We start from the raw sequence: 270,358 nt of genomic DNA, 5'->3' as shown, positions 1-270,358 counted from the left end.
TCATTTGCTATTATTTTCTCCCACTCTGAGAGTTGTCTTTTCACCTTGCTTAGTTTCCTTTGCGGTGCAAAAGCTTTTAAGTTGAATCAGGTCCCATTTGTTTACTTTTGTTTTTATTTCTGTTACTCTGGGAGGTGGGTCATTGAGGATCTTGCTTTGATTTATGTCTTCGAGTGTTCTGCCTATGTTTTCCTCTAAGAGTTTTATACTTTTTGGTCTTACATTTTAGGTCTTTAATCCATTTCGAGTTTGTATTTGTGTATGGTGTTAGGAAGTGTTCCAATTTCATTCTTTTACATGTAGTTGTTCAGTTTCTCCAGCACTATTTATTGAAGAGTCTGGGGGGTGTTTTTTTTTAATCGACTTTTTTTTTAAGCATTGTAATTTATTTCTTTTTATTTGAAGAATAATTGCTTTACAATATGGTGTGGGTTTGGGTATTTCACTGCCACTCTTCGAAAGGAAAGGAAACATGCTTACACATACATGTTCTACAGAATTTTCCCAGGAAAGTGTTGGCTATAGTCTTCCATGTCCTACATTCATATCTACCTTGTTCATGATAATGGTAACATGGAATTTCATAGTAGAGTTAATCCATAATTTATTTAACCCTTTCCTTATTGATGGAGACAGAATTTTTTTCCTAGGTTTTGATGTTACACATTTGATCACAGTGATTTATCCATGTGTATAAATCCTTTTCTACTTGTCTGCATAATTTTATAGGAAAGATATAAAAACTATGGTATTTCAAGGAACTGAGTACAGTTCATATATATGTATATTTTGGACTATGCTTTACTTTTGACTCTGCTGGGTCTTCATCGCTGTGTGGGCTTCTCTCTAGCTGCTGAGAGATGGAGCTACTCTGTCCCGGACCTCGGGCTTCCCACTCTGTTCCAGTGCTCGGGCTTCCCACTGCGGCGGCGTCTCCTGTTGCAGGGCACCAGCTCCAGGGCGCTCAGCTGCAGCGCTTGCAGTTCCTGAGTTCTAGAACATAGGATCAATAGTTCTGGCAATCAGGCTTGGCTGCTCCGTGGGATCTTCCTGGATCAGGGGTTGAACCTGTGTCTCCTGATTCAGCAGGCAGATTCTTTACCACTGAGCCAGCAGGGAAGCCCCGAATAGTGTTCCTTTAGGTAGCCACTGCCAAGTTGCCATCCAAAACATCCCTCTTCACCCTCCCACCAAGAATGGATAAAAGTGACCGTTTCTCCATGTCTTTGCCAACACTTGCAATATTAATCTCTTTTAATTTCCATTTAAGCGGTGGGCACAAACACTACCTAGTTGTTAATTTACATCTCTGCTCCCTAACAGGATCAATCATAGCTTTATTATTATTTTTTTGGCAGCACCACGCATCATGGGATCTTAGTTCCCCGAACTGGATCAAACCCAGGTCCTTGGCCATGAAAGGCCAGAGTCCTAACCTCTCAACTACCACTCATGTCATAACTTTAACTTTAATATTATAAAGTTTTAACTTAATTTTCAGAAAGGTAATATGTTTACATTGTTCAAAATGTATAGTCCACAAGGCGTGCAGTGAAATGCCCTTCTCTCTCTGATTCCTCAACCCCACCTCCTCTCCCCAGAGGTAGCAGTGTTCCCATTTCATGTCATCCTTGCAGAGGTATTCTAGACACACACCAGCAGATTCTCAGGTATTTCTGTTTTTCTTCGTTTATAAAAACCATAATGCAATCAGTGGTTTTTTATCTTTGAAATCTGATGAAAGCTGAAACTTCTCCAAAAATGGATCTATGTGCCTTCGCATCAATTTTACACAAATTTCAGGGTGGTTGTGCACCCGGCCCCAGTCTCACTCAGTTTCAGCATCCCTGCCCCTTAATCTCCTCTGGCTCTTGGTGGGGGTTTAATTTTGAAAGTTCCATGATCCTAGGACACTGGGATGTTCTGTGGCTATAATTTTATGAGTCTCCCAATCGAAGATCCTGTCACTGCCAATTCACAGTTTAAATTGAGGTGTGAGCGTCTCTGGGCAATGGAGTTAACAGCAGCTTCTGACAAATTCAACATGTCCCAAACTGAACTCTTTATCTTCCCTCCCTTAAAACCTAGTTACTCTTCATTCAACAGAAAACTCTTGAGCATCTTGTCAGGTGCGGAGGATAAAATTATGAACAGAAATAACTACAAAACCCATATCCCTGCTTTTTAAACTCTTTTAAGGTGGAGATGGAGCTGGAGTGAGGAATTTCACGTAACATGTGATGCATGTTACAAGAAGCCAAAGAGCCTGATGGAAACACATTTGCACCAGAAGTCGGTTTAAGTGAAGAGCTGTCCAGAGGAGATATGAAGTAGGTAGAACTGAAAAATGGCATCGCAGTGGCATGTAAAGCATGAGGGTCTGCTCCCTAATTCCGGGATAGAATGTTCGTGGGCAGAGTATGTAGTAGGCTAAAAACTACGTGAACTCTTGTGGTCTCTTGAAATCTACCAAAGACGCCTGAGCATCTGTGATAGATCCTCTCTCTGTGGAGAATGCAGTCCATGGATTCCGTGGGATTTTCTTCAATCGGCAACTCTTGAGGGGAACACATGACCCCAAACGGGTGCTCAATGCCCTGGCCACTGTGATTGACTCACAGATGGACACATAACTCAAGCAAGAAAGTCAGAATCTTTCCTGTGATTTCATAGAGGGGTGTGGTGTAAAAGAGACTGCCAGTGACAGTCGATCCACAGTGTTGCCTCAGCTCATCTTCAGGTTGAAACGCAGGAGCAATGAATAATCCTCAAGCTTCTGGCAGCTTCCCACTCCTAGTGCTCCATATATTCCTGTGTCCAGGCTTTTCTCCGTCATCCTGGGAACTTGCTCAGGGCAGCCCCAAAGTGCAGGAGATTTAATGTTCCCAGGTACAGCTCTCCCAAATGAGGGTGGAACATCAGATTCCCTAGTCCACAGAGGGTTTCCAGAGAGACATAGTTGACCACAGTGGTCACACCCTTTTAGCAGGGGTACTTGTCTCTCTTCTCTATCTCATTTTTCCACTCTTTCACTTGTAATTCCTGAGATCACCTTACAAATAAGTTTAGTTCACCAAGTGCTTGCCTCTGGGTCTGCTTTAGGGTGAACCCAAATCAAAAGAGAAGGTCTCCTTTTGGGGTCAGAGACCATCACAACATGGCCTAGAACTGTTCCTCCAGTCTGGACCCCAGAGGAGCACATCTGGGTCCAGCCTACAACAAAGAGGCAGCCTGCTGAGGAAGACTGGCAGCTGAGGCAGAGCTGCCCATCCAAGCTCACTTTAGCCCATCTACAGTCAACCTGAAGACCCAGGCTGCTGCTCTTGCTGCTAAGTCACTTCAGTCGTGTCTGACTCTATGCGACCCCACAGACGGCAGCCTACCAGGCTCCCCTGTCCCTGGGATTCTCCAGGTAAGAACACTGGAGTGGATTGCCATTTCCTTCTCCAACGCATGAAAGTGGAAAGTGAAAGTGAAGTCACTCAGTCATGTCTGACTCCCAGAGACCCCATGGACTGCAGCCCACCAGGTTCCTCCGTCCATGGGATCCTCCAGGCAAGAGTACTGGAGTGGATTGCCATTGCCTTCTCCGTGAAGACCCAGGAGTATGAGAATAAAAGCTTGCATCCCCCTGAGATTTGTGGCCCACAGCAAAATGGTCATGTAGTAAAAACCCGAAGCCAACTGTATCTCTCACTGCCTCTCCATTGCCTTGTTTCTGTCCGCATCTCTGCCCTGCAGAGGCACAGCAATAAGAGATTTCAGGACAGGGAACAGTGAAGTCAGACTGAGGACACTGAATCATGTGGTCAGACTAAGGTATGGGCACTGAGAGTGCACCCGCTGTTACTAGGTAGAACTGACTGGATGTTATGTCTGTACAGTTTAGGCAATGCGATGGGGGAAATGAAGGCAAGCTGTCTCAGAAACACTCAAGGGAAACAAGGTTCCCATGCTCTAAGTTGAAAATACAGAGGAAAGCAGAGTGGAATTGTAAGCTCATCCCAACACTTAGTAGGTGTTCAATTAAAAAAAAATTGAGTAAAGGATCAGGTTTGCGGGGCCGGGGGGGAAGTTTGGCACATGTGGACTCTCCAGAGGCAGATGTCTGAGAGGGAGCAGAATAACAACAAGAGACATTCGAGAGTCACAAGTATACTGAATTCAGGGAGAGAAGAGGTCCCAGGGAAAGAGACAGGGAGGGCTGAAGAGCAAAGACACCAAGGCACAGGTGAAGTAAAGCACTTCCTTGGGTTTTTAGAGACTTCACTTCTAGCCTTTGGGTACCAAGAAATACCCTGGGATCCTTGTGATGAATATCTTTTTAGACTTCATCCAGCTTGGGGTGGTTCCTCTGAACTCGGCACCAGGAGAGTCTCATGTAATCTACTACCTGTTATTCATCCAGGCACCCTAGATGGTTACTTGGGATTTCATTCATTCAGTCATTTATCAAACAGTAAATTAGTTGCCAACTAATGTGTGCACAGTATGGGTCCATCTCAATGGTCCTTCCATTTCCCCATGGCCAACTCCCCCACCAAGGCTCCAGTCAGGCCCTGGCTCCTCCCCGGTCTCCCTGCCTCCACTGTCGCCCCTGCAACTCCACGCTCCCCTGGAGCAGGGAGCACAATGAGTCTGGAGCAGAGCTGGTCATGTTCCTCACCTGCTTCAGAACCCTCTGTGCCAAACCTGCTTTGAGAAATATCTCAAAATACAGACACGAACACTATGAGGGAAGGGATGAGAACACTATGAGAAAGAAAAAAAGAAGGCAATAGAACAAAGCAAAACTTCCCTCCTACCCTCAGGACAGAGTCCAACCTCCTTGTGCTGGCATTTGAAGCCCTCTGTGACCTGGCCCTCCCCATCCTCTTTAGCCTCATGCCCCGCTACACCTGCTTCACATAGGTGGCACAGCACAAAGTCCCAGATGAGGCGCTGCTGCTTCCCTCCACGTGCTGGGGCTGCCCTTCTCCTGCTACCCACTCTTCAAGGATTAGCTCAGGGGCCACCTCCTCCAGGAAGCCCTCCGACTCCTCTGGCCTCCTGAATCACCCTGCGCTTTCCTCTGTCACTGTGCTAATCATACTGTGCTGCCTACCGAGTCTGCCTCCCCTCCTGGCCTGTGAGTTCCTTGAGGGAAGGACCAGGTATGACCCACTCTGTGTCCCCAGGGCTCAGCCCAAGGCCAGGCACACATGAGGCCTCCTGGCATGTTTGCTGAAAGTCTGAGAGGCTTTCTGGGTGTCACTAATAATGGAAACCCCTGCAGAGCAGGTGGATTATTGGCTTAGTGACCAGTTTGAGGGCAATGGTGCGGGGGCCAGAGTGGCAGGGAGGGCCTGGGAGGTCAGGAAGCGGAGGCACTGGCAATCCCTTTTCCTCTCCCAGCTGCTGCCCTTCTGTCCTTCCTTCATCCTGCTCAGGGCACCTCTCTTGTCGGTTTCCCCTCATCTAGGCCAGTGATGAACATTCCTTATTGGGGGTGTAGCTCCAAATTAATCCCTGCTGCTGCTCCTGCTGCTAAGTTGCTTCAGTCATGTCCGACTCTGTGGGACCCCATAGACGGCAGCCCTCCAGGCTCCCCCATCCCTGGGATTCTCCAGGCAAGAACACTGGAGTGGGTTGCCATTTCCTTCTCCAATGCGTGGAAGTGAAAAGTGAAAGTGAAGTCGCTCAGTCATGCCCGACTCCTAGCGACCCCATGGACTGCAGCCTACCAGGCTCCTCCATCCATGGGATTTTCCAGGCAAGAGTACTGGAGTGGGGTGCTATTGCCTTCTCCGAATTAATCCCTAGAAAGTCCCAAATTTCCCAATGGCCTCAAACCTCCCTAAGTATCCCAAAGTTCTCCATCAAATATGCAATAGTCTGAATGTGTCTCCCCAAAACTCATATGCTCAAACTCTAATGCCTGCCTGATGTGATGGTATTAGAAGGTGGGGACTTTGGGAGATCACTGGTTCATTAGTTCATGAGCCCTCATGACTGGGATTGCTGTTCTTATAAAAGAAATCCCACAGAGCTCCCTAGCACCTTCCACCCCATGAGGAACCAGTGGGGAGGTGCTGGTTATGAACCAGAAACAAGGGCCCTCGTATGACCATATGGGACCCAGATCTCAAACTTTCAGCTTCCAAAACTGTTAAAAATAAATGTTTGTTGTTGATAAGTTACACACACTGTGGTATTTCTGTTGCAGCCGCCTGAACAGACAAAGATAAAAAGTTTCCTGATACTTTTCCTAATGATTGCTATGACTCTGCCATTAACACCCCAAATTACCCATTTCAGGAACAGTTTTCTGTGCCCAGTGCCCAAGAGGAGGGTGGTGTGCCCCTTACCTAGACTTTCTCTGCAGTGGGGAAGCTGGTGTTGGTCTGCAGCAACAGCCACCAGGGGAGGGGGAGGGTAGCTTTCTCTTTTAGACCATCAAATCCCACACCCTTTGTACCTTTCCCACACAGCTGCTCAGAAATATGACACTCTCCCATCTATTTCTGGATATCTCCTCTAGGCTCAGGAATACTAGCCTCAGCCAAGAGTGCTGTGGGCCAGAGCTCTTCCCATAAAAAGGGAATCCCTGAAGCCAGAGAGAAATCAAGGATTCAAGCTGGAACAAGTGCCTCCCCACTGGGTTTGGTCTTGCATTCAGTATCCCTGGCCTCAGGGAGTATCTCTTTATTGATTATTTCAGATGAGCATGGAGAGATACCCAGAGTAGAGAGTCTGGGTCCCAACTCCAGCTTTGACGGGCCGTGTGATCTCGGAGGACTACCTACTTCGCTCCAGACTGTTGTTCAATGACTAGATTTGACTCCATCTCTTGGGGTCTTTCTTTGGGTTCCAGGTCTCGGGATGAGAGAAGCAATTCCCCAAAGCCAGAGGATGGAGAAAGGACAAAATCCTGACACCAGCAGCTCTGGTCCCGTGTTCTGTGCCTGCAGGCCTAGCTATCCAGACAGTATAGAACAGTTTCTGTTCCAGTAGCTGTCAGTGCTCAGGACCCTCTAGGGGGAGATGCATCGAGATATGTAGGTGAGTTGCTGTTTTTTCACAATAATGGAGAACAGCAGAGTGACTTCTGATTTCTAATCCTGGAGAGCTTAGGGGGTGCCAGTCTCATTGGAAGGGGAGAAAGGAACTTGTCTTGATCTTCTGTGTTTGCCAGACAAGCAGTCTGGTTTTTTGGACTTCCTGTCTTCTTTCTCGTTTATGCTCTGTGGTTTGAGGGATCTCAGCTCCTGGACCAGGGACTGAACCTGGGCCACTGCAGTGAATGTCTGAAATCCTAACCACCAGGCCACCAGGGAACTCTCTGGGATGTACGTCTTTTCACCTCCCTCCTATCTTCTGCCAAGCCTGGACATGGTTTGTCTTTATTTTTGGTAGAGGAATCAGGATTCTAGGTGAAGAAAATTCTTTGTCTGGCAAACCCAAGAGGATAGGGGGATGAAGATGGGGCTGAATTAATGAATGAGACCAGGACAAGACCCTGGGGTGAATGTAACCTTCTACGCCCATCTCAGACACAGCAGATAGCAGGAACATCTCTTAAATCCTGGTTTCTTGACCCACAAGTACTTGGCAACTTTGGGAGAAGAAACCTGCCACCTCCAGAGGCTCACATTGCCAGGAGCTGCTGACTGATTCCTCACTGGCCCCTTCTTCCATTACTTCCCAGGGGGCATCCAAAACTCAGAGCCAGAGTATTTATAAGCACGCCCAGTGAGGTGAGGGGAAAGGCTAGTGTTTATAAACATGAGGTCACCTGAGCTCAGTCAGTAAAGAATCTGCCTGCAATGTTGGAGACCTGGGTTCGATTCCTGGGTTGGGGAGATCCCCTGGAGAAGGAAAATGGGAACCCACTCCAGTATTCTTGCCTGGAGAATTCCATGGACAGAGGAGCCTGGCTGACTACAGTTCCCGGGGCTGCAAGAGTTGGACACGATTTAGAGCTATCTTCCTTCCTTTTTCACCGGAGTCTGAGATGTCAGGGGACAGAGGGCTGCGGAGATGCCCGACTGGCCCTGAGGATGTGAGAGAGCTCTGTATTGGGGTAAAGCTTACTGAGGGAGGCTTTACTGAAGGGTCCCGCTGTGGTAACTCAGCTGGTAGAGAATCCATCTGCAATGCAGGAGATATCAGTTTGCTTCCTGGGTAGGAAAGATCCCCTGGAGAAAGGATAGGCTACTGACTCCAGTATTCTTGGGTTTCCCTGGTGGCTCAGACAGTAAAGTAACTGCTCTCAATGCAGAAGACCTGGTTTCGACCCCTGGGTTGGAAAAATCCCCTGGAGGAGGGCATGGCAACCCACTCCAGTATTCTTGCCTGGAGAATCCCCATGGACAGAGGAGCCTGGCAGGCTACAGTCCAAGGGTTGGAAAGGGTCGGACACGACTGAGAGACTAAGCATAGCACAGCACTGAAGAGAAGGGGTTTAAAGAGAATGGAGGGGAATGGGGGCTGCTCAGCTGCTGGAGTACACATCACCCAACAGTTGGACATATGCATATAGTGTGCACATCAGCAAGTGCACAAGTGGTGACCTTCTCAGCGGGCGGAACCCTCTTGGTCCCCTAGGTCTACTGGTGTGGTGAGGGCCCACCGGGGGAAGAGACCGCATCTCACAGTTACCCTCCTCTAGCCCTGGTTTTGCTAGGAGACAAAGAAAGTCCTAGAGAAAGACAAGGCAGTCCTTGGGAAGGGGAGTTACAGCTCTCAGCCCCGATCCCCCGGTGTCATTATGAGGAAGGAAGGTGTCCTACCACCATTGCCCTGGCTATAGTTAGCCGCAGACTTTGTTGATCCATCGGACTCTGGGGACAGGGGACAGCACAGCGCCTGCACAGACTCAGTTCCTACAGCCCGGAAACTTCAGTGCTCCTTGCTGCTCTCGGCCTGTTACCAAGTCCAAGCTTGCTCTGCTCGAGGCCCAACAGGTCGACAAATCCAAGAACAAAGTGATGAGGAAAGGAATACAACTTTGGAAAACTGGTGGACCAAAAAGATTTTAGATTAGAGTCTCAAACTAAGTATCTTATTGAAGTCTGTATGCCAGGTTCTTTTATAGAGCAGAGGTAGTAAGTGAAGAATCAAGTAAAAAGATAGAATAGAGACAGAGAGGCAGTGAGGAAGTAAAGTAAGTTCAGTTCAGTCACTCAGGGGTGTCCGACTCTTTGCGACCCCATGAACCGCAGCACGCCAGGCCTCTCTGTCCATCACCAGCTCCTGGAGTTCACCCAAGCCCATGTCCATCAAGTTGGTGATGCCATCCAACCATCTCATCCTCTGTCATCCCCTTCTCCTCCTGCCCTCAATCTTTCCCAGCATCAGGGTCTTTTCAAATGAGTCAGCTCTTCCCATCAGGTGGCCAAAGTATTGCAGTTTTAGCTTCAACATCAGTCCTTCTAATGAACACCCAGACTGATCTTTAGGATGGACTGGTTGGATCGCTTTGCACTCCAAGGGACTCTCAAGAGTCTTCTCTAACACCACAGTTCAAAAGCATCAATTCTTCGGGGCTCAGCTTTCTTCACAGTCCAGCTCTCACATCCATACATGACTACTGGAGAAACCATAGCCTTGACTAGACGGACCTTTGTTGGCAAAAGTCTCTGCTTTTTAATATGCTATCTAGGTTGGTCATAACTTTCCTTCCAAGGAGCAAGAGTCTTTTAATTTCATGGCTGCAGTAACCATCTGCAGTGATTTTGAAGCCCAAAAACATAAAGCCAGCCAATGTTCCCATTTTTCCCCCTCTTTGCCATGAAGTGATGGGACTGGATGCCATGATCTTAGTTTTCTGAATGTTAAGCTTTAACCCAACTTTTTCACTCTCCTCTTTCACTTTCATCAAGAGGCTTTTTAGTTCCTCTCCACTTTCTGCCATAAGGGTGGTGTCATCTGCATATCTGAGGTTATTGATATTTCTCCCAGCAATCTTGATTCCAGCTTGTGCTTCCTCCAGCCCAGTGTTTTTCATGATGTACTCTGTATATAAGTTAAATAAACAGGGTGACAATATACAGTCTTGACGTACTCCTTCTCCTATTTGGAACCAGTCTGTTGTTCCATGTCCCATTCTAACTGTTGCTTTCTGACCTGCATACAGGTTTCTCAAGAGGCAGGTCAGGTGATCTGGTATTAAAATGGCTGTTAATCTTGCAGAACATGAGAATGCCCAGCCTGTGGAAGGGATGTGTTAATCTCTTCTTTTTTTGAAGCCATTCACTGGTGGGAGGGTCAGTTTATCTTTCGGGGAGCTGAACAGAGGTACTTTAATAGTCAGAGAGACAGTGTTCTCTGAGGCAGAACCTTATGTATGATTACAATAACTAAAGCAATGGAAAGCAAGTCGAAGAAACAGTTCCATTGTGGAGTCAGAATTGGCTCTTCCTTCTAACAGGTCATCTCTAGGTGCGTCCTCGACCCCTGATCCCTCCCTACTCCAAGTGGAGCCAAATTACCCATCCACTTTATCATTACTGGACAGATGGCTCCAAGCACCCCAGATATCTCCAAGGAATCAAGAGGCGGGGAGCAGAAACTGGGGTTGTGCTGGGAAGAGGTGGGAGATACTATAATTCAAGCTGCACCCACACACTTAGCCCCGCCTTAGCCCTGCCTATGCCCTGTCTGGCCAAGTCCTGGACCAGGAAGCCCTCATAACAGAGAAGAAAGGCTCCAAGTCTCTGTTCCCTTTTCAGCAAAGCTGAGACACCACCATCACTGGTCCCACCCTCAGTTGGATCTCACTCTCCAAGAATCCCCCAAGAACAATGCTGGCAGCTCTGTTGATCGTCCTTGGCCGCCTCAGCCTCTACATCCTCACCAGTGTCGGCCTTTACTTCCCCGGTCAGGTAACAGGGGAGAAACATCTGTTGCACAAAGGAAACAGCTGGGGGGACCCAGGGCCTGACTCCTCAAAGCTCCCTCCCAGGGATGCTTCTCTAGGATGCCATCCTCCGAACCCTCTTCCTCTCAGGATCACTGCAGGGAGCCCCAAGTTCCCACTCCATCTCCCAGAACCCCACCTCCACCCACAGGTCCTCCTGTGACCCTCCTGCCTTCATACCCTCCTCCCTCGGGACAGCCTCCAACTTCCTCCTCTCACTTCCCATCTCCCACCCGGGGCCCAGCCTGCGCACTCTCCTTAGGGTTACCTGTGTATGACCCTCCTGCAGCCCCTCCCAGACCAGGGCTTGACCTCCTCCCCACTCCCAACCCAGGGTGGAGGATGCCGGCTTCTAGAGCAGGAGAGGACTGAGTCTCAGCGCTGACAGGGCCCTGGTGTGGTGTCTACACGCCTGTGTGGGAGAGGGAAGGAGTCTGAGGCTGGGCATGGGGTCAGGTCATTGGAGATTGAGTGCATATTTGTATGTCATCTGCACAGTGAGTCTCAGAGCCAGAAAGGTGCTTGGAGGTCATCCAGCGCCACGTCCCACCACGTGCAGGAACCTCTCTAATGATAGATGACTCCTCTTAGTTAGTACACAGTGAGGATCTATAAGCAGTCCTGACAATAACCCTATGAGGTTGGAGGTATCCTCAGTGTATAGGGGGAGAACCTGAGCCCAGAAAAGTTGAGACTTGACCAAGATCTCACAGGAAGCAGGTGGTGAATTCAGGATTCATCCCATATCTGTCTGACTCTAGTACCTGTCACTTAATTTTTTAAGCTTTTGCCAAAGTTCACACTCTAGATATTTGAGCATAAAAATGAGATTCTGTGTTTCTGAACTGATCTGCCCATAGGACCTCTGTCCAGTATCCTGAATTTGCATGCTTTCCTCTCTTGGTCCTTTCTTCCTTTCTTCATAGGCCCAGGGTACCTCTCAGTACATGGACCTGGCTCCAGACACCTTTGACGATGCCTATGTGGGCTGCTCAGAGAAGATGGAGGCGGTGGCAGTCCGTCTGCTAAAGGAGGAGATGGCCCGCCATACCAGGCTGCGGGTTGCCTGGGAGAATGCTGGGAAGTACTGGGAGCAAAAAAGTTCAGAGCTCAGCTTGCCTCCAGGCTTCAAAAGAGAGCATGGAATTGCCATTGTGCTCTACGCAAACTCATCCAACGCTTTGTACCAGGAGCTGAACGAGGCTGTGCGGACAGGCGGTCGCTCCAGGGAGTCCTACATGAAATACTTTCCCTTCAAGGCCCTGCATTTCTACCTGACCCGGGCCCTGCAGCTGCTGAGGGGCAGTGGGGGCTGCAGCAGGGAACCAGGGCTGGTGGTGTTCCGCGGTGTGAGCGCTGATCTTGAACCCAGGAGGCTGTGGGACCCTGTCCGCTTAGGCCAGTTTGCCTCCAGTTCCCTGGATGACGCCGCAGCCCATAAGTTTGATACTACCACCTTTTTTATTATGAGGACTTGCTTTGGGGCCCTGATCCAAGACTTTTCTGTCTTTCCTAAGGAGCATCAGGTGCTGATTCCCCCTCAAGAAATCTTTTTGGTCGTTCAATTCAATCAGAATAAAGACCAGAACAGGGTGACTCTCTCCAGCAGTGATCACATCTGCAGCCACTTTAACTGCGCCTATCTGGGTGGTGAGTCATGCACAAGGGGAGCACGACTGCTAGAGGCCCCTGGTTGTTTCAGTCCCCAGGGCCTTCAAGGGACCCATGTGATTAATGAGGACATTGAGGGTCAGAGGGGAGCTGGAGTTATTTTTCTCTGTGACTCAGGTTCTGCCATCTCAGAGAAGGCACTATAGGTGTTTTCTGAATGTGTGAATATTCCTGGATGATTCTCTAAATATCCATGAAAGTTTCCTTCTGTTATAAGTCTATCTAATAGACCAAAAGAACCTGGTTAAGGAGGGCAATAAGAAGAGGCCTCAACTCCCAGGAGGTTCTGGGTGTAGTGGGGCTGACGGGCCACATGTGCACTATCCCCTGGGTGGCAGGACAGAGCCCCTGGGGCTGGGTTGGGAGCTGGGATGGATGGCACATGGGGATGATTCCCTGGAAGAAGGAGGAGGAAGGGATGTCAGAAGTGTATTTGGGAGAAGGAAAGCTAGATTGAGATGGGGAGGGGTCTGGCCATGGCCTGGAGGGAAGGGAAGTTTGGGGCGTGAGGGTCTGTCTACCTGGAGGCCTCACTTTGCTGTCTGTTGCAGAGAAGAAGAGGCCGAGCTGTGTGCGTTTGCTAAGTGAGTCACCCATCTGCCCTTCCCTAGGCTGCTTTGACTCCCCCATGGCCCTGCTGACCATTCACTGCCTTTTCTTCTCTCTCCAGTTGGAGGGCAGGGAGACTCACTCTCCAGGAGGGACTTCTCTCTGCTCTCCTGGAAGACCCTGCTCTTGGCCTCTTGGGGGTTCCAGCTCTTAGGAGTTGGGCTCTGAAAATTCAGTGCCTGCTACTTAGGAGTCCTGGCAACATGTGACCTCCAGATGAAGAAGGGAGGCTTCAAAGAGCCTGGAGAAGCAAGAAGGTGGTTTCAGACCCAGACCTAGCAGCCATGTCTCCAACCAGGATATTGGGGGATTTGAGCCCATGGTAGGGTGGAGGGAGCCCCGCTCTGTGGTGGGGACCACAGGAACAAGCAAGGGTAGTGCTGTGATGGCCAATCCATTAAACAGAGCTGCAGTGTGATGACATCAAATTTCATGACTGCTTTGTTTCGTGAGACTAGACCCTCTGCTCTACTCTGTTCTTATGGGACTCAGGGACTGAGGGACTAACATGAATGACTTCTTGATCACTTTTAGACATGGCCCAAGTGCAGACTCCTGTCACACACCATAACCTGCAACCCCAGATGCTTTAATAGACAGAGAGTTTCCTCACAACAGCCTGGAAGGCAGGAAGGGGGACAGATGGCTTCTTTGGCTGTTTGTCAAGTAAGGAATGCAGAGTCAAGGAAGTAGGCAGCTTGTGAAGGTCAGAGAGGTTGTGTTGAAACCAGGACCCCTGCCCTCCAGTTTCAGTTCCATCAAAAGTCTGAAGGAGCTCAAAGTAGGATCCTAAGCCCAAGATATCAGGTCCCCAGAGCAAGCCATTTCTCTGTGTCCTGCTCCCACCAGGGTTCCTTTCGGCCTTGGCAATCTCAAAGCATTATGAGGCAGAGATTCTCACACCCTCTGGAGACATCTGAGCTGCAGAGCAGAGGCTTCATTGAGGCAAGGAAAGCAGCAGGGGCTCAACGAAGTGACCCCCGCCCTCAGCTATCTAGGCTGCTCTAGTCAGCAACAGAAGAAGGGACCCTCCCCCTGCATCGGGTCCCCTCCTGGGTTCCCCTGGGGCAGGTCCCCAGCCCCCTCTGATTCTTGCTTCCTGTGCCCTCCCTCCACCAGGGCCCACTGCACCTCACTTTGCAGTCAAGACACCATCTTGTTCAACTCTGTTAGTCTGTTGCCCGTGTCTAGAGGGTGGGAGTAGTGAGGGGGAGGTCTCTCCGAAGGTGAGTCTGCTCTGGTCCATTTCCACCTTCAACACAACCCCAGGGGAGGGTATGCCCAGGGATCCTGAGGCAGGAGAACTGGAGGAAGTGAGGGACTGGCACTGGGTTGTGGGCCTGGTGAGCAGGCTGTGTCAGGGTGGATGAATCAGCAGGGTGATGTGGTTTAGAGATACCAAGAAAGAATGTCTTATGGACCAGACAGGGGGTCATGAGTCATAGTGGTGGAAATTTCTAACGGATCCAGAAGGTCCTCCACTCTCCCTGCATGCCTGCTGCCAACTGAAAGTTAAGTCACTCAGTTGTGTCTAACTTTTTTTGACCCCATGGACTGTAGTCTGCCAGGCTCCTCCATCCATGGGATTTTCCAAGCAAGAATACTGGAGTGGGTTCCCATTTCCTTCTCCAGGGGATCTTCCCCACCCAGGGATTGAACCCAGGTCTCCTGCAGTGCAGGCAGACTCTTTACCATCTGAGCCGCCAGGGAACTGGACCCTAAGATGATTCCAGTTAGGAACCCTCAGGTTGTGAGGGTAGAGGGCTGGATAGGGGTGAGTCCAGAGGGTAGTGCTTCCCCGTGGAAGCTCACTACACCCTGGTGGTGGGCATGCTGAGGGCCTGAAGTGGCTCCAAGAAGGTGCCCCTGGCTTGGGTCAAGAGTGGAACACACAGTTTCCAATTTGGTGCTTTCATTTCATTTTATTTCCAAGAAATGAGTGCTTATTGTGTATGAATGAATCACGGAGCCCAAGTCTCCCTTTGCTTCCTCATCCTCCATGTCCCTCTACTCAATCTTACCCCTGCCTGCTGCTCTTGTGCTAATGGTACCATTTAAGACCTTTTTGGATGCACTACCAGTAATATAATATTAAATATAGATGCACACAGTTTCTACATTCAGCCTATTTTTGTTTTCTTTTTATCTTTTTTACTTTGTTAAAACATGCTTTATTAATTAATTCATCCATTCATTTGGCTACACCAGGTCTTAGTTGTGGCAGGCAGGATCTTTCTTTGGGGGTGGTTTTTTTTTTTTTAACTTCAATTATAATTTTTAATTATGTTGATAATTTTTTTCTTTTTTTTCTTTTTTCTTTTTTAAATTTTAAAATCTTTAATTCTTACATGCGTTCCCAAACATGAACCCCCCTCCCACCTCCCTCCCCATAACATCTCTCTGGGTCATCCCCATGCACCAGCCCCAAGCATGCTGTATCCTGTGTCAGACATAGACTGGCGATTCAATTCTTACATGATAGTATACATGTTAGAATGCCATTCTCCCAAATCATCCCACCCTCTCCCTCTCCCTCTGAGTCCAAAAGTCCGTTATACACATCTGTGTCTTTTTTCCTGTCTTGCATACAGGGTCGTCATTGCGATCTTCCTAAATTCCATATATATGTGTTAGTATACTGTACTGGTGTTTTTCTTTCTGGCTTACTTCACTCTGTATAATCGGCTCCAGTTTCATCCATCTCATCAGAACTGATTCAAATGAATTCTTTTTAACGGCTGAGTAATACTCCATTGTGTATATGTACCACAGCTTTCTTATCCATTCATCTGCTGATGGACATCTAGGTTGTTTCCATGTCCTGGCTATTGGTGTTTTTTTAATTGGCTTTTTTAAAAAAACATTGTAATTTATTTCTTTTTCATGGAAATTAATTGATTTGTAATAATCTGTAGGTTTGGGTGTTTTACTGTCACTTTTTTTCAAAAAGAAAGGAAAGATGCTTACTCATGCATGTTCTACAACATTTTCCCAGGAAAAAATGTACCATGGTCTTCCTTCCATGCCGTGCATGCATATCTATTTTGTTTATTATAGGGGCAGCATGGAATTTCATAGTAGAGTTAATCCATAATTTACTTAACTCTTTCCTTATTGATGGACACAGGGTTTTCATCCTAATTTTTGATGTTACATATTTGATCCCAGTGAACATCCATGCATATAAATCCTTTTCTACTTGTCTGCATAATTTTACAGGAAAGATATAAAAAGATGATATTTCAAGGAACTGAATACTGATCACACAAATTTTTTTAGATTTTGTTTATTTATTTTTGACTCTGCTGGATCTTCTTCACCTCTGTGTGGGCTTTTCTCCAGCTGCTGAGAGAAGGGACTACTCTGTTCCAGTGCTCGGGCTTCCCACTGCGGCGGCTTCTCTTGTTGCAGGGCACCAGCTCTAGGGTGCGCAGCTGCAGTGCTTGCAGTTCCTGAGTCTACAGCACAGGCTCAACAGTTGTGGCACACAGACTTAGCTGCTCCATGGCATGTGGGATCTTCCTGGATCAGGGATCAAACCCGTGTCTCCTGATTTAGCAGGCAGATTCTTTTCCACTGAGCCGCCAGGAAAGCCCTGAATAGTGTTCCTTTTGGTAGCCACTGCCAAGTTGCCATCCGCAAGGTCCCTCTTCACCTTTCCACCAACAATGCACAAAAGTGCCTGTTTCTCCATGTCTTTGCCAGCTCTTGCATTATTAATCTCTTTTAGCTTCCATTTCATTGATGCGCACAAATACTACCTAGTTTTTTTTATTTAAAGCTCTGCTCATTAACAGGATCAATCATAACTTTATTATTAGTTTTGGCTGCACCACGCATATTGTGGGATCTTAGGCCCCTGAACTGGATCAAACCCAGGTCCTTGGCCATGAAAGGCCAGAGTCCTAACCTCTCTACTGCCACTCATGCCATAACTTTAATTGTAATATTATAAAGTTTTAACTTAATTTTCAGAAAGGTAATATGTTTACATTGTTCAAAATTTATAATCCACAAGGCAAGCAGTGAAATGCCCTTCTCTCACTGATTCTTCAACCCCACTTCCCAGAGGTAGCAGTGTTCCAATTTCCTGTCATCCTTGTAGAGATTTTCTAGGCACACAGCAGCAGATTCTCAGGTATTTCTGTTTTTCTTCTTTTATAAAAACCATAATAACAGTTAGTTAGTGGTCTTTTATCTTTGAAAATCTGATGAAAGCTGAGACTTCTCCTCCAAAAATGGATCTATGTGCCTTCACATCAATTTTACACAAATTTCAGAGTTTAAGCATCCCTGCTCCCTCATCTCCTCTGGCTCTTCAGTTCAGTTCAGTTCAGTTCAGTCGCTCAGTTGTGTCTGACTTTGAGACCCCATGGACTGCAGCACACCAGGCTTCCCTGCCCATCACCAACTCCTGGAGCTCACTCAAACTCATGTCCATTGAATCAGTGATGCCATCCAACCATCTCATCCTCTGTCATCCCCTTCTCCTCCTGCCCTCAATCTTTCCCAGCATCAGGGTCTTTTCCAACGAGTCAGTTCTTTACATCAGGTGGCCAACTATTGGAGTTTCAGCTTCAGCATCAGTCCTTCCAATGAATACTCAAGATTGATTTCCTTTAGGATGGACTGATTGGTTCTTCTTGCAGTCCAAGGTACTCTCAAGAGTCTTCTCCAACACCACAGTTCAAAAGCATCAATTCTTTGGTGCTCAGCTTTCCTTATGGTCCAGCTCTCATATCCATACATGACTACTGGAAAAACCATACCTCTGGCTCTTGGTGGGGTCTAAACTTTGAAAGTTCAGTGATTCTAGGCCACTGGGATGTTCTGTGGCTATAATTTTATGAGTCTCCCAATTGAAGATCCTGTCACTGCCAAATCACAGTTTAAACTGAGATGTGAGCATCTCTCGGCAATGGAGTTAACAGCAGCTTCTGGCAAATTCAACGTGTCCCAAACTGAATTCCTTATCTTCCCTCCCTCAAAACCTGGTTACTCAATCATTTAACAGAAAATTCTTTTAAAAAATAATAATTTAATTAATTAATCAATTTATGTTTGGTGGTGCTGGGTCTTCAGTGCTACACGGTCTTTCCTCTTGTTGTGGTGAGCAGGGGCTATTCTCTCACTGTGGTGCTCAGGCTTCTCACTGCCATGACTTTTCTTGTTGCAGAGCAAGGGCTCTAGGGCCTAGAGCTTCAGTAGTTGCTCCCTGTGCACCACACGTGATCCCATGTATGGTGGGATCCCACTGGATCGGGGTCGGGGATCTTCTCGGATCAGGGATCAAACCTGCATCTCCTGCATTGGCAGGTGGATTCTTTACCACTGAGCCAACAGGGAAGCCCCTAAAAATTATTGAGCATCCTGTAATGTGCAAGGAGCTGAGGATAAAACTATGAACACAAACAAAAAATCTCGTATCTCTGCTGTTTAAGCTCTTAAGGTGGAGATGGAGTTAGACTGAGGAATTTGAAGTAGCATGTGATGCATGCTACAAGAACCCAAAGAGCCTGATGGAAACACATTTGCACCAGGAGTGGGTTTAAGTGATGAGCTGCCCAGGAGAGACACAGAGTAGGCAGAATTGAAAATGGCATCTCAGTGAGGTGTAAAGCATGACATAAACCTCCTTAATTCCAGGAGAGAATGCTAATGGGTAGAGTACATAGCAGCAAAAAACTACTTGAACTCTTGTGGTCTTTTGCAATCCACCAAAAAGCCTGAATTTCTAAAATAGATCCTCTTCTTGTGGAAAATCCAGTCCATGGGTTCACTGGGGGCTTTCATTTTTTATTCTCTTCTCTGTCTCACTTTGCCCCTCCTTCATTTGTACTTCCTGAGATCAACTTACAGACTCACTACACCCAAGTCCTGCCTCTAGTTCTGCTTGGGGGAACTCAAACCAACGGAGAAGGTCTCCTTTTTGGGTCAGAGACTACCACAACATAGTCCAGTGCCGGGAGCCACCACTGGAGATCCCACCCATGACAAGGTCATGTGGAAGAGAACTGTTAAGTAAGGCGTCAGGACTCAATGGGCTCCCTAGACTTTCTCAAGCATCTACCCCAAAACCAGAATCTGTCTGTTTTACTATTTCATGACTTTCACCAACTCCTCTGATATTAACAGGAGGCTATCCCTGACCACCTTTCTCTAGAGAAAATCAATTTAGGGCTATAGCTAATAAGTTTCTTGGACACGAGAGAAATATTTCAAATCAAACCCCCTCTGTTAACATTCTAGCTTGCTTGGCAGGTATATCCAGACTCTTGCAGCTATGCATATGATTATTTACAGCCTCCCAACTGTGAGAGGCACAAAAAGCCTAAAACATATAGCCTTTTAAAGAGTTAAAAGTTATTAGAGTAGTGCTGGTGTAGGATTTCATTATTGGGCCAATGCTTGTTGCTAAGTTCCCATATCTCTTATCCACCTGGGAGTACATTAGTTAACATAGTTAGAATGTAAGAAAAACAAGTGTAGCCTTGAAATTAACCACATCAGACTTTTGAGCTAATTGGTTCTTTCTTTGTTGTAACTTACTGCACCTTTGCTCCGTGAGAAATGTAACTTGTTTAATACTTTCTGAGGCTGACATAGATTAGAAATATAAAGAAAAAACATTTCAAGGGAAAACAAGTTTTCTGGTTGAGCAGCCATTATCAAATGAGGGTCATAAAATGTTCACAGGCCTCCAAGGCCAGAAGATAATGTACACAACATTGTCTATGGGAAAGGTTTGCAGAAAAAATCCTGGTCTTGATAAAGACAAAACAGATGTAACGTTTGGGCTGAGTCTGTATGACTTTGCATCTTTCATTTCCCTCTATGTACAAGTAAAGGTATAAAAGACCCTTTTGAAAATAAAAACAATGGGCCTCGCTCACTGAAACAGCTTGGTCTCCCTGTGTCAATCATTCTCTCTCTCCCTCTCCCTCTCTTTTTCAGGCTGATCCCTTGGAGCATAGAGGCTCCCTGCGTTCACTTATCTGCCCTGGTTTCTAAGACCTGAACAGGAAGACGTTCTGAGTCTTCACTCCCTCAGGAGACCAAGAGGGCACCTGTGACCTCAGTGAACAGGGCAAACTTCTTGTCTCAGAGTTTTATTGGTCCTCTATGTAAACCAAGGAATATCAGCCTTTTTCTCTCCTCTATTTTCTTATCTTCAACATTCTTTCCTTATCTCTCTCTAAATCAATCGCCGACGCTGTTTTTCCTTCAGGTTCCCCTGGATCCTGCGGGGACTGGACCCCGGCAGCCCAGAACTGTTCTTCCAGCCTGGACCCCAGAGAGCAGACCTGGGCTTAGCCTACAACAAGGAGGTACCCAGCTGAGGCAGACTGACAGCCTGAAGCTGAGCTGCCCATCCAAGCTCACTTTAGCCCATTTAAAGTCAACCTGAAGACCCAGGAGTGTGAGAATAAATGCTTGCATCTCCCTGAGATTTTGTGGCCCACAGCAAAATGGTCATGTAGTGAAAACTCGAAGCCAACTGTATCTCTCACTGCCTCTGCATTGCCTTGTTTCTGTCTGCATCTCTGCCCTGCAGAAACACAGCAATAAAAGATTTCAGTATAGGGAACAGTGAAGTCAGACTGAGGACGTTGAATCATGTGGTCAGACTAAGGTATGGGCACTGAGAGTGCACCCACTGTTACTAGGTAGAACTGACTGGATGTTATGTCTGTACAGTTTGTGTGAAGTTGCTCAGTCGTGTGCGACTCTTTGCGACCCCGTGGACTGTAGCCCACCAGGCTCCTCTCACCATGGGATTCTCCAGGCAAGAATACTGGAGTGGATTTCTATTTCCTTCTCCAGGGGATCTTCCCAACCCAGGGATCGAACCCAGGTCTCCTCATTGCAGGCAGATGCTTTATGTACAGTTTAGGCAATGAGATGGGGGAAATGAAGGCAAGCACTCTTGGAAACATTCAAGGAAAACAAGGTTCCCATACTCTAAGTTGAAAATACATAGGAAAGCAGAGTGGAATTGTAAGCTCACTTTGCTCATCCCAACACTTAGTAGGTGTTCAATAAAAAAATATTGAGTAAAGGATCAGGTTGTGGGCGGGGGACGTTTGGCACATGTGGACTCTCCAGGGGTGGATGTCTGATATGGAGCAGAATGGACAGCAAGAGAAATTTGAGAGTCATAGGTGTACTGAAGTCAGCAACAGAAGAAGTTCCAGGGAAAGAGGCAGGAAGGGCTGAGAGTTAAAGAGAGCTGCTTGACACCAAGGCACAGGCAGAGTGAGACACTTCCTTGGGCTTCTAGAGACTCTTCACTTCTGGTCTTTGGGTACCGATAAATGCCCTGGGATCCTTGTGATGAATTTCTCTTTGGACTTCATCCAGCTCAGGGGCTTCCTCAGGGTACCTTTGGGTACCATTTATCGGTACCCAAAGACCATATGTGAAGAGTCTCATGTAATCTACTATCCTGTTATTCATCCAGTCACCCTAGATGGTTACTTGGGTTTTCATTCATTCAGTCGTTTATCAAACAGTAAATTAGTTGCCAACTAATGTGTGCACAGTATGGGTCCATCTCAATGGTCCTTCCCTTTCCCCATCACCACCAGGGCTCCAGTCAGCCCCTGCCTCCTCCCTGGTCTCCCTGCCGTCACAGTCACCCCTGCAACTCCACCCTCCCCTGGAGAGGGAGAACGATGAGTCTGAAGCACAGCTTGTCAGGTCCTCACCTGCTCCCCTGGAGCATGTAGAAAAATGATTCTAATGCACAGCAGGCCATGTTCCTCACCTGCTTCAGAACCCTCTGTGCCAAACCAGACTGGGAGAAATATCTCAATATACAGACATGAAAATTATGCAGGAAAGGATGAGAACACATCAAGAAAGAAAAAAGAAGGCAATAGAACAAAGCAAAACTTCCCTCATACCCTCAAGACAGAGTCCAGTCCTGGAGCTGGCATTTGAAGCCCTCTGTGACCTGGCCCTCCCAGACCTCTTCAGCCTCATGCCCTGCCACACCTGCTTCACATAGGTGGCACAGCACAAAGTCCCAGATGAGGCACTGCTGCTTTCCTCCACGTGCTGGGGCTGCCCTTCTCCTGCTACCCACTCTTCCAGGACTAGCTCAGGGGCCACCTCCTCCAGGAAGCCCTCCGACTCCTCTGGCCTCCTGAATCACCCTGCGCTTTCCTCTGTCACTGTGCTAATCATACTGTGCTGCCTACCGAGTCTGCCTCCCCTCCTGGCCTGTGAGTTCCTTGAGGGAAGGACCAGGTATGACCCACTCTGTGTCCCCAGGGCTCAGCCCAAGGCCAGGCTCACATGAGATCTCTTGGCATGTTTGCTGAAAGTCTGAGAGGCTTTCTGGGTGTCACTAATAATGGAGACCCCTGCAGAGCAGGTGGATTGATGGCTTAGTGACCAGTTTGAGGGCAATGGTGTGGGGGCCAGAGTGGCAGGGAGGGCCTGGGAAGTCAGGAAGTGGAGGCACTGGCAACCCCTTTTCCTCTCCCAGCTGCTGCCCTTCTGTCCTTCCTTCATCCTGCTCAGGGCACCTCTCTTGTCGGTTTCCCCTCATCCAGGCCAGTGATGAACATTCCCTATTGGGGGTGTGGCTCCAAATCCCTCCCTAGAAATCCCCAAACTTCCCAATCGCCTCAAACCTCCCTAAATATCCCAAAGTTCTCCATCAAATATGCAATAGTCTAAATGTGTCTCCCTGAAATTCGTATGCTGGAACTCCAATGCCTGATGTGATGGTGTTAGCAGGTGAGGCCTTTGGGAGACCATTAGTTCATGAGCCCTCATGACTGGGATTGCTGTTCTTATAAAAGAAATCCCACAGAGCTCCCTAGCAGCTTCCACCTGTGAGAACCCAAATGGGAAGGTGTTGGCTATGAACCAGGGAAAGTGCCCTCATGTGACCAGATGTGACACAGATCTGAGACTTAAGCCTCCTGAACTGTTGGAAGTAAATATCTGTTGCTGATAAGTTATCTAATGTGTGGTATTTTGCTATAGCACCCTGAACAGATTAAGATGAAAAGCTCCCTGAAACTTTTCCAACGATTTCTATGACTCTACCATTAACACCCCAAACCATGAGACCAGTGGATCTGGTCCTGTGTTGTGTCCCTGCAGGCCTAGCTGTCCAGACAGTAAGTATCTTCTGTTCCAGCAACTGTCAGTGTTCAGGACCCTCTAGGGAGAGAGGCATCAGCATATGTAGGTGAGATGCTGTTTTTCACAATAATGGAGAACAGCAGAGTGACTTCTGATTTCTATTCTTGGAGTGCTTTGGGAGGCCAGTCTCACTGAAAGAGGACAAAAGAACTTGGTTTGCTGTGTCTGCCTGACTAGCAATTTGAATTTTTTAGAATGCAACTCTTTTTCTTCTTTTTTTTTCTCGGCCATGCTCTATTGTATGTGGCATTTAGTTCCCCAGAGGGATTAAACCTGGGCGTTGGCTGACTTTATTTTTCTGGGCTCCCAAATCACTGCAGATGGTGATTGCAATTAAAAGACATTTACTCCTTGGAAGAAAAGTTATGACCAACCTAGAGAGCATATTCAAAAGCAGAGACATTACTTTGTCAACAAAGGTCCATCTAGTCAAGGCTATGGTTTTTCCAGTGGTTATGTATGGATGTGAGAGTTGGATCATAAAGAAAGCTGAGCCCCGAAGAATTGATGCTTTTGAACTGTGGTGTTGGAGAAGACTCTTGAGAGTCCCTGCAAGGAGATCCAATCAGTCCATCCTAAAGGAGATCAGTCCTGGGTGTTCATTGGTAGGACTGATATTGAAGCTGAAACTCCAATACTTTGGCCACCTGATGCGAAGAGCTGACTCATTGGAAAAGACTCTGATGCTGGGAAAGATTGAGGGCAGGAGGAGAAGGGGACGACAGAGGATGAGATGGTTGGATGGCATCACCGACTCAATGGACATGGGTTTGGGTGGACTCTGGGAGTTAGTGATGGACAGGGAGGCCTGCCACACTGTGGTTCATGGAGTCGCAAAGAGTTGGACATAATTGTGTGACTGAACTGAACTGAACTGAACTGAACTTGGCATTAAAAGCACAAAACCCTAACCACTAGGCCACCAGAGAACTCTCTGGGATACCCCTGATTTCATCTCCCAGCCACTGCCCTTCTGTCCTTCCTTCATCCTGCTCAGGACACTCCTCTTTTCAGTTTCCCCTCATCCAGGCCTGTGATGAACATTTCATATTGGGGATGTGGCTCCAAATACTACCCCAGAAATCCCCAAATTTCCCAATGGCCTGAAACCTTCCTAAGTATCCCAAACCTCTCCATATAAGGTGAAGTAGTCTCCCCAACATTCATATGCTGGAACTCTAATGCCTGGTATCATGGTATTAGAAGGTGGGGCCTCTGGGAGATTATTAGTTCATAAACCCTCATGATTGGGATTGCTATTCTTATAAAAGAGACCCCACAGGGCTCCCCAGCAGCTTCCAAAACCTGTGAGGACCCAGTGGGGAGTTGCTGGCTATGAACCAGGAAAAGGCCCTCATGTGACCAGGCTAGCACTTAGGTCTCAAACTTTCAGCCTCCAGAACTGTTAAAAAGAAGTGCTTGTTGTTGATAATTTACCCAGTCTGTGGTATTTTGTTATAGTGTCCTGATAAGGCAGATAAAAGGTTTCCTGAAACTTTTCCTAATGATTGCTATGACTCTACCATTAACACCCCAAACTTTCCATTTCAGAAACTGTTTTCCATGCCCAGTGCCCAGGAGGAGGTTTGTGTGTCCCTTACCTCGACTTTCTCTGGGGCAGGAAAGCTCGTCTCTAATGACAACCACCAGGAGAGAAGGAGGGCGGGTTTCTCTTTTATACCATCAAATCCCACACCCCTTGTGCCTCTCCCACACAGCTGCTCAAAAATGTGACACTTCCCCATCTATATAGTAACCTCAGATACGCAGATGACACCACTCTATGGCAGAAAGTGAAGAGGAACTAAAGAGCCTCTTGATGAAAGCGAAAGAGGAGAGTGAAAAAGCTGCCTTAAAACTCAACATTCAAAAAACTAAGATCGTGGCATACTGTCCCATCACTTCATGGCAAATAGGTGGGGAAACAATGGAAACAGTGACAGACTTTATTTTCTTGGGCTCCAGAATCACTGCAGATAGTAACTGCAGCTATGAAATTCAAAAACTCTTGCTTCTTAGAGGAAAAGCTATGACCAACCTAGACAGCATATTAAAAAGCAGAGACATTACTTTACTGACAAAGGTCCGTGTAGTCAAAGCTATGGTTTTTCCAGTAGTCATGTATGGATGTGAGAGATGGACCATAAGGAAAGCTGAGTGCTGAAGAATTTATGCTTTTGAACTGTGGTATTGGAGAAGACTCTTGAGAGTCCCTTGAACTGCAAAGAGATCAAACCAGTCAATCCTAAAGGTAATCAATCCTGAATATTCATTGGAAGGACTGATGCTGAAGCTAAAGTTCCAATACTTTGGCTACCTGATTCAAACAACTAACTCATTGGAAAAGACCCTGATGCTGGGAAAGATTGAAGGTAGGAGGAGAAGGGGACGACAGAGGATGAGATTGCATCACCGACTTGATGGACATGAGTTTGAGAAAGTTCTGGGAGTTGGTAATGGACAGAGAGCTGGCGTGCTGCAGTCCATGCAGTCACAAAGAGTTAGACACGACTGAGTAACTGAATTGAACTCCCCATCTATTTCTGGATGTTTCCTCTAGGCTCAGAACACTAACCTCTGCCCAGGGTACTTGAGCCAGAGCTCTTCTCATGAAAAAGGGAATCCCTGAATCCAGAGAGAAATCAAGGATCCAGGCTGGAACAACTGCTTCCCCACTGGGTTTGGTCCTGCATTCAAAATCCCTGGCCTCAAGGAGTATCTCCTTATTGATCCATTCAAGTGAGCATGGAGATTCACCTGAGGAGCAAGAAGAGATTCCCAGAGTAGAGAGTCTAGGTCCCAACTCCAGCATTAATTGGCCATGTGATCTTGGAGGACTGTCTGCTTCACTACAGACCACTGCTCAATTACTAGATTTGACTCCATCTCTTGAAGCCTTTCTTGAAGCTAAGTCTCGCAATGGGAGAAGCAATTCCCAAAACCAGAGGATAGAGAGAGGACAAAATACTGATACCAGCAGATCTTGTCACAGGGAGTGTCCCTTCATGCCTAGTTGTCCCAGATGGTATAGTATCTTCAGTTCCAGCAACTGTCAGTGCTCAGGACCCTGTAGGGGGAGAGGCATCAGGATATGTAGGTGAGATGCTGTTTTTCACAATAATGTAAAACAGCAGAGTGACTCCTGATTGCTAATCTTGGAGAGCTTAGGGAGCCAGTCTCATTGGAAGGGGCTGAAAGCACTTGTCTTGATTTGCTGTGTTTGCTGATGAGCAGTCTTGTTTTTGGACTTTCTCTCTTCTTTTTCGTTAAATGTTCTGATTTGTGGGATCTCAGTTCCCTAACCAGGGATTGAACCAGGGCCACCACCATGAATGCCTAAATCATAACCCCTAGGCCAACAGGGAACTCCTTGGGATGCCCCTCTTTTCACCTCCCTCCCTCAACCTTGGACACAGTTTGTCTTCCTTTTTGGTCTTCAGAAAGGATTTCTGGAGGAAGCAGTATTCTAGGCGAAGGAAATTCTTTATTTGGCTGGCAACCTGAGTAGATGAGGGAACAAAGATTGGACTGAATTAATCAGCCAGACCAGGTGTAGGCCCTGGGATAAATCTAACCTTTTACACTTATCAGACACAATAGGTAGCAGGCACATCTCTTTAATCCTGGTTTCTGGACTCCTAGGTCCTCTGGGCACTCTGGGGGAGGAACCCTGCCACCCCCAGAGGTTCATGCTGCCAGAAAGCTCTTTCCAGAGCTGCTGACTGATTCCTCACTGGTCCCTTCGCCCATTACCTCCCAGGGGACATCGAAAACACAAAGTTGGGTATTTATAGGCAAGCCAGGGAAATGAGGGGAAAGGTTAGTGTTTATAAACATGGGGTCACCTGAGTCTGAGAGGTCAGGGGACAGAGGGTCTGTGGAGGGGCAGGACTGGCCCCTGAGGATGTCAGGGAGACAGCCCTGCATCTGGGCAAGGCTTACCGAAGGGAAGGGGTGTAAAAAGAAAGGAGAGGGGTGGAGAGCGCTCAGATGCTGGAGTACACATCACCCAACAGTTGGCCATATGCAAATTGTATGCAAATCAACGAGTGCACAAGTGGTGACCTCTCAGCGGGCGGAACCCTTTTGGTCCCCTCCACCTACTGGTCTGGAGGCCCGGCCATAGCGGCGAGGGCCCTCCCGAAGAAGAGACCACGTCTCAAAATTCCCCGTCTCTAGCTCTGGTCTTGCTAGAAGACAAAGAAGGTCCTCGAGAAAGACCGCGCAGTCACTGGGAGGGGAGTTACAGCCCTCAGTCCCTCTCCCCCAACCCTGGTGTCTGTTGTGGAAGAGAGGTGTCGGGTTACCGCCACCGGTACTATACATAGCCGCGGACTTTGTTGATCTGCGGGACTCCGGGGACAGAGGACATCGTAGCGCCCGCATAGACTTCAGCCCGACTGCCCAGAAACTTAAGTGCTTTTTCCCCGCTCTGGGTCTTCGCCACCTCCAGGTGGGTCCTTGGCTCCCATCTCCTCTTTCCAAGCGGAGCCAAATTACCCATCCGCCTGTATCACCCCCGGGGCAAAAGTTGCTGAGCACTCCGGCAGGGCGGCCGGGAGGAGGGGAGCAAAGACTGAGGTGCTGGGGTGAAGGCGGCGGATGCTAAAACCCAAGCCCCACCCACTCACTTAGACCCGCCCTTGGCCCCGCCCAGGCCCTGCCGGGCCAAATCTCTGTCCCCCAGCCCATCGAAGCCAAGCCTGGACCATCGCTGGTCCCACCCTCAGCTGGATCTCACTCTCCAAGTGTCTCTGAGGAATAATGTTGGCAGCTCTGCTGATCGCCCTCAGCTGCCTCAGCCTCCACACCCTCGGCAGCGGTGTCCGCCCGTCTGTCCCCTGGCAGGTAACAGGGGGGAACTATCTGCTGCCACGTAAGGAACGCTTTGGGGGGACCCAGGGCCTGACTCCTCAAAGATCCCTCCCAGAGATGCTTCTCTAGGATGTCATCCTCTGAACCCTCTTCCTCTCAGGATCACTGCAGGGAGTCCCAAGTTCCCATTCCATCACCCAGAACCCCACCCCCACCCACTGGTTCTCCTGTGACCCTCCTGCCTTCATACCCTCCTCCCTCGGGACAGCCTCCAGCTTTCTCCTCTCACTTCCGATCTCCCGGGCCCAGCCTGCACACACTCCTTAGGGTTACCTGTGTACCACCCTCCTGCAGCCCCTCCCAGACCAGGGCTTGACCTCCTCTCCACTCCCACCAAAGGGTGGAGGATGCAAGCTCCTAGAGCAGGAGAGGACTGAGTCTCAGAGCTGACAGGGCCCTGGTGTGGTGTCTACATGCCTGTGTGGGAGAGGGAAAGACTCAGGCTGGGCATGGGGTCAGGTAATTGGAGATTGAGTGCATATTTGTATGTTATCTGCACAGTGAGTCTCAGAGCCAGAAAGGTTCTTGGAGGTCATCCAGCGCCACGTCCCACCATGTGCAGGAACCTCTCTAATGATAGATGACTCCTCTTAGTTAGTACACGGTGAGGATCTATAAGCAGTCCTGACAATAACCCTATGAGGTTGGAGGTATCCTCAGTGTATAGGGGGAGAACCTGAGCCCAGAAAAGTTGAGACTTGACCAAGATCCCACAAGCAGTAAGTGGTGAATTCAGGAATTAACCATATTTGACCGACTCCAGCAGACTGCAGTCTGTGGGGTCGCTGAGGGTCAGACACGACTGAGCGAATTCACTTTCACTTTTCACTTTCATGCATTGGAGAAGGAAATGGCAACCCACTTCAGTGTTCTTACCTGGAGAATCCCAGGGACGAGGGAGCCTGGTGGGCTGCCGTCTATGGGGTCGCACAGAGTCGGACACAACTGAAGCAACTTAGCAGCAGCAGCAGCAGTGCCTGTTATTTAAATTTTGGAGCTCTTGCCAAATTTTACACTATTTTGGGCATAGAAATGAGATTTGGGGACATTTGGGGGGTGGGAGTATTTTTTGGTCCCACAGTGCAGCCAATCTTAGTTCCCTGTCCAGGGACTGAACCTTTGCCTCTTGCATAGAGAGCTCAGAGTTTTAAGCACTAGACTGCCAGGGAAGTCCCAGACTGAGATTCTGTGCTTCTAAACTGATCTTCCACCAGGACCTCTCTCCAGTACCCTGAACTTATATGTTTTCCTATGCGGCTCCTCTCTTCCTTTTCTCCATACTGCAGAATATTTCCATCCAGAACCTGAGCCTGGCTCCAGATACATTCGATGATGCCTATGTGGGCTGCTCGGAGGAGATGGAGGAGAAAGCAGTGCTTCTGTTAGAGAAGGAGATGGCCAACCATCCCCTGCTGCGAGAGTCCTGGAAGACAGCCCAGAAGGCCTGGGAGCAAAAACGTCCAGGGCTCATTCTGCCTCCTGGCTTCAGAAGCCAGCACGGAATCGCCATCATGGTCTACACCAACTCATCCAACACTTTGTACCGGGAGCTGAACCAGGCTGTGCGGACAGGCGGTGGCTCCTGGGAGTCCTACATGAACCACTTCCCTTTCAAGGCCCTGCATTTCTACCTGACCCGGGCCCTGCAGCTGCTGCGGGGTGGTGGGGGCTGCAGCAGGGAACCTGGGCAGGCGGTGTTCCGTGGCGTGGGCACCATTCACTTTGAACCCAAGAGTGTGGGGGACTCTATCCGCTTGGGCCAGTTTACCTCCAGTTCCCTGGATGAGACAGTGGCCCGTGGATTTGGTAATGCCACTTTCTTCTCTCTAAGGACTTGCTTTGGGGCCCCAATCCAGGCCCTGTCTGTCTTTCCTAAACAGCATGAGGTGCTGATCCCCCCGCATGAAGTCTTCGTGGTGACGGGTTTCTCTAAGGATGGAAACAGAAGCCTGGTGACTCTCTCCAGCAGTGATCAGATGTGCAGCCACTTTAACTGCGCCTATCTGGGTGGTGAGCCATGCGTGAGGGAAGCAGGACTGCCAGGAGGTCCCCAGTTGATTTCAGTCCCCAGGGCCTTCAAGAGACCCACATGATTAATGAGGACGTTGAAGGCCAGAAGCTAGTTGGAGATATTCTTTCTCTGTGACTCAGGTTCTTCCAGCTCAGAAATAGTCAGTGTTTTCTGCACATGTGATATTTTCAGATGATTCTCTAAATGTTCTCAAAATTTTCCTTCTGCTACACAGTCTAATAGACCAAAAGAACCTGGTTAAGGAGGGCAATAAGCAGAGGAAAGTGGCAGGAGCACTTCTTCAGATCTCAGGAGGCCATGGGCGTAGTGGGTTGATGGGACCCATATGTGCTATTCCCCAGAGCTGAGGCAGGACAAAGTGACTGAGCAAAGATGGGGCAGGGATGGAAAGGCAAACGGGGAAGATTTCTTACAGAAGGAGGAGGAAGGGAAGTCAGACGTGTATTTGGGAAAAGGGAAAGGTGAATTGTGATGAGGAGTGGACTTGCCAGGGCCTGATGGGAAGGAAGTTTGCAGTGTGAGGGTCTGTCTACCTGGAGGCCTCACTGTGGTGTCTTTTGCAGAGAAGAAGAGGCCGAGCTGTGAGTCTGTGCTAAGTGAGTCACCCTCAGGTCCCTCCCTTGGCTGTTTGACTCCCCACCGGCCCTGCTGACCATTCACTGTCTCTTCTTCTCTCTCCAGCAGGCGGGCAGGCAGACTCACTCTCCAAGGGGCCTTTTCTCTGCTCTCCTGGAAGACCCTGCTCTTGGCCTCTTGGGGGTTCCAGCTCTTAGGAGCTGGGCTCTGAATGTTCAATGCCTGCCACTCAGGAGTCCTGGGAACATGTGACCTCCAGATGAAGAAGGGAGGCTTCGAAGAGCCTGGAGAAGCAACAAGATGGTTTCAGACCCAGACCTAGCAGCCATGTCTTCAACCAGGATGTCGGGGGATCTGAGGCCATGGTAGGGTGGAGGGAACCCTGCTCTGTGGTGGGGACTCCTTGGAACAAGCAAGGGTACTGCTGTGATGGCTACTCCATTAAACAGTGCTGCAGTGTGATGACATCAAATTTCATGACTGCTTTGTTTCACGAGACTGGACTATCTGCCCTGCTTTGGTCTTATGGGACTCAGGGACTAAAATGAATGACTTCTTGATCGCTTTTAGACATGGTCCAGGTGCAGACCCTTGTCACATACCATAGCCTGCAACCCCAGATGCTTTAATAGACAGAGAGTTTCCTCACAACAGCCTGGAAGGCAGGAAGGGGGACAGATGTCTTCCTTGGCCGTTTGTCTGACAAGGAATGCAGAGCCAAGGAAGGAAGCAACTTGCTGAAGGTCAGAGAGGTTGTTTTCAAACCAGGACCCCTGCCCCCCAGTTTCAGTTCCATCAAAAGTCTGAAGGAGCTCAAAGTAGGATCCTAAGCCCAAGCCATTTTTCTGTGTTCTGGCTCCCACCAGGGTTCATTTCAGCGTTGGTGATTTCAAAACATTATAAGACAGAGATTCTCACACTTTCTGGAGACATCTGAGCTCCAGAGCAGAGGCTTTATTGAGGCAAGAAAAGCAGCAGGGGCTCCCACGAAGTGACCCCCGCCCTCGGCTATCTAGGCTGCTCTGCTGCTGCTGCTGCTAAGTCTCTTCAGTTGTGTCCGACTCTGTGCAACCCCATAGACGGCAGCCCACTAGGCTCCTCTGTCTCTGGGATTCTCCAGGCAAGAATACTGGAATGGGTTGCCATTTCCTTCTCCAGTGCATGAAAGTGAAAAGCAAAAGTGAAGTCGCTCAGTCGTGCCTGACTCTTAGCGACCCCATGGACTGCAGCCCACCAGGCTCCTTCGTCCATGGGATTTTCCAGGCAAGAGTGCTGGAGTAGGGGGCCATCGCCTTCTCCGAGGCTGCTCTAGTCAGCAACAGAAGAAGGGACCCTCCCCAGCATCAGGTCCCCTCCTTGGCTCCCAGGTCTGTCTCCTGGGGCAGGTCCCCAGCCCCCTCTGATTCTTGCTCCCTGTGCACTAATACGTGAGCTGGGGAGGAGGGGCCAGATTCCCCAGAGGCTGGAGCCTGAGCCCCTCCAGCATCTGGAAGCCCTGTTTCTGATGACTCCTGGGTCCCCACTGTCACTGGCACTGTCAGCTCTGGGGTCTCAGGGATGGGGGGCCCCAGGTTCTGGAAGCTGTTGCGCACTCGGGTGATGTAGCGACTGAGGATGCTGGCTCCTCCGGGCGGCCGGCGTGGCCCTGCCTCCACCACAGCCCGCTGCACACCTGCTACCTCACTCTGCAGTCGAGACACCGTCTTGGTCAGCTCTGTCAGTCTGTTGCCCAGGTCTGGGGGGTGGGAGTAGAGATGGGGGTGTCTCTCAGAAGGTGAGTCTGCCCTGGTCCATTTCTACCCTCAGCAGGGGAGGGCATGCTGGAACATCCGGAAGGAGGAGAACTGGAGGAAGTGAGGGACTGGCACTGGGTTGTGGGCCAGGTGAGCAGGCTGCGTCAGGGTGGATGAATCAGCAGAGCTCGGGTGGTAAGGGTTTAGAAGATAGCAAAATGAAGGTCTTATGGACCAGAGAGGGGTCAGGAGCCATAGGGATGAGAATTGTCTATGGGTAGATATATGTATATCTGCCCAGTCCTCCTCTTCCCCATTTACATCTGTCCTGCTCACACCCACCCTCAGGGCCGAGTGCAGACCCAACCCTCTCTCTCCCTCCAGCTTCTGGTACTCTAGCCTTCTGCCTTCCCACGATAGGCTCTGCCTCTCCTTTGAGCTCCCACTGCAATTTGTTTCTTGTTTTTAAAGCACTTCCTGACTAGGGAGATGGTTTCTCTTCCTCACCAAACTGAAAGCTTCCCATGTCTCCCTGCTGGGAACAGGGGGCATAGCAATGAACTCTGAGTGAATGAATGATGAATAAAGTGAAAGAGTGAATGCAGAAGGGAATGGCTGAGAGAATAAGTAGACACATAAATGAAGGTAGGAATGAAGGGATAAATGAAGGGAGTGGGATACATGTCTGAACGGGGGGTGGGGCCAGGGGTTATTGAGTGCAAGGGCACACACTCTCTCTGCAAGTTGTGGCTTCCGAGGGTGGGTCAGAGGGGTCCACAGAGAGAACTGCAGGCTGGACAAGGGGTGTGAGGCTGGGTGTTCCAGATGAGCAAGGGACAGGAATGGGAAAGGCTTGGAAGTAAGCAACTAACCTTTCCGACGAGTCTCCTCAAACTCCCGCTGGGCAGTCTCTATGTAGCGTTGCACCAGGGCCTTGATGACCCGAAGCCGGTAGGATCCACGCTCTCCCTCCCCAGGCCCTGCCCCTGCCCCAGGATTGGCCTGGGATGGGAAGACAGGAGAGTAAGAGGGATTCCTCACCCCCTAGCCTTTTTCTCCTCACTGCAACCTCCCCCAGGCAATGAAGGATGGAGGCACGGTCTGTGCAGAGTTGTGCGTCCCCGAAGGCTGCACATCCAGACCTTCATGTAGGTCTGGCAGGGAGTCTGGATGGAGGTCACACATTGTGGAATGGCTGAGTGCAAGGGAACCAGGGAGGGAGGTGGGTGAGGGTTAGGAGAGGAAGAGGAGGAAGAGGGGAGTGGGCAAGCAGAAATGCTGAGCAGGACAGAGTTGAGCTCTCTCGTGCCACCAACCCATCCTTGAGCTGAGTCAGGGCAGGTTAACCTTGTCCTTCCAATTCCTCAGAGGGGAGACTGGAGGATATGGGGATGCATCTGCATGGACTAGCTCATGCCAAGGAAATGGAAACCATCGTGCAAGTTAGAGTGATTGGTTCTAGGTCCAGTTTCAGACCTCAGGACAGAACCAGGAAGGCAAGTCAGGCCTTTGGGGCAGATAATAGAGAGAGGGAGCAGAGGTGAATATGGCAAAGTGCTGGGCTTGGAAAACAGGCTGAAATCTCAGCTTGGTCACTTTGCCTCTGTGAGCCTTGAGCCAAGCTGCTCAGCTTCTTCAGGCTGAATGTCTCCAGACTGAATATGGAGATGGTGGGTTTCCCTGATGGTCCAGTGGTTAAGAATCTGCCTTGCAATGCAGGGGATGCTGGTACGATCCCTGGTCAGGAAAGATCCTACATGCCGTTTCTTTCTGCTGCTCTAGACTGTCAGTACTTCAAGGGTCCACCATTCTGCATATCTTTATTTCCAGCATAGGTGTGCTTAGGTAAGTATTTATTAAACAAACTATTGACCAATCAGATAAGGGAAGGCCTACCTCATCAGGGGATCCAGGGGCCTCTGAGCCTCAGCGCTGGCCTATGGCTTCATAGAGCTGACCTTAGAGAGACCCTGCCTTAGAGAGACCTTCAGGTAACATGTTTTAAGGGGAAAAGATGGGACCCCCTGCAATAATGCTATCTGAATTACGAGGGGTCTCATGACAAGCCAGACTGAGTTAGGGAGCAGAGAAGCAGAGGTAAGTTAGTCCCCTGGAGGCCTGCCCTCCTCTCTCAGGCCTCAGTCACCTTCAAATTTCCCAGTGTGTGTGGCATTCTTCCCTTAGCTTCTAAATGTTTTACTGTGGAAAACATTCAACAGTTTCTTGGCTCGGTTCAGGGTAAAAAGTTTTGCCTGGAGATTACGGGGTATTGGTGGCTTGAGAGGAGGGTGGCATGGACTTCATTTTAAACTGGATGATATAGGATTGGAGATTTAGGGAATGGCCAGAGCCAGGCAGAGGGAAAGGCCACAGGAGAGAGTAGGAACTGGGAGACTTTCCACAAACATACCTAGGAAGACAGATTAGCCAGGGGTGTTCAGCCAAATGAATGGTACAGAGAGTGCAGCTAAAGTCTGTGGTGAGGAAGACTTACAACAAGCACATGAGATACTCACAAAGGTGGGGATTGGGGGATAGTCTGGCTTCTTGGTTTTGCAGCAGAAGTGGCAACAGCAAATGAAGCGGAAAACTCTCCTGAGACATTGAGATGGTGGGAAGGGGTTAGTCAGGGGAAAGGGTCCAGGGAGATGGGGCAGGAGTGGGGTGGGAGTGCTGAGTGCTGGGGGCTTGGGAGTGAGGGCTCTGAGGTCCTCACCTGAGCAGGTAGAAGATGGCCTTGGGGGAGGGCAGGATATTGAAGGGCACAGGCAATGTCAGGCCCTCTCGGAAGTAGGATAGGTAGAGTTTTGAGCGAGCAAACTTCCACTCCACGTCAGCAGCGTCCTGAGGGCCAGGAAGCAGGGGCTCAGGAAGAACCACTTTGGTGCCTAGCCCTCCTGCCCACTCAGTCTGCCCCATTTCCCCCAGTCCTCTGGTCTCTTATCTCCTGTGTGCCCACCACTTTCTTCTCCCCACTCTTGTCTCCATCCTCACCTATCATCCACATCTCCCGTTTGTACCCCACTTCCCACTTCCTCCCCATTATCTTGCCTCCTTCTGACATTCAATTCCTGCCAGCCTGTTCTCCAGCCCACAAACCCTAACTCATCCATCTCCTTCCCTCTCACTTCTCATGTTTCCACCTACTCTTCCACAACACACACTTTCTCCCAGCCCTAATGTGGAATGAGTGCTAGACTTGTGTCTGATAAAAACAATAACATCATCAAGACCCTCAATCTACAGACAAGGAAATTGAGGGCTTGAGAGGAAAACTTGTCCCCAGTCTCAAAACAAGGCAGTAGTGGCGACAGAGCAATCTCTTGACTCCTTGCATCCTGTTCCTTTCCTTCCCTTTCTCTCTTCTTCCCTCTGGCCTGAGCTGTCCTCAGTTCATGTACCTCGATCTTCTGGAATGAGTTGGTGATCATGGCAATGAGCATGTTGAGCAGCACAATCACCATGACGATGGTAAAGATGCCATAGAGGGCCCGGCCCATGAATTCCGGCACCAGGAACTGAGGCATGTCCACCACACTGTGCTCCTCCATGCCAAACATCGTCCAGAACAGAAACTGGAAGGTCTCATTGAAACTGGCACAGTGGGCCGAAAAGTAGGATGTCAGGGGTGGGAGATGAGCCTGGGGGCCACCCAGACTCACTCCTCCTCACCCTGGGGACCCAGCCAAAGGTGCTCTGCTTCCACGAAGCCTTTTGGACTGCTTGCTGTTTCTGAGCCAGAATTTACTGAGCACACAGCAGTGCCAGGAACAGGCGCTAAGGATGCAGCCATGAACAAGACAAGTAGAGTCCCTGTCTTCAGGGACTTTATGTTCTGGATGGAGATGGGGGTGAGATGGATACTTAACTATACCTCTTCCATCCTCCACACTGCATTCAGTGTGTTCTTTCTCAATGCTGAGCTGATGTGCTGGAGTTCTGTTTGTCAAACTTTAAATGCTCCTAACTACTCTCAGTCCAGATGCCTATTATGCAACCTACCTGAGGTTTTTAGCAAAGATACTTTTACTTAGCTGTCACCCATCAAAGAGCAGGAGGGCTCAGCCTGTTCATGCTACTGTGGAGTGACTGATCCCACCAGGGTCCTTGAAGGAGGCTGGAAAGAGTAGTTCCTGTCCCTAGCACTAAGATTCATGCTTTAAACCGTGTCAGCAGAGTTTTTCAACATCCAGAAGCCAGAACATGAACAAGGATTCTTGGAAAAAAGGGTTGGTCTGAATAAAGCCTCCATTTACTTTGAGAAAGCTTTGACAAACATCCACAGATCCAACCTCAAGTCCTTCAGCATCATTAATAAAACCATCATGTAGTTGCACTCATGAATTCATGATTGAATGATTGCTTGGGAGGCCACTTGGAGCTCTCTGGCCTGGGAAAGGCAGGGTAAGGCAGGTTGGGTAAGGCTGGTTAAGGCAGGTTTCTTGGCAGGTCCTTCAGGAGCTCCATGACCTGGCCCCTCTACCCTCTCCTGCCTCCTCTCTCAAAATCCCCTCCATGTGCCAGCCATGGAGGAAGTCTTGCTAGTCTCCAAACATACCCCCTTGCTTTGGTACATGTGCCCCTTTTGCCCAGAATGCCCAGACTTCCGCCTGCCCGGCCTGCCTCTGCCCCGGCGTACTTGCCCAGCCGCTCGGTCTCCTGGTAGGGCACGTAGATGTTGTTGAGGCCACAGAGGAAGGCAGTCAGGATGATCATGAGGATGAACATGAACCTGGCAGGAGGCGGGATGGGGAAGGCTCAGTGCCGGGCTCTACCCTGGGAGAAGGCAGGCTCTAGGAAAAGGGATGGGGGTGATGGCTCCTAGGCTCAGCCTCTACTTGACAAGCGTTCAGTCTGGTTATTATTAAGAAGAGAGAAATTAGGGGGTGGGAAATGAGAAGGGATTAAAAGGGTGTTGAAGCAAAAACTCTCCCTCCAGAATAAAGGGTTCTGGGTTGAAACAGTCAAAGTTGAGGATGGTCCAGGCTCCAAGGGAGGGACTGAGATGCTGAGATATGGTACAGGGATGGGGGAGAGTCACAGAGTCCTACTGGACAGGATTTCTCACCAGCAGAGTTAAAGCCTTGTGTGTGAGTTGAGTTGGCTTGCTGCAGGGAGGGATGGAAGCTGAGCTGAGCTGAAGATGTTCACATATGTAACCAAGGTTTTTTTCCACCAAGGGCACCCACTCCCATCCTACCTCAGGCAGGGGATTTCCAGGGAAGCAGGCATTAACTATGGGCTCTGACTAGGGAGAAAGGCCAGGTAGGCTGTAAATGATTAGATGATAATTATCAAGAAGACCAGATAATTCTATGAGTTCCAAGAGCAGTTGTACAGGGGGAACCATCCAAAGGGACCTCTGAGTCCAGTGTCTCACCTCAAAAATGGGAAAGTGGAGCCCCAGGTTGCCATGGAGACAGCAACAGAACTGGCATGCCAACCAAGGGCTTTTTCTGCACTCGGTGGTTCTTGATCTTTGGAGTCATAGGTCTCTTTGAGAATCAGATGAAAGTTATAGATCCTCTCTGGCTTCTCAGGCGGCTCTTGTAGTAAAGAGCCTGCTTGCCAATGCAGACTTAAGAGACACAGGTTCAATCCCTGGGTCGGGAAGATCTCTTGGAGAAGGACATGGCAACCCACTCCAGTATTCTTGCCTGGAGAACCCCATGGACAGAGGAGCCTGGTGGGCTACTGTCCACAGAGTGGCAAAGAATTGGACAGCTGAAGCAACTTAGCATGCACGCAGCACGTATAGACCCTCTCTGCAGAGAAATGTATCTTGACATTTACATTCCCAAATTTTCCTATAGTTCCAGGGTTTCCAAGGTCTTTGGAGCCTGTACAAGGAACCCAGGTTAAGAACCCCTGTGCTAACTAGAGCTGGGGAACTTCAGAAGGAGGTCAGATGGGGTCCATCGGAGGGGAGGATCCTCGGAGCAGAGGCGGTACGCACCGGATCATGTCGTCAATCATCCTGCCCATGGAAATCTGCAGGGTGCCCAGCGACTCATGGGCCGGCAGGATGGAGGCCAGGCGGGTGAAGCTGAGCATGCTGGTGACAGCAAAGAGCACCTCAGCCAGGAACTGGGGGTCCTCCGTGCGCCACTCACTCCGCTCTGTGCCGGGGGGAATAGGCTGAGGCTGAGAGCCAAGGAAGAGAGGGGACCAGGGGAGTCAGGGCTGCGCTGAGGGGCACTCACCAGCCGAGGTGAAGTAGTGGCAGGCAGCCCCATCAGGGGCATCCTGGCAGTGCTTGTGTGCAAGCCCGGCCAGGAGGAGGCGCAGCGTGAAGGCCGCCAGGTACAGGGAGAGGATGACCATATCCAGGAAGTTCCACCAGTCCAGGAGGTAACTGCGCAGGCCCTCGATCCACACCTCCTTACACTCAAACCACAGGAAGCCTGAAGGAGGCGGCAGGGCGCCAGCACCGGGTGAGGCACCCCCCTGCATCCATCCAGGTCAGAGCTGGGTGTGTGGGCGTGGTTGGGGGGGAACATCTCCACCGGGAGAGGGGGAACTAAAATATCCCAGGCTTGAAAGTGATAAAATGTAGGCATTTAGTTTGCTTCAATGTCACAAAGATCTTACACGGAAATAAAAAGGACTCCTGGCTGATGCAGACTCGGTGGCTGTGGGGCCAGTTTCAGTGATCCGATCAGCTGATAAACTCAGAAAGTAACACCTGGAGAGGCTGGTTATTGGGAGGGGATGATCTAAATCTGGGTCTCCCTGCCCTCCACCAAATACACACTGGACAAATATTTAGAGAATATTGATTTGAAGCAGCTCCACATTATCAACCTGCTCATGATCAGCCCAGGGCCCAAGGCCAGGCCTGGGGAGGGAAGGTCTTGGGAGCTGGACCCCATTAGCTAGGTGACCCTGCCACGTCGTGCCCTTCTCTGCTCCCTGGATACAAGCACGTGCTTTTTCACTCATGGTTGTATCCACAGCTGGAAAGCCCTTCCACACCCTTTAGAAGGTGGGCTCACCTTTGCGACCCAGGACAAATCTCACCTCCTCTCCGAAGCCTTCTCTAACTGGGGCAGTGAATTTCACAGCTCTCTTAAGACCTCTGTGATGCCGTCACCATGGAGCACTGCAAGATATCTCTTCCTGGGTCTGTCCCCCTCCCCTCCCTGAACTTGGAACCCCCCAAGGCAGGGACTGTGGTCGATTTACCTCCTTGTCCGCAGTGCCCAGAACAAGGCCCAGCAATCACTACTGGATAAACACTGATTAAGCTCCTGTCATGTGCCAGTGGGATCCTGTGGTGAAGAAGACATACAGGCCTCCCCGGGCTCGTATTCTAGTGAGGGAGGTGGGCAAGTAGCCAAGTTGTTACAGCCCAGAGTGGTCAATGCTAAGGTGAAGGAGAGCAGGGGAACAGAGGCTGTCTTTGGAGTGTTCAGGAACTGATCCTCACCCTGATTTGGGAACCAGGGAAAGCTTCACTTCTCACAGAGAGTGATGTTTGAGCTGAGACTGGATGGAGGAGGGGAAGCTGGGGCAGCATGGAAGGGGTGGGGGTTGTGGGCCTGGAGACAAGCAGGGCGTGGTGGGAACTGAGTCCATTTCCATGGCACCTGAGCACCTTGTGAAGGTGGGATGGCTGTCAGTGGTGTATGTTGAATGGGTGGATGGAATCCTACTTGTTTAAAATATCTTTATTTGGCTGCGCAGGGTCATACTCGCAGCATGCCAGATCTTCAATCTTTGTTGAGCATGTGGGATCTGTAACTGTGGCATGCAGAATCTTTTTTAAATATGGTGTGTGGGATCTAGCTCCCTAACCAGGGATTGAACCCGGGCCCCCTGCATTGAGAGTGTGGAGTCTTAACCACCGGATCACAAGAGAAATTCCTGGATAGAATCCTAATTAATTTATCCATGTGTTCTCAGGGCTTTGCTCACAATAGACTAGCAGCAGGTGTTCACTACATGAAGAAATGAGGAATGTTGTTTCTTAAGACTTCTTCCCCTGCAGGCAGGAACGATACCGGTTTCATCTCCACCCAATACAGGTCAATAATGATTAGTAAGCAGTTGGATGGGACACTTTTCCTCTTGGATCACTCTTATTTTCTTCTCCAGAGTTTCTTGGCCAAATTTCCTTTTGTGCCTCACTGACTGACTTGTTACAGGGTGGAGGAGCAGACTTAGTCTGCTGGTGGTTTGGGAGTTGCCAACTAAGCTAGAGGTAAGTCAAGAGAAGATAGATGAGGAAGGTGCCCAACCTAGCTGCTGAGCTGACTAACCAAATGCTCGGCAGAGCTCTGGGGGTTCTTGTCAACTGCATATGCTGAACTGTTTGAGAAAATGCAGTTTTGCTATAGAAGGAAAGAACACCAATAGAATGGATGAAACGTATGCCTTAAGCACATGTAAGTTAGTTATCCAGGTGACATGTTGGACAAATAAAGCAAGTAGAACACACGTGTTGGGCTTCCCAAGTGATGCAGTGGCCAAGAAACTGCCAGCCAATGTAGGAGATGGAAGAGACGCAGGTTCAATCCCTGGGCCAGGAATATCCCTTGGGGTAGGAAATGGCAACTCATTTCAGTATTCTTGCGTGGAAAATTGCATGGACAGAAGAGCCTGGTGGGCTATTGTCCATGGGGTCACAATGAGTGAGACATGACGGAGTGACTGAATGCACACACACACACACACAGAGCATGTGTGTGAACACATGTAGAATATTCAGGGTCGACACTCAATATTAGTGACACACTGAATATACACGAGACAGATGAGGCCCTTAGGATTCATCTGATCTTAAATTAGTTCCCCACTGGTAATACCTAGTGGCCTCACAAGTTCTCTGCAACAAAATTGCAAAGAAAAGTCATAGCTGCTCACCAGGATGATTAGTAAGCCACAGCTATACATATGTGCCCCTGTGTTTCTCCTGCAGATCAAGTGCTGGGCCCAGGCAGCTTCTGGCCACTGTATCCTCTGCTCAAACCTCACTTCTGGTCCTTAAAACAGCACCATCATAAGTACACCATTTATATGTACTTATGTAATAAACTGTATGATTCAAGCATCTTAATTTGGTCTATGAGTCGTTCTGCTCCATGACCTTTGGGATAGATTGTCTGGTGCTGTACTTGCTGGCTACCGTTAGACCAAGGTGATCTGCCACCTGACACCATGGACCAGTGTCTTATTTGCAAGAGGATATGAATATCCAGAATGGGCAGCGACTAATGCCAGGGTAGGGGAAGAACGGGGTCCATACTCAGAGATCTATCACAGGGTGCGATCCCCTGATTAGAGGTGAATGGGAAACCCATGGTGAATTAGAGCCCGGAGAGGTCTGGTTACATATTCAGGGAGCATCCATAGGGGCTGCCCTGTATAGGGGTGCTCACTGTGAAGAAAAGTGAGGGGGCCCCCAGGAGGGAGTCTACCACAAATAAAAGGCCTCACCCATGTACCTGCAACCCAAACCATGTGTAGTGAAGTCTCCCAGACGCTCTGGCTGCGGCCTCGGAAGGTACTCAGCTGCGTCTCCATGACCAGGGACTCTCCCAGCAGGAAGATGAGGAACCACAGGTAGGAGGCCGAGTGCAGCAGGAACTTCAGCACCGGGATCTTCAGCAGGCGGCCAAGCTGCAGGGAAGGAAGGAGAGCAGGCTTCTCAGAGTCCTGCTCACACCTCTCCCCTCCCAGGAGAACTTCTGGAGTGCTCAGCCCTCACGTGTCTCCTCCTTTCATTCATTCACTCATTCAGACATTTATCAAGAATGTACTGTATATTAGGCTTTCCCCTTTCACATTGATGTTTTCCTTCACAACTGTAGGAGGTAGGTATCATTATTTCCATTTTTAAGCTAGGAACTGAGGATCACAGAAGTAACTTTCCCCCGGGGGGGGGGGTCCCCCAGGCTCTTCGATCACAGCCATGTTAAAAAGTAAGTTTATCATCTTTGGATCTCAAACGTCTTCCTCTTCTTCCTGTGTCCCCATCCTAGAAAACGTCCCAACCACCCAGACCAGGAAGCTTGAAGGCATCCCTGAATCCTTTCCCTTTCTCTCACACACTCTGACAGTCTCTTGGACTCCCACCCCTCCCCCAATCCATCCTTCATATCCCTAGGAGAGAGAGCTTTCTAAAACACAAAACTAATAGGATCTCTCACCTCATTACAATCCTCCAGCGGCTCCCAACATTGCATAAGTTTCTGTGGAACCTGGGCCCCTGCTTGCTTCCCACCATTTGCTAATTTTTATTTGCACTTTTGCTTTAGCTGCACAGAATTCCTTTCAGTCTCTCTAATGCTTTGCATTCTCCTTCCCTGGGATGTTGAATGGATGCCCTCTTCCTACCTCCTGGAGCACTGCTTACCCTATTCCTCACCTGGTTTACAGGGTCTTGATTTTTTTTATATCCACAGTGCCAGGCATGATGTCTGGCTCACAGTAAGGAATAGAAATATCTGAGTCCAAAAGGGCCCCCAAAGAATTTGAGGTTGGGGTGGGGGTCTCATTAGGAGAGACTGCATATAGGACTCAGGCTTTGGAGGCAGAGAGACCTCAGTTTCAATCCCAGCTCTGCTATTTCCTGTGGACAAAAAAGAATTTCTGTCCCCTGTGTCTTCACTGTAAAATCCAGGTGCAATGCCTACCTTCCAGAACCACCTCAAACTACCTAAAAGGAACATTAAGGGCCCAGCTCAGGGCTTGGCATAAAACAAGTGCTCAATAAATTACAATTATCATTATTTCTATTCTTGTACCCGGGACTTGGGCGCCAGCCAGTAGCCAAGGCAGAGGAAGGGCATGGTGAGGAAGATGAGGAAGGCAATGAAGAGCTTCCAGATGGTGGTGCTCCCACGCCAGCCAGCCAGGTTCCCACACCAGATGGAGGACAGGACTTGCTGGCAGATGGGGTGTGCTACAAACTAAACAGAGAAGGGTGTGAGTGGAGGGAGTGACCACTGGCCAGGGAGGAAGAAGAGGAGTCAGTCAGGCGCCCTAAATTCCTTGTATAGAAAGTGAACCATGTTTCTTTTCTCCCCAGGGCAGCCAGCTAAGAAGAGAGGCAACCCACTTGCCAAGCGACCTTGGGCAGACTCCACCCCTCTTTGGGAGTTAGTTTCCTAGTCTATGAAGGAGAAACTGAGCTCAAAGAATTTTCTGGACTCTCCAGATCCCACATTGTTGAATCTAAGCCAGGCAGTGGTGGGTGCAACTGGATATGGGTCCCAGAATCCTAAGGGTTCTTTGTCTTCTTAGGGATGTGGGGCCCCAGGCAGCAAGGAAAGGGAGGAGGGAGGGAGGAGCAGGGAAGGTAGAATTTGCTGACTTGGGCAGTCATTGGAAAGGAAGGTTTCTAGTTAAGCTCCTGGTGGGCTAGGATATCTGAGGGTGGGTGAGAGGGAGCAGTAATAGGCTGGGGGAGGCTAGAAAGGGCACATGTCTTTGGCATAGGGGTGGGCATCTAATGAAATGGGGAATAATGGAATCACTTGATATTTCAGCCCTGAGAGATCTAGTCTAATCTTGCTGGATAGAGTGAGATATTGAAGTATAACCACAGAAAAAGCCCAGACCAAACCTACTCAGCAGGCCAACAAGTAAAACTCAGAAGTCTGGTCTGGTTGGGTCATGGGACTTCCAAGGATGGACAGAGGTTAGGGACTTAGACTGACGGTAAGAAGGGAGGGTGGGGGACCCTTAGGATCAAGGGCCTGGAGAGAAGGGTGCTCAGAATCAAGATCTAAGAGGGGTCCTGGGACTTCCCCAGTGGTCCAGTGTCTAAGACTCTGTACTCCCAATGCAGGTGACCTGGGTTCGATTCCTGGATGGGGAATTAGATCCCACGCGCCACAACTAAATCTTGGCACAAAGAAATCTAGATATTAAAAAAAAAATGAGATGGTCCTGAGGGCAGAGAAATGACTTGCTTAGGGTTGGAGAGGGGCCATCTAGAGGGGGCAGGGCAGGGCAGGGCAGGGGAGGCGGGCGGGGCCCAGCTGACCCGCTTCTGGTTGTAGTTGACGGCCAGTCGCAGCCTCGCCAGGTTGGGGATGCCTTCCTCAAAGGCCTGGCCCAGACGCTCGGCCTCGGGCTCAGTCTCGCTGTCCTCGCCCAGGTCATTGAGCACCGCGGTGACCTCACTCTGGTTCCGGCACATGCCCAGCAGTTCAAAGCCATAGTCCTGGCTCAGCGACTCCAGGGCAATGTACTCGGGCTGTAGGGAGAGAGTCCAGGTGGGCTGGCCATCCTGCGGGCCCAGCCCAGTTGGGTCAGCCCACCCTCCTGACACTGGGCCTGGGCCACTCTGTCCTGCCCTCAGCTGCCACTTCCCCACAGCTGATGTCACCCTAAACCATCTATTCCTTTCTTCTCTGCCACCCCACTTGTCTTCCTGGCTGTAACGAGGCACCTGCTGTGTCAGCATTGCTTCTCTGGTGCCACATCTATCTCATTGCTGAGTCATTTCAACACAGACCCCCATCACCTCTGCTCACCCCTTGTCCTTTCCTTTCCCTCTGCCTGTTTCAGTTTTGCTCCTACTCTTCATGCCTTCTTGGGTTCATTACTTTTGCTACCTTATATGAAAACACATGCTGGCAGTTTTGGAAGCTGCAGAGTGGGCAGCTCTTGCCTCCACTTTCCCTACCTAGCTTCAGTCTTACTTGGGGCCCTAACACCAGAGAGAATCCAGGCTAGGATTCCAGGAGGCCCAGCACGGTCCCTCAGGTGGCAGCACCCTTGGTTATGCGTGTCCCCTTTCCAAGTCTCTGTCCCTTGCCGGGAAGGTGGGGATGGTCATTCCTGTGTCTCCTTCTGTGCGCTGCTGTGTGGATGGAGGGAAAGGCCCTGGGAGAGGGCTGCTCTTCCTGCTACCTGGACGTGGGGGCCCTCATTCTCTGATCCTTTGACTCAAGAGAAGCAGCACGCTCCTCCCCCAGCTCACCTGGCACGGGTTACATCCAGCCCTAGGCCTCTGTTTTAATATCCCTGTCTGTTTCCTCGCCTAATGGTAGTTGTCACCATGGGGATCAAGTCGGGCTGGCACCGAGAGGATGTCAGTGGATGAGTGATGGATGGAACTAGACTGTGAATTCAAGGCCCCTGATCAGTCCTGGCCTCCAGGCCTTCCCTTCAGGTGTTCTGTCTGCACAGAGCCCCTGCTCTCATCCCATGTCTCCTTTTGCTAGCTGAGAGTCTTTGCTTGTCCTAAACCCCTACATCAAATATCCTCCCTACTCCTCACTTGTGTTAAACCACCTGGTCGTGTAGCCAAGGTTAATCCCGCTTCCTCTAAGGAGTCTGCCCTGCACATGCTGTAGCCCCCTATTTTCTGGCCCTTGGAAGCCCTGTAGCACCATCCACAGAGGCCCCGAATGAAGCTGAGCCTCTGGGGAGTCTTGTCCGCCTCACTCTGCCCTCTTCCACCTTGCTGTGATCATGAGCTCAAGGCCCCAACACAGGCTGCGCTAGGTGGGACCACACAACAGGCATTCAGAAAGGACAGGTTTCTACTGAATGTTATCTCTAAGTCTGTCCAGCTGTTTTTCTATCTGTGTTCTCCCTCCTCCATCAGACAGACCCAGGACACCCCTAGGGTGGGGTGTGTGTTGCCCCCATGAGACTAGGAGCCCCTGGAGTGACAGCTGTCTGCCATTAGAATGAATCCCCTTCAGGGCAGGATTCTGGCACTCTCCATCAGAATGGAGGTTTCCTGAGAACATCTTTTTGTTTTTCCTCTCTTCCCAGAACACCCACCAGAGACCCGACCGTGCCCCGGTGGAAGGACAGATACAGGGCACTGAGGGCAGGAGGAGGGAGCAGAAACCAACCTTAAATTCAGGCTCCTTGCGAGCAAGGTGCCGGAGCTCGCGGCTGAGCTGGAAGGCAGCGAGCATGGCGTCCTCGCTGGCCAGTGAGAGATGGGCGCGGCTGGCAATGCCGCGGTAGGTGTTGATGCGAGACAGGGAGAACTTGAGCAGGTCGTAGCGGCGCGCGTTGCTGCACTCGAGGCAGGCGCAGGAGACGGGGTGTGGCCGTGCGATGGTGTGACCCTGGCCCATGAGCAGCTGGGCGACCTCATATAGGTCCTTCTGGCAGGCCAGGGTGAGGGGCGTGACCCCGGGGGCGAAGCGGGAGGCATCGATCGACGAGTCAAAGAAAGCCAGTGAGGAAGACCTGGTGTCCACCTTGCGGCCCTTCTCGCGTTCCAGCCGGGCCAGCAGGTGACGCACCACTGCGGGTTGGTTTGTGTCCACAGCCACCAGCAGGGCCTCGTGGATCTGGCGGAAGTCGAACTTGACGTTGGCCAGCAGCACATCAGTGATGGCCTCGTGGCCCAGGCGGATGGCCAGATTGAGGGCCTCCCTCCAGGAGCGGTCCTCAGCCTCCTCCACATTCCGGGGGGGCCCGCCTGGCCCGCCGCCCAGGGCCTCAACCCCCACCTCCAGCAGCTGCTGCACCAGGCCTATATGTCCCTCCTGGATGGCACCCAGCAGTGGAGCGGGGAACTTCAGCTTTCTGTTCATGATCTCTGTCCAGTTAGGCTGAGGCTGGATGAAGGAGCAGACAGGGTGAGACCTCGAGCCCCCAACCTTCTTTACTGGGGGCCTCCCTCACCCTTCCATTTTCAAGCCCTTAACCCTCTATACCTAGCCACCATTATAGTCTTCCTGGTGGCTCAGATGGTAAAGAGTCTGCCTGCCATGTGGGAGACCTGAGTTCAGTCCCTGGGTGGGGAAGATCCCCTGGAGAAGGAAATGTAAACCCACTCCAATATTCCTGCCTGGAAAATCCCATGGACAGAGGAGCCTGGGGGACTAGTCCATGGGGTCACAAAGAGTTGGACATGACTGAGCGACTTCACTTTCACTTTCATCCCAAACACAAGTTTTTGTTTTAAGGTACACTTAATGTTTGGGCTTTCCAGGTGGTGCTAGTGGTCAAGAACTTGTCTGCCAACACAGGAGTCAGAAGAGACGTGGGTTCCATCCCTGGGTCAGGAAGATCCTCTGGAAAAGGACATCACAACCCACTCCAGTATTCTTGCCTGGAGAATCCCACGGACATGGGAGCCTGGTGGGCTACAGTTCACAGGGTCGCAAAGAGCTGGACATGACTGAAGCAACTTAGCATATAGTATTTAAGTACAGGTAGTTTTTTAAACCCTCAGAAGTATGTAACTCATTCAATTCTTAAATATCCCTATAAGGCAGGAGCTATCACTTCACCCTGTCCCCAATTTAACAGAAGAGGAAACCAAGACTTGCCAAGCCACTGAGACAGGGTGGTCGCCCAGGCAGTTTGGTTGAGAAGCTGGTGTTCCTAGCTATTCTTCCATAGTACTTCTCAACTCAAATAAAAATTAGTAGTAGTAGGTAGCGTTTGGATTTCCAGAATCTCTACTTCAAAACCTCCCAAATGTGGTAGGTAGGTAAACACTTTCCCTCCTTTAAGAAGGAAAATAATGATGCTACCACTTTTATCTGTTTTACTCTGAAACTAAATTCGACATTAAATGATATATACTCTAGTATGTATAGTTTATATAATGTGATCATCTTGTATAATGACAATATGAAAGTCCTCCCCCACCCAGTTATGTCTATGTAGGGAATACACTTCATGTCCATATTTTCCAGGAACTAATCATTTTAGAAATACCCTTTCATACCGTAATAGCTTCTTGTATATTTTTGTTTAGCTGTTAGTCAACAATATCCCATTGACTGGTATGAAATGCTGATAATATTTAGAAAATTGGTCTTGGTTGAAAAATGCATTTTTTTAAAGTTGAGTGGCTTAAAGCCACACACATTTATTCTCTTACAGTTCATGCAGTCAGAACTAAATCATATCATGAGGCTAAAGTCAAGGTGCTAGCGGGGCAGGGTGGCTCTAGGGTAGAATCCTTTTCCAACGTAACTGCCTGGCAGCTACGTCCCAGAGTCACATCCCTTGCATTCCTTAGTTTATGGCCACTTCCTTCAGCTTTAAAAGCCAGTGGCATAGACTCTCAATCTCCTGAAGATATAAAGATTAAAAACATGTTTTTAGTCACTATTTTATTGTGTGGATTCAGGTTAGGAAAGAGTTCTTCACACTCTTCATCCAAGTTATTCATCCAGTTCTGACGGGGGCCGCCTCCCTCAGCACAACTCCCACCTCACAGGAAGCCATACACAGTGGGGCCACTGTGGGCAGCCTGGGAAGGAGCAGATTGAAGCAGGACAGGGCTGCCCTGGGAGTGGGACTCCCAGGTGGGCACACAGATCTCTCCAGGACCTGCTCCCATCTTGTTGACATCCTCTTCCAGCTGCTCCTCCCTGGCAAAGTCCCAGAGCTTCTGAAGGACAGGTCCAGACATGTCCACACAGGAGGGTCTTCGAACTGGGTTTTTCCCAAGCCCCTGAGCACTGACCAGGCTTCGCGGCAGGATCCCACCAGGCTCTCCTCCACCAACTCGCCAGCTCTGCCCTCTCCTGTTCTGGGCAGCACTCCCTCCAACCCCCTGGTGCTGCCTTGCCCCTCTTTCCCACCAGGCCCAGCCCTTCCTCACTGCTCTTCTTTCTGTGCCCAGGTTTGGGCCTCCGACTGCTCTCTTCCCACCCGCAGGGTGGTGTCCCCCACCTGCCTGGCAGCTACGCTGTCCCCGCCACTCCTCTGAGTCAATCTATTGTTTTAATCACAGCCAGAAACGGGACAAGGATAGGGGAAGGCAGGGAGCAGAGGCTTCTTACCGTGAGGGGGTCCATGGCTGCACCCACCTATGCTGGCGGGGACAGCAGGAGAGAACACCGGCTCCTCTGTCTGCTCCCCTAGCTGTGCCGAGCTTTCTCTTTCCTACCCCTTCCAAACCCTGCCCTCCCTCTACCAGGCCCAGCTGCTCCCTTTCTGCCCTGTACCCTGGAGACCAGGGGAACTGGTGTTAGTGCCACACAACGAAACCTTCTGGGAAAGAAGAGAGGACACAGATGCTCAAAAGGTAGGAATATATTTTAGAAAACCACAGGTGGAAGGGACCTTAGTGACCTTCTGGTCCAACAGCCCGTGTGCTGATGTGGCCTGGGATCCGCCCAGGGTTCCACAGCCAGCCACTCCTTAGTGTTTCATCTGTCTGATTCCCATAAAACTCAGGAGGAGGATGGGATTTTCTTTTTGTTACTCAGGGTTAACTCTGGACCCAAGATAAATAATTTGCTTAAAGACACATAACAACACTATTACCTGATTATCCTAGGGAGGAAAGTCCCAAAGGATACTGAGAGTACAGTTCATGGGGCGCTGAAGGTCATGCTCACTCAAAAATCACTCTCACTTTTCCCAGGACACCACAGGATCTTATCTGTAGGGTAGTGCTTTTTTTTTCCCCACTGGGCCTCAATTTTCCTCTCAAGAAAATGGGCACGAGGATACACACCACTCACTGAGGGGAAGATGTTCTGGATTGTGTCCTGAAGCCCTTGAGAGCTCACCAATTCTATCCCAGAAGTCCCAAAGAAGAGACACATGGAGCTGTCCTTGGGAGACAGGGTGCCATGGCGACAGAAGCCTTGACAACCGGGAGTGCGGAGCAGGCTGGGCCCGGAGGTGCCCTCAGGCAGAGAGTCCTAAGGGAACGAGCAGGGGGAGGACAGGAGCCTGGCCTCGTCAGCCCCTCCCAGCTGCCAAGAGAGCCCCTCGTCCGTTTCTGTCACAGAGAGCAGAGGGGGGCCAAGGCCGCAGGACTTCATGGCTCAGGCCTGAAGGACCTCCCCGCACATGCTGGCATGTTCTTCTATTTCTCCTGCCGAGAATGGCAACTCGCAGATAGGACACTGGACCCAGGAAATGGGCGGCGAGCTCTCCGGGGAGGAAACCCACAGTACGTGCGGAGACGAAGATGGTGATGAGGCGGGAGAGGCTGGGGGAGGCGGGGAGGCCCCTCCACAAGTGGCAGCGTGCTGGGGAAGCATGTCAATGCTGAAGGAGCCTTAGGGGGAGAGGAAAGAAGGTGGTAAGAACCCTGGGCCCACTCCTGGGCGGGAGGTCACCCCACGCAGCCTGAAGGGAACATCTGCTGGCAAAATGCAGCTGTTTTCACAGGAAAATTTTACTAGGGTTGAATATTTGACACCTGATGACATCCAGTCACAAACATTTTTTGAGTACGTCCTATGTGCCTGACACTGCGAGGTGCTGAGGGATGTAAGCCCAGGCCTGTCCTCACGGACTATGGCGTCTAGGGGTAAAGATAACTTGTGACCACAAATAACTGTCACAAAGCACAGGGTGAGAAGTGCTAAGCCCAGGAGAATCAGAGAACGCGGCAGGAGCTCAGTGGGAGAGTATCTGAGGTCAGAGAAGACCTGGCAAATAAGAACCACCTGAACAGAGACTTAAGGAGAAGCAGAATTTGGTCACGGAGGCAGAAGTTTTGAACGAATTTCTAGGTCCTCGCTGATAACATTGTAGTTTGCTCCCGAGGACAGAGCCGAGGTCCCTTCCTCAGCTTGGTGAACACAACGTGAGGAGGAGCTCAATACAGACTTGTACGGAACTGCAGATGACAGAGGCCAGAGGCCCAAATTCACCTGGTTCCTGGCAGCTCTCCCAGATCTCCTATTCCTCCCTCAAGGGACACCCAGTACCCCCTCAACCACCCCTGTGCCCGAGCAGCTCACCTGCACAAATGGGGCACCACCCACTCTCCTGGGCTCTGCTGCTTCGGGCCTGGGGCCGCAGGTGTTCTCTCTGGCCTGCCTTTGCTGGCCTCCGCTGGTTTGGCCGAGAGTTTGAGTTGGATACAGGCCTGTGAGAAAGAATGGTTAAAGACCAGCTGTTAGCAAGAGGCCCTCAGGGCTGAAGGAGCCTCAAACCAGGGTGAAAGGGTGCAGACATGCTGCTGTGGAGCCAGAAGCCCTGGGCTGGGGTCCTGGTTTGCTCACTTGACGTATCAGACTTGAGGGAAGTCATTTAATCTTTGAATATTTGAGAACAGAGCTTCTATCACTGCCTTCCGGTTTATTATTTTTTTACAGACATAACACACATCTCATAAAATTCACCCTTTTAGAATATATTATTCAGCAGTTTTAGGATATTCACGAGGTCATGTAACCATTACAGCTTACTCCAGAATATTTTTATCACCCCCAAAAAGAAACCCTGAGCCCATTTGTAGTCACTCCCTACTCCTCTATTCCCACACACTCTGACATACTTTTTGTCCATTTAAAAAATGAGGTTATCTTTTATTACTGAATTGTAAGGGTTCCTTACAACTTTTGAACTGTGGTGTTGGAGAAGACTCTTGAGAATCCCTTGGACTGCAAGGAGATCAAACCAGTCAATCCTAAAGGAAATCACTCCTGAATATTCACTGGGAGGGTTGATGCTGAAGCTGAAACTCCAATACTCTGGTCACCTGTTGTGAAGAATTGACTCACTGGAAAAGACCCTGATGCTGGGAAACATTGAAGGCAGGAGGAGAGGAGGATGACAGAGGATGAGATGGTTGGATGGCATCACTGACTCAATGGACATGAGGTTGAGCAAGCTCCGGGAGCTGGTGATGGACAGGGAAGCCCGGTGTGCTGCAGTCCATGGGGTCACAAAGAGTCAAACACAACTGAACCACTGAACTTAACTGAACTGAAGGCTTCCTTTATTTCTAGATACGAACCCCTTATTGAATACACGATATGCAAATTAACCGCCTTTTTCTGAGGGCTGTCTTTTAATTTTCTTGACGGTGTCCTTTGAAGCAGAAAACAAGTTAAATTTTAAAGAAGCCCATGAGATATAGCTCACTTGTCTTCATTTCTGGTTCGCTTCCAGGGCCACCTCCTTGCCCAGCTCCATGCCTGACACTATGCAGACAAAGACATCTTTTCTCTTGCTAGCTTGCAAGTCCAGACCATGAGAGCAAGACCAGACACCAGGGTGCTCTCTAGCATAACTGAAACATGAGTGGGGGGTTGGCAGGTGCCGAAGGACAGGAGGTTTGGGGAGGTGATTTGGGGCTTTCAGGCTGACCTACTTACCTGCGGGCTCCCACTTTCCTCCTCTTCGTCCTGCCCACGTCCTTCTCTGCGTTCTGCTCCTCTGATCTGGGCTCTGTGTTAGAAACACTCATTAAATCTATTTCATTAATAAAAGGCCCTTCACATACAAAATTCCTTATTTTGAGAATATTCTATCCCCCTTCCCTGGTCAATTCCTTCTTGCTCCTCAAGTCTTAGATGAAATGCTAATTTCTGTGAGGCAGGATTCTCTCATCTAAGTCTGGTCATCCTATTATGCTTTGCCTTTGAAGTACTTATCACAGTTTTAAGTTTTAGATTTCCTTGTGTGACATGGATGCGTATCTCTCCATCAGGGTAGAAGCACTGCTATTTTATTTATTGTGGTGTCCCTGGCGCCTAGCCCAGAGCCTTGCACATACAGATGTGCAACTAACATCTGTCAAATGAACAGTAACAAAAGGTACCAATAACGATCTGTCTAGTTATTCAGAACTTATGGAGCACTACATACAGCATTTACTATATATAATATTTTAAATTTTTTGTTTATTTTTATTTTTGGGTGTGCTGGGTCTTTGTTGCCTTATGTGCTCCTTTCCTAATTGTGGTGAGTGAGGTCTATTTGTCATTGTGACGCGAGGGCTTCTCATAGCGGTCACTCCTCTTGTTGCAGAGCACAACTCCAGGCATGCGGGCTCAGTAGTTGTGGTGCATGGGCTTAGTTGCCTTGCTGCATGTGGAATCTTCCCTGACCAGGGATCAAACCGGTGTCCCCTGCGTTGGCCGGTGGATTCTTAACCACTGGACCACCAGGGAAGTCCAGCATTTACTGTATTTTAAGTGTTTTCATAGCTCTAACACCCAGTCTGTAGGGTGCCCCCCAAAGATAAGCTCCTTCCCTGTTCTCCCGATTTTAAAATGATAACATACATCCTTCCTCATGTGGTAGGCAGCTTCTGGAATGACTCCCACTGGTTCCTGCTTCCTGATATACGTCTCCCCTTAAGTGTGGGAAGGACTTAGGAACTTGCTTCTAATGAATAGAATATGGTTAGACGCCACACTCCCAATGCAGGGAGTCTAGGTTTGATCCCTGGTTAGCGAACTAGATCCCACATGCTGCAGCTGAGAGTTCACATGCTGCAACTAAAGAGCCTGTTCCAGTTTGTTGGGGGATCAAAGATCCCACGTGCTGCAACTAAGACTCTGTGAAGCCAAAAAACAAAAAGCGCCTAGTGCAGATGTTTCTTTAAAAAAAAAAGAATATGGCAAAAAGATGGGATGGCACTTCTGTGATGAGGTTACCAGACACTGACTCCTTTCTTGCCCTGTGTCTCTTGCCCTCTGGGTGGCTCACCCTAAGGGAGTAAGCTGCCACAGTGTGAAATGCTCTGTGGAGAGGCTCTCATGGCAGAACTGAGGGGAGCCTCAATCCAACAGCTCTCGAGGAGCTGAATCCTACCACAATTATGTGGAGGGGCGAGGGTGCAGATCCTTTCCAGCTGAGCCTTGAAACGACGGCAGCCCGTGACAGATCCAGAGCCTGAGACCCAGTTAAGCCACACCTGGATTCCTAACCACGAGAAATCCTAAGACAGTAAATACTGTTTCCAGCCACTAAACTTTGGGGTAATTTATTATACAGTTGATAACCAGTGTACCCTGTTTCTGCTGCTGGACTCACTCTCTGCGATGGCCCACACTCTGTCTGTGGAGTGTGTTTCTCTCTAAATAAATCCACTTCTTACCTATCAAAAAAAAAATGTACCCTATTTCTGCAATGAAATAATATACTCATGATTTCACTAATTCGTTCAGTTCTTTGAAATGACAAACCATTCCTTAAAAAAACTTTTCCTAATGAAGCAACGAGTGGAATCAAGGGTTTACAGTGAGAATGCTACTTGTCTCTGCTCTCTGGCTGTTTAGAATAGTGAGAAGGAGAAGAACTCTGGGGTCCAAATCCTGGCTCTGCCACTTATTAGCTGTGTAACTTAGAATATGTAGCCTCAGATTCTTTTGTAAAATGAGTTTGTGGTGAATATTAGCTAGTAAAAGTGCCTAGCAGTATATGGTACAAAATAGGAACTCCAAAATGTTTAATCCTTTCTCTCTCTGTGGTGAAACCACATTACTCCCCTACTTCGTGTCTCTAAGAAGCTCCATATACTGCCACCTCGACTTAATTGTCCTCCCTTGCTCACTCACAGAACATTAAAACTGCAAGAGACCTAAATACTATTTGGTTTAATTCCTTCACTTTGAAGGGAAAAGATTTGAAGCCCAAAGAGATAAGGACTTTCGGTTCCTGGGCCAGAGCTCTTTCAATTATATACACTATTTGATTTTTCTTCTGGGAACCTGACACTGACCACCATCTTTTCTTCCATTTGAAGTCCTGTTTGTGAGCCATCCTTGTGTAGCAACGATGCATTCAGGGAGGAAGGAGGGTGTTGGAAGTAAGGAAGGAAGTAAGGAGCCGAAGGTAGGTCATGGGGCCTCACCTGCGCTGTGCTGATGAGTGGGACCTGGCTCTGCATGGTTGGTTTCAGGGTTTGCCACACGGGCTGGAGGTGCCCTGTGGGCAGCTGAAAGCACCATGCAGGCTGAACGCCCCAGAGTCCCCGGCTGCAGTTGGTTTAGGATATTCCTGAGCTCTGAGATTTCCTTGGTGGTCCTGTGGGGAAACAGGGAGCACTTGGTTTCATTCAGAACAGAAATTGCATTTTGCTCACCCAGGTCAGCAGCATCTAACCAAGAAAGCCAGGTATGGTATGTATGTGTATGTATATATATATATATATATATATATATACATATACACACATATATGGGGTGAGGCCTAGAGTATGCTGAGAGAACCCAGATAGGTCCTGTGTGTCTGTGAGTGATCTGGTAGTCTCCTCCAGGAGAAAGAACTGAGAAGTGGTCAAGAGACCTCACTCTGGCAGTTACATACGTTTGGGGATCTGGGAAGAATGTCCTCCGGATGGAAGGATTAGCCAGCCAGGGGCTGGGACCAGACTCCTGAGCATCAGAAGAGCCCTGAGGAGAAGAAAATGGAGAAATATGAAGTACATATATTCACCACCAGGGGGCACTGTCACATAATGCCAGGGACACTACCAAACTCAGGGCTTCAGTGAGGGAGTGTATTTGCTATAACTTGTACCTGGCACTTTGGCTTGTCTATACACACTTTTCCAGCTCTAAGATGTGAGATTTGGTGATTTTGTGTACTTAGATCCCCAGTATTAAGGATTTTGTTATGATCCTGAAAGACCTCAAGATAAAAGGACACAAACTATTGGGAAAACCAGGTCTATGGGACTTATATTATATGCAAATTTGTATACATGTATATACATACATGGGCTTCCCTGGAAGCTCAGCTGGTAAAGAATCTGCCTGCAATGCGGGAGACCTGGGTTCAATCCCTGGGTTGGAAAGATCCCCTGGAGGAGGACATGGTAACCCACTGTAGTATTCTTGCCTGGAGAATTGCCATGGACAGAGGAGCCTGGAGGGCTACAGTCCATAGGACTGCAAAGAGCACGACACGACTGAAGCAACTTAGCACGCACACACGCATATACATAAGTATACAACTCAGTGGACATGAGTTTGAGCAAACTCCAGGAGCTGATGAAGGACAGTGAGGCCTGGCATGCTACAGTTCATGGGGTTGCAAAGAGTCAGACACAACTTAGTGACTGAACAAAAAACACATATTTTAAAAAATTTCTACATATATGAATAGAACACATATAAAATTGATTCATGTAGGTACAAAACTCAAATCACTCATCTCTATATACCCATGTGAGAGAAACAAATTATACATACATAGGTATTTCTTTAAATTTAAAAATAGTTCTATTTTGAACTATTTGGGGATATTTCAGTCATTTTTCTCTTTAAAATGTTTAAATTCCAGTAGGATTTATTTTGTGAACAACTTTGCTCACTTGCAACTAAAAACCTACCAGTTTTAGCTACCACCTCTAGCTATCTATAAAAAGATGTATATATAGATATCCCATGTCTCTTTCTAGCATCAGACACTATAACTATCAACAGATATCATATAAACCTTTTGACTTCTAAATTCAGAAATGTCTATAAGCAATAATCAAGTACTGGATAATTTCTACATAGATTTTATTCATGTGGTATGCTACAGATTCTTAATTTATCAAAATTCAGTTTATCTGTGTCAATTCATCTGTGGCTTTTTCCTTTTTATCTTTTTTCAAATTTCCTTTTTTCTCTTAAATTAAAAAAAATCCTTTAATTTTAAGCTCTCCTTCTTCTAGCATAGATTATTTTATTTATTATTATTTTTGGCCTCACTGCATAGCATGTGGAATCTTAGTTCTCCAACCAGGGACTGAAATGGACCCTTGGCAGTGAAAGCTCCACATTCTAACCACTAGACTGCTGGGGAATTCCCTCACAAATTCTTTTAAAGGTAAAATGTCTTTCTTTCTTGTAGGGAATTATACATATATATGTCTTTCTTGTAAAGTATGACTTTGACCTCATTCTACAAGTTTGAGAAGTAGCATTTTTATTCACACTCACAATTTTCTAATATACCATTACAATCTCATCTTGGACTTAACATTAATTTTTAAATATTTAATTTTCCAGGTTTTTTTTTCTTTTCTTTTTTATCTTGTCTCATAAATTTCAGAATGAATACTAATAGAAAGGATTACTAGAAGGGTATGTAGAGATGGTTTTCTAATTTTAACTATATAAATGAGACTAAGTATCAGGAATTGAAGGCTTTCCAGGTGGCGCTAGTGGTAAAGCACCCACTCAGCCAATGCAGGAGACATAAAGAGACGTGGGTTCGATCCCTGGGTCGGGAAGATCCCCTGGAGGAGGGCATGGCAACCCTCTCCAGTATTCTTGCCTGAAGAATCCCATGGACAGAGGAGCCTGGCAGGCTAGTCTACAGAGTTGCAGAGAGTTGGACAGGACTGCATTGACTGAGCACGCATGCGTGTTATCAGAAACCAAGCTTCGAAGCACAGGCTAAGTGGAGTCTAGTGGCCTGGGTTCCAATCCAGTCCAGGACTTGTTTGGCAGTGACCTGGGACACCCATTACATTTCCCCAAGCTTCGAAGCACAGGCTAAGTGGAGTCTAGTGGCCTGGGTTCCAATCCAGTCCAGGACTTGTTTGGCAGTGACCTGGGACACCCACTACATTTCTCTGTGCTTCTGTTTCCTACCTGGAAAATCAGTGATCATGAAAGACCTTACCTCACAGGGTAATAAGCCTTTATATAGTGCTTTCACAATAATATACCATTAGAATGACATATTAGAAAAAAGTCTGTGGCATTTGAGACATCTTAAATTATAAAACTGAGTGCCATCCATTTGTTTCCATGTATGAGCCCTCTCTTACAGAAATATTTCCGGATCTCCTCTCCCTGAGGTATCAGAGAGGGCCTGCAATGTGTGTCATCTGCTCTTGCTGTTCAATGTCTGACATCAGTCCGAGTTGCTGACTGCCTCCTGCTTGATCCCACCATGGCCCTAAAGGTGCAGAGTAATTTAGATATCTGGCCAGAATGGAAAAGACTCTAGGAAGCATTTATTTAGCCTATCATTAAGGACACCAAATGTCCTAGTTCACCCGGGACACCTTGCTTTATGTCTGTCGTCTTAAGTATAATTACTAATAGCATTCTTTTTGGCTCTTGAAGTATCTCAGACTGGATGATAAATTTTATGGTGACCCTACCTACCACTCCCCTCTGAAAGGTTATTATATAATCAATATTTATACTAGAAAGTCTGCTTTGCTCTAGGCACCGTCCTAGCTGCCAGGAATGCCTGGTGGAACAAGACAAACAGGTCCCAATCTCCCAGAGCTCCCACTTTATTGACTAGCCAGGCCACAGAGTTCCGGAACCCACAGGGACACTGCTGGCACCTGGCAGAGCACAGAGAACTGCTTCCATTGATCCTCCTGCATTTTCAGCCCTTCCCACAGGGGAAGAGCAAAGCTCAGGCTTTACCTTGCCTCAGCACTCTGGGCCTCTCCCAAGGCTGTGTGACAAAAGCCTCTCTCCCACTCTGTCCGCTCCAACTCCATCTTCTCTTCCCAAAGTGTGGTCTCTCGTTTGTTTTTTTCCAGTAACCTCAATGGGAGCGATACCTGTGAGGTTCACTCCTGGGAATCAAAATCCTGAAAAATGTACTGTGTGTACAGGAAGCACTGTGAGGTAATGGCAGGAGACCTGGCTTCCTTCCGGGCCCTACTCTGCTCTGTGTGAATTAAAATACAGACATTTCCCTATCTGAGATATAAAATGATGGGGTTGTGGCTTGATGATCTCTAAGTATTTTTTTTATCTCTACAATTCTCTGGCTCTAGCCTTGTGTGATTACATCTTCATATTTGTGAGTGAATTATGGTGGAGGGTATTGGCTTGGAAAGATAAATGGAGACATGAGTGGTAAGAAACCAGGAGGAGTCAGATCAGCCTTAGAAGAAATAGATAACTAGAAAACTTTTCCCAGTAGTCATGTATGGATGTGAGAATCGGACCATTAAGAAGGCTGAGTGCCAAAGAACTGATGCTTTTGAATGGTGGTGTTGGAGAAGACTCTTGAGAATCCCTTGGACTGCAAGGAGATCCAACCAGTCAATTCTAAAGGAAATCGACACTGAATATTCATTGGAGGACTGATGCTGAAGCTCCAAAACTTTGGCCACCTGATGCTAAGAGCTGACTCACTGGAAAAGACCCTGATGCTGGGAAAGATTGAGGGCAGGAGGGAGAAGGAAATGACAGAGGATGAGATGGTTGGATGGCATCACCAACGGAATGGGACATGAGTGTGAGCAAGCTCTAGAAGATAGTGAAGGACAAGGAAGCCTGGTGTGTTGTGGTCCTTGGGGTCGCAAGGAGTCAGACATGACTCAGCGACTGAATAACAATGGAACAAATGGTCCAACAGCTTTGTGCACACTGTACCGAAGGCTCACTCGCTTGGCTCATGCGTGTGTGAGACTGAAGGAAAGGTGTTCATGCCTATTTGTGAGAAAGGGCCACAAGCCCCTTTATGTTAGCATTTGGTTTCTTAAATAATTATTTCTTATTTATTTGGCTGTGCTGAGTCTTCATTGCTATGAGCAGTTTTCTCTAGCTGCAGAGAGCAGGGGCTACTCTCGAGCTGCAGTGTGCGGGCTTCTCATTGCAGTGGCTTCTCTGGCTGTGGAGCATGGGCTCTAGGGTGTGTGGGCTTCAGTAGTCACGACATGCAGGCTCAGTAGGTGCACCTTCCAGGCTCCAGAGGCTCAGCAGTTGTTGTGCATGGGCTTAGTTGCCCTGTAGGCATGTGGAAATCTTCCCAGACCAGTGATCAGACCTGTGTCTTCTGCACTGGTAGGTGGATTCTTTACCAGTGAGCCACTGGGATGCCCTGTTTTTTTTTTTTAGTTAATTAATTTCTTTTCTTTTTGGTTGTGCTGGGTCTTCACTGCAGTGCACAGGCTTAGCTGCTCTGTAGCATGTGGGATCTTAGTGCTCCATGAGGGGTCAAACCGGCATGCCCTGCACTGGAAGGCAGATGCTTGACCACTGGACCATCAGGGAAGATCTTATATTCATATTTGAATGTATATGTGTGTGTGTGTCCATCCCTCAATCAGCACCAGCTTCCTAACTAGAAACAGAAAAGGCTGGGACCTGCTAAGTCCCCCATGGTACATACCCGGCTCAGCCCCGAGCTCACAGCAACAGAGGGACCCTCCGCAGGGTCGTCTAAGGAGTCCAGAGAGGAACACACCCGCAGGAAGGCCAGGCCAAAGGGCTGATGACGTGTGAAGGGTTGGGAGCAGCTCAGGCGAAGTCGATCCCACGACTCACCAGAGGCTGGGGCCAGGAAATCAGCTTAAGGAGAAAACAAGAAGGAAATGAGGGAGAAATGAAATGCATGAATGGTTGGGCGAAAGGGAGAGAAGGTCAGTACTGCGGAGAGGAAAGAAAGGACTGGGACTACAGTGTGAATTCCACCCTAAGGGAGATTGGAGGCTTCCCCTCCCCCAGGCTTGGGTGCTCAGGGTTGGGCAGCACCACGCAGGCCAGTCAGGGCCCTCTCAGACCCAGCGCCTTGCCTTCCCACCGTCGCTCCTCTGTCCCGGTGCCACGCTGTTCCCAGCGCGACTACATCCTCGGTCCATACCTTTCCACAGACCTTATCGCTGTCTCATTTTAACAGGGGGTATCCGGAGGGTTGGAGTCTGGGGTGACCACTTGCCCAGTGGATCAGCTGAGCTACATCCACCCTTCCTGGACCATGAGACCTCAGTCTCCCTCAAGGCACTACCTGCTCTACATACTTGCTCACTGGCTCACAGACCAGTACTCCCAACACTTCTCATCTTCCATTCCCAGATCTAAGAGTACCTCATCTCGTATCCCACCTTGTATCCCAGGTCACTTCTCCTTCACAACGTTACAAATGCCTCCAATTCAGACACAGACGAATGAGTCCTTCCTAGACTGCAAGTCCCTGGAGGCTAGGAATCAGACCATGCGTTTCTGTGCAGTACCCAGTGAACAAAGAGATGCGCAGTGACGAGGACTCGGGAAACACTGCACACAACATGACCACAACCACCACACAGCCTTCCTGCACTTACAGGAGTATTTTTCCTACACTCACACACGCGTATTTGTTGTCGTTTGGTCACTAAGTTGTATCCGACTCTTTGGTGACCCCATGGACTATAGCCTGCCAGGCTCCTCTGTCCATGGGGCTTCCAAGGCAAGAAGAATACTAGAGTGGGTTGCCATTTCCTCCTCCAGGGGAATCTTCCCAACCCAGGGATCCAACCTGCATCTCCTGCTTGGCAGGCGGATTCTTTACCACTGAGCCACTGGGGAAGCCCTATACACATTTATACAAACACGCTAATCACAAATGTGGGTTCTATATCTGGCTTCACTGAATCACATGTTATGTGTAAATATAAATCAGAGTTCATAAGTATGTTTATCAGGTATCACGTATGATAGAGGTATCAGTCCCTCTATCAGGTATTGTCATCACAGAGAACACACACACACAAACACACCATGCAGTGGTTCACTCATTACCCTATCCCCCACAGATGTAAGTGAGCCCCTGCTTAAGCTCCCTCCCACAGTACACACCTTCCAGCTGGTACAGCCCTCTAGAGTCCAGCATCTCTCTTTTTCATTACCACTGTCTCTCTCAGTCTCTCATTTCTGCTTTTGCCCTCCTCGCCATCTTTTTTATTTATTTATTTGGCTCACAGAATCTTTTAGTTACAACATGGATCTAGTTCCCTAACTAGGGAATCGAACCTAGGCTTCCTGCATTGGGAGCACCAGACCACCAGGGAGCTCCCTCTCCTTACCATCTTTAAACATGCGGACCCCTGAGCGGTTTTTCCCCTGCTTTGAATCAGCCAGGGACATCAGCATGGTTGCAGGGAGCAGGGTGATGAAAGGTCTGTCCAGGGACCAGGAGGAACGACCCACGTCAATTTGCAGGAAAGCACAACCACAGTTACCTGGGGACAGAAGGTTGCGACAAAGTGAAGGTGGGATGACGGGCTCCCCTGACTGCCCACAAGGGGATCGGTGGGCAGAGGACATTCCTCCATTCTAGAGCTCAGGGGAGGCCCAGAGAGGTTGAGCAACACAGTGAGCCAGTAACTGAAGTGGGACGGGACCTCAGCCCGCTAAATGAAGGCTCACCATGTTCCTCCCAGCCAGAAACTTTCCCCTGACCCAAGAGACTCACAGTTTCCCTGTGCTCTGGCTCTGGGGGGGCAGTGCTAAACTCTGTCTCTCTCTGAAACCCTTGCTAGGGAGACTGACGTCTCTCTGTCCCGACAGAGCTAAGACAGACGCTCTTTGTCAATTCTCTATTTCTAGAGAATTCTAAGACCAGCCTTCTCAACCCCAAACTCCTGTGGAGCCTTCCTGCATAAACCTGCACACTTCATCTCCAAGGATCCTCCTGACATGATATTTTTAATTGTATTTTTAATTTTCCGTTTTTAATTTTCTGACGGCACTGCATAGCACATGAGATTTTAGTTCCCCTACCAGGGATAAAACCCACGCCTCCTGCAGTGCAAGTGCGAAGTGCAGAGTCTTAACCACTGGACCATCAGGGAAGTCCCCATATATATATATATATATATATTTTTTTTTTTTTAATTTTAAATTAAATTTTACCTTTTTCCTGGCTGTGCTGTGCGGCTTGTAGGATCTTAGTTCCCCGACCAGGATCAAAGCTCTTTGTGGTGGAAGCACAGCCTTTACCACTGGACCACCACTATATAACACTAATATTTAGAGGCATATACAAGTTCTATCTGTTGGCACTTAGGTTTGTTAATGTCCTAAGGCTTCACCGAGACCTCTCAGATCAAAGCAAGCCAGGTATGCTGTGTAACTAAGGGAATGGCATCCATAGGGTTCAGCAATATCAAATGCCTGCCCCAGGGGCAAGGGCCACATATCCCCTTCACACCAGGCAGGGCTTGCTCCGGGAAGGCTGTTCAGCGAGACTGCATTCGAACACACTGCTGCAGCCCTGGGAGGGAATGGTATTCCTGTGCTCCCCACAGTGGTTCCCAGGCCTTGGAGAACTCACTCACCCACATCAATGTAGCCAATGGGCACTGCCCTCTCCAGCTGCAGCTCCACTTTCAGCTGCCCGCTCTTGTCCTGAGGACAGCTGAGCCACGGTCCCCTCTGACTGTCTGGGTTCAGCAAATTCTCCACTGGATATCTGGGATCCTAAGTCAGAAAGAGGAGGAGAAAATGAGGAACCTTATCAAGGGAAAAAAGGATGTCCATGAGTGAGGGATCTCTACACTCTTAAACCTTTCCAGGATCCTAATGGAAATGGCTTTAGACAGGAGTCCATCTCTCAAGTACCAAGGGATTTATAGACATCACTTATCTCTTCTTTGGTTTCTACTACCTCATTTAATTCTCCTCATAACAACTTTAGGTGGTTACTATCATTGCTTCTTAGTTAAAAGATGAACAAACGGACGCTTAAGTTCAGAAACTTACCCAAGGCCACAAGACCAAATAACCAACCAAAGTTGGAACTCCTAGGTGTCTGAATTCAGAATTCTTAACCACCACATAATACTACAGTCTTTCCTAGGCATCCACAGGGGATTGGTTCCAGAACTCCCCTGTATATAAAAATTGGTGGATGCTCAAGTCTCTTATATAAAATGGATATGTATGTATATCTTTCCGTGTACTTTACTCATCTCTAGATTACTTATAATACCTAATACAATGTAAATGCTATGTAAATAGTTATAAATACAATATAAACACTATGTAAATAGTTGCCAATATGTGGTAAATTCATGTTTTGCTTTCTGGAACTTTCTGGAATATTTTTTCCCCTGCATATTTTTGATCTGTGGTTGACTGAATCTGGGGATATGGAACCCATCCATATGGAGGGATGACTGTTTCATTTCATTTATAAGGTGCTTTCATAGACACGTATCTTCAAAGTAACCCTATAAGATAAGAAACACAAAGATTTTTACTCTAAGTTTACAACTGATGGTTAGAGATAAAGTAATTTGTTCAAAGACAACAATACTAAAACTGAGATTAAAAATTTTCAGTTCTGACCCAAGTCAGGTGTTTTTTGGTGGAAAGGCCTTGAGCAAACTACTTTTTCTCCCTGGATCTAAATTTCTTCCTAAGTTAAGGAGGGGGAGACTAGACTCATGGTCTTCGATCTAATTTTTTTGTTTTAGCAATAAAACCCTTCCTTTTAACTGAAATTTTACACTAAAGATTATTTATTTTTTCAATAATAAATATTTTCAAAAATATTTTGATATTATCAATATTACTTATCATTATCATATAATTTTAAAAATTTTCAAAAATAAAAGTAAAGCTATGGTTAAAGCACTAGTTGAGGAGCCCAGAGACATACTTGTGGCTCTTCCCTTCAACTTCCAGAAGGGGGTTTCTAGGAGTACAGCTTGAAAATCACAATATTAGAAGAGAGCTAATGTCCTCTAGCATTTCATAAGGCTGAGTCCATGAAGAAAACCATTTAGGCTGACCATGTAGGTAAGAAAGATAATGGTAATTTTTCTTTTATTTCACCTTGAAGTTGACATAGTAGTTCTTAAAGATTCTCTAAGGGGCTTTCTGAAATGTGGGGATATTTTTGACTGTCATAGTGACTAGGAAGCATTGTTGTCACTAGGGTCCGGAGGCCATGGATACTAAACATCTTACAAGGCATAGGATATTGCTATAAAAACGAAGACTTCTCCTATGCAAAACACCAATGGCACCCCTTGAGAAAGACTGGAGTAACATAAAGGGAAGCATGGGGAGGAGCGGGAAATGGATAGAGAGATGGCAGCGGAGGATAGGGCCCAGCATCTAGCACTAACTGGGATAACTGCGATTTCCTGGAAGTGGATTCATAGGAGGGATGCTGAGATCCCCTTTGATGGCAGTGGTGTTATCCTTACAGGTCAGGGATGACCTTGAGTGCCTTAGCCTGATCTCAACATCGGTGTGCCTAAATTGCCCTTCTGGGGACCCTGGTATAGGCTCTGGGCCTATAGCTTTGCCAGCTGCCTCCAGAGAAGGGTGGAATCCTGAGGTTGCTTCCTTCTTTACCTTTGAGGCCTGCTTTTATGTATCCTGCATTGCTCTGAGAGCAACCTGAAGGCAAGTGCTGCATTTCCTGCCTTTGACTCTGAACTCCTAAAGAAGGGACAATGGCTCTTCTGTTGAATTGGGAGTTTCCTGAAATGGAGCTAAGTCTCCTTTTTTTTCTTTCACTGTTTTCAGTCACCAAGAAAAAACCATGCCTGCTAATTAACATACCTGAGAGGAAAATGACACCACGTGGCTAATCCTCACTGGAGCCATGGTGGGCCCAGCAGCTGTCCTAAGCACAAGGCAAAACGCTTTCTCCTGAGATTTCTTCTGTTACCGCTTTGGTGCCTATATTTTGGTCCCATCAGCTTCCAGAAGAGAAGGAATCGTCATGTTACTTCTGAAGAAGAGAACAAAAGGAAAATAAACAAGCCTTGAATGTTTTTCTGGTAACAGGAGTTATTTACATCAGTACATCAGTCACTATTTCTGGTGACTATGATGGGGTTGGTGGGGTGGTGATCAGGGAGCAGATCTAGGGTCGATGATGAAATTCCAACAAAAGTGAAATAACTGGAATGCAATAGAGCAGCAAGTACAAAACATATATATATTATAAATAGAATTATTATACTATACATATTATATATATATATAAACATGTGGATGCTGGATTTATATGAAGCTGAACCCTCAAGGCATGAACTATGCCTTAAATTATCCATCTTTACAACCCTAGATTCTACCTAGCACATAGTAAAGAGGTACAACAAACATTCAACTAAATAAGGGATACAGATTGTTTTTTTTCCTTCCCATAAAACAAATCTTCTTGGATTAAGTTACTTCTCTACTAGAGATCTTCAAGGGCTTGCTGACATACGCAAATCCCTTGCTTTATGATAGGCCTAAATTAACTTTAATTCAGTTTGACCCCTCAAAGCATCTACAACATAGATCTGTCCATTTCCTGGTTTATCTCCTACTATTCCTTTCAGCAGGGGATGTTTTACCGTAATTACTTATTTATTTAATCTTAAAAGTTCATGTGGGAACTTGTATTTTGTCTTTTGCTAAACTTTTTATGGAAAAATTTAAATATATGCAAACACACACACACATATATTAGTATAATGAACCCTAGTGCATCACCTAACTTCAACAATTCCTTGAGCAGAGAGAGGTGTTTTAAAGTTGTCGGAATGTCTTTAGATGGGATCTCTCTTCAAATATTTACCTGCCCTTTCACTCACGTTTCTTCACTCATATGGTCCCTGAAATGAGTCCATGACCTCGATATACTCATGTCATAATGCTCTTGTGTCCTTCCCATCAAGAAACCTTTTTCCCACCTCTGAGACTTTGTTCATGCCATTGTCTCTGCTTGGAATGCTCTTTACTTCTTTCGCTGACAAATCTAATGCATATTTGATGGCCAAATGTCACCTCCACTCTGCTCAGCCCTCAAAGTGATAGCTCCCTCCTCTCAATTCTATATCACAGTGATCTGCATATGTCTTTTGTCCCTTGACCAATTGTAAGCTCTTGGAAGACAGGCTTCATGTTTGATTTATTTCTGTATCCTCATTAAGAGGGAGAAACACAGTTTCAGATTAACCCGTGTCCGCTGAATGAATGACCATAAATATTAGGCTCCAAACGGTCAGCCGTCATGGAATGCTCAGAGTGAGGTAGCTGCTGTGACAGCAGTAACCAAAGTCTAATGAATACCGTCCTAAAGGTCACGGGTTACATTCAAGATGGTACCAAGGCTTCAAAAACAGAAGGGGTCAGAGTGAGTCCTGAGTCACCCCCCAGGCCTTTAGATTAACTAAAGCTGATTATTCTCATTATAGGAACTCACTGAACTTTCAACAATTTTTCTTACTCTCTGCTAGATACTGGAGACAGAAAAATAAATAAATAGATAGGGTCTCTGTTTTGGAGAAACTCCGAGTATACACCTGTGATTTGATGGAAAAACTCCACCATCTCTCATAACTAATATACACATCTGACTGAACCAGTCCCAACACTACACTCCAGGCTTGGGGACCCTGAAGCTGTCCATCTTAGATATTTTATTTAGCTAATATTTTGAGGAGGGGGTGTCTAGCAGGTACCAGACATTGGACTAGGTTACACAGTGGTGAATAAGACATATACAGTATTTTTTATGAAGATCACTATCTATCAAATTGCTTGTTCTCACAGGATTAAGGGCTTTCTGACTTCACTGCCCTTGCCTACGCTGTTGTTCTTGTTTTTTTTGGCACCAGCTTATTTATCCTGTGTGTACCTGCATTGAGCAGTGAGCTCTTTGAGGATATGGATTTTTGTCATGCTCATCATCTCCCACACTTCAGAGAGATGCTGGAACACAGTAGGCATAAATAAATAGCCACTGAAAAGAATACTTCTTAGGTCAATATAATTCAATCCGAATTGCACAGAAGTTTCTGGCAAACACAACAAACTCATCAACCAATAATAGGCCACAAACTGCTACTGTTTTTAAATTTTAAATACTACAGATCGGCAAGAAAAGGGCAAGCAGTCCAATATAAAACTGGGGAGACAATATAAACATACAATTCACATTAAGATAAAATCTGAATGATCAATACCCCATATAAAAAAGTGCTCAGCCTCACCGATAATAAGGAAAGTGCAAATACCTGTTTCTCTAAGACTGGAAAAAATAGAAAAGTCTACAGTATGAAGGAGTGGCAATAATATGGGGAAACGGGCTCTCTCATAAACACTTCCAGCACATCTTAATTCTGACTAGCTATATTTCAAGAATAGCCACCTGTCCTGGTTTACTTAAACAGTGCAGCTCTAGCTCCTGTGCATAAAAAGATACATGTAATGTTTCTAACAGCAAAAAGCATAAAACTCTAAAGTCCACTAGTTGAGGAATGGATGAATGAAATGTTCTATATCATATGGAATACTATATAACAGTTAAAAGGAATAAATTAGACGTAAATATATGTAAACATGGATAGACTGCCTCCCCCCAAAATAGAGTGAAAGAATAAGTTATAGCAAAATAACTATACATAGAAAAATAGCATTTAGGTTCTTTACAAAAGGAAATGAAACAATACTTGTACTGCCCACTGAATACACACTATTTTTTTTTTTTTCAACTGACTGGGAGAATACACAGCTAATTATAGGACTTGCTTCTAGGGAGAATGAAAGGGTAATGAATCTGATAGTAAAGGACACAGATAAATTCCACTTCTGTTTCATATTATCTTTCTTAAAAAATGAGTATGCAAATAGATTATGATGTCAATCGGTGTTTATAATATTCTTTGTACCCAGTTTCACATAATAAATATAATTCCCATTTTAAATAAATGTAGATTGTCCCAAAAGAAGTTGACGGTATGCTGAATCTATGCTGTAGATTCAGCCGGGACCTCCGGGGGGCGGGGTGAAGTGTAAGCAGGGACCACAGACTTGAGAGGTGTACTTCAGATGTACAATGTACAAAAAAAACAGGGTACTGGAAATGAGAAAACTGTAAGCTGGGGTGCAGCATAGTGAATAGGCGGGCGTAAGGGTAGAAGCTGGGGACGCAGTGTGTGGGCACAGTAAAAAATCCGAAGATGTGCGAAGTGGATCCGGAGGCGTGAGAGCCTAAGAAGCAGTTTGGGGGCCGTGGAAGTCCCGCAAGACTCTTCAGCTCTCAGATTCCTGAGCCTAAGCCGCTACTTCCACCGCTTCTCGGAATGCGCTGTCCTGTCCACTTCCTTTATAGCCACCCTTCCTCCCTTTTGTCCTTTCTCCTCCCCATCGAAAACCCGAATGACCCTCACCCGGGATAACGGACCTCGAAGTGCCACCGCTGCCTTAGATCTTGGACCAAAAAAACCCCCAATACGTTCTCCCGCCAATTTTGTCCTCTAACCTCCGCCTTCTGACCCGAAGCACCACTCTTCCGCCTCCCGAAGCCCGGGAACAGGTTCTGGGGCCTCAAGAAGCCGCTGTTCCCGGAAACTGACTCCCACCAAGGTAAGAAGGCAAGCGCTTAGACAGAAAAGTACTTTTCGGGTGGTTTCTGTATATTTCACGCCTTGCAAATCCCCCGGAGAGAGCGGACTTTAAACTTCCGGGTCAGCTTCTAGGCATTCTGGGAAATGTAGTCCTTAGTAGTCTCCACGCTTCACAAGAGTTGCCCATTGAGGGAGCGTCGCAAAGTAGACAGCCTTGGGGCTCTTCTCTTTGGTTCTACACAGGGAAAAATTGGTGACATATTTGTACTGAAAATAATACAAGGCTAATTTCTCATTTGCCAAGATCCCTCCTCCGCCGCCGAAGCTTAGAAGTACACGGAATCCTCTCCTCCTTAACCTTTAAGTGGGTAGCAGGCAGACGGTCTCTTAGTTGCCTTCGGATCTCTGCCTGTCTTGGTGCCCCGCCCCCTCTGCCGAAGCTTGTACAGCCGATTTGCTAGAAGCAGTTGAGCGGCGGAAGCAGCTGGCTCGCGCGGGGCCTGCGGGGAGGGGGAGAGCTGTGAAGATGGCGGCAGTGGTGGAGGTGGAGGTTGGAGCCGGTGCTGCCGGAGAACGGGAGCTGGATGAGGTGAGAAGAGTTGAGAATTGAGGAGAAGTAAGACTCAACCTGAAACTGAAGGGAAGGGAGGGGAGGTATCGGGAGTAGGGGTCCTAGGAGAGACAAGATCCTTAGAGGGAAGGAGCCAACTGGGGAGTGGGTGCGCGGAGAGGGAAATCTGAGGTACCCAGGACTCGGGGACTCGGAGGCAGTCATGGGGTAGAAGACTTGCAGCAACCTCAAGGGTGGAGGTGGAGGACAGAGAGAGAAGCCAGAGGGATGGGGGTGTTAAGATTTAGGATTAGTTGAGGGTCTTGGGGAGGACTAAAGGGCTGCCAGGTGGTTTGAGTTAGAGGGGCGTAGACGTCTGTGAGGGAAAGCCGGGTTTTCACTGAGGGAAAGGAAAGGACTGTCTGGGTTTGGAGTCGGGGCGGGGGACGCGGATCACGGAAGAGTGTTTATCTACTAGTATTTCAGGTTTGAGTTATTTTTTATGTAAGAGCGCTTTAAGTTCTAGAACTTTGTACATAATGTGGGCTCGATAGAGTTTTGGTCAACGGATGATAGAACGAATGGGTGAATGAACTATCGTATAGCGAAATTTATCCATTCACTCACTTGAACGTTTAAGTATCACCTTTGAGCGAAGCTCAGGGGTAGGTGCTAGGGACCTTCCCATAGAAGAACCCAAGGTATGGTGGTGGGAGACGCACAAGAAGTCTTTTCATCGGAGGTGTAACTGTGGCACTGAGAAGAGGGGACCAGTGCAGTTTGGGGTAGGCTTCTCAGAGGAGTCGAGTCTTAACGAATCAGCGACTCTCTCTTTCTCCTTTTCCCTCTTTCCTATTAGACTTATGAGTTTTTTGAGAGTGAGCTGTTGAGGGTGTATGTCTCTTTTACCTACGTAACAGGCATTTAACAACGGGTGTATTCAGTGACCAGTGGTCCTTGAAGGAAATCACTAGGAGGAAGGAGACATTGAGTTTGAAGGGAATGAAGGGACAGCGCTGAGAAGCAGAGAGAGAAGGTGAGAAAGGAAAGGGAAAAGATTCCGAGGCCAAAGGTACATTCGTGGCTAGGGGTGCCTGTGGTCTTGCCCATGACAGCATATGGACAGCAGGGAGGAATAGGAGAAAGGGGTTTGATTGTTAGGGATGGAACCAGTGGGATGTCTGAGGGATCAGTTTCTTAGAGGCCTTGGCTGGGTGGGAGTGTGGGGTGGGGATTGGGGATGAGGCCCAGAGAAAGGGAGTAGAAGTGGACTTGAGAAGCAAAGCCTGTTGTTTGGTGGTGGGATGACTTGGAGGTTTTGGTTTACCTGGTTGAGAACATTAAGATGGGGAGAGGAGACTGAGAAACTGACAAGTGGTCAGAGCAGGGAGAGATTTTTAAAGAACCATTTTAGACCCGTATCTTTCAGTCACTAAAGACTACGCATGTTTGGATACCACTTGATTGGTGAAGTGGAGTAGTTGTGGAAATGACTTCCAAGCCCCTTTCAGCTTTAAGTTTCTGTGATTATGGTTGGCTGTAGTTCAGTGAGATATATTTGAAAGTGCCTTATAAAAGTAAATAATGTGTTTTGGTTATTATACATGCTTTGTTAATCATGGCCTCCTTTGAGCGGGGGGTGGGGAGGGGAGCTGATTTCAGTTACATGTACCAGGGTTCATTGAGATAAAGAGCAAATGTTTTGGCAAAGGAGAAAAGAAAGTTTTGAAGTTAGATATTTTTGATTTTTGCTTATCTTCCTTACTGTTTTAAAATCTAAGCGCTCCTAGTGTCATAATTATACTTCCAGAGTGTCATGCCTAGAAGTCAACTTTATATGAAGCACTAGCTTTCATCCCAGAAACTTCTGTTCCTTGTTTCATTTACTAAGAAATAATATAATCTGCTGTCTGGAAATTCTGTGTGGACTGATTCTGTCCTTTTCCTTGTGTGTTTAAGAAAGTAACTCAGAGAAGCAGGAACAGTTTTCCCTTCAAGCTCAAATAAAGAGGAGGAGAGGCAGGGGTATGGTCTGGGTGACCTTAGTTTGTGAGTGAGTTTCTACTAATGCTTCCTCAGCTGTTTTTTTTTTTTTTTTTTTAGCATCCTTAACTAGTGAAAAAGAAAGTGAAATCCATCCTTTACTTTGTTATTATGGGAGTCTTCCATGTATTATGCACTGGGAATTCAAAGATGAGTAAGACAGGATCTTTACCAATCTATAATGTAGAGAAAAGACAAGCAAATGGCCTGCTGCAATACTAGATACTTTTTATAATGGAAGGGTATAACAGATTCAGTGGGGTGCTAGAGACAAGCACTCAAATCTGCTGAGAGTCATTGAAGTCTTTATGATGGAGATGGGTTGGAGTTGAAAAATGAAAAGTTAGGTTTACAGAGAAGCATGTGGTATCAGAGTTGCTCTCCTTTAACAGTTTCTACTTGGTAGAGAGACTACTGTGAAGCTCAGATTATAAAAAAGTAATGGATAATCTAGCTAAGATGCCACTTCTTTGGAAAGACTCCATGCTCTGATTTCTTTAGGATATCTGATCTGTTTTCCAGTATCAGATGTCCTTAGCATAAGTAGTCTGGAATAGCAGCCATCAGTTTATTCATATTCTTTTCCTTTCCTTTTTTCTTTCTATGGCAGTTTCTGTTACTTTCTGTAGCAGTTAAGGTAGTTTAGGTTTCACTTACTGCTTCTCCTGAATAGAAAAGAGGGCTTAGGAAAAGAGCTACTAGTAGAAAAGACCACTGTTTATTGAGCCCTTATCATAAATCAGCTCCTGTTTAAAGCCTGCATTGTTTCATTTATTATTAACAGCAACCCTGTGAATTAGTTGGTGTTTATTGCATTTTGTAAATGAGGAGACTGAAGCAAGAGAGGCTAAGTGGCATTCCCAGGATTCCAACAGTTCATGATGGGGAAGTGCAGATTCCAGCTGGGGTCTGCCTCTGCTGTGCAGAACTAAGTTTTACACCACCGTGCTATGCTGAGCCACCTAGGTTCCATTCTCAAGCCAGGCTTATCTTACCAAAGTAAACTACCCCTTTCTTAATGTACAAAGGACCCATCACAAATATGTGAAGCAGCATTTCATTCCTGAGAGGTTCAGAGTGGGGGTTAACTAAAAGAATATTGTTTTTTCTATACAGATCCTTTAGTTTACCAATAACGTGATTCTGCTGAGCCCCTCCCTGGTCATGGGGAGTGACCAGCCCAGTGGCAGTTAGGGAGATGAGCTATGGGTCTAGCCAGCTTAGGCTAGGTATTAAACAGGCTGTGATGACTGGCTAAGTTCTTTCACTTGCTAAACACCATAGGGTACTTGAGCGTCTTGGGGAGGATAAAGCATGGGTACCAGCTTGGAGGCCCGGAAACTGACTTACTCCTGGAGCCTGTGAGTTCCTTCGTGAAGGGGTAGCGGGCCAGCCATTAGAGGAATTGGAGGCACCATCTTGGCATGGAGACTTGGCTTGGGACCTAAGCTAAAAAAACACTTCTACATCCTATTGGGGCCAGCCTGCCTGCCTGGATAGTTCCTTTGAATTCTGGATGTGTCTTCTCCCAGTAGTTGTTCATCTGCCAAAATGATGTGATATCATGCAGATAAGTGAGTAGCTTCCAGCTCAAGTTCAAAGCAGCCTGCAGCTAACTTATTGTTGCCTTTAGTGCGTCATTTACCTCTTCTGGGCCCTGATTTATTCTTGTTAAAAGAAAAGATTGGATTAGATTGGTGGTTTAAAAACCTTAGTCATGAAACCCTTTATTTAAAAAAAAAAAATCTCACTTTGAAGACTTGTAGTCCTTGAAGGGACTCAGAACCCGTTGAGTGTCTCAAACTACACCTTAAAAGCCAGGGAGCTTTCTCTTACTGTCCACTGATTGGGTGACCCTATTTTATGTTCCTTCAGCCTCCCTGTACCTCCTCTAACCCACCTCTACCAAGCATTATTTTAACTGTCTGTGTCTTCCCCACTAGATTGTTGGCTGCCCAAGAGCAGAGTCCAGGTCCATCTTGCTCATGGTCACAGTCCCTTCACTCGGTGTGGGGCCTGGCATAAAACAGGCACCAAACAGTGTTCAACAATTATTAGTTTTGAATAGTGGTAATACACTCCTCTCCTTAGTCATATGTGCTTTTCTTTAAATTGAATATTTACAGCATCCCTATGAGAGTTGAACTGTTGAACTAAATCGTGACTAAAGCTCTAACATCCTGTGTACCATGTTTCTGATTCCTACCAGGTCTTTGTTTGTGCTCTCCTGTCTGCCTGGAGTACCTTCCCTTTCTCCCTGTGTCTTTCCAAATCCTATGTGTATTTAAGGTCCAAGCCCAAGGCGCTCTTGTCTTGTAGAACTAGTCTGATCTACACTAATACCCTCTTTCCTTGTCTTTCATGATTTTTCTCTGTGTTCATTTATCAATTCATTAAACTTTTTGATTAATTGTTCTAGGTACTGTGCTATGCTTGATCATATCATGGATAATGTGTGATAACTGCCTTCAAGGAGGTCACAGACTAGCCTAGGTGGAGAGTGATAAATACAGATTTGTGTCACAGGTGCTGTGTCAGTGGAGTAGGTGCCATATGTACACCAAGGAGGAAGTGGCAATCTATATCATATCTTCTTTTCTCAGGTTGCTGCTAAGTCATTTCAGTCGTGTCCAACTCTGTGTGACTTCATAGTCGGCAGCCCACCAGGCTCCCCCGTCCCTGGGATTCTCCAGGCAAGAACACTGGAGTGGGCTGCCATTTCCTTCTCCAATGCATGAAGGTGAAAAGTGAAAGTGAAGTTGCTTAGTCATGTCCGACTCTTCACGACCCCATGGACTGTAGCCCACTAGGCTCCATCCATGGGATTTTTCAGGCAGGAGTACTGGAGTGGGGTGCCATCGTCTTCTCAGGCAGACTGTAGATATTCCCATCTGTTGCTTTTTCAAAGTAGTAATCTTGGACTGTTTGTTTTGTTTTTTGTTTTCCCTCCCATGGGTTTCTCCTTGTAGACATTTAATAAATGCTCCTTGTTTCCAGGGATTTTCTCTAGGGAAAGTCAAGAGTTTGTTAAAGGATTGAAGCATATGTGACTGAAATTTAATCTTGGCTGTCTGACCATGTATCTTCGGACTTTTTTAAAAGACTTTTTAAAGACTAATCATTTTAAAATGAGTAGTAGCGTAATGTAGTGTGCAAAAAAACCCCAAAAAACTAGTTATAAACGATAGACCTAGGTTTTAGATTAGGAATAGGCGATATTGTTTTATCTCGGAGATAGCCAAATGATAATAGATGCTTAGAAGACTGTGTTCAGAAGGATTCTAAGGCCAGGGCTCAGCGGGAGTGCTGAAGGCAAAATGACACAGTGCTTACTATGTGCCAGTTCCTGTGCCAAGTGTTTTCTATGCATTATCTAATTTCATACCACAACTTTACAAGATAGATATTATTATGGCCATATCCATTCTACAGATGTGGAAACTGAGGCACAGAGGGATTTAAGTAGCTTGCCTAATTTGGTCAGATGGTAAATGACAGAGGTAGGGTTCAAATCCAAGATGACTACAGCATCTGTGCTCTTAACCACTGTGGGCAGTATGAGTACTGTAACTTCCCATGCTGTCCTGTGCTAGACATTTCTACTGTGTAAGTGTGGGACTTCATTTACAGAGGTGATTTGACTGGGATCACATTCTTTGAGACTGAGTTCTCTTTGAAAGTGCTTTTTGTTGCTCAGTTGTGTCCGACTCTGCGATTCCATGGTCTGCAGCACTCCAGGCTTCCCCCGTTCTTCACCATCTCCTGGAGTTTGCTCAGACTTATCTCCATTAAGTTGGTGATGCCATCCAACCATCTCCTCTTCTGTTGTTTGCTTCTCCTCCTGCCTTCAATCTTTCCCAGCATTAGAGTCTTTTCCAATGAGTCAGCTCTTGGCATCAGGTGGCTAAAGTATTTGGAACTTCAGCATCAGTCCTTGCAATGTATATTCAGAGTTGATTTCCTTTAGGATTCACTGGTTTGATCTCCTTGCCATATAAGAGACTCAAGAGACTTCTCCAGCACCACAGTTCGAAAGCATCAATTCTTTGGTGCCCAGCCTTCTTAATGGTCCGACTTTCACATCCATACATGACTACTGGAGAAACCATAGTTTTTACTATATGGACCTTTGTTGGCAAGGTGATGTCTCTGCTTTTTAGTATACTGTCTAGCTTTGTCATAGCTTTTCTTCCAAAGAGCAAGCATCCTTTGATTTCATGGCTGCAGTCACCATCTGCAGTGATTTTGAAGCCCGAGAAAATAAAGTCTATTGCTGTTTTCCTATCCATCCTTATATCCTTGGTGCCTGGCATAGAGTATAACTCAATAGATGTTTGAAGATAAGAGCTCATGAGCGATTCCACACTTTGATTCTTCATCTTTGAAATGATAGATTTGGACTACATGACTTCTAGAGGTCTCCTGCAGCTTTGAAAGTCTTGGATCCCTGCATTTTACTTTGCTTTGTGAGTCCTATAATTCCTGTTGGGTGCTCGGTAAATGGTAGAGAATGACCAAATGAAGGTATAATTATTATTAATAATCTGTGCTAATAATCTTAGGATAAGAGTAGAAAAATGGTGATAGGAAAGTTTTAGACAAAAAGGCCTACATATAACCTCCAATACCATAACCTTTGACCTTCTGTGCAGTCAGTCTCATACTCTGGCAGACACCCTGTCTACATGCACAGTTTTTTCCATTTGATTTCCCATTACAAACTTCCCACCGCCCGCGCCCCCCCTCCCCCAGCTCACTCTTTCTTTTTGCAATTAACCTGTTACTTAATAACTCATCTACTTCCAGAAGGAATTTAAAGTGTCCTCTGGTCAATAAAGAGCTTCCCAGGCAGTACAGTGGTAAAGAATCTGCCTGCTCATGAGGGAGATGCGGAAGATGCAAGAGATATGGATTTGATCCTTGGGTCTGGAAGATCCCCTGGAGCAGGAAATAGCAACCCTCTCCAGTATTCTTGCCTGGAAAATTCCATGGACCGAGAAGCCTGGCGGGTCCATGGGTCACAAATAATCAGGCACAATGAGCACATACACAGGCTGGTCATTAAGGGAAGGTCGGAAAGAGAATAAGAAAAGATGAAGAGGAACGTTCTAATTTTTTGAATGCAGGAACTGTCTTTCTCATCTCTGCATTCCTCTGCCTTAGCCAGTGCTTGGCAATAGCAGACATTGATTATATTTGTTGAATAAATGAGAATGTTTATAGATGTGGATTCTACTCAGGTTTAAGGAAGCGTTGACTAAATTGCAAAGATTAACTGACACACTGTCTGTCCTGGCCTGGCAGTAATACAATAGCTCCTGACAGTACTATTTGCTTATAAACCGCTTTTCCAATTTTCATGAATGCCGTCTTGCTCCTCACCAGTAAGTCATAGCACGGAATCTGAGGACCTGCTCTGTGCCTCCAGTGCCCTGTGTAGACATCGGTCAGCACTTGGCTGTGTTGTGTTGTCTGTCTCCTCCACTGAGCAGTGGACTTACTGAGGGGACAGACGATATCACCTCTGTGTTCCCAGCACCTGATCTTTCACAATAGTTACCATAGAGTAGATATTCAAATGCTTATTGCAGGATCTTAAATCTAATCCATTTACCCATGTCAAACACTCCCTGCAAGTAGTCACCTTGTCTGTGTTTAAACACAAAGAATCAACCTGCCAATGCAGGAGACCTGCCTGGAGAAGATCATCTGGAGGAAGAAATGGCTACCCACTTCAGTATTCTTGCCTAGGAAGTCCCATGGACAGAGGAGCCTGGTGGGCTACAGTCTGTGGGGTCACAAAAGAGTTGGACACAACTTAGCGCGACTAAATAACAGTGAAAGGGAGTTTATCATTCTTTGGTCAGCCTCTTCTTTGATTTCCTCTGCTGCAGTATTCTTCAGATTGGGCTGGAATTCTCATTTCTGTAGCTTCATCTTTTTAGTCCTCTCTTCCTAGATCCTACTTCTTTGCATCTTTGACCCATGATGGAGGCACATGCCCTGCCAGAGAATCCTCTGACGAATTTAGGTTCACTCCACTTGGGGTTAATTAGGTTCAGTTCACCTGGGGCTATTGGCCTAAAAGCTTACTCTGTGGAAGTCAACCCAGGATAACCCACCCAGTGTCATTCCTCTTCTCTATTTTCTTTCTTTGTGTTTTCCCTTCTTGAAGTCATTTATCTTTCTGTTCCTCAGAGGAAAATCTGTCGGTAAACATAAACTCATTAGTTCCCTCTAAAGTGCAGCTATCCCAAGAGAATGCTGAGTTATGGCCATGGGGCTTTTGGCCCTGAGCAACTAGGGAGAACCAGTGGGGAAAGGGGAAACTGGAGGCAGAGAGCATAGCCCTGCCATGGTCTGTTCCCTCTGCCCTCCTTCCCCCTTCCCAGTAGGATTTTCTCAGTAACTGAGTGTGTCTGTTACTGAGGACGTCTCCAGTGGCGTTCTACTCCCCATTTGCCCATAGGATTGAGCCCACTCTCTTGCTGAGGTGTCATTAAGCTTCCTGTCATGTAGCTCTCTTTCTAATGATAACAAACAATAGCTAACTTTTTTAGTCCATGCTGCGTGGCAGGCATTACACCAAGCATTTTACATGCATTAGCTGTTTTAATTCTCTTTTAATACTATTATTGTCATCACTTTCCAGATGAATAAAAACTGAGGCATTGCCAAGTCACTTATTCAGGGGTGGATAGCTTGTAAGTAGAACTGAGATTTGAACCCAGAGATGGGATGCCATGATCTCTATTGCTGGTATACTCTCTAACATGAATTTACTGTTTTCAAAATTCACCATATATTTATTGAGCATTTAATTTTGCCAGATACTTTATTTTGTGTTGGGAATTCATAAATTATTATAGAGGGACTTCCTTGGCAGTCCAGTGGTAAAGACTCCACTCTTCCACTGCAGGGGGCATAGGTTCGATCCTTGGTCAAGGAACTAAGATCCTGCATGCTGCACGTTGTGGCCAAAAAGAAAAAACAACCAAACAAAAAGAACCCTACAAATGTTTAAAGAGACTCTGTGCTTCAAGAGTTCATGGTCTAGTAGGGAGAAGGACCCCCTAAGTGATAATGACCAATGTAGTGTGATTAGTGAAGTCATGTACAGGTACCACAGGTACGTGGCAGAGTGTGAAAGTATATTTGGGAGAGTTAGGGAAGACTTCAGAGAGGATATGACATTGGGCTCATTCTTAAAGCAAGAATAATGTTTGTCATATGATCAAGAGACTAATTTATACCAAGGTAAAAGCACATATATGTGAAGGACTGGAGGCATATTATCTCTAAGCATACTATTAAACGTACCTTTCTCTACTAATAAAACTTTAGTGATACCTGCTTGCTTTATGCAATGCACTGTGCTAGGTACTTAAGTTGAGAAGAAATATACTAATTCATGTTTCATGCCTTCAAAGAGCTTTCATAGTTCAGTTAGAAAAGTAGCACATATAGTTCAATTGGCAAGGCTGTAATTATAAAATAAGACGTTCTAAATACCTCATCAGTAGAAAAACTGCTGTTGGGAAAGTAAATCTCTTCTTATCAAAATGGTTAGGGAAGACTTCATGGAGAAGGAGATGCCTGAGCTGGACCTTAATGGATGATTTAAGTTTCACTAGAGAGAGCATTAAAACTTAATTTAATGTAATTAAAGCATTAAAGAGAGGCTTAAAGCTCAACATTCAGAAAGTTAAGATCATGGCATCTGGTCCCATCACTTCATGGCAAATAGATGGGGAAACAGTGGAAACAGTGGCTGACTTTATTTTTCTGGGCTCCAAAATCACTGCAGATGGTGATTGCAGCCATGAAATCAAAAGACACTTACTCCTTGGAAGGAAAGTTATGACCAACCTAGATAGCATATTCAAAAGCAGAGACATTACTTTGCCAACAAAGGTCCGTCTAGTCAAGGCTATGGTTTTTCCAGTGTCATGTATTGATGTGAGAGTTGGACTATAAAGAAGGCTGAGCACAGAAGAATTGATGCTTTTGAACTGTGGTGTTGGAGAAGACTCTTGAGAGTCCCTTGGACTGCAAAGAGATCCAGCCAGTCCATCTTAAAGGAGATCAGTCCTGGGTGTTCATTGAAAGGACTGATGTTGAAGCTGAAACTCTAATACTTTGGCCACCTGATGCAAAGAGCTGGCTCATTTGAAAAGACCCTGATGCTGGGAAAGATTGAGGGCAGGAGAAGGGGACGACAGAGGATGAGATGTTGGATGGCATCACCGACTCAATGGACATGAGTTTGAGTAAACTCCGGGAGTTGGTGATGGACAGGGAGGCCTGGCGTGCTGCGGTTCACGGGGTCACAAAGAGTCGGACACGACTGAGCAACTGAACTGAACTGAGAGAGAGCATTAGAAATAAAGGTCCCAAGTAAATATGAGAAAGTAAATGCGATTGGGGATCAGCAAGTAAGAGAGGACTAAGTACTAAATGGAGAAACATAGGTTGGAGCCAGTATGAGGTTGACTTCAAATGCCAAGTTGAGGAATTAAGACATATCCACTCATTCCTTCAGTCAGCATTTATTGAGTCCTTCAATACACCAGATACAGTGCAGGGGACACAAACATAAAGACATAACTCCTGCTTTCAGGGAGCTGATGGTCACATAGAGGAAGACAGACATGAAAACAAATGATTGCAGTGTAGTGCAAGTGTGTGTTACGTACTGTGGTGACAAAGGAGGGAGTGACTAGCTGCTTGAGGGAATCATTAAAGACTTAACAGAGGATGCTTGAGATGGTTCTTGAGGATTGAGTTCAGTACATAGTCTGTGAGAAAGGGAAGAGTGGTCCAGCAAAATGAAAAGATATACAAAGGCTTAAAGGCGTTAGAATAGAATATTCTATTCTATTCCACATAGAATATTCTGGAAAGGGAGGGAGGTGGGAGGGGGGTTCATGTTTGGGAACGCATGTACACCCGTGGTGGATTCATGTCAATGTATGGCAAAACCAATACAGTATTGTAAAGTAAAATAAAGTAAAAAAAAAATTAAAAAATAAATAAATAAATAAAAAATAAAAAGCAATGCTGAAGGATGTGGCCAGGTGTACAGAAACATAATAAAAGTGATTTTAAAGAAAAAAAGAAAAAAGAATATTCTGGGAACTATAAGAATTCCTGTGTTAGTGGAATATAGATTAAATGTAGGGGGATAGCAGTGAGTGATAAAGTTGGCAAGGCCTTTTTAACAACATGCTGCTGCTGCTAAGTTGCTTCAGTCGTATCAGACTCTATGTGACCCCATAGACGGCAGCCCATCAGGATCCCTCGTCCCTGGGATTCTCCAGGCAAGAACACTGGAGTGGGTTGCCATTTCCTTCTCCAATGCATGAAAGTGAAAAGTGAAAGTGAAGTTGCTCAGTCGCGTCCGACTCTTTGCGACCCCATGGACTGCAGCCTACCAGGCTCCTCTGTTAACAACATGCTAAGAGGCTTGAACTTACAACACACTCAGATCTATGTCTCAGAATGATCAAATCTGGTAGAAGGCTGTAAGTTATTTTTGGAAGGATCAGCTTGGGGAAAGGAGAAGAAATTAGTTGGGAGTATTACAGTAGTCCAAGAGATTGTGGGGATCTGAGCAAAACCAAAAGCAGGGTGGAGAAAAGTGAGCAGCCATAAAAATATTAAATAGAGTGCACTTACTATTTTTTGCCTTTCCCATTCCATTCCTTAATTCATTCACTCACACATTCACTCAAGTGTTTATTAAATATATAATGTATATTATTTATTCATTCTGATTCAAATACTTGCAACTTCAGAATGTCAGGAATTTTTCTAGGTCGGGTCCTTGCTCTTGTGAAGTTTACTTTCTAATAGGGGAAACACAGATAATGAATAAGTAACCAGCAGGATAACTTCAAATGGTGTTAAGTACTCTGAGAAAAGGATGGAGAATGACTCGAGGAGAGATGCTACTTTCAATGGGGAGGTTTATGGAATGCCTCTGGGGAGGTGATATTTAAACTGAGACCTGAATGAAGAAGACTTAGCAGCTTGAAGATTTGGAAGCATACTGTGTCAAGTCGAGGGAGAACCAACTACAAATCGGTGGCAACGGGTTACGCATGTCTTGGGACCAAAGAAGAAGACCAGTGGGGCTGAGTTACAGTGAGCAAGAGAAAAATAGTACTGTATGAAGTCGCGGAGTTTGGCAGAGTCAGATATGTAAGGCCTTGTAGATGCTGCAGAATGTGTTGAATTTTATTGAGAGTACAATGAAGACTTTGGATGGTTTTTAAAATAGTGAGGCGAGCTGATTTGCATTTTTCAAAAAGATCTTTTTGGTTACTTTGAGGAGAATGGATTTTAGGGGAGCGTTTGAGGAGGGCAGTTAAGAGGCTGTTGGCAGTAGTCTGAGTGAGAGATGATAGTTTTGGAGTTGGGGGCAAGGGGGAGTGTGAGTAGGGTGGCAGAGATGGCGAGATGAAATTAGAATGCTTTGAAGTAGAGCCTACAGGACTTGCTGGTGGATTGGATATGGGACGTAAGGGATGAAAATAATCAAGCTTGACTTCCAGGTTTTTTGAGTTTGTTTTGCTTTCACTTGAGTAGTTGGCAACATCATGGCTGATGTTACTGTGTACTGACAGGACAGACTAGGAGAAATTTTTGTTGGGGTGAGGAGAAGGAAATACAGAAAACTTGTGTTTGTCTATGCTGGGTTTGGGATGGCTATGTAAACATCTAAGTGGTGGTGTTAATTAGACAGTTGGAAATATGAATGTAGAGTGGGAGGAGAGTTCTGGACGTTGGTCTGAGACTCTGAAGATCTGCCTTTTTATCCTGTCTCTACCACACAGTTGTTACTGAGACAAGTCAGTGAGACACTTGAGTCACAGTGTTGTTGGCTTAAAGAAATAATAAAGGTATTTGTTAGGCCAGCCTTGGGTGTATGGCGGGAGAATCCTGTTTATTCGTGTATCCATTCATCAAGCATGCACTGAACATTTATCACGGCACTGTCTTAGCTGTGAAGGATAATGAAGACCTAGGCTCTGCTCTCAGGCTGCTCGTAGTCCAGTGGAAGAGTTAGTGAAATAAGCAGATGTAACAACTGCTGTAATACAGAGACTCACAGAGCTCTCTGTGAGCACAGAAAATGGCAAGAGATCAAGAGAGGCTCCCCAGAGAAGTGGCATTTCAGCTGGTGTGGAAAGAATGACCAGAGGTTAATCAGCCAAGAAAAGAAGGGAAAGACCCTCTGGGCAGAAGGAGCAATATGAGCAAGGTGCGAGTGAGAGGGAGGGAACAGCAGGCCGGGGCACTGAGTAAGGTTAGTGTCACCGCAGCATCTTGAGTAGAGGGTGGGCGTGGTGAGAAAGGGGGACTGGAAAGGGAGGTGGGTATGAGATCCCTGAGGAGTTTGGATTTTTATGTGTAGTGGGTGATTAACCGTGGAAGAACTTTAAGCACAGGTGAGTGGCGTGGATCAGATCTGCGTTCTAGAAAGATCACTCGGGGGACAGAAATGGAGAAGGGATTAGAGAGGCGAGGAAGACATACCTTAATCCAGGCAAGTAGTACTTCCAGATTTATCTAATTTCAAAGTGTGCTTTCTGGTGTATTATGTATAGTGTGGGGGAGCACGTGTTAAATGCCAGAGGTGTGCAGGAGCAGAGGAGGGTGAAACTGGAAGGCAGTCTGGGGCAGGTCATGGCCTTGTGTGGTCACGTGAGCTCACTCTGAGTGCTTTCTGGGAGGGCACTATGTAGCCTACTGGGGAGTTCTTACTTTCTCTTAAAGGCAGTACTAGGAAACCAGAAGATTTTGAACTTGAGTGCAGTGACTGGCAAGAAAGGCATGAGGTTGAAGGACCTGGATTATGTTTGTAGCTTGAATAATAGAAAGGAAGAGATGATAGAGACATTTTCTGCCCTACTGATCTAGGCCTTCTGGTAGAACCAACCATGTTCTTCAGTTTTTCCTTTTTCCCAAAGCTTCCCTCAGGCCTATTTGTATGCTTACAAGTTTGGAAAGTATTCAGTATTTACTGTTGGCTGTTGATAATCATGAAGGATTTCATGCTAGTGCTTAAGAGGAGGCGTCACTTTCTAACTTAAAACCCACAGAGGATGGAGCACCTGTGCCAGCTGTGCATCACTGATGTGATCCAGATACCAGGCTGTCTCTTTAGGCCAAGTTTGACCTCCTCAAGGAGAAGAAAGGGCATTTCAAGCAGAGCCGGCGTCTCAGTTAGTGCTCTCATGTGCTTGCCATCTCTCACTGGCTAAGGGAATGGAGGGAGGGTGGCTGGTTTTCTAAGTAATGGAACGTTTTGATGACTACTTCTTAGTGTGGGCCACTGTAAGAATAGCTTATACTGAAGTTGCTTCTTACTCTCAGGGAGCAGCAGCGGTCTCAGAGGTAACTGGTAGTAGCCAATGTAAATAAGTTCTGTTGGTTTCAGGTGGCTCTCCCAGTTCCTCTGGATTCTTCTACAACATCATTCCCACTGTTTTGTTCAAGTGAGAGTTACTCAGTCTCTGTGTATTTCCAGATCATGTGCTTTATGTCTAGTGCTAGGTGTGACATGTGAGGGAGATGCTGAACAAGTAAGGCATTATTCTTGTCTTCAAAGCAGTTAAAAGCAGTAATGCCCACCTAACATTTACTGAACATGTGCAGTGCTTTGAAATGTGAAAATGAGTAAGATTCAGATGATTATCAGACCACTTTGGATTGCTAAATGGGAGAAAATATTTGTAAACCGTATTTCTGATGAGGGATTTATATTTGGGATATGTGATGAGCTCTTACCAGTTAATAAGAAAAAGGTAAATAATGCAGTAAAATATGAACAAATGATCTGACTAGACCTTTTTCAAAAAAGAAAATCACAAATGGCAATAAGCACTTGAAAAAATGTTGAACATCATTAGCCATCAGAAAAATGCAAATCAAAACCACGATACCACTTCATGCCCAATATGATGCTATAATCAAAAAGATGTAATAACAGGTGTTGTGGATGTAGAAAAATTGGACTCCTCCTGCACTGCTAGTGGAAATGTAAAATGGTACAGTTGCTGTGGAAAACAGTTTGTCAGTACCTCAGAAGGTTAAGCATGGATTTGCCATATGACCCAGTAATTCCACTCTAGATATATACTTGAGAAATAAAAACATTTGTCTCCATAAAAACTTACACAAATGTTCATAGCAGTATTATAATAGCCAAAAAGTAGATGGCTCAAATGTCTATCACCTGGTAAATGGTTACATAAAATGTATATCCATACAGTGGAAGATTACCTGTTCAAAAAAGGCGTGAGCTACTGATACATGCTGTATCATGATACATGGATAAGCCTTGAAAAACATGCTACCTATTATGCACCATAAAAGAAGCCAGTAAGTAAAGACAGCATATTGTGTGATTTTATTTATATGAAAGATCCAGAACAGACAAATCTATAGAGATATAAAGTAGATTAGGGGTTGCTTAGAGCCTGGTGGGCTGCCGTCTCTGGGGTCGCACAGAGTCGGACACGTCTGAGGCAACTTAGCAGCAGCAGCAGCAGGTCTAGGGAAAGGAATGGGGAGGGCAGTGAGCTTTGAGCTTTCTTTATAGTGTGATGGAAATGATTTAAAATAAGATGGCTGTACAACTCTCTAAATATATGAAGAGTCAGTGAATTGTCCACCTGAGATGGATGCTATGCCTCAATAAAGCCTTAAAAGTAAAAGATCCTTGACCTCAAGATGATTAGAGTCTAGACATAAAAACAGACTCAGAAACAAGTATTATATTAAATGTAGTAAATGTGACCTTAGAGATTTGTGCAAATTGTAAATTTCTGGAGAACAGAGGAGGAACTACTCTGCCTGAGGAGATCTGCTAGACTCTAAGCTCCTTGAGAGTGAGAGCTGTTATTTATTTATTATTGTATTCCCTGTCTAGAGCATAGCATGATCAGTTAACAGTTGTTGAATGGGTGTGAGTGAATAAAGTTGGAGAATATGTCACAAAAGAGGTGATATTTGAGCTGCGTCTTAAGGAATAGAAATGAGCTAGAGAGTGAAGGCCAGGAAAGAATTCTAGGAAGAGAAGACCGCAGCAGCCAAAGCACCGAGGGAGGAAAGGGAGGAGCATGTTAGAGTGGTAGGTGATTGAGTGAGGCTGGGGTGAAAGGCCATTTGTTGGAGGTGTTGAGATAAGTAGCTGGTTGTACCAGATTATGAAGTGCCTTGTGTGTCATACCAAGGAGTTTTGGACTTTAATCCAAAGGCAGTAGGAAATTGTCATAGTTTGTCAGATTAGGGGGCAGATGGTGTCTGATAAAGTGGCTGCTTCTGTTATGAATTGTTCTGGCAGAGAGAGCACCTCGGAAGTGACTGCACGTCTAGGAGAGAGCACCAGATAAAGGCTGGACCAACGAGGTGTGGCAGTGAAAATCTGGAGGGAGATTTCATAGGTGGGTGGATATTCCAGACACATGGGCTTTAGGAGTTTCGTAGTTCAGTTCTGGAAGGGCTTCTGGATGAGGTGACGTCTGGGTTGGTCTTTAAGGATGGGTAGAAAAGTAAAGAGTGTATGGAAAGCTGGAGTGCAGGTAGGAAAGAGAGAAGAGGACCAGGTGGAGAGGAACCCAGTTGGAGAAATAGACATTTTATGAGGTAGGAATTGAAGAACCCGGGAAGTGAGCATTAAATGCCCCCAAATTTGATGATTGTTGAATGTGAAAGAGGTCATTAAATATTCCTTCCACTTCTGTAGAAGTTCAGCTGGCCTGGAGCATGCGCTTTTCTGGTGATAGCGGGAGGGGTAGAGTGGTGGCCAGACAGCAGCCACGACAGTTATCCCAGCCAGTGTCTGCTCTCACTCCCCTGCTGCGGTGTACTGTCCATGGCAGGCTTCACAGTTTGACTAGCATGACCAATGTCTTCATGGTCCCCAGATGATTTATGAGGTCTGGAAAATGAGGTAATTGCACTTTAATTAATTGGCCTTGAATTCTTGCTGGGCTAAGGAGTTAGAGAAAAATGTGAACAAGAAGGAAAGTGGGAGTTACAAATATGGGTATGCCATGAAACTTTGAACTTCACATGTTATGGTATCTTCCCGCAAGAGACAGAGGCAGCTAGCATGATGGTTTTGCTGTATTCGTAACAGGTTCAGAAACTAGCTAATCTCTCCTTTCTCTGGGCTTACACAGCATTTTGTTTATGTGTCAGTGGTTATCTTTATCATATTATGTTTAATAGTCTGTCTCCCCTCCTACCCCTTGGACTGTGACTACTGCAAGGGCAAAGGTTGGACTTCATCATCTCCAATGTTTTGTGAAAGAGTGATGTCTCTAGCTGTACGGTTGCTTAGTCTCTGACTTGAGAGGATCAGTTGAGACCTCTGAAGTGCCAGGTTGCCCTGGTGGATGGGGTTCCAGAGTTTAGGGCCCTTTGCAGTTTACAGATGCCTGAAGCTAGGGCAAGAGGCTGTCCTCCAAGTGATGGATATTTTTGATGCTTGCATATGGTCGTTGCTTGGTAAATTTTCATTGACTTAATTTGGTAGCATCCTGTTATATCACATCTCACCACAGTAGAGGCATTTGCTTTCACTTCTGTGGTAACTAAGGAAACTGTGGCAGTCTAGAAAGTCGGAGTATTATAGCTGACTTCAAAGCTTTGGAGTTAGATTTGGCATGAATTATTACAGTATTTTACCTTTAATGGACCTTGAAAATCACTTAAACCCACCTCCTCGTTGTATATTTGGGGAAACTGAGGTGTGGAGAGAAATGCCTTGTTTGTTGACATGTAGCAAGTAAATAGCTATACCAAATGAGGACTTACAACTTTTTCTAATCACTGAGGAAGGCGGTTGTTGCTCTGGAGCCATTTCTTGGGGTTAAAAGTGGGAATAACGTAAAAGCCAAGGAAATAAGGCATTCTGCATGGGCTAGTTTTACTATCCAGCCTGCCCATGTTCTCCGTTTGTTGGAAACCTGTTTGGGGAAACCAGAGTGTCTACATGTAGCCACATGATAGCCTACTTTTTCATTCTTTCTTCTCACACTCTGCTTTATTTTTCTTTATAACACTGCTACCAGAAATTATTTCATACTAAAAATATATATTTACTTGCATATTTATTATGTCTTCTTCCTTAGATGGTTTTATAAGGGAAGAGACTTTATGACTGTCTTGTGCTTGAATGAATGAGCAGATGAACAGATACTTTTTGGCTGTCCCCAAGATGCCAAGCACATGCTTCCTATGATTTTGCCATTTGTAGGTCATGACATGTCTGTTTCTTTGTTTGGGATTGATCATTCTTGAATATATCTAAACCTTCCTTAAGCACAGAATATACATTATTGGCAAATGACTGTCCAGTACCTTTACAGTGCTCATATGAGTAGAGAATGAGGTTACCTTTTTTTGTGGATTTAGTATAGTGGATGTAGTATAAGATTTAGCCACTTGATCAGTTAAACCCAGTAGAGGACAGAATCTTGGAAGCAGTAGAGCAATGGGACTTGGCAGCCAGGGAGAGAATTCTTGGTGCATAGCTGTGGAGAGACAGCAGGATTCAGGGCTGACTTACCCAGTAGGCACAGTGCCCAGTGGCCCATAAAAATGTCTTAATTTCTTTTAATCAGAAGAGAAAGTGGATATAATCCACCTTGGATTGTACATCTTTATATTAATGCAGTTATAAAATATATTTTTAAATACTTTAAAAGTTTTTTATTTTTCTTTATTTTTGACTGTGCTGGGTCTTCATTTCTGCGCACGGGCTTTCTCTGGTTGCAGCAAGCAGGCACTGCTCTCTAGTTGCAGTGCGTGGGCTTCTCACTGTGGTGGCTTCTTGCTGCAGAGCGTAGGCTCCAGAGAGCGGGCTTCAGTAGTTGCGGCGCACAGGCACAGTAGTTTTGATGCGTGGACTTAGGTGCCCCTCGGCATGTGTAGCCTCCACAGTGCAGGAACTGAACCTATGTCCCCTGCATTAGCAGGCAGATTCTTAACCACCGGACCACCAGGGATGTCCCAATATATATTTTTTTTAATGTAGGAAGGGTTCCACAAAGGCAAAAGTAGCTAGGGCCCATGAAAGTCATAATGTGGCCCTCGTATGACCTTGTGGCTAGTCATTGGCTTGGCCATTTGAGGCCCAAAGCTTTGACTCTGATTTCTTCCTTAACGTCTGCGATTCTTTCCCCATCACTCCTGTCCCTGTCCCCCATAATGTCATCTTTAGTGAGTGATTTTCTTCTTTATACCTCATTTGTGTGTGCTGTGAAATGGAGAGTTGTGCTCCCTCTACTGAGTAAATGCTTTTAAAACAGCCTGATTGTTTTATTTTTTATCCGTCTTCTCAACGGCAGGAAAAAATGTCTGGTTCATCTTTGTAACTCCATGCCTAGCCCAGAACCTACACATTTAGTACAGAAGTGCCTTAAATGAGAGTTGAATAAATGAATAAATGTATCAGACTTCACAGATAGCTTCAGAGGCTTTCTTTCCTTTCTCTATAGAATGCTTTCCATATATTCTTTCAGTTCAGTTGCTCAGTCATGTCCGACTTTGTGACCCCATGAACCACAGCATGCCAGGCCTCCCTGTCCGTCACCAACTCCCAGAGTTTCCCCAAACTTATGTCCATTGAGTTAGTGACGCCATCCAATCATCTCATCCTCTGTCGTCCCCTTCTCCTGCCTTCAGTCTTTCCCAGCATCAGGGTCCTTTCAAATGAGTCAGCTCTTCACATCAGATGGCCAAAGTATTGGAATTTCAGCTTCAACATCAGTCCTTCCAATGAACACCCAGGACTGATCTCCTTTAGGATGGAATGGTTGGATATCCTTGCAGTCCGAGGGACTCTCAAGAGTCTTCTCCAACACCACAGTTCAAAAGTATCAGTTCTTCGGCACTCAGCTTTCTTTTTAGTCCAACTCTCACATCCATACCTGACTACTGGAAAAACCATAGCCCTTGATGAGACGGACCTTTGTTGACAAAGTAATGCCTCTGCTTTTTTTTTAAATTACAAATAAGATCTTTTATTTGTCACCGTTAAGAGTCTGCATTTTAAACCGATTCTTGGACTGGTGGCTTGTATCCATCAGCTCATTCAACTTTAGCATCTGTCTCATCCCCAGTAGCTTTGCCAGAACTACTACCTTCACCATGTAGCTCCATGATTTTCCCAATTCAAACTTGGGCTTCTTCAGCATTTTTCTGAATGTTGAGCTTTAAGCCAACTTTTTCACTCTCCTCTTTCACTTTCATCAAGAGGCTTTTTAGCTCCTCTTCACTTTCTGCCATAAGGGTGGTGTCATAGCATATCTGAGGTTATTGATATTTCTCCCAGCAATCTTGATTCCAGCTTGTGTTTCTTCCAGTCCAGTGTTTCTCATGATGTACTCTGCATATGGAACCAATCTGTTGTTCCACGTCCAGTTCTAACTGTTGCTTTCTGACCTGCATATAGGTTTCTCAAGAGGCAGGTCAGGTGGTCTGGTATTCCCATCTCGTTCAGAATTTTCCACAGTTTCTTGTGATCCACACTGTCAAAGGCTTTGGCATAGTCAATAAAGCAGAAATAGATGTTTTTCTGGAACTCTCTTGCTTTTTCCATGATCCAGCGGATGTTGGCAATTTGATCTCTGGTTCCTCTGCCTTTTCTAAAACCAGCTTGAACATCAGGGAGTTCATGGTTCACGAATTGCTGAAGCCTGGCTTGGAGAATTTTGAACATTACTTTACTAGCATGTGAGATGAATGCAATTGTGCAGTAGTTTGAGCGTTCTTTTGCATTGCCTTTCTTTGGAATTGGAATGAAAACTGACCTTTTCCAGTCCTGTGGCTACTGCTGAGTTTTCCAAATTTGCTGGCATATTGAGTGCAGCACTTTCACATCATCATCTTTCAGGATTTGAAACAGCTCCACTGGAATACCATCACCTCCAGTAGCTTTGTTCCTAGTGATGCTTTCTTTTTTTTTTTTTTTTTAAGATTTAAAATGTGTGGGTTTTTTTTTTTTTTTTTTAATTTTAAAATCTTTAATTCTTACATGCGTTCCCAAACATGAACCCCCCTCCCACCTCCCTCCCCATAACATCTCTCTGGGTCATCCCCATGCACCAGCTCCAAGCATGCTGTATCCTGCATCAGACATAGACTGGCGCTAGTGATGCTTTCTAAGGCCCGCTTGACTTCACATTCCAAGATGTCTGGCTCCAGATTAGTGATCACATCATCATGATTATCTGGTTCGTGAAGATCTCCTTTGTACAGTTATTCTGTGTATTCTTGCCACCTCTTCTTAATATCTTCTGCTTCTGTTAGGTCCATACCATTTCTTTCCTTTTTCGAGCCCATCTTTGCATGAAATGTTCCCTTGGTATCTCTAATTTTCTTGAAGAGGTCTCTAGTTTTTCCCATTCTGTTGTTTTCCTCTGTTTCTTTGCATTGATTGCTAAACAAGGCTTTCTTATCTCTTCTTGCTATTCTTTGGAACTCTGCATTCAGATGCTTATATCTTTCCTTTTCCCCTTTGCTTTTCGCCTCTCTTCTTTTCACAGCTATAAGTGAAAGAGGAGAGCAAAAAAGTTGGCTTAAAGCTCAACATTCAGAAAACGGAAGATCATGGCATCCGGTCCCATCACTTCATGGGGAATAGATGGGGAAACAGTAGAAACAGTGTCAGACTTTATTTTGGGGGGCTCCAAAATCACTGCAGATGGTGACTGCAGCCATGAAATTAAAAGACACTTACTCCTTGGAAGAAAAGTTATGACCAACCTAGATGGTTACTCAAAAGCAGAGACATTACTTTGCCGACTAAGGTCCATCTAGTCAAGGCTATGGTTTTCCCTGTGGTCATGTATGAATGTGAGAGTTGGACTATGAAGAAGGCTGAGCACCGAAGAATTGATGCTTTTGAACTGTGGTGTTGGAGAAGACTCTTGAGAGTCCCTTGGACTGCAAGGAGATCCAACCAGTCCATTCTGAAGGAGATCAGCCCTGGGATTTCTTTGGAAGGAATGATGCTAAAGCTGAAACTCCAGTACTTTGGCCACCTCATGCGAAGAGTTGACTCATTGGAAAAGACTCTGATGCTGGGAGGGATTGGGGGCAGGAGGAGAAGGGCACGACCGAGGATGAGATGGCTGGATGGCGTCCAGACTCCATGGACGTGAGTCTGAGTGAACTCCGGGAGATGGTGATGGACAGGGAGGCCTGGCGTGCTGCGATTCATGGGGTCGCAGAGAGTTAGACACGACTGAGCGATTGAACTGAACTGAACTCAGCATTTTTCCTTTTCTAACGAAGACATCATGGAGTGGATAAATAGATTGGCAAGCCTTTTCTGTGTCTTTTCCAGTGCTATCTGGAACCAGTTTATTGACCACCTCTCGGGTCATGATTTCCATCATCTTCTTGGAGATCTGGCGCACCTGCTGGTGCTGGGTGTAAGAGGTCTTCCGAATCTGATTGTTGATGCTTTTTAGTAAAACCCACACAGAACAGATGAAGCAAGTAACCATCAGTAGTCTTGACATCAACATGAGCTTCAATCATGGTCTGCCGTTTTTTGACCATGGAGCACATTTTGTCACGGGTAAGATCCATACCATGAAAATTAGTCAGGCAGTTTTTGCCCTGAACATCCTCAGTAATTAGCCTGAATTTTCTAAATGCTGCTTCATCATTCTACAGATCAGCAAGACTCACTTCAAAAACACGACCTTTGAGGCCATTAGATGCAATTTTGGTTGCTTGAGTTCTCGTGACCAGTGTTTTCCCAATATTCCTTATATTGAACATAGCTGGTGCTTTCACATCATGCCAATCTTTTTTAGAAAATCGGTCAACCACTTTCTTCTTGGCTCCCTTTTTGCCTCCTTTCGTGAGGCGCTTGTTCTTGCCAACCGCCATGGTGCCCCTCAGAGAGCCAAAAGCTCTCTGCTTTTTAATCTGCTGTCTAGGTTGGTCATAACTTTTCTTCCAAGGGGTAAGCATCTTTTAATTTTATGGCTGCAATCACCATCTGTGTGATTTTGGAGCCCCCCAAAATAAAGTCTGACACTGTTTCCACTGTTTCCCCATCTATTTGCCATGAAGTGATGGGACTGGATGCCATGATCTTAGTTTTCTGGATGTTGAGCTTTAAGCCAGCTTTTTCACTCTCTTTCACTTTCAACAAGAGGCTCTTTAGTTCTTCACTTTCTGCCCTAAGGGTGGTGTCATCTGTGTATCTGAGGTTATTGATATTTCTCCCGGCAATCTTGATTCCAGCTTGTGCTTCCTCCAGCCCAGCGTTTCTCATGATGTACTCTGCATAGAAGTTAAATAAGCAGGGTGACAATATACAGCCTTGACGTACTCCTTTTCCTATTTGGAACCTGTCTGTTGTTCCATGTCCAGTTCTAACTGTTGCTTTCTGACCTGCATATAGGTTTCTTAAGAGGCAGGTCAGGTGGTCTGGTATTCCCATCTCTTTCAGAATTTTCCACAGTTTCTTGTGATCCACACAGTCAAAGGCTTTGGCATAGTCAATAAAGCAGAAATAGATGTTTTTCTGGAACTCTCTTGCTCTTTTGATCATCCAGCGGATGTTGGTAATTTGATCTCTGGTTCCTCTGCCTTTTCTAAAACCAGCTTGAACATCTGGAAGTTAACGGTTCATGTACTGCTGAAACCTGGCTTGGAGAATTTTGAGCATTACTTTACTAGCGTGTGAGATGAGTGCAATTGTGCAGTAGTTTGAGCGTTCTTTGGCATTGCCTTTCTTTGGAATTGGAATGAAAACTGACCTTTTCCAGTCCTGTGGCTACTGCTGAGTTTTCCAAATTTGCTGGCATATTGAGTGCAGCACTTTCACATCATCATCTTTCAGGATTTGAAACAGCTCAACTGGAATTCCATCACCTCCAGTAGCTTTGTTCCTAGTGATGCTTTCTAAGGCCCACTTATCTTCACATTCCAGGATGTCTGGCTCTAGGTGAGTGATCATACCATCATGATTATCTGGGTCGTGAAGATCTCTTTTGTACAGTTATTCTGTGTATTCTTGCCACCTCTTCTTAATATCTTCTGCTCTGTTAGGTCCATACCATTTCTGTCCTTTATTGAGCCCATCTTTGCATGAAATGTTCCCTTGGTATCTCTAATTTTCTTGAAGAGATCTCTAGTCTTTCCCATTCTATTGTTTTCCTCTATTTCTTTGCATTGATCTCTGAGAAGGCTTTCTTATCTCTCCTTGCTATTCTTTGGAACTCTGCATTCAAATGGGTATACCTTTCCTTTTCTCCTTTGCTTTTCGCTTCTCTTCTTTTCACAGCTATTTGTAAGGCCTCCCCAGACGGCCATTTTGCTTTTTTGCATTTCTTTTTCTTGGGGATGGTCTTGATCTCTGTCTCCAGTGCAATATCGTGAATCTCTGTCCATAGTTCTTCGGGCACTATATCAGATCTAGTCTCTTAAATCTATTTCTCACTTCCACTGTATAGTCGTAAGGGATTTGATTTAGGTCATACCTGAATGGTCTAGTGGTTTTCCCCACTTTCTTCAATTTAAGTCTGAATTTGGCAATAAGGAGTTCATGATCTGAGCCACAGTCAACTCCTGGTCTTGTTTTTGCTGACCGTATAGAGCTTCTTCATCTTTGGCTGCAAAGGATATAATCAGTCTGATTTCGGTGTTGGCCATCTGGTGTTGGCCATGTGTAGAGTCTTCTCTTGTGTTGTTGGAAATGGGTGTTTGCTATGACTGGTGCATTCTCTTGGCAAAACTGTATTAGGCTTTTCCCTGCTTTATTCCGTACTCCAAGGCCAAATTTGCCTGTTACTCCAGGTGTTTCTTGGCTTCCTACTTTTGCATTCCAGTCCCCTGTAATGAAAAGGAATCTTTTTTGGGTGTTAGTTCTAAAAGGTCTTGTAGGTCTGGTATTGTATATATGGTATTATGTATTTACAGCTATCTTTTCGGAGGTTCTGTCAGCAAAATACATAGAGCTATGTGGACACTTAAGAAAATAATGTGGGAAACAAGGGTGTTGCATCATCTTAGACAGTTAAGAGCCAATGTGAACAGTCAGGTCCACAGGGGAAATGAATAGTCTTTTTAACAAATCATGCTGAGACAGCTAGATAGCCACAGGCAAAAGAATGAAGTTGGACCCCCTCCATAGTGCCATATAAAATAATTGACTCAAAACAGGCCAGTGGGTGAGGGGGGACAGACCAATGACCTAAATGTAATAACTAAAAATATAAAACTCTTAGAAGAAAAGATAGATAGTCATAAATCACTATCAAATTAGACAGTAGTTTCTTGAATATGACACCAAAAGCAAAAGCAGTAAAAGAAAAAGGAAATTGTACTTCATCAAAATGAAAAACTTTTGTATTGCAAAGGACATCACTGAAGAAAGTAAAAAGACAACCCACAGAATGGGAGAAGGGGACTTACCTGGTGGCTCAGATGGTAAAGAATCCACCTGCAATGCGGGAGACCTGGGTTTGATCCCTGGGTTGGGAAGATCCCCTGGAGGAGGGCATGGCAACCCATTCCAGTATTCTTGCCTGGAAAATCCCATGGACAGAGGAGCCTGGTGGACTACAGTCCATGGGGTCGCAAAGAGTCGGACATGATTGAGCAACTAAGCATGCCGCAGAATGGGAGAAAATACTTGTAGGTCATATATCAGATAAGAGACTTTATATCCAGAATATATAAAAAAAACTTTTATAACTCAACAATAGAAATATAAATAACCCACTTTGAAAAAATGGACAGAAGGGTTTCAATATGGCATGTAAGAAGCTTGGAAATCACTATTCTGTCCTAAGAATGAGCAAAAACCTGAAAAAAACGAAAAATCAACAATTCTTAGATCTTTAAAAAAGTGAGGTCATAGGACAAAGGCAGACTGCTGGCCTGAATCACAACTTACAGAAACAGAAACCTCTGTGGGAACCAGTATTGGATCAGGGAAACCTGGATTGTAATAAATTGCTGGAGGCTCAGTGTGGACAACTCAAAATTAAAAACTCTGCAGGTACTTATAGTTATTCAGGGCCCCCACAATAACCTTCCAGGTATCTGGCAGGTTCTTACATTGAGTATTGAGAAAAATCCCTTTGTGCTTTTGTGGGTGGCAGGGCAGGGAAAGAACCTTTTAAAAATACTACAGAGCATTCTGTTCTTCTTAAGATCTGCCATCAGGGGAAACTGTTTAACTATAGTCTAACCTTTTGGGGGTTTTATCAGAGCCTGACTGATCTAGGGGAAAGAAAATACCCATCTCTAACCAGTTCTAGCTTTTCGTGTTGGATAGGGAAATCCCCAGCTCCAGTCCTCTTAAGCCATTGTGCCCCACCTAAGAGGGGTGGATGAGGCACTGAGAAGCACTTGTGAAGTTCACATTCCACAGGCACAGACTCACTAAAAGACTGAAACCCAGTCATGGAACTGTGGGAGGCTGCTCCTCCCCAGCATCCTACCACTACAGTCAGTCAGTTCAGTTCAGTCGGTCAGTCGTGTCCGACTCTTTGCGACCCCATGAATCGCAGCACGCCAGGCCTCCCTGTCCATCACCAACTCCCGGAGTTCACTCAGACTCACGTCCATCGAGTCAGTGATGCCATCCAGCCATCTCATCCTCTGTCATCCCCTTCTCCTCCTGCCCTCAATCCCTCCCAGCATCAGTCTTTTCCAATGAGTCAGCTCTTCACATGAGGTGGCCAAAGTACTGGAGTTTCAGCTTTAGCATCATTCCTTCCAAAGAAATCCCAGGGCTGATTTCAGAATGGACTGTTTGGATCTCCTTGCAGTCCAAGGGACTCTCAAGAGTCTTCTCCAACACCACAGTTCAAAAGCATCTACACTACTAAAGCCCTATTTATAGAAATTCCTTTTACCTCATATATCAATCATATCGAGCTGTCAGAAAATTGCAAGATATACTAAAAGGCAAAACACACACTTTGAAGAGACAGGCCAAGTATCAGAATTAGACCCATCTCTGGCAGGGATGTTGGAATTACTAGACCAGGATTTTAAAATAACTCTTGATTACTGTGTTAGGCTCAAATGGATAAACTAGACAACATGCAAGAACAACTGAGCATTATACGCAGATAAATTTACATTCTAAGAAGGAATCAAAAAGAAATGTTTAGAGATCAAAAACACCGTGACAGAAATGAAAAATGCCTTTGATGGGCTTATCAATAGAATAGATAAAGCTGAAGAAGGAATCTCCGAGCTTGAGAATATTTCAGTAGAAACCTATTTAAAAAAAAAATGACTTGAAAGAAACAGAATATCCAAGAACTGTGGGACAGCTACAGAAGGTGTGCTGTTATGGTCTGAATGTTTGTGTTCCCCATAAATTCATATGTTGCAATCCTAACCTTAAAGGTATTGGTGTTAGGAGATGGGGCTTTTAGGAAGTGATTAGGTCCTGAGGGCAGAACCCTCATAATTGGAATCTTGTACTCTTACAATAGGGGCCCCACAGAGTTTCCTAATCCCTTCCAGCTTGTGCTTGATCCTGGATTTCCACCCTCCAGAAATGTGAGAAGTAAATGTTTGTTGTTTATAAGCCACCTAGTCAGTGGTACTTTGTTATAGCAACCTGCGTAGACAGAGACAGATGCATCATGGGAATACCAGAAGGAGGAGGAGAGAAACAAATATTTTAAACAATAATGACTGGGAATCTCCCCAAGTTAATGTCAGACACCAAACCACTGATCCAGGAAGTTCAGAAAACACCAAGCAGGATAAATGCCAACACTGGGCCTCCCCTCCCCCCACTACATCTAGGCATATCATTTTTCAAATCATAGAAAGTCAGAGACAAAAAAATCCTGAAAGAAGCCAGCAGAGAAAACACTTTACCTATAGAAGAGCAAAGACAAACCCCCATCAGCCTAGATTTCTGTATCCTGAAAATCAGCCTTCAAAAGAGGAGAAATAGGGTCTCCCTGATGGTCCAGTGGTTAAGAATCCACCTGCCAATGCAGGGGACACAGGTTCAATCCCTGGTCTGGGAAGATTCCACGTGCTGCGGAGCAACTAAGCCGGTGCACCACGACTTCCGAGCCCATGCTTCACAAGAGAAGCATGCACATTAAGAAGCCTGTGCACCGCAACTAGAGGAGCCCCAGCTCACTGGAACTAGAGAAAGCCTGTGTGCAGCAACAAAGACCCAAATAGAAAATTAAATTTAAAAAGACAGACAAAAATAGAGCAGATTTGTTGCTAGTAGGCTGTCTTGCTTCCAGTGGCACTAGTGGTAAAGAATCCACCTGCCAGTGCGGAGATTCAAGAGACTCGGGCTTGATTCCTGCATCAAGAAGGTAGCCGGAGAAGGAAATGGCAACCCACTCCAGTATTCTTGCCTGGAAAGTCCCATGGGCAGAGAAGCTTGGCGGGCTACAGTCCACAGTGTGGCAAAGGGTTAGACATGACTGAGCGCACGCAGAGGCTTGTCTTGTAAGAAATATTAAAAGTTGTGTAGAGAGAGGGTAATAAGAGGGGTCAGAGCCTCAGGTCTACCTAAACAAAGGAAAAGCGTTGGAATGGGAGTAAGTGAAAGTAGACTGAAAAAACGTTTACTTTACGAATTCTTTTTTTAATTGTAAATTTTATTGTATCTTAAATGTCATTTTCCACATGTTCTTTGCTAATATAGAAATATAACTTCTGTGTATATGTTTGTATTCTGCCACCTTGCTGAACACTGTTATAGAATTTTGTTTTCATAGATGCTTTGGGATTTTCTTTGTAGGCCATCATGTCATCTGCAAATAAGGGACAGTTTTATTTCTTTCTAATCTGTACCTTTTATCACTTTATTTTGCTGGCCAGAAACTTCAGTATATTTTGAATAGTAATGGTGAGGGTGGACATCTTGACATTATTTCTGATCTTAGGGGAAAAGCATTCAGTCTTTCACCATTAAATATATAAGCTATAGGAATTTTGTAGTTGTTCTTTTAATTCACAAGTTGTTGATTGATATGACAGTGAATAGTTTTTTTGAAAGTTGTAATACTGACACTGTATTTGACTGCATATGTTTATGTGTGTGTATGTGTATTTATGGATAAGTGAAATGAATGAAAGCAATGATACAAGGGATGAGAGGAGGAATTAAGATTATTTTGTTGTTATAAAGTACTCACACTATCTGTGATGTGATACAGTATTATTTGAAAGTGGATTTTACTATTTATGTATACTTCAAATTCTAGAGCAACCTCTAAAAGAAGTAAAAATAAAAGTATAGGGAATTCCATGGTGGTCCAGTGGTTACAACTCTGTGCTTTCACTGCTAATGGCCCAGGTTCAATCCCTGGTTGGGGAACTAAGATCCCACAAACTGCACAGCATAGCCAAAAAAAAAAAGTATAACTGATAAGAAAGGAAAGGAAATGTAATCATATAATATTCTCAGTTAAAACTACAAAAGGCAGAAAAAGATTAGAAGACAAAAATAGGAACAGGTAAGGGCAACACATAGAAAGCAGTAACAAATATGTAGTAGATATTAATCCAACTGTATCAGTAATCACTTTGAACATTAGTTGTTTAAATGCATCAATTAAAAGAGATTGTCAGGAAAAAAGATTGTCAGGGACTTCCCTGGTGGTTCAGTGGTTAAGAATCCATCCTCCAGTGCAGAGGGTGCAGATTAAATCTCTGGTTGGGGAACTAAGATGCCACATGTGTGTGTGTGTTTTCAGTTGTGTCCGATTCTTTATGACCCCGTGGACTGTGGCCCACCAGGCTGCTCTGTCCGTGGAATTTTCCAGGCAAGAAATACTCAAATGGTTGTCATTTACTCTTCCAGGGATCTTCCCAACCTAGGGATTGAACCCATGTCTCTTGCGTCTCCTGCATTGGCAGGCAGATTCTTTACCACTGAGCTACCTGGGAAGCCCAAGATCCCACATGCCACAACTAAGACCTGACACAGCCATAAATAAATACACAATAAAGAAATAAAGGACTGTTATCCAAAATACAGTCCATGGGGTTGCAAAGAGTTGGACACGACTGAGTGACTTCACTGTATCACTATATATCACTATCCAAAATACACAAAGAGCACTTTCAACTCAGTAATAAGAAAACCTGTTTAAAAAGTAGGCTAGAGACTTTAACGTACTGCCCACCAAAGAAGATATATAGATAGAAAATAAGTGTATGAAAGATGTCCCCCCTCATGTAGTCAGTGAAATTCAAATTAAAACAGCAATGAGATACCACTACACACCTATTAGAATAATCAGAATCTGAGACACTGACACCACCAAATACTGGGAGGATGTGGAGCAACAGGAACTGTCATTCCTTTCTGGTGGGAATGCAAGATAATATCTTCCATCAAACTTTGGAAGACAGTTTGGCGGTTTCTTGCAAAACTAAACTTACTATTACCATACCATATCCAGAAGTTGTGCTCCTTAATATATCCCCAAAGCAGCTGAAAATGTATGTCCATACAGAAACCTGTACACAGATCTTTATAGCAGCTTAAAAATTGCTAAAATTTGGAAGCAACCAAGATGTCTTTTCCTTCCCAGGTGGCCCAGTGGTAAAGAATCTGCCAGACAGTGCAGGAGACAAAGAGACACATGTTCAATCCCTACATTGGGAAGATCCCCTGGAGTGGGAAATGGCAATCCATTCCAGTATTCTTGCCTGGAAAATTCCATGGACAGAGGAGCATGGCAAGCGGTAGTTCCGGGGGTTGCAGAGTCTGGCATGACTGAGTGACTAAGCACACACACAGAGTGTCTTAGTAGGTGAATGGATAAATAAGCTATGGTACTTCTAGACAGTGGAATTTTATTCAGTATTAGAACAGAAATGAGCTATTAAACCATGCAGATATGTGGAGGAATATTAAATGCATGTTACTAAGTGAAAGAAGCCAATGTGCAAAGGCTGTGTACTACATGATTTCAACTATATGGAAAAGGTGATACTATGGAGACTGTGAAAAGAGCAGTGGTGGCCAGGGATTAGGGAGGATGGAGGGATGAATTAGAGGAGCACAGAAAATTTTTAGGTCGGTAAGACTACTCTGTATGATATTCTGTTTATGGATATGTGTCCATAAGAATGTTGTTTGTCCTAGTCCATAGAGTGTACATCAGTAGTGAACTCTGAGGTAAACTATGGACTTCGGGTGATGATACGTCAATGTAGGTTCCTTAGTTGGCACAAAGGTACTTCTCTGATGAGAGATGTTGATGAAGGAGGCTATGCATATTGAGGACCAGGGAGCATATGGAGAATTCTGCTTTCCACTCCGTTTTCTTGTGAACCTAAAAGTGAAGTCGCTCAGTTGTGTCCGACTCTGCGACCCCATGGACCGTAGCCTACCAGACTCCTCCATCCATGGGATTTTCCAGGCAGGAATACTGGAGTAGGTTGCCATTTCCTTCTCCAGGAGACCTTCCTGACCCGATTGAACCTGGGTCTCCTGCACTGTGGGCAGACGCTTTTCTGTCTGAGCCACCAGGAAAGTTTGTGAACCTGAAACTGCTGGGAAAAGTCTATTTTTAAGAAGTGGACGAAGGATCTGGGTAAATTTTTCTCCAAAGAAGATATGTGAATGTCTGATAGTCATACAAAAAGGTGCTCAACATCGTTATACATCAGAGGAATGCAAAATCAAAATCACATTAATCTACCATTTCACACCCAGTGCGATGCTTCTTACCAAAAAGATAATACCCAGTGTTGTCAACAATGTGGAGGAATTGGGACTCTCATGCACTGCTGGTGGGCATGTGAAATGGTCCAACCGCTGTGGAAAACAAGGTGGCAGTTCTTCCAGAGGTTAGGCATAGAGTTACCGAATAACCAGACCATTCCACTACTAGATATATGCTCAGGCAAAATGAGGTCACGTCTGTATGAAAACTCGTAAGTGAATGTTCATAACAGCATTATTTATAATAACACAAAGCTGCAAACAGTGCAGATGCCCATCAGCTGATGAATAGGCAAAGAAAATATTGTATATCCATATAATATAGTATTATTTGGCAGTGAAAAGGAATGACTATAGTACCTGCAGCAACACTGAAAATATGCTAAGTGAAAGAAGCCATTCTCTAAAGACCACAAATTGTCAAATCTCATTCATATGAAACATCTAGAATAGGCAAATGTGTAGATAGAGATCGAAATTAAATTAGTGGTTTCTTGGGCTGAGGGATGTTGCAGAGTGATGGCTGACTGGTACATGGTTTCATTTTGAGAGTGGTAAAAACTGTTCTAAATTTAAATAGCAGTGATGGTAGCACAACTCTGCATATACTAAAAACATTGAATAGCACATTTTAAATGGGTGAATTTTATGCTGTGTGAATTAGATCTCAGAAAAGCAGTTAACAAAAGCAGTTCAGGTGTGTGGAGGTGTGTGACTATAGGACAGACTGACTGTGAGTGCTGGAATGCGATAGCAGTGTGTTCATGTGCATGTGAATTACCTGGGTATCTTATGAAATGCAGCTTCTGATGCAGGAGGTCTGGGATGGATTCTGAAGCCTCTGTTTTTAAGCTCTCAGGGTTCTGATGCTTCTGGACTGTGGATCATGCTCAAAGCAGTAGAGGATTTTTTTTTTTTTTCCCTTCAGTGAGTGGGGTCAGTCTAATGGGCCTTTCTGGATCCAGGAGGATTTGGCTAGCATTTTGCAGGAAGGCAGAATGTGGTTTGGTGGAAGAGAAAGGCTGAAGGGACAAACTAATCAGTCTGTGTAGACTTAAGAGACCCCAGAGTACCAGTATTTGTAGGGGACAGAGGCCTGCTTGTGGGATTACACTGGTGGATCCATCTGTGTTTTGCACCTGAGAAAATATATCAGTCAACCGCAGATCATTTTCCATTTTTGTGAAATTTTATCTTGTCCTCTGCCTGACATTTTTGGTTTAACTTCTTTCAAATCTGGACTTTGGTAGATTTACGTAACTAGAAGCTTTGTGAAATCCTAGGAGAGGAGTGATTGGTTGTCAAAAAGACATTCTGTGTATGAGTCTTAGGAGTGGAATATAGGCCTATCAATCCTGCCCTGAGAGCCTGCATAATTAGCTACCTGAGCCTGGACAGGGGACCTGAACGACTTACTGCTTGGCCCCAGATGAATAAACTCATTAGTGAGGGAGAAAATACAGATGTATTTCTAGGGTACAGCTTACTTACAGAATAGCTTATAGCTCTCCTTGTTTTTCCACTTGAGCTAGATGACTGGTTTGGATGTAATTTTTAAAAGCTTTTGGTTCAGGATGGAAATATTAAAGCCACATCATTTCTTGACTCTTAGCATTACCCGACTCCAGTACTCGTGCTACTCCATGAAATGCTAAATGGCCTTCTAAGGACCAGGTCTAGTCTCGGTGTAAGAGCTTGCCCTTCTGAGCTTTCCCTGAGGCTCTGAAAGCGTCACTTCCCTGTGCTTCACCAACATTCAGTTCCCTGGCCTCTCCAAGTATTTTGTAAAATACACTCAGGAGATTCAGGTTCGAACCCTAGGTTGGGAAGATTCCCTGGAGGAGGGCATGGCAACCCACGTCTGTATTCTTGCCTGGAAAATTCCGTGGACAGATGACTGTGATGGGCTGGTCCATGGGGTTGCAACGAGTTGGACATGACTTAGCAACTGAGCACGTACGCTCCTAGGAGGAAAGGCAGTGAAATCACTTGCGATATAATACTAGTATATCCTCACAGCCCCACAATGAAGTCAGAAGACAATCTCTATTTTCCAGTGAGAGAAACTTTAAGGCACAAACAGTAACACGCTTGGGCACTATCTCACAGAGAGGTGTCCCCATGCCTGGCCCAGTTCTCTGAATCTTCCTTGTTTCCGTTCAACAGACTTGTCTTGCTTTTTTGAACGTGTAGTTGTATTGTGTTGTGTTGTTTTGACATGCAGTTTTTTTAAGCATGATTTTCTAGATGCCTCCAGAAAATGAATACTTATTTCCCAGATGCTCATTAGGTATTTTTCAAGTGTTTGTTTACATCCTCATTTAAGCATCTCCAGGTAGGATGCTGGTTTGTCAGCAGGATGCTGGTTTGTCAGCATACTTACGTATTACCCTATTGGAAGGAATTCTGTCCAATTCCATAAGTACTCATTGAGTGTTTAATATATGCTCAGCTCTGCTATTCTTGAAAGACACAAAAGCAGTGTATTCTCCTTAGCTCTGTGAGATTCTCTAGGATGGGAGCGAGATAAACATAAGCAGGACTTGGACTAGGGTGACACGTGCAACGTGCAGGGCACAGACATGAGGGAGGCACTCACTGCTAAGGTCATGCAGGTGCAGGGTCAGTACCTGAAAATGTGTGCCTCTGTAAATTTTGAGTCCTCCATGCCTTGCTTATATCACCCTGGCCCTGGCCCTGGATTTAAGCAGCAGTTAAATCACTTGGAAAACATATCTAAGATAATGTAAGACTGTGGTTCTGAATTGTCTGCTCAGGTACCACCCGGCTGGGCCTTTCCATTTCCTGCATCTACTTGTCCTCTCTTGGAGAGGACCTCTGTCCTTCCAGGGAGATGAAGGACTGAGTCAGGTCACTTGAATAAATTTCGTGAGACAGTGTAAAGTAGGACAAAGAGGTGGTTGATTTCATTACCTTGGTTGGCTGGGGAAAGCCTTGGGATATTGTTTCTCCCCTCCTCTCTCTCTTCTCTTCTCCCTTCTCTTCTATCCCTCCCCTCTTTCTTTTTCTCCCTTTCCTTCCTTCCCTAGATGGGGTATGTAGAAACCAGAAACCCCTCCCTAAGCAATGGTGAACATTCCCAGTGCGCACACATAAAACATGCATGGTAAATAGGTATCAGTTTACTTAGTAGTAGAGTGGTGTTCTGCCCATTTTACTTCAAACATTCCACTTAAGGTACTTTTCTGAAGTTATTAGCGGAACAGTGGGAAACTGGGTCTTGAACTTCATAAGTACTGAAGGAATATTTGTTGATTGATTCCTTTGAGTGTTTATGAGGGCTTTTCTTCTCTACATCAAAAAGCATTTTCAGCTCAGTTCATTGTAAGAATGTATTGAGTGACTTATGTCCTGAGGTTTGGGTATTCTTCCATATGGCTACAAGGGAGTAGAAGACTCAAGCTCTGAACTTAAAGAATTTAGTATTATTCTGTTGTTGTTCATTTGCTCCGTCGTGTCTGACTCTTTGTGACCCCATGGACTGCAGCACGCCGCTTCCCTGTCCTTCACCATCTCATGGAGTTTGTTCAAACTCCTATCCGTTGAGTCAGTGATGCAGTCCCACCACTGCTGTAATTCTAGAGCAGTGGTTTTCACCTGGGGGCAATTTTTCATCCCCCAAGGGACATTTGATAATATCTGTAGACTTTTTTGGTTGTTGTATCTGTGAAGATGTTACTCGCATCTAGTGGGTAGAGGCCAGGGATGCTGCTATATATTATGCAATCTACAGAATCCCCTCTTCCCAAACAACCCAGAGAATTAACCAGTCCCAGATTATCACTAGTGTCCAGGTTTAAGAAATCCTGCTATAAAAGGATAAGACTTAACAAATAGAACTAGAGCTTTGTGGTTGGAAGGTCATACCACTAGCTGATAGCAGAGCAGGAACTGATGCTTAGTCTAATGAGGCCAATTAGAGTCAAATGGTATTACATGACAGAGTATTTTATCTAGCTTCATATCCCACAAATCCTGATTTATACTTTTAGCTCTAGCAAATGTGTGATCCCTGTATGTTGGGCAGGAACAGTTCTAAGACAGTAATGGATGTTTATGGTGGTGTCTTTCTACAGGTGGATATGTCAGAACTCTCTCCAGAGGAGCAATGGAAGTAAGTGTGACAGAACGGGCCCCTCATGGTGGGAACCATAGATTAATCCTACTGATAGAGTTGTACACCTACCCTTTTTGCTTCCTTGTCTATGGGAGACAGTGACCTGTGACGAGGAGGACAAGTCATTTGAGATCTTTCCCAGTATTTGAGTCACTCCTGGGTAGCTCCTTCAATCTTTGGGAGTAAATAGATAATTGTACCAAACCATCCATCTGGGTTTGAATACTACTTCAGCTGTTTCCTAGTGATGTGATCTTGGGCAAGTTTACTTCATACTATATTAGTTTTTCCAATTTTTAAAATCAGGAAAATTACATTACCCATAATAGAGTTGAAGATTAATAATTGTGAAATTCTTAGAACACTGCCTGGCATGTGGTAAGCTTCCAGTAAGTGTTACCTGTTTTGAGGATGGTTATCATCATTAGCATCATCATTATCTGGGAACCAGGGCAGAGAGCTCTGTTTGAGAAAATGGGAAGTGTATTTTCTGATCTCACATCTGCTACTAACTTGCTTTGTAACCAGAGTGAGTCAACAAATATCTTATTGTCATTATTTCTCCTCAGTAAATGAGTTTCAGCTTCACAAGGTAGCTGACCAATGAGCTGAAATCAACCCAGTGAAGTTTTAATAGTGAGAAAAAAGCACTTCATTTAGAGGAAAACTATTGATGATAAAAATATAGAATGGCAAAGATAGTGACTCATATGACAAGATTTTAGGTGACTTTAAGTGTAATACACACCAGTTGTATACCCGAGCTACCAAAATATTCCACATTTTGGAAGGTGTTCATTGAAAGTATTCTATCTGCCTTAAGAGAAGTAACAGTACTACTGTGTTCTGTTTTGCTGAGTCCACACTGACTGTATTGTAAATACTGCATATTAAAAGATCTTTAGCTAAATACATCTAGAAGGCATTCAAAATTAATGGTCTTCACATTATGTTGTATGCATCATGTTTAAAAGATCTAGAACTGTTGGCCTAAAAGGGCCCAGGAAAATGGTGGTAGGAACAGGATTTTTTTATGTATTTATATTTGGTTGTGCTGGGTCTTCGTTGCACAAGCAGGAGCTACTCTCTAGTTGTAGTGGGTGGGCTTCTCACTGCAGTGGCTTCACTTGTTGCGAAGGATGGCTCTAGGCCATGGACCTCGTAGTTGCAGCTCCAGGACTCTAGAGTGCAGGCTTAGTAGTTGTGGTAGACAGGCTTAGTTGCTTCGTGGCATCGGGGTCTTCCCAGATCAGAGACTGAACCTGTGTCTCCTGCATTGGCAGGTGGATTCTTTACCACTGAGCCACCAGGGAAGCCTGGTTTTGTTTTGTTTTTAAATACTATTATGATAAATATTTGAAGGGCAGCATTGGGAAAGAGAGAGTGGATATGTTCCAGAGCATAGGGTTAGGTCTGAAGTATTGATGCTGTAGTAAGATAGATTTTATCTCATTATCAGAAACATCATTAAAATAATTGTGGTATATTGGGACTTCCCTGGTAGTCCATTGACTAAGGCTCTGTGCTCCCAATGTGGGGAACCTGGGTTCAATCCCTGATCAGGGAACTAGTTCCCACATGCCGCAACTAAGATCTGGGGCAGGTAAATAAATACTAAAAAAAAAAAAAAAATCATGGTATATTGTGAGATACTGAGCTTCCTGCTTCTTAAAGCATTAGAATTTTATTCCTTCATAGGCACACTACTAAGAATGTATCAGACACTGCTGGTTCTAAATAGGTTACTTTAAGAGGCATATATTCTCAGCCAGTGGAGGTATTCAAACACAGGATTGCAGACTTGAGCTAGATGATTTCTATTTTTTCCTCAATCCTTTCTTTGATTTCTTGTACACATTCAATCAGTTATATACTGTCTGAGAACAGTATACCTTTTATTGTCTTTATAGCTCCCCACAGTCCTTAGGTTTTTAAATATCCATTGCCCTTTTAGTTTGGGCAACAAATAAACAATCCTGTGAGGGAGGCAGAAAAGATACAGACTCCTTTTGATAGATGAAGAAATTGTGGTGAAGAGATGTACATTTTCTTGGCTAAGACCACATAGGTGTTTCTGAACCTAAGTTTCTGACTCCTCCCCATATTAATATATTTTGTCAGATTCTCCCACCTAGGATAAAAATTTATGTAAATGAACCCTTAGGTACTGTGGCTGCCTGGCTGGCTGACATTTGGCTGCCTACTAAATCTTCCAACTTAACATTTTATTATATGATGAAAAATCTCATATACAGAAAAGTTGAAAGAATTATACACTGAACACCTTGTACCTACCACCTAGAATCTACAGCTAACTTTTTACTGTATTTCTTTATGATTTATCTGTCTATAATACATCCCACTGGTTCTTCTTGTTTAGTCTCTCATTGCCCTTGGGGAATTCCATGAAGATACATACCATTTATGTTGTCCTTTCCCTTTCTCCCTGATACCCTCGGGTATGGAGAACTTGCTGGAGATGGAAATGGCAACCCACTCCAGTGTCCTTGCTAGGAGAATCCTATGGACAGAGAAGCCTGGCAGGCTACAGTCCATGGGATCGCAAAGAGTTGGACACAATAGAGCGACTAAACCCCCACCGTCACCACCATGGAGAACTTGCACCAAAGCTTCACAGGTTATATTTGTATTCAGTTTTCTAATTCCTTTATTTCTCTCCCTTAGCTGACTCTGACCCAGAATGGTAGGATTGACTTTTCTGTTCTCAGAGGAAGTGTTTTGCCTGTATTGGCCAAGGGAGTCTGCCAATCCTCAAGACAAGAGAATGCCAGCCTTGGATTAAATAGGAGTTTCTAGCTTTTCTCTCCTGAGCCCTTGAAGAGACTATTTACCTCTGGATACTGATAGTGAAGTCACTGTTGGAGTGGTATAAAGCTGAAGCAGTTCACATTTTTCAGGCTTTAGTCTTAAGGATCTCTGATCCTGACAGAGAGGGTAGGACAAATAAAGCAAGACTTTAACCCTGAAATTAGCACACATTTGCAACATTATTCCTTTATTGGTATCATAAATATCATTGAATAAGAGTATGAGCCTTTATGGCTGTGACCTTCTCTCTGGGTTACTTTTCTCCTTCCAGTGACAGGTTGAAATAGGACCAAAATGGAAAGGAATCCGCTGTTCCTACCATTTGGGGTAGGGAGCAGGCCACCAACCTTTAACCCCATATCTAACCTTGGTGACTGGAGTCCCTAGAACCCCTGTTCTATCTCAGAATTCCTGTCTTCTAAGGCATGTGTCTTTCTAGCACCTAATTTGTACAGTTTATAAGAGTATGTTCTGGACTTCCTTCATGGTCCAGTGGTTAGGAATCTGCCTGCCAATGCAGGAGACGCAGGTTTGATCCCTGGTCTGAGAAGATTCCTCATGCCTTGGAATAACTAAGCCTGTGTGCCACAGCTACTGAAGCCTGCACACTGCAACTGGAGAGTAGCCCCCACTCACCACAACTAAGGAAAGCCCGCATGCAGCAACAAAGACCATGTGCAGCCAAAAATAAAAAAATTTATTACTTTTTAAAACAGTGTGTTCTGAGCTATAGACCAGTGGGTATCCCTGGAAAGCACTGCCCCTTTATCACCATACCATCTCTGACCTAGCTCACTGCATCTGTTTGGCTTTCAGGATCGAGCACGCACGCATGCATGCCAAGCATCGCGGCCATGAAGCCATGCATGCTGAAATGGTCCTCATCCTTATTGCTACTTTGGTGGTGGCCCAGCTGCTCCTGGTGCAGTGGAAACAGAGACATCCCCGCTCCTACAATGTAAGCCACTTTGCTCATTTCTTTGGTTGCCAGTCATCAAGAGACTCTTCTTAAGTATTCGAGAGTCCAGCCTAACCCAGGTCTCATGTAGGCAAGGAATCAATAATAATAATAAACTGTGTGTGAATAGTGTGTGGTGAATGTGCCTTTAAGGGACAAGTGATTCAGATGGTGAAAACTGGGCTAGAACCTGAACCTGCTTTCTTGGCCAGAAAAGGTAGGTCCTTCCTTTTAACATTGTGGGGTAAATTCATGAAGGAACTATTCATCAGGAGCTATTCAAATAGATTAGAAAGACCAGGCCTCCAGTGAATCTTTAGATTAATATTTTAAAAAGGCACTGACAGTGGGGAGGCAATGTAGCAGGTGATGAGAAGGCAGGGTCAGAGTTAGAGAGACCTATAAAGGTACTAATAGAGGAAATGAGGAACAAAAAAACATACAAAATCTATAGCTAAATGGCAGAAATAAGTCCTTGCTTATTAGTAATTACTTTAAATGTAAGTGAATTAAATTCTCCTTTAAAAAGGCTGATTGTCAGATTTTTTTAAGATAACACATTATCCATCCATATACTGTCTGTAAGATACTCTAGATAACAAAGAAACGAGATAAAAGTAAAAGGATGGAATAAGATATTTCATGCAAATGATAACTGAGAAAAAGCTGGTGACTCTTGAATATCAGACAAAATAGAATTTTAAATCAAAAAAGGTACACGAGATAAAAAAGGACATTGTTGTTCAGTCACTAAATCATGTCCGACTCTTTGTGATTCCATGGACTGCAGCATGTACCAGGCTTCCCTGTCCTTCACTGTCTGCTGGAGTTTGCTCAGATTCATGTCCATTGAGTTGGTGATGCTATCTAAACAATTTTATCCTCTGCTGCCCCCTTCTTTTGCCTTCAGTCTTTCCTAGCATCAGGGTCTTTTCCAGTGAGTCAGCTCTTTGCATCAGGTGGCCAAAGTATTGGAGCTTCAGTTTCAGCATCAGTCCTTCCAGTGAATATTGAGGGGTAATTTCCTTTAGGATTGACTGGTTTGATCTCCTTGCTGTACAAGGGACTCTCAAGAGTCTTCTCCAGAACCACAGTTCAAAGACATCAATTCTTTGGCACTTAGCTTTTTTATGATCCAACTGTCATGTCCATGCATGACTACTGGAAAAACCATAGCTTTGACTATACAGACCTTTGCTAGCAAAGCGATGTCTCTGCTTTTTAATACACTGTCTAGGTTTGTCATAGCTTTCCTTCCAAGGAACAAGCATCTTTTAATTTCATGGCTGTGGTCACCCATCCACAGTGATCTTGGAGCCCAAGAAAATAAAATCTGTTACTGCTTCCAGTTTTTCCCATCTATTTGCTGTGATTACATATTGATAAAAGGTTCACTTCAGCCAGAAGATACAACAATTATAAACATATATGCAGCCTAACAAAGGAGTTCCCAGATCCGTGAAGCAAAAATTAACAGAATTGAAGGGAGAAACAGATGGTTCTGTAGTAATAGTTGTAGAGCTCAGTACCCCACTTCCGTAATGGATAGAATAACCAGATAGAAGACTAACAGATAATAGAGGACTTGAACAATATTATAAACCAATTAGACCTAATAGACATACACAGCACACTGTACCCAACAACAGCAGAATACATGTTCTTCTTAAGTGCACATAGCCCATTCTCCAGGGTAGACCATATGTTAGGCCACAAAGTAAACCTCAGTAAATTAAAAAACATTGAAATCACAAATGCAGCTACTCTGGACGAGGGCATGGCAGGTAGTACACTGAATTCTTTTATAACTATTATTGTAGAAGTATTTAACCTTTTCAAGTATAACAACCCTTCTTTAACATAAAAAACTGGGCAAGCATCCACATGATGATAATTATTCTTTGAAAGAATATGTAAATACATATATTAGTAATCAGTTCAGTTCAGTCACTCAGTTGTGTCCGACTCTTTGCAACCCCATGGACTGCAGCATACCAGGCCTCCCTGTCCTTCACCAACTCCTAGAGTTTACTCAAACTCATATCCATTGAGTCGGTGATGTCATCCAACCATCTCATCCTGTGTCATCCCCTTCTCCTCCCATTCCACTGTTTCCACTGTTTCTCCATTTGCCGTGAAGAGATGGGGCCAGATACCACGATCTTAGTTTTCTGAATGTTGAGCTTTAAGCCAACTTCTTCACTCTCCTCTTACTTTCATCAAAAGGCTCTTTAGTTCTTCTTTGCTTTCTGCCATAAGGGTGGTGTCATCTGCATAACTAAGGTTATTGATATTTCTCCTTGCAATCTTGATTCCAGCTTGTGCTTCATCCAGCCCAGCATTTCTCATGATATACTCTGCATCTAAGTTGAATAAGCAGGGTGATGATTATTTATGTCAAGGAGCCTTGACGTACTCCTTTCCCTATTTGGAACCAGTCTGTTGTTCCATGTCTAGTTCTAACTGTTGCTTCCTGACCTGTGTACAGATTTCTCAAGAGGCAGATCAGGTGGTCTGGTATTCCCATCTCTTTCAGGTAATAGCAATTACTAATTCAGTAAATGTCAGTAATAGCTAACATTTATTGAATTCTTACTATGCCAGCCACTGTTCTAAGCATTTTACATATATACCCCATTTAATCCTCACTATAATCCAATGAATACTGTTGCCTCCAATTACAGATAAGGAACTGAGACAGAATGGCTAAGTAACCTGCTCTAGTGGTAAAACCATTATTTGAACCCAGACAGTTTTACTCCAGAGCTTTTAGTTTTAAACCCCAAATAATTCTTTTTCTCTAGTATGTGCTTTTTCAGACCTCTTATAATGTGGCCAGAGATGTCCAGGGGTCTGTAACCCACAGGATGGGAACTGCTAAACTATCTTTTAACCCTCCTAATAGCCCTTGAGGTAAGTGCTGTGAACAAACTGAGATCCAGAGAGTTCAGGCATGCAGGAGAAACTGATTGATAAAGACATGATTTGAATCCAGATCTTCTGTTTCATGTTTCATAGTTTTGACTGTGCTTCTGGAAAGGATTTTCTATCGGGGGAACCAAAGGATAATCTAAAGCATAGGAGGAAGAGAGACTAATTTTGCCTTTGAGCTGGCACATGTTCCAGACATTACTGGCACATAGCCACCTCAGGTATTGTCATGTACCTCAAGTAGAGACGTCTGTATTTTCAGGTGATAGTGCATGGAATGACCACGTGACACCAAGGCTTTTTGAACTAGGCACCATCCAACAGACAAAGCTGTCTGGGTGGAGCTTGATGTCTAGACCCTGTTAGGCTTCACCCTGCCATGTGAGATAAGTCACTTGTTTCTCCTTGTGTGCTTACAATACCTATTCTATAAAATGGGGATTATCAGGATAGTTTAATTGAACCTAGAAACTAAGAAAAATCTTAAGTCAAATGTCAAGTGAACCCACTTTGCATTTCTGTGCTTGTATTTAGAAATGATTATATAATGTTAGCTTATCTGCAGAGATTTTTGAAAATCTCTGAAGAATTGAAGATGCATATATATACTGCAGTGTCTTTTCGTATGTATTTTTTTAAAAAGCAATGACGTCCTTACTTAAAACAGTATTTTAAGAAAAAAACCTGATGCAGAAAATGAGAGGATGCTCTGCCTGGGCTGGTAACCCTCACCCCTCTACTTTCTCAAGAACATATATAGGACTCATCAGTGTGTTAGAAAACCACTAATGTGCCATTCACTAGTTAATCCTTAATAGGAATGTGATTGTAAATTAATGAGGCCAGTTATATAAGGAAATGCACAGTCATCTCATTACTTATTGCCATGCACTGTAAACATTATGCTGAAGTTTGTTGGTGAGAGGACATGCCAGCATTATAGCATGTCTTGCACTGAGAAACTTAAACTCTTATCTTTAGAAAATTGGAAGAGGAAATCTGCATGTCCTGCTTTATGCTGCTCTTATTCAATAATTATCTATATTGGTTTTGTTAAAACTTTGATTAACTTGGATACAGTGAATATTTTTACTGCTTTAAAATACTAACTTTGGAAGAAGAAAAATTCCAAGATGTATGTACACAGTGGCATCTCCTGTCCTTTTTCAAGCTTATCAGAAGTTGGAGCTGTTTGCCTTGCAGCAGTAAATACACTAAGTGAGACTGTCTGACTTGATTAGCCAACGCTCCTGCTTCCTGGCTATCTGACTTTGTACTTCTCTGAGACTCAGTTCTTCTTGTCTCTAAATTGGGGTCATAATGTCTATCTCATGTGTTGTAGAGATTATATAAGATCACATGGCAAAGTATTTTGTAAACTCCAAAGCTAATGTTAGGGACTTTTTTGCTCCTATTCTTAAGAGAAGAAAAGCTCAAGGCATAAAAATATCTTCAGGTACTATTTTATGTGGAAATGGAATAGAATTTTATTTTGTTAAGGACAATTTCACATAACAGAATTCACTATTTTACCTGTTTTAAAGTGTATAATTCAGTGTCCTTTAGCATATCCACATTGTTGTGCAACCATTGTCACTGTTTAGTTCTAGAACATTTTCATTACCCCAAAAAGAAGCTCCATGCCCATTAAGCAGTCAGTTCCCATTTCCCCCCTCCCAGCACACCCTGGCAACCACTAAGCTGCTTTCTCTGTATTTGCCTATTCTAGATAGAAATAGAATCGTACAGTGTGTGGCCTTTTGTGCCTGACTTCTTTTACTTAACAGTGTTTGCAGAGTTCATTCACACTGCAGTATCTACCAGTACTTTGTTCCTTCTGTGGTTGTATAATATTCCATTGTGTGGATATACTGCATTTTGTTTATCCATTCATCAGTTGGTGGACACTTGAGTTGTTTCCACCTTTGGGCTGTTTTGAACAGTGTGGCTATGAACATTCACTGTAAGTTTTTATTTGAACACCTATTTTCAGTTCTTGGATATATCCTAGAGTGGAATTGCTGAGTCATATATAACTTTCTGTTTAACTTTTTGAGGAACTGCCAAATGGTTTTCTACAGCAGCTGTGCCATTTTACATTCTAACTCACATTCTATTGGGTTCCAGTTTTTCCACGTTCTCACCGATACTTATTTTCCAATTTTTTTTTTTGTATTATAGCCACATTATTTTGCATAAAAGTGGGATTTCATTGTGCTTTGATTTGTATTTCCCTAATGGTATTTATTTGGGGGGGGGGCTCCAAAATCACTGTAGATGGTGATTGCAGCCATGAAATTAAAAGACACTTACTCCTTGGAAGGAAAGTTATGACCAACCTAGATAGCATATTCAAAAGCAGAGACATTACTTTGCCAACAAAGGTCCATCTGGTCAAGGCTGTGGTTTTTCCAGTAGTCATGCATGGTTGTGAGAGTTGGACTGTGAAGAAAGCTGAGCACCGAAGAATTGATGCTTTTGAACTGTGGTATTGGAGAAGACTCTTGAGAGTCCCTTGGACTGCAAGGAGATCCAACCAGTCCATTCTAAAGGAGATCAGTCCTGGATGTTCTTTGGAAGGACTGATGCTGAAGCTGAAACTCCAGTACTTTGGCCACCTCATGCAAAGAGTTGACTCATTGGAAAAGACTCTGATGCTGGGAGGGATCGGGGGCAGGAGGAGAAGGGGACGACAGAGGATGAGATGGCTGGATGGCATCACTGGCTCAATGGATGTGAGTTTGAGTGAACTCTGGAAGTTGGTGATGGACAGGGAGGCCTGGCGTGCTGCGATTCATGGAGTCGCAAAGAGTCAGACATGACTGACTGAACTGAACTAAATGGTGTTGAGCATCTTTTGATGTTTTTATTGGCTGGCTGTATATGTTTCTAGGAGAAACATCTCTTCAAGTTCTTTACCCATTTTTTAATTGGATTTTTGACCTTTTGTTTTTTTTTTTTTTTTTGACTGCACCATGTGGCTTACAGGATGTTAGTTCCTGACTAACTGAGGCCATGGCAGTGAAAGCCAGGTTCTAACCACTGGAGCACCAGGGATTGTCCTTGGTTGTCTTTTTGTTCTTATTGAGTTATAGAAGTTCTTTATATAGTTTGGATACTACACCATCATTAGATATATAATTCACAAGTATTTCTTCCCGTTCTGTGGGTTCGGTTCAGTTCAGTCGCTCAGTCATGTCCAACTCTTTGCAACCCCATGGTCCATAGCACGCCAAGCCTCCCTGTCCATCACTAACTCCTAGAGTATACCCAGACTGAGTTGGTGATGCCATCCAGCCATCTCATCCTCTGTCGTCCCCTTTTCCTCCTGCCTTCATTCTTTCCCATCATCAGAGTCTTTTCAAATGAGTCAGCTCTTCGCATTAGGTAGCCAAAGTATTGGAGTTTCAGCTTCAACGTCAGTCCTTCCAAAGAACACTCAGGACTGATCTCCTTTAGAATGGACTTGTTGGATCTCCTTGCAGTCCGAGGTACCCTCTGAAGAGTCTTCTCCAACACCACAGTTCAAAAGCATCAATTCTTAAACACTCAACTTTCTTTATAGTCCGTCTCTCACATCCATACATGACTACTGGAAAAACCACAGCTTTGACTAGACAGACCTTTGTTGGCAAAGCAGTGTCTCTGCTTTTTAATATGCTGTCTAGGTTGGTCATAGCTTTTATTCCAAGGAACCAGCATCTTTTAATTTCATGGCTGCAGTCACCATCTGCAGTGATTTTGGAGCTCCAAAATAAAGTCTGTCACTGTTTCCATTGTTTCCCCGTCTATTTGCCATGAACTGATGGGACCAGATGCCATGATCTACCCCATGAATGGTATGAAAATATCCAGTAAACCATGTTGTAAACTCACGGGCTGTCATTGAAGCTTTGTTGTTCCATTTATAGATCTCAGGCAGAGGAGATTTAGCATAATTCTTAGGGGCCCTAGGATTTTTGAAATGGTAAATGAACATTGGCTTCAACGTAAAGTCACCGGATGGGTTATCCTCTGAAGAAGAGAGTCAGTCAGTCTGTCCTTTGAAGCTTTGAAGCCAGGCATTTTCTCCTCCTCTCTGTGAAAGTCATAGATGGCATCTGTTTGAAAATCTGTCGTTTAGTGTAGCTACTTTCATTCATCATCTTAGTTAGATCTTCTGGATAACTTGCTGCCACTTCTCCATCAGCGTTTGCTGCTTCACCTTGCACTTTTATGTTGTGGAGATGGCTTCTTTCCTTAAACCTTATGAACCAGCCACTGCTAACTTTAAACTTTCCTTCTGCAACTTCCCCACCTCTCAGCCTTCAGAGAGTTGATCTGCATTAGGCTCTGGCTTAGGGGAAAGGTGTGGCTGGCTTGATCTTTTATCCAACCACTGAAACTTTCTTTATGTCAACGGTAATATGGCTGTTTTGCTTTCTTAACATTCCTGTGTTCACTGGAGTAGCACTTTTAATTTCCTTCAAGAACTTTTCCTTTGCATTCACCACGTGGGTTAACTGGCACCAAGAGGCCTAACTTGTCTCGGCTTTAACATGTCAGTGAGATTAAGCTTTCACTGAGCTTAGTCATTTCTAGCTTTTGGTTTAAAATGAGAGACGTGTAACTCTTCCTTTCACTTGAACACTAAAGGGTCATTGTAGGGTTATTAATTGGCTTAATTTCAATATTGTGTCTCAGGGAATAGGGAGACCCAGGGAGAGGCGGGGGCTTCCCTGGTGGCTCAAAGAATAAAGAATCTGCCTGCAATGCAGGAGACCTGGGTTTGATTCCTGGGTTGGAAAGATCCCCTGGAGAAGGAAATAACAACCCACTCCAGTATTCTTGCCTGGAGAATTCCATGGACAGAGGACCCTGGCAGGCTACAGTCCATGGGGTCGCAAAGAATTAGACACAACTGAGTGACTAACACTTTCACTTTTTCAAGGCGAGGGAGAGATGAGAAATGGGTGGTTAGTGGAGCACTCAGAACATAGACAGTGTTTGTTGATTGATTGTTATCGCATGTGAGCATAGTTTGTGGTGCTCCAAAACAGATACAGTAGTGACATCAAAGATCACTGATCACCATAACAAATATAATAATGATGAAATATTGTGAGAATTACCAAAATGTGACACAGAGACTCACATGAACTCAGTAAATGCTATTGGAAAAATGGCACCAATAGACTTGTTCAATGTGATGTTTATCTTAGTTACAGCAGTGATTCAGTAAACTTTTTACAGAAATAATTTGCATAGCTGGGCCAGCATTCTTATAGAATTAAAAATGGAATTTCTTGGTCAAGTGGAATTGCCATTTAATTATTAATAGATCTTGTCAAGTTGCCCTTCACAAAAGTTATAGCAGTTTACAATCCCACCAACAGAAGTTAAACAGTGCTGTTACCCAGTGTTAAAGAGAATATAGAGAATCCTCAGTATTTTTAATCTTTGTCAAATCTAATATGGTGAAAATATCTAATCTAAAAATCAGGTAGTTCTGTAATGTTTAGAAACCAACAATCCTCTGCCTATCTCTATTCATCCTTGATATATATGTATAATATATATAAATATAAATAAATAATATAAATATATATATATATAATTTTACTTTTGAACATGTGTTGACTTTCTGCCATGGAAAGTGGTGATTATCTTATACCACTACATCTATACCCATCACATATATACTTTTGCTCCTCCCAGTTTTTAGTAAATAAGTTTTCCCTATTTGCATTATTGTGACATGTAAATGTTATTCACAGCTGAACCATGTGGTATGTTCAGTCACATTTCTTTCCGTGCTTAGGATTATTTTAGAATGTTTCTTACTGATTTATAAGAGCTTTTTGTATATTAGGGAATAAGCATTTTGACATATGTGTTGCAATCTGTTTCCCCAGATTGCTCTGATTTTATTTTTAGGATTTGTACTTTATAGATTAGATTTTTGAACCATCCTGTGGACTGAGGATTCTATTCCTTGCTGTTCTGTTTGGATATCCCATCTTGTTAGTCCTTGTTTCTATCCTGGGACATCTAAAGTTCTCCCTGTCTAAACAGATTTTAGGTACTTGCTATAGCTATGAGTTTACAGTTCAAACTGTGGTGATTAATAATGGTTAAAACTGATACAACATTGTAGAGCAACTATACTCCAAAAAATTAAAAAATTCTTTTGCTACTCAGATCTATGTAAAAAGTAAATGTTATTGTTATTTCAAAAAAACCCCAACATACACATATTAAACACATTAAAATGTCTGTGGAATAAAGAATGGGAATAAACAAGAATCAAAACAACTCCTTTGAGAATGTTGTGTAAAGGAGAAGCTCTCGGATTGTTGTTGAGTAGTAGAAACATGAGCTGTTTGAGGTTAGCTGTCAGAGCTTCACAGGGCATGCCAAGAAATGATAGAATTAATTGATAAGGCTCTGTTTCTCTTCAACTGAGTGAAATTTTCTGTTCTTTACTAGTGCTGGTTGGTGGTCCAGCCTTCCATCAGGCACCCATGACCACTAAGTAGAAAAACACTAGCTCTGTTCGCCTAGACCACGTTTCTCAGTAGGCAGCATATTAACATTTTGGCCAGATGATTCTTTATTTTTTTCGGGGGCTATGAGGTGCATCGTAGGATGTTTAGCACTAGCCCTGATTTCTACCTACAGTCTCCTCCCTCTGATTGTGACAACCAAAACTATCTCCAGACATTGTCAAGTGTCCCCTGGGGAGAAAATTCATCCATAATGAGAAATACTGTCCTAGACTTCAGAACCTAGAGCGGCACGGATGTTGCCAGCCATGAGGTTGATTATGAGCGAGTATGCCAATCTACTGGTTTCACTGTGAAGATTATCAAGCTTCTTTCTGTAATTTAGGAGTTCAAAGAAAGGAAATTTTAGGTTAAAAGAAGAGTCTAAATTAACTGCTCTTGGGAACAAGCAATCCTACTGTTCTGTATTTAAATTTCAGGTACTGTTCTTTTCAGTAGCAGCAACAACTGTAATAATACCTTACACTGCTTTATAGTTTTGAATTTGTTGATTAAAAACAAAATACTTTTCTCATCTGTTATTGCTTTGGAACCTCAAATAGCTTTATAAGATAGGATAGGGGTTTGTCTCCATTTTTCAGATTAAGAAGATGAAGTGCAAAATCCAGATGTGATTTGCCAGGAGCACATGACCATCGTATTGGAGTGCCGGATGTAAAATCTGGTTCTTGGTTAAGTGCTCTTTCCATAGAGTACTCAACCATTTTTTGAGGTTTCCAAAAGTTTCAGGAGATTGTTGACAGTTCTGCCATAGTCATTTCTGTTTTTAACCCCTCCCTGCCCTGGATTTTCCTTTAATGACTTTTGCCCACGTCCTCTTCTTGGATTTCAGTATTTTCGCAACCATCCCCACTTTGGTCTATGTTGTTTTGCCTCCTCCGGGTCCCCCCTAACTTGATGACCAGTGCTGGGAGGCAGCACTCGGGAGACAAAATCTGGGTTGGAAGCCTAGCCCAGGACTTAATGTTTGGTTTCTCTGTAGCTCAGTTTTCATCATCTATTCAGAGTCTAATCTTACTTGCTCCTTAGCTCCCTCAGGGATGTTAGGGGAAGGAGTAAGCCTATGCCTGGAAAAGTATCTATCCTATTTTTAAAGATCTCCAAGGAGAAGCTTTCATCATCCCTGTCTGTTACCAAATATAGTATCTTTTCAGACTCCTGTCTCCTGAACTGCTATTCCCTCCTGGAATGGATGAGTGGCAAAATCTCCTGCCTGGAGATCTTTAAAGTACTATAGATTTTTCTCAGACCGAGACAATAAGAGGGTCACTAGAATGTGGCTAGAGAATGCTGACTAAGATGGTAAAGGGTTGTAATCCACTTTCTGTGAGAAAAACTTTTCTCCCCAGAATATAATTAAAAACTCCTAAGTGTGATCAGCCTTCTCTGAGCCTTGCCTACCTCTTTAGGCTCATTTCTCACACCTCCCTCAGGTACCTGTGTACTCTCTCAAGGATACCTTGTTCCCGCATCGTGATGCCTTTCTCCATCTGCACCTGTTGGACCGCCCAGGACAGAGATGATAGTTCCTCCACCTTGGGTGAGGCACTTCTGCTCTGCTTTCTTGGCCACCAGGACCTGCTCCATTATAGCACTTCTTACACTGCATTGTGATTGTTTCTCCTCAGTAGACTTCTCCTTGAGAAGCTTTTGTTTATCAACTCTGAATTTCCCAGTCCTTAGCCTGGTGTCCAGTAAATGCCCAACAAGTATTGTTAAATGACTGCTTGAGTGACTCTTACCTGAGGAGGAGAAGACTTGAGGGAAAAAGACATAATTTGGGGTATTAGGAGAGTAGGCATAAGAAATAGGAAGTAAATATACTCTGCACTTCTCTGAGGGACAAGGATTTGACCCAGAGGCAGAAGGTAGACAAAGGCAGGTTTTTTCAGGTCAGCAATAGGAAAGAACTGTCTAGCACATCTTTTATCACTGGAATATCTGCTGCTTATGATTAGGTTGACCATTTTCCAGGGGTGTGGTAGGAGATAATTGCCAACCAAGTTTTTGCCCTTTGGAATATTCTAGCAATACTTGGGGTCTTGCTGCTGCTAAGTCGCTTCAGTCGTGTCTGACTCTGTGCAACCCCATAGACGGCAGCCCACCAGGCTCCCCCGTCCCTGGGATTCTCCAGGCAAGAACACCGGAGTGGGTTGCCATTTCCTTCTCCAATGCATGAAAATGAAAAGTGAAAGGGAAGTTGCTCAGTCGTGTCCGACTCTTCGCGACCCCATGAACTGCAGCCTACCGGGCTTCTCCATCCATGGGATTTTCCAGGCAAGAGTACTGGAGTGGGGTGCCATTGCCTTCTCCACTTGGGGTCTTACCAGGTCACAGAAACCATGCTGACTATATTTGCTTGCTGGGCTTCTGAATGATCTTCAGATAATAGTCACGCCTTCCTTTAGTTTTGTCCAGGCCTGTTATCCCAGCGTCCTCAGCTGTTTGTCATGTGATTTGGTTTCCAGACCCTTTGTAATCCTGGCTACTCTGTTATGGTCATGTCTCTTCATCAGTGTTCTTTGTACATTGTGGACCTAAACCAGATCTCAGGGCCAAAGGATTCTTTGACAGAGCAGAGAATGGTAGAGCTACTTGCTCCTTCATTCAGGGTTTATTCTTAGTTAAGTAGCATAGTGTTGCCTTGGCTTTTGGATAATGACCCTGTTGGCTTATATTCCCTGGCAGTTTGTAGTCAGGTGAAACCCCTAGATCTCTTTCATGTGAGCAGCTCCTTCCCCATCCTATACTTGGGTAGTTGGTGAAGTTTCAGCCTGAGGTTTTGGTTCTTCCTTTCAGCTTACCAGATCGCAGAATGGTAGAGCTAGAAGAACTGTAGGAAAGAGCTTCATTCATTTTGGATCTTGTTTCTATTTTCCATGTTCACTGCCTTGCTCCTCTCTCTTGTCTCCCAAGTTTTGTGCTGCTCACAGTTTGATAAGCGATCTTTCGTATTTTCATCTGAATCATTCATGACAGTATTGATCAGAGCTATGGAGCATATCCCAGACCTTCTTCTGGTTGACCTCTGTCCATTTTTCAGCATTTTTTTTTTCAAGCTGATTCAAGCTGTGAGTCTCTTATTTTGTTGTGCTACCTGGACTTGTAGTTGTCATTTCATCCTTGGTATTCCTCTGCAGTCAAGCATAGTAGGTGATATCTGTGCCCACAACACAGGCAAATAAGAAGTGATGGGAATCCTGAAAGTCAGACGTGCCTCTGGCAAGGGAGCTAGTGTCCAGAGAAGGATGTAATCTGGAAGCTCTTTTTTGTTTTCATGAATTACAGTTTCTGAGATGAAAAAAATATAAACAAAGTCCATTTAAATAAGAGCTAGCTAACTCTTACTGTAGCATCTAATATAATCATGTCAACTGTGTGTCTTGTGGAAAGGTAAGTGGGTTGTTGCTATTCTTGCCTTCCAGATCAGAGAAGCTGGGATTATTCCTCATTAAATGTTTGCTGAAAGAATCAGTAAGGTACAGTCAGTCAGTTTCAGGCTGGTCTTCACTTCAGATTCAGGGAAAGAGGATGAATGGCTTTCATACACACATGTGCGCTTGCATACACACATACACACATGCACAAACACCATAATGAAACCTCCTTCAGAATCAGCTTCGCTTGTGGCTTCCCTTGTGACTCAGCTGGTAAATAATCCCCCTGCAATGTGGGAGACCTGGGTTCGATCCCTTGGCTGGGAAGATCGCCTGGTGAAGGGAAAGGCTACCCACTCCAGTATTCTGGCCTGGAGAATTCCATGGACTGTATAGTCCATGGGGTAGTAAAGAGTTGGACACAACTGAGGGACTTTCACTCTTCAGAGCCAGCCAGAGCACTGCCATTCCTGGCCAGTCTCCCCTTGACAGCTTCTGCCAGCACCGCTGCATCTCTCCTCTGAACTCCCATATCAGTGCTTGATGCTTTACATGACTGCCCAGTTCCTGCATTTATGTCTCATTACCCCAGATTCTGGAGAAGTTAGGGCCACGGCTTCCCTTTGTTTTGTGCCTCTCAAGGCATCAAGTATAAAAAAAAGTGAAGTCTCTCAGTCGAGTCCAACTCTTTGCGACCCCATGGGCACCAGGCTCCTCCGTCCATGGGATTTTCTAGGCAAGAGTACTGGAGTGGGTTGCCGTTTCCTTCTCCAGGGAACTTCCCAACCCAGGGATCGAACCCAGGTCTCCCACATTGTAGACAGACACTTTCCGTCTAAGCCACCACTTGATCTTATTTGGTTAAACAAACTGTTGAACCAGAATGTTGCCACCAGATGGCACCAGAGTCCCTGCCATTAGTCTTGAGAATTTTGAGTAACTTTGAGTCATTTATTGCCAAGCTAGCCATTAAAAATGCCTTCAACTTAATTTATTAAGCAGAATGCCCTACAGTAGACACAAATAAATTAACCAGGCAGAATTGTAACTTACCATTTTCCCCGTAGTAAACTGTTGTGTTCACCCAGCCCCTCTGCCTGCCCTTTTGTGACCTGGGCTCTCACCCCAGCAGCTGCTTTCAAGGCCCTGAACAGAATCTGGCTTTCAGACTTCCCTGGCAGAGAGTGTCTTAATACCTCACCACTTTTAATATGTTGATTATTTTAGTTCTCCCTGCAATCTTTGCTCCCTTATATATGTGACTTTAGGAATTTTCAATCATGTGAAGCCATAGTAAGAGTTCTCATTTATTTAAGCAACTGTGCGTACTATGCAGCTGTGCTTATGGTTTTATACACATTGTTGCCATTGAAATAATTTTTTTTTAGTCACTCAGTCATGGCTGACTCTGAAACTTCGTGGATCTGCAACTTCCAGACTCCTCTACCTATGGGATTTTCCAGGCAAGAATACTGGAGTGGGTTGATGTTTCCTTCTCCAGGGGGTCTTTCTGACTCAGGAATTTAACCCATGTCTTCTGCATTGCAGGCTGATTCTTTACCATTGAGCCACCTGGAAAGCTGCCATTGAAATAAAAGAGCTATCATATTGAATCCTTACATTATATTTATTGCATTACTTGTATTGAATGCTTGCCTTGTTGGGTACTGTTCTGAAAGTTTTCCATGCATTAACACATAATCTATATAGCCTAATGGAGTAGATACTGTTAACTTCATTTATACTTTAAAAAACTAAGGCTCTTAGAGCTGAGTGACTTGCCTAGGTAACAGAAAGTAGCTATATTGGGATACATATCTAGATGTCTTTAATTCTAAAGTCACTAGTCATTTCACTATATTATATCATTCTACTATGTCCACTTGATCTTTAATGATTTTTTCTTCTTTAGAAAGGGTCTAAAGTTTTATTGAGTCATTAAATAAGGATTTGATCTTTGTTATTAGCCTGCTGCTAGACTGTTAGCTCCTTGAAGAAAGGAACTAGAAGTCATGTTTATTTCTCTTCCCATTAAATGTGCAGTAAATACTTGATGGATGAGTGAGAGTGAACACTGCCTTCACTCTCCCAGGGAGTCTGGGATACAAGGCTCAGATAAGGTCTAACAGAACCTTAGTGTGCTAGAACTTAAAGGGCTTTGAAAATCATGTCAAACCCTCCTTGGGGTGACCTAATGATTTGGAGGCAGATCAGAACTAGAATCCAGGTTTGCAGGGCTTCTTCCGGGACATCTGTTTCGAAGAACCTAAAGTGAAAGTCACTCAGTCGTGTCCGACTCTTTGCGACCCCATGGACTGTGGCCTGCCAGACTCCTCTAATCATGGAATTCTCCAGGCAAGAATACTGGAGTGGGTTGCCATTTCCTTCTCCAGGGTATCTTCTTGACCCAGGAATCGAACGCAGGTCTCCTGCATGCATTGCAGGCAGATTCTTTACCAACTGAGCTATGAGGGAAGCCCAGACTTACTCCTAACTATGTCTTTGTTCCACCGTGAATAAAATCCAGTTTCTAACCCCAAATATGCATAGCTACAGCTCATGTGGGGATAATTATCTTAACTTGCTTCCCACCCACCCCCTCCCCACCAGAACATGCTATTGGTGATGGGGAGTGAGAAAGAGGCTGTGAGGGCAGGCTGGTTGTTTTTATGTAAAAAGCCAAATTTTTGGAAAAAGCTGGAAGTAGACAAGAATTCCTGTTCTTTCTCAGAGAAAACATATGTGACTGGACCATGTGATTGATTTCTTCTCAAGTCTCTGGGCCTACTGCTTTATAAACACTCCCATGAGCCTGTCAGAGTAAATGATATGAAGGCTGACGACCATGCAGCCCTTCCTTCCACACCCACCTTCATCTACCCACTTTCAGTGTCACGACTCTAGTTGCCTTATCCCCTAGTTTAAATAATCTGCAGTTGTTTGTTGTGATGCACTTTTCTGGTCTCCTCCATGTGTCTCCTAGAATGTCACGTAGAGCATTATTTGGGGAGCCATTTGTTAGTACGTCCTGGTGCTTCCACAGTATTTTTTGTAAGGCCAGAATTTTTTTTTTTCCGTCTAATTTTTATTTTTTAATTACTTTTTATTTAGTATTGAAATATAGCCCATTAACAATGTGTGATAGTTTCAGGTGGACCACAAAGGGACTCAGCCATACATATACCTATGTGTTCGTTCTCCCCCAAACTCCCCTCCCTTTCAGGCTGCCACATAACACTGAGCAGCATTCCATGTACTACACAGTAGGTCCTTCTTGGTTATCCATTTTAAGCATAGCAGCGTGTACGTGTGCATCCCAAACTCCTTAATTATCCTTTTCCCCTATCCTTCCCTCCTTATAAGGCTAGGATATTTTAGAATGCTTCATTCAGGGCGTCAACTGCATCTTCCTGTACAGTGAACTGGTCCTGAGACTGCATTGTTCACTGAGCAGTGGGCAGACAGCAATAGAAGCTCGAAGGCAACGTGGCTGGTCACCATTCTCTTCCTCTGTCTCTCTCTCTCTCTCTTAAAATATATAAAATAACACTAAAAAACTAAAGCTTTTTCTTGCCACAGAGCAGTCTATAAAAGAGCAGTAGCTAAACACTAAAAAGATGGTTTAAGCTGCACTATCCAGTCTGATGTAGCAGTAGAACTCCTGAAATGTGGCTGGTCTCTTTTGAGATATATTGTAAATATAAAACATCGGATTTTAAAACCTTATTACAAAAAAAAAGAATAAAATGTTTCATGGGTAGTTTATATTGAGTGCGTGTCAAAAGGGTAATATTTTAGACGCATTGGGTTAAATAAAATATATTAAAATTAAGATCATCTGCATCTCTTTGCTTTTTTAAAGCATAGCTATTATAAAACTTAAAATTACGCATATGACTCATGTTATATTTGGACTAGGCAGCACTAGTCTAGAAATCCTCAAGAGTAAATATTTTCTCAAAAGTTTTCTCCTCTGTGGAACTTTAGGATGCTAGCTGCTATTGTCCTCTCTATAGCCACCCCTCTTTTAAAAAAATATATTCTTTCATTTCATTTAATACCAGGAGGAAAGCCTCTAAGTGCCAATTATCTTTTTTATACCTGCTACTCACCTGAGAAGAGTGCCATCTAGTGACGGTTGGGTGGTTGGGGAAGGAGAAGACTTGGGGAAGCAGAAGACTGGTATTGGTCCCAACTTCTGACTTAGAATCATTTTATACATTTGGAACACCTTAGCTAACAAGTCTGAGGTGGAAGGAGCGAAAGTAAAATAGATACTCTTATAACAGAAATGTGCCTCTCTCTTAAGGTTCTAGTCTTGCTTTCCCCTCAGTTATCTAAATTCATTGAGGATCTATCATGGGCCAGAGTATGGCCTTGTCGCTGCTCTCAAGGAGCTTATAGTAAGGTAGAGAATGAATTCGAACCTAACCTCATACTCTAGATAAGCACTGTAATGATGGTAGAAAGGAAAATGCTTTTGGAGCACTGGGAAATCATGATTTATTCTGCCTAGCAGAATAAGAATGTGTCTCTCATGAGGTGCTCTCAGGCTGAAAGGCAGGTGGGAAGGATGTTTTAATCTCAAGATGGTCCTGAAACAGTAGTTTGGAGCTCCATTGTGGGAGATATGACTGCCTAAGGATGTTGGGCCTAAGGATGTCAGATCTTATCTATAGAAAGGGGGACCTCAGAGGGTTCTAAGCAGTAGAGTGACATGTTCACGACTGAGTATGCTCCTGGGAAGGATACATTGGAGCAGAGGCATTGAATTCAGGGAGACTTAATAAAGAGGTCATGGTCAGCCAGGTAAGAGACAGCAAGGGCTCAAATGGAAAGGAAAGAGTAGGTACAATGAACAGTTGGGTGGGGGAAAAGGTTCGTGTCAAGCATGGTCCCAGGGTTTCTAACTTGGGTCACTAGGAGATGCTTTTATCCAAAACTGGAAGCGCACAGAGGATCAGGCTAAAATGGAACACAAAAGATATGCTCTGGATTTGTGGTTGGAGCTACAGAGGAAGCTGGCTAGAGCTGAAGTGCTTATGTTTGTGTTTCAGATGGTGACCCTCTTTCAGATGTGGGTTGTTCCCCTCTATTTCACAGTGAAGCTGCATTGGTGGAGGTTCCTAGTGATCTGGATCTTGTTCTCCACTGTCACAGCCTTTGTCACCTTCCGAGCCACCCGAAAACCACTAGTCCAGACAACCCCAAGGTGAGAATTTAGCTAGTGGGTAGTGGGAAGGAGCCAAGTTTCCTGAAACTAATGGATTGGGATGCATGGGAGGTGGGTGGGCTTAAACTGAAAAAAAAATTACAGTTTTTATCTGCCAAGATTACTTGGCACACAGCCCCACCAAAACAAGCTGATTGGGAGATCTCCTGCCCCATTCACAGAATAAAACCACCCAAATATTTCCCTATAGCTTACCTTACGGTTTACATCAAGGTCTGTTTATATTAAAAGCTAACAGTATAAGTAAGCAAATCCTGGTCCTCATGGTCTCATTTTAAGTGTTGTTTTCTTCTGTGAACTCTTCTCAGATCTCTTAAGTAGATTTTCTGTCACATTCTCTTCCTAGTGTCCTGTAGCTTTCCTTCATAGAGCTTATCACAGTTTATGACTGAATATTATTTTAAGTGTCTGTCTCCCCCACTAACTAACTGTGAGATCAGGAGTCACATCCATGTTGTTTGTCACTGTATATCCAGGCTCTGCCAAAGGGCCTGGCACATAGTAGCCTACTCTGAATTTTTGTTGAATGAATGAATCTCAGCAAATTTAAACTGGAGAATTATAACAAACAATACTTCCTTCTTTGGTCACAAAGCAGCCCCTTCCTGTATAATTCTTTGTATTTCCAAATGCATTTCTCATCTGATCCTCCCAACCAGCTTGTGAGGTCATTTATATCTATGCTTGACAGAAAAAAAAAAAGAGAGATTTTCTCATTCATTCATTCAACAAGCACCTGCTCTGTGTCAGGCCCTGTGCTGAGTGCTGGGGATACAGAGCTGAATAAGACATGGTCCCTGCCCTCAAGGAGTACTCGTTTTAATGGAGGAGATGGACAAGAAAGCAGCTGTTTCAGTGCAGTTGGTAAGTGCTGTGAGACACGTGTACAGGTCCAGGAGAGCCTAATAGAGGAACTGGCCAGTCTCAGAGTTGTGACTATATGATCCAGAGACCTCCAACTTGAAACTTACTCGTTTTCCCATGCTGCTTATGTTCTTCTTTACTGCCAGCCTTTTCTTGGCCTTCTGTTCTTCTACATGTTTGTTTTAATTCTGCAAAGTAAAGGTTACTTACAAGGTGAAGTAAGTGATCCAGAAGCTCCTCTCTGGCTATGGTAGTTTGTTGTTATGGAGAAGGAAGTGGCAACCCACTCCAGTACTCTTGCCTGAAAAATCCCATGGACAGAGGAGCCTGGTAGACTACAGTCCACGGGGTCGCTAAGAGTCAGCACGACTGAGCGACTTCACTTTCACTTTTCACTTTCATGCATTGGAGAAGGAAATGTCAGCTCACTCCAGTGTTCTTGCCTGGAGAATCCCAGGGACGGGGGAGCCTGGTAGGCTGCCGTCTATGGAGGTGCACGGAGTCGGACACAACTGAAGCGACTTAGCAGCAGCAGCAGTTTGTTGTTACTGTTGTTTAGTTGCTAAGTTGTGTCTGACTCTTTCGTGAGCCCATGGACTTCAGCCCGCCAGGTTCCTCTGTCCGTGGGATTTCCCAGTCAAAAATACTGGAGTGGGTTTCAATTTCCTTCTTCTAGGGATCTTCCCTACACAGGGATCAAACCTGCATCTCCTGCTTGGCAGGAAAGTTCTTTACCACTAAGCCACCTGGAAAGTCTCCTACATTAAAAGCCATCATAAAATATACAGGCTCTGGAGCCAGATAGCTGTGGATTGGAAATCCCCAGGCCTGCCATTTGTTAATTATATGACCCATATGACTGCATGTTTCTCAGCCTTGAATTCTTTATCCCTAAAAAATGTGATAATAATTGCTATCTCATATAGGGTAATATGAAGAAAGAGTGTAATAAAGCATGTTAAGCATCATCAGATAATTTAAATATCTTAGCTAAATGACTGAAAATACGCTTATAACATGAGAAGTTTTCAGTGATGATTAACAACTAGCATTCAGTAATGCTTTACAGTTTCAAAGCACTTTCATAAACATGCACATTTATTTATGCAGCATTTATTGATCATGTATTTTATACACTAGGAAATGGGCTATGTACAATCCAGTGAGAAAGGTAGTAAGGGGTTCCTGTTTTAGGACTTAATAAACTTGTCTCAAGTTGATATGACTCATCTGGGGTTACTTAATCCACGTTCCTCCTAAAATGCCATATCCTTTCCACTGTATCTCACTCCCAGCTGATCATTGCAAACTCTGGATGGTGGAGCTTCTGTGGTCTTTGAAGGTGGACACTGCAAGGTGTTTGGGTCCCTTTGCTAACCTGAGAAGTCATTACACTCTTGCTTAGCCACAGCAGGGAGGCCCAAGCAGGGACCTTGAGCATCTTCCCTGAGGCCCAGCAGAGTGACAGCAACCTCGTTGGCTCTCAATAGCTAGACAAACTTGCTGAGTTGATCTTTAGCTCTCCTTGCTGGTAGAACAGTGGCCCATGATAAAAGGGACCTACATCCACAGCATTTAAAAGGCTCTGGTACATTCTGGGAGCTGTCTTTCCTCTCCGAACCTACTTACAGTCAACCAACCAGATTCCATACTTCTTTTCATTGGATCCTAGGGAGCATGGCTCCTCTTTGAGGAGAATCTCATACCCCCATCCAACCCCCACTCCCCAACCCACACTACTATCACACACACACATCCAAATGTATTCTTTGAGTGCCTCCTTCGTTATCCCTTCTCTTCCAAGGGAGGAAAAAAATTCAGAAGCAAACTCATTAGACATAATTCATTTTGTTATTGTTCTATGGCTTAGAACAAAGCAGTATTCAGATTAACCATGCCCAGTTACAAAAGCCTGTAGCTAATTCTACCTCTTATTCATCTTTCCTTGAATCCTCTTTCCTGACAAGAATACCTGTTTCCTTCTGAGCATAGCTGTAGTTACTGATTTTCACTTCCTTATCCAGCTAACCTAAATTTGAGATGACATAGTTGTCTGAGGTTAGGCAGGCATTCTTTGTTTGATGTTGAAACCTTGTCTTTAAAAAAAAGAAAAATTGAAGGATAATTGCTTTACAGAGTTGTTTTCTGTCAGACATCAACATGAATCAGCCATAGGCATACATTTATCTCCTCTCTCTTGAACCTCCCTCCCATCTCCCTCCCCATCCCACCCCTCTAGGTTGATACAGAACCCCTGTTTGGGTTTTCTGAGACATACAGCAAATTCCCGTTGGCTATCTATTTTACATATGTTGAAACCTCCTTTTAATGCTCCCTTTTTTTCCCTTGGTTTGAGACCAGGAAAATATAAATACCAAAATACAAATACAAAATACCTCCCAGGTATGTGGAGGTGTTTTGCAATTGAGGGAGTAATCAGCCATGTATAGTAACTGAAGTTGCTCAATATAAGTCCTAAGCAAAGAGCCTGATGTCCCCATTAATGTGAGAGAAAGGAATTCTGGTGATGCAGAGGCTCTAGGCCAGTGTTTCTGGGTCAGCATTACACTAATTTTTTCTCCTTTCTCCAGGTTGGTTTATAAGTGGTTCCTGCTAATCTATAAAATCAGCTATGCCACTGGCATCGTTGGCTACATGGCTGTCATGTTTACCCTCTTTGGTCTTAACTTATTATTCAAGTGAGTACCCTTTGCTTTTGTTTTTGCTAGTGTTTGGGGAGAAGGGACTGGTGAGATGTACCTTTGCTCCTGGGACAAGTCCTGAGTATTAGCAAGAGGAACATGGCACTTAGGATAGGCGACTGGGGCTGTGGAGGATGGGAGGATGGCTGTCCCTTCTATGATTTTGTGCTGGCAAAGAGAAAGGAATGTCTGGATAATACAGAGTTAAGAGTCTCAAACCATTGGTTGTACTTTCTAAGAATTTATATTTTAATGGAAAACTATAATAACAAAAATAAGCATAATAATGATTATAACCAATTACCCATAACTCCATCACCCCAGCAGAACCATTTTCCTTTTCCATGTGTGTATTGTTTCTTACAACATCCACTCTACCTTAGCGGTCTTATGTTCAAGAAGAGTAGGAGTTGGCAAACAACGTCCTATGGGCCAAATTGACCTGCCTTCAGTTTTTAGAAAATGAAACACTTCTGCTGAAACACTCATTTGTTTACACATTGCCTGTTACTGTTTTTGCAGTAACACAGCAGAGTTGAATAATTGTGGCAGAGACTTTAGGGCCATAAACCTAAAATACTTACAATCTGGACCTTTACAGACAAAGTTTGCTGACCCCAGGCTAGACAGTTGAACTCATGGAACGGTTGGTTGCACCTGGCAGCAGATCCACCTAGAAAGATACAAGACCGGAAATAATAAGGCAGTGCCTGCTGGAGTCCTTATAGTAGTCCCAGGGCTGAGATGTGAGGGAATGAGACCACAAAGATGAGTGTGGGAGCCACCCAGGCCCAGAAGCCGCACTTCTCCAAGGAACACATCAGGTTAAAACTCCCTGGATCCAGATACTGTGTTCTAATCGCAGATCAGGTTCAACATAAGCATTGTTGCTTTGTAACACAGCTGACATTCTGCCTTTAAGAGATTTCTCAGGAGACAGAATTAACCTGTGGACTTTTAAGTCTTGCTCCGCTGTTGGGCATGTAGGTTGTTTTTCAGTGTACTGCTGCCGCAGATAACATTGCCGAGTTGCTTCCTAAGGATACACGACTAGGAGTGGGATTCTGGCTGTTACTTCCTATTGTTGTAAGCTTTCCAAAAGATCTGATTCAGCATACAGGTCCCCTCCCACCCCCCTGCTCATTAGAGCAAAAGCCAGATAATCCTGTCCTGGACTCTGGGACAATGACTATGACAATGATGATGACCCTGGGACTGGAGAGCACAATAAGTAGGGCAGAAAAGGGTAGAAATGTGGTTTTCTGGCTGAGGGAATGGGCGCTATGGGTCGTGAGGAATTCTAAGCCTGGGACAGTGTGTTGAAGCTGGAGATTTAGGATTAAAATTTAAATTCATGACCACTGACCTCTTCCCCAAACTGAGTACACTGTACAGGAGTTTCTGATACTGAAAGATGTCAGTCCTACTTTATGTAGTGAGAGGACAACCACGGAATTCTTCCTTCCAGGTGTAGTACAGGCTGAAAGAATAAACAGGTGCCACAGATATTTATAGGAATATATCAGTGAAGAGTCGTCAGGTCTCATCAAAGAAAACCCAGGTATTTCCAGATAGCTTCCTAACCTTTGTGATTAAAAATAGTAAAAACCAAGATTCTCCATGGTTTATGTTATGTCTTTAAAGGTATTTATTCTAGAATTAAAATTTCTACTTTGATAAACTACATAAGGAGGAAAATATACTTGAGAATCTTGACCATTTTTATGATGCTAATTAGTTAATTGGTATAAGACCATGATATCAAATTAGTAGATTACATATTACAAGATTGGTGGGCAAATTCAACTTTCTGAGATAAATGTAATTTACAGTCTTAAGTGAACACATTCAGTTCTTCATACAAATGTTTTAACAAAGATAGTTTTCTTTAATAAACATTTACAGACTCAAGTTTGCAAATTATTGGTCCATGAAATCACTAAAACAAGCTTCTTAATATTATAGGCATATTGTCCTTAGTGAGAAGACTTGAACCAAAATTTAACTTTGGTGACATGATACAGAATATGTGTAGTTGCAACTTAAAATTGTATGTAACAGGTATATTTACTAACTGTATCTTTCTTTTCTAAAGCTGTGGTTAGAAAGCTTTTTTTTTTTTTTTTAAAGACCAAATAAATATTTTAGGTTTCATGGGACAAAAGGCAAGATCTAGGATGCTTTATAGGTATTCACATAATAAGAGAGAAAACGCCTCCCTGCCCCATGTATTTGCCTGGGTGAACCGTCTCAGATGGTGGGCATTCTTTGTGTCCACTTGGCATCAGGTGAAACATTCTCTAAAGGAGGGGCCTGATGGGGGTGGGTGAGCATTGGGATCAGTTTCAGTTTGCTCCAGTGACACTCAGAACCTGCTGTGCTCTTCCCTCCTTTTGGAGGGCTTGGCCATTTCAACTTAGGCAACTTGCTGGAGGTGAGGCAATTCATTAGTGAGTTGCGGACTTCCAGACTGAAAATCCCACTGTTTGGTGTGTAGTGGTTGCCAGTGGTGGAGTCCCCAATGTGTAAGTGTGAACCAGAACAGAGCCTAGGCCGCTGCAAGCCATGGTCATCAGTCACCGGAGGCAGGCACTGGAGACCCCGTGAGGAAATGGGCAGAAGGGATACTCTGACTTGGTCTTCACAGCTTCCAGTCCTAGCCTGTCAAGGAGGTGCCCACAGACCGTATGCAAACAGGCTGGACTTGGTTTTAGTTTGCCGATACTTGCTCTACTCTTGAGGCTTCCAATTTTAGGCGCTGCCTTATGTGTCCCAGAGTAGTAATGCAAAGCAAGTGCATCTCAGGGCAAGTCTTACAGGCCATGCTGCTTCCCTTACAGGATCAAACCTGAAGATGCTATGGACTTTGGCATTTCTCTCCTCTTCTATGGCCTCTACTATGGTGTTCTTGAGCGGGACTTTGCAGAAATGTGTGCAGACTATATGGCATCGACCATAGGGGTGAGTTCACCTGGGCTTTTATTACTGTCTCCTGCCACCTTCAAAGAGTTCAGGATAGCATCACTTGTTTGATGGAAGAGATAAGCCGTACAAAATCCTTCAAGATGTGAGTGATTATATGTGGAAATTCCCTCTTTAAAATTTGGAAAGCTAGATCTCAGAGGTACCCTGGAATTTTTAACTCTAAGCCATAAGGTAAAAGTCACTTTACCCTACAGGAAGTTGAGAGTCACTCAACAGATACTTATTTAATGTCTCCTGTGTCCCTAAGCACATCTAATGTGCTTAGATTAGAAAGGTGTACAAAAATAAACGTGATCATTGCCCAGATGGAGTTTACTGTCAAGAGAGATGGGTAATAAAGTAATTTAAAATACCAATAAATTATATATGATACATTATATTATCATAATAATATATTACAAAATTATATTATTAGAAATTATAACTAATAAATATCAAGGGAGGTTCATGATACTATGAACAAATACAGTTACAGCGTCTGACCTAGTCTTGGGGCTCAACGGTGGCTTCCCTGGTGTGACTTTTGAGCTGACCTGAACAATGAGTGGGAGTTAACCAGATGAAGTGAAAAGTGAAGTGTGTACCAGGTAGAGGAAATAGCATGTTTAAGAGGCCTGTAGTGGGAGAAAAGGTGAGAATTTTGAGGAACTAAGGCTAACGTGGTTGTGGGGCTGAATTATAGTAGAAGTCTTTAGAGAAATAAAGGCTAGACTAGAAAAACCCATATAGGCCAAATGAAAGATTGTGATTTTTATACTAAAAATACTAAGGGTCTAAGATAGAAAATGGTATCATCAGATTTGCACTTGGAAAAGATCATTCTGGCTGCTTGGATAGAGAATAGATCAGAGAAGGGTCCACAGATCAGCGTGACCCACTATGACTATTTAAAGAGACAGTTGCAGTAGTTTGTGCAAGGTGAAGGCAGCTTGGATTAGTGTAGAGACGGTGAGAAGGGAGAGAAGTAGATGAGAGGTATCTTGGAGGTAAGTTTGACCTCCAAGGCCAATCTTGGATATAGATTGGTTCTGGGGACTGAAGGAAAAAACAGGAAGAAAAGAAAGGTGGGTACCGAAGCTGACATTTCTGACTCAGGCAGAAGGATCCTCGGATCCTTCACTGAGATAGGAAATGCTGCGAGAGGACCAGGTGGAGACCATGCAAAGATTCTTCAAGCTTAAAATATAGGTAAAGTAACAGTCAGTCTAAGAAACCCAACTCAGTATCCTTGCTCCTTTTTTTCTGCAATGGAAATATGTTTGCTGTTTGTAAAAATAATGAGTTCTTTTGTAATTGTGTGAACAACACAGAAGTGCTCCCCATCTTGGTATCATTAGATACCATACCATTAGACCCCACCCCAAGAAGAAATATTTCCAAGTTTAATAGACATTTCTCCAGTTTCTGTGCTGAAATAATTGTGACTCTGGTGTGTGGGGACTGAAAGGCATTCCAGAGTTCTTTCTAGGTCTAAGTTTGGCAAGTTGGAGAGAAGCCCTGGAACATCAGGGAAGTGGGTTCTCCTAGTTCCTCCACATACAAGTCCTGGCTTTTAGGCAGGAGATATCAATGGAGACCAATTGAAAAGAACAAGAAAGGCTTGGCACTGGCTTCATGTGAGGCACTTCAGGACCTCTTGCTGAGCTGTGGCAGTTTTGCAGGTGGGGACCTCTTGGCTGTGCTAATTTGTATGTCACAGTTAGGTGATCTCATTTGTTCCTTGGGCTGGTAGGCTTAGGGCAGTTCAGGTTAAACAGAAGATTCAGCTATCACCTTGGGTGTGTGTGCTAGTCACTCAGTCATATCCAATTCTTTGTGATCCCATGGACCATATTCTGCCAGGATCCTCTGTCCATGGAATTTTCCAGGCAAGAATACTGAAGTGAGTTGCCATTCCTACTCAAAGGGTTCTTGCCAACCCAGGGATAGAATCTGCGTCTCTTGTGTCTCCTGCATTGTCAGGCAGATTCTTTACCACTGTATCACCTGGGAAGCCCTATCACCTTGTGTAATGTCAACCAAGTACAGTTTGGGGTCTGGGACTTTGTGTCTCAGTATCATGGGACTCTTTATTTTTCCTGTAATGGATTAAATAGAAAACAAAGTGTATTGGGTCACTTTATAGACCGCCTATTAGATTCTTTTCTGAACAGCTGTCTCATGTTTTAGCAGCATCTCATTTTGTCTTATTTAGTTGTGTCTTTAGCTGTTCATTCAACTAGTTCACTCCCTGAAGAGATTTTCAGACCCTAGATTGTCTAATTACTCACTTCACTTTCAGCAGCAGCTGTTCACTAAAACTGTTTCCTTTGGTGGCACAGCCAGCTTTTCAGAGTGTCTCTTACTGGAATCCTGTCCTTTACCCTCTAGTGATTTCTTCTTCTTTTTCTATTTTTACAGGACCAATTCTCTGATTTTCCCAAGTAGTTGCCAACTTTATCTCAAGGTTATTATCAGCTGCCAATTTAAATATAGCCTTTATTCCCTCCCAGGTGGGTCCCTAATGGCTAATCTGCAGAATCCCTTTTCTGTCCAGGTGGAGCTAAGCTCAGAATTGAACACTGAGTTAGCATCACTCCAGTACTCTTGTCTGGAAAATGCCATGGACAGAGGAGCCTGGTGGGCTACAGTCCATAGGGTCGCTAAGAGATGGACGCGACTGAGTGGCTTCACTTTCACTTTTCACTTTCATGCATTGGAGAAGGAAATGGCAACCCACTCTAGTGTTCTTGCTTGGAGAATCCCAGGGACGGGGGAGCTTGGTGGGCTGCTGTCTATGGGGTTGCACAGAGTTGGACATGACTGAAGTGATTTAGCAGCAGCAGCAGCTGGGAGATGGAGTTATTACATTGGCCTCTGCAAGATGGGATTTGACCTGGGCCTCTTCCCATGTTCTTGGGAAGAATTATTGGGTACTCCAGTGGTTGTAAATGATAATCCCTCATAAGATAATTCCCTAATAATGATAAATTCCAGCTTCACCAGGAAACCTGGGGGGAGAATTTCGTGTTAGGGTGGAGAGTGTCTCAAACACTGACTCTTGACCCCCTGTATTCTCCTTCCTTTCATGGGATGTCACTAGTTACCCCTACCACTCCATGATAACAGTCTGTCCCAAGGGTAAACCACATACCTCACTGTACCTCTTAGCACAGAATGTAAGAATCAAACAATCACATTGGACTTTATTAAAGAGTTGACGATAAGAGCAGGAAAATAAAGTGTGAGCATCTTTACCAGGCAGCCTGCTCTCCAGGGCTTTTAGACCCTGCCTTATCCAACTCAGCCTATGTCAGTGTCCTGGGTGTCATCTTAGCACCCACAACCTGGAACCCACACCTGGACAGCGACTGTCCTCCAGATGCCAACACCCAGAGCCTGTGTTCTTGACAAAAATAGTGCTGCCCCTCCTTTATACCACAGACTAGTCTTCTGAATCCTAGTATCTTACCTGATAGCTACCTCTCCCCTAAGTAATGGACATTGAGAATGGCTTTCCTTTTCAGAGAAGCCACTGTAACCAGCTGTCTCTTTCAGAGGAGCCACTCTATCCAACTGTCTCTTTCAGAGGAGTCACTCTATCCAACTGTCTCTTTCAGAGGAGTCACTCTGAAAACTCCCATCCAACAGAATGTGACCTTGCTGATCCTAACTATAGACAAGCAGTTTGCTGTTTCCCCAGGGTCCCATCCTGGGGGTCATAGGAATACTAGAATGGCCTGTGATAGTACCGGGTGAGTCACCAGGAGTTAATTCATTCGTTGTTTTCCAATTCTCTTCATAAATATTGCTGAGATTTAGTAACAGGTCTGCTAGGGCTCAGGATGCCAGCAGATTAGATCAGATAGGAATGTGGGAGAAGAGACTCCAACATGAGATTAAAGGGATCTATCTTAGAGTTCTTTCCAATCCTGAAAATTTCAAGACTGTTGTTATTTCTGCCCACTTTGGTCAGATGGGCCTTGGTCTGCTCAGGAACACATAGGCCCCTGAACCATGACAGCCTGAATTTCAAGAATATTCTTGGGGCTTCCCTGGTGGTGCAGTGGTTAAAAATCCATCTGGCTTTGCAGAGGATACAGATTTAGTCTCTGGCCCAGGAAGATTCCACATTCCACAGGGCAACTAAGCCCCTGTGCAACAACCACTGAGCCCATGTACGCCTAGAGCCTGTGCTCTGCGAAAAGATAAGCCAGCAACGAGATGAGAAGTCCAAGTGCTGCCAGTATAGAGTAGCCCCCCCTCACCGCAACTGGAGAAAGCCCATGTGCAGCGGCAAAGATCCAGCACAGCCAAAAAATTTAAAACATGAAGAAAGAAGTTAAAAAAAGAGAATGTCTGTGGTCTCGAAGCCAGAATCTAATCAGTGCTTTGGGGAGGGTAATTTGAGGAAGTCAAGAGACAGCAGCTTTCCACTCATTCATTAGCCAACTCATTCATTTATTTATTCAAGCAGCAGTTATTTATCAGTAGTCTACAGTGCACAGAATATGACCAAGTACAGCCTTTACTAGCTTCATTGCTCACTTTCAGTAGCACCCCTAGTTTTTCTTTTTTTAAACTGCTAAAAATACACATACGATCTTAACCATTTTGCAGTGTACAGTTGAGTGGCGTTAATACCTTTACATTGTTCTTCAGCTGTCACCATCATCCATCTATAGAACTCTTCATTTTGCAAAACTGAACCTTTGTACTCAGTAAACAATAATTCCCTAATCCCCACTCTCCCCAGCCCCTGGCAACACTCATTCTGTCTGTCTCTATGAATTTGACCACTTCAGATCCCTCACAGAAGTGAACTCATATGCAATATTTGTCTTTTGTGACTGGGTTATTTCAGTTAGCGTAATATCCTCAAGGTTTACCTTTGTTGTGGCATGTCAGAATTTCCTTCCTTTTTAAGGCTACATAATATTTCACTTTGTATATATATACCACATTTTCAGTTCTATTTATTTCTTCATAGTCTTTTGTATATTCGGTGATCACAGCTTCTATCCCAAAGAGTCATAGTTGATTTTGGAGCTGTACCAGTCAGGAACTAGGTCTGATTCATCTCTTGGTCACCCTCTGGGAGTGGTTTGACCTAAAAAAAAAAATCTGTGATTAATTAATTTCACAATTCCTAGAAATAAAACTATGATGTTTTATAGTTGTGTTAAGCATTCTTAGCTCCTTTTACAGTACTCTGTGCTACTCTTTTTAGTTAGTGTAGAGTCGAGTCGGACACAACTGAGCAACTTTACTTTCGCTTTTCACTTGCATGCATTGGAGAAGGAAGTGGCAACCCACTCCAGTGTTCTTGCTTGGAGAATCCCAGGGACGGGGGAGCCTGGTGGGCTGCCGTCTCTGGGGTCGCACAGACTGAAGCGACTTAGCAGCAGCAGCAGCAACAGCTCTTTGTTTTGCCTCACTTGGAGAAATTAGTAACTGTTTTGTTGAGTCAGTTGATTCAAGGGAATCTTGGATGAAGTCTGTGTTTTCCAGCTGGTTACTATGAGGTCATAAGCTTGTGACAGCCAGTCAGTTTAGTTTCTATTCACACCCAAAAGTCATGGAAGGGTGGGGCAGTGGAGCATTGAGAAATAGGCTTATTTCTGGGACTTCCTCCTCTGTGGGATTGATTGGCAGGCAGGGTAGCAACATACTGTGCTGCATTGGGCCTGGTGTCCTAGCTCACATTTTCTGTCTCCTGAGCAAATTGCTGTGCCTCAGACTTCCTACTTCCTAGAGCCTCAGCAGCCCTGGATGATGTGAGGACAGGGCTGGCTACCCATTCATCTGACTTGAAATAGTAGTGTAAAGAGCTGAGGGGTCAGAGTCAGACAGACCTAGTTTCAGATTCTCCTCCACTTTTAATTATCTGTATACTCTTGAGCAAGTTGCTTTACCTTTCTCATCTTCTTTTCTTACCTGTAATAATATTGTCAGCCTTATAGAATTGTGATAAGGAACAGATGGGTTAATGTCAAGCACTTTGCAGAGTAGCCTGGCCCATGGCAGACACTCAGATGGTGATGATGATAGCAACTGCTGTTACCTGCTGTACTGTCCTGCTGCGCTACCTATTTTATATCTAATCACCTGGAGCACAGGGCCCTTGTAGACTTTGTATCTTCATCATAGTCAACACATAAAGCAAGACAGACAGATCGTTAACCATGCGTGCCAGTTCTCTCTTGATGCTATCTTTTGTCTGAAATCACCTTCAACCACTCTGTGCTATGGAATCTTCTCCACTATAATCTTGGAAATGGGTATTTTATTCACTTTTTCAGCAGGTATTTCTGAAGCCATCTTGAACTGACAGGGAGCCAGCTGAGCCCTGCCACTAACTGTCTGGCCGCGAGCAAGGCTCTGCTCCCTGGCCATTAGTCTCCTCACTAGTTGAGAGGAGGGACCAGAAGAGACCTCGAGGCTGTTGTGGCACACATTCCCTGTGCTGGTCGATGGTGTGGATTGGAGCTCCTGTATCCTGAGCCCCTACTGCAGACAAGCTCTTGTGCAAAAGGAGAAATCTGACTGTTCATCGGGAGCACACCCTCTCCCACTTTGAGTAATCTCTGTTTCAAACCTCTCTTAAACCTCTAACACCCCTTCCCTCTGCCCTTCATTCTCAGCAGATGATCTTGCCTCCTATTTTCCTGAGAAACTAGAAACCAAACAGGAATCCCCCCAGTCCTGACACCGTACCTATAGACCCGCTTCTGTTTGCACCTGTCTCCTCCTCCTCCCCTCCAGGAACAGTGGAGTAAGTGTCCTTTCCCCCATCAGAGGCCAGCTCTACCTGAGCTCTAGATTCCGCACCTCCTGCCTCCCCAGGGACCTGGTGTACCACTGACTTCCTTTCTCACCTAGGACTTCGACTTCTCCCTCTACTGGGTTCTTGCCTATTAATCATTTAAATATTCTGTTTGAAAAAATGTCCTTTCTTTGGCACACCTTCTCTAGCTACTGGGCCATTTCCTGTCATTGACAGCTAAATTTGTGGAAAGTTTCTGTTTCCTTTTTGATCACCTTTCCCCCGCTTCCTGGGCCATTCTAATTGGCCTCAGTCATACCCTTCTTATGAAGTGACTCTTACTCAGATCACCAGGGACTCTATGTCACTTACTCTGGGGGATTGATTATGATCTCAGCAGTCAACAGCACAGTTGACTCAGCACTTCTTTCTTCTTAAAAAGGGTTCCCCCCACCACTTCCGCCTCCTCATGGTGGCTTTTATGACATTACCTTGTCCTGGTTTTCTTTCTCTCTGATATTTTCTGTCTTCTCTGCTAATTTTCCTTCCCCTTAAATGTTATTATGAGCTCAAGGTGAAACCATCTTCTCTATTCTTCACTAGTTATTTCCTTTCTTTTTCCATGACTTCCAGATCTGTAATCCAGAACTCTATTCTGAACTCCAGGCCTTTCCTAGTTAGCTGTCTCTTTGGTATCAACAATTGGTCCACTTCTCCCAGTTTTTATTGCCATCAAATTAGCCCAAGTTATCACCTGAGCATGGAAGAAGGAAATGGCAACCCACTCTAGTATTCTTGCCTAGAGAAACCTGTGGACAGAGGAGCCTTGGTGGGCTGCTGTCCATGAGGTCACACAGAGTCGGACACGACTAAAGTGACTTAGCATAGCATAGCATATCACCTGAGCATAGGCCCCCATTATCTGTTGCATTTAAAATATTGTAACTGTCTCTTAGCTGGTCTCACTGAATCCATTTTGGCCTCATCTCCAATCCATTTTTCACATGGAAGATTGAGTGATCTTTTAAACAATATGATTGTAAAATAAAGCCTTTAGATGACTTCTCATTTAAAGTCCACAATCCTCCATTTTGGCCTTAAGGACTTACTGTTTTCCTCTTTCTTACAGACGGCTTCCAGTTTCTCAAGTGCATCAGGCTCTTCCTGCCGCTGGCTGCCTCTTGTCACTCCTGCTTCTCCATCTCTCTAACTTCTACTCATGCTTCACCTCTCAGCCTAAAGTGCCACTCCTCTCAGGAAGCCTCCTCAGATGACCTAGGCTTAGTTAGGAGACTCCTTCACTGCAGTGTTCTTCGATAGCCCTTTGAATGCCTTTTAAATAACTAATTCTTATTTTAGCCTTCTAAGTAATTAGTTCTCATTTTATGTACATTTAAAAAAATTTTATTGGAGTATGCATTAATTTCTTCTGTACAATGCAGTGACTCAGTTATATGTGTGTGTGTGTGTGTATTCTTTTTCATATTTTTTCCATTGTGGTTTGTCACAAGATGTTGAATGTAGTCCCCTGTGCTATACAGTAGGGCTTTATTGTTTAGTCATCCAATATCTAATAGCTTGACTCTGATACTACCAAAGTCCCATTCCTTCCCTCCTCTATCCTCCCTACCCCTTGGCAACCACAAGTCTGTTCTGTCTGTGAGTCCGTTTTTGTTTTGTAGATACATTGATTTGTATCGTATTTTAGATTCCATATATAAGTGTTATTATATGGTATTTGTCTTTCTTTTTCTGCCTTACTTCACTTAGTATGGTATCCGTCCTAGAGATTGCTGTAAATGGCATTGTTTAGTTCTTTTTGATTACTGAGTAATATTCCATTGTGTATATATACCATATCTTCTTTATGTCTTGGCTATTGTAAATAGTGCTGCTGTCGACATAGGGTTGCATGTAACTTTTTGGATTGTAGTTTTATCTGGTATGTGCCCTGGAGTGGGATTGCTGGATAACATGGCAACTCTATTTTTATTTTTTGAGGAGCCTCCATACTGTTTTCCTTAGTGGTTTCACCAATTTATATTCTCACCAATGGTGTAAGAGGGTTCCCTTCTCTCCACACTCTGTCCAGCTGTTTGTAGGTTTTTTTGATGGCCATTCTGACTGATATGAGGTGATAACCTCATTATAGTTTTGATTTGCATTTCCCTATTAATTAGCAGTGTTGAGTACCTTTTCATGTGCCTATTGGTCATCTGTATATCTTCTTTGGAGAAATATCTATTAAGGTCTTCTGCCCATTTTTCCATTGGACTGTTTGGTTTTTTGTTCTTGAGTTGTATGAGCTGTTTGTATTTTTTGGAAATCAAGCCCTGTTGGTCGCATCATTTGCAAATATTTTTTCCCATTCCATAGGTTGTCTTTTTTTTTTTTTAATGGTTTCCTTTGCTATGCAAAAGCTTATAAGTTTAAGTCACATTTTTTTTGTTTGCTTTTATTTCTGTTGCCTTGGGAGAGTGACCTAAGAAAACATTGTTATGATTTATGTCAGAGAATATTTGCCTATGATCTCTGCTAGGAGTTTTATGGTGTCGTATTTTATGTTTAAGTCTGTAAGCTGTTTTGAGTTTATTTTTGTGCATGGTGTGCGGGTATGTTCTGACTTCATTGGTTTACATACAGCTGTCCAGGTTTCCCAGCACCACTTGCTGAAGAGACTGTCTTTTTTCCATTTTATATTATTGGCTCCTTTGTTGAAGACTAATTGACCATTGGTATGTGGGTTTTTTCTGGGCGCCCTATTCTGTTCCGTTGATCTATATATGTCTGTTTTTGTGGTAATGGCACACTGTTTTGATTATTATAGCTTTATAGTATTGCCTGAAGTCTAAGAGTGTTATGTCTCCTGCTTTGTTATTTTTCCTCAGGATTGCTATGGCAATTCTGGGTCTTTAATGGTTCCATATAAATATTAGGATCATTTGTTCTAGTTCTGTGAAAAATGTCATGGGTAATTTGATAGGGATCTCATTACATCTGTAGATTGCTTTGAGTAGTATGGCCATTAAATGCCAGTCTCCCCTTGCTGTAGTTTTCCTGAAGACAGAGGCCAGGTCTGTGTTTTTCCAGCATAGCCCAAGACCTAGTCCAGTGACTGGTACCTAGTAGGTACCCAGTGTATCTGACAGAAGGAAAGAAGAGTTTGAGTGGCTTGCTCAAGATCATCAAGAGAGTAAGGGACAGAGGACGGAAATGCAGTCTGTCCTGACAAACTGTGGCCCCTTGAGCCCTTTCCACACTGAGGCATCAGGCTCTTGAGGTTAAACTGGAATCTTCCTCCCTGTACTTTACCTCACTCAGCCTGAGGGCCTCCTTACACAGTCTCAGTGGGCTCTGCGAACTGTTGGTTGCTGGGACCTTCCTGACTTGACAGACTCATCTGATAACTGTTGAAACATTGTGGGATTTGACCCTGCTGGCCTGTCACTGCATTAGCTCACAGGGAGAATGGAGAAGCTAGAGGCGTAATAGAACTTTGCCTTGGTGTCCCTCCTACTCTCATCACCTCACGCAGGTTCTCTCTGATGCTCTATCCCTGCCCCAGTATCCTGGGGGCAGAACTTGGAGCGGTTTGAGGTTAAGTTCTTCCTCAGAGCTCTCCTGTCCTGAGTTGGAGGGTTCCCCTTTCTCACTGCCGATGCCATGGGCCAGAGTGAGTGGTGGTGTTCCTGTGCTGCACAAGTGTGCAAGGATTTGGTGTCAGAGCTGGGCTCAGACTTCTTGGTCTCTCTTCTTGCTGTTCAGAAATACTCAGGGAGGCACATTCAGAGCCGTCAGCCTCTTGAACTCTGGTGGAGTCTCTCTCACAGGTCGCCTCAGCACAAACATTCAGATTCCTGCTTTGGAGAATTGCAGCTTTTGGGCTTCCACAGGTTTGGCTTCACCCTAACTTACTTTTCCTTTTGTGCTGTCGATACACAATCAGAACCTTTTGAATTATTGGCCCTCACTGAGCTAAGTAGCTGCATTTCTTCAGTGTTCAGATGTCAATGAACGTCTTGGTCAAGGGGTCTGGGTTCTCATCACAGCTACTTTCTTTCCTTTCTGGGCTTTGGTTTCCCCAGTGACGGGGCTGCTCTGGTGTTCTGTGACAGTAACAAGCTCCCCTTGAGTCACTTCAGACATTCTTGCAAGACGGGGAGGGAGGGTTAAAGGCTGGAAACTCTATGTTCATGGATTCTCGGGGCAGCTCTGCCCTCTACCCGGAGGACTTTTGGAGTCAGGAGAGGCCATTTCTCAGAAGGGCTGCTTGGAGTCAGAGAAGCCGCATGTGGAGTGGAGGTCATGGCAGACATAGCTGTGTCCTCCCTACTCCTTGTCCCAGCTTCTTCATGCCCGCCCTTCTTCCACTGTTGTCCCTCCTAACCAGCTAACAGTCTGTGAAGTTTTCAGAAGACGGTTGCTTGGAAACAAAAAACAAAGCAAACTCAAGTTAGGAAAATAACAATACAAAAAAGGCTAAGTATAATCTATTTTCCTTTATAGGTACACCCAGAAGCCTTTCAAAGAATTAATTTTACAGTTTTGCAAGATGTGAAAGTTCTGGAGATGAGCTGCAGATCAATGTGAATATACTTACTGACATTACCAAACTATATACTTAAAAGTAGTTGTAAATTCTATATTATGTGGGTTTTACCATCATTTTTAAGACAATGAAAAGAAAAAAAAAATAGGTTCAACAAAATTCAAGTCTTTTATTCTTGGGATCAAGGGGAAATGCTATGTAGCTATTGAACAATAAACCACAAGGAAAGTATGCAAAAATTTGAATTTCTTTTTGGAGCATGGAATTGCTCATTCACTGTGATTAACCATGGGTAATAAATAATCTTTTAAGGTGTGGGCATACCTCTTTTTATCATGCTTTGCTTTATTGCACTTTGCAGATAGGTTTTTGTTTTGCTTTTTGCAAATTGAGGGTTTATGACACCCCCGCATCAAGCAAGTCTGTCAGCACCATTTTCCAACAGCCTTTGTCACTTTGTGTCTCTGTGTCACATTTTGGTGCTTCTGGCAGTATTTTGAATTTTTTCATTGTTACTTGTTATGGTGATCTGTGGTCTTGGATGTTGCTGTCACGGTCGGTTTTTTAGGCATAATGCTATTGCACACCGAGTAGTAAGTAGAAACAGAACTTTTAGATGCACTGGGAAACCAAAGAATTTGTGTGACTCACTTTCTTGTGGTGTTCTGGAATGGAACCCACAATATCGCTGAAGTTTGCCTGTTACATATGTTCATTAAGGAAAATTTGAGTACAGAAAAGTAGGCAAAATAAAAAACACCCATTTATAATCCTACTACCAAGACATCACTGGTGTAAATATTCTCATACATTTCCTTCTGACCTTTTAATTGATCTGCTTGCTTGTCTTTACATATGGTGCCAACAATACTGTGCCTCCAATTTTGTGCCCTGCTTTTGACACTTAATGTTGTATCTCAAGCTTCAGTTGGCTCACTGCCTGTCTAGCCCCTTGAGTAGGTGCCACAGTTTATTGAGGCGTCCTTCTATTGTTGGCCACGTATGGTTCTTTCCATTTTTTTGCTTGTTTTTGTTTGCTTCTTTTTTTCTTTTTGCTTTTTTTGGGAAAATATATGTAGCATAAAATTCACCGTTTTAGCCATTGTTAAGTGTCCTATTTCCAAAATTTTTGATCATCCCAAACAGAAGCAATAACCCATTTCCTCCTCCCCACCACTGGTTACCTCTGTTCTGTTTTCTGTCTATGAATTTGGCTATTCTAGATATTTTATAGAAAGACTCATATACCAGTGCAATGTTTATCTTTTTCTGTCTGACCTGTTTTACTTAGCATGTTTCCAAAGTGCCTGCGTGTTTTGGCATGTATCAGAACTGTATTATTCTTGGGACTGAGTAGCGTTTCATTGGAGGGATAGACCCCATTTTGTCTGTCCGTTCTTCTCTTGATGGACACTTGGGCTGTTTCCACCTTTTGGCTATTTGTGATTAATGCTGCTAATGAGCATTGGTGTACAAGTGTGTGGTTAGGCCTGGTGTTTATTCTTTAGGAGTATTATCTAAGAATTGAATTGCTGTGTCATATGGTATTGCTGTGTTTAACTTTTTGAGAGGTTGCCAGACGACTCTTCACTTCTTTAGTTATAAATAACACTTAAATGAGTATCTGTATGCATGAAGCTTTTTTGATATTTTTTTAAAGAAATTTCTTTAAATTTCTTAAGGTGAAGTTAATGGGTTAAATGGTGTGGCAGTTTGAGACATCATGCCAAATGCTGTCCAAGTGGGTTGAAGCTGTTTTACTGCTGCAGCAAGTGCCTGAAAGTGTCCTTGTCACCCAGCCGCCATTGCACCAGGTGTTTCACTGGCGTTTCTCTTGGAGAAGAGGTGTTGCCCATCTGAGGGAACCATGGTGTGGCCACAGAGTGGCTTAGCTGACACAGTTCCCTGTCAGCAGCCCTGAACCCTTCTCCCTGCCCGCCTCCTTGCCCTGATGCTGACCAGCCCCGTCTTCAGGTTCTGTCTGATCTGACTTCCCAGCCCACCTCTGGTCTAGTCCTTCCACCCTGTCTGCCCCACAGAGATGAGGATGATTGACGGTGAGATATTCTCCAGCTCGGGATCCTCCACCTGCCATGTCACGGTCTCTCCAGAAGACCCCAGGCCTCCCTGGTATCGTCCCACTTTGGTTGATTCTCACATCTTTTCTGTCTTTTCCTCCTGCTCTTCTCTCCCAGTTCTACAGCGAGTCAGGCATGCCCACCAAGCACCTCTCGGACAGTGTGTGTGCCGTGTGTGGGCAGCAGATCTTTGTGGATGTCAGTGAAGAAGGCATCATCGAGAACACGTATAGGCTCTCCTGCAATCACGTGTATCCTTCCTGGAGTTCCTGGGCTGCTTCTCTCACCACCTGCACACTCCAGTCAGGGAGGGAGGGGTCCGCCATGACCCTGGCCATGCCAGCCAGACCTTTGAGGGGAGGAGAGTCACAAGAGGCACACATCTGGGTGATGTCCTCTGATAGGGAAGCCAATCCCAGGGAGTGGAAACGGTTGCCTCCTTTGGTCTTCCTCATAGATGGGAGCCACTCATGTGTAAGCAGTGTGTGTAGCCTGGCCAGGTCAGAAGGGAGCCTCAGCTACACTAGCTGCTGCAAGATGGGTCAGTCACCAGGGAGGAACATCCTTTAACTGGCTTCCTCAGTGCTGGAATCAAGTGCCCCTGAGTGGCGCCTCTGGCGCTCACCACATCCTTACTCCCATTCTGTGCAGGGTGCTCTCCATTGTGTCCAGAGCGGCCCTGTAAGGCAGAGTTCATTAACCTCACTTCATGTATGAGGAAGCAGGGCCGGAGGTGTACTGTCAGCTTGCCCAAGATGATACAGCCAGGAAGAGGTGAAGCCAGGGTTTGAACCTCCCTCCAGAGCTAGGGCCTGGACGCCGTGAAGCCCGTCATGGGGCTGGAGTGCCATCCTGGCTCCCCACCATTTCCCTTGACCACTGGTGCTCAGATTCCACGAGTTCTGCATCCGTGGCTGGTGCATTGTGGGAAAGAAGCAGACATGTCCCTACTGCAAAGAGAAGGTAGACCTCAAGAGGATGTTCAGCAACCCGTATCCTTTGTGGGCTCTTGCTGGGAGTGGGCAGTGGTAAGAAAGTACTGGCCTGCATCAGGTGGGTCTTGGGGTGCCCCTCCTGCCTCCTGTCTGGCTTGTCTAGGGAGGTGGGTGGGATGTGGGGCAGGACCAACAGCTCAGCTTCTCCTCACCGCTCAGGATCCCTCGAGGGTGAATCGGTAGTGATGGCGACTTCCTTTGCCCACCTGATCACTATGCACCTGGCGGCACTGTGACAAGCGCTTTCCTTCTGTGAGCTCACTCCGTTCTCTAGAGCCTTGTGACTTGGGTAATAGTATCCTCATTTTACCAGTGAAACAGTTTCAAGGTTGACCAGCATTCTCAAGGTGCTGTAACTAACATGTGGCGCCTCGCCTTGGCAGGCGGGGCTGGAGACCAGCCTTGTCTCCTCCGCTTTGAACACGACCTGTGCTGCTCTCAGCTGCCCTGCATCCAGGGGCCTCTCCCAGTTGCCCTTTCTCTCTGTGGGGGGGTTTCCTGGCCCCTGGATACTAGCTGGGCTGTGGAGGGCCATGGTGTCCCCCGTTATGGTTCCTTGCTTGGTTCTCTTGGGGTCTAGTTCAGTAACTCCGTGGTCAAGCCGAGGGTCGGGGCTTCTTTTGGTTCTTAGTACTGGGCCAGACTGTGGTTCCTGATGCCCTCAGAGGGACTGCCCACAGTCTTGTGAGGTCTGTGCTTCCCCGGAGCTGGATTCCCAGGCTCCCTCTCCAGTGTCTTTCCCAGCAGTGGATTGTAAAGTAGAGGGAAGGGACTCCTCTCCAGGGCCTCTTGGCCTCAGCCGGGCCCACATGTTCAGTGCCCTTGGATGGGGCTCTTTGGAGCCTCTCTACCAGGAGTTATCCCCTGTGACCAGCCTCTTGCTCTGCCCCACTATGCCTCTGTCCTCACACTCAACCCCTCTGTTGACCTAGAAATCTTCACATTTTGGACAAGAACCTTCGGGTTACCTTATCTCTTTCCTCATCTTCCCGAAGCCATTGTCATGAGAAACTTACAGCAGTCTCAGGCTCACTGGCAGTCCCAGCTTACAGAGGGGGTCACGCAGAGCCCTCTGTGTGTATCGGCCACGGAGAGCTTCATTTCACCACTCCACCCTCTGCCTTGTCTGTCCGATCCTCTGCATTGATCCCCTCTGTTCCACTTCTCTCATTCTCTGGGTTCAGCCCTGTGTTCCAACACAGAGAGGTTGCGGGCGGTGGGGGCGGGGGTGGGGAGTGGTCTTTCTAGAAAGCACCTTTCTTTGTAGGCTGATTTCTGTGATGCGTCAGGAACATGTAGACAGACCCTTTCACCCATCCCCTAGGCCAGCCTCAGCAGCTCGAACATGTAGCTTCTTTTCTTTAACTCACTAACAGCTGGGAGAGGCCTCATGTCATGTACGGGCAACTGCTGGACTGGCTTCGGTACTTGGTAGCATGGCAGCCTGTCATCATTGGCCTGGTGCAAGGCATCAACTATATCCTGGGCCTGGAATAGTCAGGAAGAAGAACATCCACCCACCATGGACCTCAGGGCACTCTCCTCTCTGCCCTCTAAGACCTCCTGGGTGGGAAAGACTCAGAGGGGCACTGGGCCACTCAGGACTCCTCCGGCTGTGTCCGGGCTGGGGAGGGAGGTGATGGAGAGCCAGCCGGTGGGGCTGTCAGCAGTGGGGGCTTTTTAAAAGAAAACTATTTTGATGAATATATTTAAAAACCTTTTTTATTGTGGAGCTTAGGAATTGCCCCAGTTCTTCCAGGCCTCACCTCCCTGCTTGAGCAGGGCAGGAGCAGAGCCACAACATTTTTGATGTAAAGGAGCCATCTTACCTCTGGCTGTGAGCCCCAGGCCCTGCCCCCCTCTTCCTTCCGTGCATGGGGCTCGAGCCTGGTACACTCGGTGCGGAAGGGTCAGAGAACTGTGGCCGGTGCCACTGAAGCGTGCTGGGGGGTGAAGTGTCCTTCCTCCTGGTTAAGGCCACGGGCAGGCCTTCCCTGTGGGGGTGGCCATAGGCTGGTTGAGGCAAGTGGAACCTTGTCATGGCTTTTCCAATAAGGGAAGCCCTGGGACCTCAGAATTCCCTGAGAATTTGTTGGGGAACCTTCCCCTAAAGCAGGGCTTACTCAGTCAAGAACAGAGACCATCTATACAGAGCAGTGATTGAGGGCCGCTTGTGCAAGGTGACGCTCTGCCCAGAAGTGGTGACATGTGCCGAACGCCACGGCCACATCACTTCCTTCCCTGCAAGCCCCAGCGAGCGTGTGTGTCTGTGTGTCTGCGGTGGAGGGGCTGATAGACGTGACACTTCTTCCTGTAGTCACACATTGTTCCCTTGAAGCTGCCAGGGGATTCCCAGCTCAAGGAATATCCTCATGTCAGCCCCGTCATCCCTGGGTTCTGCCTGGGCCCAGCAGCAAGAGTGCTGAGGTGGCTGGGAAGAGGTCAGGGCCGGGTGGGTATGAGGTCTGAAAGGGGGTTTCAGGTAAGCCCCAGGTCTGGTCCTAGGGGTTTTGAAGGAAGTAGGAGGGCAAATATGGACTTTCCACGCCGGGTTCTTAGGGAATATGGCCCTTCAGGTGCAGCAGGAACCAAGCAGGATCTTGTCATCTGTTCTTAATAAAGCTCTGTGAGCTGGGTTGGAAAGCTGAACATCCATCTTGCTTTTCTTCTTCCCACCTCTTTCCCTGTGGTCCCTGGGGCTGCCTGGCCTCTGCTGCCTTTTTGCTCTTCCCATTTGAGAGCTGGGTCCTGCGAGTGGTGGGTCCCATTCAACATCCCTGAGTGAGATGGCCTGCTGGGCTTCTGTCCTGTCACAGAAGGAGCCCTGGGTCATCACAGGGTGACTGTCCTCACGACCTGAGGTCAGTGCCCTGCTGCAACCACCCCTCTCCCCAGTCACACTCTTACCCAACTGTGGCTTACCCAACATGCTGCTCATGCCCATGGGCCCATCCTCAGTGGATTGGGGCCTGGGGTCATCCTTTCACTTTCGTCCCTCCTTCGCCCACATGTGGCTCAGCAGTAAAGAATTCACCTGCAATGCGGGAAATGCAGGTTTGATCCCCGGGTTAGGAAGGTCCCCTAGAGAAGGAAATGGCAACCCATTCCAGTTTTCTTGCCTGGAGAATTCCATGGTCAGAGGAACCTGGTGGGCTACATTTCAGAGGGTCATAGAGTCAGACACAACTTCATGAATAAACCACGTCCCCCCACCCCCACATCAGGTCATGTGAGAAGCCAAGGCCAGTCTCTCCACGGCGCGCACTCCATCCTTCAACAGTCCTGAGTACCATGACCTCCCAGCAGCCTGACTCTGGCCTTATTTACACTCACAGGTAGAGTCCTGTCTCCTGTCCCTCGCATCCCCACCCCCTTCCCCGGAGAACTGGGTCTCAGAAGCTCCGACAGTCTTGCCTCCTGACCTCCCTGCTGGAGACACTGGTGCTCCTAGGGAGGAGCTTCTCCGCGTCTTGCAGAGTTGGGGGTCTGAGAAGATGTGAGTGAGAGCCCTGGAGAAGAGGAGTTGACTTTTAGTCTCCCACATCTAAATTGGAAATGTATGGTTTTTACACACACACAACACACTCACCCCTTGAGATTGCAGCCATGTTCCTGACGCATCTTCCAAACCGTATTCCATCTCTTGGCCTCCCTGGCTCTGTCTCCAGGACCCCATCCTCCTGATCCCAGAAACTCAGGTCTGGCCCTTCACCGCTGCTCCGTGGGTCACCAGCCCTGGTGTCTCCGCCCCTTGAGGCCGCTTGTGTGACCCTGACTTCTGTAGCTCCGCTGTTGCTCCAGCCAGTGCTGGGTGTACCCACTTTCCCTGGAAAGCACCCTCTCCTCCCCGTAGGGCCAGGGCTCCAGCCTGTGCTCCAGGCGTGTCTGAGAGGTTCCTGTGGCGGCCAGGAAACGTAGCTCCCATGATGGGGCTCATGTGGGGCCAGACACAGCCAAACTGAGCTGGGGAGCTCCGAAAGGGGCAGCTTCCAAAAAAGAGGGCTCTTCAGGGCTTTTTGGGAGCCAGGCAAGGGGAAACTAGACTTCCTGCTGAGCTTAGATCTGTCGCTCTGGCCAAGGAGCTGGGATGACAGAAGTGAGAAGGATTCATGGGGGTGAGGGGTGGGTGTTGGGTTGGTTGGAGGGAGTGGGGAGCCTGAGAAAGGCCAGGATGTGGATGGGCTGGTGTGAGTCTGAACTGTTCCACTTGATCCAACTTCGGGTCCCCAGTGCCTAGGACAGTTGTCCCCTTGAATACAGTGTGACTGAAGGAAGAAGCAGGAGGCCTTTTCTGTTCACATAGAAGAGCAGAGTCTTGGGATGGAGAGACTGTCATTAGTTCATGGCCCTGTGCACCCCTTGGAGGGTGAGGCTGAGGATGGTTGAAGACCCCAGGCTGATACCACCTGCAGAGCAGGGGGCCTGGGAGTGAGTGAGAAGGTTCATGGCCGCGGTGAGCTCCAGCTCAGCAGAAGGCACGGTGTGCAGGGACCTTCGGGACTGGGTCCAGACTGCTGTGGAGTACATGTGTCTGCTGGTAGCCAGAGCCTACTCTAGATCCCCTGCTTAAATAAAACTGAAAGTAAAATAGCGGGGGGCAGTGCTTTCCCAGAAGGATTTCACTGTCTATCCTGCCCTTCCCAGAACAGCTTTGGCAGTGGAATTTTCCCTCCCTTTGTGACTAGGTAAGTCCCTGGTCCTCTTTGGGCCTCAGTTTCCATCCTGTAATGAAGTGTTTGATTGGACTAGTGAGTATAATGTTGACGGTAGGAAGAGCTAGGGTGGGGATCCGCCAGCTTTGTTTCTAGGGGCTGGAAGAGCTCCAGCCTGTGCTCAATGCCAGTCCTCCAGGAGTTGTCAGTTGAGACAGGTGGACGGGGCAGAGTGGACAGTGTCTGGCAGCCCCCTGAAAAGGCAGATGTAGGAAGGGGCTGTGGAGACCACAGGAAGGCCGTACTAGTGTGCCTGGAATCTGTAGGAGAAGCTGTTTGTCACGGTCGCCTCCCCCGCCTCCCCAGAGAGGAAGTTGTCACAGATATATAGAGCAAGGCCCTGCAGCTCCTGACACAGATCATCCTGGCCATGAGACAGAACTGGATCCCAGGTGGGCCCTGGGGCCGCGCATGTGCGGGAGGGGGTGGGGTGTGGCCTGAGGCCAGCGAGGAGCCTGACCCCAGGCGGTCCCTTCAGCTGCTGTGCTGTGGCTTTCAGCCTCTGGATGCTGCACTCTGGCTCCATTCCAAGGTCTCCCTGTGCCCCATTCAGAGAGCCAAGAGCCAGGGCTGGAGGGGTTCTTCGGTCCCACCCATTCCCAGCAGAGCCAAGAGTCTGCCAGACCTGATCCTGGCAGCAGCTGCCTCTCCAAGCAAGAGCAGAGCCAGGATGCCGAGCAGTTCTGGGAGGCCAGACAGCTGCTGACCTCTGTGACTGTCCTCTCCTCAGACCCCAGCCCTCTTCGGGCCCTGCTCCTCTGTGCCCACATCATCTCCCACCTGGCCAGAGCCACACCTGTGCCTCAGGCCACCACAGCTGCCTCACCTGGGATGGCAAAGGCCCCCTGCTCCTCGCGGCCCCCAGCGCTCCCAGCAGCTACGCAGTGCCCAGCGCTGACAGTGACCTGGCCAGCGGTGGAAGTCTCACTGAGTAAGGAGCTCTTCCAGTAGGATGGGAGGGCGCGGTGGTCCAAGGGCGGGCTGAGGGAACAGTGGCGCCAAGGGTGGGTTAGCCTCTGAGCACGCACCCCCAGCCTTCTGCCATGTGGCCTGTCACCAACCGAGCAGCTCGGTTGAGCAGTGGGCATTCTCCCTCTCCCAGCCAGCATCGCGAGCTGGTGCAGGGCTCAGCTTACAACTCCCAAGATGCTGTCAGGTGGGATGGAGAGGACTCAGAAGAATAGTCAGAGGACTCCCAGAGTCCTGACCGAGGTGGCTCCAAGCCCAGCCCTTCCTCCCAGGGCCCACTTGCCCACTGGCCTTCTCAGTTGAGCGACTGCCTACTGTGCTGCCTCCTTGGCCAGAGCTCCTAGTCCCCGAAGCTGGGCACTAGAAAAGCCCGGGGCATTCTGGAGAAACCACTCAGGAGTCAAGGACCCACATGAGGGACCCATCCCCAGATTCTTCTTGCGCAGCCTTCCCCTTGGGCTTTCCATTCGAGATTCCTGATTTGTGGGGCAGGGTGGGCAGACCATGGCGGAAGCGGGAGGGTCTGCTCTACAGGACTAACAGCCACATGTGCCCCTTAGATGGAACGCTGACCTTGTCCTGTACTGCCTGCAGCCGCTTCCCCCACTACAGCATCCTCTACTGGCTGGGCAACGGCTCCTTCATCGAGCACCTCCCAGGCCGGCTGTGGGAGGGCAGCACCAGGTGAGGGCATGGTGGTGAGGCTGGCTGGAGGCAGGCCACCTGCTGCAGTCCTCTCAGCCTTTCCCCCTCCTCTGCTCCAGGCGGGAGTACAGGGGCAAGTGGGCCCAGCTGTGGAGGCCCTTGGTGCTGGAGGAGCTGAGCCCTACCCTGCGAGATACCAACTTCTCCTGTGTTTTCACGGATCCTGGGCAGACTGTCCAGCGTCACCTTGTCCTGGCCCAGCTCTGGGTGAGGAACCCAAGGGAAGGCCTCCGGGACATAAGGAGCCCTGCTTCAGTGTGGGAAGCAAAGGATGGGCTCGGCCCACAGCAGCCTCCAGCTGGTGCCCACTGACTGCCCGAGCCTGAGGTGTAAACTAAAAGGAAGAGGACTCGGGCAGGAGAGACATGGCGTGGAGGGAAGTTCTTCCCACCTTGGCCCTGATCCTTGTTTGCTTCACTCCCCCAGGCTGGGCAGAAGACAAGTGTGCCCCTGCCACAGGAAGGCCCGCCCTCCAGCCAGGCCCCTCTGCCGCACCATCCTGATGGTGAACCTGAGCTCCACCGCCACCTGCTTGAAACACCACCTCTTTACTGAGGTCCAGGCCACAGTCTGCATCGATTTAATGTATTTGTTTCCTCTGTGGGCTCCTGGGATGCGGGCAGAGGCTGCTTCTGACCCACCTCTGTATCTCTCAGCCAAGCAAGGCCCACGGGGGGCATTCATAAACCATCTTCAACGGCAGCATCTGACGTGTGTCCAGTCACTGTTCCCTTAGGCCGTCGTTCCAGCACAGAACGCGGCTAGTGTGAGGAGCGAGTATGGAGTGAGAGGGTGCCACTCTGAGGCTGAAGACAAAGCCAGCTTCAGGGACACAGGCCCTCGCATCACAAGATGCCGGCCCGCAATGGCACCCCACTCCAGTACTCTTGCCTGGAAAATCCCATGGATGGGGGAGCCTGGTGGGCTGCAGTCCATGGGGGTCGCTAAGTCAGACACGACTGAGTGACTTCACTTTCACTTCTCACTTTCATGCATTGGAGAAGGAAATGGCAACCAGTGTTCTTGCCTGGAGAATCCCAGGGACGGGGGAGCCTGGTGGGCTGCCATCTATGGGGTTGCACAGAGTCAGACACGACTGAAGCAACTTTGCTAACGCTCCTCAGGAGCAGAGGCCAGAAACAGTGGAAGATCTTGTGGCCCCAGAGAGGCCGGGAGGAGGGGTTTGAGAGAAGGTAGGTGGTCTGGAGTCTCCCTGCTTTCCCAACACAGACCAAGGCATCTTGGCATTCAAGGGAGAAAAAATAGACTTTATTTACAAGTAATAACATTTAGAAAAGATCCATCTCTGGCCCTTAAAAACCTTCCCATCACTCCAAATCCCACCCCAGCACAAATCTGGGGAGGGTGGGCAATGGGAGCTGCCACTGAGGGCTGCCCCCCACCCTCCAAGGTGCAGGGCCCTTCTCCTGGAAAAGAGCATCCTTTGGGCAACTGGGTCCTTGGGTGGATGGATGCACCTGGGGGTGGGGTGCTCCCACTAGGTCAGTGCCCAGTCCTGGACTTCAAGAGCAAGGGCCCTTGCAAGGCCCAGCGGCCAGGAGCAGCAGGGGCCAGGGCCTGCTCCTCCAATGGTCCCTTCTAGATCCAGAGGCCAGGAGGACTGGCTAGGCCCAAGGACCCAGCCACACAAAGCCAGCCTCAAATCTGGTTACGATGGAGAAGTGACTTTACTCTAGGAAAACATCAGGAGGCAAGGCAGGGAGAGGACCCAGACTGCCCAGGCTCTGGGCCACTCTGGAGGACACAGCTGTTCACCTGGGGATGGTCCGGGTCCCGGCCAGGGTGTGGGCAGGCATCACTGTCTCGAGGATTTGGGCCACTGTTGGCCTGGGAGCTGAGAGAAGGCACTGAAAGGGACAGAAGAAGGGCCAGGCGAGGGCAGCATCGGGAACACGGCGGGGCCGCTCACTGGCACTGGCTCTTCAGTGCTTCGCCTGGGGGAGAGAGACAGCTGCTCAGCGCCAGCCTGCACCCACTCCTGCTCCCACATGCCCAGACTAGGGTGGGCTGCAGACCCATCTACCGCAGGCTTGCAGGGGCTGGTTTCACCTGAGCAGCTCTGGGTGTTTTATCCTCTGCTTTCCTCGAGGAGGAGCAGCTAACCAGAGGGGAGGGGAGCACCTGCTCTCAGCCCTCGCCCTCCAGGGGCCTAATCAGAGCCCTGGGGTGGCTGGGTGGGGGTCACCCATGCTCCTTACTGGGTTTCTAGGAGCTGAACCCTCCCGTCAGTGCCGCACCTTGCCCTTTGCCCGGGGGGTGGCGGTGGCGCTGGCTGTGGTGGTGGCGATGCGCGGAGAGCGGCGGGTCCCGCTGCGGGGATTGGGTGAGGCTTTGGAGGGGGCTTTCTTTGAGGCTGCCTTCCGCAGAAGGCTGTTCCCAAGCTTCTTGGGCGTGTTGAGGATGCTGAAGGCCATCGACTGGCGGCGGTCAGCCTGTTGGAAAGGGCTGTCAGACTGGGGGCACCACTGGCCACACAGTTGCTCTAGGGCTCAGCTGGCTGGGCCCCTCCAGGTTCTCCCTTCAACCCCCGGCTAACCTGTTTAACAGCTGGAACTGCCTTCTTCTGGGCTTCGGTAGTGCTGTGTCTGCGCCCTTCATGTCGGTCCCGGGGGGTCATGGGGCGCGGGAAACATGTGGTGGCCTTCTTTGACTATGGGGAAGAGGACAGTTAAGTCCAGAACACGAGAGACAAATGGACCGTGTCCAGCCAGCACCTGCCTCCCTCCTGCACCAGGAGACTCCCCGCTAATAGACTCGCAGACGTGGCGGCCGCTAGAGAAGACCAAAGTCCGAGCCACCCACCTCGGGTGTGCCGGGACCCTGGTGGGCCTCTGAGGAAACCCGCTTGCGCTGCTGCCGTGTGGTGATGCCGGCGCCCTCAGCTATCTGGGTTGGCTGCATGCTGGCTCGGCGCAGGGTCTCCCGGGGGTCGCCAGTTTTTATCTCCTCATCTGTGATGGCAGGCAGGCTCAGGGAAGGCTGTGTGGGATAAAAGAAGTGGTCGGTGGACCTGACTGAGCTGTTTGGAGATGGAGCAGGACCGCCCTAGAACTCCTCACTGGCCAGGCATCTGGAGCCTTCCTATTGCAAACGGCTCCCCCGCTGTTGTCTTCCTGCCTACACCCTGCACCAGAGCCGCAGGAGCCATCCCAAGAGACCTCTGCAAACTCCAGCCCTCCACAGAACCTCCTCCTGAGTTCCTCCCTGCCTGATAGTTGACCAGAAGCAGGTCCCCCTCCTTGGCAGGCTGGGAAACTGGGGAGGGAGGTCCAGGAGAAAGAGGGAAGCCGGCAGGGGTGGGTCCCTGGCAGGGAACCCGAGAGCTCACCCTGGACTCCAGGGGGTAGCAGGTCTTCAGGTGCGGTGGGCATACTCGGTTGCGCTGCTGCAGCTCTGCAATGCGGTTCCAGTCATCCAGCTGTTCAGGCTCGTCCTGGCAGGTGCCCACATAGAAGCTGTTCCTGCCTGTGCGGGGGCAGGGAGACAGCAACAAGCAGGGCTGCAAGGCCAGCACGAGAGGGTGGAGGAAGCACCCCACCAGCCTTGGTGCCACCACTCCTGTCCTCCTAGCCCTTGAACTCCAGCACCCCAGGGTCCTGCTCTGCTCCATGCTGCAGCTACGGGCACGAGGCTCACAACCATCTCTTCCCTGGGGACTGGCTCCCTGCCTCCTCCCTGGGGTCCCATGCAGAGGTTGTGACACCAAAAGAAACTATTGGAGGGCCAGGAATCCATACCCAGAGCGCTCCCTGAAGGCAAGAGCCTCAGAAAGGAATCTGAGGATAGATCCCTGGCAGTCTGGCCCCCCTGGCAGCCCCTCCCCACCTGAGAAGGGGCCTGGAGCACTCTTGTGCAGGGAATCACCCGCCCCTCATGAAGCCTTTGGCTGAGAATGACATCAGCCTTATTGCCTAGCACAGGCCCTGGGTGAACAACAGGTAGGGAGGAGAGGGGTGAGGTGCTAGATCGCGGCTTGTCCTTTGGCTGTGTCAGGATCTGTCTCCAGTTTCATGTTTGGGTGTCAGGCCCCCCCAGTCCCCTCACCTGGAGGGGCCCCACTGGACATCCCGGCCTGGGAACGGCGAGCAGAGCTGCGAGTGGTGGGCCGGTAGCCAGGCAGGCTGAGCAGAGTGGAATTGCCGTCGTCGGGAGAGCCCAGGCGGGCTAGAGACTGGGTGGAGGAGGCAGCTCTCGGGCCTGCCTGGGAAGCTGGGGCTGACTGTGTGCTGTAGAAGGAGGCGTTGGCACTGTCTGGATCCTCCACGTCCAGCTTCTGGAAGAGAGGATGCACCTGCTGCAGCGGGGCTGGGCCCTGACATCCTGGGACATCCCTGGCGGCCCACCAGCTGAGACTGAACCCAATGCAGGGGTGTTTGTTTGATCCCTGGTCAGGGAACTAGATCCCACATGCTGCAACTAAGACCCCTCACCAAGCATATCAAGATTTTTTGAAAAAGCCTCCCATTTCCTTTCCCAGAGCGCCTCATATCCCATGGCTGCCCGTGTCCACACTGCTTTGCATGGGGTCCTCAGCTGCCCATCTGCAAGAAATGGGCCTTGTTAATCCCACACAAGGTGCTGAGGCTGTCGGGACTCCCGTCCATTGTTCCGCTGAGTCTGTTCACAACGCTCTGAGGGAGGGTGGGCCAAGAGTCTCAGGCTGTCTTAGAAGTGAGGTACACGGGCGTCAAAGGACTGGCCTGAGGGTCACAGCAGGGGACAGAGCTGGAGCTGAACCCCGCGTCTCCTGAGAGCATCAGGCTTGTCCCACAGGTCCCTCTGACCAAGCACACCAAGGGACCATCTTTTAGAACTTCAGTTTCTTGGTAGCTGAAGTGCTCCCCTCCTCTCTTCCCCAACTTCCTTGGGATGTGGAAACAAGACCAGAGCCCCAGGCAGGCAGGCAGGCAGGCAGCCCCCTGAGCAGCACAATGTATCTGTCACCCAGGGTGCGTGCTGGGAGGCTTCTCTGCGTTGTCCCCTTGAGCCTGCACAGGGTTGCTACTGTACACGGCATGGCAGCCTGTCAGTGGACAGGCAGCTGAGGCCAGCCCCGCCCCTTTCTACGGGAGGCCAAAGCAAGTCACCGCTCTGTGGCTCTCATCTGGGTATGGACCAGTCAGCCCCGCCCCCTCTGGAGGCGGTTTTGGAGACCTGATGGAGAGAGGCCCTGGAGAGGAAGCGAGCGGTGCTGTCCTACAGCCCCATCCCCAGCAGCCTGACCTTGCTGACCTTGGTCATGGTGATGTTGATGATCTGCGTGGTGCGCCTACGAGCAGAGCGGGTCTTCCGGCTTGAGTCCAGGGAGATGTCCCCCAGGGAGTCTAGGCTGCTCTCCAGGGGGGCCTGACCCCGAGTGGGGATGGGCGTGAAGTAGAGGCTCTCCAGGGACTCCACTTTGGGGGGCAGACGCTGGGAGATGGGGGAGGCTGGCTCTCCAGGGATGCTGGTGCCGTCTGGCTGGGCGCGAGGCAACTTGCTATGGGGAAAAAGCTGCTGAGACGCCATTCCTGGGGCTACACCACATTTTGTCCATCCCTTTGTTCCAGTGACATTTATTACAAGACCACCAGGTCAAGCACCCCACCCTCTGATTTTTTGGAGGTACCAAGAAGAGTCCTTGACTGGGACCCTGCCTTCCATCTGCTCCGTCGTTGGTGAGCCCACCCACCCCATGGTGCCCTGAGCTCAACACAGGCAACCCTGCTCTCCAGACCCTCCCAGACACGGCCCCACACTGCCCCTCTGGAGTCCACAACGACATGTCCCAAACTAAGTCCACTGTCTGTTCCTCCTCTATTTCCTATTACAGCCAACATGAAGCTGGGGGGAGCAACCTCCAGCTAGCCTCCATCTCTTCCCTTTCCTGCAAGCCCAAGAGCCCCTTAACCACACCCCACTCCTCTCCTTCCCTGTCTACCTCGTCTCCTCTCACCTCGACTACAACAGCCTCTGAGAGACCCATGGTGGTGACAAGCTAGGACTCAAGCCAGGCTGCCTGGGGTCAAGCCTAGCCCTGCTACTGTGGGACCCCAAGCTGCCCCAGTTTCCTCCGTGAAAGCAGATAATCATAGACTCTACCTCAGAGTTGTTATGAAATAAATACACCTGAGAAATATGAATTCATTTAACAGTATCTCTGGCACATATAAAGCGTTTAACATAAAAATACATCTATTGTTCTCATTAAAGTCTGTTTTCCCTATCAGGATAGGTAGGCTAAGATGCAAAACTGACCATGTGCTCAACTGCAAACCCTTTTGAGGCCGCTCAGTGCCTTTAGGATCAGGTCTAAACGCCAGCCTCCTTCAGTGGGGGTCCAGCCTGGGCCCAAGCCCTCCCCACTTCAGTGTCCAGCCAGGCTCCTCCTCAGCCTTTGCTGTTATCACTCTTCTCGGTCCATAGGACACAAACCTACAGTTTCTTTCAAGACTCAAGAGCAGGAGTGACAGCCTCCATGAAGCCTCTTCTGACCACTCATTTCTTCTCATTCCCGCTATGCTACATACAAGCATCTGGCCCAATACCTCTAATATGTCATCTTCCTCTAAGAACAGGCTTCCAGAGGGCAAAGGGTTCCCATCTTCCTCTCTCATAGCCCCAGTGCCCAGGAGGCTGCCTGAGCACAGTGGGCAGACAACAGGGAGGAAGGGTGCCCCCTGACCTGGTGACAGAGAGAGGGGTCCCCTCCTCGCAGCTCAGATCCAGGCTGTCAGTACTCAAGTCCAGCTGAGGCTTCGCCTGGGGCTCCCGGCTCTTCAAGGCGTCAGTTGCCACCTGGAACTTGCCCAGGTCCCGAAGCTGCTGATCGGCATGGGCAACCTGGGAACAGGGGCGGGGAGAGAGTGAAGGCAGGCCTCAGCAGGGTGGCTGCAGAGAGCAAGGCACCGGAGGCCAGTGTGCGGGCGTAGCCAGAGCCTCACCTGTGCCTCCAGGCTGCGCACCTGGGCCGTGAGGTGGCGGCAGGCCTGCTCGGCCTCCTTGGTCTTCAGCCCGGCCTGCTGCAGCTCCCGGCCCAGCCGATCTGCTTCTGCCCGCAGCTCCTTGTTCTCCGTCTGCAGCTGCTCCAGGCCCCGCAGCTGCTCCTGCAGCTCTTGGTTCTGCTGCTTCTTGGCATCATAATGAGTCTTGGCCTTCTCCATCTGGGTGCGTGGAAGGGCGAGTGGGTGGTGGGGTCGGAGAAGTGGGGGGCACAGGGGCCGGGGCTGGGGCCGGGCTCCTCACCTGTAACTTGTAGTGCTCAGCCGCCTGCTCCTTCTGGCTCAGCTGGGCCTGCAGCTCGCTCAGCTGGGCCTGGAGGCGCTGGACCTCCTGCAGGCTCTCACCACCCTGGGCCTGGAAAGAGGAAAGGAGCTGATGGCCGCTGGTCTCTCTCTGCCTCACCCAAATCCACCGACCCCTAGCCTCCTGGGCTCCACGGTGTTTACAGATCCCTGCATGTCCTCTGAGGACACACAACAGGCCTTTGGGCCCCTCCTAGCTGCAGCCTAAGCACCACACACCCCTCCGAGTCCAGATGCTATAGGAGCTTTTCCTATCCAGACAGTGCCCTTTCTGGAAGAGTTCTGGCAGTCTGCCTTTGCCTTGACACCAGGCACAAGCTACCTCACCCTCCCTCCGTGAGGACAGTCTCCCAGGAGGAAAGGCACTGACCCCCAAGAACACCAGGGGTCTAGGCACAGCCTGTGTGCTGAGGACACAAGAACTCGTTTCTCCTCAAAACCACTCTGGGAACTAACTTTAGCTCCACTTCACAGATGAAGAAACTGAGTTCAGAGACTGAAAGCACACTGGTCATGGGGATTAAACAGCAGAGTAAGATTGGAGCCTCTGCCCACCTGACTCCGAAGCCGGTGGGCTCATTAATGCTGCGGGCACCGCCTCCCAGACAGACCACAGACTCCTTGGGCACAGGATCTGTCCTTGGCGGCTTCTCTGTCCACCCACGATCTGCGCCAGCAAGTGCTAAGTCTGTAGCAGGCACTGGCCAGGGCCAACCAGCCTTACCTCCTCACCACCCCCAGCACCAGGAAGGGCCCCGAGAGGAGTGTACTCCGCCTGTTTGTCAGCATGACCGTGACATGGTGTGGAAACACAGGGCAGTGAGCTGGGCAAACAGCTCTGAGTTCCACCCACTCCTGTGACCCTCCTGGGGCCACTGGGAACAAGTTCCTTTGCCCTTAACTAAAAGCTGTGAAGCCTGGAGTTGCAAAAAAGCAAATATTAAACCAAAGAAGGTGATACCACGGAAAGCATTAAGAACACTCAGCTGCACTGTAGTACTAAATATCACTAACACTCATTCCCTGAGATTAAACAGCACAACCCAACTGAAGCCTCTGCAGTGCTGTAGATGTTCTGATCTGTCCTGTCCAGTATGGTAGCCACTAGCCACACATGGCTACTGAGCTATGGAAACGTGGCTAGCGTGACTGAGAAACTGAATTTTTTATTTAAATAACCACACATGGCTAGTGGCTACTGCAGCAGACAGTGAAGGTCTGCAGGTTGCAAGCCACTCTGGTCTCTCAGGAGCTCGCAGACACACAGGCAGGGCTCCTGAGGCTGCCAGGTCCCAGGGTGGCCCAGCCAGGGCTCAGCGCTTCCCTCCTTGCTCCCTTGAGCCGATGAGGGCAGGCCTATCCCCTGCTGTCCCACCTTCAGCTTCTGCTGCTGTGCCTTGCTGGCTTGCTCATGGTCAGCTAGCTTCTTGCTCAGTTCTTCCACCTGGGGCAGGGAGGCAAGAGGAGAGAGACTCAGGGGGCCTTCTGCTGAAGGTCCAGACAAATTATGGGGTTTCCCCAGGCCAGTCCCCAGTGTCCCCATATGAAACTCAGGGCCGCCCTGGCTGGTGGGCAGGACCTGAGTGACGTGACCCAATGCAAGTGCTGTCAGAGCCACCTGCCCACGCTTGCCTCCAGCCCCTGCTTCAGAGACAGACGCAGCGGGGCCACTCGGGAGCTGACACCCCACCACGACTTACCGCCGCCATTCCCAGCCCCAACCGTCCCACGGCGGGACAGGAATAGGGGACCCCATCTATAACGCCAGCAGACACACTCAATGACTACCCCACCCCCTCGCCCCGCAAGAAACTGCCAGAGCAAAATCCCAACTGCTCGGACCTCTCCTCGACATGCACAGGCCATTAGGGCTGGCGCTAGTGGTGTGGTGGCTGTGATTAGCACCAGGGTCAGGCAGCTGGAAGACGAGAGCAGGGTAGCACACGTATTCCACGCCCACCCCACCCCCACAGAGAGGGAGGGCTCAGGGAGGAAGGGGACGAGAGGGCGCATGGCAGCCACAGACGCTCCTGGCTCCCCCGGGCTTTCTGGGAGCTCAAGCATGATCAGTGAAGGCAAAAGGCGGGAGCTCCATTGCTAACTGTTTGCTCTTCCGTCTGACCTTCCCCATCATCTCAGGCTCCCTGGAGGAGGGGACGAGAGGAGAGGAGGGCCCAGCTCCTCAGCAGGCCCCAGATGATGGGGTAGGAAAGGGGGTAGAGGAAGGGGGCGCCCACTAAATGCCAGTTTGATAGCTTTGATGTCTAGGGAAGCACCCTGGTAAGGGCGAGGCAGTCAGACCTCTCCTCCTCTCAACCTTGGCCTTCCTGCTCCCAGACATCTCTATCTTATGCTGGAGGTTAAAAACCCCAGAGGGTGATGGGCAACCGTCCTGAGCTCAAGGCCCTGGTACTCTGTGAGGGCCGCCTGGCACATCACCTTTCTGGCTTCCGCAGGAAAGAAGGGAGCTGTGCTACACCAGGCCTGTGGCCAAACTGTAAGTCCCGACAGCTGAGTACCCAAACTGGGAGCAGGACTTAGAGGTCTGGGAGTCCCGAGGGCAGGCTGTCTCTGGACCTGGTACAGGAAAGACGAAGCCTCCCTACCCCTCATCCCTGACAGACGATGAGAGTACAGACGGGTGGAGAGGCCGACCTGGGATGGGTGGGGCGGGGCCTGAGAGGGCCCAGCACACCGCACTCCGGGACGGCCTGGGTTCCACGGCGTGACCCTGCCCCTTCACAAACAGTTCACAACAGGAGCCCACGGAGGCAAGCTGCAGCCGGGGTCATGCACCGAGACCAGTCACCGCTTAAGCAGCCAGCATTTATCGAGGACCTCAGGTATTACCTGCTTAGTCTGCTCTCTCTGAAATAACTCTAGCTGCTCCACCTGCGCATGGGGGAGCAACGGAGACAGCATGAGATGGGGGCCCAAAAGGCACCCGCCCTGCTCCCAGGCTGACCGCACCGAGGCTCTGATCTGCCCCCAAGGAACTAGATGTCTAGCAGCCTCTTTAAATACCATCTTGGCTCATTGGAGGCCCTGGTGGCTCTTGGGGCCTCCACTGTAAGTGTGCCTCCTCATGACAAGAGTGCCTCAAGGGGCTGGCTGATGGCTCTCACAGCCTGCCTCACCAGAGACAGAGCCTTCGGGGAAGGGGAGGCTACTGAGAGTTTCTGTAGGCCAGCAGGGGCCACAGACACCCTGTACTAGCAGCCACCTCTCCTCCTGCCACCCAGACACTCTGGCATCACACGGGGATCAGAGGCCGGGGAATGTAGAGGGACAAGGTCTCCGCCTCTCAGGTCTGCTCTCCAGGGGTATGGCTGAGCCAGGGCCTCACCTGGGCAGTGAGTTTCTGCCTCTCCTCCTGGAAACGCTGCCTCTCCTCCAGGACCTTGGCCTTGGCACCCTCGTACTTGGCAGTCATCACCTCCAGCTCCCGGGCAGTGCTCTGCGCTTCCCGCTGCATCTCAGTCAGACGGGTCTCAGCGTCAGCACGCACAGCTGCCAGCTCCTGGCTGTACTTCTCGCGGGCCTGGTCCAGCTCCACTTCCAGAAACTGCCGGCCGAGGCTGGCCCGCTCGCCCAGCCCGCGGTTCTCCTCTGCCAGCAGGCCGTGCGCCTTCTTCAGCATGCTCAGCTGCTCCACGTAGCTGGCCTTCTCCGCTCGCAGCTGCTGAGCCACGCGCTCCTGCTCTGCCACCTTCTGCCGCAGAGGCAGCAGCTCCCCAAGCTCGCGCTGGGCCCGCAGCAACTCTGCCCGCAACCCGCCAGCCGCCTGCTTGCTCTGCTCCAGCTCCTCCCTGTGGCGCTTCTCGGCAGCAGCCTGCTCAGCCTGCAGCTGCTGGCATAGGTGCTTGACAGGCAGCAGCTCGCTCACCAGGGCCTGTGTGCTGGTGTGCTCCAGCTGCAGGGCCGAGAGGGCCTGCTCCTTCTGGAAGAACTTTTCCTGCCAGGCCTTTAACTCTTGGCCCAGCTCCTCTGCTCGCTCCGCCTGTGAGGCCAGCTCCTGCCGCAGGCTCTCAGAAGCCACCCGCTGCTTCTCAGCCTCCTCCCGGAGGGTCTGGACCTCCTCGCGCAGCGCGGAGCTGCGTTCCGCGGCCCTAGCGCTGCTGCTGGCGGTCTCCGCCTGGAGCAGGCGCAGCCGCTCTTCCAGCTTCTGACTCTTCTCTGACTCGGCAACCACAAGCCGCTTCAGCTCCTTGCTCTCGCCCTCCTTCTCCAGCACCTGGCGGTTCAGGATGGACACCTCCTCCTCCAAGCTGCTGATGAGGCTGTTTTTCCTCTCGGCCTCCTGCTGACCCCGGGCCACCTGGGCCTTCCACTCGTCCTCAGCCTTGCCGTGCTCCTGGGCCTTGGCGCGGAGCGTGGCCAACTCCCTCTGGGTTGAGGCTAAGGCGTCCTGACTGCTCCCCAGCTCCTGGGCCTTTTGCTCTAACTGGCCCCGCAGAGTCTTCAGAGTACTGGCCTGCTCCGCGTGGGCGGTACGCTCAGATTCAAGGCTGTGCTCCAGGCTGGAGGCCTTCTCCTGGTACTCACGGGCCTGCTGTTCCAGCCGGCTCACCTCTGCCTGCAGAGCCTGCAGTTCAGAGCCTTCTGGCTCAGTCTTTCCAGTAGCCTTGGACTGGGTTCGCAATCCAGAAGCATCTTCTCGGCTGGCTGTCCCAAGAGACTGCGGGTGCCCCTCCTCTTTTTTGGCCAGCTGTTCTTTCAGTCGCTCCACGGTTTGCTGAAGCTCCTTCAGTGCTGCCCCTTGGGCTGCCTCCTGCCCACGAAGCTTGGCCAGTTCCTGGTCCATCCCCTCCTTTTCCCTTAGGGCCTGGGCCAGTGCCTCCTGCAGGGCAGCAAACTCCACACGCTGCTCATTGAGTGCATTCTGCAGCCGCATCTCCAGTTCTGCCTTGGCGGCCTTCTCCAGGGCAAGGTCAGCTTGGGCCCGGCCCCGCTCCTGGGTCAGCCGCGCCACCTCCCTCTCCTGTTGCCCACGCTCCTCCTGCTGCTGCCCCTGGCTCTCCATCAGTGCGGCCCGCAGCCTCTCCAGCTCACTACCCATCTGCTCAGCCTCGCGCTCCATAGCCTGCAGCGCGGCCTGCGTGCTGCAGAATGGGCGTCCCTGCTGCTCTTCCAGCCACTCCGACTCTCTATCTCCTGCCCTGGGCGGCTCCTTGAGCAGCTCCGGGGAGGCCGTCTCTGGCTGCTCACCTGCCTTGCGCACCAAGGCCTCCAGGCGGGCCACCTCCTTGCTGGTGGCCGCCATCTTCTCCTGCAGGGTGGCAAGGTCGGTGGCGAGCTGCTGGGCTCTGCCCTCCTTCTCTTGGACCTGCTGCAGGGCCCTGGCCAGGCTGGCGTGAAGCTGAGCCAGCTCATCCTGCTGCCGGCTGATCTGGAGCTCGCTGTGGGCCTCGATCCCCACCACCTTCTCCTTGGCCTCCTGCAGCTCCTGGCGGGCCTTCTCACATTCCTCCTTCAGGGTCATCAGCTGTTCCTGGAACATGGCGCCGTACTGCGCCTCCTCCTGCTGGCTGTCCTCATACCGCTCACGCCAGGTGGCCACCTCCTTGGCCAGCTGCTCACACTCACTCTCGGCCTCACGCTGGGAGGCTACAGCCTCGGCCAGCTCCTGCCGCAGGGCTTCTGTCTGGGCCTGATGGGCCTCCCCGAGCTGCTGTAACCGGGCCTCCAGCCCCTTACGCCCAGCTCTCTCTTCTTCCAGCTCCTTCTGCCCCTGCTCGTGCTGCTCCACTAGGCTCTGCGTCTCCGCCTCCAACCTGCAGATGCACCGCTGCTGCTCTGCCAGGGTGTCTGCAGTCCTGCGCTTCTCCTCTTCCAGGCTGCCTGTGGTGGCCTTCAGGGACTCCTCCAGGGCCTGGACCTGCTCCTGGAGCTGGGCCTTCTCCTGGGCCACGCTTTCCCACTTGGTTGCTTTCTGCTGCTCAGACCTCAACTGGGCCTTCAGCTCTGCTGCCTGGGCCTGTGCCTCACTCTGCCCCTGGCGGGCTGCCTCAACATGGGCACGGAGTTCCTCCACCTTCTGGCTCAGCTCCGCCTTCTCCTCCTGGGCCTGTGTCAGCGAGGTCTGGGCACCCTCCTGGGCTTCATGGGCGGTCTGCAGCTGCTCTTGAAGGACCTCCAACTTGGCAACCTTCTCCTTCTCCACAGCCCCCAGCTGCTGGAGGGCTGCATCTCTCTCCCGGAGAGCAGCCTCCCGCTCCTCAGCTGCAGCAGCCAGTTGCTGGGCCTGGTCTCGCCTCGTGACCTCCTTCTCCGTGGCAGCCTCTTCCAGCTGCCGCTCCTTGCGCTCCAGGTTGCTGCTCAGCTGCTCCACCTGCTGGCGGAGGCCCTGGGCAGCCTCTTCCTGCTGCCGGAGAGTCTGTGTGAGCTGCGCGTGCTCTGTTTGGGCCTGCTGCTTCAGGCCAGCCAGTTCCCCATCCCGCTGCTGCACAGCAGTGTTGAGGGTATCCAGCTCAGAGGTCAGTGTGGCCACCTGGGTGGACAGCCGGGCCACCTGAGCCTGAGAAGCCTGCTCCAGCTCCTCCTTGGCCTGGCTGAGGTTGGACAGGGAGCCTTGCAGCTCAGCAATCAGGCCGGCCAGCTGCTGCTTTTCTTCTTCGAAGTGGCTCCGCTCGGCGAGCAGCTTGGCTTCCCGCTGGCCCCGCTCGGTCTCCAGTGCTGCCACCCTGGCTTGAAGCTGGGTGTTGTCTGCGGCGAGAGTGGCTGCCTCTTGCTTGAGGGTTTCCAGCTGGTAAAAGAGACAAACGGGGATCAGCACAACTCCTCGGTGCCCTCTACCCCTCTGGGGATTGAGGACCACCAGGAACCTGAACATGGAGAGCACGGGTCAGCAGCCACCCCAGCCCACAGGTGTCACCGCTGCCCCTGAGTCCCTACCTGCAAGACATCGCCCAGCACCTCACCCTTCTCCTGGGGTGGGTTCTCCCGCAGCTGGGCCAAGTGTTCTTCCAGCTGTGAAAGCTTTCCCTGAAGGATTTCGTTCTTCTCTTCAAGGCATTTCTGGGAGTAAATGAGAGCCCCAGGTTAACAGAAATGAAACAGGCACCAGCTTGCCACACAAGCCCTCATGAGCATCAACAAAACATTATTATCCCATTACCTTGTTACCAAGATCCCCTCTGGCCCCGACCTAGGGGAAAACTAGCAGAAACCAATGGAGACCTGACTTACCAGCCCCAGTCCCAGGGCTGAATTAAGTTGGGTGACCTGCTCATTTCTTCTCCAAGGCTGAATTTACTTAAGATTTCCTCACTGTATACCCTTCCTTGGTCATGTCTTGGCTCTCAGAGTATCCAGACACTCAGCTTAAAAATATCGTGTCTGAACAGCAGCAGCCACAGCACCCCCTGGTCCCCTGCCCCTCTTCACCCCACTGTTCACTAAGCAACTACAATGGGCCAGGGCCTGTCTGAATCTACCCAACAGATAGGGAGGTAGCAACTACCATCCCTATTGTTTTTACAGAGTAAGAGCCCAAAGCTGACGAGTTAAGTGCCTTGTCCAGGGGCCACACGGTTACTAATACATGGCAGAGCTGTGTTCTTAACAGCAAAATAATCTCAGTAACTTCACTTCATACCAGACAATGTGTGTTCAGTGCTCTACCTGCATTATCTTACAACAGATGACAAGGCAGCTACTAATTCTTTTTTCCCATTTTAGAGAAAAGACGCTTAGAAAGAAGTCAAGTAACTTGTCCAAGAGCCACACCTGTAAACAGCAGAGATACGATATACAGGTGTACTGAACCGAAGCCCATTACAGCACACTAATTAAGCCTTGAAGAGCAGTCAGCATAATTCCCAAAGGTCCCATAGTGAAAAGTGAAGTCACTCAGTTGTGTCCCAACTCTTTGCGACCCCATGGACTATAGCCTACCAGGCTCCTCCGTCCATGGGATTTTCCAGGCAAGAATACTGGAGTGGGTTGCCATTTCCTTCTCCGGGAGATCTTCCCAACCCAGGGATTGAACCCAGGTCTCCTGCATTGGAGGCACACATTTTACCATCTGAGCCACCAGGGAAGTCCAAAGGTCCCATAGAGGTAAACGGCATTCAGCTTTGGGCACGTGGTCAAGACCGTGGCCCTGACTTCCCGAAGCAGAGGGCTACCTTGTCCTGCAGAGCTGTGCCGAGCTCCTTCTCCAGATGCGCCTGCTTCTCCCTCCACTCCTGAGTAGCCCTGCTGTGTTCTTCTGTCAGTTCATTGAGCGCCCCCTGGAGTTGCTGCAGGTGACTGGCAAACTCCCGCAGCTGAGACAGACAAAAGGGAACCCCCGTCACCCAGGGTCAAAACTGCCAGAACCACTGCTGTCTGCCTGCTGAACTCCAGGGTCTGGACAGCTCCTGTTATCCTTCCAGCCCTCCTCAAGCCAAATGCGACTACTCACATCTCTAACGCAGGACTACTAATCAAAATTTACAGCCACCAGCTGGTCCCTGGCAGTAGCCAATTAAGGAATGAGGACATTCTCCTCAACCCTCTGGGGGAACTGTCCAGACCAACTCAGCTGCACCTTCCAGGTGAGGACCAGAAACCCCAACTCTCACCTTAAAGGAAAGGTCCCCATTCTCCTCAGAAAGCTGGCTAATTCTGCGGTCCATCTGGCTCTTCTCTGTCTTCAGGTCCTGGCACTGCTTCAGAGCTTCGTGCAGCCGCACAGTGAGGCTGCGAGGGAGGGGGCAGTGAGGAAAGAGCGCATGGCCACTGCACCAGGCGCGAAGGGCAGCAGGAGAACCGTACCTCTCGTTCTTGCCACGCAGTTCCTCTAGCTCCCTGGGCTCCAGCGGACTGGCCGCCTGCTTCTCGTTGAGCTGAGCGAGGCGGTCAATGCGCTGCTGCAGCACGGCTATCTGCGCATCTGCCCGGAGGAGAGGAGAGGACTCAGCCCAAGACGAGGGGAAGAGCGAGGAGGGTGGGGAGAGGGGCCGCTGGTCCAGGGGAAGAAGGGGTGGGGGCACGGATAGCACCGGCTTCCAGGGGTCAGCCAGTGGGCCCAGGGATGAGCTCAGCTCCTGGGGCAGCAGGGGAGACAACACAGGAGGCAGAAGGGCCACACCTCAGACAAGCCCAGCACCTTCCTAGATGAAAATCCCAAATGCCGCCCATCCACACATGTCCGCCAGTGAGCCAGGTACCTACCCTTCTCGGTGAGGAGCTTGCGGTTCTCAGCCAACTCCAGCTCCAGCTCGTCTCGATTGCTTCTCTCATCTGCAAGCTGCTTCTTTAGCCGCCTCATCTGGAACTGTGGGGTCTGCAAGATGTCACCCATGGGGGAGGCTGGAGAACCTGAGAGGAAGCTGAGGAAGGAGATGGCCCAGATGCCACGGTCAGAGCCCAAGACTTGAGGGCGGAAGCAACCAACAGACGCGGTGGGGGGCAGGAGGGCGCAGCTCTGTGGGTGCGCGCGCGGGGTGAGGCCCAAATGCCTGGATTCTGCCTGCAGTGCTACCTCGTGCTTTATGACGTGACTTAGAGAAAGCTGCTCTTCTTTCTTCAAGTCTTAATTTCTCTATGCCTCCCCACCCACCACAGCTACAAAAGGAGGGCATTCTCTTTGCCTTTACAGAACTGCACTAAGGGACTTTAGCCTAGTCTTCAAGACAGCAAGAAATCCCATAAACAGGGACCAGTCTTTGACAAGCCTTCTGCCCAGGACAGATCCCAACCAAGTCCCCCACTGATCCTGACATAGGGGAGGACGTCACAGGTCTGTAAGATACTCCAAGGTCTCTGATGACTCAGGGGCTGGTCAAGAGTTTGGCCCCTTGGAGGCAGGGATCCGAGCGCTGGGTGTTGAGGGCCTCCCATCCTGGGAGAAGAGCCCCAGCACATACTTGTTCCCGCTGGAAGAGGCAACTTTCTGTAGCTCTAAGAAGTGAACCTCCCTCTTGGCCTGGTGGCTGGGTGGGGAGAGCTCTTCAGAGATGGTGCTGGAACGGGGGGAAGGGACAGGAGCTGGAGCGGAAGGAGCAGACAAGCCACAGAGAGATCAGTAAGAGGTGGACAGATTTGCATCTCTTTGCTATTTGAGAACTTGCCTTAGTGGGGATGAATCCAGACACTTATATGTCAGCTGCTGAGGAAGGCTGGGCGGAGCTTGAAGCCTGGGGTCTGGGTTATCCAGCAGTCAGTGCCCTAAGCCAAAGCACAGGGCTTCCCTGCCCAGACTCTGTATTCAGAGACCAGACCAAGTGCTCACACTTTTCCCCTCAAGCCGACCCTGAGTGGACTCCTCTCAGTCCCAGTGGCCTCTCAAGTCAGAGCCAGCAGCCTCCTCACTGAAACCCTCATTCTGAAATCGTGCACCGCCAGCATGACTTCGTTCTCAAAACCTCCTCCTCCCTTGGCTCTCACGGTGACCTTCACAAGGCCCCCCTGCCTCTAACACCCGGGCTCCCTCTCCCGCACCCGCTCCTTCCTCTCCCACCCGCCTGCCTGCCAAGCCCCCGAGTTCTGATGGGGCCTGCGTGCTCTGCCCGTAGTGCCCAAGGCCCCAGTGGCCATCCACCAACGTGCAAGCCCATAGCCTGGCCCAGAGCCCTCTCCTGCATTCTACACTCACATCTGCAACATCTCCACCTGAAGTTGCTCACGGGGAACCTGAACACAAGGAACACCAAATTCAGCGGCTGGGTGAACGTGCCGAGACCCACCACCAGACACCTGTCGTCGTTAGACGGCTCCTCCCAACAGGCAGCACTCTCACTCTACTGTACTTCCAGCAAGATGCCTGGCAGGTTCAATACCTCCCTGTTCTAGCACTTTTTCCTCATCATACATTCTGGTTTATGTATCTGCCTTCCCACCTAGAACACGAGCAATATGTAAGGAACAACAGTTTTCTAAAACTGTATACTTCCGGCTTGTAAGTCAAGAGTAATGACTGTTTAAACAATAAAAAATGAAACAACATGTATGCGTGGGTGGTGGGGTAAACCAGGAGATCTGACAGCAGACATGATCACTTACAAATGTCCTGCGAGGGGCGAGAAGGAGCTCTGTGGGAACTGGGATGAGGGCAACATGGCCAGAAGTCATGTGGCTCCATGTTCCACGTTTCCTAAGCACCTACACTGTGCCCTGTGTTGGGGTAAACCCCCAGAACTTCCTGACAACTCAGGATCCTAGCAGTCCCCAGCTCAGAAAAGACAGGATCATCAGACATGGCCCCTACTTACCTTTCTGCAAGAAGCTCTCCAAGTCTTTATTCAGGTTTAGCCCATCCTCATGGTCCAGCACAAATTTGAGAATGACGGCTAACTCAGCCTGGGCCACAGACAGAGAAAGAGCATCACTGAGGTGTTCGGGAGGCCTGCAGGGATGGAGGGCACCATCCTGGAGGTGCCCTAAGGGTCTGCTGGAACCCATCCCTGCCCTCAGAGCCCCATGGTCCAGTCCAGAATGTTTCACCAGAGACGTTCCACTCTATTTGTCCCCAGCCCCTCATTTCCCCCAAAGATGCACCCAGGGTCAGACAGAGGTTCAAACTGACTTCACTCCTGACCGTGAGATGAGAATAGGTAAGCAAAGCAACCCAGTTAGAAGGCTTTTACACACAACTCTGTTGGCCCCTCCCAGCTGGCCCTTACTGCTGTTCTCTGAGTGAAAACACCTTCGGGGCTCATGCAGGGCTTAACCACCAGCTCAGCTGTAAAATCTTGCCTTCGCTGTCTGAATTCCAAAGCTACAGAGTTGATCTGACTTCTCTGGCCATTTTCCTTATTTCTTTAGAATTTCTTTCTACCTGGCCTATGATCAGCTTAGAGCAGAGAAAACGTTTAAGGAAGGAAGGAGCCACTTGTTCCTCCCACAGCATTACAACCCCAACCTGTGACAAGCCATGAGCTAAGTGAGTACGAAATGGGGTGAACTCAACGCTACTACCACTACGTGAAAGGCCACAGCTCTCCGGACACTGCCCTGCCAGTCACTGACATGACCCTCTCTGGCATCCCAGCTGCTGCTGCTCTGGGGAAAAAAAGCACAGCTGCTCATGCAGAAAGCAAAGACAACATCAGGACCCGCACAGCAGGTAGTTCCTTCTCTAATGAAGCAGATGCACCAACTCTGCTTCTCTTAGGGACCATGCAGAGGGCAGGAGAGGGGCAACCGCTCTGAGCTAGACTGTTACGATAGACAGAGACACCCTCACTGATCCGTCCTACTAGAGGAAAGGAGGGTGAAATGGAGTGACAGTGTGTAAAACACCCACTTAAATATACAGAAGCACATACACGAAGGAAAAATAATTTCTATGTATTATCCAAACACAGTTCAGGTACAGGTACAGTTAAACGTATGTACGTGAAAAGGGCCTTTTTGTCAGCAGTTACTGCTGAGAATGCGATTACTAGCAACTGTTATTTTCTTCTTTGTGCCTCTCGGTATTTTCCAGACTTTGTATAATGAATGGCTGTAACTACTATAACATAATTTTTAAAAACAATGCACGTTGTTTAGAGAAAAACAACTGGCATGGGGTGAAACATGGGCAAGCCTGCTAGGTGGGATGGAGGCACAGGGCTTACCTGAATCTTGTATTCAAACTGCTCCCAGTCCCTGAGGCTCCTGGAGCTCATGGAGGAGTGGTACAGCAGCAGCATGGCCACCTAGAAGCAACAGGAGCGGCCACTGAACAGGGCTGCCTCTCTGCTCAGTCCCCAACCCCTGCCCTGTTCTGGGGACTCCGAGCTCTCCCAGAATTCAGCAGCCCCAGGCCGCTGCCCTTAACTGTATCAGGAAACACTTTTTTCTTTTTTTAAAAAATTATTTAATTGGGGGCTAACTACTTTACAATACCGTGGTGGTTTTTGCCATACGCTGACATGAATCAGCCATGGGCATACATGTGTCACACGTCCTGAACACCCCTCCCACCTCTCTCCCCACCCCATCCCTCCTGATTGAGGAATCAGTGCTCACTGTGCAAAAAGCCAGGAGCCAGAATCCCTGCACTCATGGTACCCAGGGTATGACACCTAAGGCATCCTTCATATGCCAGCACCCAGAAACAGAAGGGGGACTGAATTGGACTGAGCTAAAAAGAAAAATACGATGACAGCCAGCTAAGGCCTGACCCTTGCCAGCTGTCCACAGAGGCCACAGTAATGGTCCAGTAAGTCTATTTGTCATTAGGATGGGCTAAAATCCTTGGCTGAATCAAGCCTCAGCTAGGTGGCTGCCTCGACCTACCACCAACCTCCACAAGGCTCAGAAATAAAGCACCCACCACTTCTGGGTTGAGAGCAGGCCCCTCCGCAGGCCCCTCTGGTGCCACCCTCTCACCCCCACCAGTTTCGTTTTCCACGGGTACCTTCGCTAGCTCCAGCTCTGAGCCCTCCATCACCTTCTGCACTGACACCAGGCATTCTGCAGAAGAGGGATGTTTTCGGTTTTCTGTAATGATAATAATATAGAAAACAAGGTGAATTTCCTGGGAACCATCCCTGAGATAATCAGAACACCTCTCAGTCACAGGAACAGAACAGCTGGTGGGACCAGGAGACGACACGCACATTTCCACCTGAAGTTAGTTCTATCCTGGGCTAGTCCAAGGACTACAGGGACAGTTCAAGGAGAAAACAGGCTGGGAATTCACAGCAGATCTGGGGCCTGACACAGCACTCACCCACCCACACACCAACTCCCCCTCAGTACCACAGAGGAGGAGCCCAGAGATTCCAGGTCACTGCCGAGTCTCCTTCCAACTGAGGGTGCAGAAGAAGCGTGCCTACAGCTGAGTCAGACCAGGGTTTGGGGGATACCTGCTTCTTATGCTGCAAGTGGGGCTGGGCTCAATTACTAATACCCTGCTTTAATCCATCATCACCTTTCTTATAAGCCTCTTGAGGTGGGGATGGCAGATAGCTCCTGAATCAAAGACGAGAACTCTGTGTCCATAGCTATATGGGGGAGGGGACTGACAAGCACTGTGCTAGAAGCTCTGAGTGCCTGTGTGCTCAGCTTTTCAGCTGCACCTGACTTTTTGACCCTATGGACTGTAGCCCACCAGGTTCTTCTGTACATGGGATTCTCTAGGCAAGAATACTGGAGTGGTTGCTATGCATTCCTCTGGGGGAATCTTCCCAATGCAGGGATCAAACCTGCATCTCTTATGTCTCACTGCACTGGCAGGGAGATTCTTTCAAGCTAGCACCACCTGGGAAGCCCACTGGAAGCTTTGCATGTGTCCTTATTTACTCTGCACGTCAATCTTAAGAGCAATTAATCATCTTCATTTTACAGACAGGGAACCCCTGTCTAGGAAGGTCACACAAACAGTAGAGTAGAAGGGCAAGACCTCAATCTTACCCTGCCTGTGCCCCTATACCCATCACTTAAGCAATTAATTTAGGGTTACCACGGGAAACTGTTCTCCCAGCAAGGGGAAGAAGGTAACATGGATCTTTCTGTCTCCTTGGAGTGGAAGGAATGGGAACCCAAGGTGATGAGTCCCCAAAATCAACCCCCTGCTCTCCCTGGATCTGAGACTCATACTCTGGGACTCGGGATACTCTCCTCCAACTGGTGCAGGCCAGACCCAGAGAAGGCACCCTGGCCATACTCATCTTGGTGGCACACAGTGGGTGGCCTCAAGCCTCTGCCCCTCCCGACACCTGAGACCTGGTTCTTCTGGCCACCCGAGCCCCAGGAAGCAGCTCCTTCCCAGCCAGAAAGAAAGGTGCTTACTCTGCAGAAAACTGCACACAAACTCCAGTCTCTCCTGCACCGGCCGCTGCAGGATTTGCTGCCCCTCATCAGTGCCAAGGCTAGAAAAAGAACAAGTGTTAGAACCAGAGTACTTGGCCAGCCTTCCCTCCTGGCTACTGCATTACCTGCCACCTTCCCATCCCTTCAGGATGGGTCTCTGTTGGATCTGATGGAGAACCAGGCCAGGCGCTGGAAGCAGGGGAGAAGACACCATTTACCCAGAAGGAACTGTGTGGTGGCTGAGAAGTGGGGACTTGAGGCCTGAGGCCCTCCTGGAAAAGACGGCACTCTGCCACCCCATTTGTGAATATGGAAAAGCTCTGTGGGAAGCGGGCTGAGAAGTGATGGAGGCAGCACAGATGGATGGGAAGTTGGGGTCAATAGTCCGGAATGGCTCAAGTGTAAAAGGTCAGGACGCCTGGGAACACGTGACAAGAGGACAAGTGCGTGAGGACTATGTACGCGGCTAGAGTTAAGAGAGGACTATGGAAACGGGAAATCAGATCCAAGAACTGAAAGAGCAGGTGGGAACAAGGCTCTGAAGTGGCATGGCAAAGGTCAACACTCACTAGGCTGAAGGCTGAGGTGGCCTCCGAGGGGCCAGGCCAAGGGACAATCACTCTTGATCTGTGACCTTCCTGGCGCTGGTTTAAGTGGAAATGTGAGTAAAGTGTGAAGAGCAAGGATGGCAGGGAGCAGCAGGGGGCGCTCTCATACAGGCCTGGCCCTAGCCCCTTTCGCTAAATGCAGTTTCATTTTCAGAAGTGACTACCCTCATTTAAAAGTTAGAAAGTCGACTTTTCTATCGAGGCTACAGCTGAAGATACTGATTAAAAGGCCTCCTGTTATTCAGATCCCACAGCTCCAGGTTTCAATCCACTTTCCAGAGGGCAGGGCAGACTTGAGAATCCCCCTGCAAAGCACAGAAGCATCCCAGCCAAGACTGGGAGTTACTCTGTCCAGCTCTGGAGTGATTACAAAGGCTTCTTCCAAGGGAAGCCCCACAAGCAGCACTCTGGGTACCTGGTCTGTGATTAGGGACACCTACAAATTCCTTCAGAGATGCTAATCTCCTCACAGACTCCTGAAAGAGCCATCCTCCCTACCCACCTAGGTGTATTCCATTTGATAAAAAAAAATAAACATGGTACTTCGGTTAAATGTTTGAGAAATACTGGGTTAAATCCAACTGAACATTTTCTAAAGAAGAAGGCATAACAGGCATTATTTCCTAAACATATCTGACCACAAAACACATTTTTTTCCCCACTGAGCCCCTGAGATAGTATAGTCACATGGAACATGCTTTGGAAAACACTGGTCCTGGGGAAACACAGCCCATCCTTTAAGAAGACAGCATTCAAGTCTCATCTCTGGCAGGAAGCCAAGCAGAACCACTGCTAGTCATGTCTCCCCCTCCTTCTCAGGCATTCCTACAACACTCCACGGACCCATGCACATCATTTATAAGTGACCACTCTGTGTGAGCTGAAAGATAGGAATACAGCAGGTGCTGAATACATATGGGCTGACTGACCAATGAGGAACGCTTTTAACTGGCATGAGCAGAGGTCAACATCAGTAAGGCAAGTATCAGGGCTTTAAGTTTTCTGGGAAAATGCCTCCATTGAACTTTGATTTGCAAGCCTCACAGATATCAAAGAGATGGGATAGCCTATTTGGTTCAGGCTATTCATACACAGAAAAATGGAGAAACTTGTCAGAGGGGTTGACTCTAATGAATTTTCCGAGAGAGAAAGCCAAGTGGCCAAGGAACAAGCATTTGTTCGATTCCCACAGATTCTATCTGCTGCCAACCCAGCCCTCCTTCATTGTCTTTCCCTGAGAACCAGGTGTCTGATTTCTGTTAGCAACAGTAGGAGCTGTTCACAAACGAATCAGCCAGAACACATTCACCAATAACATTTTCCCAAAGAAAGTTGGTCAGCATCACCCTGTATCTGCGGTGAAGATCAGGGTTAACCTGGGATTTCAATAGCACTTCCAACCAACACACACACACTCTCTCTCTCCCCACTGCTACTGTTCTCCCCACCTGTCTCTTCTAATCTAAAGCTCAGGCAGCACCTTAGAATAACTTGGAAAATGGGCATCTTGAACTTTTCACCTGCCTTATGCAAATTTCCCACTGAGTTATAAACTTACAGTGGCTAAACCAAGGATATACATCCTTACCCCTGGACACATCTACTGCTTTTGTCATCAGGCAAGGAAATTTATCTCCTCAAAAGCAAAAGCTTGATCCTTCCATGCTGCACACTATTATCTGTTACAATGAGGGAAGTCATACCTGGCTGTCTCTCCTTCGGTGATGTTAAAATTAAATTATAGGTTAGGTATTGCCAGCCTAATGGTTTTACTGGCCATTGATGTTAGTTGCCTAAATCAACTTTCATTAGGGTTTGCAAAATAGTTACTACTTACATTATGAGTTACAAAATGCTGACTTACAGGTGGTATACAACTCCACTATGAAGTATCCTTGGAAAAAAAATCTTAAGCTAATTAAATTTACACCTAATTACCAGTTTATAGGCAACAAGGGGAAGAACAAGTTAAGGAGTACCATGATGATGCAATTAACAAAGGTCAGAATTTAGGAAAGTCTACAAGATCCAAAAAAAAAAAAAAAGAGAGAGTGGGGTGTAGAGGTAGAAATGAGTAGGAAACAAGACTGGAGGGAAGAAAAATGGGCCCCTGATGAAAGCTCTGAATACCCAAACTGAAGTTTATAGATTTCAATCTCTTGGCAATGAAGAGTTGCTGAGGTCCATGAGCTGCTGAGCACACAGTTTTGAGAGCAGGATGGAGGAAGGTCTTGAGATCATACTACAAGGATACCCAGGACTAAGGACAGGTTAGAGAAGAATGAAGTCATGAGAGTCTGGTATCCAGAGGCAGAGGAAGGGATGTGAGAAATCTCCTGAAAGGACAAACTGAGAAGATGGTGACATTAGAAATCAGTGCCCAGGTGAGGGGAGAATTCAAACTGATGTTGAAATGTCCTGTGTCTGGGTAACCGGGAAAAAAAACGGTGTTGTCCAGGAATTCCCTGGCAGTCCAGTGGTTAGAGCTCAGCACTTTTACTACCAGGGCCCGGATTCTATGCCTGATCAGGGAACTAAGATCCCACAATCCACGTGGTGCGACAAAAGAAAAGAAAATGGCAGTGTCTGTACCAAAATAAGAAATACAGTGGCTTTCTTCCCTAAGGCATGTGGGCCAGTCAGAGCCACAGGGACCTTTAAGAAATCATATTAGACATCTCATTATCAATATAAGTCTCAAAAGATTAAAAAAACAAAAAAACCCACTCTAGCAAACACATCTGTCGTGGGGGCACTCAGCCCCACTAGAATATCAACTATATGTTCATTCACTCATTTTCACCTGACAAACATTAATTAAAGTCTAATCACTGCGAAGTCCTAAGTCAGGTGCAGAGGACCTAAAGATGGATTAGACCCAGACCCTGCCTTTGACAAGTTTGGTTCTACCTCGTTTCCCTGTCAATGAGCTGCTGCCTATAAACGCAGCCAAGCTGCTTCACAGAGATGCTGAATTCCACTTCCCACATACTGTGTGTGGATACAACGCGTACAGGTGCGTGCGTGCTCAGTCGTGTCTGACTCTGTGACCCCATGGACTATAGTCCACCAGGCTCCTCTCTCCATGGCATTTCCCAGGCAAGAATACTGGAGTGGGTTGCCATTTCCTCCTCCAGGATATCTTCCTGGCCCAGGGATTGAACCTGTGTTTCCTGCACTGCAGATTATCACTGAGCCACAGAGGACACCTCAACACTTCAGATCTTGGTCTGGGGGACTCAGCACCTATTGTGCTTTCCTTTAAACTGGGAGTCGGTCCTCTCCACTGTCCTCCCAATTCCTTACATCATGGTTTGCCTATACTTTTGCCCATGGCACAAAGAAGTAAAAGGTCAGTCAGTCTGCCCTTCATAATAATTCCTTAAAGTTGAGGGTATAGGAGGCAAGATGAACCATAAGAGCTTTAAAAAGATAAATATAGGTTATGGCTTGACCCATCTTTGCTGGGTTCCAGAAAGGTGAGACAAGAGGAGGAGACCCCACTCCACTCATTTCTCAGATAACTGTGAAGTTCAAAGGAAATGTGCTGAAGACACAGATATAAAATGAAGGGCCTAAACCGAGATCCTGGCTACATGACAAGCGGCTTATCAAATGCTAACTGACCTCAGAGAATAAGTTAAGTGAGGTAGGTGAAAACCCCAAAAATGCTCTAATGGGTTAGAAAGGCATAAGTCTGTGCAGTGCTAACACGTGAAAAGATTTTTAGGTGCTGCTTCTTTCTCTCAAGGTTATGAGCTTCCCCTTTCTTCTTCCTGGCCCCACAGGTTGCAAAGAGGGTTTGTGAGGTAAGGATGATCTTGTGAGATAAGCAGGAGGGCTGCAGAAGAGTCCTGTTGAGACAGGAGGACAGGGAACTCCAGGGCAGACTCCCAGAGGTGAGAACACAGAGGCCTGGCAGCTCTCCTACGAAAGAGCGAGGCAGCCTCAAGATGGGACCAGTGAAGCCTCTCTCGTAGAGACACACAGGGACTGGAGGACGTTCCAATCCTGCGGCGCTTTCTGGCCAGCCAGGAAAGGAATCAAATGCATTTCCCACGCCAGCCTACAGCTGCACTAGAGGCTGCAGGGAAGGCAGTGCAGACTCACATGCCGTCAATGATCCTGATGAAGACACCGCAGTCCTGGAGCTGCAGCACAGCCTCCACCGGGTCAGCCAGGCGCAGACTGTTCACCTGCGAGGCAAAGGGAAGCACTTGGTGAAACCGTCTAGTGCAAGAAGCCCTGGGGCTTGCTCCTTTCCCCAGGTGCTGGCAATTCTGCTTGTTCTGAGTGCCTATGTGCGTCCTAAGTTGCGTCAGTCGTATCTGACGCTCTGCGAACTCCTGGACTGTACCCCCCAAGGCTTCTCTGTCTATGGAATCCTCCAGGCAAGAATACTGGAGTGGGTTACTATTCCCTTCTGCAGGGGATCTTCCCAACTCAGGGATCGAACCCGCATCTCTTATGTCTCACTGCACTGGCAGGCAGGTTCTTTACCGCTAGTGCCACTTGGGAAGCCCCTTCTGAGTGCCTATAGTTGCAGCTAAAGGAATGCAGGGACAGGCGATTCTAGGACTTTTAATTTCAGCAAAGGAATGTTGCTACACCAACTCATCCACTAAAGGCCACCTGAAAGCTGCTCTCAGAGTCCTTCCTTTGACTTCTTATCCTTTGAATAAGAGCTTAAGTTCTCCTAGAATGTTCCAGCACTCGGGTGTATTTTGAATGTAATTGGGCATAAAATGGTTCTAGAAAGAACGAAAGAAACTTGTACCCCAAGAGAGGAACCTGAGGCTGGGAGTGAGGAATAGTTAAAGAAAGGCTTTTTTATATAGCCCTTTGTGTTTCTTGAATGCTTACAGCTCAGATGTTATATTTACAGCCCTTTGTATCTCTTGATTTTATAGCTCTTGAAATCTGAATTTTGTATCTACTCAAAGTTAATATTAAATATCAGGTATATTTTATATACTCCCACACAGATATAAAATCTCGTAATTGATGCATTTTTAAATTCTTTCCAGACATGAAACTTTGGCTGAGGCAGGGAGAAATGATGGGAACACACGATAACAAAGAAAAAAGGAGGGAGGAAGGAAACGAAGTGCTACAAACCCCAAAGAAAAACGTGTCAATTCAGATTCAATCACCTTTCCCATTCCTGGCCTTCAGGCAGGCATTCATCTAACTCAGTCTTTGCCACTAGAAAGTTCACCAGCAGTCACACACAGATGAACCAGGTACACAGGTTATTCAACAAGCATGCATGGTTGACTACTACAGGAAAACCTCATAAATTCCACTGGTACCAAATACAGAAGTCTGGGCTAAAGTTTACCTTTGCGGTACCTTATTAGGAAGGAAGAGTTTGCTAAGTCAATCACATATGCAAGACTGAGGGAGAAGGGAGACATATCCTGCTTTACAAGGTATTTTTAAAAACTTCAGAGTAGTGGTTATGCACAAATGAGTAGATTCTATTAACTGTACTCTTTATTTTTTTTAATTGAAGTAGTTGATTTACAAAATTGCTAGTTTCATAGTGATTCAGTATTTTTGCATATTATCCTCCATGATAGGTTATTACAAAACACCGCAAATAATTCCTTGTGCTATGCAGTATATCCTTGGTGCGTATCTATTTAGTGTAGCAGTTAATCCCACATCCCTAATTTGTCCCGCCCCCTCAAATGTGCTCTTCAACAGGCACTAGAAGAGGCTCCCAGACAAGGATTTTGAACCTAGCTCCTCCATACACTAACTTGCCAGGTACATTTGTTACCAATTTTGTTTCTTTCCGCGCCTATTTTCTCACTTGTCAAACTTACCTACCTTAGAGGGCCAGTGTGTGTTCATTCAAATGAGATTGTGGATGAAAGAACACATTACCAAATAAGAGGACTAAATGCAAGGCACCATTATAGTTAATAAAAATTAAAATAGTGAAATAGATCCAGCAATACTTCTACTTCTTAGTTAAATTAGCTGACTGCACTGGAGAATCATGAGGGTGAAAAAAAAAAATCAGTCATCAGTTACAGAAATAATAGTACTTATTTCCATTAAATAATTTTATATTAAGAACTTCTAAATGAATCTAAATTAAAGTGGATTGAAAGTAAAAAAGAATTTAAGTGTGGAATATAAAATAGAACCTTTCATTGGACTCTTAAAGATAATTTATACCATCTTTGGGAGCACATGTGTGTGTGCATGCATACACATGCTCTTAAAAATAATAATTTATATTATCTTTAGGGGCACAGGTGTGCGTGTGTGTGTGTGCTTAATCTAATTAGAAAAGGCCAGTGTGAATTTTTAAAGAAGATTCTGAATATTCCAAGCCACAGTCCCTTTCTATCTGCTGAAAATGAAGAAACTGCAACGACTTAAGCATCTAAAAACATCTTCTTTTAATATCTGAACCTACGTAAAACATTCAAGGGCTGTGAATGCTCATTCACTAACAAGACTGGAAAAAATCATACCAGTTAGCTGGTTTAACTTGAGGAACCAGGATTCATCTCCTATCAATTAAGCAATAACTCAGCAACAGTTTCTTTCGTGGATATAAAAATATATTTCCTTCCTGTGCATTATTTTGCTCTCAAATGAGAAATCATTTGAAAGCTGAGGAAGTAGACAAGCTCCTTCATCTCTAGTCAGGATATAAAACGTGAGAGCGGGCCAAGCTCACTGAAGAATCTAGGATGAGGCTTCCAGGGTCATTTACGGTTGCTGAATCTTAAAAGTTCCTTATATTCCTTACAACAATTTATTCACTATAACTGCTGGGTACAGAATAATTTCAAGCCATACTTCAATTTAAATAAAATATAGGTTATTCTTTACATTAGAAAATAAATTACTGAAAACTTGGAAACAAAACCACTCACTCTAGTATTTTAATATCTGTACTTCTAACATTTTGATTTATTTCTTTCTAATCTTTTTTCCTAGGTCTTTAAAAAAGAAATCACCACTGTGACTGTCACATGCATGTGTCTGTGTGGATGCCACTCTTCTCACTAACAAGCACTATTCCATGTTGCTACAGTGTTATAAAATCCACTTTAGCTGCCTAAGGTATTTAAATTGAAAAACTGTATCTAACTATATTTTAATATATTAATGCATTTTCACTGTGATTTTTCAGAAAAGTATACAAGTATCTGCTGTTAAATAAAACCAGTCTTTTTTGTGTCTTCTCGGAAACATAGTAGTCACTATAAAACCAAGCCTAAAACCGATATAAATAAACTGATAAAACAATGTAGCTGAAGTACGCCTAACGATCACTTAGTCAACTGAACTAGGCACACAGCCACTACTCAACCAGTCTTTTCCTGGGGAAGAGGAGAAAGAGCTAACGCTTCTAATACTGACATAAAACACTGAAATGTAAATAAAAAAATATAAATATAAAACACCCATCTTAAACTATACAACTAAAATTTGCATCTATTTCAGAAGCTGAAGACTAAGAATGCACGTTTTGTACACTAAACACATTATTTCCTGACTACAGATTTGACAGTGATTATAAAGACAGTTTTAGTAAATCCACCCTACTTGGAAATTAAACATTCGTTTCCCAATTCGGTAATTTTTTCTTAAAATTGGTTCTTTAATTAGTCCTTTTTGATCAGCACTTAGGGTGACTACTAAAATACCCTCTACAAATAGCATGCCCAGGCAGTATATTTACTTACTCATTTTATTCATTTATTTATCAGCCACTCTGTGGAGCATGTTTATTTACTGGTCACTCTGCAGCATGCAGGACCTTAGTTCCCCACCCACAGATCAAATCCATGCCCCTGCAGTGGAAGCATGGAGTCTTAACCACCGGACTGCCAGGGAACTCTCCCAGGCAATATTTTAATATTTAAGTGTTTTTTACAGACATTATCTCATATTCTCATAATAACTCCATGAGGTATTATTATTATTTCCATTTTTAAAATGAGGTGCCGAGAGGCTAAGTAACTTGTGCTGGGTCACACAGATAAGCCAGAGCAATGATTCTAAGCTGGGCTGTCTGCCTCTAAGATCCTCGCGTGTCATCATTACCCTGTGTGGCTTCTTCTGTTTCTCTGTAGCTTTAAGCTCCCAATGCTCAGCATTATTTTTTCATTTGCCATTGTCTTAGGCAGAAGTATATGAAAAGACCTACCAGGAGAATTTTGGTGAAGTAATCAAGAAGGCACTAGGAGGACAATGGAAGCTGACAGAAACACAGTAAAGAAAGCAAGGAGAACCTTGCCCTGAGATTAAAGGCCTTTCAAGACCAAAGTCCCTACACGTCAACAAAATTCGGCATCAATCCTTTTTCAGAAACATGAAAGGAAAAAAAAAAAGGAAGAAACATGCACAAGGAGAGGGCAAACATGGGTTCCCATGCTGCTGTGCAGCCACCCTTCCCATCCTGAAAGGGAATATATACCTCAGAGAAGCCTTTTCTAAGCTATACAAGTAAAGCCATGGATCACTTGTCAGCAGCAACATCATCAGCAATAATCAAAGTTAAATACCAAGGGGAGGGCTTCCCTGGTGGCTCAGTGGTAAAGAAGCCACCCGCCAATGCGGGAGACATGGGTTTGATACTCAGTCCCGGAAGATCCCACATGTCTCGGAGTAACTAAGCCCAGGAACCACAGCTACTGAGCCCAGGAACCGCAACCACTAAGCCCACACACTGCAACAAGAGAGGCCACCACAACGAGAAGCCCAGCACCACAGTTGCAGAGTAGCCGCCTCTCGTCACAACTAGAGAAAAAGCCCTTGAAGCAATGAAGGCCCAGCACAGCCAATAGATAAACAAATTTTAAAAAACCGAGGGGAACTCAGCCATAAAAAGAACAAAATAATGCCATCTGCAGCAACAAGGATGAACCTAGAGGTTCTCTTACTAAATGAAGTCAGTCAGGCAGTGAAAGACAGATACCACATGATACCATTTATATGTGGAACCTAAAAAGAGGCCACAAACGAACTTATCTACAAAACCAAAATAGTTACAAATGTAGAAAATAAACTTATGGTTACAAGGGGGTAAGGAATCAACTAGAAGGTTAGGACTGACAAACACACACTACTATATAGAAAATAGATAATTAATAAGGACCTACTGCACAACACAGGGAGCTCAACTCAATACTCTGTAATGGACTATATGGGGGGGAAAATCTTACAAAGAGTGGACATATGTATTCGTATAACAGATTCACTTTGCTGTACGCCTGAAAGTAACACAACATCGTAAATCAATTATACCCCAATTTAAAAAAAGCTACGGGGAAAGGCAAAAGAAAACTGTGTTTTCTTTATCTGGAGAGGAGAAGACTCTACATAGCCCTGACTCCTAAAGAACTCCTCTCTCACCTCTCCCAAGCTTCCTGGAAAACTGTGGCACACAAAGGAGAGGAAGACCACTCACCCAAGTGAGGAGTGCAGCCGCCCGGGTGGCATGGAGCGTCATCTTGGTGAAACCAGACAGTCAGCCTGATGCACCTGGAACCCAAGAGAAGAGGCAGGATGGTTAATTACATTAGATATCCACAATGAAGGAAGAAGGGGAAAATGGCTTCATTTACCAGCTTCGATAAGTCACTCTTTACTCAGCACTTAATCTACCAAGGCACCATGGGAGTTTTTAGAGAGCTCAGAGCATACATCAAAATTATTCTATAAAACATATGGTGTCATAGCTGACAATAAAGAACTCTGCATTTAATTTAATGTCCACAAGCTCTACACACACTCTTTCTGTCCCTTAGAAAACACAACACTCAAAGCTGGACTTCAACCCTACTCTTTGGGACGTGGTGCCCTTAAAACGTGGAACAAACATGGTTTTTCAGACACACCTAGGTCTGAATGCTGATTCCATGTGACCAAGCTCTTGTGACCTTGGACAAGTAGCATTAACTTCTTTTAGTCTCAGTTTCCTCACCTGCAAAAAGGGATCTGCAGAAACCTCTCTGGGTTATTTACTGTGATCTTCCAGACAAAACAGATAAAGCAAATAGCATAGTGCCTGGCACACAGTAGGTATTCAATAAATGATCACTGTCCTTAAGCAAAAAAGATTGATTTCTGGCTCTTTCTGTCGGTACCCAAAGTCTGCCTAATTAACAATAACCAAGTCTTTGGGGAAAACCATCAAATTCTGGACTTTTGTATCCCCCACAGCAATGTCAAAGACATGGCTCCAATGGGAGGCTGGATGAAGCCAAACCCAATTCTGGCAGAGACCCCAGGGGACAGTTAATGAAAGATTATGTACTCGTCCTGGCATTTTTACTCCCAATTTTCCTTTCCAGGGGGAATCTTCCATCTGTCTGCCAACCTGCTCAAGGGACCACACACCTGGTGACTAAATATTCCCCAACATCTCTTAGCAGCTCCCATAATTCCTACAAATTTTCATGAGAGTAATCAGCCCCACCCCCCACCTCTTACTGCCATGGGTGCCAAGTCTGTCACTACTCTAGTAGGAGGAGGAACAAGAGTGCCAAGAGTCACATCACCTGTAACTTTCCCATATATCAGCATCTCCAAGGTGTGGGTTCTGTGGGACCAACACATGCTGAGTACTATCTGAATACAAGGTGCTGGGGATAAGACAGCATGCTTGTCCATAAGGAGCTCACTGTCTAACAGGGGAAAAAGATACATAAATCTGATAATCCACTACCCATCATCTCTTAGGCCTTCCTCTGCAAGTGTACTCTGCTTAATAAAACCAACCAAAAAGGTTATTTTCTTAGTCTTTACATATGCTCATCCTGTGCTGGAAGCTACATGGGAAATGGGAGACAATGACATGGTCCCTGCTTTGAAGGGCTTACAGAGGAAGTAAAATTAAACGTAGAAGACACACTAAATAATAGAATAATTAAATGCCAAATATAACTAAATGCTAATCGTAATTAATTGCTTCCTGACCCTGCAAAACCCAATGTGATTCCACCTGCCATACAAACATCACAGTTCTGGAAATGAGCCAATTCACACAAGTTTTGGCAAAAGCAAGTGTAGTAGTTAAGAAGGAGTTCTCAGGAGGGCAGAGAAGCTAAGGGGCCTATGTATTCCTTGGTTTTGGATGATGTTCACCCAGTGTGGCCCATCTATGGGCCACTCGACAGGATGAAGGCAGATGGCCTCAACTACTGAATTGCACAAAGGCTTTTCTGGTGGCTGGTCAAAGTTATCACAAGGACCACGCTTGGCCCTTGGAGTAAAGGCAGCAACGTCCAAGTGCAAAAAAAAATAAAAGCTCAGAGCTATTCAGGAACAAGGGCAATGAAGCCCTGATCACTTCCCCATCAACCCCCTGCTGCCTCTCCAGACTCGCTGTCCTTTTGATGAGGCCCAAAACTGCAGTCAGAAATTGCATTTGTACCGGAGGTGGATCTTGCCGCCTCTGAGAGATTCCACAGCTGTGTTGCTAAAAATGACCTGACCCACCTCTTCCCTTCATCTCAGAGGCAAAACACACAACCCTTACGTCCTCCCAGGGGAGCCTAATACTGGTGCCAAGGCCAAATGCCTTCTTCTGTGCTCCCCAGGCACACAAACAGGCAGAATTCAATATTCAACATACGGAAAGACCTTATCAGGTCAAATCCCACAGAGGGGCACTTTCTCAGAGACAGGACACTGGGCTGAGAGCCTTTACACAGCTTAGTCGTTCACTCACCTTGGGTAATGAATGACTGAAGCCAGTGGCACAGCTAGACCTCGGCAACGGGACTACAACTTTAAGCAGACCTTGGCTTGGAACCCTAGGGCTCCCAGCCAGAGCACCATCCTCCACACCCTCCCCCTGAAATCTGAGGCAGGCCCCACCCAAAAGACTGGGTGATGGTGATGGAAAAACAGATCCCCGCGATTGCAGCCTGGAACCATTTCACAGAAAGGTCTGCTAAGATTCACCCCCAATTCAATCAGGCAACTCACCCCCAACCCACTAACAAATAAAAATCTTGAGATGCAGGCCCTCTGTGGACACCTTCAGAATTCCAACCTATCCCTTTCTTTGAAAAGAAGTACCCTCAGCACAGACGGCACTCTTTGCCCTGGGCTCAAGAAGGAACCAAGAGACAAAAGCAGCTGCCTTATAAACCAAAGGTCTTGTATCCTCTTGACATTTTCACAACTGACATAATGTAACTCCCTCGTGTCAGGATCAACCCCCACATTTAAGGTAACCCCTCTGTCTCCAGAGAAGATAAATAAGGACAAGAACTTGACACTCAAAGAGATACGCAGGGACCTGGCCTGTACCCTCTCTGGGTCTTAAAGAGTTAAAACCTAGTCCTGTTTCCTACCAGGGCTGAAGCTAATGCAAACCACCTGCTCCGATGGAAGGACCAGGACTGGAGGGTCAGGTTGCTGAGCTCTGGGGTCTGTTCTGGAAAAGCTTCAGTTTTAAGCACTGACCAAGTACAGGCCAAAGGCCAGAGTTTTGAGTTGTGGCCGCACTACTCTCCTCACCCCGCCCCCCAAATTGGGTGCCAGCTCCTTCTGAGACCACTTCTTAGCCACTGAGTGCCCTCATGAACACCATGATAACACCAAACTGCCCTGTGGTCTCAGTGTACTGATCACTCAGAACAGGGGCCCTTGCCTCTGCTGAATCTTCATTCTTTTAGGTGCTAACTCCCATTCCCAGACTTTTGGGACCCAAAGCCCACACAAACCCTAACCTCAAAGGTTCCAGCTGCGTGACCCACTGCTTTTCTACCGTGGGTTCCAAAGGCCCACAACTCATGAGAGAATTGGCTGTCCCAACTCTGTGCCCATGCTCAATGGCAAGATTTACCACTACTTACCTAGACAGCCTGCCTGCTTGTGACCTCCATACGTCTTTCTAAAAGGATACCCCCACATCCAGAGTGAACACCCTAATTTTGAGGGTATTCCTCTCCTCTAACAGGAGAGGAGGCACACTCAGGCAAGCACCCAGACCTCATCTGCTGGGTTACTCCAGAGTGGCCCAGCAAAGGCCAATTCATGTCACCACTGGCTCACGGGTCATAAAGAACAGGATAGGAAATATCCTGCTGGTGCAGCCCTGGCTAGGAGGAGGTAAAAGGCCCAAGAACCAGCAGCTCTAAGAGAAGTCAATGAGGGGAAAACAGTCCTCTTCAGCCCCTGAGGAGTTCTGAGCAGGAGGTCTTGTCCAAGTCCAAAGAGTTTCTCTGCACTGGTCAGAGCAAACCAGTGGTGCTGGCTGTACTCCCAAGCCGTCGAAGGGGCTCACTCTGGACTCAGGCCTCCCCCTCTGCACACAGACCAGCCCCTCTGTGTAGCCTAGAATTTGGCCCAGTGTCCTGGTGAGGAACACCCGAAGGACTGCAAGGGAAAGCAAGGTTTCCCTGGTTTCTTCAAAGTGGCTTACTAGTATCTGCCCTTTCCCCTATGCTCCGTAGGGTCCAGATCAGAAAGATGTGGGCACAAGGGCTGCAATCAAGAACAAGATCTGGGGCCTACAGCCCGACACTACATACACACACCCACTCCAGCAGCTTATCAGCACCTGCCCCCTCTGCTGTATCAACACCCCCAGGTCGCTACCAGCGGCCAAAATGAACCTTTTTCACTCCCCACCGCTGTGTACACACCCAGGCCTCACTCGGGAATAGAGACGCTCTCCCGAGCTGTCTACAGCTCAACGTGCAGGCGCACACGCTTTCTCCCTCAGAACAAAAACACTCTGACATCTACGCGAGGGGGAAAGAAAGCGACCCTTTGCTCTAAAAGGCGCCAACTCCCGGATGTTGGCAAGCTCTGTTCCCAGCGCCTGTTTCTGAGTGTTTATTTGCTCTCCCTCTCCTCTCCCTCCCCTTCAAGGATGGCGCAGGAAAGGGAGGTGAGGGGGGAGAGTCCACCGCACCCCCTCCTCCATGTTTGAACAAACACAAAACCCCAGAGAAACAGTGAGGGAGAAAAAGTCTCAGTGCGGTGGGGGGGGGGGGAGAGGAGGGGGGCCTTACCAGACTCCCAAAGCCACACGGATCTAGAGGTTTTAATCCACCATTAGCATTTAAATCTTGAAAGGAGAGGAGGAAGGGGGGGGTCTAGTGGAAAGTAACCCCCCACACACAAAAGAAAAGTTGTTGGTTTTCTTCTCAGTCAGCCTGGCAGGAGCGATCTTCCTGGCTGACAGCCAGAAGTGCGTCACAGCCAGGAGTCTGCTTTCTTTAAAGGCGCAGCGAGCTTCCGCGAGCGGGAGCAGGGCACTCTCCGCAAGGGGGGAGGGGCGGCAGTCGGGGGCCGGGAGGAGGGGGCCCCGGCGCGCCCGAGAGGGAGAGCTGCCGAAGCCCGGCCGCAAACAAGAGCCCGGGACGCGCGGCGTGGGGGCGGCGGGGGGAGGAGCCGGCAGACAAAAGTACTGAACTGCGACAGTGGCGAGCGCCAAAGCAAACTGTGGCATAAACACACGAAACGCATCTCACAGAGGCCTGCCTGACAAACCTGATAGCCCCGGACACTCCCCCTCCGCGCTCTTAAGACGGCAGTGACAGCCGGTCCATCTCAGGCCAGCCGCTGCAGGGTAGGCCGCGGGCTGCCCCGTGGGTTAGATCAGCCCTGCCTGGAGGAGAGCAGGGCAGGGAGGAAGACCCAGAGGCTTTCGAGAGCGCACGGGACGCAGGCCCTCGGAAACAAGGGGCGGCTTCCTGCCGGCTCCGGGGCGGGCCGCGTCCCTAAGCACACACGCCGCTCGCTCGCACACAAAGCACCGGCCTCCGTCCGCAGGCGCCGCCTGCCCTGGGACATGGCCGCCCCGTTCCCCGAGGGAACCTCTCCAGCCCGTACCTTCTGCGTGGCTAGGCCGGGCTGCCGCGCCGCGCCCGCTCCTCCCCCTCGGCCACCCAAACCAGGTGCCCGGGCCCACGGCGGCCCTGGAGCGCGGGCCTGCGCTGTCCTGTCCGGGTGACTGCGCGCTATTGTCGGCTGCGGAATGGCCGCCAAAACCCCAGCTGTGCTGCCAGAACCTAATCCCCTGTTCCGCCGAGCACTGGCGGGGAGGGGCTGAGGGGCCGAGTCTCGGGACCTCGGGAGGCAGGCAGGAGCCCCTCAGCAGACACAGGCACTGGGACCCGTCGGCAGAGTCTGCTCCCGCCTCCCCCTCCAGGGCCGAAAAGAAAAGATGTCTGACGCTCATAAAACAAAACCAGTGTTTCCACCCCCCAAACAATGACCCTCACCGATCACGAGAGAAACCCACCGGCCATCGGGAAGCCCCTCATCTTACCTGCACTTACACCACAAACATTTATTAAGCACCTACTATGCAAAGGTACTGCCAGAGGACACTCTAGACAGCACAGTCGTATCCGACTCTTTGCGACCCCATGGACTGTGTAGCCTACCAGGCTTCTCTGTCCATGGGATTTTCCAGGCAAGAATACTGGAATGGGTTGCCATTCTCTTCTCCACAAGATCTTCCCAACCCAGGGATCAAACCTGAGTCTCCTGCATTGCAGGCAGGTTTTTCACCCTCCGAGCCACTAGTGAAGCCCAGAGAGCACACAGACAAGAATCACACCAAGCATCTGTACTAAGGTAGGTTATAATTCCACAGATAAGCAATGTGACTTGAAATTATATTTCAAGACAGCATGTGCTAATTTTCACAAAAAGGGACAAAAATTCTAACCAGTCGAGAGTAGGGAAGGACTAAAAACTAACTGATATTTTAATCTGGATCTTAAAACACATAGGTAGAACTTGCCCACATAGAAATGGAGAGAAGGAAGAAGGAAAGCAGAAAGGTGTGGACATAGTGGAGGAACAGACTTGAAGGGAGAACTGGGGTAAGATTTGGAAAATTCTGAACTTCAAGAAATGGAACAAAGATTTAGATATTTATTTTTATTGTTTGTTTCTAGCACAGAGATGTGGTGCGATGAGAAGTGTACTTTGAGAAATTATTCTGGTATATAAATGAATGAGACTAGCAGCAGGGAAGCAGGTCAAAGGCTGCCATCACAGACAGGAGACAGGCAATGGTGGCGGGGGGAGAGGGGGCTGTTGAAGGTAAGAGAGTGGAAAAAAGGGGAATGACAGACACAGTGGGGACAGGATGAAGGGAAGGGAATGACTGAAAGCTGAGGGAGGAATTGTAAAGAAGAAAGTGTGAGGGATGGGAGGGAGGACAGAGAAGCCATATACAGAATTAAAATAAGTGTAGAACTGCTAGGGATCACATTATTAACAGAACAAGGAAGAAAGCAAGGTGCAATAATAGCAGCTAATGCTTACTGTGTGCATACTATATGCCAAGCGCTGTTCTGCTGGTCTTGTGTGCGTTGTGTTAAACTCATTAATCTGAAAAACTCCCCTCAAAGAGTAGACACTATTATCACTCATCTTTACAGTGAGTAAACTAAGCCACAGAGATAAAATAATTTGCCCCAGATCACACAGCTTGTGAATGGCAGGACACTGACACCACCTGCTGCTCTGTGACCCCTGGCAAGTAACCTCTGAGTCTCAGCTCTCCTATTTGTAAAACAAGGATAGATACTTATTTTGTAAGATTGTGATGAGGATTCAATAACATCTATAAAATGCCCAACACACTTCTTGTGCTTAGTCGCTCAGTAGTGTCCGACTCTTTGCAACTGAAAAGAAAAGATGTCTGATGCTCATAGAACAAAACCACAGTTTCCACCCACCCACCAGTGACCCTCACCAAGTCCATGAGAGAAACCCATGGGTCACTGGGAAGCCCCTCATCTTACTTCCACTTACACCACACACATTTATTAAGCATCTACTATGCAAAAGGTACCGCCAGAGGACACTCCAGAGAGCACACGTGCTCAGTTGTGTCCAACTCTTTGGGACCCCATGGACTCTAGCCCACCAGGCTCCTCCATCCATGGGGATTCTCCAGGCAAGTGGGTTGCCATGCCCTCCGCCAGGGGATCTTCCCAACTCAGGGATCGAACCCAGGTCTCCTGCTTTGCGGATTCTTTACCATCTGAGGCACCAGGGAAGCCCAAGAATACTGGAGTGGGTAGCCTATCCCTTCTCCAGGGGATCTTCTCAACTCAGGAATCGAACCGGGGTCTCCTGCATTGCAGGCGGATTCTTTACCAGCTGAGCTACCAGGGAACCCAGCACACTGACTAGCAAATAAGGCACAGGGTGTACTTAAAGATCAATTCCTACTTACGGATTTTTGGCCTCTTGTCACCAGGGTGTCCAAGCAGAAGTTCGCTCACCATTTGTCAGGGAAGCTAGTGGGGTGCTTCTCCCTGAAAGACATTAGGTCCCCAGCCAGGATGCTTGCTTTCCCTCCATCAGTATGCCTCTATGGATTTTATTTTATCAACACCTCAATTACTGGCATCTTGTGATGGGGTTAGATTGTAGGGGACTTTCTACACTGGGTTTCTTTTTATGTTTGAGTTTATTTTTAATAACCATGTATTACACTGGTGATCAGAAAAATGTCTCTACATACTGCATTTGTCATTTGTATTGCCTTGACTGTATATGCAGGGAAGTCTTGTTTTCACATCTAGAATGTAAATTCCTCAAGGGCATAACCATCTATGATACCCCATAGTACCACTGAACTACATCTGGATGGAAGGCTTCTGGCCTTTTCAACCTTCTGGCCACCAGAGAAGGACTGTGCTGAGTAGTGGGGGTGTTCTGGAAGGGGTCAGAACGAGGCCCATTGCTGCAGAGACCTCCATGGTCCCACTTCTTCTCCTGGGCAGACCCTATATCCTATTCCCATGGTATCACTTGCAGTCTGTGGTTGGCAATCACTCTTGGTATTCAAAGATGCACCAGGAGAGTAAAGGCAAAGCAAAAACCAAAGCTTTTATAGAAAAGCAAAGAGGCAAACATAATTTAATGACTGGCATGATCAATACTCCAGAAAAGATCTGAGGTGAAAATAGGAGGCAGGCCTCCTAAAATCACCACTGCCACATCTGGCACTGTGTCAGCTCTGAAGCTCCCTAGCACACGAAAGGATTGATACTGAGTCTCAAAAGAATACAAGAAGTCCTCCTCCCACCCTCCCTTGGCTTTAAACTCAAGACAACAGCTTCCAGCTGTGCAGCCTCAGAGGCGCTGAACTCTCCTCTGGAACGGCTCCACCGCAGCTGCCAAGCTTCTGGGCCTGCTCCTCAGGACAGCCCAAGGAGCTGGGCCAGTTTTCCCGGCCTCTCCCTCCCCCACCATCCCCCACCACAGAGCGCCACTCCCCTCCCTTCCCCTGCCCTCCCCTCCCCTCCCTTCCCCTGCCCTCCCCTCCCCTCCCAGGGCAGCCGGCCAGAAGAACCTCCCCACCCCTCCTCCCAGCCTAGCCAGGGAGTCAGCAGGCCATAGCTCCTGCTGGATTCCACAGATCCTGCTCACGGTCCCCAAAAGATTGCGATAAGAGTGGTAAAACCATTTTTAAAAGAAAGAGAAGGAGGGGAGGAAAACGACACCAAACACAGAATCTGAAATAGGCTTCAGGTAGAGGCTGGAGGCATTGGGGATGGCTGCAGAATGGACAAGGTTTTCAAGGCATCTGGTATAGCTCCTGAAGTGAGTGGTATATGGTATATGGGTATTTATTATTCTTGTTTAAGATATAAACATTATGATTTTTTTAAGTGTATTATCATTTTTACAAGTTTAAACTGAAGAAAGGAAGGGAGCTATTCCCCTGAGATGGTTCAGGAGTGAGTGGTTCTTAATACGAATCATTTGCCTGGCATTCACAGCCCTATGGGACCCGGCCCAGGTCTTCCCTTCCACAGTCACTGCCCTTACCCAAACCCTCCACCCTTCCAGTCTTTGCACCGTCTTCTGAGGTCCCTCTGAACCTCACACCTCAGCCTACCAGCCTGGGAGGGAAGCTTTCACCACAGGAAGCTACAGGCTAAAGCCTAATGAGAGCCTCTCTCTCAGTCCCTACAGGCCCTCCCACAAGGAATGTTGGCAGGAGAAATGCTTATGGATCCACTACCCTATGCAATGCCTTCTAAGTCCTTCCTCTGCCACTTGATGTCCTAGCATAATAAATATCTAAAGACTATCATTACTGTTGTTGCTGTTACTGTTGTAATTAATAGCTAACATTTAATGAGCACTTGGTATGTGCCAGACACTATGCTAAACACTTCTTAGCTTTACTTTGTTTAATTCTGACAATAACCCAGTGACACAATAACCCAAAATACTATGATTATCCCTATTTTACCGAAGTGGAAAACTGAGAATGGCTACATAACTTGCTGAAGGTCACAAAGAATAAATGTTGGAGGTAAAATCTGAGCCCAATTTGAGCCCAGATCCCATCCTCTTATATGGTCATTTTATCTCATCCTCAGGGAAGTCTTAAGGTAGGTTTTATTTCTAAAGATGACAAAATCTGAGGCTCAGAAATTAAGTGACTTGGTCACCTGAATAGTGAGTTGTCTGTCTGGTCTCTAGACCATTCTCTGCTGCTCTCAAATAAGCAATCATTGAATTAAAAAAAAAAAAAAAAGGCAGCAGGACATCCTCAGTGGCTCAAAGAAGCCTCACACCTCTACCTCCTCCCCAAAATCAACTGTTTAATCAAAAACATTCAATGGTTCCAATTTCCAAGATAACCCCTAAAGGTGGTCCAGTAGCTAAGACTCCACACTCCCAATGCAGGGGACCCAGGTTCAATCCCTGTCAGGGAACTAGATCCCCCATGCTGCAACTAAGAGTTTTCATGCCACAACAAAGATCGAAGATCCCGTGTGCCACAGCTAACACCTGGTGCAGCCAAATAAATAAAATTTAAGTAATCACTAAAGTTTTTTTTCTGAAGATGCAAGAGCTTTATATTAAAGGCCAAAACTCTTCTGAATCAGCAAGCACAGAAGAGAAGTCTTCTCCTAGAAGGGATGTTGGACATATCTAAAGGGTGAGAAGCCATGGAGAAAGAAGGATGGAGGAAATACCACTGGCTGGAGGGAAGGACAATATTTCAGAACCCTGACCTGGAGCTTATTTACCAGGCCTCATTCTCCCTCTCCAGAGGGTAGTGGCTAAGTAATGAGGCAGTGTTGGCAAGCCTGAGCTTCCTGGGGAGAAAAGCAGAGGGCATATCAAAACCCAGAGAGGATTCATTATGACATCCAAGAGGCTCTATTCACTTCTCCCTCAAGGAGGTCTTTCTACAAAACACCTAAGAACCTGTTCACCCTGTTTCATTGTCACAGAGGAGCAAACGGCTCTTTTCCTAAAGGCAACATATCTAGCAGTGTTTGCTCACAAGCCCAGAACTGATGCTGAGAAAGGCCAAAGAAACAAAAGAACACTTTTAATGTGAAGATTTATAACTCCTGGAGACAGCCTTGCCAGTAATAGAAAACACACTAGGTTTGGTGTTGGAAGTGACTGGAGGGAAATTCTGCATCAGCCACAGACTGTACTTGTGGCTTTCAAGCAAGGCACTTGCCCTAACTTGGGCCTCAGGAAAAGGTGAGGGTCAGATCATATCTAAAGGTATCTCCAAAAATTTCCCATGATTCTTTCTCCAGGACACCATTCTCAACAAGAATCTTGCAATAAAATGAATTTCCTCAGTACCTGGTCAAAAACCTCACCAGTTAGGGCTTCCTTCTCCCCCAAATAGCAAGTCCACTAGAAACAGGCACTTTGTCTGTCACCCTACTGGGTCCCATGCCCAAAGCGAGGCACTCAAAGGTGTTTCATTAATCCTGATGAGAGGAGGAGGTCCTCAAAAACTGGTAGTTCCAACCATGGGGTACAATGAAAAGTAATAGGAGCCATACTGGCATTTACAAGGTTTCATAAATAAAAGCCACAGAGAAAGTGCAATTTATGATTCCATTGATCTCAACACCCAGAAGAAAAGCAGCTTTCTATACCTGGCCAACAAATCACAGACTCTCAAGGATGAAAGAGCCCTTAATGATCTTCTAGTCCCCCTTAGATCAATACTGGAATACACTGACAGCTCTGCTGAAGATTTCCTATCTTCTGCCCAAGAGAAATTTTACAGCTTATCTGTAAAAGCTTATTTGCTTATGCCTGAGCAAGGACTGCTAATTCGAGACAACTTGCGATTTCAGAACAAGAGCTGGGAGAGCAGGATCCTGCCCAGGATCCCATAAAACTCAGAGGACATCTCTCTCTTTTCTCTTCTCTCCCTCTCTCCCATCCTCTCTCTGTCTTCCTCTTCCTCTCTCTCTTTAGTATCTCCACCTCTCACTCAGCACTGAAACCTCTGTCTGTCTGGTTCAAATCCACTTCTACCACACCAGGATGATTTTAACCACTGACAGAAATTAACAAAAACATATTAATAGGGATTAGATTTCTGAATGAGGTGCCAGATAACTCAAGAACCAAATCTGTCAATGTTACTAATAAGTAAAATAAATGGATCTGGTGTCTAACATGGTCATGATAAAAAATTTTAAAATTTAAACAATTAAAAAACCCTAACATTTTAACAGATCTCAAGGATTTAAAGAAGGCTATGTCTCACGTCTCTCAATTAACCCCCCTAAACTTAGAACCCGAAAAGGCAAGCATGTTGTTTATTAACAATTTTATAACTAGGACCCTAGGCTTCAAAAAAAGAAGGCAATACCTGCCCTCAGGGTCAACCACCAAGGCTGCAGAACCAGAACTCATCTTCTAAATCCCCGACTCTCTCCAGTCCAGCCGAGCTACATCCTATATACCTTTCCCATCAGCACAGCTTTTTATTCATTCAAAGCACTTTTGAATTTCTTGTTCAAACTGTTTCTACTACAGCTTGTGAAGTGGGCAGAGCTGGAATCATTTTCTCCATCTTTAAAGACACTAAACACCATTCGACAAAATAACATTCCATATATCTGGCATCATTGAGAAGTACAGAATCCCCAACAAGCAGTTTTTCTAAAAACTGAAATCTCCCTTTAGGATCAAACCCCTTTTGAAAAAAAACTATTCACGATACAAAGTCCTCAAAATGTCTAAGATATGTTACTCTTAGAGTTAATGAAATTTAATCAGAGACATTCAACTATAAACGTGAAACAAACAACCTAGAATACTGTGCTCAGATGAATGAGATGGGCTCAGAATCCTGTGACGAGACATACCTATAACTCACCTAAACATGAGCTCAAAGAACAAGGCCTTGGGTAGTGCTGAACGGAAGGTGAGAGAACACTGGAAAGCATAGTAGAGACCAGGAGTGACTCACTGAAGGAGCAGTGTGAGGCACTGAAGGACTCTGAGCAGGAGAATGGTATATGTGTTACGTGCTGTGGAAAGGATGGATCTGGCAGGACGCTGAGTCCAGAGGCAGAATACAGCAGAAGTAAAACTGCTGCTGTCAGGCAAGGGCAGTAGGAACTTTAAAAAAGGTATATTTAAAAGGCACTGTGGAATAGGCTCCAAGATCTTAGGAAACAGGAGTATGGGAAAGGTGTTGCTGCTGCTAAGTCACTTCAGTCGTGTCCGACTCTGTGCGACCCCATAGATGGCAGCCCACCAGGCTCCCTCGTCCCTGGGATTCTCCAGGCAAGAACGCTGGAGTGGGCTGCGAGCTGTAAAGACCTCTAGGATTCTCACTTTGGTGAAAGACTTCAGAAGAGGAACACAAGAGGAACTGCTGTTTTACAAGCCCTGTGAGGGACGGATTAACTCAGGAAGGCATGATGAGGAAAGCTTTACCGAGGAAGTAGTATTGAAGCTGGGTACTTAAAGTATGAGTAGGATGAGTAAGGTTTCACCAAAAGAGAAGTTAAAAAAAAAGCATTCTAACAGGGAGAACAGCATGTGCAAAGACAGAGAGCTTATCACATCCGAGCCATGGCGTGCAGTTTTGGGAAGGTGTAGCAGATGGTGAGGCTGAGCAGCACTAACTCGTGAGGCACTGACATCACACTAAGGAATGCATTTGTCATCCTGGAGGTAATGGGGAACAATCAAGGTTTCGAAGGGAAGAAGTAAAGGGGAGTAACACAGATCAGACCTATGTTCCCGGCTGTATAACGTACAGGCTAGAATGGTGAGAAACAAAAGGCAGGCAATATAGCATGATGGTTAAGAGCATGGAGTCTGGAGTTAGACAGACTAATTTCAACTTTGGCTCTAGGGATGTCCCTGGTGGTACAATAGATTAAAAAGTCCACCTACCAATGCAGGGAACACTGGTTCAATTCCTGGTCAGGGAAGATTCCATGTGCCATGGAGTAACTGAGCCCATGCACCACCACTACTGAGCCCAAGCTCTAGAACCTTCGAGCCGCAACCACTGAAACCCTCGTGCTCTAGGGCCTGTGCTCTGCAACAAGAGAAGCCACCACAATGAGAAGCCCATGCAACAAAGAGTAACCCTCGATCACTGCAACTAGAGAGCCCCCACATGTAACAACAAATACCCAGCACAGCCAAAAAAGCTGGAGCCATATTTAAAAAAAAAAAAAAGATCCTGGCTCTAGGACTTTAATAACTGTGCAAGCTTCCCCATCTGTAAAATGGGAGTAAGAATACTTTCTCAGAGGGTGATATAGGGAATTTACAAGATAGTATGTATGGAGAAAGTGCTTAGGACAGTACCCAGCACAGAGGTTGAAAGTTCATTAGTAAAAAGTTACTTCTGTGTGTGGTCTAGTGTTGTGCATGTTCCTCCTCCTACCCAAAGTTTTCTCTTCCTGTTCACATGATTAATTCTAACTTATCCTTCATGCATGATTGCATGCTAAGTTGCTTCAGTCATGTCCCACTCTGTGGGACCCTATGGACTAGAGCCTGCAGGCTCCTCTGTCCACGGATTCCCCAGGCAAGAATACTGGAGTGGGTTGCCATGCCCTCCTCCAGGGGATCTTCCCCACCCAGGGACCGAAGCCAAGTCTCTTAAGTCTCCTGTGTCAGCAGGCGGGTACTTTACCACTAGCGCCACCTGGGAAGCCCCATCTTATCCTTCATACCTTTGCTCAAATGCCACTTCTCCATGTAAAGTCTCCCTAACCACCTGGATTAGGTCAGGCATAGCATCATATTCTTTTCCTTTATAGCTCTCATAGTCTCTAGTTACATCTTTCTGTATTTCATTCTCTTTTTTCTACTACTGTAAGTTCCACGAAGTCACATACCATGTGCTCGCCACTGAATTCCTGGAACGGAGTAAAGTGCATGGCACCTGATAGGCATTTATAGAATTAATCAAAGGTTTCAAATTACATTTTTTAAATGAACTTATAAGATGCAATATTTATATAGGTTAGAGATAGCAATTTGGGTCACATTTGGAACACCGTGACTATAATCAGAAGTGGGTCTGTGGTGGGATCATGCTTGCCCTGTTGGGCCTGTAAAGGAGTGGTATATTCATTTGCTATTGAAACCAGCTAATCTTAGGCCAAAGCCTCTGCCTTACACAACTCTAGGAGGCACCAGCATTAAGAGAGGAAATGAGAGAAAAATGGAAGAAATTCCAAATCTTTGGGAATTCTATTTAGGTCCTCTACTCCTCTATATTATTTCCATTTTGCAGCATTTAACAGAAACTGGTGACTATACCAAATGTCAACAACAACAAAAAAAGGAGATAATACTGGTAGATAAGAGAATGGATTTGGGATCAAACAAACGTCTTCATTTCTCTTCTTACTTGAGGTTCACATCATCTCCTGCTTAGATACCTCCCTCACCAAAACCAAGTAGCAGTTGTGTTTGGCTTTTCACCACTGATGGTATTTTCCATCTACAAAATATTTCACGTGATCTCACAACAGTTCTGTGAGGTAGACGTTATTGTTTTCATTTTATCAAAAAGAAATGAGGTCCAGAAAAGTATCTCCCCTAAGGTTACACAACGAAAGAGCAATAGGACCACGATGCAACTCTGACGTTCTGGCTCCAGACCTGGAGCCCTTTCCAGCCCTTTCCACCCGAGACAACCATGAGCTATCCTGCCATATACTTTCACTCCTTTTAAAAAGAAAACCGCATGGGACAATGACTGGAAGGGTGGGCGTACCGGGCGCTGCTAGTGTTCTTGATGCAGCACTAGTTACACAGGCGTGCTCACTTTCTGTAAATTTCAGGAATCATATACTTTACAAGCTGTTCGACATGTGTTACACTGTAAAAAGTAAATACCAGGCAGAACTACGACAGACTAATCAAAATTCAGAAGCATTAAGTTGCATACCTCAGGACTACATGTATATTTACCTACATGTAGCTTCTCAAGCAGCAGCTACATATAGGACACCTACCAGTTAATTAAGTACAAAATCCTTGCACACTCAAATACCATATCCACCCACCTGCTTCTCCCTACCCAGAACGACCAGATGATATGAGTGAATCTGTTGGGATTAGGAGCAAGGGAAGCCCAGAAAGGGACCAAGAATATACAGTTAATGAAAAAAAAAAGGCACTGAAAAGTAGAACTATCCTGTACCTTCAATGATACGATATCTCAATTTTAGAGATAATAAAAATGTGAAAAAATAGCCAGTGCCAATTATAAAATGCATTTTAATTTCAGACTGTTAAAATGTAACAAAAACAAAAGGCATTTAAAAGCAAATGAAATACAACGTTCTAAAATCTCAAGAGGCATAGCAATTGTGGAACTGTAGGACTGTAAACCTGTGGAATGACAGGCCTAGAGAGGACCTGGAGACCAATGTCTCCCGGTATAAGCTTTCTATTTTACAGATGAGAAGACTGAGACCCTTGTTTAGCAGTTGCTAAATGACCTCATTAAATTAAAGCTCACACATCAGAAAGTTTAGAACTACACCTACAAAGTTGGTTCCCTTACTCCTGCGTTCTCTTTCCACTACGCAGATACTAAACCCAAGGGATTTACATGATAACTCTATTTTTACTTTCATAATTCTTTACTTCATTAACTCACTAAAAAAATTTAAAGCACCTCTTAGAAATCAATTAAGATGAAAAACTATTTAGGAAACTTCATTTTTTACTCAGGAAGTTTATCTTCCTTGTTCTGTAAAACTAATGAAGCAATACAAAGTTAGATAAAAACAAAATTAGCCTCCATGATCTCTCAGCCTCCAAGTCCTCCCATAAGATAAGAAACATTAGGGACTTCCATGGCGGTCCAATAGTCAGGACTCCATGCTTCCACTTCGGGGGGTGGGGGAGGTGGGTTCCACCTCCAGTTAGGGAACTAAGATCCCACATGCTGTGCAGTGTGGCCAAAAATTAAGTTAAATGTACAACTTGCGGGCTATCAGTTCCTATGCTTGTGTATACATCACCATAATTTTTAAAAAAGAAATGTTATCAGATTTTTCCATGCCCCCAAAATCATAAGCACAAGTATATTTTTTATATTTTAAGAGGATTTTTTAAATTGTTCTCTATTTTTCAAAAACTAGGTTTACATATTAACATTGCTCTACAACTTATTTTTCTCACTTAATAATTGATTATGAACATTCCAAGGGTCAGTAAATTTAATTCTAACTCATACTTTTAAAAAACTGTATAATAACAGTGCTTATAAAAGATATACCATAATGTGTTCACATATTTTTCTATTGATGGACGTGGACATTTCCAGTGTCAGATTTCAAACAGTGCTATAATGAATATCCCTGTACATATTTCTTTTCACACACGTTCCTTGTTGTCCCAAACATGACTGCTTTTCTTCCTATCAACATCCTTGCTTTGCACGCTCACTGAATTCCTCTCTGGGCCCCGTGTGATAACTGAAAATAAAGCAACTTGGAGAATGTCAAGACAAGACATGTGATAGTTACTGTTGGCGAATCAGAACTGGCCTGTCTGGCTGCCTTTCCCAGCCACCTGCGCACATGCCTCCCATGCCCTCGCACATGCGCTCCTTGCTCTCGGCCCAGTAGCTGCTTCCAACTCAACTGACATGGGCAGAGCTGGCCTGGCAAATTAATTCTACTGTGTCACACTCCCGGCCCACCAGCTATCCAAGCAAGAGGGAAGGAGGGAGAATACATTATCACCATGAAATAATATAATAGAGAAGTACACAGAGTAAAAAGCAAAACACCCCATTTGTCAAACTTTTAACCTATGTTTGCCAACAGCACTCCATTCCTCAGAAGTACCACTGTTAGAAGTTTGTTCTATAACCTTTCAGACTTTTCCTAGCATGCACACACATGCACATATGTATGGATACACAATGTGTGTGTATTTAGACAAAGTGTGTGTGTGTTTGGTCTACCTACCTACAGTCATACTGTAATAATTTGTATTATGAAAGAATGCTACAGCAATAAATAGTGAACCTTTTTACATACAAGCTAATATTTCTCTAGGATACATACCAATAATTGGAATTGATGAAGTCTGTGCATTTTAGACGGAGAAGGCAATGGCATCCAACTCCAGTACTCTTGCCTGGAAAATCCCATGGATGGAGGAGCCTGGAAGGCTGCAGTCCACGGGGTCGCTAAGAGTCAGGCACGACTGAGCGACTTCACTTTGACTTTTCACTTTCACGCATTGGAGAAGGAAATGGCAACCCACTCCAGTACTCTTGCCTGGAGAATGCCATGGAGGGAGAAGGAAATAGCAACCCACTCCAGTACTCTTGCTTGGAGAATCCCATGGAGGGGGGAGCCTGGAAGGCTGCAGTCCATGGGGTCGCTAAGAGTCGGGCACGACTGAGCGACTTCCCTTTCACTTTTCACTTTCATGCATTGGAGAAGGAAATGGCAACCCACTCCAGTGTTTTTGCCTGGAGAATCCCAGGGACGGGGGAGCCTGGTGGGGTCCATGGGGTCGCAAAGAGTCGGCACAACTGAGCGACTTCACTTTCACTTTCATAAAGGATAAAAAGCAATATACTCTTGTTTTAATTTACATTTTCCTGATTTCCAGAAAAGTTAAATATCCTTATGTGTAATCAGTCATTCTTATTTTTAATAGAAAGAATTACCTTTTTGAATTTAAACATGAGAACTCAGAGATATTAAGGTGACATAGCTAGTAAGTAGCAGACCTCAAAGCTAAATTTTTCAACAACTTCTCATCAAAGCTAGGCCTTCTGACAATCTAAAGTAGTCTCCATGACCCAGAGGTCACCAACCTATGCCTGATGGCCAGCTGCCCCTAATTTGTAAATCAAGTTTTACTGGAATACAGCTATGCCCATTCGTTTATGTATTGTCTATGGCTACACTTCACCAATGCCAAAGGTGAATAGTTGGAACTACATGGCCTGCAGAACAAAAAAGATTTATACCCGGATCTAAACAAAACAATTTAACACCTAAAGAAAAGTTTCATTATGAGATTAACTGTTGTCCAATTGACTGGAGTGTGGCTATGTTAGAGAGTATGGCTCATTTTAAAATAAGTTTATATGCAGTATCAGTCTGGAATATTATATTGAAGAAAAGAATCCAAAACACTCAAAAGAAGTCAAAAGACGTTCTTCTACTTCTTGGTTGGAACACTACTCTAAAGGGTTTTCTATGTGCTATTCTTCATCCTCCTTGTCTCTTTAATTTCACCTGATAAGAAACAGATCCAGTTCCTAAGGTCCTTCAGTGATGAGGATAAGCAATATAGCTCCCACTCATATACTAGGATAATATGAAACCAAAGGGAGCCCCACTCTCTCTGCTGCTAACTATCCCTTCCCCTCAACTACCACCACATTAGAGATCTCTCTCCTTCCCTTTTGCTTAGAGAGAGAAGATTCACTAGGGAGCAGCTAACATTTTCAGTATGTCTAGCTAACGGCTAACAGCTAGGGTCCTGGGACTTCCCTGGTGATCCAGTGGCTAAAACTCTGAGCTCCCAAAGCAGGGAGCCCTGGTTGAGGAACTAGATACCACATGCCAGGAGTTCACATGCGGCAACTCAAGATCCTGTATGCCACAACTAAGACTGGGCAGAGCCAAACAGAGAAACAACAACAACAAGTTACGGCCCTGATTTTTGTGAGAAAGGGAAGCTGATTCTCGCTTTCTAGATCCTACCCCTCTGAAGATACTGGCCATAAAAGTAATTTCAACTGGGAATTTTAGGCCATTCAGTTCCTGTAGGGCAGATGAGGAAAGTGCCATTATCCTCATTTTATAAATGGGGAATTGAGGATAACTTATCCTTTCATTTCCAAAGGTCATTTTAGCAAATAGGACCTTCACACAATGACACCTCCATCCACTTTCTCCTATCCTCTCCCAAATGTTGATCTTATATAACAATGGCAAAGAAGCTGACTTTATATAATAATATACTGTAAGGGAAGCCCATTAATATGTATAAAATTATATAATTTAATATAATAATGGAAAGATAATCTAGGATTTTTATTGAGAAACTAATGATTAAAAAAGGAACAGTGCATTTTCTTATGCAAGTAATCAGGCATTCTTTAAATGATTCTCTGGAAAGAAATTTGGCAATACATATCAAGAACCTAAAAAATGTCCATATTCAAACATACTAAGTGAAATAAACTAAACAAAAAGGGACAAAAATGGTATGATCCCATTTATGAGGTACCTAGAATGGGCAAGTTCATAGAGATAGAAAGTAGAACAGAGGTTACCAGAGAGTTGGGGAGGAAGGAATGGGAACTATTGTTCAATGGATACAGAGAATCTGTCTGGGATGATAAAATGTCCTGGAAATGAATAGCAGTGATGATTGCACAACACTGTAAATACACTTAATGCCACTAAATTGTACACCTAATTATGAATTTAACATGTCAAAATGGTAAATTTTACCAAAAAATGTTAAAGTGAGACTGCTAAAAAAAAAGTTTGGTGTTCTTTGATCAAATAATTCCATTCACAGCAATAAAAGTTTAGAAAATTATCTAAAATATAAATACATATATAGGTACTAATATAATTATTTAACATTATGAAAAACTGGAGAAAAACTAAATATCTAACAATAACTCAAGTAAATTAAGATATATGCATACAAGCCTTATGCAGTCATTAAAAATATTTTAAATAATTCTAATGACATGAGGAATGTTGAATTTTAAAAGCAGCATATGTAGTGTTAGTGGGTATGACCATTTATCTTTTAAACTACATATACAGATGTGTATGTAACACATATACACACATCTGCACACTTGTATGAACATGCATGTGTATATTTATAAGGAAACAGGTCAAATAATGTTTATTTCTGATTTGTGGAATTATGGATCACTCTTACTTTCTCCCTTAAAAACCTTATTTTTCAAGTTTTCTAAACTGTACCATGACATACAATCAGGAAAATTTAATTTCACATCATTTGACCCAGTAATTCACTTGCAGACATAAATCATAACAACAGAAAATACTGACCAAAACTTATGCATAATAATGTTCATGCAAAGATACAACAGAAATTACTAATAAATTATAAAGTAATAAAAACTATTAATAAGTCATTGTTACTGCTGTAGAGTAAGATTAGGATAAAGGGTGAAGTGCAAGGGACTTACTTATTATATATATTACTTTTATAATTTGTATCAAAGTATTAGAGTATTGTTTAAAATAGAAAAAACTGAAAGCACTATAAAAATCCTACATGATTAATGAATAAAGAAGACGTGATACATATATACAATGGAATACTACTTAGCCATAAAAAGGTTGGGAAAAACTGGGTTCTTTTTGGAGATGTGGATGGACCTAGAGTTTGTCATACAGAGTGTTAAATCAGAAAGAGAAAAGCAATTATTGTATATTAAGGATACATGTAGAATCTAGAAAAAATGGTGCACATGAACCAATTTACAGGGCAGGAATAGAGACAGAGACATAGAGAGTGAACATGTGGACGTGGAGGGCGAAGGGGAAGGTGGGGCAAATTAGGAGATCAGGACTGAAATATATACACGACCATGTGTGAAATAGCTAGCTAGTGGGGAGCTGCTGTATGGCACTGGACCTGCAGTGCAGGAGACCTGAGTTCGATCCCTGGGTCAGGAAGATCCCCTGGAGAAGGGAATGACTACCCACTCCGGTATTCTTGCCCAGAGAATTCCACAGGCAGAGGGGCCTTGCAGGGTACAGTCCATGAGGTCTGAAAGGGTGAGACACAACCGAGCAACTAACACACACACACATATAATGAAAACCAATGGGAAACAGAGAAAAAGCAGAAGACAAAACTGTAGGTACCATATGACCTGGACTATTCCAGAGAAATATGCGTAGGTACAAAATACTAAAATCAAAACAGGTGGTTTTCTCCAGATGGTATAGTTATGGATGATTTTAGCTTTTTCTTTATATATTATTCTGTATTTTTTTCTGTACTTTTCATATTTCCTACAATGATTATATACTATTTTTCAACCAGTTCAAAAAAATGTCGTTGGTTTCCACTATATAATCAGAAGTGGACCCCTTATGATGGGTTTTATCCTCAAAGAATAAGCAGTAGTAAGCAACCAATGAAACAAGACTGCATGATATATATGTTTAAGAAAACCTTCATCTTTGAGGGGTAAGGAAAGCTTAGTCTAAAGGGACATTGCTGACTACTTCCTGTCTTCTTGCTTTTGGAGGAAATGGCAACCCACTCCGGTACTCTTGCCTGGAAAATCCCATGGATGCAGGAGCCTGGTAGGCTGCAGTCCATAGGGTCACAAAGAGTTGGACACGACTGAGTAACTTCACTTTCTTTTCTTTCTTAGAAAATATAACTAAAGAATAAAGTACCTAAACATTAGATGCCTGACAAACTTTGTACTTTAAGAACCAAGATGACCACCTTCTCAACCCTGAAATTGAAGACCTTACACCTGAAAAACACATCAAAACCTAAATCACATGGCTGGGATCATGTCACTCCTTATCCAAAACATTTGTGAGCTAACTTCATGCAGAATAAAATCCAAATCTCTTAGTATGACGCTCACTGTTCTTTAAGATCCAACCAAACATCTTTTCCGGCCTCATTTCCAGCTCATTCCTCCAAAATATCTTCTATCTCAGGAGCACTTTCCCATATATGCCAAACATTTCCCCAGGCTCTGTGCTGCTGCCATTCTATAACCTCCTCCAAAATGCCCTTCTAAACTTAAGGAATTCTAGGATTTCCCTGGTGGCTCAGGGTAAAGAATCTGCTTGCCAATGCAGGAGACACAGCTTCAATCCCTGATCCAGGAAGATCCCAGGTGCCACAGAGCAACTAAAACCACACGCTACAACTATTTCTCTAGAGCCTGGGAACCTTAACTACTGAGGCGGCACCCTAGAGCCAGCGCTCTGCAACCAGAAGCCACCGAAATGACGAGCCCGTGCACAGCAACTAGAGAGCAGCCCCCACTCTCCAGAACTAGAGAAAACCCTTGGAGCAAGGAGGACTCAGCACAGCCAGAAATAAACAAACAAATACAATTGTAAACTTAAGGAATTCTAAGTCGCCCTTTACCACCTGGCTCAAATGCCTTCTCCCTTCAGAGGCGCTCTCTCCTTGTTCCCCCCAGTTCAGGAACAACTCTGTTGTCTCCTCTATATGCTCCCATATTGCTTGTTCCTCTACACACTTCATTTCATTCCTCCTTGGGTCGACACTAGCTGCATATGTTTCACTTGACTAAGCTCCTGAAGAGCAGAAACCATCTTATTCACCTATCAGCTCCGTTCCAGCACAATGCTTGCACGCCGCAGGTGCTAAATAATGCTGCCTGACTGAATGACAGCCAACTGGCCCTCTTCTAATGGATTCTTTCAGTGAGGCAGCCAGTGAAGCTGAACTGTCAGAGAGGACAAGCCCTCTAATTTAAAGCCACATACCTAGGTAAGAGTGACCAGCAAAAAGCTGTCATGGGCCTGCCACTTTAAGGGGACTGGCAAGCTGCCTGTGTTTACACAATCCTAATTAAAACTAAAGGGCACTGAGGGAAAGAAGAGAAACAGAGAGATTAAGAGGTGTGGATACTACAGGTCACCTCTTCCTCTGTTGGGAGCCCAAATCTCCCAGCCTAGCACCCAGAGAGCTCACCAAGCAGCCTATTCTCTGGCTGCTGTCGCCCTAGGACCTGAGTATTGAAAAGCAACTGATTAGGCCACTTCAGTCTCTCCAGCAACTGGCTCTGCTTTTAGGCATTTAATTTCTAATTGTGGTTATGCGGGGCCTTTTCTCTAAATGAATCCCACACTGCTCCAATCATTAAGAGAATCTCTTTAAAGAGAGGCTTGAAATTAACAACAGCAGGAAACAAAGTCTCTAAACCATCTAAATCACAATATCCACACTGTCCATTTTGATGACATTCACCCCCACCTCCTTCAAACAATAGGTCCTACCAGGGAACGACTACTTCTCTCAGGACCAGCAAGTCCTGTGATTGTTTGTCAGGAGAAGGCTCCCAGGGCCTGCTTCTCATTAAATAGCTGCTTCACGTTTGATCACTCAGCTGTGATTCTGAGTAGAGAGTATAGTTGCTATAATTCAAGTACTAAAAAGGAATTCCACTTCTACCCCTTGTCCAATAGTCAAGCAGCTTAGAACAAACAGATCCTTCCCCACCTCAAACCTCCTTTGGCCTACCTGGTTTCAGATCTGGACCTCTTAGTATCTAAAAATTTCAATATATAAATGAAGAAAACATGGCTTTAAGAAAGAGAATTAATTGCGAATGATCACAGAGTGTCTTGGTGACAGAATCTTTTGACTAGGATGCCTAACACCTTATTTTTCTGACTAGTTATCAACAAGACCACCACTGCCTGGCACAGATTCAAGGGTACTACAGAGAGCCTAACTGAAATGCACTGGAGAGCCCCTCTGCTTTGACCACCCCCTTCCCAACAACCCCCACTGTCTCTCAAACTGCTGACCAAACCTAGTAAGTAAACAACGACAAAAAAATCAAGTAACTTGGTACATCACTTCTCCTGCAAAAGCACGGAGCTACCAAATCATCTGCTTCAGCACGCCACCTGGGAAGCACCCCGGTGGACCACGGCGTGCTGGTGAGCAGTGGCCACGGTAGCCTGCAGAACTTGTGGCTGTGGGTCTCCTGGAGCCGGGACCGCAGTGGCTCCTCAGTTGAAGTGTTCCACAGCAACATGTTCCAATACTTCTTGGCCCTTAACACATTTGTGATTTGGGAGGACTTCCACTAGAAAGGCTAATTTTCTCCACTATCTAGTCACCTTGACCTAGAAGTAAGCAAACGCACAGTGAGTATAAAGGAAGTGACACCCTTTTAAACAAATCTTTCCGATCTTGTTAAATCAAATGAAAATGGTAATCAAAATAGTCTCCTAAAGTTTACAAATACTCCTTTGGGAACTGCCTTTTAAACTATTATACTGATTAATAATCACACATTATATAATCATAGATTTTGCCCTGGAAGAAATCCTCCAGATCATATAAACTGCTCATTTTTACATGAGAAAACTCCAGTCCACTGGGGTTAGACAGTTGGTCCCTGATCACACAGCTGGTGAGGAGTAATCAGGACTAGAAACCTAGTCACCCTAACTCTTAGCATAAACCACAAGCATATCCTAATCCAGGCACCTCCCCCTTCCTGTTCCTCACTGTTGTCTTTAACTCAGGACACTAAAGCATACCAAGAATGGTTTTGAAACCCAGCTGCTAAGAAATGATAGCTTAAGACCAGAACTTCTCTGCAGTCACTCCCTATGAGTCTGAGCCTTCATTCGGTATCTAGTTTACAAGAATTCTGGGTAAACTACCTTACAACAGGGGTCAGTGAGACCCCAGAGACACTCCCCCGACAGCTAGAAGAATATATTTATCAAACATCTCTGCCCACCTCCTGCAGTAACCTGTTTACTTCAAGCAAGTGAAAGAGGTTACTTAGAAGGACCTAGATAAAGGAAAAAGAAAGTAGTAGAAATCCTGTTTGAGGAAAGCTGACCTATGAAAACGCAGAGAGGGCAGGAACCATCTTAACTTACCTCCTGGTGAACAGCTTTCTAAGGCTGGGACAAAGCGATCCCTGGCAATCTGGCTTATAACTAGCCTCAACCCAGGGAAGGGGCAAAGGGACAGGAACGCTGTTCATTCCCCCATCTCACCGAAGAGCTGTGGGTCAGCTCGGCTTCACCTCACCCTGGGCAGCCCCAGCGCTCTGTAGATCAGCCAGCCACCGGAAGGAAAGCCACCCAGCCTAGGTCAATGGGGTGAGTCAGTGACAGAGCAGGAAGAGTCACTGGGGCAGAAAGTCTGGCCTCCTGTGGCAAGACAGCCCAAACCACACCCCAACATGGTCAGCACAGGGAAGACTCTGCCCTACTAGAATTCCAGTCTCCAAAGCAGGAAAGGTCCTTCCTCAAGAGACTGTACTATTCACATTTCCAAGCGTTGCCCACCTGGCTCAAAAACCTTCCATGGTTTTCTTCCTTAAGCACCATATTCAAATTCTTTGGCTTACCTTCCCAGGCCCTCCATTACATGGCCTCAAGTCATTTATTCAACCTTATTTCTCACTATTCCACAGTGCACACTCTGAACTAATCAAGCCAGTCTTCCCACTTGTCTCATGAGCCAAGCCCTTTCTCATTTCCATGACTTTAGCTATCCAGCAGTGGTAAATTCAAGCCCCTTCCAAGGTTTGGCAGGTAATAGAAATGAATGTTGCAGTGAGGCAGCCGGAAAAACTAGGAAGTGTGGCCCCCACCTAATGGCATTCAAATATTTTCATTCAAGTTATTTATGCAATATTGCACTATGAGCATCACAGTAACATTTTAAAGAGTTACCGATACTCTTTCAAGCTTTCGTGTAAGAAAACTTCCCTAAGGTTAGGCAGGTGGAAAAATGCTGAGCACGCTTTCCAGGCCTATCTGAAACCAAAGCAGGAGCTCTAAACTATTAGGCTTCCCAGCAGTACAAAAACCATGGAAGATACAGAGCTCTAAACTCTGAAGAGGAAACTCACTTTTCACTTTTCATGATATATATATAACTTCAGTAGCAGGATGAGAAGTCCAAAGAGCAGTCTGTCTAACCATACTCCAACTGCCCCAAAATTCTGTCATCTTCCAGCTAAAGTCTTTCCTGGTTCCTTCAGGTCCTACTGAACTCCATACTCAATTCCCATGGGGCTTACAGATCAGAAAACATAATCAGGTGCTAAATTATACACTGTCATGCAAAACTGAACACTGCTTCCCTGTCTAGCTTCACTATCAAACTACTGTACTAACCTATACCTAGTTCTACCAAAAACATGTTGATCCTGAATCTAATCAAGAGGAAATACAAATCACAAATAATCAAGAGGAAATACAAATCCAAATTAAGAGACATTCTGCAAACAACTAACTTGAATTCTAAAGAATGTCAATGATATGATCGACAAAAAGGCATTCAGTATTAAGAGATTTAAAAACTGTTCAAAGTTGAGACTTCCCTGGTGATCCAGTAGTTAAGAATCTGCATTGCAATGCAGGGGATGCAGGTTAGATCCCTGGTCGTCAGGGAACTAAGATCCCACATGCTGTGGAGCAACTAAGCCCTTGCACCGCAACTACTGAGCCCGTGCGCAAGAACTAGAGAGTCCATGAGACACAACAAAAGATCTTGCATGACACAAGTAAGATCCAATGCAGCAAATAAAGAAGTAGAATTTTTTTTAATTGTTCAAAGTTAAAGCATACTAAGGGCATGACAAAGTCATGACAACCAACACAGGCATGATCTTTCAATGGATCCTGGAACGACAAAAAAAAAATCTATGAAAGGTATCACTGGAAAAACCAGAGCAACCTGAACAAGGATTGTACTGAACGTACTGAATTTCTGAGTGTAATTTTACTGTGGTTAGCATATGAAGACAGAGAAGGCAATGGCACCCCACTCCAGTATTCTTGCCCGGAGAATCCCAGGGACGGGGGAGCCTGGCAGGCTGCCGTCTATGGGGTCGCACAGAGTCGGACACGACTGAAGCGACTTAGCAGCAGCAGTAGCAGCAGCAGCATAGGAAGATATTCTGATTTTTTTCAGCAAATACTTGCTAAGCTATTTAAGGGATGAAGTAACATGAAGTTCACATCTAACAGTCAAAAGGTTCCTAAAATGAAGGACAGAGGCCAAAACAGCAAAATGTTAACAATCAGTGAGCCTAGGTGAAAAATATAGAAACATTTGTTACACTATTCCTATAAAGTATCGGTAGGTTTGAAGAGCTTGGGGAATAGGTAACTCCTGTATTTTATATATATTTTATATATATATATGTATGTGTGTGTGTGTATATATCTTTAAATACTCAGCTCTGTGAGAGGTGAAATTGACACACATTATGCATTTGCTCACTGCACAAGGAAACTGGGCTTTGGGGGGTCAGCAAACCAGACAGAGTCCACTTGGCAGCAGTGTATGAGGGGTACAGCAGCAAACTCCAAGTGAACCAGAAGCTTCCCTCAAACTCACATTGTCATGCCATAAGCAAGCCAGAAAAGTAGGCAATCAAAGCTCTTACTACCTCATCCCTCACTGACACCATCCAGAAGTCAGACACTCAGCAAATGCCCTTACAGGGCATAATGCAGTCGTTACCCACACATAAGACAAAGGCCTCTGTATCCACCTACCACAGAATACCCCAAACTTGACAGCCTGCAAAGTGTCTCTGGCCCGTCACAGGAAGGCGCTCAAGTGGTCAAATAAATATGCCGGAAATATATGCACGGTCTTTACTCCTCACCAGACAAACCAGTCCTTAGCTGCAGTAAGGCAGAAGAAATCTGCAAGGCTGAATCACTGGCACTTCCTGCACTGACTTCAAAGAAACTGGTCCTTAAAGAAGACAGAAAGGGCAGCTGACACAGCTGCCAACAGAGGCCTCAGCCCAGCAGCATGCTGTGCAACATTCTCCCTCTCCTCTCCTCAGACATCAGATCATTTTACTTCTGCCAAGTGGTCCCTTATTAGGGTGACTGACTGCCCAATGGCCAGCCCTTGACCTTGACTCTCTCCTCTCCTCACTGACAGCCAAGATTCTGTCCCTTCCGGATAGCTCCTCCTGCAATTTAGCAGAAAGTCTAGTCAAAACTATTCCCCCCAAACTTCCATCAATTGAAGTAACATCTCTAGTGAAAGAAAGTGAAAGTGAAGTTGCTCAGTTGTGTCCGACTCTTCGTGACTCCATGGACTGTAGCCCACCAGGCTTCTCCATCCATGAGGTTTTCCAGGCAAGAATACTGGAGTGGGTTGCCATTTCCTTCTCCAGGGGATCTTCCCCACCCAGGGATCGAACCCAGGTCTCCTGCACTGAAGGCAGACGCTTTATCCTCTGAGCCACCAGGGAAGTCCTCAAGATCTCTAGAGATATAACATTCAGCTTGCTTCTCAAACCTACCATATTTAGCATGTTTTACCAAAGATAGAATGTAACATGTAAGGTTGGTTTGTTAAATTCTGGAATTGTAAACCGTGAAGAAAAGAAAATACAATGTTTTTAGATTTGATATGGCAAAAAGATCTTAACAGGTTTGATGTACCAAAAATAGCAAATGTGTAATTTAATAGGACTAAATATAAAGCCCTGCATTTAGAATAAAAGAAATCAACCAAATTAATACAGGATGGTAGAGACCTGGTACATAGTTCGTACTGAAAAGCTTGCCGTTTGGCTGGGGGTGGCAGGGAAGGCTGCCTATGGTGGGAGGAGAGGCCATACACTCTCACAGGAAGCGTGAATCTGACAGAGCCACCCAAAATATCAATCCAGCTCAGGTCACGTTAGCAGAAGACTAATCTATGTCCCACCTCTGAAAAGCAGAGGGTACATGCAGAGGAAGAATGATAACCACCCTGGTGAAGTGTCTGAAATTCATGGCATGAAACATGAAAACTTTTTCAAATATATGCATGCTTGTCATGCAGATGAGGAGAAAGACTCATATGACCCCTTGCAAGAAGACAAAACCAGAACTAGTGAGTGGAAGTCAGAGGAGGATAGATTCTCGTTTGATGTAGGGGAGGAACCCTCAGCACAACAGAGAAGTTAAGAATGTATGTTACGGAACCCAGAATGCTTGGATCAGAACACCAACTCCACCTCTTACAAACTGTAGGGCTTTGGGTAAACTAAGTTAGCAACAGCAACAGTACGATAGAGCTTTGGGAAGCAGTTCATGTAAAGTGCTTAAAACAGTGCCTGGGTCACATTATATGCTGAAAAAAAACAAAGTCAGCTATCGCTGTTACTGACTGGTGATATAATGGACCAGGTAACCTGAAAAATCTTCCTACTAAATGTGCCTGAAAATGCCCAGAAAAACAGAATAAAAATCCTTTTTGACTTGCTAGTTAAACTGCTGTCTCTTAGAACCACACCTACCCTGCGGTTATGGTCTGCTCTGTGTTGCCGGGGCTTGGACTCTTCTAGTACCACTTCACCTTTGCCAGCTGGCTCCCAGTTAGGGTCTGTTAACGGGGTGCAAACAGGAAAAATCGAAGGCAGGAGGAGGCTGCCAGGGACTTCCTTCTTCCTGTGGCTCTCTGCTCCTGACAACTGCAGTTGGTTTCTCCCTGCTTCCTTCGAAACTCCCTCTTTGAGGCACCAGAGCAGGGCTCAACCAAACCTGGCTCCCCCAGGTCCCTCCTGCGGGCTCCTGAGACACCAGCAACACCAGGCAACGCGTTCTCCTCAGAGAATCCAGGCGCAGTCCCACCAGATCCCTCCAGAATTCTAAGTTCTGCCAACCCCAACCTTCTCCCTTTGTTTTTCAGTCCTGGATGAAGCAGCCACTTAACGCAGTTATAATATAAGTTACTTGAAGAGTCCCCTTTTTGCTCTTTCAGCCCTCCAACAAAGGTTTAAATGAAACCCCTTTACTGAATTCACTCTCTTAAAATACCTGTGTGTGGTTTCTATTTTCCTGATAGGATTCTGACACTAGATAAACTGAACTCACAAGAAAGTAAAAGAAATCCCAGGAAACAGAAACAAAAGAAGCTGAAAATTGGATTAGTGAGGCATAGCTGTCCTAGCAATGTAAGGAATCTGTGACCTCCTCATACTTCAGATCTTGAGCCCATAAAAAGCAACTGAGATCTCTGTATAAAGGCTGCATGTGTGTGCTAAGTTGCTTCAGTCCCATCTGACTCTTTGTGACCCTGAGACCCTCAGTAAAAAGAGACTAGGAAAAAAAAAAAAAAACAACCTGTCCACAGGAAAATAAGGAAGGTTGCTTTACAAATGTAATAAAGTGGGAGGAAAAAAAAACTTTCTAGGAATTAATAACCTGGGTGCACAGAAGAGGTGGATTTGGAATTTAAAAATTTATACTAAATCTGTGGCCTAGAAACCTAAAAGAAAAATTACAGACATTTTAGCCCCAGGTTGGGAACAGCCTTGAGTTCCCAAAGACGCAAATACAAAGTTGTAGCAGGAGACACACAAATGGCCAATAAATACATGAAAAGATGTTCAACATCATCAGGAAAATGCAAATTAAAACCACAATAACACTACATCTCCATGAGAATGACTAAAATTAAAGATTTACTATACCAAATGTTGGTAATAAAGAAACCAAAGCTCTCAGATACTGCAATGGAAACATAAAACAGTACAACCCTTTTGGAAAACTGGTAATTTCTTAAAAATTAAAAATACCTTGCCATATGACCCAGCCATTTCACGCCAAAGAGTCAGGAAACTGTATGTTCACTCAAAGATTTGTACATGAATGCTCACAGCAATTTTGTTCACAACAGCCAAAAACTGCCAACAGCCCAAGTGTCCATCAACAGTAAATGATAAACCAGTCAGAATGACCATCATCAAAAAATCTACAAATAATAAATGCTAGCGAGAGATGTGGAGAAAAGGGAACCCTCTTGCATAGTTGATGAGAATGTGAATTGATACAGCCACCACAGAGAACAGTATGGAGATTTCTCTAAAAACTAAGAATAATACCACCATATGACACAGCAGATTTCACTACTGGGCATTTACCCTGAGAAAACCACAATTCTAAAAGATACATGTACCCCAGTGTTCATAGCAGTACTATTTACAAAGGCCACTACTTACAAAGAACAAGGAAGCAACCTAAATGTCCATCAACAGATGAATAGATAAAGAAGGTGTAGTACATAATTACAATGAAATATTACTCAGCCATAAAAAGGAACAAATCTGAGTCACCTGTAGTGAGGCGGATGAACCCAGAGCCTGTTATACAGAGTGAAGTAAGTTAGAAAGAGGAAAACAAGTATATATTAACGCATATATATGGAATCTAGAAAAATGGTACTGATGAACCAATTCGCAGGGCAGCAGCAGAGACACAGACATAACAGACTAGACTTGTGGGCACAGTGGGGGAAGAAGGTAGCACTGAAACATATACATTACTATATGTAAAACAGACAGCCAGTGGGGAAATGCTATATGATGCAGGGAGCTCAACCCAGTGCTCTATGACAACCTAGAGGGGTGGGATGGGGTGAGAGGTGGGAGGGAGGTTCAAGAGAGCAAGGACATATGTATACCTATGGCTGATTCATGTTGATGTATGGCAGAAACCAACACAATATTGTAAATATTACAATAAAAGTAAATTTTAAAAAGTAAATGATAAACAAAACTGTATGATATAGTCATACAAAGGAAGACTACTTAGCAACAGTTCCAGTTCAGTCACTCAGTTGTGTCCGACTCTTTGCGACCCCATGAACTGCAGGACGCCAGGCCTCCCTGTCCATCACCAACTCCTGGAGTCTGCCCAAACCCATGTCCATTGAGTCCATTGCCATCCAACCATCTCATCTTCCGTCGTTCCCTTCTCCTCCTGCCCTCAATCTTTCCCAGCATCAGGTTCTTTTCAAATGAGTCAGCTCTTCACATCAGGTGGCCAAAGTATTAGAGTTTCAGCTTCAACATCAGTCCTTCCAAAGAACACCCAGGACTGATCTCCTTTAGGACGGACTTGTTGGATCTCCTTGCAGTCCAAGGGACTCTCAAGAGTCTTCTCCAACACCACAGTTCAAAAGCATCAATTCTTCGGCGCTCAGCTTTCTCTACAGTCCAACTCTCACATCCATACATGACTACTGGAAAAACCATAGCCTTGACTAGACGGACCTTTGTTGACAAATTAATGTCTCTGCTTTTTAATATGCTATCTAGGTTGGTCATAACTTTTCTTCCAAGGAGTAAGCATCTTTTAATTTCACGGCTGCAATCACCATCTGCAGTGATTTTGGAGCCCAGAAAAAATAAAGTCTGACCATGTTCCCACTGTTTCCCCATCTATTTCCCATGAAGTGATGGGACCGGATACCATGATCTTCATTTTCTGAATGTTGAGCTTTAAGCCAACTTTTTCACTCTCCTCTTTCACTCTCATCAAGACGCTTTTTAGTTCTTCTTCGCTTTCTGCCATAAGGGTGGTGTCATCTGCATATCTGAGGTTATTGATATTTCTCCTGGCAATCTTGATTCCAGCTTGTGCTTCCTCCAGCCCAGCGTTTCTCATGATGTACTCTGCATGTAAGTTAAATAAGCAGGGTGACAATATACAGCCTTGACGTACTCCTTTTCCTATTTGGAACCAGTCTGTTGGTCCATGTTCAGTTCTAACTGTTGCTTCCTGATCTGCATACAGATTTCTCAAGAGGCAGGTCAGGTGGTCTGGTGTTCCCATCTCTTTCAGAATTTTCCACAGTTTATTGTGATCCACACAGTCAAAGGCTTTGGCATAGTCAGTAAAGCAGAAGTAGATGTTTTTCTGGAACTCTCTTGCTTTTTCAATGATCCAGCGGATGTTGGCAATTTGATCTCTGGTTCCTCTGCCTTTTCTAAAGCCAGCTTGAACATCTGGAAGTTCACGGTTCACGTATTGCTGAAGCCTGGCTTGGAGAACTTTCAGCATTACTTTACTAGCTTGTGAGATGAGTGCAATTCTGTGGTAGTTTGAGCATTCTTTGGCAACAGCAACAGAAAGTAACAAATTACTGATATATGCACTAAATACATAAATATCAAATGCATTACACTGCCTGAAAGAAAGCAAACACAAACACATACTCTGTACATATTTTCTAGATAAAATTCTAGAAAACACAAATTAACCTTCAGTAATTAGATTACTTGGTTCTTTGGGGCCAATGATGAACTGTAAAGAGGCATAAGGAAACTTTTGGGAGTTATGTGAATGCTCTGTATCATGACTGGGGCAGCTTTTTCTAAGTGTGTAACTCTGTCAAAACTTTCTACTTTAAATAAATTTTATTGTACATAAATTATAATTAAGCAAAGTTTATTTTTTTAAAAGCCTGCGCGCTGCAGAGAGGCGCCCACTCGCCGCAACTAGAGAAAGCCCGAGAGCAGCAGTGAAGACCCAGTGCAGCCAAAAATAAATTAAAATGCTTTTTAAAAAGACCACCATAGATGATACTCCTTTGAATGAGCTCACAATCCAAAATTATAAAATACTTGAGAAAACAATCCATCATGACCAGAGTCATTAAAGCAAATGGCAGGATTATATCCCCAAAACATCAGAAAACAGGAAACATTAAACTTATTTGAAGTTATTATAGAAGAATTGGAAACACAAAAGCAAGACACCAAGAAACAGACAGCCAGATTTGAAAATGAACCATAGTACTTGCAGAAATGAAAAACTTGGCGAATGAAAATAAGAATTCAAAAAATAAACTAATTCTAGCTTAAAGGAAATTATCCAGAGGTAACATAGAAAGATAGAGATGGAAATGATAAAGAATAGGAGATGTGGAGGACAAAATTAGAAGGCTCTGCTGCTGCCGCCACCACTAAGTCACTTGAGTCATGTCTGACACTTCGCAACCCTATGGGCTGCAGCCCACCAGACTCCTCTGTCTGTGGGATTCTCCAGGCAATACTGGAGTGGGCTGCCATACCCTCCCTTCAGGGGATCTTTCCAACCAAAGGATTGAACCCCAATCTCCTGTGTCTCCTGCACTACAGCCAGAATCTTTACCGCTGAGCCACCAGGGAAGCCATTAGAAGGCTCAAAATAAGTTAAATATGACCTCAGGGAGAGGCACTATTTAAAGAGGCATATGCCAAAAAATGGACAAACTGAGAGAAATGGACAAATTCCCAGAAATATACAACCTCCTAAGACTGAATCAGGAAGAAACAGAAAATATGAACAGACCAATTATCAGTAATAAAATCAAATTGGCAATTTTAAAAACTCCCAATAAACAAAAGTCCAGGACCAGATGACTTCATAGGTGAAATTCTACCAAATATTTAAAGAAGAGTTAACATGTATCCTTCTCAAATTATTCCAACAAATTACAGAAAGCAACACGTCCAAATTCACTTTCAAGGCCAGTGTCACCCAAACACCAAAATCAGACAAAGATATCACACACAAAAAAGAAAATTATAGGCCAGTATCACTTTATAGTTGTAAAAATTCTCAACAAAATATTTGCAAACCACATTCAACAACACATTAAAAAGATCATACACCATGATCACATGGGATTTATTCTAGGGATTCAAGGAGGGTTCAATATCCACAAATCAATTAATGTAAAACACAGTATTAACAAACTAAAGAATAAAAATCATCTAAATGAATGCAGGAACAAAGTTCAACATCTATATATGATTTAAAAAAAGATACCATCAAAGTGAGTCCATAGAGAACATACCTCAACAAAATAAAGATCAGATATGACAAGCCCACAGCTGACAGCATCTCAACAGTAAAAAGCTGAAAGCATTTCCTCTAAGGTCAAGAACAAGACAAGGATACCCACCGTCACCACTTTTACTCAACATACTCTTTGAAGTCCTAGCCACAGCAATCAGGCAAGAAAAAGAAAAAGAAACCAAATTGGGAAGGAAGAAATAAAACTGTCACTGTTTGCAGATGACATGGTATTATTGAAAATCCTAAAGGTGCCACAAAAAAACCATTAGAACCAATTAATAAATTCAGTAAAATTACAGAATATAAAACTAATATACAGAAATCTATTGTTTCTATACACTAACAAAGAACTATCAGAAAGAGAAATTAAGAAAACAATTTTATTTACGACTGCATCAAAAATAATAAAATACCTAGTAGTAAATCTAAGGAGGTAAAAAGTCTGTACTAAAAAAAGACAGAGGATGAGATGGTTAGATGGCATCACCAACTTGACAGACATGAGTTTGAGTAAGCTCCAGGAGTTGGCAATGGACAGGGAAGCCTGGCATGCTACAGTCCATGGGTTTGCAAAGAGTTGGATACAACTGAGCAACTGAACTTAAGACAGGACATTGGTGAAAGAAATTAAAGATGTCACTAACAAATGGGAAGATACACCATGCTAATGGTTTGGAAGAATGAATACTATTAAAATGAGCATACTAGCCTAAGGCATTCCACAAATTTGATGCAATCTCTATCAAAATACCAAGGTAATTTTTCATAGAACTAAGACAAATACTGTAATTCTAAAATTTGTATGGAAACACAAAAGACCTTGAATAGCCAAAACAATCCTGAAGAACAAAACTGTCCTCATGCACTGTTGAGGGGAATGTATATTGGTGCAGCCGCTATGGAAGATAGTATGGAAGTTCTTAAAAAAGTTAAAAATAGAACTATTATATGATTCAGCAATTCCACTCCTGGGTGTATATCCAAAGAAAATGAAAACACTAATTGGAAAAGATATATGTGAACATCCCTATGTTCACTGCAGCATTACTGACAACAGCCAAGATATAGAAGCAACCTAAATGCACATGGGTAGATGAATGGATAAAGAAGGTGTGGCATATACTCTAATGGAATATTACTCTGCCACACAACAGAATGAAACTTCACCATTTGTGACAACATGGATGGTGAGTACATGTGATAACATGTACTAGGTGAGTGAAGTAAGTTAGACAGAGAGACAAATATTGTACAATTTCACTTACACGTGGAATCTAAAAATCAAATAAAAAAACCTAACAAAACAGGAAGACTCACAGATACAGAGAACAAACAGGTGGTTGCTGAGGGAGCAGGATGAGGGGATTAAAAAAATAGGTGAGGAAGACTGAGAGGTGCAAACTGTCAGTAACAAAATAAGTGAGTCACAGGTTATGAACCGTACACTGTGGGGAAAAGAGTCTATAATGTAGCATCTTTGTATGGTGACCGATGGAACAACATTTTTTTAAAATAAAGAGATAATGACTGGGAATCTTTAGAAAACTGAAAGGTATGAAACCCCAGATTGAGGCATCACTATAAGCCCAAGTAGAACAAAATTAAATCCACACATGTAATGAAAGTGCAAAACACAAATGACAAAAAAAGAGGATCTTAAAAACAACCAGAGAAAAAGGCAGGTTACATACAACAAAATAATAGTTATATTGTGGACACAGTTCTCAAGAGTTAACAACAAAAAGCCATAATTTCAGTAAAATGATACTTTCAAAGTGCTGGGGGTAAAACAACTGGAAGCCTAGTATACCCAGCTAAACTATCAATCAAGATTGATAAGGAAGTAAAGATATTTTCCAACAGAGTATTTACCATTAACAGACTCTCACTAAGAAAACATCTGAAGGGGGAATTCTGTGGCAGTCCAGAATTAGGGCACCATACTTCCACTGCAGGGAGCATGGGTTTGATCCCTGGTGGGAGAACTAAGATCTGACATGCTGCATAATATGGTCCAAAAAAAAAAAAAAAAAAGTCAGAAGTATGTATTCCTCTGTTTGATGAAAAAGAAGGAATAAAATGCAAGAAAGGATGAAAAAAACAGTAAACATATATGGGTAAAATGAAATAACCACTGAAAGCACAAAACTATGCTATTTATTAGAATTGTTCTAACATTTGGGGATGGTCTCATTCTTGGAAATGCTCATTTTGAGTCTGTTTAATGTACACTGTGCTGAAATAAATGGCCTCCAACATACCTACTAACCGTAGGGTTTTATCAATTAGACAAAGCTGCCAAAACATTTCCTGATCAGCTCTGTTTAGCCGTCTGTGGCAGGGCTTTCCCTCATCCTAACAGTTCTAGAACTCGAGTCTCAGTTCAAGGCATTCTTTCCACTTCCATATTCCACAAATTTTAAAAAAAGAACATTCTAAATAGAAATGTCCCTTATATGAGCTTTTGGTTAAAATCTTCTAGTTTGGGGGAGTATAATTTTTGGCTATGGATTTAGGATTCAGGCTGTATAATTAGTCATCATTTTAGTCATCATTTGCTTGAACTTGGGCCAAGAAGAGAGTACTTTGGCAGCTTTCACAAAGACGTATGCGCTTCTTCCTCTGAAGGAGAAAATACCACACAGGATCAGAAGGGAGAGAACACGTTCAACCCTGCAGGCTGAAGGCTGCCTTACCTGATCTGAACATTCCCTCTAGCTTCCCATATATTCACAGCAGTCACATCACTTTTATTCAAAAATGTGTACTCTCCAAGATGCTTGCAAGAAACAGCTCACCTGATTTGACCCTCATAACGGCAGGAAAGTAGATAAGGCAGGTAAATTCATTGTTTATATATGAAAAAAGTGAGACTCAAAAGAAACTGACTCGCCGCAGACGACCCGCACGGCCAACACAATCCCTCCCCTTCACTTAGACCCAACCCACAAAAAACCCCAGTATAGCCAACCAAGTACAAGCTATGTAACCGAGGCCAAGCTGAACATAAACCTCAGGCGGCCCATCTGTAATAAACTATAATAAAGCTGTTAGGAATATTAAAAAGATGATCCATATAAAGGGTGTGGCACGGTGTCTGAAACGTAGTTGGTCCTCAGAAAATGTTTATTATTACTACTACCACTATTGTTAACAATAATAGGCGAAGACTTCTCACTACAGGAACCCTCGGCGACACTCCTTTCAGGAACCTGCGTTACCCACACCCGCCTCGCCCCCCGACACAATTCCACGGACACGCCCCCAAACAGACCCTCCCCCTAAGCACGCCCCGCACCTCCCTCTGGGACAAGGCCCTTTCCTCACAAACCTTACCCTCGAAAGACTCTCCCCAGTCAGCCTCGCCTATGAAGGAGGCCTTCCGCCCGCACCCGCCTCTTCAGCACCTCTTTTAGACTCGGGCATCCCTGCAGGCGCCCCAGCCGCACGCTAGTAGCGGGCCCGCGCCATTACCTGGCCGCGCGCTCCCGCTCCGACTCTCACTTCCCCAGGATCGCCTTCTTCTCGGGCCCGCGCCAGCGCTATGAGCGCACAATTAGTTTAAACTATGGCCACGCCCCCTCGCGTCGCCCTGCGATTGGCCCCTGTCGGCTGGCGTCGCACGCAGAAGCAGCCTGAAGGACCCGGGGAAAGGAAGTGTGAGGGCCACTGGAAAGGGGAAAAGGGTGCCACAACTTCCGGACCCTGGCCCGGCGGCCTGAGTGCAAAGACAACTACAAGTCCCAGCACCACCCGCGGCTTTGGAGCGGTTCCCTTGAGGAACTAAAGTTCCCAGTAGGCATCGCGGCAGCGCCTACGGCTCTTAGAGGGGACGTGGTGACGTAAATAGTTACCATGGAGTTGCGCTGAGTAACCGTGAGGTAGTGGACTCGGAGGCTGGAGGGGAAGCAACTGCGGGTGAGTTGGGCGGGAAAACAGGAAGCCTGCTCTAGGGTACAAGAACTCTATGAGAGGGGAGGGGCACACTGTTAAGAGGTTGCTTTCTTGGGAACCTGAGATCTCCCCACCCCCTTTGCCGCTAACTCCTTTTCACAGTGAACAAGACACAAACCCTTGTGGGATAGATGGGCGAGGGGAGGGAAGGGAATTCTGAGAAATATACCCAGACAGATATGGGGGCCTTAAGAACCTCCCCCGTCACAAAGATAGGATCCCTCCCCTAGTACTACTGTCTCAAATCCCTGACATATCCTGGGAGATCTGAAACGCCGTCAAACGTGGAGTTGGTTTTCTTCTGGTCGACTAACTCTTCAAAACCTGGGAGTAGGATTAGAGTAAATCACAGTCCCTAATTCTGGAGATGTAGGAAACTTTCTGGGGCTTGAACTGCCCCTTTCCTTCCAAGCAGGAAGACCCCAGGGTAGAGCCTCCTTTTCAGAGTCAGCAGGATCTTCCCTCACATATTTATTAGGGGTTCTATCCTTAAGTTATATTTTATCCCTACACTACTCTGTGGTCTGCTTCTCCAAGTTCTGCAGTTAAAGCTTCATTCCTTTTAACAGTATTCATGACAGGGTTCTTATATTTAGCGACTTACCTAGTGTTTTCACATCCAGTCTTTTTTTGAGCTTAGTGAGTCCAAGGATATTTATTCCCATATCACAGATTGGAAAACTGAAACCTATAGAGGAGTAGTGACTTGCCGGAGGCCACACACCAAGTCAGTAACAACTAGGACTAGACCCCAGTTTGCTGTCAGCCAAGCTTGAGTCTACAGCCTCTCTAGCTTAAGGACTTATTCAAAGTAGTTTAACTGCCGTGGGGCAAAAGACCCTTTTATAGCCTACATTGGGATATTGACATTTCACCCTGAATGAGTTTCAAATCTTTCCTTGAAAGTTTAAATGGGGAAAGGGAACTAGAGAGACTGAAGGCAATGGAAATTAAACAGATTTAACTAAACAAGAAGTAAACAATCTAACATGACACCTGTGTCTGGTCCTGCCATGATTAGCTAGCTTCTGGTTGACTCCTAACTGACCCTAATTGATTCACTATCTTAAAGCTCCCTCATGCTTTGTCCTAGGCTAACTTCCCACCTCACTCTAGATTCTCCTCTTGAATTGTCTTATCCAATCTTTGTTTACCGCCTATATGCATCAATACCCAAGTGTGTATCTCCAACCCTGCTCAACTTCCTCCCCAAGCTCCAGATTTGTAGAACCAATTGCATCTTTTTTTTTTCCAATTGCATCTTTAACAGCTCCTTCAGATATCTCAAAGACATCCAAACATGTCTTCAGCTGAACTCATAATCTCTATGTACTCCAAGCCAGGATCTCTTCCAATGTCTCACCTGTATCCACCATTACAGAACTCAAAAAAATGAGAGTTATCTTAATACCTCTTCCATTCCCATCCATTATAAAATCTTGTCAACTTTACTTCTAAATATCTTTTTTTCTAGTCCTAGCTCCCACCACATCCTTCCTGCCTTCCCTCCCAGCCATTTTGCATACTGCAACCAGACTAATCCTTCAAAATGCAAATCTGATATTGTTCACTTCCCCCACAACATTCCCAATTAAAAATATACCTTGGGCTTCCTACTGCTCTTAGCATTAGGCAACATCTCAACTTGGCTCCGGGAGAAGGAAATGGCAACCCACTCCAATAATCTTGCCTAGAGAATTCCATGGACAGAGGAGCTTGGTGGGCTGCTGTCCATGGGGTCGCACAGAGTCGGACACGACTGAAGCGACTTAGCAGCAGCAGCAGCAACTTGGCTCCTGCCCACCTCTCCAACCTCCAGTCTAACCATATATTTCCTTCCCATTCTCCCTCCAGTTATATGGCCTTCTTTAAGGTCTTCAAAATTTCCAAGAAACCACTCACCACAGAGCCTTTGCACATGCTATTATCTCTTCCTGAAATGTTCATCTTTCCCCTATGCCATAGTTATTTGCATTTATCTTTCAGATTTCTTGCAGTCACTTCTTCAGGAATAGCTCCCCTGACTGAGCCCAGACCAGCTCTGAGCCCTCAATTATAGCAACTTTGTGTCCCTCTCCTTTATAGTATTATTCACTGATACAGTGTTTAACATATTGTTAAGTACTTACTACTTGCCACCACTGGCTTCCCTGGTGGCTCAGTAGTCAAAGAATCTGCCTGCAGTGCAGGAGATGCAGGTTTGATCCTTGGGTCAGGAAGATCCCCTGGAAAAGGAAATGGCAACCCACTCCAGTATTCTTACCTGGGAAATCCCATGGACAGAAATGCCTGGTGGGCTACAGTCCATAGAATTACAAAGGGTCAGACATGATTAAACGATTAAATAACTCTTGCCACCACTGTAGGGATACAGCCATGAGAAAAACATGGCTTCTGCCCCAGTGGAGTTTATGTAAACACAGGTAGTAAGGAGATAATCTTCGTGTTATGAGTGCTACCAAGGGTAAATAAAGGGTGCAATGGGAGGCCAGAAGAAAAGTTGCACACCCAGACTTGGATATGAGGGTGGGCTTCTTAGGGGAAAAAAAGGGAAACCAGAGCTGAGTCATTAAAAATTAGCACAGCAGAAAGAAGAAACTGTACACCAAGCAGAGAAAGTTGGATGTGCAGAAGCCCAGAGGCAGGCACAGGAAACTTACTCTGAGTAGTTGAAATTTGGCTGGACTGCAAAATTGGAGGTGAGGCTAAGAAATGGAAGTGTGTTGGGGGAGGAAGAGCAAGAACCAGGTTGAATTTGGGGCCTCCCTTTGGTACCTGGAGATATATCTTCCCAGAATACATTAGATTATGTGGCAGACTTTTCATGACATTCTTCGATTTTCCTTCCACCTGTAGCCCATAAATAGCTCTTACTGGGGCCAGGCTGTTGAATCTCCTATCAGATCTCTTCATCTGAATATTTCTCAAAGCTTCCTGGGCCATCATGTTGCTACTTACCTGAGAGGGAAGGGATTGCAATTGTTAGCAGTTTCCCCAAACTGAAAACAAATTTCCATCACCAACTTGGGATTGCTTAAATGAAGTTAAATTAAGTAAAGCAGGTTACACACAAACTCTGTGGAAAACTCTGCAGCTATTAAAAAGGGTAAAAGAATCTACAATAATTTGAAAAGGAAAAAAAATAGGTTTACAAAGGAATAGACAGAATGTGTTCATTTAAAAATATATTTTTTTGTTATGTATGTCTTATAGGAGTTTGTATTCCCAAACTGTAAATCATGAGCATTCTTGGAGAGTGAGATGGGGAGTCACACTTTTAGTTGCTACTCTGTGTACCTCTCTATGGTGTTTGACTCTGTTCAGCTATCATGTTAACTTTCAAAATTGAAAAACAGTAAATGATATTTCCAGTTGCAAGAAGAAAAACTTCAAAACAGAGTAGGTATGCCCCTAACCATGTCATTCATTCATCGAGTCAATCAGTGTAGGCAATAGCTCTTGGTCATGAGGCTGAATAGCGGCTTTGGAGAAAGACTCCCAAAAACAGCCACTGGGAGTGAATAAGGCAACCTTACAGTTTGACACTTCTCCTCACATATGTCACTTCAAGGCTCACTATGTGGCACCTTGAAGACACCATTCATATATTCTTTCATTCATTTTTCTATTTATCCATTTGTCCATCAAGCCTTTAGTGAATACTCAGGCTCAGTGCTTCCCTGGTGGCTCAGAGGTTAAAGCGTCTGCCTGCAGTGCGGGAGACCTGGGTTCGATCCTTGGCTCAGGAAGATCCCCTGGAGAAGGAAATGGCAACCCACTCCAGTATTCTTGCCTGGAGAATCCCATGGACGGAGGAGCCTGGTGGGCTACAGTCCACAGGGTCACAAAGAGTCGGACTTCACTTCAGGCTCAGTGCAGGGTAGGTGGGAAGGTGGGAAGAGAGAAAGAAAGCTGCTTTCTATCCCTGTCCTCAAGCTTACAAGTACAGAGAGAACAACTGGTTTTATTTCTTGAACATCTGTTACTGGCCATACAACAGCTTTCAAGACAGGGTTTGTCTCCATTTTACAGATGAGGAAACAGGCTATGATGACATTTTTTTCAAAGTACAGTGGGAGCATGTATCTGGTAGCTACTGCTACATAACAAACCATCCAAAAACACGGTGGCTCAAAACAATAAACATTTATTATTGTTCGCAGGTCTCTGAGTCAGCCATGTGTTTCATCTGGTCTTGGCTGGACTCATTCATGTGTTTGCAGTCACATGTGGGTTGGGTAATTCCCCTGGTGGCTCAGACGGTAAAGCATCTGCCTACAATTTGGGAGACCCGGGTTCAGTCCATGGGTTGGGAAGATCTCCTGGAGAAGGAAATGGCAACCCACTGCGGTATTCTGGCCTGGAAAATCCCATAGATGGAGGAGCCTGGTAGGCTACAGTCCTTGAGTTGGGTGGGTTGGGTGACTCTCCTGATCTTGACTTGGTGTAGGCTGGCTATAGGCTAGTCTAGGATGGCCTCACCTGGGATCGCTGGCACTTTTTATCATGTATCTCACCTACGTGTGTTTCTCGTATCCCTCCAGCAGGCTAGCAGTGTTCTCTTGGCACTGACAAAAGAGCACGAGGGCAAGTCCTCTCTTTAAGCTTCTGTTTGCTTCATGTTTACCAGCATCCTTTTGGCCAAAGCAAGTCACATGGCTGAACCGAGCATCAGAGTGGATGGAACTATTAAAAGTCAGAGGGCAAAAGAGATGGATACAGGGGAGACCATGATAAGGTTCATCCAGGGAATTAACACAGGACACAATGATCAATTTTATTTGGAAAGAAAGTCTTCAAAGAGGGTACACTAGAGCTGAGTATTGAAATACAACAGTATTCACTAAGTATGCAGCTGTTTCTTAGAACTGGATGCAGGCTGGTTTTCTATAACCAATAGCAACCCAGCAGGCCTTCTTGTACTCATGACAGACAGGGTTCTATTATTTGTATCTTGGCTTCATTCCTTATGGTCAGGCATAGAACAGCAGGCACTCAACAAATGTTTGAAGAATTGAATTAAATATCTTACTGTGAATGAGGTGTGGACTCAAACAGCTGAATCTTGAAGCCAATTGTTAGAAAGAGCAGTTTAGCGTCAACACCCCCAAAACAGAAATCCTTTTATTTGGCAGTGTCTCAATTTATCCCTCCCACAAACATTTCCGTAAGCCAGGTCCTATATTAGATGATGAAGAAGACACAATACTAGTTCACAGCCTGAGCTGTTGTTTAAATGGAGAAGACTAATAACCCTTTCCAATGGGCTGATTTATCCAACTATTGGGGCTCCATTTTTTAATACTAACTCTTCCAGAAAAATGCACCAGGAGCTGGTGCTACACAAATTCAGAAGCCCTTTGGAACGCCACTGAGGTTCTCTGATGGTCAAGGAGACTAATGATTAAAAAAATCTGCCCTTAAATACTGTAAGCTAAAATCCATGTCCTGTAGGGCTGAACTCTGGGGTCCTAACACAGGACTCACTTTGAGAAAATATCCAGTCTTAGAGGCATCAAACTCGTTGTGGGTCCTCAAGTCTAGGTGAGAACACAAGCCACCTTCCTCTATTTCTACAAAATAATAAAGTGTTTTTTGTTACGTCTGTAGATTTGATATCCAAAGATGCAGAACTCCCGACAACCCATGCCCACCAGGTCCATCCCACACTTGACAATTCAGCTGTCAAGTGACTCAAGCCAGCACTTTCCCAAAACTCAGTTGAGAATGCTTTTTTTCCTAACCTGTGTGCTGACAGACCTCTCTTTTTTATATATATTTTATTTTTTGACTGCACTGCACGGCTTGTGGGATCTTAGTTCCCCAACCAGAGATCAAACCTGCACCTTCAGCAGTGAAACCACTGGACCACCAGGGAATTCCTGAGGCTGCTGCTTTTTGAGAGGAAGAAATTCACTTTCCATTCCTCTAAACCTGTTCACCTCTATCCTTGCATATGTTAAGTCACCAAAAAACGAATTTACCTGGACTGTATTAAGCTTAAGCTTAATTACAAGCTACCAGGTCTGTGGTTTTTAAGAGAAATTCCATTTTAATAACATTTGAGAATTTCATTGTCTCTCCATACAAATGATTTGTTTCTTTGAATCAAATGATGTGAACCACATATGCTAAGTTTTCCCCTTTTGCTTCAGCTTCCAGGAATTTTGGGGATAAGCAGTTTTCTAATTCCCTGGTACATCTGTCTCACTTCCTTTATTCTGGCTTCTAATCTTTCTCTTCTATGTTTTCATTTTCTGCATCCATACTGTCCAGTATGGCAGCCTGTATTCACATGCGGCTACTGAGCACTTGACAGGTAGCTTGTTCCAGCTGGGATGTGCTATAAGTGTAAAGTATCTCAATTTTTAATATTGATTATATGTTGAATGACATTTTGGACATAATGGGTTAAATAAATTACTAAACCTAATTTCACCTGTTTCTTTTGACTTTTCTTTATACAGCTATAGGAAAATTCAAATTATGTATATGGGGAAAAAACTACACACATGGCCAGCATTTGTGATATTCATTATATTTCTGTCAGGACAGCTCTTTTCTACAAATCATCCTTTTCCATGAGTGTGTTATTACCATAAAATACCTCAAGTCCTTTGGGAAAACAAGTAGTAACTGCCACAGTGACAGCAGTGGACGGCGTGAGAAGGGGAGGCTGACTGGGACACATGCTTGTCAGTCTATTTACCTTGTGTTTGTGCCACATACAAACCCCCTCTGGCAAAGTATGCCAGCTCTCCCTCCCCAGGCGAGTGGTGGTCTTATGGCTCTGCCCAGTCTGAGAAAATTCTCAGCTTTATTTGAGCCAACAAATTGGAAAGGATCTGATAAGACAATTCACACCACATTGTGAATGACGGTAACACTGTTCACCCCTCTCAGGGGGTATTTCCATTTTAACAGGGGACAATCCCTGAACCCAAAGGAGTGAATCCCTAATGGTGGAGTTTCATGCATCAGTGACAGGTGAGTGAGAGTGAGGCAGACTCTGGTTTTATGTGTACGTGTGTTTATATATGTACTACTACATTCAGGATGTAGCTAAAAGTAAGGTCTCTTGATGGAAAGATGACGGGGGATGGGGGTGGGGGCCGACAGACAAGCAGAGAAGGTAGCAAATCCCCATCTGTGTCAGGCTGTAAAGGGCTGGCAGACACCAAATCCACTACAGGCCCTCAGGGGTTTGTTAAGCAACAGAATAGCCCAGTTGATGTCACCAGAGGATAGGTATCAAGACAGCCTCTGTGGTAGCTACTGTGGAGTAGCAGGAAGGGTCTCAGAGTAGGATTCAGGAGACTATGATGGCAGTCCTCAGCTGACTCACTGGCTTAACTTTGGGCAAGTGCTTCCACCCTGGGGTCTCAGTTTCTTCGTCTGGAAAGTAGAAGGTGTTTTAACTGTCAGTGAACTCTCGGGGATATGAAGGTGCTCGGAGAAGTAGGAAGTGCCCTACGAATGCAAGGAATCATGATTGGGATCTTCAAGTAGAAATGCAGCCACACAAACCTGGGGTGGAGGGCTCTGGGGAAAACCCGAGGGCCGAACACCAGTCCTTCTCTGTCCTCCCAGGCTGAACCCGGATTCCCAGGGCCCATGCTTACACCTGACAAATGATGGCCTGAGCTATGAACAAACGGAACTATATGAACACTTCGGTGCAAGAGCCCCCTCTTGACTACTCCTTCCGAAGCATCCACGTGACCCAAGGTCAGCAACCAGAGCACGGCACTCCACTCACCATGGCAGCAGGCTGGGTGTGGTCCCTAGGGAGAAAACAGCCTTTTCTTTAAAAGCCTAAAGAGATTCTTCCCATAAGCCTATGGGATTTTTGTCATCATTTTGGGGAGAAGTAGTGGGTAGGGAGGTGGGAGTAGAAGAATCTGGCATTTAAAAAAATCAGCACATCTGAAAGGAACCAAGGGAGCTTTTAGGGTAACTGATGCTCTTCAAAAGAATCCAGGCTACAGCAGGAAAGTCAGGTGGAAGAAAACTGGGGAGCCAGTCTATCAGCTGATAGTTTTATTCTCCGTTTCTTACTTGGAGAGAAGAGACTAATGAAAGAAAAATACAGGCTGCTTCAGCATCCCAGTCAACAGGCAGAACCTACTCTCCTGTCTCAGACACAAGCCTGTCCTGATCACCGGTAGAAACATGCACGGTCTTGTTACTAACAAACTGGCATGTTTCCAGTCGAAATAGTTATTGACAAATTTTATATTCATTCCGGTCATATCCAAGTTTATTCCATTATCACCCACGTTTATTGCATGTGCCAGCACCGCCCATGCTCATTTTATCTTTCAGCGTGTTTGTAAGGGGGTAGTTAGTACTTCTCAGGAGGGGACAGAGGAAGGCTTCAGCAAGATCATATTCTCAAGGTAATATGCTTCTTCCCAGGGAAGTTCTTCTGTCTTTGTTATCTGCTCTCATAAACACATCAGTACGTCTGCCCTCACAGAACACAGGCTGGCCTATCCTAGACGCATTACCTGGCTTTGGTTGTCTCAGGTAATCAGAGAAAGTTCAAGAAGCAGATGAATAGTTATCAAGGATACTAGATACTACTGAGGTTTGGGTTTAGGGTACTTACAGCTTGGGTTGACATCAGTCACAACAGTAACTCCTGCTTGTTCTCTCACACATCCACTGGCTGTGACCTTCCTTTCTTATGCACACCATCAGTTCTGACTGATGGGAGTCCATGTTCCACAGAGTTTTAGCTGAAATAATGGCTATGCACAAGATAGCTGAGGTGACAGAGGAAGAAGGAAGTATGACTCCTACCCACCCTGGGAATTCCCAGCTCTGAGTGGGGAGATGTAGTTCTGCCCTCCATTGTGTCCTCAGAATGAGGAGAGAAGTTACTATGACCAAGTATAACTCCACAGCACCAAACATAATCTGTACAGATGCCCTGTCTTTCATTCAGTACTTAAATATTGAGCACCTAACTATGATTAAGCACTTCTACATATCTGTGTGCAGGTCTGTACACATATGCCAGGCGTGGTGCTTCTTGCTAAGAGAGGAAGGGAGAAGCAGAGCGGTCCATCTTGCCTCAGGTTCTCCACAGCACTTGGTGTATTTACTTAGAATTGGGGTTAGAGGACAGGGTGGTTTGGGGGAACTTGGTACACAATTTCCTGAATTAATATATGGAGCACAGAATCCGAAATGACAGTGACTTTAGAAGGCAAACAGCCTACCACCTCCAACGCACAGTCCTCTAACTACTCCCACAGTTTAGGGAGTCCCACACCACACACTTCCCAACCCTTCCATTCCAGGGTGAGCAATGACATACAGAAGTTCTTCACGTCAGACTAACTCCTGCCCTCTGGGGACACATGGGGAAAGTTGCACGGCCCTTCAGGAGATATGAAGACAGATTATGTTTTCCTCAGATCATCCTGGAGCTAGACAATCCCCCGTTTTTTGAATGTTGGCATTTTGGTCCATTTTCCAGCCCTGTCTTGGCCTACTCTGAACAGGGCAGCTTTGACTGATCCTCGGGCAATGCAGTGCTGTGATGGAGTCTGAGTCTCAGTAACCATAGCAACCTGGACTCCCTCCTCCACCTGTGATAACAGCAACCCCAGGCGGCCTCAAGTTTTAGGAAATGCCATCCTCAGGGGCTCCCCCTGAGCTAGGGGTCAGCCCCATGCTTGGTGGTATTCCCAAGCCACTGCCTCATCAGACTGGAGACTAGTCCATATGCAGGTTTATTTTGATCTTAACTTTTACTCCTCTTTCATCTCAGGGTTCGAAGTCAGGAGATGTGAGGCAGGGGGTCAGGATTAGTTTATTCATGAGCTAGGGTACTCTCCTCCAGGACAGGACCCTCCTGCCACCTCCTCAGGCCCCACCTGTGGGTTGTGCTCATTCTAGGACTAAGAGAGCCATCTGGTGGATGCTGCCTGACCTGCAGCTGAGTTCAAGTTGGGTAGGGGTGGAAAAGAAGTGTGTCCACTCAGAGTTGAGGGGAGGCTGAAGACAAGCTGACCAGTTCAGAAAATACTAAATATTTCCTTTCTGGGAGGCAGCTTTAGACAAGTAACTAAAGGCATAATAGGAACAACAGGAAACATCTAATCACCTCAGCTGAGCTGATGAGTGGTTCTGGCTCTGCCACTGACAAGTCTCTGAGCTTGGGCAGAGCCCATCCTCTCCCTGGACCTTATTTGTTGGAAAAAAAAAAAGGGAAAGGGTCCATACAGATGGGTTCTAAGATTGCTCTTAAAAAAAAAAAAAAGATTGCTCTATTTCCAACTCTCCTCAGCCAAACTTTGAGGTGTTTATACCACCTGTTTATATTTCCTTACCTTTCATTTGCTCCTGAACTCACTCCAACCTAGCTTGCCGTCAGGCCCTTGTCATTTCATTGAGACAACCCTCAACAATTTTGAGTTGCCAAAATTACTTTTCAGTTTATTTCCCTGAAACTCCTACAGACTATGGATTCCCTGAGCATCTTTAAAACTATCCTGTCCTGGTTCTCCCTGCCCTGCGCTGGTGACTCACTGACTTCTTTAAATGGAACCTCCCCCCGCTCTTCCTCTCTCCTTCCCCCTCTCCCCTCACTCTGCTTGAACAATCTCATCTATTTTACTAACCTGTACACAGTCTATGCTAATGATTCTCAAGTCTGTGTCTCCTGAGCTTTAGACTTTTGTATCCAACTGCTTCCTTGGCTGCTCCTCTTTCCTGTACTAGAGGAACCTCAGACATGCCAAGGCCAAGCCCAAACTTCCACCTTCCCAACCATGCTTCTTTTCCTCCCACATCGGCCCATAGGACTGACATTTCCCCAAATACCAAGAAACTGAATGACACCCTTGAATATTATTCTACCCTTACATCTAGTCAACCGTCAAGTCATGCTGTGTGTCCCCTCATCCTTGCTTGGATGACTGAAAGAGCCAAAATGGAAGCTTCAGAACGATCTCGCATTTCTGAAATATGTATCATCTCCTTTGCTTTCAACCCTCCAGTGGCTTCCCACCTCCTACAGGATAAAGTCTAAGACACAACCTGGTCTTCAAGGCTCCTTGCCTCCTCTCCCCTCCTTGCCCCCTTGCACAGCACATACGTGTGTGCCCATGCTATCCCATACCTCTGTGCCTTTGCTAGTGCTCTTCTCACCTTTCCACTCTTCTTTGACTGATTAATGTCTCCTAACCCACTGAGATATCCAGCTCAGTCTCGGCCTTCCCTGGGAAACTTCCCTGAGACTGGGTTAAGAGCCCCTCTCCTGTGCTTCCACAATTTAAAGAGCATTTATCATATTATATTGACTGTTTTGCTTTCATTCTGCCCACGTGACCGCCTCCAAGACACAAACATCTGCTTTACCCCTGCTCTATTACCATACAGAGCCTCTCACTCATTTTGTTCACCATTGTATATGTCCAGTATGACGCACAGTTACTATTAACAGAAGAAGGGGGAGGACACCGAGTGTGTTAACACTGAAGTGAAACTCTATAGGGTCTGCTGGTGGCTAATTCTGGATTTTGTGCTCTAGCATCTTGGCTCAGGTCCAACATCTCTTGTTCTTGGTTTCCTCATCTATAAACTGTGCCTCCCTCCAATTCCCACACAGGAGTGGTATACAGAGAACCTAATGACAGTCAACATGGGCATGTGACCCAAACCAAGAGCCTGGATGGGAAGTCTTGGGCTCTTAATCCAAGCTCCCTCTAACTGCCTGTGGGACAGTGCATGCAATTGCACAAGACACAAGCATGGGGGTATGGCCCTGCCAGCTCCTCTAGCTACAAATCCTCCCAGCTGTCCCTTCCTACCCCCAGAGCCAGAAAAGCAAAGATAACATACCCAAAGTTCACTCTGTGCCCACAGATCTGCTAAGCGAGGAGCCCCGGACAGGGCTACGACCAGTAAGGCACGCGAAGTCGGGGAAGTCAATGACCCAGTCCCTGTGGTTAAACAACAATGTCCTCACTGACTTGAGAGACTTCAACCATGCGGTTTCACAGCTCCTGGAGCATCCAGAAAACCTGGCCTGGATCGACCTGTCCTTCAATGACCTGACTTCCATTGATCCTGTGAGTCCAGTCAGGGCAGGCCTGAAGCCACCTTGTCCAGCCCCCAGTCTCCCCACCTCCCACGTTGTCAAGGAGGTAGTGACGCCGCATGGTGCTGTGCAAAGCATACGGCTGTGGGCTTACACAGTTATAGGTTCAAATCTTAGATTTGCCTCTTACTGACTTTATGACCTTGGGTAAGCTCCTAACCTTTGAAAACCTCAACCTCCCTGTCTGAAAAATGGGGATAAATAGGCCAGCATTATAAACATTTGTGAGGATTAAATGAAAACATATGAAAAGCAACCAGCACACAGCAAGCCTTCGCATAGGAGGCTAAAGTAAAATTGTAGCTTACTGGGCACCCACTGTGCTTTGTGCCAAGTTCTTCAATAGAGGTAGTCACTAAAAGAACAGCAGTTACTTTCCATGAACTCAGGCTAAATGCTAAGGAACAAACAAAACTGGCCCCTTTTCATCCAAGTTCTGTTAGGAAAGACAAGAGCTATCGTAGGATTTGGAAACTATTCCCCAGGTGCAGGGATCTCAATTTAACTGTTCTTTTAAAAGCTCTGATGGACCTAGCAAGGTGCTGTCCCCTGTTGTGACAGAATCTTAGAATACTAAAGCTGGAATGGTCTTCAGTGAAAGGACAGCTAAGGCTCCAGGAAAGCACACAGGCGCCTGGCAAGTCAGTGGCAGTGGTGGGACCCAGGGCCGTACTTCCTGCCCCCTGGATCACAGTGCTGTCAGTGTGGTACCCCTGAACCCCTTCAAAGGTAAATGAAATGCTAGTCAATCTCAATCCAGCATGGCTGTGAGGGTGACAAGTTTTTCCCCAAACTCTTCCTTTTTGGCCACCCGTCAGTCCTGAGCACAGATACAGGGCTTTCTCCAGTCTAGCTTCCAGTCTCCTCTCCCAACAGGTCCTGACAACTTTCTTCAACCTGAGTGTCCTCTATCTCCATGGCAACAGCATCCAGCGCCTTGGAGAAGTGAACAAGCTGGCTACCCTCCCTCGGCTCCGGAGCCTGACCCTGCACGGGAACCCCATTGAAGAGGAGAAGGGGTATAGGTGAGTCCCTCGCCCTGGACGTGGGCTCTGGCTGGGCCCCCATGAGGGAAACGAGAGCAGGGGTTAGAAACCCAACACCATCCTTCTGCTCTGCTTGGACCGGGGAAGGGAGAAGGCTTTAGGCATTTCTTGCTTGCAAATCAGGATAAATCCAGTGTCCTCCAAACTCTACTCAAGGCCCTCCATTCCTTGCAGTCAGGGGAGACAGGAGTGACTGGTGGAGGGGGAAAGGGGTCCTGCAAGGGGGGCTGGCCCCCAGCCCGAGTCTTCCCCACAGGCAATATGTGCTGTGTACCCTGCCCCATATCACCACATTCGACTTCAGTGGGGTCACCAAAGCAGACCGCACAACGGCTGAAGTGTGGAAACGCATGAACATCAAACCGAAGAAGGTCCGGATCAAGCACAGTGCACCCTGAGGCTCCCAGGACCCCAGCAGTCTTAAAGGCCTGAGGGTGGTCCGTTTGGTTTGACAATAAATGATTTGAACTGTTCAGCAGATCACCTTGTGCCATGCAAAGACGCCCCCCAAATCAGGTAACCAGCATCATGTTCTGGTCTTACTTCACTGAAACAAGGAGGAAATGGAAAGAAAGGCCCGCTGGCCTCAGCTGATGGCGTAGCCCTGGGTAATGTATCTAACCTGTCTGGGACCTTTGGCGCTCTTTAGTTCAGATATCCTGAGGTTAGAGTTGCTTCGCAGAGCACCAAGGTTCTGTGGAGATGCCCCAGAGGCCTCCGTGACAGGAGGCCAGGAAGATGGGCTGTGACCTCTGGACGCCCCACTTCAATCAGATCAGAGTAGCTCCTCGCTCATGTTTTGCGTGTTATGATTCTGCTTAAGATTTCACTTGATAAAAACAATCTTCTGTTTGAAACTGTGTGTCTGCTGACTCCGTATCAGGTGCTCTTGGTCTGCATGCAGACCTCCACCCCCTCACTGGGCTTCCTGGGAATTCCACTGAGCCTGAGGCAATGCCACAAGGATGATGGCTGCCTCAGAGTCCAGCCTGTTCAGCTTTGATAGTGTTCCCATCGCTGGAAAAGGGACAAGCACAGTCTTATCCAATCTGAGGTTAGCACTGGTCGAGTCTCAGCTAAGACCTGGGAATCTCCTGGATTCCATTTAGTGCCCCCAGAAGATACCCCCTCCCCCTCGTCCATCATGCTGCTCACAGACTGGAGTAGCCATGAGGAGGGTGGTGGGCAGGACAGACGGGCGGGAACCAACACACAGATGGATACATGTCCTTTATCGAGGATGATAAACCAAAACCAAAAGACCCCAAACGTAAAAACCCAGGGTGCTAGAAATACAAACTCAACTCGTTCAAATTCAAGCTCCTCCAGACCCTGGTCACAGGCCCTCGTGAGGTGCACATGAGCACCAAGTCAGGGACGGGGGACAGGGGTGAGGCCAAGGAAGGGTGGGCAGGGGGCCCTAACAGGCCCCGTAGTGACCACCCCCACACTGGCACCTCCACCTTCCCAGTGACGGGGGAAGAGCTACCAGGCCTTGTCCCTGTGACCCCTACCCCACCCCTGGCCAGAGCTTCGAAGGCCAGTCCCAAATGGTTCTACCCTCCCTTGCTGCATCCTCACTTGCTCAGGCTTCTCGCCTCACTCTTCTCCTCCTCCTCCACTTTCTTCTGTGATTAGTAGCAGGTTAGGATACTGTATAAGCCGCAGTGTGGCTGGGGGCCAGGGGAGGCAGGGTGGAGACGGAGCGAAGAGAGGAGAAGAAGAGCTGTCCAGGGACCCCCTCTCTTCACGGGATCCCAAACTGTACAACCAGCTCCTCCTTTGCGTCCACACGGATCTGAGAAAGTGCACTGTAGGCATAAGCAGCTATCCTGGAGACCTGGGACAGGGGGACGGGGAGAGAGAGACAGAAACAGAGGCGTGAGGAGGGAGATCTGGAGTGGGGGAGGGGGACTGGATGGTCAGGGAGGAGGGAACGATGGGGGACAGGGAGCCAAAGAGAACGGCACGGGTGGGAATAGCAGTCCTAGGGGCCCTGAAAAGATGGACAGAGGCACAACGCAGGTAGTCAGTCATGGCCTTGCAGCTTCAGGAAATAGCGCAGCACCTGGTAGAGAAAGGCGGAAAGAACAAAGGGTAGAAAAAGAATAAAGGTTGAAGAGAGGGCATGAGGAGGACAGAAAGAGTGAGGTGGGAGAGAGCAGGGCGCACAGGTTACCAGGATCCCTCCCTCCACTTCTCCAGCTCCTCAGAGGTGGAGAGGGTGGGGCGAGGGGTGGCTCACCTGCTGCAAGTCAGAGAAGGGGACGGGCTCGCTGGCCAGCACTTGATGGGGCTGGCTGGTGAGAGACGGCAGCGGCGGCAGCTTCTTCCAATGGGTCAGGCTGCTGCTCAGCACAGCCAAACGGGTGCTGGCGGAGGGGAGGGGAGGGTGGGGACAGGCCGTCAGGCCACAGTAGTAGGCCCAACCAGCCCAGGCAGGCCTCATCCCTCAGACCAGAGAAGCAGGTGACGAGGCCTTAGCTCGCCGCAAAGCCTCTCCAGGCCCACCTCCTTTGCTCTCCACACCCTTGGAGGTCATAGGGCAAGCTGGGTCAACATGAACATCGACTGAGGCACCCGAGTGATTTGTGGCCACCCTCCTGGGCCGCACCCAGACCAGGAGCCTGGACCGGGGCCAGGGCTCCACAGCTGGAGCAGAGGGAGGAGGAGGGAGGGCCCAGCAGCCTCAGGCTGCAAGCGGCCGGAAGCGCACCTGTACTGCCGCGCCCGGTCCATGTACTCGTGCTGCTCCATGCCCTGGGAGTCTGCAGCAGACACGTCGATGATGTTGCTTTGGGGAAAGAAGAGAAAGGACGTGAACGGTGCTTCCGAGAGGGCCGAACAGACTCCCTGCCAGGTGACAGCTCCAGGGCTATCTGACAATCGTGTCCTTGTCTGCCCACGGGAGGACAACTGGGCCCAGGAGTGCCTCTTCCCACTGACCTGTCCCCTGCACCCTGGGTCTGGCCCCCCATCCCAGTCTTTAACATGCATGGAGGAGTGCTGTCCCAGGCCCGGTCCTGTGATGCCCACCTGGCTGTCTTGGCGAGGATGGAGGAGAGCAGCGCCTGCTCATCAGTGCGAGCAGAGGGCAGGCTGTGATAGTTGGGCTCGGCTCCATTGAGGGCTTTGGTGGGTGGGCTGCTAGGGTCCAGCAGCAGCTTCCGCTCCTCTCGGTCCTAGGAGAGACCACAGGGGAGACATCAGCCTCTCCTCTTAGCCCAGCTCTGACCTTTAACCACCAAAAATATTTCTATTAGGAACATCCCAAGTGCCCAACTGTACGGAAGCATCCGCTCCAGGACCAAGATCCTGCTTGCCTTTGGGAGCTAGGCTGGTGGTGGTCTAGGATGAGCTAAAGTGGAACCAAGCAGTCCTAGGGGCCCTGAAAAGATGGACAGAGGCACAACGCAGGTATTTAGTCATGGCCTTGCAACTTCAGGAAATAGCCCATCACCTGGTAGAGAAAGGATACTGGAGGCTGGAAACCAGAGAAGGTGGAAAATACCAAAGCAGTGGGGCCTAGATGGGACACCGAAACAAGTCAGGAGCCCGAGTATGGCCCTTCTGATCCCCCAGACCAGATCCTCCCTGGTCAGACTGTCTGCTCCCAGAGGCCCTGTGAGGCCAGACAAGGCCTTGGGCCCCAAGGGAAAGCAAGCTCAACCTCTCGATGGCCATTTCTCATATTATCTCAGGAGTCCCAGCTGCAGGCTCTGGGTCCTGCCATCCAAGAGTCTCTTCTTGAGGGTAGGCCCCTTCTACTCTCAGGCGTCCACTCTCCTTTCCTCTTTGCGTGGGATTCCCAGAACCTAAATCGGTGCTCCCAGAGTGCCTTTACGGAGCTGCTCCTGCCCTCGCCAAGCCGCCACACCTTTGTGAACGTGGCTTCCTTCGTGTCAGCAGTCCTGTTTCTGCCGGCCTGTGCCAATCACCACAACCCTTGAACTGACCTGAGACCAAACCAAGTCTCCCGGGTCCTATATAACGCTACGTGTTATTTCTCCTCAGCTTGTTTTAGTGCCTTGATCTAATCTACCGCAATCTTTTTGAATACAACCCTGCCTTGAGCCCATCAGCTGTAAATCCCTGCTGGCTTTGTGTCAGCTGCAAAATGGATAAGCCATCATGCTGCGTATCCAAAGTATAAAGAACAAGGGTACCCAGGATGATGCCAGGGACAAGAGGCCACCCTGGCTAGAGCTGACTCATCAGCCTTCAGTGCCAGACCACCAGACTCCTTAGTGCTCCACTCCAGGCCCATCTCAGTTCCTATTACAGTCTTTCACACTTGCAGGCTCCCAGCTCCCCTGCCAACAGCTCAACTCTCCTTACAGAACACACTTCCTCCTGCCCCACCCTAGGCAAGGTCAGTCCTTTCACTATTACTCTTCTTTCTCAAGCCTAGGCTGCCCATGTCCTTTGTTCCCAACAGCATGAGACAGAAGCTCTAGGCTCCTGCCTCATCAGCTCCCAACTCCTTTAAACACCCCCTGACCCAACTAAAACACAGGCTAAGTATTAAAGAACTTGAAAGACAAACCGTGTGCCAAAGATTAAACTATCTCTAAGGAAAGTTGGCTCCATAATAAAGCCTGAGTTGCTTTCTATATGTCCATCTTTTCCCCAGCCCCACTTCAGACAGATGCTCCTGCAGGACAAGGCCACTTCTCCCCTATCCGGGGTCCTTCAAGAACAAGGCTGTTATGGGTTTCAGTGGTGAAGAATCCACCTATCAACACAGGAGAGACAGGTTCGACTCCTGATCTGGGAAGATCCCACTTGCCACAGAGCAACTAAGCCTGTGCGCCACAACTACTGAGCCTGTGCTCTAGAGCCCAGGAGGGCTCCGTGCAACTACTGAGCCCAAGTGCTGTAACTACTGAAGCTGGCATGCCCTAGGGCCAGTGCTCTCCAGCAAGAGAAGCCACCACAATGAAAAGCCCGCACACCGCAACTTAGATGCTGCTCGCCACAACTAGAGAGAAGCCCTTACGGCAGTGAAGACCCAGCACAGCCAAACAAAAGGAAAAGAACTAGATTCTCTTCCTGAGCCCTCAACTCACTGAAGAGGCCATGCTACTACCGTTAGAGTGGACAAATAACATCGCCCCCACCCCCAAAAGGGTGAATGTAACACGGGAGGGTTTTTCACACCAAGATTTGTCCTAAAGTCAGTGTCAACCTGGGAGGAGTTTCACCATCTTCTCTTCATAGACATGTATGTGGTCTGCCTATGACTAGCCACCTGGTCTGTGGGCACAGCCAGAAGACACTGCTTAGCACAATGGATAAAGACAGGCCTTGGCAGCAGAACACCTTGCCTGTAGCACTTCCCAGTTTTGTGTGTGCATGTGTGTGTCTCCTCAATCGTTCAGTCGTGTTTGACTCTTGAGACCCCATGGACGGTAGCCCACCAGGCTCCTCTGTCCATGGAATTTTCCAGGCAAGAATACTGGAGTGGGTTGCCATTTCCTACTCCAGGGGATCTTCCTGACCCAGGGACTGAACCTGCATTTCTCACATCTCCTGCAACGGCAGGTGGATTCTTTACCACTGTGCCACCTGGGAAGCCCTCTGTTTTATAAGCTTGGCTAAATCACAGCCTCTCTCAACTTTTTCTTCACCTTTAAATAAACACAACTAGAACCTATATAACAGATGTTGGACAAGAGTTAAGCAAGATAACTGTAAAAGATCTTTGAAAACTGTAACATAATGTACATTTCTTTTTATTATTATAACCAAGAGTCCAATATGAGAATGGGAGAGAGGCCTGCCCAAGACCTGAGAGAGTGGACAGTGAATGGTTATGGCTTATAGACTAGGTAAGCAGACCTTCTCCACCTGAGGCCTCAAATCACCCAGGACAGGGATTTTCCTGGCAGTCCAGTGTTAAGAATTTGCCTTCTCGGGAAGGAGGTTCAATCCCTGGTCAGGGAGCTAAAATCTCACATGGCTTTTGGCCAAAAAGCCAAAACATAAAACAGAAGCAATACAGTAACAAGTTCAATAAAGAATTTAAAAATGGTCCACGGTCAAAAAAAAAAAAAATCACCCAGGACTGATTAAGCACCATCTCTGGGAGCTAGGACCAGAAGTGAAACCCATCAAGGGGAAGGTGTAGATTCAGGAAAGTAGAAATTCCAAAAGCTGGTATCCTTTCTCACAAAAAGTTAATCTTTGACTCATTCTGTGCAAGAGTCCATTATTATACTTTAGGGGACAATTTCCCATTAGGCCATAGCTTTCCTAGTAGAAACGAGTATTGTCTTCAATTTCTTACCACAGGTGAAGTGTGAAGTACTGCCTGGATGGCATCCCTAAGATAAGGCATATATGTTCACTGGGTGTTTGGAGACTTAGTGAGATCCAGGGGCCACCCGTGCCTCCCATACAAATGACTTTTTCCCAAGCTTAAGTCTTTGACCCAAAATAGATTCATGTGAGTCACTGGGGAAAGACCTACTTCCCCTATACCAGTGACATAATCCATTTCTGTGACCATCTACTTCTCTAGACTGTGAACTACTTGTTGAAATCTTTCTACAGTTTTCCTGTCAATATGTTTTGAAATGTAGAATCCAGGCTCAGTGGCAACCAAGACAGGAAGTGAGACTTAGGACTTCAAGCAAACTTGGGACTTCTTGAAAAGGTCTTGCCCTTCTCAAAAAGGTTAGGCAGGCAGGGCAGGGATTAAAGTGTAGCAAGAAGTGAGACTACACCAAGGGGAAGAGGCAGAATTTAAAACTGTACAGGCCGCCCCAACCTAACCCTTTCTGCCAAGGAATCAGATCTACAGCTGAATACCCAGAACACCCCTCTAGGTACAGGAGCCCGCAGGCCCCAGGCAGGGACTGCATTGAGGCAGGCACAAGTGAGCTCCCATCCCACCTCTCTTTCCCCGCAATCTAGGCAAAGCTAAACCCGTTTTGTTGCCTTCCAAATTCCCACCGTCTCAATGCCCTCACTGTGTCTATTAAATCCTTCACTGATCAGCTGAAATGACACCAACTTCCAGAGGCCTTCCCTGACTCCAAACTAGCAGTGACCTTCCTTCTTCAACCCCAAGGATTCAGAGTATACAAAGATTTCTGATTCATATCGGGGCAATATAATTCAAGAGCCTCAGCTTACCCACCTCTACAATGGGTTCACAAAGCCCATTAATACAAGCATAGAGAAGGGACAAAAAGCTGGGAAGGGAGTTTTTCCCAGAGACGGAGGCTGAGGACCCTTTAAGTTGTAAACGTCTGAAAGTAGGGGAAGGGGCAGGAGCGAGCGGGACAGGCGGCTGCCTGCACATCTTAACGTGGGGGGGTGTGCAGAAAGAACTCGGGCTTTAAAAGGAACAGGAGCCCGGCTGGCGTCTCCTCTGTAATCTGTCCCCTCCGGGCCTCCGTACTCAGTAAGCCCTGCAGTCCAGGTGACCCTCTTCTGCACGCTTTTCTCTGGGCCCCATGCCCCAGGATCTCAGCCCTCATTCCCGAGCCCCGCCCGCGGCGGCCGCACCTGGTCCGAGTCCTCGTTCTCGCTGCTATAGCAGCACCCCATGGCGGGGGTCGGGCCGGGCGCTCAGGCCGCGCCGAGGAGGGACGGCGTCCGTCACGAGCCCTTCCGGTCACATGACCGGCACCAGGATCCAGCAAGTAACCACCGCCCCCGTGCCTACCCCTTCCCGGAGCGGCTTCGCAGCCGTGGCTGCCGCCAGAACCCAAGCTTCCGGCCCCGCCCCTACCGCGTGATCATAGCCAACCAATGGGAAGGCACACCCTGCGTGACAGGCCGTCAGACACGTGACGCAAGGAAAGGGAGGGGTGGGTCACATGACTTCAGCTTTTGCAGGTCTCAGCTGGAGACGTCCGCTGCGGGGTGTAAAAAGTCCTTGTGTGAAATGTATGAGTTCCCGAGGCCACCAGGCTATATTTGTGGGCTAGTGAGTGAATTTATACCAGTTGCGGTTATGAAATACTCTCCTGAATGACATTAGAAGGGCAAGTGGAATCCAGGCCCTACGCTCCAAGAGCGTGGTGTGGGTACACACCCATAGGGCCTAGTTGGCTGGCGCCAGGCCCGGGCGCACACAGCGGGTGTGGCACCCAACCTTGAGTAGGGCTCTGAGACTTACTGGAAGAAGGGACTTTATACCTTCACAAACTGAAGCAGCGTGGAGCTCAATCTTGGTGGCGGAGGTAGAGGCCACCTCACTGATTTCTTTGGCCAGAGGCATTTCTTTTCAATCCTGCCTTTTTACATCAGAGCAATCTAACACACTTCACTTTCACTTTTCACTTTACTGCATTGGAGAAGGAAATGGCAACCCACTCCAGTGTTCTTCCCTGGAGAATCCCGGGGACGGGGGAGCCTGGTGGGCTGCCGTCTATGGGGTCCCACAGAGTCGGACACTACTGAAGTGACTTAGCAGCAGCAATCTAACACACAAAGCTCATAGTCAGTGGTTAGAACCGTTACACATCTTCCCTTGGACTCTGAACACAAGTCCAAGACTGTCGTGCAAGATCTTGCAGATCCTGCCTTTCCAACCACAGGGAAATACTTAGGAAGCTTGACCAGATTGACTTTCTGGTCTTTTCGCCCATGGGCTGACACACTGTCTCCCCAACCTGGTCTGCTTGCCAAAAGTCCCGGTGTTCATGGAGCACGCATTCTAGGGATCACGTATTGTATTCTCTGTCCCTGTATCAGTCTCTTCTACCAAAGGTGAAGTTCCTGGGGACAGGGACAGGATCTGACTTTTTTCTGAGACTCGATCCTTAGCACTGGCTTAGAATTTGGAATTAATAAATTACAAGCTCCCAATCACCTTGGCTCACACCATAACCCATGTCTTGAATCAAGGGGTTGGAGGAAATGTCACCAAACCAAGTAGTTCTGTTATCCCCTCAAATCAAGGTCCTGGAGTTCTGTAAGTTCTTTGAGGGATCCTGAAGGGTTGGAGGCAACTCCAGCACTTTCTGGGGCTGGTAACTTGAACCACAGGTCTCAGGTAACAACAGCAGCCTCAGCATCAATAATTGAGAGCAAGTCCAGCCTGCCTTAGGGTTCTTCCTCACCCCAAGGACTCCCCCTCCTGTCCTATGCTCTGATCTTCCCAAGCAGGAGCCTGCAGCCCAGGTAAGCAGGGCCCTGGAATGTGGGTTCCCAAGCACACCAGTTCAGATTCACCATCACCCACCTACTTATGGGCTTCCCTTGTGGCTCAGCTGATAAAGAATCTGCCTGCAATGCAGGAGACCTGGGTTCGATCCCTGGGTTGGGAAGATTCCCCTGGAGAAGGGAAAGGCTACCCACTCCAGTATTCTGGCCTGGAGAATTCCATTGACTGTATGGTCCATGGGGCCGCAGAGTCGGACACAACTGAGCAACTTTCACTTCACTTCAACTATCTATTAACCCCATTCATACATGCTTTTTAGTCACCTCCCTCCCTCAACTACCACCAGTGGCCTCAAAGGGGTAAAATGGTCCAGGGCACTGGAGAAGACAGGGTCCATGGGGATAGAGGGGTGGGTGTCTCGAGATGAGGGAGAGAAAAGAGGCTGAGTTAGGGGAAAGTGTGTGCTGTGTATCTATGTGACTGTGAAGGGAATTCTGAGAGAGGACAGAGGAGGGGAGTGCAGGAGAGGGGAGACAGAAGTGGAGAATAAATATGCCAATCAAGGACCATTCTCACCTTCCAGGGAAATGCTGACAGAGGGAGAGTTCTGTGGTGGTAAGGATATCTCATCCTAACACACTATGGAGTATTTTGATGGCCTTTTACTGATGCAGAGCAGTGATAGTGAAGGAGTTCCTGACTACAAAGATGTGCTATTTTACTACACAGTAATGGGTCAGAGACCAAGCAGGCGCTGGGTAAGGTGGCAGGAGAACTCAGACAGGAACTGGTGAAAGGGGTCCTGAAAAGGGAGACTACAGAGATGATACAAAACTGATGAAGGGAGCAAGGTGAAGATGAACCAGGGTCCAGAAGTGGGAAGACATGGTTTGGGATTGGGTGCTGAACTTAGGTGGCATGCAATCCTTGAAAGTCTATGGGCTTGGAATCAGACCAGCTTGGATTCAAATCCTAGTTCTTCTGTGTGATTCTGGGCAATGAACTTAGCCTTTCTGAGCCATGGTGTGTAAAATAACGGGGATAATTGCCACTGGTAAGGGCTACACAAATGACAGGCAAATGACGTGTGGGTTTCGCTCCCTTCCTCCACCCCAGGGCCCAGGTAGGGACCATGTCCCCTGCCATTGCGCTGGCCTTCCTACCCCTGGTAGTGACATTGTTGGTGAGATACCGGCATTACTTCCGACTCCTGGTTCGCACAGTCTTGCTCCGGAGCCTCCGAGATTGCCTGTCAGGGCTGCGGATGGAGGAGCGGGCCTTCAGCTATGTGCTCACCCATGCCCTGCCTGGGGACCCTGGTCACATCCTCACCACTCTGGACCACTGGAGCAGCCACTGCGAGTACCTGAGCCACATGGGGCCTGCCAAAGGTCAGTGTTTCCTAGCCTTCTGCTCCAGGAAGCACCTCCAAGATGGTGAAGGAAGATCCACAATCTGCCACTGTCTTACTGGGTGACTTGAGCATATTCTTGATCTTCAATGGGTCTCTTTTTTTCTCCTCTGGAAAGGAGGGAGCTGGGTAAAATTACTCATTCATCCAGTAAAATTTATCACTTGTTTTGTATCAGGCATGTACTAAGTGCTGGGGAAGAAAAAGGTAGAAGCCACAGGGATGAATCAGCCACAAAGGCTGGCCTCAAAGGGGGTATAATACAGGGGAATAAACATCTCAGCACATAATCCATAACCTTGTAATTATGGGTCTGTAATTCTCCCCCACCTTGGAGGCTCCCCCGTCCCATTCAGGGTAGCTGTCTGCTTGGATCTGTCTGAATCCCATCTCCCAGCACATGTGTTTCGGAGTCTTATTTAAGAGATTCATCCAGTTAAATGGTTAGAAAGATATTTCAATGAACAAAACAAGAGAGAGTGAAACTGGAAGGTCTAACAAAGATCTCTTAGGATTTTGGTGGTGCTTTCCACCTGGGCCCTCCCAGAGAAAGCAACATTTGAACTGAGCCTAGAGTGATTGCTTTCGAGTTGGCCAGGTAGTTGAGGATAGAGGTGGAGCAGGACAAAGCCAGCCGTGTATCTGAATGTGGCATGAAGGACTGAGCCAGCATGCTTGACTCTGGGCGCAGTTGTTCAGGATTGTTGTGGTGGGAAGAACTGAGAGCTGAAACCGGAAAGGAAGGACAGGATCAGGTCTAAGAAAGTTCTGAATGTCAGGCTGAGGATCTCATGTTCAATCCCATGTTCAATCCCAAAGGCCTTTAGGATCATAGGAAACAACAGGAAGCAATAGGGTCAGATTTGTTAGAAAGATTACTAGTGGCTGGTGTGAAGGAGGCAAGCTTGGAGGGGCAGGGAGACCAATGGGGCTACTAGGACTATAACCCAAAAAAGAAATGAGATTCTAGCCATTTGGGGGCTGCAGTGAGGCAAGTGGGCATTTAAGACCCCTTTCTATGAGGCCCCCTGCATCATCTCCCATGTCTGCTGCAATAGCCACTTCCTCCCACAGGTCAGATCCTGATGCGGCTGGTGGAGGAGAAGGCCCCTGCCAGTGCACTGGAGCTGGGCACCTACTGCGGGTACTCCACACTGCTTATTGCCCGTGCTTTGCCCCCTGGGGGTCGCCTTCTCACCGTGGAGCGGGATCCACGCACGGCAGCAGTGGCTGAAAAACTCATCCGCCTGGCTGGCTTTGACGAACACACGGTCAGGCCCCACCTCTCCAGTCCTGATCTCTTTCCTACCACCCTTGGCCTTACACTAGTCAGCCTCCCCTGTCTCCCATCTAGGAGAAATAAACAGCTCCTCTTAGGAACTATGACCTTGGAGAGTGTATGAGTTCTTATCTTCCTCTTCCAAGTCACTGGCACATATTTGCTGCTGGATGACAAAGAAGCAGTTAAGAGGAAAGTCTCTGGAACCCATCTAGGTCCAAACCTTAGTCTGCCTCTCGTTAGTTATGTGATCCTGGGCAAAGCACTTATCCTTTGAACCTCAGCTTCTTCAGTGGTAAAATGGAAATCACAATTCTGGTTCTAATTTCTTGTTCTGAAGCCAGAGGAAATAGGAGAACACACATGGGGACCTTGGCCAGGGCCTGGCACAAAATATGCCAAATGCTAGTGGGGTCTGGTGTGGGAGAACAGTCGTCCCTCCCAATCTCACCTCCAGTGTCTCCCCCGACAGGTGGAGCTCATCGTGGGGAGATCAGAGGAGGTGATCCCACGCCTAAGAACCCAGTACCAGCTGAGTCGGGCTGACCTGGTGCTCCTGGCACACCGGCCCCGATGTTACCTGCGGGACCTGCAGCTTCTGGAAGGCCATGCCCTGCTGCCAGCTGGTGCCACTGTGTTAGCTGACCATGTGCTCTTCCCTGGCGCACCCCGCTTCCTGCAGTATGCCAAGAGTTGTGGCCGTTACCGTTGCCGCCTCCACCACACTGGCCTCCCTGACTTCCCTGCCATCAAGGATGGCATAGCCCAGCTCACCTACGCAGGGCCTGGCTGAGTCCAGGTGCAGGTACTTACTGCTGCCTCCCCCTCCCCAAGCACGGACCTTAGAATATCCCCTCCCCTCCATTCCCTGCTTGTGGATTGACATATGCTGGGCTCAGGGCTGGAGGGGCTCTCCTTCCACCTCTGTCCCACTCTGGCTCCATGCTAACCTGAGGCCTCAAGTTCTGTCAGGCTGTGTGATTCCATTGGTTCCTCTCCTTCCAGTCTAGAGTCATGGACTGACAGGCAAGAAGCTTGAGTGCCCAACCCAGCCCTGTCACTGATTTGCTGAGTTACTCCATGGGAGTCTCTGCCCTGTTTTGAGATTTAATCTGTTCTAACACCAAGGAGGTTGACTAGGAGAGTTCCAGGGGCCCCTCAGTTCTGGGCCTCAGAGAACCTGCCCCCGACTCTCCCCAACCCCATGCTATTTCGGGTGGAATCAAAGGAAAACAGTAAACACTAAGTTAGAGGCCTCACAGGAATGGCTGGGTGCAAGCTGGGCCAGAGGAAATGGCAGTGGAGCCTCAGATGACAGCAGGGCTACTATGGCCTTCTCTAGCCCCAGCCCACATGGCCAGGTAGATCTGCCTGAAGTCCCTTGAAAACCCTTTCCCCAAAGCTCAAGAGAAGATGCTAGACTCCTCCTCTAGGTTCCACCAAGAAATAGGGAATAGACATGGGAAAAAAAAAATCAGTCCTGTGTCTTTATTAAAGAAAGTTAGAAAGAGACTAGATCTGACAAACAAGGGGTGAGATGCTGGCTAGAAGGGAGTGGGCTGGGCTTAGGCCCTGGGGATTCAAGGGCAGACTGATGGCCTGGGAGGGACCAAGAAGATCAGGTCCTGGCAGCAGCTGAGGAAGTGCCTGAGGATGAGCATTCAGGCACTGGGGTGGGCCATGGGGGTGCGTGATCAGCTGGTTCTGCAGGGAGTCCAGGGCCGTCCTCGGACCCCTTTTCTTGAGACCACCTTTTCTTGTCTACCTAGATCATCCACTGGTCCTGATCCTGTTCATTGCCTTCCATGTCCACCTGCAGAGGAGGCTGGGTGTGGGTGGGGAAGGGCCTCAGCCACCCAGCCAGCCCCAGTCCCAGGTCCTGCCCCTGGCAGGATCCAGCGTTTCCGTTCCCTTGGCTACACCCCTGCCTACCTCATTGACCTCTCCGTCATCAGGTGACTCATTGTAGTCATTCATCTCATCCATGTCCTGCATGTCCTCGTCATCCTCTGAGTCCTCTTCACTGTCCTCGTCGTCATCTTCATCTTCTTCTTCCTCGTCGTCATAGTGCTGGTGAGGCAGGGAAGAGCCTGGAGGTTCTATAGGTCTGCCTGGGCCACTTCAAGGACTGGCCCACTTGGAGCTTCTCTCTGGGGCCAATGAATGAGCTCCACTCCCTGATCCTGTCCCACTCGAGTCTAGCTGGTTGGTGCACTACCTTAGTGCTGGGCCCACTACCCACCCTCTCTCTTACCCCTTTCTGGCCTCCACCAGAGTTGAGGACCACACCTACTCTGGAGTCAGAGGTCAGACTTTCAGAATTAGAGCAGAGCTTCCGTCCACCTGAGCCCCACATAGGCCCCACCTGCTGCAGCCACTCACCTCTGAGGCCGGCTTGCCAATAGGTACCAGGTTGTTGTCTTTCTCTGCAATGCTCTGGAGCTGTGGCCAAACAGGGAGGAGAGCAAGGCTGGGGCCCAAGCAGGGCAGTCAAAGGCATGGCACTCACCTGCCCTGCCCCCAAGAAGACCCCCAAGTGTGGAGGAGAAGCTTCCTTACGACTCTCAAGAAGATTCAGTCTCTTTCCTGTCATCTGCCACTTACGGATTTGATCTAGCTATGTAAACTCTCTGGTCTTTGGTTTCCTTATAAGATTATGGTGAGGATGAAGTGACACTACCAGCCTAGAACATGACATCTGCAAGGTCCTCGATAGACAGTCAAAAAATACTTCTGTGTTGTAGGGAAAAGAGCCTGGGCTCTGATCTGGCCTAGAGGTCCCACAGTCTTCAGCAAATTAGGGTAACACAAAGGTGAGAACCTAGGCCCCCAGCTCAGGACAAAAACCTCCCCCAGGGCAGATCTGCAGAGTAGGGCCAGATTAAGGCCAGAGAAGGGGGATGGGGAGCCTGACTGAAGCGCCCCTGCTGTGCTAGGTTCTCACTCACCCAGGCCTGATGCTGCTGTTCTTGCTGCTGCAGCTCTGTCTCCTCCACACAGGGTCGATCCAAATTAAACCACAGTGTCTCAGTCACACGGGGGAAGAGTGAGGGGAACAAGGTGGACATGGCTCCTAGACTGAGGGAAAGGGTCAGGTGAATCCAACTGTCTCAGATGTGTGTGGTTTTAGATTTTATTTGCTGACATTTTGACTTGGGGATTGGATGGAGTGGACAGTAGCAGAGACGCACTCCTACCCTGTGGGAATCAGACAGACCTGGGTTTGAGTCCTGGCTCCACCACTTACTAGCTATTTGACCTCCGCCAAGTCACTTAACCTCTGAGCCTCAGCTTCCTCATCTGTAAAATGGGACAATAACAATTATACCACCCTCATCATTATTCTTGGAGAAGGAAATAGCAACCCACTCCAGTATTCATGCCTGGAAAATCCCACGGACCGAGGAGCCTGCGGGGGCTACAGTCCATGGGATCGCAATGAGTCGGACACGACTGAGCGACTTCACTTCACCATTATTCTAACAATTAGTAATTTACTTTATGGATAAGTAAAGCTGTTTGTAAGCTATTCAAGAAAGGAAGAGAATGGAAGCCAAATGTAGAGAGAGGAAACCAGAATGCAGACTGGCATTACAAAATTCAAAATTAAAGATGGCAGGACTCTACTGAAACTACCTCTACCCCCTCCAAACACCAGACCTACTTTTTGCTCCTCCATGCTGACCCAGCCCACACATACCCAGTGTCAGAAATTTAGGACCCGAACCACCTCTATAATGAACCACAGTCAAATTGGGGGGCAGGGAAGGGAGGTGTTACCAAGTGTAAGACATTCTAAAGGCATGAGTAAATAAGTAGATGAAAGACTGACTAGATGAACTAACATGTGAGAGAATACATAAACTCAGCTCGGTTTAAAAGGCTGAGGGAGCTGACAGGAAGGTCCCAGAGAATCTGAATTAAAACTTTTCAGCTCACAGGAAAACTGAGGCCCAGCACAGGCAACGACTGGCTCTAGGTCACACGGTAAACTGGGGGGAACGCTTGCGGGGAGTAGATCCAGGCCAGGCACGAGAGATGAAGACAAAAGGATCTATGTCTAATTCTGTTCTTGCCCTAATTTATTTGACCAATCCGGGGCTAGGGGCTGCTCTTCCGTGTACCGCAGCTTCCCGGCGCTTCTAACAGGATCCATAACACCCCTCCCCCTCCCCCCGAAGTACTGAACAGCCAAAGAACGCGGCTCCGAAAGACCAACCCATCGTCGTAAAACCACCACCCATTCTCTGCTTATTATTATAATAATCGTGGAATTGACCAACAAGAAGGCAGGGGCGGGATTCGGACAGGTATTTGCCCTTATAGGGTCGCTAATCGCGAAAGGAGGGTAAGGCCAATTAACTGGAAGAAATGCTGAGTGACTGGAAGTGGTACCAATGAGTGACGGGCCTTGTGTGACGGGGTGGGGCTTACTCTCGAGGAAGCGGCCAATGAGTTGGTGCGCTTTAATGTTAAGGGGAGTGTGAGCAGGCAGCTCCAGAGGAGTCGGATCAGAATAGGGTTTCTCTGGGGTAGGGAGGGAAGGAGGGACGAGGAGTCAGGAGCCGCAGCCTAGCTTCTGTACTTACCGCGCCGGGAGGCGGCAGCCGGCGACGACCCGGAAGCACTTATTTCTGCCTGACCGGAAGAGCCCGCCAGAACCAGGGACACACCAAACGCATGCGTGTTTGCTCTTCTTTTGTTTCCTGCTCCCGCCCCGCCAGAGTGGAAGTGACGTTCCACACGTCGGTCACGTGCTGGGTGGAAATTTGGCGCGCCAGCTCTGTACCCATGTAGCCCCGCCTCTCTCTCCCCAGGCCGTATTTTCTCGCCAATCCCTGCTGAAAAATAGCTGGCAGCGACCAGCGTTAGTACTAGGACTATTTGTTGTGCTGCGTACCAGGAAAATTAGTCTACTTCTACCTCAGAATCGCTGGGTGATTTTACCCCTCGCCGTTCCTGTCTGTCCTTTCTGTCCCTCAGTTTCCCGTTTTGGTGCATACATTCATTTATGTATGCCTTCAACGGAAATATTTGGGTCCCTATTATATTCTGTATTCTAGGCCCTGCTAGAAGCGGGAGCTAAATCTAGGAACATGGTCCCTGCCCTCAAAGACCTCAGAGTCAAGTAGGGAAGCCAGACTCTGCTAACCTGCAGTGGATTCCCTGGTCTTTTTGGGGGGGTGGGGGTTGGGGGCGGGCGGAACGGGCAGCCCCAGGGAATGTGGGGTCTTGTTCCCTGGCCAGGGATCCAACCAGCGCTCTCTGCATTGGAAGCGCTGACCGCCAGGGAAGTCCTTTCACTGGTCTCAAAATTGCCTTTCCAGGTCTGCATTCCAGATTTTGTAAGGGCTGGAGTGTTTCCTCAGTCTCAGGCGCAGCATTCTGCTACTGGGGAATTGAGCTGCCCTCTCCAGGTCTGGGCTAAATCCGCTTAGGGGTCAGCCTTGTCTCATCTCTCCCACTCCTTTGCTGATGCCTTCATTCTAACCTGTCTGACTCAGCTTCCCCTTCAGAAATCATAATACATTCTGGCAACGGAAGTTCTTCAAACCCAGTGCCCATTAAGCACCATCACGCACCAGCCCATTTCAAGGCCAGCAATCATCCATCATTTCACTACTGCCCTGACCCAATGTGTGCCTTTTAACAAATCCTTTTTCCATGTCTGGACTCTGTTTCCTCTTCTGCCCAGGCTTCTTCCTACCTTGGACTGATGTGAGAATTTGATGAGATAACATATTTAAGAGTTAGTGTACTGTGCATACGGACTTACATTGTTTCCAAGCAGTTCTGGTTGTTATAAAGTTTTTCATTAAAGAGTAAAATTTGCCCCTTGGAAATGTCCACCTTTTTTTTTTTTTTTTTGCATTCTTTCAACCAGTATCTACCGAGTACCTTATTATACGCCTGTCATTATTCTAAGTAAAGAATGTACAATAGTGAACAAAACAGAACAATAACAAAATCATGAAGAGACTCACGGTGCTTTCATTTTAATGAGAGAAATAAAAAGATATAGTTTTAAGATTGCAGTAAATACTAAGGAGAAAAAATAAATCAGAGAAGTGGGAATAAAATGTTGATAGAGGAGATGTTTTATCTTACAGGGTCAAGGAAAACCTTACTGGGAAGGTGACTTGAATAAAAGTTCTGAAGAAAAACAGACGGGCGCAATTCTGATATTTACGGAAGAGCATCAAGGCAAGAGCAAGTGCAAAGAGCCTCCAATGGCTGGAGCGAAGTGTTTTATGGAGGGAAGGGGAGAAGATGAGGATAGGGATAGGAGCCAGAGAGGACAGCTTCACAGATCACAATAGCACTTTGGCTTTTACCCCATGTTCAGGATCTCTTGAAGGGTTATGAGCAGAGGATCCACACAACCTGATTACATTTTAATAGAGTTACTCTGGCAATTTTATAAAGAGAAATTCAGTTGGGGATAGTGGCAGAAGCAGGAAAAGACATGAGAGGTGCTGGTTTGGGGGAAAACATCTGGAGTCATTTTTGATTTTGAGATGTCCTTTAGGGATGTTGAGGGAGTGGGAGGGGAAATAGTTCTGAAGGTGGAGGGAGACACCAAGACTGGAAATAGCAGTTTTAAGAGTCATCAGCACATGATTGGTGTTTAAAGCCACCAAAGGAGTGAGTGTAGATGAAAGAACATTTCCTTCAAAATTCAGAATTTTGAGGAAACTAGGAAAAGCAGAAAACTAGACAGAAGGGCCAAAAAGATAAGCAGAAACCCAGGTAAGTTGGGTGGCATCCTGGAAGCCAAGTAAAGAAAGGGGTATCGGGAGGAAGTAGTGCTGCACTGTACTGGGGTTCTGTATAAAATTATTTCTGTTTCCTCAGCAGACCATGAGCTTCTTGAGGGCAGACACTGAGTGGTTTCTAAATCCTCAGAACCCAATCTGACCTCTCCCTTCTTTTCGATCCCTTATCTCTCCTTCAGTGTTCCCATCAGTTGCTACTTCTGCTTCTTAATTTAGTTACAAGGTCCCCATGCCTGGCACTTGTTACCTCCATCCTTCCTGATGGCTCTGGTCTGATGGAAATTCCCCATTAACAGACAGTTTCTTACCTGGATCCTCAGCCAGGTTCAACAAGCCATGGTGGCTAGGGGAAGGGGGAAAAGGAGAAGGAGGAGTGGAAATTTGATGTGATACACTATTTTCAGCTCAGGAAACTGAGTCAACGATGGTGCCATTTGCTTTACATTCATTATCCGCTATTTATCCTTGCCAAGTGTTTGACTTCTTTTCATTTCATTTCAAGGATGATAAACTAAGACTCTAAGGGAATTTCCTGATGGTCCGGTGCTTAGAACTCCATGCTTTAACTGCCAAGGGCTCAATCCCTGGTTGAGGAACTGCAGGATCCTGCAAGCCTCAAGGTACAGACAAATTAATAAATAGAGACTCTGAGAGGTTAAAAATTCGCCTCCTGGTCCTTCACTTGTTCCACTGTTTGATCAATATTGTTTGAGTGCCAGCTGAGTTCTAGACACCTTGATAGGCCCTGAGGACAAAGAGATGAAGTAGAAATAATCCATGTTCTAGAGAAAAATACAGTCTAGTGAAAACTAAGATAGTTATAGAGAATTATAGGAGACAGTAGTCAACATTAAAATTAGTGTATAAGGAGAGTGTTATAGAAGCGCAGAGGAAGGAGAGATGAATGGGTTCTGGATAAAATGAGTTTAGATTTTGTTTAAGGAAAGGAAACATTTGAATGGGCCTTGAGGGATGAATAGGAGTTTACCTGCTAGACAAGTTGGAGAAGGGGATGCACAAAAAGGCATATTGCATGCTAATGCATGGAGTTAAAATCAGATGATGTATTGGAGAATAATGAGAAAATTTTTACAGTGAACTAGGTGTCTAGGGATAGAAAGAGATGAGAAAGAATGTTAGGGGGACTCTGATGGCATAGGGCTTTGGTGGCCATAAGATAGAGTGGATGGGATGAGAGTCAGGCATCCTGGGATTTATCTTGGCTCTATGACTGACTTCTGGAGACCCCAGGCAAGTCCTTCCCCATCCCCCCACTTTCATTTTCTCTAGCGTAATATCCAAGCCATGTCTCCAGCTCTGGTGTGAGTCCCTGTAAGGTACTAACCTGAGCAGACCCTTTCTCTGTTTTTTTTTTTTTGGCTGTGTCGTAGGGCATGTGAGATCTTAGTTCCCAGATCAGGGATCATACCCACGTCCCCTGCATTGAAAGGTGGATTCTTAACCACTGGATTTTCAGGGAAGCCCCCAACCTGGCCCTTTCTGTCTTCAGATGTTACCTGCTCCTTCATTGGGTTTTACACAAACCAGGGCCTGGGCTGAAAGCAGAAGGCAGGCTGGAGATAGGTATTTCCCAACAGTCAGAAATAAATCCAAAGCCGCAGGCTGGAGTGATAAGTCCATGGCTCTATGCAGAGAATTCTCCAGGATCCAGGATGGTTTATAGCTGAGTGGTGTGAATTCACTGCTAGTGAGAGCTGCTTCCATGGTCCTTGAGGAGTATGGCTGGCCCTAGTAGAGGACAGAGGAAAATATCACAATCACCATCTTTTATGTATTCCAAGGGATAGTTGGTCTCTAAAGAGCTTTCACACCTGTCATTTCCTCTTATTCTCACCCCAGTCCTGGAAATCCTGCTCCCAGTTAGCTAGCATATGAGGAATATGAGGTTCCGAAAAGTGAAGTGACTTTTCCAAACTGAAGCCGTAACTCAAGAAGGTCAATCTTGCATTCGCTCTACAAAGCTTTCTTATTAGCCAGTCTGTGCTTAGTGATGGGGACTCACAGAGGAGTCACATCTGAGTCCTCATCCCCTGGAAGTCCCTGGTCTAATTTGGAGGCATAAAGCAAATCATTAGGCCCTTGAAGGCCATATTTTACAAACTTTACAGCATTACATAGTTACTGTAGTTAACAATACTGTATTGTATATTTGAAAGTTACTAAAAAAGTAGATCTTAAATGTTATCATAAGAAGAAGAATGTTTGGTGACAAATGTTGACTGAACTTACTGTGGTGATGATTTTGCAGTACATACAAACATTGCATCATTATGTTGTACATCTTGTATGAATATGTTATATGTCAAATATATCTCAATTTTTTTAAAAAAGCAAAGAATGTTGTCTACAGCCTGAAATCTACAGAATAGCCCAATCTCAAGGCTCTGGCCTTTAAGAGTATATATAACACTTTCCCCTTCATATGGAGATAAAAATTTGCAGAACAGAGAATAACATTTGTCTTGTTGGAGGTTTACAGGAACATGGTGACCTGACTTAAGGGGCCAGCCTAAAGAAAACACCATTCCTACACCAAGAAGTTGGCAACAACCCACCATGCCTCTGCCTCATGTTGCCTTTAAAAATGCCTTGCTGAAAACCTTCGGGGAGTTCAGGGCTTTTGCGGGCATGAGCCACCCATTGAGCCACTCTCCTTGCATGGCCCTGAACTAAACATTTCTCTGCTCCAAACTCCAACATTTCAGGGCTGTTTGGCCTCACTGTGCATTGGGCACAGGAACTTGCATTCAGCAGCAATTCTGACAAGAAGTCAGCCCTAGGAGTCTGCACCTGTGGCAGGCCGATCCCGGCCAGACAGCCCCTTGCCTGAATTCCCAGCAGCTGCCAGAGCTCATTTCCCTCCAGGAATCCTGGAGGCACTTTCTCTGATAAGCACCCAGAAACTTGCTCAGTAATAGTGCTCCACCTAGGCCCCTACTTGCATGGAGGATTTGCACATATTTGCTTACTATAGCTAAGGCTTCCTCACTCTGATCAAAGCAAAAACAAAGTGGGAAGAGAGGCCCTCTGTATGAGATGGCAAGGCTGAGGGGACACAAACATGCACATACAGTCACCAGTGCACACTCCCAGCATACACAAGGGTGCTAGGCAGAATAAAGCCTCCCCAAAGGTGTTCATATGCTAGTCCCAGAACCTGTGAACATGTCTTACAGGGCAAAGGGGACTTTGCAGATGTGATTAAGTTTAAAGACCTTAAAATGGTGAGCATAGCCCAGATCACCCAGGTGGGCCCAGTCTATTTATACAAGTTCTTAAAATTGAAGAATCTTTCCCAAGAGCTTTGGTCAGAAAACAAAACAATATGAGAAAGGAAAAAGAAACAGGGAGATGCTACACTGCTGACTTTGAAGATAGGAAAAGGGACCACGAGCCAAGGAATGCAGGCAGCCTCTAGCAGCTGGAAAAGGCAAGGGAACTAATTCTCAGTCTAGAGCCTCCAAAGAGAAATCTTCTAGGGAAGAACAAATTTGAGTGCATATTGAATCTGTTTCTTTTACTTTAACCCAAGAAGTTTGCAACAACCAGCCATAACCCCTCCCCTTTGAGTATAAAAGAAGCTTGAATTCTAATTCAGGTAAGGTGGTTCTTTGGGAAATGAGTCCACCATCTTCTCAATCTTCTGGCTTTCCAAATAAAGTTGCTATTCCTTGCTCAACAACTTGTCTCTCCTTTTATTGGCCTGTTGTGCAAGGAGCAATATAAGCTCAGACTTGGTAACAGGAATATAGCCCTGCTGACACCTTGTGGTAGCTCAGCAAGACCCAAGTTGGACTTTAAGTTACAGAACTGTAAGATATTACACATGTGCTGTTTTAAGCCACAAAATGTGGTAATTTGTTATGGCACCAATAGAAAAAACCACAGGCAATGCCTATGTCCTCACGCCTAGATAGACACTAAATCACGTTGTCATACACACTTGAACAGCCCCGGGCAGAGAGACCCAGAGACGTGAGCAGGCTTTCAGTGGAGGCTGGAGAGCAGTGAGCCTGCAGGGGTACTCTGTGGGGTCAGGATGCAGTCCTAGGGCTGCTTCTTGTTTGTTGTGAGAAAGCACAGAGCAAAACCCTCACCTGCTGGGCAAATTCTCACAGCCTTGCCTTCACTCTGCTCCCTCAGTCCTTACATCCTGATTTTAACAATCTCTACACCAGTTTTTACCTTAAACGCTGATGAGAACAGAACATGAATGAACCCTGAGGACATTATGCCAAGTGATAAGCCAGTCACTAAAGGACAAAAGCTGTATGGTTCCACTTATATGAGGTCCCTAGAAAAGTCAGATTCATAGAGAATAGGGGAATAGTGGTTGCGGGCATAACAGAGAACAAATCTGACTCCACATTAGATCTGTTTCATTTAACTTTTGTATTCTACGGGTTTTGCTTCAAGTTAAGAATGCTGTCTATGCTTATAATTTGGGAGATTGGGATTGATATATACACGCTGTATGTGTGTTGTGTGCGTGTGTCTGTATGTGTGAAGTCGCTTCAGTCATGTCCAACTCTTTGTGACACTATGAACCATAGCCTGCCAGGCTCCTCTATCCATGGGGATTCTCTAGGCAAGAACACTGGAGTGGACTCCCATGACCTCCTCCAGGGGATCTTCCTGACCCAGGGATCAAAAACGCCTCTCTTATGTCTCCTGCATTTGCAGGTGGGTTCTTTACCACTAGCGCCACCTGGAAAGCCCCATATACACACTACTATATATATAGTAGTAGTTTGTCTCTCAGTTGTGTCCGACTCTTTGGACCCCATGGATTGTAGCCTACCAGGCTCCTCCCTCCATGGGATTCTCCAGGCAAGAGTACTGGAGTGGGGTGCCATTGCCTTCTCCAGGGAATCTTCCCGACCCAGGGATAGAACCTGGATCTCCCACATTGCAAGCAGACGCTTTAACCTCTGAGCCACCAGGGAAGTGATTACATATATATACATATATATATACATACATATATTCAGTTCAGTTCAGTTCATTTCAGTCGCTCAGTCGTGTCCGACTCTTTGCAACCCCATGAATTGCAGCACACCTGGCCTCCCTGTCCATCACCAACTCCCAGAGTTCACTCAAACTCATGTCCATCGAGTTGATGATGCCGTCCAGCCATCTCATCCTCTGTTGTTCCCTTCTCCTCCTGACCCCAATCCCTCCCAGCATCAGAGTCTTTTCCAATGAGTCGACTGTTCGCATGAGGTGGCCAAAGTATTGGAGTTTCAGCTTTAGCATCATTCATTCCAAAGAACACCCAGGACTGATCTCCTTCAGGATGGACTGGTTGGATCTCCTTGCAGTCCAAGGGACTCTCAACAGTCTTCTCCAACACCACAGTTCAAAAGCATCCATTCTTTGATGCTCAGCCTTCTTCACAGTCCAACTCTCACATCCATACATGACCACTGGAAAAACCATAGCCTTGACTAGACGGACCTTTGTAGGCAAAGTAATGTCTCTGCTTTTGAATATGCTATGTAGGTTGGTCATAACTTTCCTTCCAAGGAGTAAGTGTCTTTTAATTTCATGGCTGCAATCACCATCTGCAGTGATTTTGGAGCTCCCAGAAATAAAGTCTGACATTGTTTCCATTGTTTTCCCATCTATTTCCCATGAAGTGATGGGACTGGATGCCATGATCTTCGTTTTCTGAATGTTGAGCTTTAAGCCAACTTTTTCACTCTCCTCTTTCACTTTCATCAAGAGGCTTCTTAGTTTCTCTTCACTTTCTGCCATAAGGGTGGTGTCATCTGCATATCTGAGGTTATTGATATTTCTCCCGGCAATCTTGATTCCAGCTTGTGCTTCTTCCAGCCCAGCGTTTCTCATGATGTACTCTACATATAAGTTAAATAAGCAGGGTGACAATATACAGCCTTGATGTACTCCTTTTCCTATTTGGAACCAGTCTGTTGTTCCATGTCCAGTTCTAACTGTTGCTTCCTGACCTGCACACAGGTTTCTCAAGAGGCAGGTCAGGTGGTCTGGTATTCCCATCTCTTTCAGAATTTTCCACAGTTTATTGTGATCCACAGAATCAAAGGCTTTGGTATAGTCAATAAAGTAGAAGTAGATGTTTTTCTGGAACTCTCTTGCTTTTTCGATGATCCAGTGGATGTTGGCAATTTGATCTCTGGTTCCTCTGCCTTTTCTAAAGCCAGCTTGAACATCAGGGAGTTCACGGTTCACGTATTGCTAAAGCCTGGCTTGGAGAATTTTGAGCATTACTTTACTAGCATGTGTGAAAGTAAAGTAAATGTCGTTCAGTCGTGTCCAACTCTTTGTGACCCCATGGACTGTAGCCTACCAGGTTCCTCCATCCATGGGATTTTCCAGGCAAGAATACTGGAGTGGGTTGCCATTTCCTTCTCTAGGAGATATTCCCAACCCATGGATCGAACCCAGGTCTCCCGTGTTGTGGGCAGACACTTTACCGTCTGAGCCACCAGGGAAGTCCGTGAGATGAGTGCAATTGTGCGGTAGTTTGAGCATTCTTTGGCATTGCCTTTCTTTGGGATTGGAATGAAAACTGACCTTTTCCAGTCCTGTGGCCACTGCTGAGTTTTCCAAATTTGCTGGCATATTGAGTGTAGCACTTTCACAACGTCATCTTTCAGGATTTGAAATAGCTCAACTGGAATTCCATCACCTCCACTAGCTTTGTTCATAGTGATGCTTTCTAAGGCCCACTTGACTTCACATTCCAGGATGTCTGGCTCTAGATTAGTGATCACACCATCATGATTATCTGGGTTGTGAAGATCTTTTTTGTACTGTTCTTCTGTGTATTCTTGCCACCTCTTCTTAATATCTTCTGCTTCTGTTAGGTCCATACCATTTCTGTCCTTTATTGAGCCCATCTTTGCATGAAATGTTCCCTTGGTATCTCTAATTTTCTTGAAGAGGTCTCTAGTTTTTCTCATTCTGTTGTTTTCCTTTATTTCTTTGCATTGATCACTGAGGAAGACTTTCTTATTTCTCCTTGCTATTCTTTGGAACTCTGCATTCAGATGCTTGTATCTTTCCTTTTCTCCTTTGCTTTTCGCTTCTCTTCTTGTCACAGCTATTTGTAAGGCCTCCCCAGACAGCCATTTTGCTTTTTTGCATTTCTTTTCCATGGGGATGGTCTTGATCCCTGTATATATAAAATAAGTAACTAATAACAACCTACTCTAGAGCACAGGGAAGTGACTCAATACTTTGTAATGACTTATATGGGAAAAGAATCCAAAAAAGAGTGGATGTACATAGATGTATAACAGATTCACTTTGCTGTACAGCAGAAACTAGCACAACATTGTAAATCAGCTATAAGCCAATAAAAATTAATTTAAAAAGGAATGCTGCCTATAGTCTGAAATATACATGACAGCCCATTCTCCAAATCTCCAGCCCATTTAAAGGTATTAATATAACACTTTCCCCTTCATATAGAGATAAAAAGTTGCAGAACAGAGAATAATATTTGTGTTGTTGGAGGTTTACAGGAACATTGTGACTTGACCTATGTGGACACTGCAAGAACAAAGGATTCCTACTCCCCGAATGTCATCATTGTTTATTAGTGGATCCGCAGCACTGAGCACAGTGACCAGCAATCAGCTGATGCCCAATATTTGCTGAATGAATGAATGAGAGACCGAAAGATATATACTGGACACATGCAGCATCTGAACTGTTCGGGGAAAGGCAGAGGACTTGGGTTTGGGAACTAGTCCATTGATTCCTCATTGTGTGCTCTGACCTTGACCAAGACACTTCACCCCTGAATCTCAGTTTCTCTATGTGTAAAGTAGGGGCACTGTCTGCCCCACAGGGCTCTTGTCAAGGTCAAGTGAAATACATATGATGAGGGTCCAGTCATTGCCCCCGGGAGCCGCACGTTGACCTAGAAACCTCAGCTGAAGCATGGAGGGAGCAAGGAGGCTTAAACTGAGAGAGTTAGGCTAACAGGATTCTAGTTCTGTTCAAGTCCACCATCAATCCCCAGGTGACCTTGGGTCTGTTCTGCTATAACAAACTACCAAAAACTCTGTGGCTTAAAACAACATGAATTGGGACTTCCCTGGTGGTTCAGTGCCTAAGACTCCACGCCCCAGTGCAGGGGACCTGGGTTTGATCCTTGGTCTGGGAACGAGATCCCATATGCCACAACTAACTATTCACATGCTGAAACTAGAGAGCTCGTGTGCTGCAGTTAAGACCCAATGCAGCCAAATAAATAAGGAAATAAAAGAAACATGCTATAAAAGCAAATATGTTTTAAAGGGTGAACTTTCTTATAGATTTTTAAAATAAAATATTTATCTATTTGGCTGCACTAGATCTTAGTTGCACCACATGGGACCTTCTTTGCATCCCAAGGGATGTTTCATCACAGCACACAGACTCTCTAGCTGCGGCGCTGTGACGCTGTGGCACACGGGCTCCAGACAGTGTGGGCTCAGTAGTTGTGGTGTGAGGGCTTAGTTGCCTCGAAGCATGTGGGGTCTTAGTTCTGCGTGCACGCTAAGTTGCTATAGTCGTGTCTGACTCTATGTAACCCTATGGACTGTAGCCTGCCAGGCTCCTCTGTCCATGGGATTCTCTAGGCAAGAATACTGGAGTGTATTGCTATGCCCTTCTCCAAGGATTCTTCCCAACCTAGGGACTGACCTCGCATCGCTTATATCTCCTGCATTGGCAGGCAGGTTCTTTACCATTAGTGCCACCTGGGAAGCACGATGAGGGGTCTAACCCATGTCTGCTGTGTTGCAAGGTGGATTCTTAACCACTGGACTATTAGGGAAGTCCCAAGGGTTACCAACAGCAACAACAAAACATGAATTTATTCTCTTACCGTTCTGGTGGTCAGAAGTCTAAAATCAAGGTTTCAACAGGACTGCATTCCTTCAGGAAGCTTTAGGAAAAATCCGTTTCCTTGCTTTTCCAGCCTCCAGAGACCACATGCAAGGCTGCGCTGGTGGCCTTTTCTTCATGTCACTTCAACCTCTTGTTTCCATCTTTATATCTTCTATGGCACTCTCTGACCTCCTGCCTTCCTCTTATAAGGATTCTTGTGATATCAGCCCACCCAGATAATTCAGGATAATCTATCTCAAGAGCTGTCCCTTAATCACATCTGCAAAGTCCTTTTTGCCATACAAAGTAACATATCCAGGCTCTGGAGTTTAGGACAGGGGTATTAGTACCATCCTAAATGGCAACCCACTCCAGTTACTCTTGCCTGGAGAATCCCACAGACAGAGAAGCCTGGTAGGCTACAGTCCATGGGGTCGCAGGGAGTCGGACACGACTGAGCGACTTCACTTTCACTTTCACTCTCTCACTTGGGTCTCAGTCTCTTTTTCTGGAAAATAATAGCCTCAGTCCTGCTCTGACCCCTTCCCTGCCTCTGACAATCTCTCCCAGAGGACTGCACTCATGGAGCCAGAAATGTTGGATAGAGACCAGGGACTGAATTCCTGACTGCCTGGTCACTCCAGCTCACAAATCTTATCAGCCCCAATCTTATCAGAGGTAGTTACAGCCCCAGGACCCAACTGTCCCCAAAGCTGTGTTCTGCCCTTTCCTTCCATTTCCTGGACTTTCCCAAGCAGGCGAGCCTCCTCCCACCCCAGTGACAACCCACACAAGAACACCTTTTATTACTAAATAGCAAACATTTACTGTCTCACACTATCCTTACCTGTATCCCCTACCCTGCACGTCAGGAAATGATCCAAGGATTTCTCCCACATCCAATCCTCACACACAGCCCCTTAGGGAACTCATATTTCATTTTACATTTCTCTGTGCTTTACAGATAGGGAAATGGAGGCTCTGGGCTTACCAGGCAGCACAGTGGTAAAGAATCCACCTGCCAATGCAGGAGATGCAGGAGACACAGGTTCAATCTCTGGGTCGAGAAGATTCCCCTGGAGAAGGGTATGGCTGTCCACTCCAGGATTCTTGCCTGGAGAATCCCCATGGACAGAGGAGCCTGTCAGGCTACAGCCCATGGCGTCACAAAGAGTTGGACTGAGTAACTGAGCACACAGATCACATACAGAATTGAGGGTCTACTTGTTCCTCCTCACTCCAGCTCCCTGCTTTCCTCTGCCACTGTCCCTTCTGCTCTCAGCCTCCAGAGCCGGGACAGTTTCATCAAGAATCACTGAGTCCAAACTCAGGACAGTCTCAAGCCAGAATCAGAGGGACCCATCACAGTCCCTACTGGGCATTCTCCTTTCATTCATTCATTCAGACTTCCCATATTTCCAGAGTGCTGACTGGATACCTGGTACTGTTCTAAGTTGGGAACAAAATGGACACAATTCCTTGCTCTCATCAGACTCACTTTGTAGTGGTGGGAAAAAAGTGAAAGTGAAGTCGCTCAGTCGTGTCCAACTCTTTGGGACCCCATGGACTGTAGCCTACCAGGCTTCTCAGTCCATGGGATTTTCCAGGCAAGAGTACTGGAGTGGGTTGCCATTCCCTTCTCCAGGGGATCTCCCCTACCCAGGGATTGAACCCGGGTCTCCTGCATTGTAGGCAGACACTTTACCCTCTAAGCCACCAGAGAAGCCCCAATAAGTGGTAATATCAGATGGTGATAAATGTGGTTAAAAAAAAAAAAAAGAATATGGCCAGAGAAAGCAATGGAGTACACAGGGGTGAGGATGACACCACATTCCAGAGAAGGTGGACAAGAAAATCTTCGCTGATATGCAGACATTTAAATAGATTCCCAAAGAGAGGAGGGAGCCAGCAAGCTGGAAGTGGGGGAATATTCCAGGCAGCTGCTACCCAGATTTCCTATTGCAGTACCAGTCAGCACATTCCACATCTTCTCAGGTTCTCAGTCTCCAAAAATGACGCCAACATCTCCTCAATCCATAAAGCCAGAAACCTGACAGTCATTTTTGTCCCTGATCTCTCCCTCTTTCCCCATGTTCCCAAAGCCCCCAGGCCCTACAGATTTTTTAAAAACATTGATTTATTTGGCTTCACCGAGTTGCAGCTCACAGGATCTTTGAGATCTTTGATTTTTGTTGCAGTAGGATCTTCAGTTGCAGCATTCGAACTCTTAAGTTGCATCATGTGGGATCTAGTTCCCTGACTGGGAGGTTAAACCCGGGCCCCCTGCTTTGGGAATGCGGCGTCTTAGCCACTGGATCACCAAGGAAGTCCCAGCCCTAGGGATTTTATTCACTAAGCATCTCATATATTCACTACTTCCCTCAGTTCCAAAATCCTTTTTTTCCCCTTATCATCCTCCAGCTCAATTCCATTCACAGCCTTCCTCACCTCAGCAAATGGCCACATACTCTTCCAATGGCTCAGCCCAAAAGTCCTTGGAATTATCCTAATTCCTTCCTTTCTCCCACAATCAATATCTAAATCCACCAGCAAATCTCATTAACAGATTCCCACCCTTTCACCGCCCTCTCTGTCACCACTTACCCCTGCTTCAAGTCATGATTACCTTGAGCTTGTGCTGTTCAAAATGGACCTTCATGTCCTTTCCTTGCTTTCTCTTGTCCCTAGAGTCTGTTCCTAGATCAGATGCTCAATTTTTTAAAAAAGTTTCCATTACATTCAGAGTAAAATTCCAAATCCTTACCCCATCTGACTAGTGGGGCCTTCTAGGTTCTGGTTTGGACCATACACTCCAGCCATGAGCCCTGTTCCCGGCTCACCAGTCCCACTGGCCTCCTTGCTGTTTGTTCCTAGAATACACTGAATATATTCCTGCCTCAGGGACTTTGAATTTACTGTTTCCTCTGCCTGGAACACTTCCCCATTGAATATTTGCTGACTGTTACCTTCTTTTCTTTTTCGTAATGAAAGTGTCTGACTTAAGCTTTGGTTACTGAGGCAGCCACATCAAAGGATATCTTGAATAAACAAATTGCTAGGTAAATAATCAGGCCATCTCCTGGAACTGAGGCGCCTTTGTTTTGGTGGTATTGGTTTATCTCAATAACTGACTATTGGGGACACTTTTTATTTCTCTTCCTATACTTTAAATTCCTGCTCATGTGTGTTAAATTCATCAGTGAAGAGTGAGACTGTGAAACCCTAGATTCCCACCTTCTTCCCCAATAAAAACAGAACCCCAACCCCACACATTCTTTCTTCCTCTCTCTACTCACAACCTGGCTATATGGCCCCAGGTACACTGGGTAATTTCCGGGTTGGGTGAACAAATCTTTATTTTTTCAGTTTCCTGATGCTTATTGCTGCAGGATGTCTTGAAATCATACTAAGAATCTTAAGGGCCAGTCCAGCCATAACATTGCTTATTAACAGACTGAGGCAGGCATAAAACAATCAGCATAGTATGCAGGATTGCATGATTGCCCTTGCAATTAACCAAGGGAAATGTCCCTTTTACCTGCAACTTGCTTACTAACTCAGGTGGGTAACACCATCTGAGCTCTGCTTTCTGGGGGTCTGTTGTGCTCCTGTGTGCTTTTGTGTGTTTC

General features: G+C 46.5%; 9 protein-coding genes and 1 pseudogene across 24 annotated transcripts; 5 read left to right on the top strand and 5 right to left on the bottom strand.

The window, feature by feature from the left end:
• Positions 10,694-13,591, top strand: LOC102169399 (ecto-ADP-ribosyltransferase 5). Its single transcript, XM_013969696.2, has 4 exons — positions 10,694-10,865; positions 11,827-12,550; positions 13,123-13,155; positions 13,242-13,591. The coding sequence occupies exons 1-4, from the start codon at positions 10,785-10,787 to the stop codon at positions 13,346-13,348; spliced, it is 945 nt and encodes a 314-aa protein (XP_013825150.2). The 5' UTR covers positions 10,694-10,784; the 3' UTR covers positions 13,349-13,591.
• On the top strand, positions 27,705-31,285 carry ART5 (ADP-ribosyltransferase 5). The gene is given in 6 exon segments (XM_013969694.2): positions 27,705-27,794; positions 27,999-28,189; positions 29,503-30,226; positions 30,812-30,844; positions 30,930-30,959; positions 30,962-31,285. Coding segments are annotated over 5 exon segments (945 nt in total). The 5' UTR covers positions 27,705-27,794; positions 27,999-28,105; the 3' UTR covers positions 31,036-31,285.
• LOC102169978 (short transient receptor potential channel 2) lies at positions 32,102-69,348 on the bottom strand. The gene is made up of 23 exons (XM_005689869.3): positions 69,060-69,348; positions 65,455-65,626; positions 63,216-63,357; positions 61,962-62,117; positions 60,290-60,468; positions 55,511-55,596; positions 55,056-55,228; positions 52,570-52,642; positions 51,208-51,335; positions 50,408-50,516; positions 49,450-49,495; positions 46,378-47,097; positions 44,550-44,762; positions 43,306-43,470; positions 42,004-42,178; positions 38,761-38,961; positions 38,514-38,676; positions 37,197-37,289; positions 35,959-36,151; positions 35,274-35,401; positions 35,074-35,152; positions 33,430-33,559; positions 32,102-32,559 (listed from the first exon to the last, which is right to left on the bottom strand). The coding sequence occupies exons 2-23, from the start codon at positions 65,497-65,499 to the stop codon at positions 32,168-32,170; spliced, it is 3,789 nt and encodes a 1,262-aa protein (XP_005689926.1). The 5' UTR covers positions 65,500-65,626; positions 69,060-69,348; the 3' UTR covers positions 32,102-32,167.
• Positions 69,693-155,571, top strand: RNF121 (ring finger protein 121). 2 transcript variants are annotated; one of them, XM_005689873.3, is made up of 9 exons: positions 69,698-69,825; positions 105,652-105,689; positions 109,338-109,479; positions 127,390-127,544; positions 131,021-131,128; positions 133,972-134,092; positions 147,606-147,739; positions 148,379-148,480; positions 149,860-151,132. In XM_005689873.3, exons 1-9 carry the CDS (start codon positions 69,763-69,765, stop codon positions 149,978-149,980), a joined length of 984 nt encoding a protein of 327 aa, XP_005689930.1. In that variant the 5' UTR covers positions 69,698-69,762; the 3' UTR covers positions 149,981-151,132. The 2 variants fall into 2 exon arrangements, 1 of the variants encoding a protein (XP_005689930.1); XR_001919226.1 differs by lacking the exons at positions 147,606-147,739; positions 148,379-148,480; positions 149,860-151,132 and adding exons at positions 151,819-154,126; positions 155,296-155,571 and having other exon boundaries at positions 69,693-69,825.
• On the bottom strand, positions 89,864-92,772 carry LOC102170714 (annotated as a pseudogene).
• On the top strand, positions 153,504-155,620 carry IL18BP (interleukin 18 binding protein). Of its 2 annotated transcripts, XM_005689870.3 has the most exons (5): positions 153,504-153,587; positions 153,926-154,126; positions 154,725-154,848; positions 154,929-155,076; positions 155,296-155,571. In XM_005689870.3, exons 1-5 carry the CDS (start codon positions 153,566-153,568, stop codon positions 155,422-155,424), a joined length of 624 nt encoding a protein of 207 aa, XP_005689927.1. In that variant the 5' UTR covers positions 153,504-153,565; the 3' UTR covers positions 155,425-155,571. The 2 variants fall into 2 exon arrangements, with proteins under 2 accessions (XP_005689927.1, XP_017914909.1); XM_018059420.1 differs by lacking the exon at positions 154,929-155,076 and having other exon boundaries at positions 155,296-155,620.
• On the bottom strand, positions 156,117-225,796 carry NUMA1 (nuclear mitotic apparatus protein 1). 9 transcript variants are annotated; one of them, XM_013969704.2, is made up of 27 exons: positions 225,619-225,796; positions 194,709-194,790; positions 186,954-187,027; positions 181,622-181,707; positions 176,883-176,962; positions 175,507-175,589; positions 174,722-174,802; positions 173,372-173,459; positions 172,028-172,148; positions 171,333-171,490; positions 170,934-171,051; positions 170,741-170,858; positions 170,303-170,443; positions 169,068-169,190; positions 165,520-168,918; positions 165,024-165,065; positions 163,549-163,617; positions 162,115-162,225; positions 161,814-162,032; positions 161,555-161,712; positions 160,114-160,369; positions 158,935-159,163; positions 158,219-158,355; positions 157,693-157,869; positions 157,427-157,540; positions 157,128-157,322; positions 156,117-156,824 (listed from the first exon to the last, which is right to left on the bottom strand). In XM_013969704.2, the coding sequence occupies exons 3-27, from the start codon at positions 186,993-186,995 to the stop codon at positions 156,813-156,815; spliced, it is 6,357 nt and encodes a 2,118-aa protein (XP_013825158.2). In that variant the 5' UTR covers positions 186,996-187,027; positions 194,709-194,790; positions 225,619-225,796; the 3' UTR covers positions 156,117-156,812. The 9 variants fall into 9 exon arrangements, with proteins under 9 accessions (XP_013825158.2, XP_013825157.2, XP_013825159.2 ...); XM_013969703.2 differs by lacking the exon at positions 194,709-194,790; XM_013969705.2 differs by lacking the exons at positions 194,709-194,790; positions 225,619-225,796 and adding an exon at positions 212,425-212,502.
• Positions 232,984-252,474, top strand: LOC102173865. Its single transcript, XM_018059413.1, is given in 6 exon segments — positions 232,984-233,826; positions 237,979-238,184; positions 239,090-239,238; positions 250,866-250,910; positions 250,912-251,062; positions 251,543-252,474. Coding segments are annotated over 6 exon segments (954 nt in total). The 5' UTR covers positions 232,984-233,744; the 3' UTR covers positions 251,864-252,474.
• Positions 240,473-246,979, bottom strand: LAMTOR1 (late endosomal/lysosomal adaptor, MAPK and MTOR activator 1). The gene is made up of 5 exons (XM_018059411.1): positions 246,775-246,979; positions 242,296-242,441; positions 241,976-242,053; positions 241,505-241,631; positions 240,473-241,099 (listed from the first exon to the last, which is right to left on the bottom strand). Exons 1-5 carry the CDS (start codon positions 246,814-246,816, stop codon positions 241,007-241,009), a joined length of 486 nt encoding a protein of 161 aa, XP_017914900.1. The 5' UTR covers positions 246,817-246,979; the 3' UTR covers positions 240,473-241,006.
• ANAPC15 (anaphase promoting complex subunit 15) lies at positions 252,531-255,789 on the bottom strand. 6 transcript variants are annotated; one of them, XM_005689880.3, is made up of 5 exons: positions 255,660-255,789; positions 254,019-254,148; positions 253,453-253,512; positions 253,003-253,140; positions 252,531-252,895 (listed from the first exon to the last, which is right to left on the bottom strand). In XM_005689880.3, exons 2-5 carry the CDS (start codon positions 254,136-254,138, stop codon positions 252,836-252,838), a joined length of 378 nt encoding a protein of 125 aa, XP_005689937.1. In that variant the 5' UTR covers positions 254,139-254,148; positions 255,660-255,789; the 3' UTR covers positions 252,531-252,835. The 6 variants fall into 6 exon arrangements, with proteins under 6 accessions (XP_005689937.1, XP_005689942.1, XP_005689939.1 ...); XM_005689885.3 differs by having other exon boundaries at positions 252,531-252,883; XM_005689882.3 differs by having other exon boundaries at positions 254,019-254,143; positions 255,660-255,768.

The sequence above is a fragment of the Capra hircus genome, chromosome 15 (genome assembly GCF_001704415.2).
Source record: "Capra hircus breed San Clemente chromosome 15, ASM170441v1, whole genome shotgun sequence".
Taxonomy (NCBI): Eukaryota; Metazoa; Chordata; class Mammalia; order Artiodactyla; family Bovidae; genus Capra; species Capra hircus.
The sequence above is the reverse complement of the archived record's forward strand: the minus strand, read 5'-3'. Positions and strand labels throughout refer to the sequence as shown.

Coding starts and splice junctions, on each gene's coding strand:
- LOC102169978 (XM_005689869.3), bottom strand. CDS start 65,499: ATGGCTCCAGTGAGGATTAGCCACGTGGTGTCATTTTCCTCTCAG. Junction 55,229..55,510: donor TTCTTCCCAGATCCCCAAAC/GTATGTAACTGC, acceptor GTTTCCCCACAG/GACCACCAAGGAAATCTCAG. Junction 42,179..43,305: donor GGCTGGCGCCCAAGTCCCGG/GTACAAGAATAG, acceptor CCTTCCCTGCAG/CTTGGCCGCCTGCTGAAGAT.
- LAMTOR1 (XM_018059411.1), bottom strand. CDS start 246,816: ATGGGGTGCTGCTATAGCAGCGAGAACGAGGACTCGGACCAG. Junction 242,054..242,295: donor ATCCTCGCCAAGACAGCCAG/GTGGGCATCACA, acceptor CTTTCCCCAAAG/CAACATCATCGACGTGTCTG. Junction 241,632..241,975: donor GACCGGGCGCGGCAGTACAG/GTGCGCTTCCGG, acceptor CCCCTCCGCCAG/CACCCGTTTGGCTGTGCTGA.
- IL18BP (XM_018059420.1), top strand. CDS start 153,566: ATGAGACAGAACTGGATCCCAG. Junction 153,588..153,925: donor GAGACAGAACTGGATCCCAG/GTGGGCCCTGGG, acceptor TCCTCTCCTCAG/ACCCCAGCCCTCTTCGGGCC. Junction 154,849..155,295: donor CTGTGGGAGGGCAGCACCAG/GTGAGGGCATGG, acceptor TCACTCCCCCAG/GCTGGGCAGAAGACAAGTGT.
- LOC102169399 (XM_013969696.2), top strand. CDS start 10,785: ATGCTGGCAGCTCTGTTGATCGTCCTTGGCCGCCTCAGCCTCTACATC. Junction 10,866..11,826: donor GCCTTTACTTCCCCGGTCAG/GTAACAGGGGAG, acceptor CTTTCTTCATAG/GCCCAGGGTACCTCTCAGTA. Junction 12,551..13,122: donor TAACTGCGCCTATCTGGGTG/GTGAGTCATGCA, acceptor TGTCTGTTGCAG/AGAAGAAGAGGCCGAGCTGT.
- NUMA1 (XM_013969704.2), bottom strand. CDS start 186,995: ATGACGCTCCATGCCACCCGGGCGGCTGCACTCCTCACTTGG. Junction 173,460..174,721: donor AGTTTGAATACAAGATTCAG/GTAAGCCCTGTG, acceptor TCTGTGGCCCAG/GCTGAGTTAGCCGTCATTCT. Junction 159,164..160,113: donor CCATGACCAAGGTCAGCAAG/GTCAGGCTGCTG, acceptor CCTCTCTTCCAG/AAGCTGGACGTGGAGGATCC.
- RNF121 (XM_005689873.3), top strand. CDS start 69,763: ATGGCGGCAGTGGTGGAGGTGGAGGTTGGAGCCGGTGCTGCCGGAGAA. Junction 69,826..105,651: donor GAGAACGGGAGCTGGATGAG/GTGAGAAGAGTT, acceptor GTCTTTCTACAG/GTGGATATGTCAGAACTCTC. Junction 131,129..133,971: donor GGTCTTAACTTATTATTCAA/GTGAGTACCCTT, acceptor CTTCCCTTACAG/GATCAAACCTGAAGATGCTA.
- ANAPC15 (XM_005689880.3), bottom strand. CDS start 254,138: ATGTCCACCTTGTTCCCCTCACTCTTCCCCCGTGTGACTGAGACACTG. Junction 253,513..254,018: donor AACAGCAGCATCAGGCCTGG/GTGAGTGAGAAC, acceptor GTTTGGCCACAG/CTCCAGAGCATTGCAGAGAA. Junction 253,141..253,452: donor TTGGCAAGCCGGCCTCAGAG/GTGAGTGGCTGC, acceptor CTGCCTCACCAG/CACTATGACGACGAGGAAGA.